At 45.9% G+C, this 263,715-nt stretch overlaps 2 protein-coding genes and 1 pseudogene across 5 annotated transcripts; 1 reads left to right on the top strand and 2 right to left on the bottom strand.

Annotated features, from left to right (window-relative positions):
* Positions 1 to 31,505: 31,505 nt before the first annotated feature.
* Positions 31,506 to 183,955, bottom strand: LOC119529975 (heat shock transcription factor 2 binding protein). 3 transcript variants are annotated; one of them, XM_037830925.1, is made up of 9 exons: positions 183,708 to 183,955; positions 182,563 to 182,810; positions 181,510 to 181,660; positions 151,012 to 151,115; positions 130,987 to 131,136; positions 128,776 to 128,908; positions 119,259 to 119,376; positions 74,229 to 74,332; positions 31,506 to 32,208 (listed from the first exon to the last, which is right to left on the bottom strand). In XM_037830925.1, the coding sequence occupies exons 2-9, from the start codon at positions 182,596 to 182,598 to the stop codon at positions 32,000 to 32,002; spliced, it is 1,005 nt and encodes a 334-aa protein (XP_037686853.1). In that variant the 5' UTR covers positions 182,599 to 182,810; positions 183,708 to 183,955; the 3' UTR covers positions 31,506 to 31,999. The 3 variants fall into 3 exon arrangements, with proteins under 3 accessions (XP_037686853.1, XP_037686843.1, XP_037686864.1); XM_037830915.1 differs by having other exon boundaries at positions 182,563 to 182,814; positions 183,465 to 183,774; XM_037830936.1 differs by lacking the exon at positions 183,708 to 183,955 and adding an exon at positions 182,950 to 183,055 and having other exon boundaries at positions 182,563 to 182,814.
* Positions 183,855 to 221,080, top strand: RRP1B (ribosomal RNA processing 1B). 2 transcript variants are annotated; one of them, XR_005215984.1, is made up of 16 exons: positions 183,855 to 184,081; positions 201,031 to 201,113; positions 202,653 to 202,710; positions 203,985 to 204,070; positions 204,464 to 204,525; positions 204,891 to 205,020; positions 205,942 to 206,006; positions 207,015 to 207,196; positions 208,848 to 208,942; positions 209,485 to 209,582; positions 210,581 to 210,600; positions 211,885 to 212,010; positions 212,631 to 213,340; positions 215,747 to 215,899; positions 217,204 to 217,591; positions 218,474 to 218,559. XR_005215984.1 is itself a non-coding variant. In XM_037830898.1 (16 exons), the coding sequence occupies exons 1-16, from the start codon at positions 183,952 to 183,954 to the stop codon at positions 218,665 to 218,667; spliced, it is 2,256 nt and encodes a 751-aa protein (XP_037686826.1). In that variant the 5' UTR covers positions 183,857 to 183,951; the 3' UTR covers positions 218,668 to 221,080. The 2 variants fall into 2 exon arrangements, 1 of the variants encoding a protein (XP_037686826.1); XM_037830898.1 differs by having other exon boundaries at positions 183,857 to 184,081; positions 217,528 to 217,591; positions 218,474 to 221,080.
* Positions 221,081 to 252,749: 31,669 nt separating this feature from the next.
* On the bottom strand, positions 252,750 to 258,069 carry LOC119541586 (annotated as a pseudogene).
* Between the last annotated feature and the right edge of the window lie 5,646 nt (positions 258,070 to 263,715).

Below are 263,715 nucleotides of genomic sequence, written 5' to 3'. Positions count from 1 at the left end.
GGAGGGGCAAACCCTGGGGGGAGCACACTGGGGGAGGGGGAGCACTCTGGGTAGTGTTGAGGCTGAGGCCAGGCTGAGCTAGAGACCCAGGAGCCTTCATCGCTAGGATGGAATCTAAATCCTCGCGCCGGCTGTGCTCACGGAGGCAGTCTTTGCGGATCGCGGAGGAAGGCAGTGGGATCGCGGAGTCCAGGGTGCTGGGAGGGAAAGGTCGGGAGAGGAGAGGCCAGGACTGGGACCGGGGGTGGGGGTGCAGTGGGGGGGCGGGAGTCAGGTGGGGGCAGGAAGGGGTGGGCAGCCGGGGCCAGGGCTCCTTGGGGGGTGAGCTGGCGGAGGACGGGACGGTGATGTGGATGGAGAGGCATGGAGGTCGGTTCAGGAGAAAATGGGAGGAGAGGAAGTGGAGACAGCGAGTGTAGACAGCGAGCATAGACAGCTACCCCTACTAGGAGTGTGTTGCTGAGGGGACGGGGAGGCGCGGCGGGACGAGAGAGGCAGGTGGGGTCAGCAGGAGGTTTCCTTTTTAAGATGGGAGTTTGCATCATCTTTCCCATTTTAAATGATCTTTTATTAGCAGATTTACATCTGTTGTCAGAATAATAAACCGCACCCTGAGTGTGTGTTGCATACTGAGATGCTAGCTGATGAAAATAGAATAAATATGTAATGTTTTAAAAACCCCAAGTTGCTGGTGTGCAAACTTTTTGCAGAAAGGAAGCACGATGGAAGAGCTGGTGCTCAGAGCGGGGCCTGGGGGGCCCTCCCACCTGTGGAGCCTCCTCCAGGGGGTGGGCGGGACTCGGGGCACCTCCCGGGACAAATGCTCAGCCGCCCGCAGGGCCGAGGGTCCCAGGGAGGCGACCACCCAAAGGCGGCTCAGTGCCCAGGGCCGGGGGCAGCTCCGGATGCGCCAGGCGGGCAGGGCCAGGCTGCCCTGGGGTGGGGGCGCAGGCCCGGGCCCTCCAGCCGCCCGACGCAGGCAGAGCCGCGGGACCCCCGGCCGCCCCGGTGGGCTGCAGGAACGCACTGCACCCACGCACACCACGGGCATGGCCATGGGCCACCCGGCCACGTCCTCCGGGGGCTCCCCACCAACACTCTCGTGCCCCTTCCCGGGAGGCCACCAGGCTCCGCGTGTCCCAGTGCTCAGGGAATTTAGGGGCAGTCCAGAGCAGTGCGATTTCACCCCAAATTCACTGTTCTTTCCCCAAATGGCTCTCGGGCCTGGGGGGCAGGGCCCGGGCTCCAGAAGGGGGTGGGGATGGCGGCCAAGAACCCCAGGGAGACGGGCTCCATTAACCCACCCACAGCCCTGCCCAGTGCTGACACCACCAGGTGCAAGCCCCTGCCCTCACACTCACCACACACACGCCCACCACACTCACACTCACAACACACTCGCCACACACACAGCCCACACACTCAGCAACTCACACTCACAACACACACACTCACCACACTCACACTCATCACACCCACCACACACTCGGCACACTCATACCACACTCATACTCACCACGCACACTGCACACTCTCACTCACAACACATGCTCACCACACTCACACAGCCCACACACTCAGCAACTCACACTCACAACACACGCTCACCACACACACTCACAACACACTCACCACACAGCCCACACACTCAGCCCACACACTCACAGCACACTACACTCACACAACACACTCACCACACACTCAGCCTACACACTCAGCACACTCACACAACACACATGCTCACCACACACAGACTCATCACACTCACACCCACCACACACCACACACAGCACACATACCACACTCATGCTCACCACACACCACACACTCACCAGTCACACTCACCACACACACTCGCCACACACTCACCACATTCACACTCAGCACACATGCTCACCACACTGACACCACAAACTCACCACACTCACCACACACTCTTGCCACACTGACACACTCACCCACTCATCACACACCACACAACTCACACACACCACTCAATCACACTTATTCACACACATGCGCACATTGCAAAAACTCACAGTCACACACCACCACACACAACTCATACACTCACACACCCACACCACATATGTGCCTACACCAGATACACCATTCACACACAGCACACGTGCACACTAACACTCATCATACACAGGCACACACACTCATTATTCACACACAGCACACTCAGACACACCACCACACATGTTCACACTCACACACACTCACGCTCTGTCCCACGTACTTCCTACAGTCAGCCCCGTGAGTCCCGCCTCTGCCACCCCTCTGCTCCTGGGTTTTCCATGGCAGCTGCTACCTGCCAGGAGCAGCCCCTCCTGGAGCCCCCGAACCCCTCCTTGGCCCGCCTAGACCCTCCCGAGCCCCTGCTGGGGCACCCCTGGACTCCTCCTGGGCCCCCCCGGGCCCCTCCTGGACACCCCCCACCCGACCTTCCACACACAGACAGCCGGGGAGCTCTGGCCGAGGCTGGAGGTCAAATGCCTTCCCTGCCCCAGCCCGGGGAGCCCTGGCACGGTGGCCCAAGCCCACTCCCTCTGCAGCGGCCACTTAGCCTAGCCAAGTGCCCAAGGGGGGCACGCAGGGAGAGGCCCGCCCAGCCCTGCCCACCCGGCCCTGCCCACCGGGGCTGTGCCGCCTCGGGGGAAACAGAGCACCCTCGGCCAGAGTGCGGGCACACGGCCCTGCAGGGTGGGGGGCTGGAGCCCCTCTCACTCAGGGGCACAACCTGATCCAGCCGCTTTGGAGGCCTGTTGGGCTGTTTCCATCAAACTGAAAAGCACAGACCCAACCCCAAGACTCTGATTCTGGGGTGTCCTGAGAACCACTGGCCAGGACACACACAGGAGGGTGCTGGGGGCAGCTCGTTGCCACTTCAATACCCGTCCAGCGGGGAAAGGAAAAATGAGCCGTGGAATGCTCCTCGGACACTTGTGTGAATCAGAGCCACACTTGCGTGTGTCAGCGTGTGTGTGTGTGTGTGTGTGTGTGTGTGTGCAACAGCATTTTTAAGAAGGGGCTAGAAAGGTGATGGTCCCCAGGAGGCAGGTGGGGAGAGAGGGCCCGGGTGGGCAGAAAGGCTCCCCGCGTCACCGTAGTTGCCGGTGGGCTTTCACAGGTGTGTGAGCACAGGTGTGCCCCCTGGTTACAGCACAGCAGGGAGGAGAGACCCGGAGCAAACACCTCCAGACGTTGAGGGCTGTTAATCCTGGATGATGAAATAAGGGGCATCGCTGTGTCTTCATTGTACTTCTCTGTACTTTTCAAACTTCTCAAAATAACTAAAAACAAGAAAAAGAGGAGTCGGAGAAGATTGGGGTGCAGAGCAGCTGCCGGAATCCACTGCGGGGGGCGGAGGGCTCAGTGTCTGCCAACGCATTGTTTGTGCACCCATGTGTGTCTACAGGTGTGTGTGCACATGTGGGGGGGTGCAGTGTGTGTGCATCTGCTTGTGTGTGTGTGGCACAGCATGTCTGTGCACCGTGCACGCGTGTGTGTGCACAGCAAGTGTGGACACAATCTATACACAAGTCATGTGTGTGTTCTGCAGGACATGTGCAGAGGGCGTGCGTGTGCACACGGTACTGTGCGTGCACGGCGTGTGTGGCATGGTGCCAGCCGTTGGTGGCCCACGTGTGCACAGGGTGCAGGTGTGCACGTGCGCATGGCCGGCAGGAGGCCGCGGGGTTCACAGCCCCAGGCCGGGAAAGCGGAATGCGCGCCCCTGACCCCGCCACGCTCACCGTCCTGCCTCCCCCGCGCCGCATCCGGGTGTGACACGTTCCTGTGGGTTGGGAGGACGCCAGGGTGGGCGGGCAACAGGGGTGGGGGTGGGGTGGGGTGGCATAGACGGTGGGTTTCACCGACCCCCCCCACACCCCGCCCCCACTGGAAGCCTCCCCGCGGGTGCTGGGAAGTCGCCCAGGGACCCCGCGCCTCGGCTGCTGCTGTAAAATAGGGTCTGTCAGATGCGGTCAACGTACCGGGTCAGGACCCGGGCGCCCCTAACGCAGTGACTGGCGTGGAAGGACAGACTCGAGGTGCAGACCACGGCGTTTTGCTGGGGACACCAGTTTGGCTGCAGCAGAGGAAGCCGGGACAGGAGCGGCTTCGGGGCCCTAGGGCCGGCAGAGGGTTTCATAGACGTGGAAAGAAAGTTCGCTCCACTCCTACCAATCACACCAGGTTTGTCCGCCTTGCAGGAGTGGTCTAGGGCCGGTGGGCTTCTCTTTGTTTTGGGTCAGGGGCAATGAACCGGGGGCTTGGCTGGCTGGGGCAGCTGTCTGGGTGGGGATTTCAAATTTCAGGATGAAGAGGGGGCTCCAGAAGGCGTGGGTTTTTTGTTTCGTGTGTTTTCTGGCTCTGAGGGGCCCGGGGCTTTCTCTGTTCGTTGTAAGGCTGCTGTCCTTACCGGGGCAGGGCAATGTGGACACAGGGACAGACGCTCGCACAGAGAAGGCCGTTTGAGGACGGAGGCAGAGGCTGGGGGGCTGCGGCTGCAAGCTGGGGAACAGGGCGGCCGAGCACCCCCAGAGGCTGCAGAGGCAGGGGGGACCCCGGGGGGCCGTCAGTGGGGCCTGCCCGCCCTGACCCTGGCTTCTGGCCTCAGCCCGAGGAGAGGGTGCATTTTGGCTCCTGTGCCCGGACGGGCTCACGGCCAGGCCGCCAGGTCCGGTTCCTGGAGAAAGGGCACAAGCTCAAGCCTCTCCATGCAGGGCTGCTGGGCCTGGGGGATTCTGAGGGGTTCTGGAAGGTTCTCCTGTTACTCTCCTGTGGCCTGGAGGGAGCGAGGCTCCAGGTTGGTTCCTCGTTGTTCTGGAAGGTGGAGAGCGGCCAGTGAGGGTGTGCCCTGGTGCCGGGAGCAAACAAAAGCCCCCTCCCCTGCTCCCGAGATCCCCTTCCTTCCATTCCTCTGAGGACTGCAGGGTGGAGAGGAACTGATTCCAGAAACTTCCGAGGGTGGGACCCCAGAACCAGGGTCCTTTCAAAGAACAGGACAATCTGGGCCAGGGGATGGGGCTTCCTTCCAGCCATTTTCAAAACCCTGATGCCCCGGCCAGAGGCCGAGACCTGTTTGGACCTTCCAAGGGACCCCGAGCAGTCTGAGCGGTCAGCACCAACACCCCAATTCCTTTCAGCCTCCTTCACTGCCCCATAGCTGCAACCCTGGTTCAGGGGACGCGTGGATCCAAGAAGCCTGTGGTGTAAGGGCTGGATCTCCCTGCTCAAGGACACACACGGCCCCATGGCCCCTGGTGATGCCGACTCTCTAGTGTCACCTCTGTGGGGTCAGAGCGACTGGCCACTCATCGGCATCTCTCACCCCCAGGGTGGCTGACATCTGTGGCCTCTGAGGGGCTGACCTGGACACCACAGGGGACATCTCGGGACCCTCACCCCTGCCCTGGGTGGTCGGCAGACTGGTTCCACGTCCCTGCAGGCCCAGCTGCCCCTTGGCACCCCTCAGCACCCCACAGAGAGCTGTTTCCTGCAGGCAGCTTCGCTCCACTGCACAGCCCACCCCCCACCCCCGAAAATGGCCACCTGACAACAGCCCGGCTCCAGTGCGTGAGTGTGGCGCCAACAACAGGGTCACCCCATCAGATCTCCCACCGCAGGCTTGGCGGGTGAGGAAGCAGCCCCCACCTGAGGAGGGGCTCACTCCACATGGGGTCCACGCACCCCAGCCTGCCCGGTTCACCACGGTTCCCTGTTTGGGGAAGGGCTCGGCTGTGTTCTCACTGGGGCAGTTTTCCAATCGATGCCCCGTTTCTGGTGGGAGGGGTGAGTAGTGGGGTGGAAGTGGGGTCTGCACAGACAGGCTCAGGTCCAGGTGGAGGGGCAGGGAGGGGTGTGTGGAGAGGGGGCCCCTGGCAGGGACCTCCTCTGTGCTCTCCACAGACACTGGATGCTGGGGAGTCAGGCCAGCGCCCCACCATGCTGCCCTCTGAGGGGCCCAGATGGGAGCCTGTGGCCGGTGGGGAGCCGGAGGCTGGAGACCAACACTGGCCATCATGTCAGACTTAAGGGGGGCACGTCCAGCAACAGGGACCCCAGACACCCTAGCCCAAAGCTCGCTCCTTACATCAGCCACAGCGCTGAGTGCTTTGGGACCTGTGCACCCCAGAAAACATGTTCTTCCACTTCATCCGATCCCCTGGGTGTGGGCCTTTGTGAACAGGTGACAACAGTTAAGCGGTGGCCCAGCCCAATCAGGAGGGGCTCGGTCCTGGAGCTGGGGGCCTCAGGGAAGGGAGAAGCCGGAGGCAGCAGTGGGAGCTCCACAGCACAGAACCCAGAAGAAAAGGAGAAGCCGGGAGAGGCCACCACGGGCATTGTCAGGTGACCGAGGAGCCCAGGACCCAGGGTAGCCCGCAGCCAGTCCAGAACGCCACGGTCTTCGGGGAGAGAGCATCGCCTTGACGACGCCTTGATTTGGACTCCCAGCCCATTGCGTGGCATCTGCTGTGGCAGCGGGAGACTGCACCAGGCCCCTGGCTGCACCCCACGGCCCAGGCAGGGTCCCAGGCCATCATCACCATGACAGATGCAGTGGCTTCGTACCTGGCACATCCAGCCTGCAGGAACCCTGGGGTCTGGGAAGGGGATCCCAGGTACACAGCCACTGCAAGCTGGGATGGGTGCTGGGGGAGAAAGATGGGGATCACCAAACCGCCAAGCTGCTTTTCAAAATATTGGTAAAGCATTGTCACCAGAAGGCACCCTCGGCTCCCGCACCCAGATGGGCGTCTGCGGCTCCAGTGGGGCCTCCTTGTTGGCACTTGGCATCTCTTTCCCTTGCCGCCTCTTTACCCCCAAGAGGGGCTGTCTTTCCTGCGTTGGGGGTTCCTGCGTGGAGGGCTGAGGGGGCACCCACGGGCAAAGGAAGAGAGGGCTGCCGGGTCCGCCCCTCACTGACCATCCCTGCCGAGTAGCTATGATACCGCTGCCTCTGAAGGCCAAGGCGGGACGTGTCCCCAGCGGTGGTGGCCTTTGGCCTGGCTGGGTTTGGTCAGCCCAGAGAACGGCAACCCAGAGGCCAGCTCCGGCAGCCGCGCTGGGTTGTTCTAACACAGGGACACCCACGCAGCTGAGTGTCGTCTTGGCTCAGCACAAGGCCACCCGCCTGCCTTACCCATGGCCACTGGCCGGCGCTGAGAGCGGGTGGCGCCAGGCGAGAACGCAGCCCTGGCGAAGCTCCTTTGTCCCACTCCGCATCCCCTGGGAAAGCCCCTTCTATGGCAGCTGTGGCCAGGTCAGTGCCATGGCCCCTGCCAAAGTACTGGCTGCGGGTAGCCCTGCTGCTGGACAGCCTCCCTGCCCGGCCTTCTCGGGGATGCCTGCTTGAATAGCTCAGCCCAGCTGCACCTCCCTCCCATGAGCCGTTTATGAATTTGCAGCCACTGCCATCACCCCTCCTGCCCCTCTCCCAGAGGCTGCTCTGGCAAACATCCTCATCGCCTCATCCCTTCCAAAGAGCCAATCTGCAGGCTGAGTGGAAGGTGATTTCCACAGAGCTGCTGCCTGGGGAAACCCCATCTCCCACCCCCCCACCTGGAGACAGAAAAGGTGGCTCGGAATTGCCAAGGAGCACAGACCTCTGGAATGGTACAGCCCCTCCACTACACCCGACTCGCAGCCCTGCAACAAGAGGGGGCAGCAAGGGCAGGCGGTGGGCACCCAGGGGCAAGCCTGGCCCAAACCAGGTGAAGGCTCACAGCCCCTTTGTGGTCAGGCGACCCTGAGCCGGCTCCCTGCCTCTCGCCACCCCAGCCGCAGGTGGGCAGAGCTGCTGCGGGTATACAGAGCTGCCGTAGGTGGGCAGGGCCCAGAGGGAACCCAGGTGGCACCGGCTCAGTCCAGGGCCAGGGCTTCCCCAGGAGAGCAGAGCTGGGCTGGCAGCTGCCCGCTCCTCAGAACCCTGGCCGGGGAGGGCATGGCGGGCACAGCCTGCAGCCGCCTCCACTTCCTGCTCTTCAAGCCCCACACCTTGCTGATTTCCAAACTGTTTTCCTCCGTGGTTGCGTCAATTTACACGTGAGATTTCCAGTTGACCCACATCCTCACCAGCACCTGAGTGACTCTTAAATTTCTGCCGTTCTAATCAGTGTCAAGTGGAATCTGGTGGCTTATTTCCCTGATGACAAAGGATGTGGAATATCTTTTCATGTGCTCATTTGCTACAGTGTATCCTTTCAAATCTTTTGTTAATTTTCAGTTGGGTTGCTTGTTTTCCTATTCTTGGGTTTGAGAATTCTTTTTATATTCTGGATACAAATCCCTTGTTAGATACATGCTTTGCAAACATTTTCTTCTAGTCTGTGTTTGGTTTTCTCATCCTTCTGACAGTGTCTTTTATTATTATTATTATTGAGATTGTTCACATACCAAACAATTATCCAAAGATCCAAAGTGTATAATCAGTTGCCCCCGGTACCATCATACAGCTGTGCATCCATCACCACAATTAAATTTTTTTCAATCTTTACAACATTTTCATTACTCCAGAAAAAAAATAAAGACAAAAAAAGGAAACTCAAATCCTCCCATACTCCTAACCACCACCACCACCACCACCACCACCCCCACCACCCCACCACCCCTGCCTCCATTGCAAACTCATAGTATTGGTATAGTACATTTGTTACTGTTGATGAAAGAATGTTAAAATACTGCTAAAATACTACTAACTGTAGTATATAGTTTGCAACAGGTATATATTTTTCCCTATATGCCTTTTTATTATTAACTTCCAGTTATAGTGTCATACATTTGTTCTAGATGATGAGAAAGATTTCTAATATTTGTACAGTTAATCCCAGACATTGTCCACCCCAAGAGTCACGGTTTTATACATTCTCATCTTTTAACCTCCAACTTTCCTTCTGGTGACATATGTGACTCTGAACTTCCCCTTTCCACCACTTTGACACACCATTCAGCACTGTTAGTTATTCTCACAACGTGCTACCATCACCTCTATCCATTTTCAAACGTTTAAGTTCCCTAGTTGAACATTCTGCTCATAATAAGCAACCACTCCCCATTCTTTAGCCTCATTCTATATCCCGGTAACTTACATTTCATGTCTATGAGTTTACATATTATAATTAGTTCATATCAGTGAGATCATGCAATATTTGTCCTTATGTGTCTCACTTATTTCATTCAATATAGTGCCCTCAAGGTTTCTTCATCAACCCATTTTTTAAGACGGTTTTGTTCACACACCATACATTCTGTCCTAAGGAAACAATCAATGGTTCCCTGTATAGTCATGTATTTATGTGTTCACCACCATCACCTCTATCTATATAAGGACATCTCCATTTCTTCCACAAAGCAGGAGGAAGAGTCAAAGAAGGTAGAGAGACGGAAGAAAAAGAAAAAAGAGGAAAAAAAACATGACCGCTAGGAAGCAACAAAAGGAAAGATAGTATTAAACTAAAGTAGAATAAAGAGTCAGACAACATCACCAATGCCAAGAGTCCCATACCTCTCCTTTATGCCCCCTCTTGTATGCATTTAGCTTTTGTATATTGCCTTTGTTACATTAACGGAAGCATAATACAATGTTTCTGTTAATTATAGTGTCTAGTTTGCATTGATTGTATTTTCCCCCAATACCTCCCTAGTTTTAACACCTTACAATGTTGACGTTCATTTGTTCTCCCTCATGAGAAAACATATTTGTGCATTTTATCACAATTGTTGAGTGCTCCAGGTTTCACTGAGTTATACAGTCCCAGTCTTTATCTTCCCTCTTTCCTTCTGGTGTCCCACATGCTCCTAACCTTCCTCTTTCAATCATGTTCACAGTCATCTTTGTTCATTTTACTTACATTGCTGTGCTACCATCACCCAAAACTGTGTTCCAAACCTCTCACTCCTGTCTTTTCCTATCTGTCTGTAGTGCTCCCTTTGTGTTTCCTGTACAGCAGGTATTTTTTTTACAAACTCTCTCAGTGTCTGTTTGTCAGAGAATATTTTAAACTCTCCCTCATATTCAAAGGAGAGTTTTGCCAGATATAGGATTCTTGGTTGGCGGTTTTTCTCTTTCAGTATCTTAAATATATCACACCACTTCCTTCTTGCCTCCATGGTTTCTACTGAGAAATCCACACATAGTCTTATCAAGTTTCCTTTGTATTTGATGGATCACTTTTCTCTTGCTGCTTTCAGGATTCTCTCTTTGCCTTTGACATTTGATAATCTGATTATTAAGTGTCTTGGTGTAGGCCTATTCAGATCTATTTTGATTGCAGTATGCTGCACTTCTTGGATCTTTAATTTTGTCTTCTTAAGAAATGGGAAATTTTCATTGATTATTTCCTCTACTATTGCTTCTGCCCCTTTTCCTTTCTCTTCTCCTTCTGGGACATCCATGACATGTACATTTATGCATTTCATGTTGTCATTTAGTTCCCTGAGACATTGCTCATATTTTTCCATTCTTTTCCCTATCTGTTCTTTTGTGTATAGGTTTTTAGGTGTCTTGTTTGCCAGTTCCTAAGTGTTTTCTTCTGCCTTTTGAGATCTGCTGTTGTGTCTCCATTGTGTCCTTCATCTCTTGTGTTGTGCCTTTCATTTCCAAAGATTCTGCCATTGTTTTTCTCGAACTTTCAATTTCTACTTTATGTATGCTCAGTGTTTTCTTTATATCCTTCATCTCTTTTGACATATCTTCCCTAAACTTTTTGAATTGAATTGTTTCAATTTCTGTATTTCAGTTGAAGTGTAAGTTTGTTCCTTTGGGCCATAACTTTGTTTTCTTAGTGTAGGTTGTAGTTTTCTGTTGTCTAGGCATCTGCTTTCCTTGGTTACCCCAGTCAGGCTTTCCCAGACCAGAACAGGCTCAGGTCCCAGAAGGAGGAAATATTCAGTAACAGGTTTCCCTGAGGGTGTGTCTTAGAATATTGACACACCCCGTGAGGCCTCAAGCTGCTGTGCTTTTCCTAACCTGCCCAGCAGGTGGTGCCTGTCAGCCTGTAGCTCCTGACTGGTGTAAGGAGTTGTGGCCTGCTTAGTTTCTGTTTTGGCTGTTTTCTTTCAGGCTCTGGGATCTGGTTTGAATGGAAGGCGGGTAGTAGAACCGGGGGCACCACCTCTTTCCTCTTCGGGAAGATACACCCCTACAGAGTTTTCATTTGCATTTAAGTGGGTTCTTTGTCTCTCTGACTCTGCTATCTCCACCCCTGTCTGGATCAGAGCACTGTGAACTGAAAATGGCTGAGGCTTTCTCCACTGAGCTGCCCAGGTTGAGAGAGAGAAAAAGGGACAGAAAGTCCCATTTCAGGGCCAGTCCATGGCTCCCCATTTCACCGCTGGCCAGAGACAGCACCCAGTCCTCTGGGCTCCCCCTTCCGGCACAGAGAAGTCCCCTGGCTCCTCAAGGTCAGCCATCACCAAGAGCCTCTGTCTGCTTGTTGAGGATTTGTAGCTTGCATTGAGCAGTCCACGTTTGCCAATTAAAATTCCAGTTGGAGCTGGACTGAGGTATATTTGCTTGCTCGGAGAGTGCTGCTCTCTATCTCAGCAAGGCTTTGCAGTTCAGGCTGCCATGGGGGAGGGGGCTCTCGGCTCATGTCCACAGTTTCTACTCACTGATTCCATGCTGCAATCTCAGGCATTCCTCCCAGTCCAGGCTGGTGTACAATGTGTGGACAGTCACGCTGTCCCCAGCAGTTATTCCAGATCATTTACTAGTTGTTCCTCATTGTTTATTAGTTGCTCTTAGAGGACTAAGTAACTTCCACTCCTCTCTATGCTGTCGTCTTCTTCCATCTCCCCCTGCCAGTGTCTTTTGAAGAGCAAAAATTCTTCATTTTGATGAAGTCCAATTTTTCAGTCATTTTTTAGAGATCATGATTTGGTGTTGCATCTAAGAAATCTTTGCCTAGCTCAGTGCTACACAGATTTTCTCCTTTGTTTTCTTCATGAATTTTTATAGTTTTGGGTTTTATATTTAGGTCTCTGATCTACTTTGAGTTAATTTTTTATATGGGGAGAGGTATGGAGTGAAGTTCATTTTTGTGTCTACAGACATCCAATTTTCCCTGCACCATTTGTCCCAAAGGCTGCCCTTTCTCCATTGAACTGCCTTTGCAGCTTTATCAGAAACCAATTGTCCATATATATGTTGACCTATCTCTGAATGCTCTATTCTGTTTCATTGCTGTATTTCTCAATGCTTATGCCAACACCACTCTGTCTTGATTGTGGTAGATTTGTAATAAGTCTTGAAGTCAAGTAATATAAACCCTCTGTGCCAGTTTGGATGTATTATGTCTCCCAAAACTCCATGTTCTTTGATAACAATCTTGTGGGGGCAGGCATATTAATGTTGATTAGGTTGGAACCTATTGGTTACGTGTTTCCATGAAGATGTGACTCAATCAACTGTGAGCAAGACTTTTCATTGGATAATTTCCATGGAGGTGTGCCCCACCCATTCAGGGTGGGTCTTTATTGGATCACTGGAGTACTTTAAAAAGTGCCACACAGGCCCAGTCGCAGAGCAACTGAGAGTGACATTTTGGAGAGGAGCAGCTAAGTGAGGACAAAACACCCCAAGAGCAACATTTTGGAGAATGCCATTTTGAAATGCAACCTGGGAGCAAGCAGACACCAGCCATATGCCTTCTGAGCTAACAGAGGTTTTCCGGACACCATTGGCCATTCTCCTGTGAAGGTACCCTATGGTTGATGCCTTAGCTTGGAAACTTTTATGGCCTTAAGACTGTAACTTCGTAACCAAATAAATCCCTTTTATAAAAGCCAATCCCTTTCTGGTATTTTGCATAATGGGCAGCATTAGCAAACTGGAACACCCTCCTATTTTGTTCTTCCTTATCAAATTATATTTGACTTTTCTAGGTCATTTGCATTTCCATATGAATTTGAGAATTATCTTGTCAACTTTTACAAAGGAGCCTGATAGGATTTGGTGGGGAAATTGACATTCAAACAATATCAAGTCTTCCAATCCATGAATACAGTATATCTTTTTATTTAGGTCATCTCTAATTTCTCTTAGCAATGTTTTGTAATTCTCAGTATCGATCATCCACATTTTTTGTACAATTTATCCCTAAGTATTTCATACTCGATGGTATTTTTCATTTTAATTTTGGATTGTATCTTGCTAGTAAGCAATATAATTGGTTTCTGTATATTATCTTGTATTAATCTTGCAAAACTTATTTACTAATTCTAGGAGATTTTTTGCATGTTTCATAAGATTTTCTACATAGTCGATCTGTTTTCTGTAAACAGAAAGTTCTACATCTTCCTCTCCAATCTGGATGCCTTTTATTTCTTTTTCTTGCCTGATTGCACTGACTAGACCTTCTGGTATAGTGTCGAACTGAAGTCATGAGAATGGACACCTCGTCTAGTTCCTGATCTTGGGGAGAAAGCTTCCAATCTTTCACCCTTAAGTATGATTTTAGCTGTGGGTTTTCATTTTTTGTAGATGCTCTTTGTCAGGTTGGGGAAGTTCCCTTTGATTCCTCCTTTGTTGAGTGCTTTTATCATGAAGTGGTGTCAAAATGTTTTTTCTGCATCTATTTAGAGAACCTTATGTTTCTTTTAAATTCTAATAATACAGTGTATTTCGTTGATTGATTTTTGGATAGTAAGCTGGCCTCGCTTTCCTGAGATAAATCCCACTTATTCATGGTGTATAAGGTTGCTGGATTTGGTTGCTAGTATTTTGTTGAGGATTTTCGCACCCATATCCACAAATGATGTTTTCTGTTAATTGTTTTTGCTTTCTTGTGATGTCTTCTTCGGGGATAAAATTCTCGGGGTTCAGTTACCTTCTGAGTGTCTGGATGAGGCAAACCCAAGGAGAGGCCAGGGGTAGGCTCTGACCCAGCAGTCACAGAGCCGGTGCACAGCAAGGCCCCCCCAGCCAGCACTGGGCAGAGAACCAGCACCCAGTCCTGGCTGTCTGGAAGCTGCACCCAGTGCAGGGGGCCTTCGGGGAGAGGGGCACCCAGGATGCAGCGGGCACCTGCCGAGGCACAGGGATGCCTCTCCCTGCTGGGCGCCAGCTCCAGGAGTCACCAACAGGCTTCCATCCCCAGGAGCAACCTGCACTCAGGTGACACACAGCCGGCTCTGAGGGCTCCCGAGGCCATGTGTCCCCACAAACGGAGCCTGGGTGTGCCCCCCCTGCCAGAGCCGGCAGCCCCTTCACCTGTCTTGGGGGGTGCCCAGTGCAGTCCTGGGACATGGAGTCCTTGGCTCTCCCCGCTTCAGCCCATGCTGCCCCTACTCTGCCCCTGAAGCCACATCAGCCTGGTGGTCCCAGGATGGCCGTCCCTCATCTGCCTGAGTGCCTGGGGCAGGGATACGAGCTGTCTGCGCTGAAAATAGCCACATCCAGGCAAGGTGAGGGGGCTGGGCTTTCCTAAATCTGTCTCTGCTGATAACTAGTAGGGCGAGCTGGCACTGCTCACAGAGGGTCATGGTCATCTGGCCGTGCCCACCCCTGGCGCCCCATCCCCCCAAGCACCGTCCACCACCACTGCCAGCTCCCAAAGCCTCTCATTTGGGAGCAGTTTCGGGCCATGTCCTCCCTGCCCCAGATCACAGATGCCCTGTGGCAGGAGCGTGGCCTGTGCACAGGGGCACCTGCACCATCCCTTCCTGAGCTCAGCTCTGTCTGCAGCCTTAAGGGCCTTCAGTCTGACCCACAGGGCCCCTGCCAGGTCACATTTCAGCCAGGGCCATCCGTAGCAGAGGGCTGGACAAGAAAAAAGCCTTAAAATGCCGTGGCCATCCTGCCTCCTATTCTGGTGGCTGGGAGTGCTTCTCGGTGCTGTGTCCCGTCTCAGCGGCAGCTACTCCTGTCGTGGTGAGGAGCCAGAGGCATGAGCCCATATTGCCCTCGGCCGGGTTCTCGGCCCCTCCATAGAGCCCTGCCCAACCCCTGGTGTTCCTGGAGCCCGTGGTGGGGAGAGCAGTCTGGGGATCACTGGAAGCTTCTCGCTGGGGAAGAGGGTGATGAGGCTGCTCGCCCTGTGGACACCTGTCCCTCACGCAAATGGAGCCCAAATCCTATGCTGCGTCCCACTCCCCCGGCCCCACTGGCCTCAGCCGTGCCTCTCATGGACGCTGCCCTCTCTCCCGGGGCCCCGGCCACACAGCTTCCAGCAGCTTCTTCCAGCACACTGGGTCCTCATGGCCAAGAGGCCCTGGCCTAGCAGCGCAGCCACGAGGACAGAGCTCAGGGAGCAGCTCCCCAGAGAATGCCCTGTCCTGTGTGTCTGCCCCATGTGCTCAGTTCCCCCACCCTGCCGGGCCCGGAGGCACACATCAGTGCCGGCCAAGGGGAAAAAGGGACACAGGCACCGGGCCTCCTGCCACCCAGTGAGCTGTCCTGGGGCCGTGTGCTAGCGGGGACCCAGCCTCGGTCCATAGACAGGCGCCAGGGGACAAGGGCAGCTGCCTTAGGGTGTCCAGTAAGGCAGGGCCAACAGGGCCGTCTGCGCTGACCACGCGGCCCGTTTTCTGCCCCCTTCCCATACTCCCCACTCACACCGTCCCCCCAGCTCCGCTCCTGGGACACCATCTACTCATTGCCTGAGGCCGCCCAGCAAGCCCCGGGGGTGCCGGCTCCATCCTGGGCTGGAGGCAGAGTCCCTCGCCCTGGGCCAGCTCTGGGATGCCTGGTCATCTGGGCGCCTCAGCCTCTGGCCTGGAGCGTGGCTGGAAGCTGCCCCTGAGCAGGAGCTCCCAGGGATGGGGGGCCAGGGGCAGGGCTGGCCAGCCTGTCCCCACGCCTGTGCTCTGCCCGGACAGTGACGCCGCAGCCAGGGCCCAGCCAGACCCCCCAGGTCGGCCTCCAGCCTCAGATCTGGGCTCCCTGCAGGCCGCGGGTTTCCTGAGGAAACTTCCTTAGGAGACTCGAGAGCGTCCCCTGTTTCTTCTGTTCCCAGAACCGGAGGGAGAGCTGCCTCTAGATGAAGTAACGAGCCTTTGTGGCAGCCCCAGACAGCCCCACACACCTCAGTCTCCCCTCGCCTCCTGGCCCTGGACAGCCAGCTCCCCCCAGCCGCCTTCCCTTGGCTCCAGAACCTTCTAGACGGAGCAGGCCAAGTGCCATCAGGAGCTGAGTGTTCCAGAGACAATCAGCCCTGGCTGCACTAGACTCTTGGGGCCCTTGGAAGCGGGCTGAAGCCTCGGGGGCCTCGGGGTCCAGCAAGGCTGTAACAGCTCCCAGATGCCCCATGGACCCCGGGGTGAGAGGGGCTGCGCCCCGCTGCCCACTGCCCCTGTCCCTACAATCTGAGGGGTCCTGTCCCCTCGGGCATCTGTCCAGCCCAGGGCTTCAGCAGGCTCAGGTCTCAACCTCGGCCTTGCTAATCAACTACCCAGTTGCAAGGAAAACCCGACTGCTTTCCAAATCAAAACCTGATTTGCATGCAAATACCTTCCAGATGATTCTTGCTCTGGCCATGGCCCTGGAGGAGAGACACTGCAGAGAGGTTGTCCCCAGAGGAGCCTCCATCACGTGCAGCTGGGCCTGTTCCAGGCCGGACCCAGGTCCAGGGGTGAGAGACAGGGTGGGGTGTGGGGAGGGTCCACTTGGCCTGCCTCCCCCGGCCGTGCACCCCAGATGCGGTCCCCTCGCCAAGCCTCCAGTTCCCAGGATGACAGTGCCGACGCCACACCACTGGGAAGAGGGCTGACGGGGGTCCCAGGCCCAGCACCCGCCTTGCACGGAGCCCAGGCCAGAGCCTGGAGGCCCCGAAGGGGTGGGCAGCCCCGGGCCAGGAGCTGAGGCGTTGGCACACACGTGAGTGGGGTCGCAGGCAGGAGAGCCTCAGAGCACGCTCCCGTGTTGGCAAAGCACCCGGAGTGGAGGCAGGTGATGGCATCAGGCAGACTGTTGTGCCCCCAAACGGGAGACGAGGGGGGCCATTTTCAGAGACATAAGGGAAGCTGCCGTTTCTGGAGGGATTGTCTCCCCTTCTCTCTCCCTTGCTCATGGACAATCATTCTGATGTGTGGGAGGCTCTTTTATTCTAATCAATTAGTTTTTAATAAAGCACTGAATGCCTGAGACCTGCCCCCAACCCGAGGACTGGCCCGAGAGCAGCCAACTGGTCCCTGTGCCCCTGCCCCGGGCGAGGCCCCTCACTGGCACTTCATCGTTCCTGTCTTTTCCACGAAATGCCTCATCGCGTGTATGTTTATGCCTAGAAATGTGAGCTGGAATCGCTGGCCCATGGGCTGCTTAGAAAGGGTCACGCCGTGGGGTCCTCAGGGGCTCCCTGGAGAAGCGGTGGTGTCTGCAGCTGCTCACTCATGGGCAGATCTGAGCGGATGCCACTGTGCGCCCACCACCCCCGGGTGTCCGCTGTCCCACCAGGGGCCCAGGGCTGGGTCCCCTGGAGCAGCCGTGAACACCCCACCGCTGGCTGCGGGCCCATGTGCGAGGCGTGGGATTGCTGGTGGACGTGGCCCAGGGGTGTTCGATGTCACGGCAACATCAAACTGTTTTCCAGGAGGCCGAGATCTCCGCAGGGCTGGCGCGTGGGACTGTCAGGCTTCTCGGGTGGGGCTGCTCTGGGGATGGGAGAGGTTCCCTCCCGGGGCTCTTGGCCGGCCGGCCCCCAACTGTGAGAGCTCATCCCCCCATCACGTGTCGGGCTGGCTGGCTGCTGCCTGCCAGCCTGTGACCTGCGCCCATTTTATCGTTCTGCTGGGTTGTTGATCTTCTTCCCTTTCATCGGGAGGGGCTCTGTCTTTATCTACTTACCCCACCAGTTCTAAATGTCCCCACCATGTGGCTCGTCCTTGGCCCTTGGTGGCCAGTGCCCTCTGGTCCACAGATGGGCACCCAAATATCCCCCATGCGAGCTCGAAGCTGGGCGGCCCGGCCCCACCCTTTACTCCTGCAAAGTGTGTTGGGTTTTCTTCGGTGGGAAGAAATGGTTTCTAGACAAAGATCACAACTAGGAGGGGAGCCCCTGACTGCCCCGTGAGCTCTGAGGAGCCTCTTCGGGGCGTCCCTATTCTCACAAAGGCTAGGAGGGGCCTTGAGGGGCGCCCCAAGGGAACAAGTCAAGCACCCGTGAGCTGGGCCCAAGTGTCAGGGCTCCTTCCATGGCCAGAGTGTGCGCCAGAGCTGAGGGTCGGGAGGACAGCAGGGACACGGGAGGACGGCAGGAGCACGGGAGGACAGTGGGGACACGGGAAGATGGAGGGGGGGCGGGAGGAGGGTGGGGGTGTGGGAGGACGGTGGGAGCCTGGGAGGACAGTGAGGGTGTGGGAGGACAGTGGGAGCCCGGGGGGAGGGCAGGAGTATGGGAGGCTCAGCGGGAGCCCTGGAGGACAGCGGGAGTCCTAGGGAGGAAGCAGGAACTCGAGAGGACGGTGGGAGCCTTGGAGGATGGTGGGGGCCTGGGACCCCTCAGACGACCAGGCTGTGGTGACCGCAAGTCCAGACCGGTCAGCAATGTCCCTGCTCAGCCTGTCAACAAGATGCAGGAGTGGCCCGTGGGGACAGGCCCTGTGACTGGCCCTCCGAGACCAGGGCTGAGTGGGGACCAGGGCAGCGCCGACCGCCCACTCACAGGGATGTGCTGGCAGAAGCTCGGCTCGAGGGGCCAAGTGGTGTCCCCCGAAAGACACGTCCAGTCCTCACCCCTGGTGCAGATGGACTCGAGTCACGCTGAGCTGGTGCTGCAGCAGGATGTGCACTAAGTCCGAGGGCTGGGGTCCTGAAGAGAGAAGACAGACAGACAGACAGACAGGAGAAGACCACAGCGAGATGGAGGGAGAGACTTCGGTGCCGCATCTACCATCCCAGGACTGCTGGAAGAGGCCGGGCACGGATTCTTCTCAGACTGCAGGTGAAGCCAGCCGGGCCGACACCTCAACTTCAGACTCCTGCCCCCAAACTGTGGGAGGGTGGGCTTCTGTGGGTTCCAGCCGCGCAGTTCACGGCCGCTCATGCAGCCCCCAGGCCCGCCGCCCCCGCCACCTCCGTGCCAGGCCCGGCCCCTGCAGCTGCGTCTCGCCCAGGCCCAAAACCCAGGGGACCTCTGGGACCCTCTCCCTGCCCTCACGCCCCAGGGCCCTCGGGGGCCGCATGTGGAATGCAGCAGGTGGCTCCTTGGAAGATAAAAACGGAGGCTGGGATCTTCAAGGGGCCAGGTGGGGAGGCTGGCCTGGTGACCCCCCGGCTCCCCAAGGGTGCCGAGGCCACCCAGCTGCTCATGCCAGGAGGGGTCATGGAGACTCCTGGGCAGAGGGTCCATGGAATCCCGCGTGCCAGGGCTAAACCTCCCAGGGAGGGCGACGTGCTGCCTGCCATGTTCTCGTGTGTGCACATGTGCTCACACCTGAGTGCAACACATGCACGTGCACTTATTATCACAGGAGGGCTCGGGCGGCATTTTCAAAATGTATATCGAACCAACACGACAGGCGCATGGAGCTGTCAGCCCGTCTCAGGGGTGCCATAAAGTTGGGGGGCAGACACAGCCCATCAGAACTGGGGGGCACTGCTAGTCCCCCACTTCAGGTCAAGTCTCTGGATGGCAGCTGACCCCAAAACCAAAGCAAGTAAAGGGAAGAGGCCTTCCAAGGCCCAGAAACCTGTCCCACTGTTCCCGAGCCCCAGAAATAGGGCAATGCCAGCCCTGAGGGCCGCGGAGCAAGCAACGCATCACGTCCTTGGGTTTCCCTCGGGAAGCTCCTGCTCTAAGCACATCTCCCCCCAGCCCACAGGGGCTCTGCTGCCACCTGCTCGGGGGCAGGTCTGGTGTTCACAGAGATCCCCACACTTCTGTGGTGAACACCTAGGGCCTCCAGGGTCCTTCGAGCGGCGCCTCGGCCCTGCCCGGCTGTGGCTCTGCTCTGGCTGCTCAGCCCCTCACGCCCCCCCAGAGGGGCATCAGGCCTCAGAAGCAGAAGGGTCTTGCGGGAAATGTGATTCCGCCTGGGCTGTGCCTCCTGGTCCTTCTCACCTCTCGGAACCCGCTGGGCTCTGGAGATTGCAGCCCCCATTGCCCAGTGAGCGAGCAGAAGTACAGACACAGGAAAAAGAAAGCAGTTTCTTTTGGAGTCAACACTGAGTTGTTGCCATGGTGACACTCTCACTGACTCACTTCCTCCTTCCCGGCCCTGTGTGGACAGTGGAGTGGGCTTTGGTGACTGGACATTCTGACCCCATCTTGAGGACTGAGGACACAAGATACGTGAACTGGCTGCGGCTGCCAAGCTCTCCAGCCTGAGGGTGGCCCCAGGGGAGCATGGAGGGGCGGGTGGGAGACCTGCTCTCAGCCCCCTCCTGCCCTCCCCAGGAGTGCAGGCGACCAAGAGGGGCCCCCACCCACTTGCCACCCCACCCCCCGGAGTGGGCATCTGCTTGGGTGACTTCCAAAGTCCCTCCGTAAGCGGCAGGGCCTGCAGTGCCCGCCATGTGGCCCCAGCTCTGACCACCCGGGGCACCGTGCTGGGCGAGGCAGGGCTCCCCCGTTCACGTTCCTGGAACGGATGGAATTAGTTAAGCTGAGGCCACCCTGGATTAAGTGGCCCAAGCCCAGTGACTGGTGTCCCTGGAGAGGAGGGGATCTAGAGGGGTCCCCACAGAGGAGACAGGGACAGAGATGGGGGGCTGCAGCCACCAGCCAAGGGTGCCAGGAGCCACCAAAGCTGGGAGGGGTGGGCAGGGGTTCCCAAAGCCTGCAGAGGGGACAGGCCTGCCCACAGCCTGACAGTGGACTTGTGGCTCCCAGAACTGTGAGGGAGTAAGTTTCAAATAAGCCCCTGTTTGTGGAGCTTTGTCCCAGCAGCCCCAGGAGACCGATGTTGGCAGCGCCCCACTTCCTTGTAAAGCTGGGGACCCCTGGTCAGCCCTGACCACCATCCGCTTGGCTGTGTGCCTGGAGGAGACCCCAGGGGCGGTTCCTTTGGGTTTGGACTCAGCACCTGCAGAAGGAGGGCCAGCGGTGACAGTGGTCCTGGAGGGGCGCGGGCACAACCCACCCAGCATGGCCACCAAGGCAGAGGTGCTCCCCTGGCCAGGTGACGGGGACGGCAGGCATCCCACCTGGAACCCTGTAGGGACTTCGTCCCAGGCCCAGGAACCAGCCGCTTCTGTGTTTTCCATGTCCAGACCCTCCCGACGGCAGCACCCTGAGCACAGGCATTCTGAGAACTCAGGCTTGAGCGCTGCCCCCGCCACGTTCCTAGACAGCGTGGTTGTTGCCGTCGGGGACAAGGGGGAGAAGCGCAACCTTCAGATGCTGGACAGCTCCCAAGAATTAGAGGAGACACAGTCTCTACAGTTCCCCAAGACCTAACTCGGACCCCGGGACAGAATTTAGAGGAGTGCTTTCCCCAGGGCCCAGGACAGTGAGAGCTGTCCAAGGAGGAGGAGCTCAGGGTCCCTCGTCCCAGCAGTGTGAACCTGGGGTGCTGGGACACCACCCCTCCTGGAGTTGCCCTGCCCCAGGCACAGAGCTTGCTGCCTGCCCGGCCACCTCGCATCCCTCTGCCTGATGGGGCCCCAGACAGGGATCGGACCAGACCAGGGTGGGATCCACTGGGGAAAGCATCTGCCAGAAGCCAGAAACCAGGGTCCAAGGGCTGGGGTCTGCTCGGCCAGAAGCTGGGCCTCCCCAGGGGGACAGGGCACAGCAGGCAGGGCTCAGGCCTCTAAAAGGGGAGGCCCCCATGCGGGGCCCTGGAACTGAGATCCACATGAAGGGAAGGGAGGATGGCTGGGGAGCCCTGGGCTGTCAGGCCAAGGAGGGAAGGCCTGGGCACGACCGTCCTGTGGCTGGGGCAGGTGAGCAGGAAGGTGGGAGGGGCCACGGTTGTCCTGGAGGGGCCTCTCAGCCGGAGGGAGGGTCTAGGGAGAACTGGGGCAGGTTAGCTGCAGCTGCCCAGAGACCAGCCCTGGTGGCTGGCATGCAGGAGGGCCCCCACCCGGCCCTGGGGCCCGTCCATGAGGCAGGTTGCCACACAACGGAGGCAGCGACAGAGGCCAAGGAGCCCAAGGAGAGCTGCCAGCCGTGGACCACCATGGACCCCGGGGGGAGCGGGGCCCGGCGATACCTCCATGGTGACTTGTAGCCCCCAGGATGGTGCGGCCATTCCTGCTGTGTGAGCCGCCTGTGGTGTTTCCCACAGCAGCTGCAGGGAACCAAGACTGTAAGATAGAGTGCAAGCGAGCAGAGAAAGAGAGAAGGGGCACAGACGAGTAAGAGACCATCCTGGGAGACAGATCCTGGTGTTCCCTCCGCCTCCTTTCCCCACCGCAAGGCTCCCCAAATGCTGCATGTGACACACTGATATCCAGGCCACGTGCTCCGGCCCCTCAAGATGGGAGAGACGGGACTCACCCCCCAGGGGTCAGGTGCATGCATCGGCCACTGAAACCCCCAGGCAGAGATTCAGCGTGGGCTGCATGTGTGTACGCAGCACTTAGTGCATCGTCTGCGCCGTCTCCCGTGAGCCTCCCCAGACCTGACAGCAAACGCCATCTTTATCTTTATTCTATAGATGAGGTTCAGGAGGTTAAGTGCTTTATCCAAGTTTTCTTTTCTAGAAAGAGTGGGGCTGGGCCTGGAATTCGGGCAGCTTGACAGTAGGGTCTTGCCACATGGGTTTGGTGCAACCTGATTCAGTTTGGTCTCCTCCAAATGGGGTCCTCACCAGTGAGCTCTCGCCTCAACTCCCAGTGTCCTCAGAGGTCCAACTGACAAACGGGTCCACAACCAGGACTGGCTTAGGGCTTGAGCACATCTTTGGGGGCCGTTCCGGTTTGCTAATGCTGCTGGGATGCAAAATACCGGAGATAGACTGGCTTTTATAAAGGGGGTTTATTTGGTTACAAAGTTACAGTCTTAAGGCCATAAAGTGTCCAAGTTAAGGCATCAACAATTGGGTACCTTCACTGGAGGAAGGCCAGTGGTGTCCAGAAAACCTCTGTTAGCTTGGGAAGGCACGTGGCTGGTGTCTGCTTGCTCCCAGGTTGCGTTTCAAAATGACTTTCTCAAAAATGTGTGTATCAGCTTCCAACGGCCGTCTTCAAAATGTCTGTCTCAGTTCCAGCTGTGAGCTCCTTCTTCCTAAGCTTATATAGTGCTCCAGTAAACTAACCAAGGCCCACACTGAATGGGCGGGGCCACATCTCCATGGAAACACTGAACCAATAGGTTCCAACCTAACCCACACTAATACGTCTGCCCCCACAAGATTGCATTAAAGAACATGGCTCTTTCTGGGGGACATAAATATACAAACCAGCACGGGGGCGTGCGTGCCTCGGTCCCCACACCACACCACCTCAGGTGTGGCCTCTGCACTGAGGTGTGTCGGCTTTAGCTTGGGTTTGAGCAGGACATAAGAGGGCTTTTTCCTCGACTGCCCAGTTTGTACTGGGCGCAGAGCCTGAGGTGGGTGCTTATGTGCAGGAAGTGTATCTTTACTTTTTTATAGTAGTCCCAGGGAAGAGGAGAGGCGAGGGACAGGAGATGGAGACGGAGACGGAGGGAAAGCCAATGCAAAGGAGCTCCTGGAGGTGGTCAGCACTAGGGGCAATCGAGGCTCAGTCTCGGGACCCCTGGGGAGCTGGGGGGACGCTCTGGGACCATCTACCTGGGCCGGAAGTCGGGAGCATGTGGTTTGCACATGGGGTTGCTGGGCAGGTGGGTCCCAGCCTCCCAGGGTCCTGTCCAAGAAGTCCCGGGAGAAAGCTAAGGACGGGATGCAGCCGAGACGGGGCTGCTGGCCGACGCCGGGGTGATGGCTACTGGAGTCATGGAGAGCAGGCGCGCATGGTAGCTACAGAGGCTTTGGGACCCTCCTGGGCCCTCCCGAGTGGCACTGGCTGGAAGACCATGGGGTTGATGGCAGAGAAGCTGGGGGCGCAGGCTCGTGTGAGGCCGTCAGGCAGGGTCCCCACTGCCACGTGCACCCTGCAGGGTTCCGAGGGCCTCTGTGCCAGGCCCGGGCATTCTGGCAGCCCCTCCTCCAGGGCACACTCGGCCTGTGTGAACACTGGGTCCCAGTGCCCCCTTACCACTTCCTGGGGTGCACGATGGAAACACAGACAGATTTCAGCAGGAGCCCAAACCCAGTCAGGAAGAGAACGGGACATTGGGCAAAAAGCACGGGACACATTCCAAAGTCCAGAACGGAAGACGTTTTGGGTTGCAAGTCACCACTTGAGGTTTATACGCAACCGGCCCCTTCCCTTGTGAGGCCATGGCAGTGCCCACGGATGAAAGAGGGGGAGGGAGCGGCCCGTGGGAATGTGCTCTCGCCCCCAGATGAGAGGACGGCCTGTGATCCTGCTCTCCCTGCCCTTGGCTATTCTGGAAGAGGCTGGGAGCCTGGGCTCAAGCCCCTGGGGAAATCGAGGGGTGGCCCCTGGCCAGTGGCCAGCAGGGCTCGGTGCCCCTTTCATAAGGGGAGTGTCCATAGGCTGCTGTGAAACGTAGTTTCACGGTTTCCCCAGAAGTTCAGACACGTGGATGGGCAGAGCAGGACTAGCCTGGGCTCCGGAGAGCTTGCTCAGTCTCCAGGACCCCGCAGCCCCGGGGACCCTGCCTTTTCCTTTGCGGGCCGTGGCGAGGCCGTCCACCCAGTGGGGCAGCTCCGGCAGCAGCTCCTGGCGAGGTCTCAGTGGACCCAGTAGTGGGCACTCAGATGGGCGTGAGGACAAGGAGGCTGGACCCAGCCCTGACAGTGCAGCCCCAGGATGGGCATCCTTCAAGAGCAAAGCTCAGCTCGGGGCCACACGGCTGCGGAGGACCGAGAGGAGGGTGTGACGGCCGCAAGCGAGTGGGTGCAGATGACGGGGAAAAGGGACGTGGGGGGGTTGTGCCAGCCCGGCCACGCCTGCCCTTGTTCCGCTGCCTGCCCGGAGCAGCTGCTGGAGTGACTGTGTCTTGGCCCCGAGTCGGGTGTGACTAACTGAAAGGACAAACAGGAAGGGCTTTCACCTGCCCAGAGTGTGGTCAGGGTTTCCTAAGAGGCGATAGCATCAGGAGCCCCAGGGTACAGATAGTTTTGTTCCCTGTGTTGAGTCTCCTGTGTGGTGACGTCAGTGGGTGACAGTGGGCCTGGACCCCACTGGAGTGGGGAGGGCAAGGGCTGCAGCTGCCTCTTGGATGGCCACCCCTCGCTTTAACGCCTGCCCCAGGCTGGGCTCGGGGCTGGCTCATTTCCCGGGGGATTCCAGCTCTCGTGACCTTACGATAGGGCTTCACTTCTGACAACTTCCAGGAATGGGATTTTTTTCCTGGCACGGCAGAATAAACAGGATTAAGAACGAGCCTAGAGCATAGGACAAGGCAGGAGCCGGATATGCGCCAGGGTTCCAAGCAAGTCCCAACTCAGGAACCAGTCCAGGTCCTCAAGGGCAAAAAAAAAGGGTGAAAAGTGTGACTCAAGGAAGCAGGGGTGGCAGCTGAACTGCAGGCCTCAGGGACGGCCTGTTCCCTGTTACGGCCTCCCAGACCCAGTCAAATGCCTGACCACACACATGTGGTCTCAAGCCATGAGTTCCACAGATACACGTTCCAGAAACTCAGGGTCGTAGTTCACGTCAAGGAAAAGGTCCCTGGTAGCAGAGTAAACATTTATCCTTGGGACCATCAAGCCCCACAGCCGTGCCCCCATCCCCGATCACACCCCCAGCCCATTGCTCCCGGGCAGGTCTGTGTGGCCCCTACCCCCACATGGTGAAGGTCTGATGCAGGGTCACCCGGCAGATCATCACCCCTGACATGTGTTCATTTGCTGCAGGCCCCGGGTGGGCCCCCCATGCCCAGGCTGGTGCGTGGCTCAGCTCGCCCTCCTCAGTGCCATTTGCTTGAGAACCTGGCTGAGGCCACCCCAGAGGAGGGTCTCCTCCAGAAAGGCACTTCTCCGGGAGGCTGGCTCTCTCGTTTGTGACCCACTTCCCAACAGGATGTCCCAGGCTTGGAGAACAGGTGCCACAGGGCAGCCGGACTGGACCAGAGTACGGTGTGGTCAGCAGGTAAGGGAAGGCACAGTCACCCTGCCCCTATAGACAGACACAGGGGACTGGGCCTGCTGGAGTGCCAGGAACATGACAGAAAAGACCAACTGCATGTACAAGTGCGTGTGTGTGTGTCGGAGGCAGGTGTGTGGGGAGCCCCCACTGCAGGCTGCATGTGGGGATGGGGGAGGCAACAGGGCAGGTGCTGCAGCAAGAGCAGTGCAGGGCTGCCCTGGAGCCCCCAGCCCAGCCTTGGAGGGGTGCATGGCCTGCCCAGGGGACCCAGGAGCCCGGGGACTCTGCAGGGGGCAGGGACGTGTCTCAGGGACCGGCCAGAAGGAACATCTTTCGCCCTGGCTCCTAGGAGCCCCCAGGTAGGGCAGGGTCTGGGGGGCTGGGGAGTAACACATTCTGGAGCTCCAGGGACAGGCACTGGGGCCGCTGTCAGGCCAGCACGTAAGCGGCTCTTGCCCCCCTACCCTGACGCCCCTGAGGGTGTTCTCCGGGACAGTGGGAAAACGCATTGGAGAGCATGGGGGGGCGCAGACCCCAGTAGGGCTGCTCCTCACATGCACACACACACATGCATGCACATACGACACGTGCACAGACATCCATGCATGTGCAGACACCCAGGCAGCACGCACACACTCTCTCGGCTGCTGTGGCCCGACCTTCAGTCACAGGCCAGCTCACAGTCCACAGGGGACAGAAAGGCCCCGCCGCCTTTGGGGCGCTCACTCCCTGCCCCCCGGACAGAACCAAACCCTCAGGGACCTCTGACAAGCAGGGACCCAGGCTGTCCCTTTTATAGCCACTTTCATAGAACCCTTAGGACAGCCCAGTGCCAGAAACAGCCCCTCCTCTTATAACTGGAGAAAATGTGCTTAAATGTCAAACTCGAGCTCTAACATTCTGGAAAACTTATTCGCTGACCATGGGGAAGCAAGGAAGGACACTGATTTGTCACGTGAACGTGACATGTTCCAGACACCATTTACAAAGGCCAGTTGTGGGTGACATGTTTTATAAAGCGTCCCACGAACACAGCCCCGTTCCACAGACAGTGCTGGGCTTGTGGGCAGCCTCGGTTCCCGGAGCCAAGCGCCCCTCGGGGACCTCCTGCCAGCATGGGGACCCACTTGACTCTGCCCCAAACTGCTCCCTTTCAAGCTGCAGCTGCCCCGTTATTTCTCTCGGAGTAGGACGCAGTTTAAAAAAGAAAGAGGGAAAAGCAGCAGCCCTTCCCGCAGGGGATGCACCCCTCCCCAGCGTGCCCCCCAGCTCCGAGGGTACCCCGAGGCGCCGGGTGGGGAGAAACTGCCCTGCTCCCCACCTGCCCATCTCAGCGATCTGGATCCCAAGGGAAGGCCCCGCGAGGGGAGCACTCAGTGTTAGGGTCAGCGAAAGCGAGGCCGGTTGATGCAGCACAAGCAGCTCACCGAGGCGGAGGGCAGATTCATTTCGTAAACGGACAGCAGATCCCGGATGGAACCTTTTAGAACCCAGAGTTTTTAATACTGATTAACCTACAACACTCCCTATTCTTCTAAACTGTTACAACCAGACAGCACTGTCAGTTACCAGCACATGCGGGGAGCAGACAAGGTAACTGGCTGCTGCGCCCTGCCTCACGGAGCAGGCTGTCTGTCCTGCCTCACGGAGCATGTCGTCTGTCTGTCCTGCCTTACAGGGCGTGCATTCTTTCCTCACTGCTCCCCTCTCTTCCCTCCCCCATCCCACAGCCTGCTGGGGGCCCCCGGCACGTGCTGGCTCAAGTGGATGCTCATGTCTCCATTAATGGGGTTCACACTGCCCACCACTGGACCTTGAAAACTCCCACGCAGGACAAGGACACACAGACCTGGGGACATGGAGCTGTGCAGCTTCGTGACGAGGGGCTGGCAGAGTGAGGTTCAAATCCCAGCTCCTGCCACAGGGGCACCCACTGGCCTGGCTGCGCTCCGGGCTCCTCACCTTCAGCTACCCATGAGGACGCAGGGAGCTGCGGCTGGCCGAGCCCGGGGCCACCCTGGGGGGCTCAGATGAGGTGTCCTGCTGAGAACCCGCGGCCTGCAGCTTCCCACACTCCTGGACTAACCATGCTTTCAACACAAATGGGGTCTCGTATCCTTTCCAGAGAGCCCGGGACCCAGGGTAGGGGTGGGGACCCCACTAACTCCCAGAAATGGCATCCAATATGGCATTTTCTGTACTGAGCGTTGACCAGCATCTCCAATGGTTCACGACGCCAAACAGCTAAGGCCGAGGGCCCTGAGGCCGCACAGCCCAGGGAGCCGAGCAGGCATGGCAGACGAGGGCCGTGGGGTCCTGAGTGCAGGGCCAGAGGACAAGGCCAGGCAGGGGGGTCTGGGCCTCGGCAGGACCCGGCTCGTGCAAGGTGGCTCAGGCAAGCACGGCGTCACAAGGACCTGCACGCTGCCACCCTGGTCTGGGCTTGCTCAGGGGTCCGCACGTGGCCAAAGGGGCAAAGGCCTCACCGCAGGGAGGGTTTCTGGAGACATAGCCGGTTTACTGGTCTTGGCACCAGCTAAAGGCATGGGCAGCCTGACCCCTGAACAGAATCAGAAGGGGTCAGATGCCACACTCACTCCCGGCCCCAACTGCTGCCACCGGAAAAACAAACCCTGAAGTCCCTGCCATGGCCCACAAGGCCCGACCATCTCTGCACGACCCCCGTGCATGCTGACCCCCTGCGCCCCCAGCCCCTGCAGCCACCGACCCTGAGCACCCCCAGCCCTCACAGCCGCTGACCCCCAGTGCTCCCAGCCCTCACACCCACCGGCCCCCAAACCTGCCAGCCCCCCATGCAACCCTCACACCTGCTGACCCGGTATCCCAAGCCCTCACAGCTACCAGCCCCCCTGTACCCAGAGTGACCCTTTCCCAACAGCCCCCATGCTGACTGGCCCCCTGCACCCACAGCCCTCCAAGCTGGGCTTCAACCTGCCCCACAGGGGACACCAGTGTGGCCCCTGCCCACCAGCCTTCTGCCTGGGCTGCCCTTTGCCCAGAGCTTACCAAGTAGGAATCTTCCTTCTGAAGAGGTGAACTGCAAACATGCCTTCAATTTAAAGACGCAGGTGCCTCCATGAGCGGGAGCCCCTGCCTGCTGGTGCATCCTCAGAACATTCAACAGGCATTTGTGGCGTGAAAACCAGCGTCCTGGCAAGTTCCACTGGGAAAAACTTAAAAATCTTTGTGATAAAGATTATTCATGAGACCAACCAAGTATTTTAAAAATATGATAAGCACAGTAAAAATAAATTTTTGCATTTTGAAAACCATATTTGTGATAACATTTTCAAATGACAACGACAACAGTCTTGGTTTCATACGTGCACTAGCATGATCGAAGAATTCCAAGTGCATGCTCTACGAGACGCAGCATCAAACCTGCCCTCTCCAAGCAGCACACACGGGGATGCAGAGGCTGAGCCTGTGAGGACGGGCGGAGGGGTGGGGGGTTGTCATGTGCCCCTCCCTGAGCCTGGGGCTCTGATGGGCTCACAGCCCCTTCCGAGCTTGCACAGCTCCCACAGGACACAGTGCACCAATCCTACCCCCATACACAACCCCTTCTCCTATCCTGAGCCCTACGTCATATACTGCCCTGTCTCACATCTCTACCTTACCCTGTATCCCATCCTGTATCCTCTCCCACATCCTACCTATGATGCATTTACGACCTCCGTGAAGATCCCCATGCCATGATCTGGTCTGCAGCCTTGTTCTAATTTGTTTTGGGCTCCCAACTTGTGATCCTTTGCTTAAGACTTTAACCCTCTCTGGAGTAAGTGAGAGGCACTGGTGGATACCGATCTGGGATTAGTGGAGCTTGTCCCGACATCTGACAACGCTACAAGGACGCCCAGGGAGCCATGGCCAGCTGTCGACGCATAGGGAGCCATGGCCTGTCTACATCACCCTGAAGACTCCTCTTTCCTGATGTCAGTGTCAGCTTGGCCAGTGAGAGAGAGGACACTGGGGAGGTGGGAGGAGTGAGAGAGGGGTGGGCCTGCCCACAGCACCCTGCTTCACACAAACTGACAGCACCGAAGTGAAAAGGAGTTCTTAGGCTTAATAAACAGAGAGTTCTTTAAAAATTAAATTTTAAAAATGTGCATTACTTTATAACTGTTGTCTTTAATTTAAAAATTCACAAGAAGCCTCAAACACGGCAAATTACATTCTTACATACATATATTTTTTTTAACTGAGAAGGTTTTCTTTAGATTACTAGATGCATACAAATGAAACAATCTATGTTTTCCCCTTAACCTTCATATGACAAGAAGAAATACCAGGGAAATCAATCTCCTTAAAATTGGCCTTCAATACTTTTTCTTTTACATACTCCAAACACGTGCTTGTCACGTTTCTTCCTGAAGCAACTTTAATAAGAACACTTCTATCCTTAGCATCTTGTGTCACGAGGGAAAACACCCCTCATCATTCAACACACCCATCTTCTAATTAGCTAAACGATGCCACAACCTTTGAGGGTTTGGCCCAGTTTCATTTTCCTCTGTGCCCCTCTGACCCGGCTCTGGCAGAAACAAACATGCAGTTCGAGAGGAGGCAAAAATGAATGACACAACCTCATCATGGTTACCTTATTGACCGAACAACCACCAAAAAGAAAATGACACCGTGCTAGAACACACAAACACCTGCAGCTGTATTCACCAATCATCAGGACCCACGGGATCCACGCAGCACAGGTGGACCAATTCCTGCCCCCCTGGATTTCAAGTTCCTTTTACAGCATTTCCCTGCCTCTGATGAGCTAATGCTCCACAATACGTTGGCTCATGAAATTCAGCAACTGTGCCTTCCTCTAAGTAACTTCATCAGCCACAAAATGCACATTGGCTATAAAGATCTGCCGACAGAAGCGTGAACTTACTCTAAACGGCCACACCCAGCAGCGGGGCCTGGAAGGTGGGTGTGACCCCAGCTTGCTCTGCACCCGCAGGGCACTCTGAGCCCCACGGCCCACAGCGCGGTGTGGGGTCAACCTGGGTCCCGGAGGGGATGTGCTGCCTCTGGCCCTCAGGATGGGTGTAAAAGGCCACACGCACTCACACACAGCCTGGTTTCATGAGGAATGAAGCTCAATAGAGAGACAGCTCAGCAGGTGGGACAGATGGATATGGGGAAGCTCGGTGCACACACACCCATGGGTAGAAAGGGAGGTGGAGACGCCACGGGAGGAAGCCCAGCTGACGGTACGCAAACTGACGCAGGAGGACGTGTCCAGGGCTTGTTATAAGAAAACTGTTCTGATGTGATGACAGCCACCACATCTCGACGGAAAGGGAGTTTTTACACCAACCGAGTGTATGAGTAGCAATGTGCAGAAGGAGACCCTCTTCCAAACACCAAGCTTCTAGTATTTCAGAAAATCACATTTGTAACACATCAGTGACTCTGACTTTCTTTATTCAAAAATAGAAGAGGCACAAAAAATAGAGAACTAAAACATCCAATGTCAGCTGAAATAGCAGGCTCACCAAGGTTATGAGGGTAAACGTGCATTTGGAGGGGTAATTATAATTACTAGAGAGGGAATGAATTGTTTTTCACAAGAAAGGTGTTTCAGGAAAGCACTGACCAGGAGTGGGTGGTGATTTAACTTCCTGCTTTCATGGGTCAAACGAAGGTGGCAGGAGTCGACCGAGCTCCAGAGCCACTGGGGGAGGCCCCCTCCAGCTGCAGCACAGATGGGGGCCTGTCGGGCAGGAGGACGCCTTTCCCAGGCTCCCCTTTGGCATCGGTAACCACCCACCCACACAGTCACTCCATGAGGTCACACACGACACACCTCAATTCAGTCCGTCTCCAGCCAAGCACATCTGCCGTCTAACGCAGGCCCACAGTGACGGCTTTCAAACACAGGGTGAGGGGAATGGGGCAGGGAGAAGACACGGCGACCTCACCAGCAGCTCTCGGCATGCCCTAGGCGTCGTGGCCCAGAACGCGGAGGTCCTCCAGAAGCTCCTGGGCCACAGTCTGCAGGTGCGGGTTGCGGCTTTTCGCCATGGCCAGGATGCGTTGCAGGGGCAGGGAGCTCCGGAACTCAGAGGCCGACTTCGAGAAGACTTCTGGCTCCAGAACCACGGACTGGACAAGCCGCAGCACATGGAGGCACACCTCTGCATCCGGGTCTGCGGGCGGAGAAGAAACGTCGGTTAGAAAAAGGCTTTCTCGGGCAGATGCCACCCTTGAGGGGCACTTGCCTTTTGCATCACAGATTTATCCTGGAAGTCTAGAAGGCTGTGGGCTCACCCAGAGACAGAGCTGCTCCTCGAGGTCAGAGCTCACTCCTAAGAGGGGCGTGCAGGAACTCAGTTGCCGTCTATATGGTAGCTATCCCTCCTTCAAACGCTCACATGCTTGTCATTTTAAAACGCTGAGCTGAAAATCTGAATTTTTCCTGTTGCTTGCTTTAATTCTTTGCACTTACATGACTGTTTTAAAAGGCCATGGTGGTTTGGAACTGTGTGTACCCCAGAAAATCATGTTCTTAAAGCTAATCCATTCTTGTGGGTAGAAACCTATTCTGAGGGTGACTTTTGGATGAGGCTACTTCAGTTAAGGCAAACCCTACTGCGCCCACCATATGGCCTAAGACCTACTATGGGGTAAGGGGGATAAAAGACCTTTAGGGGCCTCCTTCTATGGGGAAGGGGCACGAAACTTCTCTCAGAGCATAAGACCTGCCAAAGATACCAGGCAGAGTTTGGGGGCGGCAGGGCAAGGGGAAAGCCTAGGCACAGCAGCGGTGGACTGGGCCAACCAAAGGCGGAGGTTGGCCCAAAACGGAGACCCCCCCCCCCACCACCAGCCTACGCAGGTGAGAGCAGCCTGCAGCTGGGGGTGGGGTGGGGCTGAGGATGGAGAGCAACCCTGCTGAGGCCCCCAGGAAGGCCAAGAGCCAAGGGAACATGGAGGAAGCCAGGGTGCACTGATGGTCACCATGGCGACCACAAAACCCACGTCTGACCCACCCCTGCAACAGCCACCCGGCAGCAGAGGCCTGGCCACATCCAGGGTAAAGACCACTTGCCTCCTTCCCCACCTGGAGGCCAAGTGCAGCCTGTGACCTGTTTCTGTACAGGCCACAAACTAAAAAAGGATTTTACATTTTAAAAGGGTTGATTACAAAGAAAAGGCCATTAGCAGAATACGCAACAGAGATTGTATGTAGCCCTCTGTGTTCAAGATACATACCACCTGCTCCATTACAGGAAAATCTGGCCCACCCTGCTCTACTGACCTCCACATCACATCTACCAGTCAACCAAAACTTACCATGGGAAGCCAGGGTGGGGGGATGTCAAGCAATAAAGTCATTGGCACAGCCGGATGCCAGAGGATCCAAATCCTGGAACCAGGTAAGTGTGACTAACAGATGGGCATATGATATTCTGAGATTCTCAGACTGGGATTAAAGTCTCTACTGTAAGTCCTAGAGCACAGACTAAAAAGAAAACATTTTTTAAAGTGTAAATGATAGACCAACAGTGCAGATGAAGTGGAATGTTAAAAAAACACTCAATCCAATAGCAGACAAAAAAAGAGGGTACAAAGAAACAAACAGAATTATTTCTATATTTCAATAACTACATTAAATGTAAAGAGTATGAACACACCATTTAAAAGACAGAGAATCTATTTTAAAAAGCAAGGCCCAAGCATATGCTTTCTACAAGAAGCCCATGATAAATATTAAGACATAAGTTAAAAGTTAAAGAATATTAAAAATACGGCACGCACACACTAAAAAGGGCTGTTGTGCATACAGTAACATCAGATAAAGCAGACTTCAGAAGACGTATTGCCAAGGATGTAGAGGGACACTGCAAAACGATAACGAGGCCAACACACCAAAGAGACATAACGGTGTTCAGGGTGTGTGCACCTAACAACAGAGTTTCAGAGGACAGGAGGCGAAGTCCGAGAGAACTCCAAGGGCAGATAAATTAGCAAGCAGAGTTAGAAACCCTAACATTCCTATCTCTTTTCTAGACAGACAGGTAGATAGGTAGATAGATTAGGTAGGTAGGTAGGTAGAGAACAAGGAAGCATAGAGAAAACCTAAATGACATTACCAATCTACTGGACCTCACTGACACTCCACCCACCAGGAGCAGAACACACGTTCCTTCCAAATGCACATGGAACGGTCACGAAGATAGACGTGTGCAGGGCCACAGAACAAATCTCAGCAAATTTAAAACAATTCACAGTATGTTCTGTGATCACAGAGGGTAAATTAAAAATTAGTAACAGAAAAATCCCCTAATACTTGGAAATCAAATAACACACTTCTAAGTAATCTGTGGATTGTAAGGAAATTTTCTGAATGAAAGGAAAACAAAAACACAGCATTGTCAAAATTTGTTGATTTCCCTCATAATTTCCCTCATAAAGCAGTGCTATGAGGGAAATTTACAGCTTTAAATACTTATGTTGGAAAATAAATTTTCAATATTTTTAGCTTTCACCTTTAAAAAAAAACTAGAAAAAGAGCAAATCATATCCAAAACTTTCAAGAAGAAAAAACAATAAAACTAAGAGCAGAAAATCAATATAACTAAAAGCAAACAAAAATAGAAAAAATTAACACAACCAAAAGTTTTTTTAAAAACCTATAAAATTGATAAACTTCTAGTCAGACTAATGAAGAAAAAAAGAATAAAGACAGACAAAAATTACAAATACATGAATGAAAAGGACATAATTATAGATCCTACAGATATAAAAAGGAAATAAGGAAATATTATGAATAACTTTGTGCCCATTAAGTCTGATAATTTGTATGCAATGGGCAAATTACTGGAAAATACAAACTACCAAAAACTCACTCGAAAAAAGATAGCCTGAATAGTACTATAATTAATAAAGAAATTGAGTTCATCATTAAAAATAGTCCAAAAATGAAAACCCCAGGCCCAGCAGGCTTCATCGGTAAATTCCATCAAATATTTAATGAAGTCACAGTAACTCTACACAGGTCTTCCAGAAAAGAGAAAAGGAGGAAAGAAGTTTTAACTTTTTGCAAGGAAGCCAGGGTTACCCTGAAACCAAAATTAGACAAAGACAATGTAAGAAAAGACTAATATCCCTCATGAACATAGACACAAAAATCCTAAACAATATACCAGCAAATCGAATCCAGGAATGTATAAAAAGGACAATACTTAATGACCATGTTACGTTTATCCTGGGAATACAAAGCTCACTCAACATTTATAAACAATCAATGTCATTTACTGTAACAACATACTAAAGAAGAAAAACCAGATGATCCTCTCAATAAATTCAGAAAAAGCTTTTAACAACATTCAATAACTATTCATAATAAAAACTCTCAGAAAACTAGGAATAGGAAGAAACACCTTCACCCTGAAAAGGAGCCTCCACACAATGTGTACACCCAACATCACACTCAATGGAGAACGACTGGAAGTGCAAGGCAGAGAGGTCCATTCTCACCTCGCCTATTCAAAACAACACCAGAGGGAGAGTGACGTCATTAACGTGATGACAGAGCCCTCCCCTGGGAAAGTCTTCCCTCAGAATCAGCTCATGAAAGGACAAGTCCCACTTGCTGAGAACTCTGGAGGACAACAGAGATTGGAGAGGCCTCCACAAATGCTGAATGGAAGAAAAACAAAAAGAATCCCCAGGATCAGGTAGGAAATTCCTGTCCCGAACCCGCTGGTCGGGACCCCTCCCCCTCCCTCAGTCCTCGCAGCGTGGGGGCCCTCTTGCCTTGATGTAGACTATAGAACCACTCATAGCAGCGGGTTAGAACCCCACACATATCCAGACACAGGGACCCAGGTCCTAGAGACCCAGGGCAGAACACAAGCCACTGAGTCGTGTCTCCCCTAACAGGGAAGAAACTGTAGGCAGATAAGACTCACAGGAAAGAAAAGGGTGGGTGGTATTAAACTGAACAGCTGTAAGACAGGATGGGCCCCAGCACTGAAAGGCCTAACAAAAAGGGGGCATTAAGTGAGGAAGAGAATTTAAACAAATTATAGGATGTGGTGATGAAATTCTGCACAAAAACAAACAGAACAGACCAAGATTCCTGGAGAAGAACAAAGGAAAGGAAGCTTTCTCCTGGAGATGAAACAATTGCACAAAAAGTGCAATCCTAAAAACTGTACCACATGTCCCGGGCAAGAATGAGATGAACCAGAGCTGGAAAAACCTGATCGGTTAAATACAAACAACTCTAAAGGTCTCCAACAAGTTGGACCAAACATCAAAGAAGAGCCTTAACACAAAGCCAATCAACAATGAAACCCTAGACAAGAGGGAAAAACTGACCTGCAGGGCTAACTCATCAAGATAATCAGAGGGCTAGACATCAGCAAAAAGAAACTGCAAGCCATACTAAGAAACAGGAAGATGTGGCTCAGTCAATGGAACAAATTAAAACCTCAGAGAACACAGAATTTGGAACAACTAATCAAAAAAGTCCAAACAAATCTCTTAAATCAATATAAGGAGATAAAGGAAAATATGGATATAGAATATTAAGAAGATAATATGTGAACATAAAGAAGAATTTGAAAGTATAAATAGAAACATAACAGAAATTATGAGAATGAAAGGCACAAAACAGACATTAAAATACACAGGCATACAACAGGATAGCTGAACAGACAGAAGAAAGAATCAGAAAACTGGGACAACTGAAATCATATGGTTAGAAGAACAGATAGAGAAAAGAATGGAAAAACTTAAGCAGTGTCTCAGGAACTTGAGTGACAGCACAAGAAGTACACAAACATATGCACCATGGGTGTCCCAGCAGGGGAAGAGAAGGAAAAAAGGGCAGAGAGAATATCTGAGAAAATAATGACCAAAAATTTCCCAACTTTTATGAAATACATAAATATACATGTCCAAGGAGTACAATGTACTCAAAAGAGAATAAATCCTAAAAGAACTACTCTGAGACATGTACTAATCAGAATATTAAATGCCAAAGATAAAGAAACAGCAAGAGAAATCAGCAAGAGAAAAGTGATTTGTCACATACAAGGGATCCTCAGTAAGACTAAGGATCTAATTTCTCATCAGAAACCGTGGAGGCAAAAAGGCAGCGATACATTCACAGTATTCAAAGAGAAACCTACCAGCCCCCAAAAATCTTTATCTGGCAAAACTGTCCTTCAAAAATGAGGGAGAGTTAAAATATTCACAGATAAACAGAAGTTGGGAGTACTTGTCAGCAAGAGATCTGCCCTACAAAAAATACTAAAAGGAGTTCTGCAGGCTGAAAGGAAAAAAGAAGAGACAGTGGCTTGGAGTCGTGTGAAGAAATGAAGGTCATCAGTAACAAGAAGGGTAAATGCAAAACCCAATAGTACTGTACCCTCAATATACAACTCTACTCTTTAATTCATTTACGAGTCAGAATACAATTGAAAACAAAAAAGGTAAACTATAAAGAGGAAACTGGATACGAGAGCAGAGAACGTGTGTGCTATCTGAAGCTAAATTGGTACCTTTCCAGATTAGTAGCTTATAGATGTAGGTTGTGTAATATAAACCCCAGGGTAACCACAAATTCACCCAACAGCGGAACACGCCGATGTATCAAAAGGCAGGTCCAGGAAAGTTCAGGGCAGCATTGATTGTAAAAGCCAAAACCCAGAAGCATCCAAAGGTCCATCCACAGTAAAAAGGGTCAACACTTGGCGGCAGGTTCTGACGATGGGGAGCTGCACACCAGCAGCTCCCAAAGCAGGGAGGGGACACTGTGCTCCCAGGGGACAGCTGGTGATGGCTGGAGACGGTTTTGGTTGTCACAGCTGGGTGTGTGTGTGTGGTTGTGTGTGTGTGCTCGTGGCATCTAGGGGTGGAGCGGGGACCCAGCCCACGATGCCAACGGAGCCAAGGCCGAGACCTGCCGTGTGCAGCAGTGAAAACGCAGCAGCACGGACAAATCCCACCAACATAAAGTTGAATGGAAGTACGATTCCATTTACCTCAAGTGCAGACACAGGACCGAGGGCCAGGGGAGTGGAGATTCGGAAGGAGCCTGAATTCTCAGCTGCCTGGTGGTTAGCCAGCGCTCTCTTTGTGACAAGTCTCAGAGCTTTACACTTCTGCTTTGTGTACCATTCTCTATGTATGCCATACTCGTTAAAAAATTATTTTGAGAAAGGATAAAAGGAAACGAGGAAAGGAGAGGGTGAGGTTGGGAAAGAGGGGTGGCAAGGGGAAGGGAGGAAGGGAGAGAGGGAGGGACAGAAGGACAGGGAGGGACAGAGGGACAGAAAGACGGGAAAGAAAGGAAGATGGGAAGGGAGGGAGGAAGGGGGAGAAAAGAAGGAACTAGGCTCTAGAGAAGCCTTCCTGCTGGCCCGTCCCTGCCGTCCCTGGCCCCCCAGGCTGGCCTCTCCTGGTTCGGTGCTCCTGCCTGTCAACCCCAGTCCACCCTGACGCCCCTTTCCTCTGGGCTCCTCCCTCCATCACCCACTGCCAGGGCTGAAATCCCGACCCCACCACGTGCCCCCAGCTGCTGAGTGCCACCCACAGGGCCGCCGCAAGGGTTACTCAGTGACCCAGCACAGAGCAGCCCCTCAGAGGGGTCAGTAGATGCTGTTGTTCCCCAGGAGGGGAGCCGCCACACACACCCACACCAGCAACCCCCGCTCGGGGGGCTGCCAGCAGAGCTGACCGTGAGACTCAAGTCTAATCTCGGACAAATTCTGAAAATAAATAATGCCAACACACCTTCAAATAAGCTACCCACCACGTGCCGCAGTGTGACCCAGGCAGGAAGTGAAACATGTAACTCTGTTTTCCTTTGACACTGGCAGCTCTTTTCCTTTAAGTTAAAGAAACAGGTGCCTTGAGCATTAAACCATAATGTAAAAACATCTCTAAAGCCATGACAGTGTCCCTGATCAAAATCTAGGAACTGTTCATTAAATTGTTTTGTGCACTGCTGGGCCCCGCTGACAAGCGAGTGCTCCTGCCGGCCAGCTCTGTGTGAGTCTCCTTAGCCGTTCCCTGTGCTGCCCCTCGGGGGCCACAGCCTGGTCCCGAGAATACGCCGGAGCTCCCCTTGCAGCCCGTACGCTCAAGTGAGAATGGCTGTCACTGGGGAGAGGAGCCTTCCAAGGGCCTCCTCACAATTACTTCTCTGCAGTGAAGGAGAAAAAACTAATTGGACCAAGAAAGCAAATCTCATTAAAATAAAAGGAAAATCCATTTTTTACAAATTAACCAGAACTGACTAATTCTCCAAGCAGGAAGCAATTGCTGAGTCTTATGCATCAAGCACGTGAGACTCACAGGCAGGCAGGCGGAGGTGCTCTGAGTTTTCATGAGTAAATCTAAAACACAAAACAGATCCACTCTACAGTAACTCTACAAAAGGACTGACCATTGTGTGGTGGTTTGGGGCTGTGTGTACCCCAGAAAAACATGTTCTTAACACTAGTTCACTCCTGTGGGTGTGGAACCATCGGAAGTAGGACCTTGTGATGCATCTACTTCAGTTAAGGTGTGGCCCAGCTCAATCAGGATGGATCTCCATCCTACTACCGGAGGATGACACAATGAATTCAGACACACACAGAGAGACAGAGAAAGAGAGCACCAAAGGAAGCAAGAAGCTGAAATTTCATAGAACTCAGAAGAGAACTAGAGGCCAGGAGAAGCCACCATGTGTACTGCCTCGTGACAGAGGAGCCCAGGGCCAAGGATCACTGGCAGCTGGCCCCCAAACACCACAGTCTCCAGGGAGAAAGCATCACCTTGATGACAGCTTGATTTGAATTTTTCCTGGACTCAAACCCCCACGTCATTAAATTCCCACTGTTTAAGCCATCCCTTTGCATGGCATTTGCTTGAACAACCCAGGCATAGGTTCCTGATAAATTATAAGAACAGCTAAAACAGAATTTGATTTTCAAGAGCATATCAATTGAATAAATCGAGGTACACTTCTATAATTTAAGAGAATCCATGGAGAAAAGTTATCCAGCTGATTCTTAGAAAAGAAATGAGAAATTACCGAAAGTTGTTCAACCAACCTTCTCATAGAAAAAAAGCAAAGTGGGTGATTAGCATTGTTTGAAGCCAAGATGTATGGGGAGAACAAATAAAAACTATATATCTGCAAGAACAGGGAGTCTACAGAAGAAAACTCTCTGCTGAAACCCAATGTTCATTAAGGAGCCAATGAATGAAGTAATTAAGAAGAAAACAGGTCTCCCCATCAGTGATTCAATATGGTACGCGAGGCTGGCCGCTGTCCCTTCCCCGGCCACCGAAAGCCGCCTCTTCCTCCTGGAGAATCCTGGCCAGAGGGCCAGACGGCCAGCGGGTCCCCAGGGCTGGCAGAGGAAGGAGAGTGACCTTTCTACAAAAATACAAGGACACCCACAAGCCCAAAGCCGTGCTCCCGCGGGGTCACGTCCTCGTTGCTCAGTGTCCCACAGGGGACGCCCCCTCGAATGGCTCTTGGAGCCCCCTGTGCACCACACAGACCCAGGCTTGGGCCCCACGCCCTGACCAGGAGTCCAACACTGAATGTGCCCTTAAAACAGTCACGCCACCTTTTTCATTGCAGGGGTTAGAGTGCACCCAGCCTGGCGGCTTCAGGCCCCTCCTGGCACTCTAGAGCGGGCCCTCACCTCTCCCAGCCTGCAGGCTTCCCAACTCCTGCTCCACTTTTCTGTCATCCTCTCTCCTGGAAACGGTGCTCTCAGTGGAGTTCCAGGCCCGCACCCCCCGGCTCCCTCCTGCCTTGTCTTGCTCTTCTGTGCCCCCAGCCCCACACCCTCTTCCTCCTGTACTGCGAAGGCCGAACGCCCCAGCTGTCGACACACCTCTAGTTCCCGAGAGGCTGTCATCTACAGCCCAGCTAGAAATAGTTTCTCCACAGCAATGGTGCACACAGGTAGGCCCCTAGCCCTCACCTCTCCCGTGATTCCAGCCCGACCTCACCTTCAAACTCTACACTAGCAGGATCTCAAACCAAACATGCCCCCCAACTCCTCATCTCCCTACATGCCCCCCTCGTCCTCCCACAGCACCCCCACTGACCCAGTCGCCCAGACCAGACACCAAGAGCCATCTGTGGCCTGTCCCTCACCATCCCTCTCCTGGTCACCCCCACCATCGCCATGGCAACCAGAACCCAAGCACCAGGATCTTCTCATCTTCACCAGAAGCCTCCACCACCTTCTCCCCCCCAAAAAAGTTGGTCACATCACAGCACCCCCCTGTTCGGGGTTCTGTCCAGGGGCTTCAGGGCCATCCTCAAGGCCGGTGTGACCCAGCTCCAGTCAGCTCTGGACCTCCTCTCCAGCCGCACCAGCTGTGTGATCTTCCTCCAATACCCCCTTGCTCATGGCAGCCTCGGGGCCTCTGCACAGACCCCTGTCTGCGGTGCTCAGCTCCCAGACCTGGGCGTGGCTTTCCACCACCGCACCCAGTCTCCACCCAAACACGGACCAGGCCCGGTCAGCCCCTCGGTCCACTCAGGCCTTCCCTTTTCATTCATAGTACTCCACTGTACACACCATTGTATCAGTTTACTGTCCAGTCTCCCCAGAATGTAAGTTCCACAAGGGCAAGGACTTTGTCTTGTTCATTTGAGAAGCTCCATTTCCTGGAGCAGTGCCACGAGCTCCAGAGATACCTGTCCCCAACGGGGCCGGCCTGACCCTGCAGACTGACTGGCCCCCTGAACCCTATGGACTGACCAGCCCCCCTGACTCCCCAGGACTGACCAGCCCCCGACAGGCCCGGCCTGGCATGTGGCCCCCCCAGCCCCCACTGTACACGCTGCCTGCAGGTGAAGCTCCACAGCGTGAGCTGTATTTTGTGAGAGACAAAAGAAATACAGCCCCTAGTCCCTACTCCCTTACCTAGTTAGGGACTAAAAAGAAAGCGTTCCAGACCATTAACAAGCAACAGATCAGCGGGTGCAAATGTAACCCCATCTGCAACACTCACTGCGGAATTCAGAGAAAGGAATGACCTGAGCAGGGGAAGGGAAATCTGGAAAGGCTCCCCAGAGGGCAGTTTGAGGTTGGATTTTGAAGGTCTAGGAACACAACGTATCTAAGCACTTAGATGATTACGAGTAACTCTTTATATAGTAGCTATTTCATTTAATAGATTTGTTATTGCTTATTTCTATATTTTTCTTTCTGAAATCCAGAAACATGTTATCACCTCAACCTTTAGAGAAAAATAAAAGCTCCCTCGTAACAGGGTGTGAACACGTGGCCCCTTCCATCTGCTGTCTCTGATAACACTCCAGCCACAGATTCCTCACCTCCTCCCTCCCAGACATCACTTCTCAACTGTTCAGCCTGATGATTTAGACAACAGACCACACACAGAGGAAGTAGAAAAGGTGCTTCTTAGCCCAACAGGAACCTGCTCCTTTTCTAAAATACACTTGTGCAGCTGATGGGTCAGCTCTGGGATATATGCAGAGCCTGACTCACAACCAAACAAGCCCCACAGCAGCACCTGTCAAAATGCATGCAAATACACAGACCTCAGTAGCCACAACATAAGTCTCATGCAGCCCCAGAATTCTCAGAAGGGTATCCTGATTAAGATGGAGACAACACAAAATTTTTGCATTTCAAGTTAAATGTAGGTTTAATTTGTAAATTCAGCACGGTGCAGGAGAAAGCACATAAGCTCAAGCAATGGGTTTATTGTCAGAGGGCCAGGATATGGCACTTCCTAACTCATTGGCCTTGGCAAGAAAGGTGTTCCTATTCTCTGTGCCTCAGTTTCCCCAGCAGCAGAGCAGAAAGGAAACTCCCTGTGCCAGTTTGGATATATTGTGCCCCAACAAAAACCATGATCTTTTAATCCAATCTTGTCGGGTGGAAACTTCTGATTGAGTGTTTCCATGGAGATGTGACCCACTCCACTGAGTGAGACCTTTGATTAAATTATTTGCATGGAGGTGTGGACCCTGCCCACTCAGGGTGGGTCTTGAGTGTTCCACTGGAGTATCCAAGAGAGTTCAGGAGCTGACACAGATGCTGACGCTTGGAGACGCTTGGAGATGCAGACAGAAGGACGTTTGGAGACGCTAAGCTAAAAGATGACGCCCAGAGTTTGCCCTGGAGAAGCTAGGAGAGGACCCCCAGATGCTTAGAGAGAAATACCCTGGGAGAACAAGCAAGGACGCACAGGAGCTGAGAGAGAGGTGCAAAGACAGAAGCCCAGAGACGTTTTGGAGAAAGCCACTTTGAAATGCAACCCGGGAGCAAAGGACCAGCAGACACCAGCCACGTGCCTTCCCAGGTGACAGTTTTCTAGACGCCATAGGCTTTCTGCAGTGAAGGTATCCTCTTGTTGATGCCTTAGTCTGGACACTTCTATGGCCTTAGGACTATAACTCTGTAACCAAATAAACCCCCTTTATAAAAGCCAATCCATTTCTGGTATTTCGCATAACGGCAGCATCAGCAAACCAGAACAATCCTCAAAGAGTATCAGCGAGTATGTCAGACGGACGGCACGGGAAAGAGCGCGCCACAGGCAAGCACACCTGTACCTCAAGAAATGTTAAAGGAACTTGCTCAGGCCCTTGTTTCCAGCTGGAAATCTGTAAGCATCTACATAAAGGAAGGGAGTGCACCAGAAATGGTAATGGTGTGAATTTTTCCCTCATATTGTTTCATCTCTTTAAAAGGTAGCTATTTAAAGCAAAAATAGTAAAAACGTATTTTGAGATATATATCTTAGATGACAGCAATAACGATAAGGAAGAATACTGATGCAAGCTTCTTATACTATACATGAAATGGCATAATATTACTTGAAGGTGGATTACAATAAGTGAAAGACGTATATTTTATACTTAGAATAACCACTAAAAGAAAAATACAGAGAGATCTATCCAATAAGCTAATAAAGGAGATAAAATGGAATTATAAAATAATAATAAATTAATCCAAATGAAAGGGAGGAAAAGGAACAAAGAACAGATAGGACAAGTAGAAAACAAATAACAAGACAAGACTTAAACTCAACCATGTTAATCACATTGAATATAAATGATCTAATCACTCAAGCTAAAAAAGCCGAGATTGCCAGAATGTATAAAAACAGAAACAACAAACAAGGACTATCTGTATGCTGTCTACCAAAAAAAGCCACTTGAAATATAAAGGCCACAGGTAGTTAAAAGCAAAAGGGGTTAAAAAAAAAAAAGTATAATATGCTAACACTAATCAAAGAGAGCTGGCTTTGCCTGAAGTTTAAAGTCTACTTTGCCTAATATATCAGTGTAGACACTGCCGCTTTCTTTTGAAAGAACTGAAAAGACAAATCCACAGAGATAGAGATTTCTACATCCCTCTCTCAGTAACTGATAAAGCAAGTAAAGAAAAAAATTATTAAGTATACAGAAGACCTAATCAACATTATCAACCAACTTGAAAATATTGACATTTACAGAACGCTCCACCCAATAACAACAGAACACATTATTCTTTGCAGGTACACAAGGAACATTTACAAGGTAAACCACATTTTGGGCTATAAAACAAGTCTCAAGGAACTTAAAAGTATCGGAATCATACAGAATATGTTCTCCAACTACATTAAAATTAAATTAGGAATCAATAACTGAAAGATTATCTGGAAAATCCCCCAAATGACTGAAAATTAAATGTCAGATAAAAATACCATAGATGTTTTGCTTAAAGTTCTTCTTAGAAAAGTATGAATTGTTATTTTCTAGGTAATCACTCGATATTTCATATTTGATTTTATTATTATATAAATATTAAATGTTCCAGGTGTGTTCCAAAAAAAAAAATTAAATGTCAGAACATGTACCATACAAATACTGAAAAATTGGTGATAATCACCAAGTCAAATAAATGAGTGGTGTCACAATTCCTCAAAAGTTAGAAGCGCTTTATGTTAAATACATGTTTGTTAGATATATACACATACATACATACATACACACACACACATATATAAGCCATATATAATATATAATTCATATGTAATAAAAACACAAAGACGCGTAAGCATTCTCTTCATTGCAAATCAGACCAATGTCCCCAAGAGGTCACCCAGATATGGCCTATGAAATCTCATATGCCACAGCCTCTCACATCCCACAAACCCTATCTGAAGGCACCTCTGCCCTAAAACACACATACAGCCAGACACTCGTGTCTTCCTAAACACCATATCATTTCCTCAAGCTTGTTAATTTTCTCCTCTTTTGCCACAACAGAGCTCCTGAGAGCAGGAGGATCCTCCGCACCCCACCCCAACCTGCTGTTCAGTAAGGCTTCCGGCTCTACAGCTCCACTGGTTCTGCAAGGACCCCAGTAACATCTGAGCACTGCATCTGACGGCTGGTTCTCAGTCCTCAGTATCTTGGCCTTGCTTTTCTCTCCTTTTTCAGACCATACAATGATACCCTGGCCCACTTCCCTCTCGCTGGAGCTCTTCTGAATCCTTCAGCAGCCCTACTTTCCCAATGGCCTAACTGAGGAAACATTTTAAGGGTCAGACTTCAACTCACTTCAACACAACCTCTCCCAACTCTGAAAACAACACCTTTTCTCACTGCTTCATATCGTATCTCAAAATAGGTTTCTCCCTGATTCACATTTTACGCTGACCTCTCTCCTGAAAAGCTCCCACCTTTCTGCTGAAAATTTCAACCATCAGTCCCAACTCGGACCACTCCTCTTTGCCCATGATTCTCTCGTGACCCAAATGCTCCTCTGAACGTGCAATTCCTAACCCTACTTCCAGCCTTCCACTGGTCCCCCCAGTTAAAATGCAAATTCTCCAGTCTGTGAGCTGGCCCCTGCTCCAGCCACATCTCATCACCCCCTTGGCTTCCCCAGCCCCCAACCCCAGCCACACAGAGTCACCCTGTCATAGCTCTGCTGGCCTTTGTGCCCATTGCCTGGGGAGGCTCTTCCCCCCATTTCCCTCGAAAACGCCTACTTGGCTTTCAAAACTCAAAAAGTACTTCCACACTGCAGGCTTCCCTGACCCTCAGTAAGATATAAATGGCCTCCCCTTCCTCGGTACCCCAAGCCATTCTGGAAATGAGGGCAGAGAGCCCCTGCCTTGAGCATCACGGCCTGTCACTGGCCATCAGCAGGTTCTCGATCTCCATCTTTAGATGAAATGAGGCAGAGAGCATGGGGTTGTTCAGAACACGGGCTCTGGGTCAGACACACCTACAGGCAAGTGTTGTTGGGAAGTGACTTTATTGCTCTGTGCCTTCAATGGGGATAACAGTACCTGTCTCAGAGGGACACAGTGAGGACAAATGAGAATATATATGTAAAGTGTACAAGCAGGTGGCTGGCAAAGAGAGTGCTTAACAAACGTTAATTAACTATCATAATTAATGAATTAATGAATCAACAATAGAAGCAACAAATCAAAATGTCTCCCTTCTTCTCGATACTTATTCACCAAAACCAGTTCTTTCTTCCTGGTATGTCCTGGTATGTTCTCCTGTTTGTCCTTTCCTTTTCTGGTGGCCACCGGGCTCTCAGAATCTTCTTCCTTATCCTATGAAAGTTCCCCTCCTCGAGTATCCCCACACTAGTCCATCTGCTCGCTGCTCCAGGTTAATTTTCCTAAAATGGCACAGTCTATTTAAACACCTACAACAGACCCCTATTCCCAAAAGGATAAAGTCTGAGGCCCTCAGACTGGGTTCCCAAGCCCACAGCCGGGCACTGTCGACCCCTGTTGCACAGTCTGCGCACTAACTGCGGGCATGGAGGGGCACCCGTCCCGTCATCCCACCTGCAGTAAGGTAAGGCCTGTCCTCCAGTCTCCAGCAGCTCCTTCCCAGGCCATGGTGGTGGCTCTCTTGTCTGCATGAGAGATGCACACTACAGGCACCTCTGAAAGCAGCTGCTCAGCCACAGACCCCGGGTCCCCATGTGCCTGCAGCTGGGGGTGGCAGGGGTTTGCCCATGGGGGCCCTCGCTGAGGTTTAGCAGGTTGGAGGGAGGTGGGGCTCCAGGGTTTAGTCACTATCGCATAGGTGTCAAAGCCTGGGCATGGGGCACCCATATTTGTGGGTTTAGATCTGGCAGAGGAGGCATGACTTTGGATTTCACAGAGCTGTGGAGCTAGATTCCTGATTTCTGGATCACAGCCAAAGCAGGGTGTTCCTGGACTCAACTGTTCAGCAGGAAACCTGTCGTTTCCCTGACCTCGTGCCTGTGGCAGACCCAGCAGCTCCCCAGGACCATAACCTACTCCCCAAGGCCAGGCCTGGAAGTCTGCCCCTCCAGCCTTCTCCTGTCTCCTTTCTCCCTGAATTAGGCAGATCGGTGCTTGTTTTCTGCACCAGAGTATTTACTGATACACAGCATGTACCTTAAAAGAACACTGAGTGCAAGGCAGCACATCTGGTTCTCAAGAGGTTCAGGAGAGCCCCGGAGGACATAAACTCATCCCTTCCCTCAGCAGGTGCTCCCTGGGTCCCGAGCACCTTGCGAGTGTGGGCTCAGAGTTTGAGGTGCGGGCAGCCTGAGGGGACAGACCACAGGCACAGGAGACGCCAGGAGGGCTCCTGGAGGAAGTCCCCGCAGCAAGCCTCAGTGGACCAGGAGAAGGCAGGGTGGAGGATGGAAGCTCATCAGGCAGGAATCTTGCATGCGCAGAGCGGAGGTGGCGAGAGGAAGGAGCGTTCCGGCTGAAGCACCGGAGAGAACACCTCTAGTGGGACAAGGGGAGGCAGGGCCGGATCCTGCCATTTCACCCTACAGGCAGCCAGGGTCAGTGCAGGCTTTTGAGTGGGGAGGCCAGGGGTCGGAGGTCAGCCTAACAACACTGCTGCGGCGGGGACAGTTGCTGGATTAGAGAGGCCACGCCTGGAGCAGAGGAAACCAAAAAAGGACCTCTAAAGTGACCTGAGAAGGGAAGGCTCGGTTCTGGACCCAGCCAGAGCCTGTGGGACAAGAAGAGGGGACAAAACCGAAAGATATTCTGGGAAGTAGCAACGGCCAGAATCGCCAGGACCCGTGGTCATCAGGCGCGTGGGGCCAAAGAGGCAGGAAGGGCTGGGCTGCTCCCAGGCTGTGGCCTGAGTGATGGGAGGCTGTGGCCCATCAGGCAGCACGGGGACCCGCAGGCAGAGGTCTCAGGGGGACATGGCGGCTGCAGCCCTGGGTGTGTGGGCTGGAAAGGTCCATGGAGTAGCCAAGCAAGGGGAGGCACAGACTCTGGGACATGCTGGTCCAGAGTGGGGGGCACAATCTGGGCTACAGCTGGAGACCCGAGGGTTCCGGGCCCAAAAGTAGCTGAAGTCACAGGGGCAGATATCCGTCCAGAGAACACGGAGTTTGGGAAAAGAAGCCTGCCTGGACAGAGCCCTGGGGTATAGCAGCAACTAAGGGGAGGCTAAAGCAGAGGCGCCTGTGGGAAAGAAGCCAGGTTAGGCGGCAGCCCACCACAGGGGACGCTCAGAGGGCCCACTGGCAGCACGCTTGGTGCAAATGCTCTCTCGATGGGCTCCCGCGGCAGTCACCTCCCACCTTCTCTATGGAAGGAATTCCAACAAGGACAGACACTGCTAGAGCACTCTCCTCCTGGCTGGGAAACTCACAACTGACACATGCTTCCTCTTCCAACCAGCTGCCTTCGAGTCAGAGCCTTAGGAGACACACGTGCATCTTCCCACAGTCGGAAGTTTTAGGGAAGTGGACGGTTCCACCTCTGAGTAAGTTGGGCATGCTTCGGATGTCTGGCCTATCCTTGGTTTTTCTTCTCCATCCTATGCACTCACCAACTGCCATAACACACTCAAAGCGTTCAGCTGTGGAGACCCAGAACTCGGGGGGGAACCAGAACTGGTCCAGTGCATTCCCCGGCACCGGTGGTATGCCTAGTACTTAATCATTGCATACTAAAGGTTTAGTGAATAAATGAACGAACCCATGAACGAGTGAATGAAAGAATGAATCCGTTTCCTAGAAGTCATCTGCCACATCCCAGCATGGGTCAGCAAAGCACGGGGGCTCTGGAGTCAGACAAAGCAGGGTGTGGATCCTGCCCCCCTCATGAGCCCTATGACCTTTCTGAAGGCCGGATGCAGGGGTGAGCCCAGGGCTCCCCGCTCCGTGGGCAACTGCAGCTTCTGCCTCCGCAGCTCCATGCACACAGCTGTAGCTGGCAGGCAGAGGAGCACGAGATCCCCCTAAGAACCTGCAAGCAACGCTGCCTTCTGCGAATGAACCAGGACGACCCACACACCTAGAACGTACAGGGGTAGAAACCCTGGAAACCAAATGCTGGCCCTAACTGAAAGCACATGGAATGCATGGGATCCCATCCCATGGGGCTTGCAGGATCTCTGGGAAGCCAGCCCCAAACGCATCCACTCATTCAGTGGACACGGACGGGCCCCCAACAGGCCTCAAGCTCTTGGATAAGGGCTCAGTATTCAGCGGGGACAGAGGTCTCTGCCCTCACTGGACACAGGGAGGGGAAGGCAAGGAGAGCTCCCTGAGGGTGCAGGCTGTGCAAATGGAAGGCCGGGCTGGAGCAAGATGAGGCGAGTGAAGGGGCAGTTTGGGGACAGTGAAAGTTGGGGACCCGGTTGGGGGGGTGTCACAGGGTGGGGGGGTGTCACAGGGTAGGGGGTTGGCCCTCAGCTTCCCAGGTGCACCTACTCGCACTCTCCCCTCCCTGCCCTTGGTTCTGATGCCCAGCTTTGGGGGCGACCTCGTGGCTGGCTGTCCGGCCAGCAATGGAGTCAGACACCAGGAGAGAGAGTTCTGCATGGGGAAGCTGGCACCAACGCCCAGGGGTCAGAAGCCAGGGAGGGAGCAGGACAGAGGCCGTCTCTCATTCCCAAGACCACCAGGGGCCCTGGAAGAGCAGACTTTAAAGAGGCATTGAGCTTCTCCCTGGACAAGTCACTTCTTCAGGCCCATTCACTCACAACTACCGCACTCGGTACTTCCTTCGATAGACCAGCCAGCTACCACACCCTGGCAGAGCCCGCCTGAAGCCAGCAGCCCTGCCCATGGGGTGCCTGCCTTAGAAGAATGTTCCTAACACCTCTTCCTGCGTTTCTTTGTGCTCTTCTGGGAATCTGGTAACACTAGAGGCCACTCTGCCTGTCCCCACCCCCTCAGAGAGGCGGCTCCCAGGAGGCCTGCCCCATGCCAGGCGGCCGCCACCTGTCCGAGGGCCTGGCTGTGCCTGCTGCGGGCCTCTCCTTCGCCTCTCCCACGCCCTTCAGGCCAGGCCAACATGGGCTGTGGTCATGTCTGCTCCTGGTGCTCTGTTCTTCGGAAAGACGGCACAGGTCAGCGGGGGGAAAAGAAGACACACACACACAGTGGAGACAGCCCTCTACTCTCACATCTCGGAGATGAAAACCTGGGCTCCGTGATGGGAGAGCTTTCAGAGAATGCAGTCGCCCACCACAGATGCCCAGAGCCCAGATGTCCCGGCTCTCCCTGCCTCTCTGGCCAGGCCTGGCGGAGCCCACTGGCCAGTTGGAGGGAGGCCCCACGGCCCACCCGCACTTCCAGTGGAGCCCCGGGCTTCACAACAGCCAGTCCGGGTTTGCTTTCTGCTTTGAGAATTGGAACTCCAAGTGTTTGGATTTCTGGGGTCTGGCATTTTTCAAATCTTAGTGCACTGACGCCACACTCAAGACAAAGGCTGTGGCCACGGCTCTGAAAGCAGGAGGTCGCACCTGCACACGCAGCCTCCCCTCGCCCGGCTGCCACAGCTCCATCCCTTCCTGCAGAAGGAAGGGCAGCTTGTTCTAAGCCAGTACATTCCCCAGGAGAAGCACGCACTGCCACAGAGACAAGGGCCCTCCGCTGCAAGCCTGGGCCCAGGGACCTGAGAGGACGGGGTCTCTCCACCCACGAGACAGGAGCTGGCAGCCAATGACTGCAGGATAAGCTATAGCATTGTCCCCTCTGGAAGGCTGCAGATGATAAAAATAACTTACACTGGCCTGCCAACTCACCACTTACAAAGTGCTTTCACACACATTACTGCATTTTTACTTTGGGGAAAACTCTCTTTAGCCCAAAAGAAACTGAAACCCTCTGCTGACAAGTATTCCTGCCAAATACATGAGAAGGGCACCTTAGCAGGCCCAGTAAAATGACAGGCTGATCTGAGGGTGGGTCCTGCCATAGAATGATAAAATTCCTAAAGGCATTCTTTATCCTAACCATCATTTAAAAAGTAGCTACAATTAGGGCAGACTGGATGACAGTGGTAGGTCCTAAGATATCAAGGATATTTAAGTCATAACTCCAAAGTCAGTTCCTAACTCCCATACCCAAGAGAGTTCAATGAACACAGGCTCCAACGTGGGGCAGTCCCCCTGCACCCAGCTCTGGTGACTGAAGTTTCCAAGTGGAAAAGGAGTTGCAGGCTTGCCAACTGCCTTGCTGACACAGCATGAGATGAGTCTATGCCATCCATGAAGTCCCAGCTCCGCTAAGGAAGTGCCACTCCCTACGGGGTGTGTGGCCTGGGAGAGCCCCCACGCTTCTGGGAGCCTGAGGGTGTCCATGTACAGGCAGACCTCATTTCACTGCACTTTGCTTTACTGCGCTTTGCAGATACTGAGTTTTCAATACATTGAAGGTCTGTGGCAACCCAGCACTGAGCACGTCCATCGCACCCTTTTTCCAACAGCCTCTGCTCACTTTTCCTGTGTCTGTGTCACATATTAATTAAAGTATGTGAATTGTTTTGGACACAATGCTCCTGCACACTTAGTAGACTCCAATGTAGTGTAAACATAACTTTTAAACACACTGGGAGACCAAACAATTCACATGGCTCGCTTTATTGTGGCCATCTGGAACTGAGCCCACAGCGTCCCCGAGGTCTGCCTGTTGTGGAGATCAAACAAAATGCCACATAAAGGCCTTGGTCCGGTGGCCGTCACGTAGACAGAGCACGAGAACACAGGCTGTGCTCATGTCTGCTCCTGGTGCTCTGGTCTTCGGAGACATGGCACGGGTCACCAGGGAGGAAACAGAGCCACACAACATTTTAGAGAGGGCAACAACCTCCCACGCTCACATCTCAGAGATGAAAACCTGGGCTCCGTGATGTGAGAGCTTTCAGAGAATGACATTATTATAATATTCCATGTTACTATAAATTAAGCACTCTGTGCAGAGTCTTCAAAATTAACTGTGCAAGTTATTTCTTTGGCTAAGGTTTTAAATCATGCGAGCTCAAGTAAAACCCGACTCAGTTTTAAAATAAAAAACACCTTTAACTGAACATTATTTGAAGCCAAAAATGCTTATAATTACCTTGATGACCTCCTCAACTCCCAATTTCACTTACTCTTAATAATAACACTACCCATTTTTTGAAGCATTCAGTCAAACTGGGTGAAATGGTCATTTTTTGTAGGTTTACAATGGAACAATATTGGCAATTTCCCACTTTTCAACCTAATCCTATGCCCAGGCACCATGCAGCGCGCTTCACGTAGATCAACTGATTTCTTATAACTGCTCTGAAAAGGCAGCACCGTCCCCACTTGAAAGATGACAAATCGGAGCCCAGGCTGATCCTCGGACCTGCTCAAGATCAACAACCAGCAAGGAGGGGGGGCCCGCCGCTCCCTTCTCTGACTGCCTTGCAGGGCTTCATACCTGCCTGGCAAAGCAGGCAAGCTGAGGTTGGCAGGACCTGTGGCCAAACGAAGGCAGGTGCTGCCTCCAGCTATCACACCTTCTTTATAACCCTCTCTTCTGCATGACAAGAAACCTGAAAGTGATTTAGGAAACTTTATAATTGCATTTATGGCAGACACGGTGAGTCAGAATACTCCAGCTAGAATTGCCAACTGACTTAAACAGTAGTGACATTTATTATCTTGTATAACAGAGTCCAGAAGTAGGGCAGGATTTAATGGCTCAATTATATCACCAAAGACTTGGGCTCTGTCTTCTCGCTGCTCTGCCCTCCTGGCACTGACAGGATGCTGGCTGCCTGGAGGTGCGGAGCCCTTAGCGTCCAGGGCTGCCCACCCTGTGAGGCGTCCTGTGGCTCTGAAGGGACCCACATGAGCCATGGCTGGACCTCTGGACCGAAGTCCTTGCACTGGCTGAGCTGTGAGCCCTAGACCAACTTCCGACACACTGGAGGATGGCATGGCCAGAGAGACCACCAGCTCTCAACCTGCCCTACACGTTACAGTCACCCAGGAGGCCCTAAAAACTCTGGTGCCGGGGCCTACTCAACACCACTTAAGTTATAACCTCTAGGGAGGTGTCCCAGGCCTGACTACCAGGGCGTGGGTTTTTTCTTTTTGTTTCGTTAACTTGTTATTTTGAAATAATTTCAAACTTAAGCAGTTGCAAAAATAATACAAACCCCATACAAAGAACTCAAACATATCCCCACCATACCAGAGATCCAGATCCACTTATTATGACATTTTGCCACCTTTGCTGTGTCTATCTATCATCTGTCTGTCCGTCCATCTGTCCACCAGTCCAGCCAGCCAGCCAGCCATTTTCAGAACATTTGAGAGCAGGTTATATACATCGTTTTCCTCAAACATGTAATAATTCCATGTACATTTCCTACAGACAAGGATATTTATTTGTGTAATCAACCATATGTGCAGTTATCAAAATTCAAGAAATTTAACATTGACATAAAGCTTACATCTATATTCCTTTTTTTTTATATCCCAGTAATGTCCTTTTGAGCCTTTTCTCCTCCCTTGCTAGATCTCATCCAGGATCAAGTATTGCATTTAGTTGTCGTTATCTCTTTAGCTTATCTTTTTTTAAAAATTGTGGAACCATACATAAAAGATAAATCTTCTCATCCCACCCCCTTCCAAGCACACCATTCAGGGGGCTTAACCACATTCCCACTGTAGCATGATCCTCCCCACCTTCCATTACTAGAACTTTCCCTTCACCCCAAACAATCTTTGTATTAACTCCTCATTCCCCCTGCACCCCCCACCTCCACCCCTGGTAACCTGTAATCAGCTTTCTGTCCCTATGAGCTTGCATATTCTTTGATATTTACTTTGCGGTTACCATGGGACTTAAATTTAACACCCTAAATCTATGACCATCTCGTTTGCTCTGATACCATCTTAACTTCAGGAGCATACAGAATCTATGCTCCTACACTCCTCCATCCCTCCACCCTTATGTAGTTCTTGTCATAAATTAAGTTTATGCAATATTAGTCCAAAACCACTGAATTATCATTACTTGTATGCATTTGCCTTTTAGATCCTGTAGGAAGTAAAAAGTGGAGTCACAAATCAAAAATACAATAGCGCTGGCATTTATATTTACCCAAGCCACGATCTTTACCAGAGATCTTTATTTCTTCAACTGGCTTCAGTCAATTTGTTGTTCTTTCCTTTCAAGCTGCAGAACTCCCTTTAGCATCTTTCATAAGGACCGGTCTAGTAGTCACAAACTCCCTCAGCTTTTGTTTATTTGGTAATGTCTTAATCCCTCCCTCAGTTTTGCTGGATACAGAATTCTTGGCTAGCAAATTTTTGCTTTCAGCCCTATAATGATGTCTTCCCACTGCCCCCTTGCCTTCATGGTTTCCAATGAGAAATCAGATTTAATCTTACTGAGGCTCCCTTGTACATGACATGTTCCTTCTCTTGCGGCTTTCAGAATTCTCTATCTTTGGCGTTTGACAGTTTGATTATAAATACTATGGTGTGGGTCTATTTGGGATTATCCTGTTTGGGGTTTGTTGAACATCTTGGGTGTACATATTCCTGTCTTTTGTTAAATTGGGGAAGTTTTCAGCCACTATTTCTTTGAATATTCTGTCCCTTTCTCTCTGTCTTCACCTTCTGGGACTCCCACAATGAGTATATCAGTTTGCTTGATGGTGTCCCACAGGTTCCTCAGGTTCTGTTCACTTCTCTTCATTCTTTCCTCTTTCTGCTCCTCGAACTGGATGATTTCAATTGTCTTCTCTTCAACTTCACTGATTCTTTCTTCTGTCAGCTCCAATCTTATGGTTAAACTCCTCTAGAGAACCTTTAAAATTTGTTCCTGTGGTCTTGAGCTCTGTTTGGTTCCTTTTCATAACATTCATCTCTCTATTGAGAGAAACTGTCTTTCCCAGTCTTTGCAAATTGCCCTGTGTGGGTGCTCTCTTTCAGAGCTTACCTATACAACGAGCTTAGAGAACAGCTCCAGGCCAAAGCACAGGGGCCTCCCTGGTCCTTTCTGCACTTGGGTCACCTTGGGCATGTACATGTGGCCTTAGGAACTCACCCATTAGCACCACTATGAATGTTCCCTCTTCCCTAGGAAACAGTTTCCTCACAGTCCGAGGCACTGCACTGCATGTCTTGCTCCAGGCAGTCACTTGCCTGCTTTCCCACAGTGTTCTGTAGGAGAGCTCGGTGGGCCACCTTCCATATACAGGGCAAGTTCTGGGACAACAAGTCTCTCAGGCCACCACCAGAGAGACTTGGCCAGAAACACATGCTCCCAGTACGTGCACAAAGTTACTCTGATCCCTCTAGAACTGGGACCAGGGATCCACACTGGAAGCACAGGCCAGCTCCACACCAAGCCAGTGAGGAGAGGGGAAGGGGCCAGCCAGGGCAACAGGAGCTCCTACCGCTCTCACATGCCTTTTTCTTGATGTGGTCCTCACCCTGTTGATGCAGTCCCTTAGCTGTTTTCTGGAGCTTTGAGAAAGACGCTTCTGCCTATTATTGCTGGTTGTTCCAAGCTTCTGTGGGAGTGCGGAGCTCTAAAGGGTCTCACGCTGCCATCTTGATCGGAGTGGGGCTGTTTGCCAAACCCCTCCCAGACCCTCGAGCCCTCCACCTCCTATCAGCTTCCGGCCATGACGCCACATTCTTCAATGGCCTTGGCACCTGTCCTTATCCACACGAACTCCTGTTCTTTTTTATTCTCTCAAAATCAGGTTTGACTAAATACAGTGTGTATATTATAAGATACTGACAATGTAAGGAACATCACTGTACCCACTGCTCTGTCAATTAACTCTCCTAAGATTTGCTGAGGTATAATTTACATACCATAAAACTCACCATTTTTCAGAGCAAAATTCAACATTTACAGATTAGTGCCGTTATCACCCCACAAAGCTCCCTTGTGTCCAACTGCAGTTAATACCACTGTCCCCTGGCGCAGACAGCCGCTAGTAGGCTGTAATCACACACCTCTACACTTTTCATTTCTTACAGGATCTAAAATGCAAATCCATAAAACATAATAATAAAGCTATGGCTTTGAACAAATATTTGAAGAAATAATTTGTGACAAGAGCAACAAAAAGGTGAGGGGAGAGAGAAGAACATTTTGTATCTACTATAGAAGTTATGTTCATATCAAACCAAACAAGATTGTTTTAGATTTATCATATTAAAATTAAGCCCCATGGCAACCACAAATAAAGTATTTGAAAATACACTCAGAAGGAAATGAGAAGGGACTCAAAAAGGTTCACCGCAAAAAACAAAGACAAAACAAACAAACAAACAAAAAAACCCAAATAAATATGAAAGTAGGCAGTAAAGGAAGAACTGAGAAACAAAAAAAAGTATTAGACTTACAAAAACCAAATAGCAAAGTATCAGAAAAAAGTCCTGTATTATCAGGAGTTATTTTAAATGTAAATATATCAAACTTTCCAGTCAAAGGCAGAGATTGCCAGAATGGATAAAAAAGCACGACCCAACTACATGCTGTCTACAAGAGACTCATTTTACATTCAAAGACAGAAGTAAGTTGAAAGTGAAAGGATGGGGAAAAAATTCCAAGTAAGTAGTAATGCAAAAAGAGCTGAGAAAGCCATACTAATATCAAGTAAAATACATTTTAAGTTTAAAGAAAACTGTTACAAGGTACAAATAAGGACACTACATACTGATAAAAGAGGTCAATTTAACAAGAAGATAAAACAATCATGACTATATATGCACCTAACAGCAGAGCCCCAAAACATATGAAGCAAATATTGACAGATTTAAAGTGAAAAGAGAGGGATTACAACATCCCACTTTTAGTAATGGACAGAACATCTGGATGGAAGATCAATAAGGAAATAAAGGACTGAACGACAGTGTAAACGAATTCAACCTAACACGCACACACAGAGCCCTGCACCCACAGGAGCAGGATCACGCTCTCCCCCAGTGCACGCGGGTCACTCCCCAGGACCGGCCACACGGGAGGTCACAATCTTAAAAACACTGAAACCATACAGTGTATCTTCTCTGACCACAAGGTAATGACAAAATCCAGCACCCCTTCTTGATAAAAAACACTTAGAAACTAGGAATAAAAGGAAACTTCCTCAACATGATAAAGCACGTCTATGAAAACCCACCGCTAACATCATACTCAATGATGAGAGACTGAAAACTTTCCCTGTAAGGATCGGGAACAAGACAAGGGTTCGTACTGTGACCACTCTTACTCAAATTCTTAACGGAAGTTCTAGCTAAAGCAATTAGGCAAGAAAAAGAAAAAAAAGGCATCCAAATTGGGAAGGAAGAGGTAAAACTTTCCCTATTTGCAGATAATGTGATCCACTATTTAGAAAGTCCCAAAAAATCCACAACAAAGCTACTAGGGTAGAAGATCACAAGTAATGAACATCTGAAAAGGAAATAAAAATACTCCATTTAAAACAGCAGCAAAAAGAATCAAATATCTAGGATTAAATTTAATCAGGGAAGTAAAGGGCTTGTTTATGGAAAAATACAAAACATTGCCGAAAGAAATTAAAGAAGACCTAAATAAATGGAAGGGCATTCTGAATTTATGGACTGCCAAGACTAAATATCTCTAAGATGTCAATTCTACACAGAGTGATTTACAGATTCAATGCAATCTCAATCAAAATTCCAACAGCCTGCTTTGAAGAAATGGAAAAGCCAATCATCAAATTCATATGAAAAGATAAGGGGCTCCAAATAACTAAAACTATCTTGAAAAAGAAGGGAGAGTACTCACACTTCCCGATTTTAAAGCCTATTACCAAGCTACAGAAATCAAAACAGCATAGTTAGAATGGGAAATTTTAGGTTGTATATACGTTACCAGATTAAAAGCATTGTAATTATTTAGAGACTGGATTTCTGTCTATTTTACTATTTGTTTCTATATGTTTCCTATTTTTCTGTTCCTCTTTTTTTTACCTTTTTTGTGTTAGACATTTTCCAGTGTACCGTTTTAATTCATAGTGCTTTTACTATATATTTTTAGTTATTTTCTTAGTAGTTGCTCTAGGAATTACAATATGCATCATAATTTGTCACATTTTATTTCAGATTAATATTAACTTTATTCTAGTAAAATATAGAAACTCTACTCCAATAAAGCTCCATTTGATCCAGCTCGTGCTACTCTCATATGTATTATATGATATAAACCCAACAATACAGTATAATAATTATTGCTTAATACACTCATGTGTTTTAAATAAGTTAGGAATAAAGGAGAAAAATGTACTTATATTTTTATATTAATCTAAGTACTTGCCACTTCTGGTCTTCTTCCTTTCTTCCTGTGGATCTGAACTGTGTTCTGGTGTAACTTCACTCCCTCAGCCCTCATATACATTATATAGACATATATATTATACATCATATACGTACATATGTGTATGATATATATTACGTCTTTACATGTTATAAGCTCAAGAATTCAGTTTTATATGATTGTCTTTTAAATCAACTAAGAGAAGACAAGAACAAGTATATTATTAGTCTTTTCTATTTACTTTAGGAGTGTTCTTTATTTCTTTGTGTGGATTCAAGTTATCCTCTGGTGTCATTTTCTTTCAGCCTTAAGGACTTCCTTTTGTTTTCCTTGTAAGAAAGGTCTTCCAGCAGCAAAATCTGTCTTTGTTTATCCAAGAATGTCTTTATTTTGCTTTCATTTTTAAGAGTAGCTTTGCGGGATTTAGAATTATTGGTTGACAGCTGTTTTTTTCTGTTAGAACTTTGAATATGCCATCCCTCTGCTCTATTACCACCATTGAATTCTGATGAGAAGTGAGCTGTTAATCCTACTCTGATTTCCTTGTACATGTTTTTCCTTTGCAGATGCTGAGTTTTCTATTTGTCCTACACTTTTGACAGTTTGACTATGCTGTATCTAGATACACATCTCTTCATGTTTATCTGACTTGGAGTTCACTGAACTTCTCCTACGTCGAGACTATTTTTCATCAAACTTAGGAAGTTTGAAAACATTTCCTCAACTACTTTTTCTGCTCTTTTCTTCTGCCTTTCCTGCTGATACTTTCTATTGAATTTTCCAACTGCAGAATTTTTAACAGGTTCTTTTAAAAATAATTTTTATCTCTTTACTGATAGTCTATAGTTGATGAGTCATTGTCAGTATATTTTCCTTTAATTATTTAAAAATGACTTCCTTCAGTTCTTTGAACATATTTATTACAGCTGCTTTGAACGGTTTGTCTATAAGATATGGGCTTGCTTTTTTTCCTGTGTATGATTTCACATTTTCCTGTTTCCTTGCATGTCTCAAAACACTTTTGTTGACTCCTGGACATTCTAAGCAGCGAACTGTGGTGACTCGGGATTCTCCCTCCCTGCTCAGAGACCCCTGCTGTTGTTGGTCTGTTTAGTGGCTTGCCCAGACTTCTGTGGAGTCAGTGTGTGGCTACTGATGCCTCTGCTCAAAATTTGTCTTTCCTTTTTTAAATTTTTGTTTTTAATTTTAAGTTTGACTTCCTAGAGGCTGTCCCTGGATCAGCATGTCTTAATGGTCAGCTAACGACTGGTCAGAGGTTATACTTAAACACTTTGCAGCATTAATGCTTCCATTCTTTGCTGATGAATGAAGTTGAAGCAGTTTACAAGTCTTCCTTTACTTTTACTTTTCAGCAGGCCTCCTGCTTACCCATGAGCAGATTTCCAGGGCCCCTCCTGGTCTCTCCTGAGTGTGCACAGAGCCCTGCACATGTGCCAGACTTCCATCCCCCAGGCATATACAGGAGCTAATCAAGGCCCACTATGGCTCTATCATTCCCTGGATCTCCCTCTTACATTCTTGGATGGTCTCCTGGTCTGTTGCTTGCCCCAGCCAGTGTCACAACTTCAGGCCAGCTTTGACATCGGCCTTCCCTGACTGCCACCCAAATCACTTTTGCTTTGTACAGCACTTCTGAGCAGGGGTTTTCCTGGCTCTGCCCCAAATCAAGCCGCCTCTTGCAGTGACGCTGCTGCTCACTGCTCACCCTTATCATGGTAACCATGTGGCCATGGAGACTGGGGATTGGGGGCACAGGGGGAGGGACGGAGGCAGCCCCCAGGCTAAAACACCACAGGCGCTCACTGTTCTCGCTGAGGTTCCGGAGTTTGTCTAGGACAAACACTTCTAAATTCGATGTACGACTCTGGTCGATTTCCAGAGCCCTTAAGCGACTGTTGTCAATAATTTCATTCAGTTTGATCGTTGCTTTTTGGGGAGATTTTCTGGGTTCACCACTCAGCCATTCAAAAAATCCAATCTTTATCATTAACTTTCTTTTTCTTCTTTTTTTTTTTGGGGGGGGGGAGGGGGTTTCTTTTTTACTTTTATTTTTTATTCTTTTTTCACTTTTTCTGGTAGAAGGAAAATGTTTAAAAAATAGATAGGGGTGATGAATGCACAACTATATGATGGTACTGTGAATAACTGATTGTACACTTTGGATGATTGGTATGTGAATATACCTTAATAAAAATAAATTTAAAAACAAAACAAAACAAAAGGCCCCCTGCAATAAAATGAAGGTTGGGTTTAGCAAGGCTGCAGAATGCAATTTTGCACTGAAATACTGTTTTCCCATTTCAAAGCAATGTAGAGGCATGCAGCTTGTTAGATTTATATAATGACAGGTCTCCCAAGACTTACAAGTGAATGGTACTTATCAAATTAATTTCCATGGGGATCATCTCAAACATGGAGAATAAAAAGTCCAGACCATTAACATTAAAAAAAAAAATGAGGAGACCTCCTCTATGAGAAATACTAAAGGGAGTGCTATGGACAGACAGGGAAAGGCAGGAGAGAGAGGTTCAGATAAGAGTGTAGTTAAATGACGATACCAGGAGATAGAAAGAGGGTAAAAATCAGGAAATTGATGCTGAAGGAGTACTGAACGTTCAACAGGATTGATTGTATAGATCCAGAAATGGATAGCACAATACTGGGTGACGGTAGTACCATATTGTAAGCAAACTGAAAGAAGATGACTGTGAGTACGGTTGAAAGAGGAAGGTTACGGGCATGTAGGACACCAGAAGGAAAGATACAAGATAAAGACTGGGACGGTATAACTTAGTGAAACCTAGAGTGGTCAATGATCGTGATTAAATATATAAATACAAGAAAGGTTTACATGAGGAAGAACAAATGAATGACAACTTTGCAAAGTGTTGAAATGGGAGGTATTGGGGGGAAAAACTACAATCAATCAATCGCAAACTAGAGTCTACAGTTAACAGTAACCTTGTAATATGCTTCCATTAATTGTAACAAAGGTATATACCAAAGCTGAATGTCTGTAAGAGGGGGGACCATTAGAGAGAGGTATGGGACTCCTGGCATTGGTGATGTTGTCTGAGCTTTTCATTGTATTTTAATTTCATTTTTCTTTTGTTGCTTTTTAGTTGTCATTTTTTTTCTTTTTCTTTTTTTCTTTCTTGTTTTCTTTTTTCACCTTTTCCTTTCTTTGTGGAAAAAATGGAAATGTCCTCACATAGGTTGTGGAGGTGAATGCATAACTGTGTGATTATACGGGGAACCACTGATTGTTTACACAGAGGGAATGTATGGGGTGTGAATGAAACTGTCTAAAAAATAAACAGAGGGATACAAGTGCTGGAGAAAATGTGGAGAAAGGATGTACCTAATCACCGCTGGCGGGGAAACAGAATGGGGCAGCCCATCTGGAGGGCAGTGTGGTGGCTCCACAGGAGGCTAAGCATGGGGTTGTCATATGGTCCTGCAACCCTGTTATAGGGTATATACTTGGAAGAACTGAGAACAGGGACATGAATGGACACTTGCACAGTGGTGGCAGTATTCGTGATTCACAGCGGATGGAGGTGGCCTAAGGGTACATCGACTAATGAACGGAATGGTGAACTGTGGTGTATATATACAATAGAATTTTGAGATGCTACAAGAAGGAATGAAGTTGTGAGGTACGCAACTAGGTGAATGGACCCTGAGGACACTATGTTCAGTGAAATAAACCAGAAATGAAAAGACAAACATTATAATGCCTCACTAATATGGACTAACTATAATGTGCAAACTCTGAGACCTGAGCCTGAGAGCATAGGTTTTCAGAGGAAGGTTTGTTGTAAAGGTTCCCAGATGGTAAGCTCTTGCAGCAGTTACATCTATTCCTGAGTCGTAATGGCTATTTCTAAATTCTGAGATGCTGAGCTCTTTGTGCATAACCTGGTCAGTCCCTGGAACTTGGAGTGTCTGTGTGACACCTGAGACTCAGGCCCAGAGTCCGGCAGCTATGAATGTCAGCATTACCCATACAGCAAATATTAAAGAGTCTGAAAAAAGAAACCAGGCTTCAGTTAGAGACATGAACAAAATAGACATGGTTAAGACTAAGCTAAATCAGACTAAAGGGTAAAGGACGATGCTGACGGTGTTTTAAAACTCCAACTTCTGTGTGAGACCAAAGGGAGAGATGTTTATTAGATGCAAAATCTGTATTTTTTGTAACACACTATATAATTTAACTTGTATGGTCAGTTTATTCAAACACCATAATTATATGGAACGTTGAACAGGGAGTGAAATCTGGTTGGTTTGTACAGGTTAGTGTGAAGCCCCGATACATCCCAGAGTAATTTTGGCAGAAAATAAAAATGTATTTGCAAAGCCCCCTTGAGGGACTGGGGGAAAATGTGAAAATATTAAACTTCCCCACCTGGGGAATTACTGATATTCTCACAAGCATTAGGGACTACCAATATAGAAGGCCGAGCCCTCGATCTTGGGGCTTGCCCTTAGGAAGTTTGTTACTGCAAAGGAGAGGCTAAGCCGACTTAAAATTGTGCCTAAGAATCTCCCCCCAAGAACCTCTACATAATCATTGTTCAGATGTGGCATCTCTCTCTCTAAGCCAACTTTGCAGGTAAACTCACCGCCTTCTCCGGCAACGTGGGACATGATTTGCAGGGATGAGCTTGGCCCTGGCATCATGGGATTGAGAAAGCCTTCTTGGACCAAAAGGGGAAAGAGAAATGAAACAAAATAAATTTTCAGTGGCTGAGAGATTTTAAATGGAGTTGAGAGGTCATTCTGGAGGTTATTCTTATGTATTATATAGATATCCCTTTTTCATTTTTAGTGTATAGGAATAGCTAGAAGAAAATACCTGAAACTGTTGAACTGCAATCTTGCTTCTTGAAGATCATTGTGTAACTATGCAGCTTACACTGTGTGACCAGGTGACTGTGAAAACCTTGTGGCTTCCACTCCCTTTATCCAATGTACGGACAGATGAGTTGAAAAATAAGAACAAAAAGTAAATGAATAATACAGAGGGATGGGGAGTATAGGGTGTTTTGGGTGTTCTTTTTACTTTAATTTTTATTCGTATTCTTTTTGTGTGTGTGTGGTAATGAAAATGTTCAAAAATTGATTGTGGTCATGAATGCACAACTATATAATGATACTTTGAACAACTGATTGTACACTGTGGATGACTATATGGTTTGTGAATGTATCCCAATAAAATTGAATTTACCCCCTCCCCCCCCCCCCCCATGCACAACTAGAAGCCGGCTGCAATCCCCACCACCATCTTGGAATCATCAGAAAAAAAAGGAGGTGTGGGTCAAGGAGAGAGGGGGCCACAGTCAGGAAGTCGGCAGCTGCTCTGGGCTCTCCTGCAGAAGGGCGGGGGTGGGGGGGTGGTCAGCCCTAGGAGCCAGCCCCAGCCCCTTCTGGCCACACGGGCTGCCCTGGGCCCTGGGCGAGAGGCCACACACACATGGCAGCACTATCATTAACTTTCAATTCTCTTGTGTGCTCTTCCAAATCACACCCCCTTCCCTATCCAATCAGGGGTAACCACCCTCCTGAATGTTGTGTTTATCATTCCTGTACTTTTTAGTTTCATCCTGTGTATCTCTATCATTGGGTATACTTTTCAGCGTTGCTTTATATTAACTGTATAAAAATTGGATCGTCCTATGTGTGTTCTTCTGTGGTTTTCTTCGTTCACTCAACTTTGTTTCCTAGATTCATCCCGTTGTTGTGTGGGGCTGTCATTCCTTCACTTTCACTACTGTGAAACCTCAGTGTATAAATTTACCACAATTAATTTTCCAATCTATTGTAGATGGACATGTGGATTGTGTCAAGTTTTCTGTTATTATAAAGTGTCTTAAAATCCATTCTTATACATGTGTCCTGATATACACATGTAAGAATTTCTGAGTCATGCCTCAGAGAATATAGTAGATACTTTCAATTTTACTAGGTAACCCTGGTCATTTTCCTAAGCGCTTTCACCAATTTCCACTCTCTCAACAGCGTCTAAGTATTCTAGCTTTTTTTTCATCCTCATCAATACTTATTATTGCCAGTTTTTAACATTTTTGTCCATCTGATGTGTGTAAAATGGCATCTTGTACTACTGAGAAGTATCTTTTCTTATGTCATTCGAGTTTCCTCTTGTGGGTAATGCCTAGTCATGTAGTTTCATAAGGAGACTCTTTTTTAATAATTTATAGGACAGAGTTTTTTCCCCTTGGTATTCTTGATACCAATCTTTTGTCAGTTATTTTGTTTTAAATATCTTCTTCCAGTTGGTGACTTTATTTGGGGTGCTTTTTGATGAATATAAAATCCTACCTTTAATGTAATCGAATGTCACCATCCTTTCTTCTGTGGTTTGTATTTTGTTATATTTTAACCTTCCTTATGCTGAGAGAAGAAAAATATTCACCTATATTACCATCTAAGACTTCATATTTTTTCTGTCACATTTAAGTTCTTAATCTACCTGGATTTAACTTTCGCATATGTTGCGTGAGCTAGAATACAATTTTATTTTTTTTCTTACGCTGTGTGAGTTAAGAACCTAATTTCATTTTCCCCAATATGCGTAAACAATTGTCCATCATTCTGTTCTCTAATGTGCAGAAACAACTGTCACAAATTATGTTTCCATATATGCATGAGTCAATTTTGTCCCATTGTCAATGTATCTATATCATCACATAATTCCATTGTTTTAATAATTCTTGGTACGTCTTAGTTAATTCTGGCACTTTGTCCTTTCCTATAACTTTAAGCATCAAATACTTTTTGTACTTGTGGTTATTAATTTCTACACAAGGGACTTTACTAATTCTCTTTTTGTTGCTGATTTCCAGCTTCATTGTATTGTGGTCAAAGAAGATATTCTCTATTATGCTTAATCTGTGAGAATTCCCTAAAGCCTTGGTTAAAGTCAAAGAATCCTCCATAAAGGCCTTGCATTTTTCTTTCAATGACTGGAAACCTTACCAAGCAAGCCTCATTTTAAACTAAATTCTTCGTTGTAGGTGTTTTGGACCACTCAAATTCCTGAAATTTGTTGAGACTTGCTTTATAGCCCAGAAAACGGTCACTTTTTGTAAATGTTCCATACGTGCCTGAAACAAACATATATTCTGTAGTTGAATCAGAGTTCTATGCATCAACTAGGTCAAGATGATTAATTTTGTTTTTCAAATCATTTATATCCTTATTGATTCTTTGGCTTTTTTCATCTATCAATTATTGAATGAGATATGTTCAAACCTTTCCTGATCACTGGGATTTGTGAATTTCTTCTTATACTTTGTCAGTTTTTGTTTCATTTATTTTGAGACTATGCTGGTAGGTATACAGATAAGTCCAAATCATTACCTTCTCCTGGTGAGATGAGAATCTGCCTGGGACATTTTCGTTTTACTCTCAAGTTCTGTGTATCCTTGTATTTTAGAGATGGATGGCCTATCAACAATACAGTTAGGTGTGTGATTTAAATCCAGTTTGATAACCTTGTTTTTTAACAGGATAACACAGTCCATTTACACTTACTGTAACTGCATTTTAAAAAATTACTTCCATCTGATATTTTTATTTCTTTTTTCTATCTTTTCTTGCTGTCTTTTGAATTACTTTTCACATTTCATTTATCCTGCACTGTTACATACTCTATTTTTATTATCTCCATGCTAACCTAGAAATTTTACCTGCACGCATCTTATCAAAGTCCAAAATTAATTGTTATCTCTACCCTCCTCTTGAAACTGTCCAGGACAGCAAAACACAGTGCACGTGACACCCTCCTGGTATTCTAATGCCGCTGCTTTGCCTTCTGCTTGTTTTGTCTTAAGCGGTCGCTGTCTACTCACACTGAGCATGGCTCCCGCTCTCTGACCGTCCTTCTTACCTGCATCTCATTCCTCCCACCTGAGACCACCCTCCACCTGGAGTATACCCTTTAGAGTCTCCTGATGGGGAGCTTCACTGGCCGATGGACTCTCAGACTGTGTCTGCCTGAAAATATCTCTATTCACTCTTGTTCCTGAAACGTATTTGGAGGGGGGCTGTGCAGTATTTGGGGCCAACGTTCCTTTTCTCTCGCGGCCTTGAGGTGCTCCGTGGCTGCTGTTAGGGGACAGCTATCAGCCTCAGTGCCACTACTCTGCCAGCATGCACCTCTGCTGCCCACCCATCTCTAACACCTGTCCTGTATGGGAGTTCTGCAGTTTACTTTATGTGTCTGGGCTCTCCTCGTTTATCCTGCTTAGAATAGGCGGGCTTCTCAAAGGAGGGATCGGTTTCTTTCGTCAGTTTGGGAAACACCTCATCCACCATCTCTTTAAATGCTGCTTCTGCCCTCATCACTCTCTCCCTTGTTCCAGAACGCTGATTAATGGACATGCTAAATTCTTAGTCTTTTCCTTCCATGTCTTTTGCATCACATATTTTTCATCTCATTGACTCTCTGTGCTTCATTCTGGATAATTTCTCGATCTGTCAATCAAGTTAATTATCTCTTCAACTGTGTATAATCTGCTGTTAAAAACTGCCCACATAAATTTTTAATTGTAACCATTATATTGTTCATTTTCAGAAATACTTGATTCTTTTTCAGATCTTACCTTGTATTTTTATAATCTCTTACTTTTTACACTCATATTTTAATCCCTTCTTTATTTCTTTAAACATGTTAAAACACTTAATTTCTACTGGAGTGATAATTCTTATATCTGAAATCTTCTGCAGGTCTTATGTTACAAGTCTGTTATTTCTGTTGGCTTTCATCAATGACATTTCCCTATGCTTTCTGTTTTTAATTTGTGAGCTCAGGTTTTTGGCGCTTTACTGTAAGAATTCCTCAAAGTCTTGGTTGAAGCCAAAGAATCCTCCAGAAAGAATTTGAATTTTTTCCTAAATGGCTAGAAACTCTACCAACCAAGGATCATTTTAAACTAAATTCTTGGCTAGAGATATTTTGGACCACTCAGGTAGTTAGAATCAAGGCATAAACTTGCATAAAAACCATCTGTGGTTATTAATTCTCAGAAGAGATTTTCCCCCTACTACTCTCGGTGCCAAAGGTCAAAGCTGGCAACTTTCCTCAGTCCCAAGGGTTGGAGGAGTGTCCTTAGTTGACCCTCATTCTCTTGAGAGTCCACTATTAGACCTCACACCTTGGGGACCTGGGGCTTGTCTTCTGTCCCCCACTCCCTGTGAGGCCCTGAAACTGAAGGTCAAGTTGACAGATGCCTTCAAAGCAAGAGCCAGCTCAGTTCTCTTGGTTTTTGTGCTCTGGATGTAATTCCTTTTTTCAATAGCTCAGAGGAGCATTTTAACAAGGTGTTCATTACACTCTCACCCCAGCATTTTGACTGTTTCCAGTCAGGGGCTGGTCAGGGGTCTGTTCCCCATCCCCTCACCCCTCTTCATGGCCTGCTAGGACGGACTGCGTAAGGACCCGTGGGAGTCCACTCAAGTGCTCTGAGCAAAAGATGACAGCAGCGCAAGCCCGGGTGGTGGTGGGAGACGGTGAGAAGTGATGGAAAGTAGAGCCACCGGGATTTCCCAACAGACAGGATGGAAGTATGAGAGAAAAAAGGGTAAAGAATCGCTCTAAGGGTTTTAAAGGCTTGGGAAATTAGAAAAAGAGCCGCCATCAGCTGAGACTGGGAAGGCTGCAGGTAGAGTGTGGTGTGGGGGGCGATTAGTAGTTTAGTCTGAATATGGGTGAATAGCCATAAGATATCCATATGGAGATGTCAACTAGATGGCTGGAAACACGGGCCTGGAGTTCGGAACAAAGGTTTACACTGGAGAAATAAATGACATTTTGCAGTACCTGGACCAGCCAAATAATGGGCTTACACACCTGTGCCAGTTTGGATGTATCATGTCCCCCAAAATGCTATTATCTTTCATGCAATCTTGTGTGGGCAGGCATATCAGTGTTGATTACATTGTAATTCTTTGATGGAGTGTTTCCATGGAGATGTGACCCACCCAACTGTAGGTGATAACTCTGATTAGATAATTTCCAAGGAGGCATGGTCCCACCCATTCAGCATGAGCCTTGATTAGTTTACTGGAGCACTATATAAGCTCAGACAGAAGGAGCAAGCTTGCTACAGCCAAGAGGGACACTGAAGAATGCACAGGAGCTGAGAGAGAAACTGCAGTTTACAGAGACATTTTGGAGATGGACTTTGAAAGCAGAGAAGCGAATAGAGGACAAATGCCCCAAGAGCAACTGAGAGTGACATTTTGGAGAGAAGCTGCAGCCTAGAGAGGAACGTCCTGGGAGAAAGCCTTTTTGAAACCAGAACTCCGGAGCAGATGCCAGCCATGTGCCTTCCCAGCTAACAGAGGTTTTTCAGACACCATTGGCCATCCTCCAGTGAAGGTACCCGATTGTTGATGCGTTACCTTGGACACTTTATGGCCTTAAGACTGTAACTGTGTAACCAAATAAACCCCCTTTATAAAAGCCGATCCATTTCTGGGGTTTTGCAAAAAAGGCAGTCAGTATTAACAAACTGGAACAATGCCTATTCAACATTGTAAACATGAGTAAGACATGCAGCACCACTGTTAAAACATGATCGTAATGCTAGTTTGCATCAACAGCAATATAACATGTGATCCCCACCCCAATGTCATGCCAACACTCCATCCCCATCAGCTGTTCACTGGCGTTCTTTGTCAGTCTCACGGCTTCCGAGGGATGCGCCAGCTTACTCATTCACAACCAGAGGGGCAAAAGGCACACTGAGGTCAGGATGAAACAACCACATGCCAAGGTTAAAGTGGAGCCAGTCCACCCTAATGAAGAGCACTGTCTCTCAGGGGTGTCAGGAACTCAAATGAGACGCATATAGTTTTTTCGCTATGCAGGAGTCCAGAGCTAAGGAGGCCGTAGGGAATACACAGTCAAAAGCCCCGGCTGCCGCTGTTTCAGGACCTGCCTTGGAAGCCACACACGGCTGGGCCTGATGGGAAGCAGGGGCTTCGGGTCACCAAGACCCAAGGCGCCTGCCCCGAGAGGCCCTCCCTGCTCGGGAGGCTTGTGGAGGGTGAGTGCATGGGATCTGCAGCCAGTCTGTCTGGGTTTCTAACCCCACCTCTCCCACCCAGGGAAAGTTACTTCACCTCTATGTGCCTTGGTTTCTTCAACTATAAAATAGAAAAGATTGCAACATTTACCTTATAGGAATACTGAGAAAAGTCCATCTGCAAATGTCTGTAAAGCACTTACAGCAGTGACTAGCTTGTTAAAGAGTGCAGATGACCTCATTCAATTCTTCTCTCCCTCCCACCACCCCACAACTGGCATCCTGCTCGCACATGACCCAACATGACAACCGACCTCAGTAAGTTATGCTAGAGGTCAAGTGCAAGCCCTACCACTGATTCCACGGGTCTCCTAGTTCAAATTCTCAAGAGAAATAAAAAGCTGTTTGGTCAAGTATCCCACCCTGGGGACAGGGGGTTATTACAACATAGCCTGAAGCCTGCCCTTATTTGCAGAAAGTCCAGGATGTCACCTGACTTGTAGCTACCAAGTCGGCCTGCCACAGTTCCAGGAGTGCGGGGCCAGGCTCGAGACGCCTGCATCGGAGCAAAGAACTTTATTACACACAGCAGCAGCCGCAGCCCAAGTACGGGCATTTGTGCTGATTCATCAAGACCCAGTTCCCAAAGGGCTACGGACACCAGTGGGCTGCCTTACAGGGGCACTAAATAGTAATGTAGCTTATAACGGGTGACAGTGTGATTGTGAAAGCCTTGTGGGTCGCACTCCTTTTATCCAGTGTATGGATGGATGAGTACAAAAATGGGGACAAAAATTAAATGAAAACTAGGGTGGCAGGGATGATTTGGGTGTTCTTTTTTACTTTTATTTTTTATTCCTATTTTTACTTTTTCTGGTATAAGGAAAATGTTCAAAAAATAGATTGGGGTGATGAATACACAACTATATGATGGTACTGTGAACAGCTGATTGTACACCATGGATAACTGTATGATGTATGAATATATCTCAAAAAAACTGAATTAAAAAAAAAAAGGCAGCTGGGGAAAAAGGCAGTCAGTGTCCTGCTCGGAAAATGTGCAGGAAACTCATGAGACCCCTGACTCCCAAGAGGATCCAAATAAGTGAAGAAGCACCCTGTGTTCATGGAAGACTCAATATTGTTAAAACGTCAACTCTCCCCTAACTAAACTGCCAACTGAAAAGAATCACAATAAAAATCCCAACAGGCTTTTTTTTTTTTTTTTTGGTAGAAATTGACAAGCTGATTCTCAATTTCGTAAGGAAGTGCAAAGGACTGAGAAATAGCCAAAACAAATTTGAAAAAGAAGAATAAGGTTGGAGACAGACACTACCTGACTTTAAGATTATGACGATATCAAGACTTATTATAAAGTGTGTATTGGCATGATACAAAAATGGAACAGGGGCACAAAGAATCCAGAACTAAACCCCCCATAGAAGGCCAACTGATTTTCAACAAAGGTATAAAGGCAATTCCATGGAGAAAGGAGAGTCTCCAACAAATGTGCTCAATCAGTTGGATAGCTTTATGTAAAAAAAGTAAGCGTGGTTCACACCTGTCCACACACACTGCTATTAATCAAAATGGACCACAGACCTCCTAAAAGCAAATGCAAAACCTTAAAACTTTTAGAAGAAAACATATTATAAAATCTTTGTGACCTGGAGTTAGGTAAAGATTTCTATACTAAAGCACAGTGCATAAAGGAAAAATAATGATAAATTAAACATCAACAAAATTAAGAACTCCTGTTCTTCAAGAGACACTCAAGAAAATGAAAAGAAAAGCCACAGACTGGGAGAAAATATTTGCAAACCACTATCTGACAAAGGATTTGTATCCAGAATATATAAAGAACTCTTAAAACTCAATAATAAGAAAACAGACAACCCAATTTTTAAAATGGGCAAAAGATTTGAACAGACACTTCATCAAAGAAGATATACAGATGGCAAATAAGTATGCCCATGAAAAGATTCTCAACATCATAAGTCATAACAGAAATGCAAATTAAAACCACAATGAGGTACCATAACGCCCCTACTGGAACAAAACGACCTTCCCAAGTGCTGGCAACAACATGCAACCAATCAACACGCAGCTACTGGCGACGGGATGCACTTGTCCATGCAAAGATGTGCATGAATGTTCACAGCTGCTTTAGCTGTAAGAACCAAATCGTGGAAACAACCCAAATGCCCCTCAACAGCTATGTGGCATATCTACAAAAAGGAGTACTAGTTCACAATAAAAAGGAATAACTATTGATACACACAACAATATGGATAGGTTTCAAAAAATCATGCTGAGTGAAAGGTGCTGGGCAAAAAAAGAACACAAAATGTTTGATTCCATTTGCAAGAAATTGTAGAAAATGAAACCCAGCTGTGGTGTGGAAAGGAGGCCAGTGATTGTCCAAGAGAGAGGCTGGGAGGCACGGGTGGGGAAGGACCCAAGGGGCAGGAGGCACCTTATGGGGGTGCAGGGCATGTGCACACTCTTGATCATGGTGATGCTTTCACAGGTGTGGATTTATGGCAATGCTTATCAAACTGTTTACTTTAAATACTTGTGCTTTACTGCATGTCAATTATACCATACTGAAGCTGTTAACAAAAATAAGAATCTGCTACTGTGCTGGTTTGTATATTTTGTCCCCCAGGAAAAGCCATATTCTTTGATGCAATCTTTTGAGGGACATAGACGTATTAGTGTTGATTAAGTTCGAACCTATTGATTGAGTGTTTCCATGGAGATGTGACACAATCAACTGTGGGTAAGACCTTTGATTGGATAATTTCCATGGAGGTGCTACTCCACCCATTCAGGGTGGGTCTTAATTGAATCACTGGAGTCGTATAAAAGTGTGCACAGAAAGAAGGAGGTGCTAGAGCTAAGAGAGGATAAAACACCCCAAGAGAAGCTGAAGCTGAGAGACACATTTTGAAGATGGCTGTTGGAAGCCAACACTGACATTTTGGAGAAAGCCTTTTTGAAGCCAGAACTTGAAGCAAACGCCAACCACCTGCCTTCCCAGTTAACAAAGGCTTTCCAGACACCATTGGCCATCCTTCAGTGAAGATACCCGATTGCTGATGCCTTACCTTGGACACTTTATGGCCTTAACACCATAACTGTGTAACCAAATAAACCCCCTTTATAAAATTCAATCCATTTCTGGCAGCATTAGCAAACCGCATCAACTAGCAAATGGGACTGAAGCTCAAAAAGAGTAAGTTGAATTAAGAAAATATAACAAAAGTCACATTTTTTAGCATTTTTGAGCAAGACGTGTACCTACTAAATATATATTGCTAAAAATTACAATAACATATTGGGACAAAGTTTTAGGTGAAATTGGTGTTAAGGGTGAGTAGGAAGGGTGAAGAAGCAGTAAAAGGTAGCTTTTTATTTCAAAGAAAATACACATATAAAACCATCACACACAGTGCAGTATCTCTCAGATTTTTTTTACATAAATTCTTTAACAATGGGGCTTTTCCTTTACCTTATAGTCAAAGCTGCATATACCCACACACTGTGCTGTCCTCGGAGGAGGGGACAGATCAAAGCCATTTACAGTCTGTCTCTGATCACTTATCACTGATCACAGGACCACCCCTAAACTGTAACTAAATTGAAAGCAATACTTCAGAAACAAAACCAGAAATACCCTTCAGCACACCATGGGGTTTTCTATAACTTGCAACCATTGTCTTAAAAGGAATTATATCATCTTTGGAGGCTCAATTCTAATTTCTAAATCTTTAAGATGTATTTCAGCTACAGAGCACAGGCAACCCTGCGTCAAGCAAGTCCACTGGCACCATTTTTCCCACAGCAGGTGCTCACTTCATGTCTCTGTGTCACATTTTGGTAACTATCACATTTCAAACTTTTTTCATTATTATTATTTCTGTGATGGTGATCTGTGATCTGCAACGTTACCTGTGTAACTTGTTTGGTGTGTCATGAACCGCACCCATATAGGGTGGCACCCTTAATCAATAAATGCTGTGTGTTCTGACTGCTCCATGGACTAGCCGTTCCCTATCTCTCTCCCTCCCCTTGGGCCTCCCTATTCCCTGAGCCACAACAATTCTGAAATTTGGCCAATTAATAACCCTACAGGGGCCTCTAAATGTTCAAATCAAATGAAGAGTCCATCAATGTGGCAAACTTCATTGTTGTCTTATTTTAAGAAACAGCCATAGCCACCCCAACCTTTGGCAGCCATCAACACCAAGGCCAGACCCTCCACCAGCAAAGAGATCATGACTCACTGAAGGCTCAGGTGACAGCCAGCAGTTTTTAGCAATAAAGTTACTCTTTAATTCAGGTGTGTGTGTACACTGATTTTTTAGACTCAGTGCTAGTGCACATTTAATAGCCTACAGTGTGGTGTAAACGTTACTTTGATATGCCCGGGAAACCACAAACCTTGTGCACCTCATGCAACCTGCTTTATCGCAGTGGTCTGGAACCAAGCCCCCCTGTGCCAGGTGCATGAGCTGTGGCTGTGCAGGCGACCCCCCTCCTTACCACCAAGCAGCCACCACAGCAGGGGGATGAATCCTGGGCTCTCGCTGATGTACTTCAGGCCTTTCAAATTGATGCTCACGTTGTACAGGGACATCAGCATCAGCCTGAAATGCAGAAGGACGTGGTGAGGTGTCAGCCCCTCCACACTGCACTGCACCTAAAGGCCGCTCCTGGCTGGCAGGACCTTAGCAAACAGAGGAGATGCCTTATGTGTCAGGTGTCCAGTCCTACAGTGTAGATGACAGAGCAGTAAAAAAAGGAAACTCTAGCAGTAATTTCATGTAATCCCACCATTTATAGGCTCCCATAATCAAGGACAAGGGTGCAGAGAAGGCCCTGCAGGAACCTCAAAAACCATTTTTATTAATTCATCTTTCTTATTTTATTACCAATTCTGCATACATATACAAGTAGCCCTTGATCCATAAGGGTACTCTACTCTAAAAGTTCAATTCAGCTGTATAAAAGCTAATCATATCTTTTTATTAAGTGAACATTATACGTAACATCTGGGTAACAGGTCAGACCACGCAAGCCTGTTTAATCCACAGAACAAGTGACGACGAGCACAACAGCACTGACCATCTCAATATGCATCCTGAGTCAGAGAGGATTCTACAAGCTGTCTTGGGCACTAAATTATAACCGGCAATAAGGGTTCCAACGAAAATTGGAAACTAAAGGACTTTGGTTTCTGACAATATTACAGAATACAGAAAGCCCAAAACCTTCACACAGCAGAGCAATAAAAAAGCCTTGACAAATATTTTTTCAAAACCCTTGAAAGCATGAAGGAGCTTGCAAGAAATGAAGGAAAAACATCTCTGACCAGGAATGAAGTGAGGGCACATACTCAGGGAGGTGAGTGCTACAGACAGTAGATTCCGGGTGGCCTGGAGCTTCCAGTTTAGTGGCTTGCTGCAGGGAGGCAGGAGGAAAGGGCTCAGGCAGGGACTCGGATCGCATACCCTGCACAGGGCTAGGAAAGAGTGAACTTGGAAAACCATCAAGGAATCTTGTCTGTCTCAAGCTTGGCCCAAAAGTCCACAAGCCAGTAATCTTAATATAAAGTAAATCCAGGAAAGTGGCCCCCCAGCTTCCTGGTCAAAGTGAACACACATACTCTCTTACAGAAAAGAACTTTCTTCAAAGAATTCCCACAAATACAGTACTAACCAATGTGAGTTCACCATGTAAACCAGGAAACACATGAAAAAACAAGACCTTATACATAACACTCAGCACAAGAGCCAGAACCAAAACACTTTCTTACAATATAATCATCAATTATAGACCAAAAAATGAGGATGCTCAATAGGTGTAAATAAGTTAAAAAAAAAGAAAAGAAATTAAAAATGATCAAGAAGCTAATGAGTATTATAAATGAACAGGCAATTTAAAAAACTATTAAAACTTAAAAAATGAAGACTATAATAATTGAAACATAAAACTCAAAAGGAAAAGAAAATACTAAGCAGAAAACAGAGCTAAAGAAAATATAGAAAATATAGCAGAGATGGAATGGGATGAAAAAGCATGCGAGAGGTAAGAAAACAAGGAGGCTAAAGTGGGAACGTTCAGCCTTCTAACCAGAGCTCCATAAAGAAAGGACAGAGAGAGAAGGGTGGAGGGAAGATGGCGGGGCAGGGAGCTCCACGAACCCGGCCTTCCCCAGAATAGCTGTTAGACAGGCAGGAGCTGTTGGAATCTGCTCTTTTGGAACTCTGGACTCCAGCAGAACTCTGTAAAGCATCTGGAGAGGAGAGGGAGGCAGAGGCTGGTAAATCACGGTGAAGACCAGTACAAGCTCTCTCCACAGCACGGTTACCACCATCCAGCTCCTGCTCTCGCTGCAGGCAGCACAGGGTCCAGCCCCTGGCTAGCTTGCTGGTGCCAGAAGAGACATAAAAATCCACTTCCCAAGATCTGGGGAGGGCTTAGGGCCAATTGCTGACTGCGGCCTTTGGGTAGCGACTTTGGATGGTTGGGAGCCTGGCTCTGCAGGCGGCCCTTGCTCCAACCCGCCCCAGACAAAGCAGAGGAGACAAACTGACGGTACGTGTCCTCAGAACTGCGGGGGACAGTGAGGGCTGCATTTGCTGGACAGGGGCAGAGTCAAGACAGTGCAGCTTTGGGGAGCCCTGGGAGGAGCTCCTGGCGCCCTTCCTGACTCCTCCCTCATCCCTTTCCTGGGCAGTGTGGAGACAGCGAGCACTTCCTCTGTGGTCCCTGGCATTGTTCCAGCTGGGAAAGACTGACTTGGGAGACTCCTCTCCAGCACGTCCCCCTCCCAGGCAAAAGCAGCCTGAGCCAAGGAAAGCTGTACAGGGAACAACTGAGGCAGGCGGCCTGGGGTACAGGCTCACCTGCTCTAAGTCCTGCAGAGGAACACCTGGGAGAGGGAAAGGCCTATCTCCTGGAAAGAGAGGGGCATTCAAATCCTGTGAAGAGGTGACTCTTAAGGCCACCAGCGAGCACAAGCCCAGGAGAAGAGGCCCAGGAGAGACAGGGAGGACTCAGCACCTTGCATTCACTTGGGCTGACCTTCCTGCTGGGGGGGCTCAGCTTTGTCAGAGAGCACGGCCACTGCAGAGCCAGTGCGAAGACTGGGGAAGGGGTTTTATGCTTTGCTTGGTTTTCTTTTTCTTTTGTTTTTTTTTTTTTGAAGACACAGATATTTTATTAATTCATCTAAAAATAACAACAATAAACCCATTACACATAAACATAACATATTTTTATGAAAAAAATGTCCACTTACAAAAGAAAAAAAAACTTTAGTGAGAAGAGTAGCATTGTTTTACACTTTTGCAAATCCTCTTTAATGAAGACTGTCGGATCTGCATATCTGCTTCTGCATTCAGTCTGTTGGGATATCTTGTTTTGATTGAAGTATATGAAGAAAATCCAGCTTCACTTAGACATGTGGTTGGAAAAGGAAAAAGTATTTGAGTAGCCTTTTCAGATAATTGTGGATTTTCTTCTTTGATACCATACCAAAACTCAACTAGTAGTAGTTCCTTCTTGCATGCTATGTATTTTTCCATCCTTTCACTTTAATTGTTGTCTTCTTGTGGAACTAACCCTATTATCCGTATTTAGTAACTCTTTTTGACCCTTGTAACAGTTTAGACTTAAAGTCTGTTTTATCTGATGTTAGTAGGCCTATCCTAGCTCTCTTTTGGTTACCACTTGCATTTGTGGTAGTTTGTTAGATGTTGAGTGCAATGTGGAATCTGAAACCATTTCAATGAATTTTTCATACTCTGTTACATTAAAACACATTGGTCTACTTTGCACTTTGAATGGATCTTTCACCCACATGTGATTTCATAATATCATGCATTGGTCATCTGAAACATTTTGGTTTGCTGACTTGTGCAGATCTTCCAGTGCTTGGTTTTCTTAACTTCAGACACCTAAGAAAATCTCTGCCATATCACTAGCTATATACAAACTCAAGAAACAGACATCTCAGGGAATAAATCCCAGAATTAACATTTTAAAATAGTAAAATGTATAGTGTGCAACAAAAGATTACAAGACAAAGAATCTGGAAATGGATGGCCCATCCAAAGGAAGAGGATCAAAATCCAGAGAAAAATCACCAATAAAGATGACCAGACTGTGGATACACTGAACAAAGATTTTTTTTTTTTTAATGATCTTCAATATGCTCAAGGAGGTGAAGGAAAAATACAGAGAATGAACTAAAGGACATCAGGAAAATAATGAATGAACAATATGAGAATTTCAGTAAAGAGACAAGTATTTTAAAAAGGAATCAAACAGAACTACTGAAGTTGAAGACCACAATAACTGAAAGGAAAAATTCCCAGGAAGGTTTTAACAGCATATTGTCCCTGGCAGAAAAATCAGTGAACTCGAAGCTAAGACAACTGAGTCAAGCTGAGGAGCAGAAAAAAAAAGAATTACAAAAAGGAAAAACAGCCTAAGAGACCTGTGGGACACCATCAAGCACACCAATGTACACATTATATGGGGGTCCCAGTAGAAGGAGAAAAACAGAAAGGGGCAGGAGGAGTATTCCAAGAAATAATGATAGAGAACTTGCCAAACCTAGCAAAAGACATGATTACACCCATCCAAAGCCCAGAGGACACCAAACAGAATGAACTTGAAGAAAAATATGCTCCTTCGCATACTGATCAAACAGTTGAACGTAAAGACCAAGGAGAGCGTTCTGAAAGCTGCGGGGAAAGCAGCGTTTTATGTACAAGGGAGTCTCAGTTTCCCGAGAAACCACGCAGGCAAGAAGGCAGCGGGCTGGAAAACTTAAGAGTGCTGAAAGGAAACATTTGCAATGAAGAGCTTTATACCCAGCAACACATTCACTGAAAGCTGAGGGAGCGATCAAGACCCTCCCAGATGAACAAGGCTGGGGGAGTCCGTCTCCACCAGAGCAGCCCCACCGGCAAGGGGAAGGGAGCTCTTCAGGCTGAAAGGAAGGGAAGCCAGAAAGTGGTTCAAACCGGCATAAAGAACTAAAGAGCTGCGGCGAAGGTAACCAGTTGGGTAATTATAAATGCCAGCACCCCTGGACTGTATTTTCTGCTGTGTAACGCCACTTCTGACTTCGTAAAACTGATAAAATGCAAATGAATAAAAAGTAATGAGAGAGAACCCAAGATGGCAGCTAGGAGAGACAGGGCAAAAAACACCTCCATGAAAAATACTAGATAAAAGCCAGAAAGTGACCCAGAACATCACTTCCAGCAATGCACCAGCCGGACAAGGTCTGCTAAATCCACAGGGACCATGCATTTGGTGAAACCGGGAGTCTGCATTCTGAAACAAGTGAGTGAGCCGGCTGAAAGTCCGGCAGCCATGCTGCGGTGTGGGGAAACCATGGGTTGGCATTTGGAGGCGGACTAGTCCTTTTAAAAAAAAAAAAAACTCGAACCAACTGCAGATACAACAGTGAGAACCATGCAGTAAAGCACGGCAGGAGCGGGCTGTCCCAACGCCTTGGTGTCTGGTGTGGAGGATAGCCCTTCCCACACATGCTGCTGATTGTCTCGAGGCTGGGGGACAGAGGGAAGCCAAAAGGAGAAAGAAAGCACGCCCCTTACAACCATCTCCCCAGCGGGCTGGGGACGCTCATGCCCGGGGCCAGACCCATAGCAGAGAGCTGCACCAAGGGTCCCAGTGTGACAAGGAGTGTTTCCCGCACACCGCGCACATGCCACAATATTGGCCATGGACAGTGGCCTTTAGGGCACCCACAGCTAATTGTCCCAGAGCTGGGAAGGCGGAGCTATGCGAAAAGGGGGAAATTAACATGCCCCATTCAACCATCTTTATGGCAGGGTGGGAATGCCCCTGCACGGTGGCCCAGGGCTTCCCTGGAGGGCTGGCACGCACTTGTGACATGGCACAACCTTCCCTCAGCAGAGGTCCTGGAAGAGCACAGCTGGGAAGGGGGATCTGCTCAGAAATCCCAGGGACCCTACGCCAATACCAAGGACTTGTGGGTCAGCAGCAGAGACAATCAGTGGTGAGACTGAGGTGAAGGCTTGGACTCTTGCAACAGCCTTAAATCTCTGGGAACACCTGGGAGGTTTGATTATTAAAGCTGCCCTGCCTCCCTAACCACTCAGACACATGCCCCACATTCAGGGCGGACAGCTCCAACAACATACCCAAACTTGGTGTACCAATTGAACCCCACAAGAGTCAGACCCCCACACACCACAAAGACAAAGTTGGGGAGAACTGACTTGAGGGGAATAGGTGACTTGTGGGTGCCATCTGCTGGTTAATTAGAGAAAGTATACGCCACCAAGCTGTAGATCTGACAAATTAGAGATTGGTATTTTTTAGACCCTGAAAGAACCCTATCAAGTAAAGCAAATGCCAAGAGGCCAAAAACAACACAAAATCTTAAAGTATACAATAAAACCAGACGATATGGAGAACCCAAACCCAAACACCCAAATCAAAAGATCAGAAGAGACACAGTACTTGGTGCAATTAATCAAAGAACTAAAGATAAACAATGAGAGCATGGCACAGGATATAAAGGACATAAAGAAGAACCTAGAAGAGCATAAAGAAGAAACTGCAAGAGTAAATAAAAAAAATATAAGATCTTATGGAAATAAAAGAAACTGTTGGCCAAATTAAAAAGACACTGGATATTCATAGTACAAGATTAGAGGAAGGTGAACAATGACTCAGCATCCTTGAGGACTAGAGAATGGAAAATGAAAGAACAAAAGAAAGAATGGGGAAAAAATAGAAAAAATCAAAATGGATCTCAGGGATATGATAGATAAAATAAAACATCCAAATTTAAGACATATTGGTGTCCCACAAGGAGAAGAGAAGGGTAAAGGTCTAGAAAGAGTTTTCAAAGAAATTGTTGGGGAAAACTTCCCAAACCTTCTACACAATATAAATACACAAAGCACAAATGCCCAGCAAACTCCAAATAGAATAAATCCAAATTAACCCACTCCAAGACATATTCTGATCAGACTTTCAAATACTGAAGAGAAGGAGCAAGTTCTGAAAGCAGCAAGAGAAAAACAATTCACCACATACAAAGTAAACAACATAAGACTAAGTTGTGACTACTCAGTGGCCACCATGGAGGCGAGAAGGCAGTGGCATGACATATTTAAAATTCTGAGAGAGAAAAATTTCCAACCAAGAATACTTTATCCAGCAAAACTCTCCTTCAAATTTGAGGGAGAGCTTAAATTTTTCACTGACAAATGCTGAGAGATTTTGCTAATAAAAGACCTGCCCTACTTCAGATACTAAAGGGAGCCCTACTGACAGAGAAATAAAGAAAGGAGAGAGAGAGATAGAGAAATTTAACAGACATATATAGAACATTACATCCCAAATCACCAGGACACACATTCTTCTCTAGTGATCATGGATCTTTCTCCAGAATAGACCATATGCTGGGACATAAAACAAGCCTCAATAAATTAAAAAAAAAAAATCGAATTTACTCAAAGCACATTCTCTGACCATAAGGGAATACAAATAGAAGTCAATAACCATCAGAGACTTAGAAAATTCACAAACACCTGGAGGGTAAAAATGAGGGGGAGATGAAAACATTCCCGGATAATGAAAAGCTGAGGGACTTCATCACCAGTAGATCAGTCCTATAAGAAATGCTAAAGGGAATTGAGCAGGCTGAAAGGAAGGGACACTAAACAATTGACTGAAACCACATGAGGAAATAAAGATTTCCAGTAAAGATCACATGGTAAATATAAATACCAATACTACTGTATTTTTTATTTGTAACTCCACTATTTACTTCCTACAGGATCTAAAATACATAAACTGTAATGATAAATCAGTGGTTTTGGACTCAATGTAAAATATGTAATTTTTGACAAGAACTACATAAAGGTGGGGGAATGGAGGAGTATAGGAACATAGTTTATGTGTCCTATTGAAGTTAAGTTGGTATCAAAGAAAAACAAGATTGTTACAGACTTAAGAGGTTGACTTTAAGCCCCATGATAAACACAAAGAAAGTATCAGAGAATATGACCATAGAAATGAAAAGTGGAGTATGGGTTACAGAGAAGTGTGGGAAGAGGCAATGGGGAGTTAGGAAATGAGTGTACGGTTTCTGTTTGGTTGAAGGGAAATTTCTAGTAATGGATGGTGGGAAGGTGATAGCATTGCAACATTCTAAACGTGATTAATCCCACTAATGGAATGCTAGGGAGGGAGTGGAATGGGAAGATTTAAGCTGTATATATGTTTCCACAAATGAAAACAAAAAAGTCTAAAAAGATAATGACAATTAAATGCCAAGGATGATCCTGGATGGGATCTGAGGATGGAGGAGAGGAGGCTCAAAGGGACACAGATGGGACATAAGAAAAAAAAAGGAAATATAGAATGTAAGCTTTGTATCAATGTTGAATTTCTTGAACTTCTTAGCTGTGCTTAATGGGATTGCATAAAAGAATGTTCTTGTTCACGGGAAATGTATATATGAATTATATTGTTTGTTCAAGGATGTGTGCAGCTTGCTCCCATATGTTCAGAAGACAGAGCAATCGATGATGGATGATGGATAGGGAGGGAGGGAAAGAAAGAAATGGTGGTGTGACAGGATGTTAAAGGTGGTGGACCAGGGTATCGGGGGAGGGAGGTCAGGGTATGCTGGAGTTCTGTGTATGGGGTTTGTATTGTTTTTGCAACTGTTTCTGTAAGTTGGAATTTATTTCAAAATAAAATTTAAAAAAAAGTAATGAAAAATTTTTGGTTTGGACTAACAAATTGTATCTTTGGTACATTCACTGTAACAAGTACAAAAAACAGGTTGGGGGACAGAGGAATATAGGAACAGTGCATATGTATGCTATCGAAGTCAAGTTGGTATCAAATCAAATAAGATTGTTATATATTTAGGATGTTAAATCTTAACTTCATGGTAACCACAAGGAAAATCTATGAAAAGTATATCCAGACAGAAATGAGATGGAACTTCATGTGGTACAATACAAAAAATTAAATAAATATGAAAGTATACATTAACAGAAGAATTGAGGTACAAAAAAGGTATAAGACTTACAAAGACTAAACAGCAAAATGACAGAAAAAAGACTTGTATCATCAGTACTAACTTTAAATATAAATGGTTAAACTCCTCAGTCAAAAGGCAGAGATTGGCAGAATGGATTAAAAAAAAAAAAAAAAAAAAAAAAAGCAGGACCCAACTATATGCTATCTGGAAGAGACTCACCTTAAATTCAAAGGCATAACTTATAATTGTGCCTGAGAGTCACCCCCAGAGAACCTCTTTTGTTGCTCAGATGTGGCCTCTCTCTAAGCCCACTCGGCAGGTGAATTCACTGCCCTTCCCCCTATGTGGGACATGACTCCCAGGGGTGTAAATATCCCGGGTAGTGCGGGACATGACTCCTGGGGATGAGCATGACCCAGCATTATAGGATTGAGAAAGCCTTCTGGACAAAAGGGGGAAGAGAAATGAAACAAAATAAAGTTTCAGTTGCTGAGATATTTCAAATGGAGTCGAGAGGTCATTCTGGAGGTTGTTCTTATGCATTATATAGATATAACTTTTTAATTTTAGAGTATTAGAATAGCCAGAAGGAAAAACCTAAAACTATTGAACTGCAACTCAGTAGCCTTGATTCTTGAAGATAATTGTATAACTATATAGCTTATAAAATGTGACTGTGTGATTGTGAAAACCTTGTGGCTCCCACTCCCTTTATCCAGTGTATGGACAGCTGAGTAGAAAAAAGGGGGACAAAAAGTAAATTAATAATAGTGGGGGGGGGTATGAGATGTTCTTTTTCACTTTTATTTTTATTTTGATTCTTATTTATATTTTTTATTTTTTGGAGTAATGAAAACATTCAAAACTGATTGTGGTGATGAATGCACAACTATAGGATTATACTGTCAACAACTGATTGTACACTTTGGATTACTGCATGGTATGTGAATATACCTCAATAAAATTGCATAAAAAATTCAAAGGCATAAGTAAGCTGAAACTGAAAGGATGGAAAAATATACACCATGTAAATAGTAAACAAAAGACAGCCATGGTAGCTAAACTAATATCAGATAAAATAGACTTAAGTCACAAACAGTTATGAGGGACAAAGATGGTCTGTATATACTGATAAAGGGGCCATTTCAATAAGAATATGTAACAATTATAAATATATATGCACCTAACAGCAGAGCCCCAAACTACATGAAGCAAATGACAGATTTGAAGGGAGAAACTGATGGTTCTACATCAATAGTAGGAGACTTTAATACGCACTTTTAATGATGAGTAGAACACGTAGTCAGAAGATCAATAAGGAAACAGAAGAGCTGAATGATACTCTACACCAGCCGGACCTACAGACATACAGAGAACTTCCCCCAAAAGCAGCAGAGCACACACTCCTCTCTGGGCACATGCATCATCTCTAGGAGAGATCATATCTTAGGTCACAAAACAAGTCTCAGTAAGTTCAAAAATACTGAAATCATACAACGTATCTTCTCCAACCACAATGGAATAAAGCGAGAAACCAATAAAAGAGGGAAAAATAGAAAATTCACAAATATGTAGAAATTAAATGACGTACTCTTAACCAATGGATTGAAGAGAAAGTCACAAGGAAAATTAGGAAATATCTTGAAGCGAATGAAAATGAAAGCACACATACCAACCCTTATGGGATGCAGCCAAGACAGTGCTGAGAGTGAAATTTACAGCTCTAAATGCTTACATTAAAAAAGAAGAAAGACTTCAAATCAGAGACCTAACCTCAAAACTGGAAGAACTAGGAAAACAGCAAACTAAACCCAAAGCGAGCAGAAGAAAGGAAATAACAAAGATTAGAGCAGATATAAATGAAATAGAGAACAAAGAAAAACAATAAAGAGAATTGACAAAACCAAAAGGTGATTCCTTGAAAAAATCAATAAAACTGACAAACTTTTAGCTAGAGTGACGAAGGAAAACCGTGAGAGGACACAAAGGACTTAAGTCAGAAATGAAAAGGGTACATTACTACCAACCCCACTGAAATAAAAAGGAGCATAAGAGGATAGTATAAACAACTGTACAGCAACAAAGTAGATAAAATGGACAAATTCTTAGAAACAAACAAACTACTTTCACCAACTCAAAAGAAATAGAAGACCTCAACAAACAAACAGCGGGTGAAGAGACTGGATCAGTCATCAAAAATTTCACAATGAAGCCCTGGACCAGATGGCTTCACAGGGTTATTTTACCAAACATTCCAAGAAGAATTAACACCAATCCTACTCAAACTCTTCCAGGAAACTGAAGAGGAGGGAACTCTCCCTGATTCACTCTATGATGCCAACATCACTCTCATCCCAAAGCCAGATAAAGATACCACAACAAAATAAAGTTGCAGACCAGTATCTCTTATGAATATAGAGGCAAAAAATCCTCAAAAAATACTAGCAAGTCAAATCCAACGGCACATTAAAATAATTATACCATGATCAAGTGGGTTTTAGCCCATGTATGCAAGAGTGGTTCAACATAAGAAAATCAATTAACGTAATACACCACAAAAACAAAATGAAGGGGAAAAAACATTGTCTCCACTGATGCAGAAAAGCCATTTGACAAAATCCAGCATTCCTTCTTGATGAAAACACTTAGAAAATGAGGAATAGAAAGAAACCTCTCCGACATGATAAAGGGCATATATGGAAAACCTACAGCTAACATCATACTCAATGGTGAAAAACTGAAAGCTTTCCTTCTAAGATATGAAACAAAACAAGGATGCCCACTGTCACCACTGATATTCAACACTATACTAGAAGTTTTAGACAGAACAATTAGGCAAGAAAAAGAAATAAAAGGCATCCAAATTGGAAAGGAAGAAGTAACACTTTTCCTATTTGCAGATGACATGATTCTATATACAGATAATCCTGAAAAATCCACAACAAAATTCTTAGAGCTAATTAATGAATTCAGCAAAGTGGTGAGGTAAAAGATCAATACCTAACAATATATAGTGTTTCTATAAAATAAGCAATAAACAACTGAAGAAGAAATCAAGCAAAAATACCATTTACAATAGCAATTAAAATAATCAAATATCTACAAATAAATCTAGCCAAGGATGTAATTGACTTGTACACAGAAAACTACAAAAATTGATAAAAGAAATCAGAGGAGACCTAAAGGGAAGAGTATTGTGTGTTCATGGATTTGAAAACTAAATATTGTTAAGATGTCAGTTCTACCCAAATCAATTTACAGATTCAATGCAATCCCAATCAAAATTCCAACAGCTTTCTTTGCAGAACTGGAAAAGCCAATCATCACATTTATATGGAAGCGTAAAGGGTCCCAAATAGCCAAAATCATCTTGAAAATGAAGAACAAAGTTGGAGGGCTCAAACTTCCCAATTTAAAACTTATTACAAAGCCACCATAATCAAAACAGCACAGTACTGACACAAGGACAGCCATATAGACCAATGGAATCAAACTGAGAACTCAGAAATCACCCCTCACGTTTATGGCCAACTGAATTTTAACAAGTGAGCAAAGACCACTTAATTGGGAAAGAACAGTCTTTTCAACAAATGGTGCAGGGAAAAGTATCTCCATCTGCAAAAGAATAAAGGTGAACTCCTACCTCCACCACATACAAAAATCAACTCAAAATGGATCAAAGACGTAAATACAAGAAGCAGAGCTATATAACTCCTAAAAGAAAACATGGGGAAGCAACTTCAGGACCCTTATTTCTAGGCAATGATTTCTTAGACTTTACAGCCAAAGTACAAACAACAAAAGAAAAAAATATAAATGGAACCTTATGAAAATGGAAAACTACTGTACTTCAAAGTACTTTATCATGAAAGTGAAACATACAGAATGGGAGAAAATATTTGGAAATCACACATCCAATAAAGGATTAATATCCAGAATATAAAAAGAAATCCTTCAACACAACAACAAAAAGACAAAAAACCTAATTTTAAAATGGGCAAAAAGATTTGAATACATTTCTCCAAAGAAGATGCACTAATGTCCAAAGAGCACATGAAAAGATGCTCAACATCATTAGCCACCAGGGAAATGCAAATCAAAACCACAATAAGATACATCTGACACCCACAAGAATGGCTACTATTAAAAAATAGAAAGTTACAAGCTTTGGAGAGGATGTGGAGAAATAGGAACACTCGCTCATTGTACAATGGAATGTAAAATGGAGCAGCAGCTGTGGAAGACAGTTTGGCAGTTCCTCAGAAAGTTAAGTATAGAATTACCATATAACCTGGCAATCCCACTTCTGGGTAATATACCCAAAAGAACCGAAAGCAAGGACTTGAACACATATTTGCACACCAATATTAACAGTGGCAGTATTCACAATTGCCAAAAGATGGAAGCAATTCAAATGTCCATCAACCAAATGGATAAGCAAAATGTAGTTTATACACACAATGGAATAATGTTCAGCCATAAAAAGAAATGAAGTTCTGATATATGCAACAACATGGATGAACCTTGAAGACATCATGCTGAGTGAAATAATTCAGACACAAAAGGACAAATACTGTGTGAGCTGACTGATACGAAATAATTAGCAATACTATTGAACATTGAATGAAATAAATAATGAGCAAACTCATAGAGTCAGAATCTAGAATATAAGTTACCAAGGGATGGGGTGGGGGGTAATTAATAGGAAATTAAGGCTTAAAATGCAGTTTCTATTTTGGACAACGGAAAAGTTTTGGTGATGGATGGTGGCAGTAGTACAACATCATGAATGTACTTAACAGTACTGAATTGTATATATTTGACTGTGGTTAAAAGGGGAAAATTTAAGCTGTATAAATTTTCCTACAATAAAATTTTTTTTTAAAAAGTCCATGGAACTGCCCAACACAAACTGTGAACCCTAAGTTAAACCGTGGCCTGTGGTTAATAGTACAATTATCAAAATGTCCTTTCACCAATTGTAACAAGTACCACACCCATGCACGGTGCTAACAATAGGGTAGTATATGGGAACCCTGCATTTTACACATGATTATTCTGTAAACCCACAAATCCACTAACTAAAAAGAGAGAGAGAGAGAAAGAATAGAGACAATGGAGGAGGAAAAATATCACAAAAATAATAGTGGAGACTTTTTCAGAAACAAGGAGATAAAAGCTAAGACTTAGGAAGCACAAAAAAACTCAAGAAAGATAAATAAAAATAAATACAAATCCACACATACTGTAGTCAGACTGTACAACACCAAAGATGAAAAGATTTTATGAGCAGCCAGAGAGCAAAGGCAGATAACCTACAAAGGAACAACAATTACCCTGAAAGCTGGGATCTCAACAACAAAAATGGAAGTCGAAAGACAAGGAAATTAGATCTTCCGAGTAAAGAGGGAAATAATAGTAAACTTAAGACTTGAAAACCTAACAAAAATATTTTCAGAAAAAAGTGGGTAAAATAAAAATATTGCCAAAGAAAAGCTTAGAAATTTTACCCCAAACAGGCCAGAACTAAAAGAATTTGAAGCACAGTCTTTGGGAAAAAAGGAGAATGATCTCAGAAGAATGTTCTGTGACACAAGGAGAAACAGTGAGTAAAGAGGGATGTGGGCACAGCTAAGGAAGCATTGGCAATAAAAAGCATCAATAAAAGTGTCTAATATATGTGATTTAAAAACCCCAAGTACAGCTAAAGTACTGTCCACAAAAGCACGTGATCTGGGACAGAGGTTATGGGTTTTAAAGTTTTCTAAGGCCCTTCTATTGTTCACATCGACAGTGAAGACATTAGGCAATTAATTAAGCATACATGCTTTTAAAAAGGGGTAATCACCAAAAGACTAAAAAATAGAGGTAAAACTTCCAAGATACTAAAAGAAGAAAAAACGAACTCAGAAAACATCTCAGTGAATTCAAAAGAAGGTTAAATAAATAAATAGAACATATAAACAAATAGAACAATAAATGAGCATATCTTTGGAGAGGGCCACAATCCAACCAATAACATGCAGTAACCAAGAAAAAAAACATACTAATGAAATACTTTTTTTAAAATGCAATAATTTTAAAAGTCAAAATTAATGAAAAAAAAGCCATAATGAACAAAATCTCAAAATTTTGAACAAAGATGGAATCAGCACAGTATAAACGAGAAAAGCCAGCCACCCCGATCCAGGGCACCCGTGCCAGCCGTGGGCCACTTTTCCTGTGGCCTGCTGAAACACCAGGTTCCCCCTCTAGAGTCAGGGTGTCCACAGCAGGCCCCACAGCCTCTTCGTCTTTGTATTCCCACAGGCTGGTACAGTCCCGGGACACAGGAAGCACTCAGTTTATTTATTACAACGTGAAATCAACCCCAGGGAACGAGAGCCTTGGCAAAGCAAGATGTGCAGAGACCAGAAGTCTCTCCTTGCAGTCCCATGGGCAAGCTCAAAGTCCATGGCAAATGCCATCGAGTCAGACAAAGCCACACCAGCTCCCTCTAGAGCAGGGTCCCAGTTCTCAAATCAGGATCCTCAGGTCCTCATGGGCTACAAAGTGAGTCCAAATTCTAAGTCCTTTCTTCAAGTTGTGTTGACAAGTTGTCACACATATCCAAAACCTATGCACTGTAACCTCCTTAATGCACTATGAAGGCTGCTCGAATAGTATTCACCAGCAAAACTCAGCACCTGAACCAGGGTTTAATGAGGTTTCTAACCCAGTCTTCCGGCAAGGGCAAAGTTCCTACTGCAGGTCACAAATGCAGACCATTGCAATTCCTACAAGTTCTGGGAGGGAAACTTTATTATCGGGTCACCACCAGTGCCATCCTGCCATGGACACAGTTTTTGCTGCTGTTATTCTTGTTTTTAATTAGATTATTTGTTTAACCTGCTCACATCTATTTGGTTTGCTACTATTTGGTTACCTTCACAGTTTGAGGTAACGTCTACTATCATTAGCATACTTGGTCTATAGTTTTCCAAAAAACACACTTCAAGCCACAGATGCATTGCCTTCTAGGCCACCCGTAGCATATGGCTGAAGCCAGGGTAAAAACGATCCCCAACTGTCCACCTACAGCACCCTATCTCCTTCTTAACACCAGGGTCTTTCCGACCTCAAAGTGGGATTGGGTAGGTGAGCTGTGGCCTCAAACGCCCTTGTCAGCCGCCACATGGAGCCACGGAGAAACACTGGCCCTGCTGTGCCAACCCGAAACCGAGGCCCTATAGCCTCACTCCTCCAGAAAGGGACAGTTGGCCACCTGCGGTCCGTTCTGGCCCTCCTAAGTAGGTCAGCACAGAATCAGGAGGAAAACAAGCAACCAAGATCCCATACATCTCCCCACCCTGACAAAAAGCAGTGTGCAAACAAGGAGCAGTCCCAGACCACAATGCCTGTGTGCATGCCACTGCAAACAGTTTAATTTTTCTTGGGGGAAGAGAGCAGAGGCACAAGGACAGACATGAGGACGACTATTAAGGTCAGAGCCAGTCCCTCGACTGTCCTGCCCATTTCAGGGGAGAGGACGCCAAAAGGCTACAACTCACAGTCATAGTTTTATCACTTCCTTAATAAAAGCTGCTCACTGACAGCCTGCATTTTAGGAATTCCTTCGTTAAGATCTAGACCCTGAGGTAAGACAGAACTTAGTTCAAATCTCAGCTTTGAGCCTCCAAGTAACACTTAACATTCTTAAGCTTGAGTTTCATTTCCTGGAAATAGATGGTCGTGAGAATTAAAATAAATGAATGTATCCAATCCCCAACTGTCCACAATACGGCAGACACTCTCCTGGTCTCTGGTACAGCGTGACAGACACATTCCTGCCCTTCTGGAATGTGAAGTCCAGCAGGTTCAAACAATGTCTGCCAGCAGTTAAGTATGCAATAAACGATAGCTATTGTTACCACTGGTGAATCCTGGAGGATAAAAAAGGGAACATCTCTTAAAAAGTTAAACACACACAACAGGATAAGGATGTCCTGGGCAATTAGGCGAGAAAATGAAATAAAAGGCATCCTAATTGGAAAGGAAAGAGGAAAACTATCTCTATTTGAAGATGACATAATCATGTACATAGAAAACCCTAAGGAATCCACTGAAAACTATTAGCATTTATCTGAGTTCAGCAAAGTTGCAGGATATGAGGTCAATATACAAATAACAATAGTCAAAAACTGAAATAACTCAAATGTCCATCAGATGAATGGAAAAATAAATTGTAGTATATTCATAAAATGGACTGCTACTTAGCAATAAAAAAGGATTGAATTACTGATCCAAACAGGAAGACAGATGTATTGCAAAATCATTATGCTGGGGCGGGGGGGTGATGTGGAGGGCTGAAGGGCCTTCAGAGACATGTGTCCCACAGAGTTAGAAACATGAATCTGACTTTCTAGAGGGGGACTGGGGCTTTAGACGTGCAATTGGGAGTAATCCCTGCAGAGATGGTTATAAAGAACAGAAATAAAGGAAATTTTGATGTTAAATAATAGTCATTGTGCCAGTTTGCATCTATTATGTCCCCCAAAACACCATTATCTTTGATATAAACTCATGTGGGCAGACATATTGGTGTTGATTACTTTGTAATTCTTTGATTGAGTGTTTCCATGGAGATGTGACCCACCCAACTGTAGGTGATAACTCTGACTGGATAGTTTTCATGGAGGCATGGCCCCACCTATTCAGCATGGGCCCTGATTGGTTCACTGGAGCACTATATAAGCTCAGACAGAAGCAGCGAGCTTGCTACAGCCAAGAAGGACATTTAAAGAATGCAGGGAAGCTGAGAGAGGAGCTGGAGCTGAGACAGTCATTTTGAAGACGGCTGTTGGAAGCCGATGCAGACATTTTGGAGAACACCATTTTGAAATGCCATCTGGGAGCAAGCAGACGCCAGCCACATGCCTTCCCAGCTAACAGAGGTTTTTTGGACACCACTGGCCATCCTCCAGTGAAGGTACCCGATTGTTGATGCATTACCTTGGACACTTTATGGCCTTAAGACTGTAACTGTGTAACCAAATAAACCCCTTTTATAAAAGCCAATCCATTTCTGGTGTTTTGCATTCTGGCAGCATTAGCAATCTAGAACAGTTATGCTATGAAGGAAGCCAAACAAAAACAGAGTACACACTGTATAATCCATGTATATAAAATTCTAGAAAATGTCTATAGTGATAGAAAGCAGACGCTTGCTTGGGAGTGAGGGTGGGGAGAAATGAGATGATAACAGGCAGAAGAAAACTTTGGGGGCAATGGATATGGTCATTATATGGCTTGTGGTGATGGCCTCACAGGTATATACAAATATCTAAACTAATCAAATTGTATCCTTTAGGTATGTGCAGCTTATTGCTATCAATCAGACCCCAATAAAGCCGTTTCAAAAGAAATAAAGAAAAGCAATTTTCCAATTCATACCTCCAGAGAACGTCCACAGTGCTTATTGTTAGAAGGTAATCTGGGTTTATTATAACATAGTAGAAGGCAGCCTAAAGATTTCATTAATTTATCTGATTTCAAAACCAAATTAAAACTTCCAGTGTGAGCCAAAATGGAAGTAAACTCAATATATTGTATCACTCCCACTGATTCAACTAAAAATTCTGAATAAAATATAAAAAGCATCCTGGCAAAAGTTTCTGTAGCTGTAGACGAGCTTATTCAAAAGTTTTAAGGAAAGTTTCTGTAGCTGTAGACGAGCTTATTCAAAAGTTTTAAGGAAAGGCAAAGTAACTAGAATTTTAAGACTTTCTTCAATGCTACAATAACTAAGGCCATGTGTGGAAGAAGAGACATAAAACTCAGTGGAAAAGAAAACTCTTGTACACAAGTACGGCCAACATATTTTTGATAAAGATGCAAAAGCAATTCAACAGAACAAGGCAAATGGATATCCAGAGGCAACAAAAAACAAGCCTTGACCTACATACACCTCACACCTTATACAAAACTTAAGTCAAAACGGATCATAGACTTAAATGTAAAACATGAAAATAGAAACCTTTTAAAAGAAAATCTTCGGGACCTAGGGCTAAGCAAAGGACTCTTAGACATGACACCAAAAGCAGACCCATAAAAGAAAAAAAAAATCCATAAATTGGACTTTAGCTTTCTTCGAAAAACCCAGTTCAGAGGATGAAAAGACCAGATACAGACAGAAAATATCTGCAAACCACATATGTGACAAAGGATTTGCATCTACTGCAAACTATCCAATTAGAAAATGGACAAAAGACAGAAGATCTATAGATGGCAAATAAACATATGAAAAAATGTTATAGCCATTGGAGAAATGTAAATTAAAGCCATGGGGAGCTGTCACTCCTTACCTGTTAACTGAATCCCCGACAATACCCAATGCTGATGAGGATAAAGAGCAAGTGGAACTCACAAGTGTCACGGGTGGTGATGCAATACAGTACATCTGCTCTCAGTTTCTGATAAAACTAAACATGCAATCACCACACAATCCAGCAGTCACATGCACAGACATGGAAATTTATGCCCAAACAAAAACATGGACGCATTCATGCTACATCCATGAATGTTCGTAGCAGCTTTATCTGCATTAGCCAAAAACTGGAAACAACCCAAATGCCCTCCAATGGGTGAACAGCCAAACAAACCACAGTCCATCCACACCGGGGAATACTATACAGCAATAAAAGAAACAACTGATACACACAAGAACGTGGATGGATCTCAGGAGTACCGTGCTGCATACACAGAAAGCCAATCTCAAAAGGGTAGCTACCATATTAGTCCATTTTCCTGCCATTCTTAAAATGACAGGATTAGAGAGATGGGGAACCGATCAGTGGTGGCCAGCGGTTAGGGACAGGACGGGTGCTACGTGAGGGAGTTAGTTTCCTTATGGTGAAGGGATAGTTCTCGGCTTTGATTGTGGTGGTTACACTACCTTGTACATGTGATCAAACTGCACAGAATTACACACACACACACACACACACACACACACACATACACGAGTGCAAGTAAAAATGGAAATCTAAGATCTATATATTCTACCAATGTCACATTCCTGGTTTTGATATTGTACTATAGTTATGTAAGATGGTACACAGGACTCTCTGTACCATTCTTGTACTTATGAATCTGTAACTATTTCAAAATAAAAAGCAGAAAAATTAAAAACTATGTGATGATACGGTGAGCCACTGATTGTATACTCTGGCTGGACTGTATAGCGTGTGACTGTATCTCAATAAAATTGCATTAAAAAACAAAAACAAAAAACAAGGTAAAATAAAAAATACAAAAAGCAACAAATTGAGGACCCTGAAAAGTGACAGCAGCAGGCAGACCTGGGAGGGCAGCCAGCCTAGAAGACCAACTCGGAGTGGAGGGGAATCCCATTTCCGCTCTTTCCTCCTGGCTTTGACTCACAGGCAGCCGCTGTCAGGAACAGTGCAGTGGGTGCAGACCACAGAAATCCCAAGAGAAAGCCTGTCCTTCTGACCAGAGGACCAGAACAGGGGCCCTACAAGCTTACAAGTAGGGTCGAACACCGGTTTTTTGTCCCCGTTTTTTTTTTTTTTTTTGGCCTTTTCCTCTCCCAGCCCACTGCGGTTGCAGAGCAGCAGTGCTGTCACAGCGGCAAAGACGGCACTCAGAACGTGCCGGAAAACCCAAGAAACAAGCCCTGTCTCTCTAGACAGAGGGACTAAACAAGAGGCCCTGTGGCCCAGGGATGCTCCCACCATTTTCTAGCCTCTTTTCCCCGGCACTTCCCCTCTGTGGTCACTGCCCCAGCTGTGAGAAAGCGGCTGCCACACACAGCACAGCAACTCTGAGTGCAGGGACTGAGGAAGGGCCCCCTGAGAGCCAGCACACTGGCAGAAATCCCAGCAAGGGGGCATGGGGACTGGGGATCTTCTAATTCTGTGCAGGAACCAACACATCCCTGAGCTGCCCAGGCACAGAGAGGACCCAGCACACAAAACAAAGGCTCTGCCGGCTGGACTGCGACACACACCACAGCCCGAACCCTAGCCCATGCCCGAGGGGTATGGGCAAGGGGAAAATCTGAAGCACACAGCAAAGGCTCAGAAAATGGAACCAGCCTTGGACCCACCACCCTCACGAAGCGAGCAAGCACTTGCGGTCTGAACCAAACCGGGGTGCTTGTCTACTAAAGCAAAAAAGCCCAACATTTACCACAAGATCTTAACGGGACCCGGATTCTCTTGGGTAAACAAGCAAAATGCCCAGGATGTAATGCAAAATCACTCAACAGACAAGGCATCAGGAAAACGTGACCTGTTTTCCTGCGGAAAACGAGGCACAGATGCCAACCCCAAGACACCCTGGCTGCTGGAATCATCAGAGACTGCCATGTTATCAATCATCGGACACTACCCCCTGGGGAACAGCGATATCTAAATTCATGGAAAATAGAGGATCTCAGAGAACTCACACTGCTGATTTCAGGACTTACTGTAAAGCTGCAATCGTCAAGACAGTGCTGCACTGGCAAAAGGACAGGCATGCAGGCCCATGGGGGAAAAGGGAGGGCCCGGGAACAGATTCACACAGAGAAGGCAGTGGGATTCTGACACGGGAGAAGATAGGCTCCATGCCTGTTCAGCAAATGGCACTGAAACAATGGACACTCACATGCAAAAAAAATGGACTTCTACTCACACTTTATACAAAAACTAACTGAAAATTGGTCTTAGAACACATAAGAAACACTTAAGAAAATGTTTATGACCTTAACAAAGAATTCTATAATACAACATGAAAGGCACAATCCATAAAAGAAAATAATTGATAAATTGGACTTTATCAAAATATAAAACCTTTGCTCTGCAAAGAACACCATTAAAAGTACAAAAAGACAAGGCAGACTGAAGAAAATATTTGAAAACTACATCTCTGACAAAGGTCTTCTATTGAAAATACATAAAGATCTCTCAACAATAAGAAAACAAACACTCTATTAAAAAAATCTTCAAAAGATTTGAACAGACACTTCAACAAAGATGCACAAATAGTAAATGAGCACATGAAAAGATTTTCAACATCATTAGTCAATAGGAAAATGCAAATTAGAACCACAATGAGTTCCCACTACACACCTATTAAAAGGATTAAAATTCAGAAATAAAATGTACAAATACCAAGTGCTAGAAAGGATGTGGAGCAGCTAAAACTCCTTATTTTTATTGCTGGTGGGAATGAAAATTGGCATAGCCACTTTGAAGAACAGTTTGGTGGTTTCTTATAAAGTTAAACATATACTTATATGACCCAGCAATCCCACTCCTAAGTATTCAACCAAGAGAAATGAAAATGCATGTTCTTACAAAAACCTTACGCAAATGTTCATAGCAGCTTTATTCATAATCACTCAAAACTAGAAACAATCCAAATGTCCTTCAACTGGTGCAAAGATAAATCAACTGTGATATATCCATATCTCAGCTGCAGCAATCAATGAACTATCAACACATATCACAGCTACAGGGATGAATCTCACATGCACTACGCTAAGTGAAAGGAGCCGGGCTCAAAATGCCGCACACTGTACAACTGCATTCACACGACATTCTGGAAAAGGGAAAACTAGAGGGAAGGAGAACAAAACAGCTGTTGCCGGGGATTAAGGTGGTGAAAAAATGTGGAATTATTATGTGTCTTGCTTGTGGTGACGGTTATATTATTCTGTTAATTTGTCAAAACTAAGAACTACATGCCAAAGAGTGAATTTTGACAAAGGTAAGTTAAATATTAATTCAAATAAACAAATTAAAGAGGGAAGGAAAAATTAAACATGCATGCAATCACACAAATGCAAATCAGTCAGGCCCACAACTGATGTCATGCTTCTCTATGTCCATAACTATACTGGTTTTGCCAAGAGGTAAAGTTGCATTACCCAATTAAAACCAAAAGCATTTTTCCCGATATGAAGTCTTTTCTCAGTGTAACTAGCTAAAAGCCTAGAAACTGCCCATAAACTCCATACCATCAGCCAGCAATCCTCTGCAACAATGCAATTCCAACTCAAAGCAATTTACGGTTTAACTCAGTCATCCTCAGAAGCTGTCTGAAACCTAAAGTCTGTGTCACCGTGGGACAGCTGAAAAGGCACACACATTTATGGGGCATCACAGAGACTGACTTACAACGTCTAAACACAGACTTCTGCCCCATTCCCCCTGACAGAGTAGTGCAGCCATCCTTGTACATTTTCCTTAGCTTGTTCCATATGAAGCTAACTGAATGGCTATGCAATGTGGTTTTTAAAAGCAAATCCAGTTAAAAATTTAGAAAGAAAATTCTTATTTTAGGGTTTGCCCTCCATTACATGAAGGAGCCACAAAACCCAAATCCAAAGTAGCAACATATAATAGCACAGTATATCAACCATTCACATACATCCCAGCATACCATGAAAATTCTCTTTTTCTCCTCCTTTTAGCCCATTATCATATTTGGCAAAGTTGAAATTAAAGCATCCTTGAAACCAGAAGAATTGGCCCAGATGGGCAAATATGCAAATAATGTTAAAGAGATGGTTTCCAGTTATCATTATTTCAGGGTTTTCCATATTCTGCTACAAAACCAAACAAAAGCAGCATCTAGTCTGGAAAATTGTCTCTAGCTTCTGTAAGAGAAACCTAAAGCCTTCAGCCTCCTCCACTGGTTAACCTTAAAGACAAATACCTAATCAAAGCTAAATAAGCTGCTTCTGACTAAAAACATGTTTAAAATCCCGATAAATTGCTCTGAATTCATTACATAAAAGATGCCGCTGACCCCTGCCCCAGTCACATGCAGAGCCCCCACCTCCAGAGCACAGGCAGCATGTTAATTACAAACCTGGGTGTCAGAAAGGTAGGTGGCATCTATTTGTATCCCCTTTTTGTGACTCAGGGGAAAATGAGTCAGCGGGACCTCAAATAAACCACCTGGAGTTGCACGGTAAGTCACATAAGAAAGTTGGCTGCTGTTTTTAGAACCACCCAGCCAACCCTGGCTCCTCTGAGCTATATCATCAGCCATCTGTTTTTCACCTCTTGCCAAGAGCTACCAAGGACTAGCAAAAGGGCTTCTAGAAGCACCTTCCACCGGACGGGTATCACTGCTACACGTAGCTGTCCAGCTGTCCTTCAAGCTCACTCCATGACAGTAGACCCGAGAGGCACTGAGAGGGGCCAGGGGCGGCCAGGTGCTGCGTGGGGACGCTGGACACCTGCCGCAGCGCCCAGGTCTGTGTTTGAGGCCATGTGTCACTGGAGGGTCCTCGGGGCTTGCCCCATCCTCGAGCACCAGGGTCAGTGCCCTCGGCCTGCTCCTGTAATAGGGTGTGATGCCCCCAGGCACTGTCTGTGGCTGTTTTCACGCTACAAGAGCAGGGCTGTGACACTGCATCAGAGACCTGCATACTGCAAACCTAAAGTGTTTTCTACCTGACCCTTTACGAAGAAGTTTGCTGGCCCCTGGTTTTAGGGCCTGAAAACAGATAAATTAATCTTCTCTTGATCTTAAAAGGCCAGGTTCACATCTGGTTGGTAAGTGTAACATGGGGCAAATTTCAGAAACTAAGTCCAGCTGAAATCTTTCATTCACAGTGATTTTCTGTTAAGGTGGCAAAAATGACTCACAAATTGACAAATATCCTTAAAATTGCATTTCTGTTCAAAATCAGTCATCCTTAAGAAGCGAGAATAGAATAACCGTCACTGCGGAAACCACGGTGCCCCTTTACCAGACCACCTCTTACAGAGGACCAGAGAGGCTCTCTGGGTCACACAGGCAGTCAGCCACAGCAAACCCGGACGACTTCCTGTTTCTCCCGCAAACACTGTACTTTCTCCAATAAAACACTATATTCCAACCAAAAATATTTTGGAAATAATGTTTCAAGTTTCCATCTGTCAGGTCAAAAGAGTCTGCCCACTCAATTCACCCTTCTAGCACTGAGACACTAAAAGTAAATGTCATTTCCCTAACTAGTGTACCAGGAGTTGTGCTTTTTAATCCAAGAACCAAGGGGAGGGCAAATTCTGCTTTCTACAATGAACCTAAGCAGAAAATCCATGATGAAAATGGGCTTCAAGAGAGAGACTTCTCCAGGCTCTTCAGTGTTGGTAAAGTCAGATACAGCTGAAGGTTATAATAAAAGGACTGAAAGCAAAGCTAAAAGAAGGTACTGGAAAACTTGAAGTGCTACAAAACAACACAAATAACTCACCTTCAATAAGAAGGAAGCTCTCTTTATCCAAATGCACAAGGCTCAAGGGCGGAACAGATTCTCCTGGTGAAAAGAAAGCCATCCGTCACCGCCTGATGTGCCGGGCGCGTCACTCACGGTAAAGGTGACGCAACTGAGCTACCGTATTCTTCATTTTAAAAGGAAATAAAACTTGTAACCTAGAAGTAACAAAGAACAGCTGCACCCTGAACTTCAAAACAAACTAGTAATAAAAATAAACAAGAAAAAAGGTTTGTTCACTGCCCAGAGAAGGTCGTCCTAAATTGACCCAAGTCTGAAGTGGTCCAGTTAGCCCCTCACAGTCATTCTAGGACACTGAGAAACAACATTCCTATAAAAGAGTGCATCTGCTATTTGAGAGAAAGGCAATTGGTTCAGCAATGCAATTAGACATTTTCAGACCAAATGATCCTTGACAGAAAACTGCAGATAGAGGCCTATAAATTTTTAACAAGAAAATATGCAATAATTGACAACTTAACTTCAGATTCTATGTCCCCCTCCCCAATCAAGTTAGAACCTAAAACTCTGTGATCTATGACATATATAATCCTAATCAAATATCTACACATTCATTTTTATCTAATAGGTAACACTGAAGACACACAAAAAGATACAAAGAACAATCCAACTGCTACCAACAGGCTCACTCCCAGGTTAGGAAAAAAAGCTTTGCCCTCGGACCCCCCTGAAAACTGGGCCTGGCACCCTCCTGCCCTGCTCTCTATTTAGGCTCCATGTGTCTGGCATCCGACAATTCCGTTTGGCGTGTTTTTCACGTCGATGGCCACATGCTGTGCTGAGAGCTGTCTGGGCTGACGTATAGCACTAACCTATTTTCACAGCCTTGTTCTGATGTATTAATTGATCACAATTTATCTATTCTCCAGCTGATGGACATTTAGGTAATTTCCTCATTTTCACTGTTAAAAATGCTGCTGCTATAGCATTTCTATACAAGTGACCTGGTGTTGTCCAGAACACTCTCTCTGGAGGATGTATGTAGAAGTGGACTGCTCGGCCGGAGGCTGCCAGCTGTCCCCGCCACTCCGCACCAGCAGAGCGGATGAGGCGCCCGCTGTACTTTTGCCTCACATCCTCTGCAGAGTGAAACTGTCAGGCTACAGTGTTTTTCAAGCAGAGAATGAAAAGGTGTCTCTTTGTGGCTATAATCTGTATTTCCCCAACTATATATGAGGCAGAGAACCTTTTCGGCGTTTATGAAGCTTCCCAGTGTGCTTCTTCTGTGAACTGCTCGATTATCTCTTCTGCCCATTTCTGTATTGGGTTTTTTGCCCTTTTCTTAATGAAAATCCCAATAAGCAAGTCACTTAGCTATGGGGTTTTTTTAAATGTACAGAGAATGATGCTGTTGATTGAGGTGAAACCCTCCAAGCGCCTCACAGAAGAGCTGAGCACTGCCTGCCAGGGTGTAGCTGGGAACCAGGTGAGTTCACTGGGTGCTAAGCACGTTGTAGCTGAAAGCCCTAAAACCCAGAAAATAGCACACATTAATTCACAGGGCCCACATGGCCCAGGGATTTCACAAGCCTCACCGATTTGTGTTAATATCTAGAAATGATGAGGACCTGAACCCAAGCAATGTGAACATCAGCTAGGATTTGTTGTCAAGATGTACTTCTCTGTTCAAGACAGCTGTTAACCAATGTCCTAAAAATATGTTATATTCTTAACTACAACTTTTTTAATTCTAATTAGGATTAATAAACTTTTGTTGGGAAACAATTCAGAAATCCAATTATGTTTGAGATTTCTGTTCAAGTGGCATTAAGCTGGTCCTTGTGTAAAGAACAGGCCTCCCAAGTGCCAGGTAAAACACAAAGTGTGTTTAAAAAATAAAGTGTGACTATAAGCCAGAAAGTGAATATCTGCAACACACCGCTCAGTCTGACAGCATTTACCAAGCCCTTCTCTGCACCAGGCCTTGGGGACACAACCTGTGCCATCCAGGCATCCACAGCAGGTAGGAGGGGAAAGCAGAGGCCTGTCAGTCCCACATGATGGGTGCATTTATAGTTTCCTCCTCAAGCTTACATCCTTAAGCTTAGTTCTATAAAGCTGCCACCGTCTTACAACACTTTGTGGAAACTCTTCTGGAATCATCTTCAAAAACTGCACTCTGAGCTCAGCCTGTCCTGGGAAAGTTCTCCCTTTGGAAGGTGGGAGTTTGCAGGAGAAGTTAGCCTGCTTATCCTGACGACAAGGAATCATCGTTCAAGGATGATGAGATCTGCAGGTGGAGTTAAAAGTCATTCAGAGCTAAGGCTGTCCGATGAAGAGGTGATAAAATTTAATAATGCTGGCCTGCCTCACAAAGCATTAACTGGTTTTCCCGCAGAGCTCACAAATTGGTTCTGCAATCAACTGCGCCAGAGGACCTGGGAAAAGTTCACGAGCAGGAACTCTCAGTGCTAAATCCTGCTGATGACAACTGGTACGGTCATCCAAGTTGGGGACAAATCAATGGAAACCTCAAGGAACAGGCCCCAAGTATATTCCAAAGCCCAAGAAGCATCTCTACAACTCTCCACAGCAATACGCCTGGACTGCAAGCTGACGCTGCTCACTCTTGCCGCCGCCCTAAGCACACGCACTGACACATGCACACCCCACAGGGTGAAGTGTGCTATGTCCCCTGGGAGTGAAGGCAGCCCCTTCATGAAGCTACCCCAGCCCCAGCCCGGGGAGAGCACCGTGCTGAGCACCAAGCAGTCGCCAAGAGCTGTGGGTGAGCATCCCTGGGTCCCTCTCTGCATCCCCTGCCACTGGCCTCTGCCCTCCACCTAAGGAGCCTCCTGCAACTCTGGGCCTTCAGCCCACCCATCCAGTGACACCTCCAGCAGGCTTGACCCCAACACTGACCCTAAGGAGCAAGAGAGCAAGACATTACAAGAGCCTCTCATGGCCTGCTCCAGTAGGATCGATAAAAGTATAACGAAGCAGGGCAATGAGGAAAAGATAATCTGGTCCCAGTGAGAAACTTAAGTACAGAATAAAGGGAAAAAAAAAAAAAAGGCTGGAAGTAATCCTAACTCCTGAAACTGATCTGCAATGTGGAACATAAATTTTGGAAGTCTGATTCTTGCAAGTGTCAGGAGAACAGAAACACCTGTGTTGTGTGACAGCAGTGACGAAAGACAAGCCACCCAGGGAGTCACACCCTTCCAGCAGCCACGCCTGCTCTGTGCCAGGAAGGTACCCCCTGCCCCTCTGCCAGCCCAAGGTCAGATGTGGAGGTTACAGCCACAGCCCAGGACCCACATGTGCCAACATGGCATGCGCAGCTGGGTGGTCAGTGCCAGAGAAGGCAGGCAAGGGACCAGGGATGTGCTGACGGGATTTCTAGACAACTGGGTAGAAATGCACAGACAGAGCTGCTGGGCCCTGGCAAGGCCCTGCCACCAGGGCAGTGTGCAATCAGCATGCCTGAGCTGGCAGGAGCCTGGTCCAGCGCTGGCCTGAGCTGCATCTGTTCTGTCATGTGGTCTTGTGTAGCAGACACCGGACAAGCAGATGCAGATATGGAAACTGACAGCAGAGAAAGCACTCTCTGTGCAGCCAGAGGCTGGTCTCCTCAGAGGCCTGGGCACCGAGGCACAGAGAGCACACCACCGTGGGGCCCTGCAGGCCACACCCTGCCAGCAGCACAGAGCACTGCGAGGGCCACACTGGGGTCTGCTGGGGCATCTGGCCTTCAGCTGCTGAATGTATCTAGATTTGGAGAGGTAAAATGAAGGGCTTCCAGAACACGGCAGAAGCTGGGCAAGTCAGATATTACATGAGCTGGGAGGCCACAATACTTACTGAAAGAACTCGGAGAGGCTGGATCGCACAACACCCACTTGTTATTTTATGGGTGATGATCGTCAAAGGAAAGCACCGTGCCCCCCAGGAGAACAATGTCTGTGTAAGACCACAGCCCCACAGGGCCCAGGGGAGCTCCAGAAGAAGCAAAAGCAGCAGTGCACAAGAGCACGACCTCCCTTCTGGGAAAATGTGTCATATCTTGGCAAAGCCAAACGCCAGCTGAGCTGGTAAATGGTCTACAGTGGACCCCAGGGCCCTGCTGGAGGTTGACATGGCACAGCTAAGGAAGGGTTGAATATGGAGCCGTGCAAGAGAGAGGACTTGAAAACATGTGGAAGCAAGAGGCAATAACTAGGTGATCAAAATCCCAGAGGACAGCTACAGTCAAAAGCAGAAGGGGGCTCCGAAACCTCCAGCAGCCGGCTTGAGCACATGCTCTGGCCAGGCAGCTTCTGGACGTGATCTTTTGCCGCAAGCAGGCTGGTGCACATGGGAAGACTGCGTGAATGAAGGGATGGCAAGTGTGTGGCCTGGATACCTACGTGCATCCCTGTGCCCTGGTGCACGTGACAGGGTGACCATGGCTCACCCAGGGGCGCTGTGGGACGGTGGAGGCCCTGGGGTCCCTGGTGCTGTTACTGTAAGGAGTGCACCATCCAGGGGACAGGGGTGGCTGCCCAGAGACTGCCAGTTCGGGGCGCTCTAAGACCGACCTCTTCTATGAACGAGAAAAGTATGGCTTCTAGAGGCGGTGACTAGTGGGTGGCCCCTTCCGCCCCCATCAGGCAGCCGCAGCTGCCTGGGAAGACACCGACAAACACCAGCAGAGGAGAAGCGGAGCCCAGGCACCGCCAGGCTTGCTGTCCAAATGCCGCACCTTCCACCCCTTCCCTCTCCCTCACCCAGTCACGTGGCAGGAGTGGAAAAGGATTCGTCATCGAGCACTCTGGCGGACTGTATCAGAGAAAAACCGATAGATGCATTCACGACTTTTCTTGTATTTAAGAAGCAGGGCTCTTGTTCTCCACACTACTGTAAGTGCTTCTGAAACAGGAATCACATCATTTCCATCTTCTTTCTGGGGATTTGCCTCCTCCACTACTACAGAGAAAAATGTATCCTTGTAGTAGCTCTGATGGCAATCACCCTTATAAAACGCCTTCAGTGTGGACTGGGGAGCTATGTGAGAGAAATGTGGGCATTTTATCTTGTAAAGCTTAAAAAGAAAAGCAGACAGGGTGGAGGTGGGGAATACTATTCACAAAAAAGGAAAGGCAAAAAAAAACCTCATAGACCACACGTTCTTCTGACACCTGAGAGCAGAAAGCTGGGGTGAGCAGGGGTATAAACCAGTGAGTGAGTTGAGGAAAATCCCAGCTCATAGCCTGGTCCCACCTGCTCGGCTACAGTGTGCAGAGAATGGGGAAAGCAGCCCAGGGTAAGGGCTGCAGGGAGAGTGCGAAAAGTCCGACTTAGCCTCTCTGGAAACCAGAGTAGGAAGTGAGCAAGGCCAGGGAAAACATGCAGGGGGTGCTCAGGGCCAGGCGAGGATGAAGCCACGTGACTTGGTGCACTCGGGAAGTCTCCGTGACGGGCATCACTGAGCAGCCCTGGCTCCAGGAAGGGAGACGGTGGATGGCCACACCGGCCCAGGGCCGGAAGCACCAGGATCCAAGTCTGCTGATGGAAGAACCAGCCAAAGCGCTGACGTGACACACGAAGGGGTCCGGGTTTGCTGGTAAGGAAGGGGAAGCCTGGACGGGGCTGACGGCATGATTAGGAACAAAGAGAAGCCTCGGGGACTGGAGTCTCAGCAGGTGTAAAGGGAGAAGTTGCAAGAAAGCGGGAGCAGGAGAGGACAGGACGCTGTGGTATGGGTGATGAAGGCTGAGCAAGCCACGATGACAAGTACAGGCTGTGGCTCGAGGGAAGAGTGTGTGTCCCTGCAATGAGACTGCTGGGTGGATCGCCCACCAAGATGCACAAGGCACTAGAGACAGAAGAAAATGGGGGGAAAGGAGGCCAACAAGTCTGTCCTTGGGAAGCGGGTGGATGGCACGGTCAGAAAGTGACAGCCCTGACAGAGGGGGGATGGGGACAAAACCAGTTTGGGGGATTGTGAAGGGGAAGAGGTTTTGCATGAGGGTGGAAGAGAAAAGTCTTCAGAAACACATAGGCAGAAGAAAGGCAACTCCCGTGTCTGTGGGTCTAAGGCCTCCAAGCTGCTGAAAATGAGAACTGCCTCTGACCACGGAGGTGACCGGAAGGCCAAGGCCGGAGGCACACATTTCTCCTGGGGCACGGAGAGCCGGGGGTGAGAGGAGGTTCCCAAGCCCTGGCTCCAGAGGACCCGCAGCCGGGAAAAGTCGGCAGTGAAGGAAGAGGGGAAGGAGAGGAATCGTGACAGGGCACGAGGGAAAGGCAGCCCGGGACAACGGGAGAGCAGCAGCTTCTAGGCACCGGGGTCCACATGCACTCACGGAGCGAGAGGCACAGAGCAGGTCCAGGCACAGGGAGGACCAGGGGACCCTGCCCACACGCGGCCTGGGCACTTGGAGGAAGGGCTTAGCGGCCCAAACACTAAACTTCCACAGACCACAGAAGCATGAGAACAGTGGATTAGTGTCCAGGACACACAAAGAACTTCAGCAAATCATTAAGAATCAGACAACCCCAAATGAGCAAAAGACAGAACAGGTAATTCACAGAAGATGGTACAGAAAAAACCCAAATGGTACAAACATATGGACAGAGTCTTGACCTCTCAGACAATCAGAGAGCTACTAATGAAAACATACCACTTTTCCCCAAAAAGAGGAGGCAGCATTTTAAAGTCCTATAATGAAGTGTCAACGAGGGGGGAGCACAGAACCCCAAGGCTGCTCGGGTGTGACTGCATGATCTCGTGACCATACTTCTCCAACAGTCCACCGCTGGTGGGGACCCTAGAGGAACCCACACACCAGATGGCAAGAAGGTATGTGCCAAGGATGTTCACTGCAGCATAGCTTTAGGGTAAAAACTGAAAACAACCTGACTGTCCATCAGTCAGGGAATGAATAATTCCAATATTACATCTTCTTTGACATAAGACGGTTAAAAGGAATTAACTAGGTTCATAACAATTTGTAAAAAATACATACCCAAAATGAAACTACATATACATCTATTGCTCATGCACATGTACTTGTTAGTAAGAAGTGTTCCAAGCAAACTGGAGTCTGGTTCCAGATAAGACGAGGTGAGCGCACCTGCCCTCCTGGCTCCCACTGAATACAGTTAGGAAGTCTGGACAGAACCCTGAAAAGTACACAGTTCCACTACACTAGCAGTGAGTTGACCAGTCCTTCCCTCAGGTTCCCTGGCCTGGACTCAAGGCAGAAATGGGCTACGATCCAGAGGAAAAGCTGTGGTCAATGTCTCCGGTTATCTTGAAGTCCTCCCCTCATTCTCGCTTGTTTTCCAAGAAAAAGGCAGTGGCCATCAGAGTATCTGGTGAAATCCCTTCATTCTGCAGGCAATGCTGGGAAAGTTCCTGGGAACAGAGAGTAAGTTTTTTTGTTGTTGTTGAGATTAGAGCAACAGCAACTTATTTTAACAAGGGCGTTTTTATGCTTAGAATAACTCAAGGCTGCTTGAGTGAAGTGATCTTAATAAACAGTTGTGGTTTTTTTGTTTGGTTCGTTGGTTTTGGCTACTGAAGACTACACTAAGCACTTTCCAGCTAAAGAATTATATTGAGTATTTTTTCTACTTATCTAGCTATCACTACCACCCAGTCTCAGACCAGCACAGGCTGGCAAATGCACGGGATGTATCTAAAGAGCAAAGGCTTTTTGAAAATGGGCTGATTTCGTACCACAAACACAGAGAGCTGGGCAGAACTTGCCACGTGAACCCAACTAGGGTGACTCCATGTTAAAACAAACATATCAACATTTTCCAGAGGATTTAAACTCATAACATCATATTCAAAATGTCCAGGATACAATCCAAAATTATTCAGCATACGAAAGAAGGAAAACCTCAATTCACATGGGAAAAGACAGCCAAGAAACACTCAGTGGTCACTCTTCTCTGTAGGTCAGGAACTGCTTCCACTGAAACTGGATCCTTAAACACAAAGGGGATGATCAGACCCCAAGTTGGCAGAAGCCTAAGCGGCAGCACCTAATCACCAAAGACATGGTGCATGTAGCTACCGCAGAAGACAGCAGAGCCAAGGAGGTAATCAGAATAGTCTGATTCACGAGACCAATGGTGGTGGCTAGTAGGTCATGGGGTACCTAGAAGTAAAACAGATGGGCATTCTGCTAAGTTCTTGATCTCTGTAAGCAGAGGAGCTCTAGGTCAAGTGAACGACAGTCTAACTTGAATCACAAAAACAGAGTCACAGCCCCTCAGTTTCCAGACTTGAGACAGTTTATAGACCCAGAACCCCTAGAATGAAAGGAAGATGGGTTCCTTTGGCTCCAGAAGGACCCTGCTACACTGCCAAAATTTGTACTGTTAACCTTCCTCCCAGCCTTCCCCAAAGAGATCTACGGCCTTTTACCAGGGTGACTGTGCATTGCAGAAAAGGAACCAATCAGACATTTCTGCAATTATTAGACAGTGGCTCTGAAGTGACATTAATTCCAAGAAACCCAAAACGTCACTTTGGTCCACCAGTCAGAGTAGCTTATACAGGTCAGGTGATCAAGTTTTAGCTCAGGACCATCTCACAGTGGGTCCAGTGAGTCCCCAGACCCATTCTGTGATTATTTCCCCAGTTCCAGAAAGCATAATTGGAAATAAACCTACACAGCAACTGACAGTCTCCACGTTGGTTCCCTGACTCGTGAAGTAAGGGCTATTATGGTAGGAAAGGCCAAGTGGAAACCACTAGAAGTGTCCCTACCTAGCAAAATAGTAATCCAAAATTATTACTACATTCCTGGTGGGAGTGCAGAGATTAATGCCACTCTTAAGGACTTGAAGGATGCAGGGGTGGTGATTCCCACCACATCCCCATTCAATTCTATTTGGCCTGCGCAGAAAACAGATGGGTCTTGGAGGATGACAGTGGATTATCGTAAGCTTAACCAGGTGGTGACTCCAATTGCAGCTGCTGTTCCAGATGTGGTAACATTGCTTGAGCAAATCAACACATCCCCTGGTACCTGATACACAGCTGTTGATCTGGCAAACGTTTTTTTCTCAATAGATGTTAGTAAGAACCACCAGAAAGAGTTTGCATTCAGCTGGCAAGGCCAGTAGTTTAAATTCACTGTGCTACTTCAGGGGTACATCAACTCTCCAGCCCTACATCATAATATTGGCCGCAGGGATCTTGATCATTTCTCCCTCTCATAAGACATCACACTGGTCCATTATATTGATAATATCATGTTGATTGGACCTAGTGAGCAAGAAGTAGAAACTACTCTAGACTTATTGGTAATGTATTTGCATGTCAAAGGACGGGAGATAAATCCAACAAAAATTCAGGGTCCTTCCACCTCAGTGAAATTTCTAGGTGTCCAGTGGTGTGGGACATGTCAAAATACCCCTTCTAAGGTGAAGAATAAGCTGTTGCATCCGGCTCTCCTACAACCAAAAAAAAGGCACAATGCCTAGTGGGCCTCTTTGGATACTGGAGGCAACATATTTCTCATCTGGGTGTGCTACTCTGCCCCATTGACTGCGTGACCTGAAAACTGCTAGTTTTGAGTATGGACCGGTTTGTTCAGACTGCTCTACAAGTCTTGGGCAATAAGATCCAGCAGATCCAATGGTGTAGGAAGTTTCAGTGGCAAACAGAGACACTGTTTGGAGCCTTTGGCAGGCCCCTACAGGAGAATCACAAGGCATTTTGGAACAAAGCCCTGCCATCCTCTTCTTTTGAAAAACAGTTTTTGACCTGCTACTGGGCCTTAGTAGAGACTGAATACTTAACCATGGGCCACCAAGTTACCATGAGACCTAAGTTTCCCATCAAGAACTGGATGTTATCTGAACCACCAAGCCATGAATTTGGGCATGTACTGCAGCACTCCATCATCAAATGCGAGTGGTATATACACAAGATCAGGCTCAAGCAGGTCCCCAAGGCATGAGTAAGTGTTCTAGTTGGTTAATGCTGCCGGAATGCAAAACACCAGAGATGGATTGGCTTTTATAAAAGGGGGTTTATTTGGTTACACAGTTACAGTCTTAAGGCCATAAAGTGTCCAGGGTAACACATCAGCAATCGGGTACCTTCACTGGAGGATGGCCAATGGTGTCTGGAAAACCTCTGTTAGCTGGGAAGGAACACGGCTGGCGTCTGCTCCAAAGTTCTGGTTTCAAAATGGCTTTCTCCCAGGATGTTCCTCTCTAGGCTGCAGTTCCTCAAAAATGTCACTCTTAGTTGCACTTGGGATATTTGTCCTCTGTCAGCTTCTCTGGAGCAAGAGTCTGCTTTCAACGGCCATCTTCAAACTGTCTCTCATCTGCAGCTCCTGTGCCTTCTTCAAAGTGTCCCTCTTGGCTGTAGCAGCTTGCTCCTTCTGTCTGATCTTATATAGTGCTCCAGTAATTTAATTCAGACCCACCCTGAATGTGAGGGCCAATAACTCCATGGAAATTATCCAATCAGAGTCATCACCCACAGTTGGGTGGGGCACATCTCCATGGAAACACTCAAAGAATTACAATCTAATTAACATGATCGGTCTGCCCACACAAGATTACATCAAAGATAATGGCATTAGGGGGACATAATACATTCAAACTGGCACAGTAAGCTACCTGAGGAAATGGCCCAAATGCCCATGGCACTCACTCCTGACACATAGCCTTCTCTTTCCCAGCCTATAGCCATGATCTCTCGGGGAGTTCCTTATGATCTGCTGACTGAGGAAGAGACAGTTCTGCATGATATGCAGGCACCACCTGAAAGTGGACAGCTGCAACAATACAACCCCTTTCTGGGATGTCCCTGAAGGACAGTGGTGAAGAAAAATTCTCCCAGTGGGCAAAACGTCGAGCAGTATACCTGGTTACTTGTTTTGCTTGGAAGGAGAAATGGCCAGAGATGGGTTTGCATACTGAATCATGGGCCATTGCTAATGGTTTGGCTGGATGGTCAGGGACTTGGAAGGAACATGATTGGAAGATTGGTGACAAAGAAGTCTAGGGAAGGGGTTTGTGGATAGACCTTTCTGAGTGGGCAAAAAACATGAAAATATTTGTTTCCCATGTGAATGCTCACCAGAGGGTGACTTCAGCAGAGGAAGGTGTTAATAATCAAGTAGATAAAATGACCCATTTGGTAGATACCAATCAGCCTCTTTCCCCAGCCACTCCTGTCATTGCCCAATGGGCTCGTGAACAAAATGGTAAGTAGAAGGGATAGAGGTTATGCATGGGCTCAGCAATATGGAATTCCACTCACCAAGGCCAACCTGGTCACAGCCACTTCTGAGTACCCAATCTGCCAGCAACAGAATTCCGCACTCAGTCCCCGATATGGCACCATTCCCCAAGGTGAAGAGCCCGCTACCTGGTGGCAGGTTGATTACACTGGACCACTTCCATCATGAAAGGGGTAGTGTTTTGTTCTTAGTAGAATAGAGACATACTTCAGATATGGGTTTGCCTTCCCTTCAAGCAATGCTTCTGTCAAAACTACCATCTGTATCCACCATCGAGGTATTCCACACAGCACTGCTTCTGATCAAGGAATCCACTTCACAGCAAATGAAGTGAGGGAATGGGCACATGTTCATGGAATTCACTGGTCTTACCATGTTCCCCATCATCCAGAGGCAGCTGGGTTGATAGAACAGTGGAACGGCCTTTTGAAGACTCAATTACGCTGCCAACTAGGTGGCAATACCTTGCAGGGCTGGGGCAGTGTTCTCCAGGAGGCTGTGTATGCTCTGAATCAGCGTCCATTCTGTGGGGCTATTTCTCCCATAGCCAGGATTCACAGGTCCAGGAACCAAGTGGTAAAAATGGGAGTAGCATAGGGGACTCACTATTACCCCTAGTGACCCAAGAGAAACAATTTTGTTTCCTGTCCCCGTGACCTTAAGCTCTGGTGGTCTATGGGTCTTAGTTCCCAAAGGAGGAGTGCTCCTACCAGGGGACACAACAATGATTCCACTGAACTAGAAATTAAGTCTGCCAACTGGTCACTTTTGGCTCTATATGCCTCTGAATCAACAGGCAATGAAGGGAATTACTGTACTGGCTGGGGAGACTGATCCTGATTAATTACTGTACTGGCTGGGGTGACTGATTCTGTGTAGTACTACACAGCAGAGGTAAAAAAGAGTTTGCCTGGAATACAGGAGATCCCCTAGGGCATCCCTTTGTACTACCATGCCCTGTGATTAAAGTCAATGAGCAGCTTCAACAACCTAATCCAGGCAGAACTCTTAATGGCCCAGAAACTTCAGGAATGAAAATTTGGGTCACTCCATCAGGCAAAGAACCACGACAAGCTGAGATGCTTGCTGTGTGTAAAGGGAACCGGGAAAGGGTAGTGGAAGAAGGTAGTGATAAATACAAGCTATGGCCACAAGGCCAATTGTAGTAACAAGGTTGGGGATCACTGAGTACCCTGTTTTGTTTACATATACACATAAAGAAAATATCTTTGTTTTCTTCCCTATCTTATCCCCTTATCATATAAGTTGTGTTTACTTTATGTCATAGTGTACAAGTTACAGGATATCAAGTATAACAGTGAATATTAGCCAAGGACTTGCATCCTCTTCTGAGAAACGGTCAGTGCAGAACAGCTGAATTATGTTAGTCAAACTATGCCTGTTATTGTTTTTATTTAGAGATTAAGCATACTTTAAAGAGATGTGTATGCGTGCCAAGTTAATGGCTAAGTTCCTCATCAACTTAGCTAGGTTATGGTTGTTCGGTCAAGCAAGCAAATACAAGCAAATCCCTGAGAGGGTATTTCATAAATTGAAATAATCAGTTGATTGCATCTACGGCTGATGACATCTACAATCAACAAAGGAGGATGCCTTCAGCAACAGGAGAAGTCTCATCCAATTAGCTGAAAGCCTTAAAAGCAGAACTGCTGATTTCAGCAGTCAGAAAGAATTTCCATTTCTACCTCAGCCAGCCAGCTTCACCTGGGGGAATTCATCAAACCTTACAGTCTGCCCTATGGAATCTGGATTTGCCAATCCCCACAGTTCTGAGAGCCAATTACTAAAATAAATCTCTTAATATTTATATAAATACACACATATACGTTTATATACACATATACATACATAGTCAAGCATACATACAGTCAGTTCTGTTTCTCGGGAGAACCATGGTTAATATGCAAACACAAGCATATTAATAATTATAGTAAATGTAAACAGTCTAAATACACCAAATAAAAGTCAGAGTTTGGCAGAACGTATCTAAAAAAATACAACCCTACTATACGTTGTCTACAAGAAACTCACTTCACATTAATGATAGATGTAGGTTAAAAGTAAAGAGATGGAAAGGGATATAACATGCAAAGATTAATCAAAAGACACTGGAATGGCTATATTAATATCAAAGTAGACTTCAAAGCAAAGAATTTTAAGCAGGATAACAAAGGACATTATAACAGTAAAGAGGTCAATTCAATAAGACATCATCACAATCCTAAATATGTATAAACCATCAAGAAAAAACTGATTGGACCCAAGGAAGATGCAGGAAAGCCACAATTATATGGAGATTTCACTAGGCCTGTCTCAGCAATCAACAGAACAAGTAGAAAGTCAGCAAAAGTATAGAAGAACTAAAAAGTAGTAACAACCAACTTGACCTAATTGACATTCATAGAACACACACCCACCAACAGCAGAACATACATTTCTTCCCAGTGCACATGGAACATTCACCAAGACAGACCATGTTCTGGGCCAAATCTCAACAAATTTAAAAGAATTCAAAGCATGTTCTGTGATCATGATGAAATTAAATTAGAAATCAATAAGAGAAAGATGTCTGAAAAATCACAAATATTTGGAAATCAAATAATATACTTCTAATTAATTCATAAGTCTAAAAGGGAGTCTAGAGGAAAATTACAAAATATTTTTAACTGAATGAAAATGAAAATACAACATTATCAAAATTTGTGGGATTCAGCTAAAGTAGCACTCAGAGAAAAACTATAGCATTTAATTTTAACACATAATAAAAGAGAAAGGTCTTGAATCAACGACATTAGCTCTCACCTTAAGAAATATTAAGAAAGGAGCAAATTAAACTCAAAGGGAGCAGAAGAAAGAAGATAAAAATATTAGGGCAGAATTCAATGAAAATGAAAACATAAAAATAAGAGAAAAAATCTATAAAGCCAAAACCTAGTTCCCTAAAAAGATAAATAAAATTGATAAACTTTCAGCAAGATTGAAAGAGTAAAAGGTGAAAAGACACAAATTACCAGTCATCAGGAATGAGAGAGTAAACATTACTACAGTTCCCACAGACATTTAAAACAATAAGGGAATACTAGGAACAAGCCTCTGCAAATAAATTCAACAACTGAGATAAAATGAACCGATTCCTTGAAAACCACAAACTGCCAAAATTCACCCTAGATGAAATAGATAACTATTAAAGAAATTGGATCCATAGTTTAAAAACTTTCAATAAAAAAGACCTAGACGGTTTGCCTAACTCTTCCAGACATTTAAAGAAATAAGAAATGCCGATTTCAAAAAATCTCTTCAAATGAAGATGAGAGCAATTCCCAACTCATTTAATGAAGCCAGCAACAACCTGATACCAAAACCAAAAACAGCTCAAGAAAAGAAAACTACAGACCAAGATTCCTCATAAACACAGACATGAAAATCTTCAACAAAATATCTGCAAGTTAAATAAAGAAATACATATAAAATAGAAAATACCACAAGGAGCTTTATGCCAGGAATGCAAGGCTGGTTCAATATTAAACCACATGACCATTTCAATTGACATAGAAGATGCATCTGACAATATTCAACATCTATACATGTAAAAAGTCTTAGTAAACTAGGAATAAAAGGAAACATCCTTGTGGTGTTTTGAGGCAGTATGTAACCCCAGAAAAAAAAAGTTCTTAAATTTAATCCATTGCCTGTAGGTGTAAACCTATTGTAAATAAGACCTTTTGATGAGGCTAATTCAGTTAAGGTGTGACCCACCTCAATCAGGATGGGTCTTAAGCCTCTAACTGGAGTCCTTTGTAAAAGAATGAAATTCAGACAAAGAGAGAGAAAGCCACAGAAGCAAGAAGCAGAAATCAATGAAACCTGGAACAGAAGAGAGAGAACAGTAGACGCCACCATGTGCCTTGCCAGGTGGCAGAGGAGCACAGGATCACTGGCAGTCGGTCTTCCGGAAGAAAGCATCGCCTTGATGATGCCTTGATTTGAACATTTTCCTGGCAAAACCAGGAGTGAATAAATTCCTATTGTTTAACCCAACTCCTTTCATGGTATTTGCTTTGAGCAGCCCAGGAAATGAAAACAATCCTCAACCTGAAAAAGGGCATCTACAAAAAAAACCATAGCTAAACATCACTCTTAATGGCAAAAGACTGAATGTTTCCCTCCTAAAATCACTACTATAGCACTGCTGGAGTTTTCATCCAATGTTATCAGGAAAGAAAAAGATATAAGATGCATCCAGATTGAAAAGGAAGAAGCAAAACTGTCTTTACTCATAGATGACATGATCATCTATGTAGAAAATGTGATTAAATCTACAAGAATGCTACTAGAAAAAAGTAAACTGAGTTTAGAAAGATTGCAGGATATAAAAATCAATATATTAAATACACAAAAACATTATATGATAAATAAAATATATATGTTCTGGTTTGCTAATGCTGCCATTATGCAAAATACCAGAAATGGACTAGCTTTTATAAAGGGGATTTATTAGGACAAACTCACAGTCTAAGGCCACAAAAGTATCCAAACTAAGGCTTTCTTAGATACAACAGCAAAACCAAAACCCATAAAAAGCAAAATTTGAAAATGGACTCCATCAAAGATAAAAACTTCTGCTCTTCAAAAAACAATTTAAGAGAATAAAAAGACAAGCCACAGTCTAGGAGAAGATGTTGCAAGTCACATGTGATAAAGGACTCATATCCAAAATATATAAAGAACCCTTAAAACTCAGTAATAAGAAAATCAACAAACCAATTTTTAAAAATTGACAAAATAGGTGAATAAATACTTCACCAAAGAAAATAGACATACAGCAAATAAACACAAGAAAAGAAGCTCAAATCATTAGTCATTAAGTACATGCAAATCAGAGCCATAATATAATGTCATTCTACAGCAGGTAAATCAATGACTTCAGGTACAGAAATACCCATTTTATGACCAGGTTAGTGGGCCTCCCAGTCACGGGCCTCACCCACAGCCAACTCATCTTCCAAGATATACTCAGAGTGTTATTTTCCATAAGTGTAATAATTAATAAATTCTGTAATTTCTCTTTTCTAAAATTTGAATACGCTTGGTATCTTTCAGACGTCTTCTTTGCCTACAGGATAAAATCCAATCCTTGATGGGACATGCAAAGCCCCCATGTGATGCCACACACGCCTGTACTGCTGAACACATGAAGACACACACACATCAGGGCTCTTCAGATACACCCAAATACGCGGAGTCCCCAAACAAAATGCACTCTTTTACTTGTTTGCAAATACACCTCCTCTGTGTGCAACATGTTTTCTGCCAACCTACCTCCTTTCCCTTCCACTTTGCCTATTCAATAAACCACTTCTTTTTCTTCAAAACAACCCTACAACACTTCCTCATGAAGTCTTCCCTGATGCCCATGGCACAATCAGATGTGTCTTCCTCTGTGTTTACAAAGTACATGGCATATACCTCCACTAACATATCTCATGGGCGTGTAATTAAATGTGTTCTTATCTGCTCTCCTTCCCCAGACTCTGAGTTCCTAGGGGGCAAGTACTAGTTCAACCTCCTATTTGTAGCCCAGCAGCTAAAAAGAGACTGAGCACCAAAAAGACCCTGGCTGATCTAAGATGGTGGTATAGAGAGGAGTGGAAGCTAGTTAGTCCCCCTCCAACAACTAAAACAATCCAGGAGCAATAGTAAATAATCCACAATAACTGTGGGGGGACAAACATGACCGTCCACTCATCATACACCAACCTGAATTGGGAGGAATGCCTGAGATCACAGCATAAAATCTTTAAGTAAAAACTGCGAATCCAAATCGGGAGACCCCTCCCCCTACAGCCCAAACTGCAAAGCCTTATGGTGCAAAAGAGAAGCTCTTTCCCAGCAAGCTAATATAGCTCAGCTGAGCTCCAAATGGGGTTTTAATTAGCAAGTGTGAACTGCTCACTATGAGCTACAAATCCCCAACAAGCAGACAGAGGCTTTGGGTGACAACTGACCTTGGAGAGCCGGAGGGTCACCTCAGACTAGCCCTGAAGGGAACTTTCCATCCCTTTTTTGGCTCAGTGGAGAAAGCCTCAGTCATTTTCAGTTCCCAGTGCTCTGACCCAGACAAGGTCACAGAGAGACCATTGAAATGCTAGTGACCTCCCCTAGGGCATCTATCTTCTCTAAGAGGAAAGGGGTGGGGCCCAGCTCTACCACCTGCCTTCCATTCAGAACCAACCCCAGAACCTGGGGAAAACAGCCACGGGCCACACCTCCTTACACCAGTCTTGAGCTACAGGCTGACAGGCACCACCTGCTGGGCAGAAAAGCACAGTGACCTGAGGCATCAGAGGGTGTACCAATTTTCTAAGACATACCCTCAGGGAAACCAGATACTGAATATTTCTTCCTTCTGGGACCTGAGCCCATTCTGGTCTGGGAAAACCTGATTGAGGTAACCAGGTAAACCATGCCTAGACAACAGAAAACTACAATCTACACTAGGAGGGGCGAAGTTATGGCCCAGTCAAAGGAACAAACTTACACTTAAACTGAGATACAGGAATTTAAATAACTAATACTAAATCAATTCAAAAAGCTTACGGAAGATATGGCAAAAGAGAAGAACTGTGTAATGAAAACACTGGGCTTACATAAGGTACAAATTGAAAGTTCAAAAAACCAATAGGCAGAATCTATGGAAATGAAAGGCACAACATAAGAGACGAAAGATACAATGGAAACATACAACAGCAGATCTCAAGAGGCAGAAGAAAACACTCAGGAAAATGGAGAATAAGGCACCTGAAAGCCTACACGCAAAAGAACAGATAGAGAAAAGAATGGAAAAATATGAACAACCTTTCCAGAAACTTAAGGACAAAATGAAAAGCAAGAATGTATGTGTCACTGGTGTCCCAGAAGGAGAAGAGAAGGGGAAAGGGGCAGAAACAATAATAGAGGAAATAATCAATGAAAATTTCCCATCTATTATGAAAGACATAAAATTACGGACCCAAGAAGCACAGCATACCACAAACAGAATAGACCCGAATAGGCCTATGCCAAGACACTTAATAATCAGATTATCAAAAGTCAAAGATAAAGAGAGAATCCTGAAAGCAGCAAGAGAAAAGCAATCCGTCACATACAAAGGAAGCTTGATAAGACTATGTGCAGATTTCTCGATAGAAACCATGGAGGCAAGAAGGAAGTGGGGTGATGTATTTCAGATACTGAAAGAGAAAAGCCACCAACCAAGAATCCTATATCCCGCAAAACTGTCCTTCAAATATGAGGGAGAGTTTAGAATATTCTGAGAAACAGACAATGACAGAGTTTTGTGAACAAGATACCTGTTCTACAGGAAACACTAAAGGAAGCACTGCAGACAGAAAGGAAAAGACAGGAGTGAGAGGTCTGGAACACAATTTTGGGAGATAGTAGCACAGCAATGTAAGTACACTGAACAAAGATGACTGTGAATATGGTTGAAAGAGGAAGGCTGGGACCATGTGGGACACCAGAACAAAAAACGAACAATAAAGACTGGGACTGTGTAACTCAGGGAAACCTAGGATGCTCAACGATTGTAATAAAAGGTACAAATATGTTTTTACATGAGGTAGAATAGATGAATGTCAACACTGCAAAGTGTTAAAAACAGGGTGGGATTGGGGGGAAAATATAATCAATGCAAACTAGAGACCATAATTAACAGAAAAAAAAGACATTGGCTAAATCAGCTATCAATACATTTCTACATTTCTTAGGTCTCTGGTGAAAATATCACAGCATTCTACCTACTAGCACCCAATGGGAATAGAAACAAGTTATCAGGTACAAGGGCATTTTTGGTTTTCTCAGATTCCTCAGATTTGGTGCCTGGATGCAGACTACCGGAGTTCCCATTCTGGCTCCTTCACTAATTGGCTCTGTGGCCCTGAGCAAGATGTTTAACTTCCCTGGGACTCAGTTTCCTCCTCTGCTCAATGGAGATAAGAACAGCCCCTAGTGGGGTAGTTGGGAGGAGCAAACAATTTAATACATGCAAAGCACCAAGAAGACTGCCAGGTACATGGGACGTGCCCAGAGGCTGATGGCTCTGATGATGAAAACTACGATGAGGATGATGATGACGGCTGCTGCGACATCATGAGTGCTGAGGCCTCAGACCTGAACCTTTGCACGTGCTGTGCCTGTGCTGGGGACCCTCCCTTCCCCTCCCCCCACCTCATGCAGCTGGCCTCGCACAGCTGCCTTCAGGTGGCTTCTCCACCAGGAAGCATGCCCCAGCTCTGCCTCTGGGTCCGGTGACCCTCCCATGAGTGCCATGCACCTGTACACGAAGTCTTCTGCAGTACAAACCCTCATAACTTCAGTCTTAGTTTTATACTGTTTTAGTCCAAGTAATGCATGGAGCAGATATCTCAGACCATCCTTCATTCTTTGACTCTAAGACAAAGTAAGGGATGAGGAAAGGGTCAAAAATGTCTTTTTCATACATCACTTCGTAGCAAAAGTTCTACATTTGAATTTGACCTTTCTGAAGCAACCATATCAAAAATTAGTGAATAAAAATGTACTACTTTGCACAGTTCTGCCCTTATTATGGAAATGTACTACTTTGCACAGTTCTGCCCTTATCATGGAAGCCATAACACTACAACTGCAATTGTTTATTTGTTCGCTTACATAATTTTTTTAATTGAAAAGAATTAAATTTAAGTTCATTTTAGACAATTAATATAACCCAGAAGTGTCACATGATAGGACATGGGACTCACTGATTGCTCTAAGGCAAGAGCATTCCTTGTGTTTATATTCTTTTTCTGAAATAGTAAACAATAGGCAACATGTACCTCAATCCTCCAGGCAATTTGCGCCTCCTATTTTTTTAAAAAACTATTGCCAAATCAGCTGAGTTTACTTGGAAAGAAGGCCCAAGGCACATATTATGCACAATACAAAATATTCACTCTTAGATATAATAAGCACCGTACACTTTGAGGCGTGTGCACTGTCCTGGCTTCAAGTCCCCCAGGAGCTGCAATATCGTATCCAGGAGCACACGGCTGGAGTTGACCAAGAACTCGCGGCCACAGGCGATGGCAGCAACGTCTGCAACAGAAAGACAAAGCAAGCCTCCAGGTCACAGTTATATCGGAACTGAGATGTTTGTCCAGTACAGGGCGTTCATTGCCAGTTTTCTAACACAAGAGAAGGCAAGGCACTAAACAGGGGTTTTGTCCACAGAGCCAGCATTCCAGAAAGACCAGCTGGCAGCCACCACAACAGGTTATGACAGCAGTGAGTGAAGTTCACTGGGACTAGTGAGGGTTTTCCTGCAAATGTGCCTATAGCCCAAATGGAGCTCTAGAAGCTTCCACTGAGCTGCCAGCGTGTACCTAAGAAACAACCGTGGGCAGCCAGGGTCTGAACAGAAGGTGGAGGCTGACAGTCACGCTGGGACCAGTGACGCTAAAATGACCAACGGCCTCCAATCCTGCAAGCATCTGCTAATGACTTTTAACCAGGACCCCAAACTAAAATCATATGAGATCAAATGGGACAGTATGAAAACTGATTTTGAAAAAATGGGGTTTGGCAAGTATCATGTTTTTTCATGCTGAAGCCGGGCAGAGCCAGCACAAGACCAAACCAAGTAATTACATGGGTTCCCGATGGACCTTGCCGCACCCACACCTGGGCCTGCCAATATTCTCCACAACCTGGAAGGCGACATCAAAGATCCAATACACTGAGGTACCTGTTGGGAGATGCTCTTTAGTTACGTCTAAAAATAAAGCATGATTCAACGTGATTTAAGCTCCCAACCAAACGAGCAGACCAAAGTTGAAGAGAAACAGGGCAGGGGAAGCTTTGCCTTTTTCCCCGACCTTAAAAGAAGTGTGACTAATAGTTCACAATTAAATGTGGTATCTGGTGTGTTTCTGGTAGAAATCCTTATCAGCTGAAGGAATTTTTCTTCTATTTTTTGTTTGCTAAGAATTGTCAAGAATGGAGATAAATTTTATCACCTACTTGCTCTACCTTTGATTACTGGAATCTGACTGCAGAATATAAAATTCCATCTATGCCAACAGATCAAGTTTATGGAATCACATCCTTGAAAATCATATTTACTTTTATTTACCTTGCCTAAGAAGACCAAGAGAGAGATATTAAAGTCTCCTAGACTTGATGGATTTTTTTTTTCCATTTCTATTTATCTTTCCAACAGGTTTGCCTTGTAACCTGGTGCTTTGCTATTTGCTACATACTTCCATGAGAGCTACAACTTTACTGAGGACAGAATCCTTCATTGATAAAAAAACATCTTCTTTTGGTCAATGAATTTTAACCTCATGACTATGGTTTTCAGCAAACAACACACCCCAGAAGTTTTACTAAAGAGATATTTTTTGCGGGGGAGGGGGGGGAAGAAGTAAGCAAGCATTTGGCATCGTAAACACATAAAAAAGCATTTTAAGGTAGCTTTGCAAGGGAAAACACTATATATTTTTTTTTTTTCTTTTTTCTTGCAAATGCAGAAGACTGAGTATTGGAGCCCAGCAGGAAAACACAGGTTCTCATTATGAAAGTTGGTAGATGACTTCCCCATAAACCCTGCCTCCCGCTGTTCAGACCCTTGAATCTGAGCTGGCCCGTGACTCACTCATTACAAATCAATAAGACAAATTATCCAATTAAAATATGGGCAAAGGACAAACATACATTTCTCCAAAGAAGACAAATGGCCAACAAGCACATGAAAAGATGTTCAACGCTATTCACTCTCAGGGAAATGCAAGTCAAAACCACAATGAGGTACTACTACTTCACACCCACCAAAACGGCCATAATAAAAAGACCAATAAAAACAAGTGCTGAAGAAGTGAACAAACTGGATCTCTCATACACTGCTGAAGGGAATATAAAATGGTACAGTCACTTTGGAAACCAATCCGGCAATTCCTCAAACAGTCAAACACAGAGTTACCATATGATCCAGCAATTCCATTCCTAGGTATTGACCCAAGAGAAATGAAAACATGTCCCCCAAAAACTTATACACAAATGTTCTGGACAGCATTTATTTGTAACAGCCAAAAAGAATAAATAACGCAAATGTCCATTTACTGATGAATGGATAAATAAAATGTGGTATATGACTCAAAATACCTCGTAGCTCTTTTCAGCCCTTAATTATTTGTCCCTAGTATATTTGTGTGGTACTAGTATGGTATTCCTGTTAATTATGGAATTGTTCAAAATGGAGAATGATGAGGATTGTACAACTAGGTGACGATAATATGAGATATGAATCAATTATCATGGACATAACATATGCTGTGTGAACTTAGGAACCCCCTACTTTATAAGTCAAGTACACAATTTTGAGGCTTGTTCTGGTGAAACTTACGGTTGTAAAGGGGAGGCTGGGCCCACCTATAATTATGCCTAGGAGTCACCTCCAGAGAACCTCTTTTGTTGCTCAAATGTGGACCTTCTCTCTCTAAGCCTAACTTTGCAAATAAATTGATCACCCTCCCCCCGACATGGGACGGGACCCCCAGACAAGTGAGTCTCCATGGCAACATGGAACACGGATTCCAGGAATGTGCCTGACCCTGGCATCAAGGGATTGAGAATGCCCTTTTTGACCAAAAGGGGGAAAAGAAAGACAACAAAATAAGGTTTCAGTGGCTAAAAGAATTCAAATAGAGTCAAGAGGCTGTCCTGGAGGTTACTCCTATGCAAGCTTCACCTAGATATGCCAAATGGCCACAATATGATAAGCCCAAGTCAATGGTAGTCCCAAAAACCCTAAAGAATATCCAGATCCCTATCTGAGACTATATAAGCCTCACTCATTAAGTTTATTCTTCAGACACTTAGATCCTCCAGAGAGCTCCTATGCCAGCTAAGGCAACAGCCTCTTCAAGAACATCAACCAGATGTGTCCCGTTTTCCCATAAAGTTGACACCCCTTTTCAACATGAACAAGTTAGGGTGGTCAATGCGTAGACATCCCTGAAGATCAGGAATGTGATTGAAGTAGAGGAAGGGGTAGCAACAGACAAGATGGAATTTAACAAAGGTTTATGAATACTGAATCTCTCTATATGATTATCTTTTTCTTAGTTGCTAGAGTATGAGAATAGCTAGAAGGAAAGAATTGAAATGGTGGAACTGTAACCCAGAGCATTCTTTGAAATTTGTTCTATAGCTACTTTTTAAATTGTAATTTGAAAGGTATACCTTTTTGTATATATGTTATATTTCACAATAAGGAAATAACTGAAACTGTGGAATTGTAACCCATAACAGTCTTTGAAATTTGCCCTCTAACTACTTGTTAAATTTTGCCTGGAAAGTTATCACTTCTATGTATATATGCTATATTCTACAATTTTTTAAAAATGTGATAGATCCCTACAAGGGAGTAATATTCAGTCACAAAAAGCAATGAGTACTGATATATGCCACAACATGGATGTACCTTGGAAACACTACATTCAGTGAAAGAAGCCAAGCACAAACGACCACCTATTTTGATTCCATTATATGAAATGTCCAGAAGAGGCGGGGGGGATGGCAAGATTAGGGGTGGGGGGTGGTAAAGGCTAGGGGGAGCAGGATTTCTTTTTGGGGCAATGAAATATTCTGCAATTGATTGGAGTGACGGTTGCACAACTCCGTGACTATACTAAAAGCCACTGAATTGTACACTTAAAATGGTAACTGCACAGTACATGAATCATATCTCAATAAAGCTGCTAGAAAGCACATGAACACTAATGATGGAGAGGATAATAAGGACATGACTCTAATGCTCAGTGGATCACTTACCTCCCACAGTCTTAGACCTGCTTTCCATAAACCTCTCATCCACAGCTCTCACAATGCATATTTTTTAAAAGAAATATGAGCAACTCTGTGAGTTTCCTTTAGTAGCAATATCATGTTTATTTTTTGCTTTTTGTTTCTTTGCATTTGCCTGGGCTAGCTGTGGCAGGTTTCCTATCAATTACTCGGCTGCCTGGGTGGGGGAGGGACCTCGGGCCATAGTGGCCTCCATCCGAGAGCTCTGCCTCTGCACACGGCTTGTGGGAAACCCCTCACAGGGCAGCCAAGTCCACAGAGTTGGAGGAAACATCCAGTCCTAGAGGGAAGTCCCTGAACCTGAAGGCCTCCTGACAGGCTGGCCGTGCCCTTCTGTTTGCTGCATTAGTCTGCAGCAGAAGGTGACTCCCAACTGTCTGCCTAGTCTTACCTGCATAACATGCTTGCCCCCAGTTACATCAGCTTCCGTGGTGGAATGCATACACTCCACTGTTAGGAAAACCAATCATAGAAAAAATAACGGCAAGGTAACGAGACGTGGTCTTATCCCAGTCAAATGCTGTCACCTGCTGTAACCTGAGGATCCACCATGATGAAGACAGCTCCCAGCAAGAAATTCCCCTTCTGTCCTATGGCTTGTGTATAGTTCCAATCTTTCGAGGTGCTTGAATTTCTCCCTTCACATCATATTGCTCTCTTGGGAAAGGAAGATGCCCATTGACTTTCATTTCTCCCAACCTGAAACTTACTCTAGGGTCATGATCAGAACAATCTTTCCTTCTCTGGGACACAACCTCTGAAAAATTTAATGGATAGAGATTTATTTTGCAAACGGAATTATCAGATAAAATGTACTGCAGAAGGATTATTTTTAGAAGTCCCAGAAAATTCTCCCGTGCACAATCAAATTAGAGCTGATCTGAATACCAATTTGCCCATACTATGTATGATTCAAGAAATAACCAGAGAATTAACTAGGGTTCCAGAATACCTCCGGGCAAAAGATTCGCTGGAAATATGAAAATGAATGGGTTAAAGGCCAACAGAGTCCAGACCGGTTCCTCTAAATCGTTAACCAAATGTCCTCAGTACCCTCTAGAGCTGAAGCTAAGGACCAGTTTCAGCCAACTGTGACCAGCTTAACATGAAAAAGACTAGTAATTCCTTGCACCAACCCCTGCAATCACCTCACGTTACCTGTTTTTAAAAACCTAATGGTCAGGGACATGGATTTGTCCAAGATATGTGGACAAGTAACAAAATAATTCTACTTCATTACCCTGTAATTCCTGGCCCATCCTCTCTGCAGCCCCACCCCCAACCCTGAAGCCGAATTCCTCACAGTAAGAGATTTATGCTCCAGTTTCTTTAGGGTGCAATTCTACAAAGATAGCCCAAATTCACTTGCCTTCACCTGGAAAGATAAAAAATTCACCTAGAGAGTTATGTCCCTGAGTTCACTGAAGCACCATCCTACTTCTCCTGAGTCTCAAAAAAAAAAAAAGATTTTTAAGGAATGGAATCCTTGTGGGTGCCTTCTGAAACAAAACGTACATAATCTCTTAAATTCCACTAATCTGGAAAACTGACAATGTTTCACTCTTCACCAAGCTAGCTAAAAAGAGACACAGAACTTCTAAGAAGAAACTCCAGTTCCACAAAACAATAGCTCATGATCCTCGCCATGAACTGTCAACTGAAGGAAGGGCATTACCTATGGAGAAACTACAAATGATCCAAAATTATCCAAGGCCAACGAGAGATAATTAAGAGAATTAACTGGATATGATACATAACAGACAAGTTTTTCTGAATTGGCGAGGCCTCTAAACGACTGTACTAAAGCAAGCATCTCAGAACCACACCCACAGAACACAGAAACCAAAAAGGCCTTCAAGGAGCTCAAAACTCTCAACAACCACCTCCGATCTCCCCGATGATCATAAATCTTTCTTTTTCTCTAGGCACAGAAAGTCAGATCAGGTTCCAGGGCAGTGGTTCTCAACCAGGGGAGATTTGCTCCAAGAGGACCTCTGACAATGTCTGGAGGCATTTTGGGTTGTCACACAGCATCTAATGGATGGAGGCCAGGGAAGCTGCTAACTAAGCTCCTTCAATGCCCAGAGCAGCCCCTCGCAATAGAGAATGTTAACGGTGCTGGGCGCGAGGCGCCAGGTTCTCGCGATGGTTAACGCCACACCTGGCACTCAGCGGAGGCCCTGCCTGTCTCGGTCGAGGCCTGGACCCGGTGGCCAAGGCCTGCTGTCTCCTCCTGCCTTGGAGCAACGACAACATCGGCCAGATGGCACAGACAGTCTTCAGATCCTGAACCGGGACCGCCTCTAAACGGAAGCACCATAAACACCACAATCCCTCTACTAACTGAAAACACCCATCATTTTCCATCTGGTTGACTAATTATGAAATAATGCTACCTTCTGCTTCTCATATTGCAGGCCATCAGTGTAACCCTCTCAACCTCATCTGACACCTTCCTGATGACGGCGAACCCCTTGATGGTATTCCACTGTTTAAGTAGTGGCCATGCCCAGAACAGGTCTGCAGACACGCCACATCCCAGCCTGCCCAAGTGACATCTGTTGAGGGGGCTTATCTTAAATAAAAACAGGGTGATACCAGACTAGTTATGAAATAACTACTCCACACTCTCTTCAAAAGCCAATATCTTACCAGTACCAGAATTAAATTGGCTCAGAGGGCCAATTTTACAGCTCTTCCTAGAGCATGTAATACTGCTAAAAACAAAAGGTGAAATAATTCACTGTTAGCCGGTCACCTGTTGAAGTAATTAACAACTTGGGAGTGCTATAAAACAACAAAAAAGACTTCTTAAAATCCTCAGAACCCCCATAAAAACAGACAACAAATACTTAAAAATACTTGATGCTTGATGCTACCTGAAGAAACTGCTGTTATAGAAGTAGAGGCCTAGAGTCAACACAGTACTACAGAAGCTTGAGGAAACACTTTAACAGATCATCATGCTAAATAGCTTACCCTAATAAGAACCTCTCATAGAAAAGAAAGATAAATCCTTTTAACTTTTAAGATAACACTGGTATAATTGTGCCTAAGAGCCTCCTCTTGAATGCCTCTTTGTTGCTCAAATGTGGCCCTCTCTAGCTAAGCCAACTTGGCAGATGAAATCACTGCCCTCCCCCTATGTGGGATCTGACACCCAGGGGAGTAAATCTCCCTGGCAACGTGGAATATGACTCCCGGGGAGGAATCTAGACACAGCATCATGGGATGGAGAACATCTTCTTGACCAAAAGGGGGATGTGAAAAGAAATGAAATAAACTTCAGTGGCAGAGAAATTCCAAAAGGAGCCAAGAGGTCACTCTGGTGGGCACTCTTACACACAATATAGACAACCCTTCTTAGGTTCTAATGAATTGGAATAGCTAGCAGTAAATACCTGAAACTATTAAACTACAACCCAAAACCCTTGAACCTTGAAAACGATTGCATAAAAATGTAGCTTATGAGGGGTGACAATGTGATTGGGAAGCCATATGGACCACACTCCCCTTTGTCTAGTTTATGGATGGATGAGTAGAAAAATGGGAGAAGGAAAACAAACAAAGGCATCCAGTGTTCTTTTTTACTTTAATTGCTCTTTCTCACTTTAATTTTTATTCTCATTATTTTGTGTGTGTATGGTAATGAAAATGCTCAAAAATTAATTTTGGTGATGAACGCACAACTGTATAATGGTACTGAATGTATGACCAAGCTCTGGATGACTGCATGGTATGTAAATATATCTCAGTAAAACTGAATTAAAAAAAAAAAAAAGATAACACTGGGAAGAACTGGGTTGCAAATCCATGAATATAAGAAAGGGCAGGACGGCCAACTGGTAGTACCAGTTAACCTCCAAGGGACACTTGCCCAAATCCTCCATGGGACAACCCATTACACCAGGGCAGACAGGCCCCAGTATTAAACAGACCCAGGAGGGAAGCTCTACCACACACCTGAGGCTACTGCCCAAACAACACAGCCCTGGAAAGCCTGCCCAGGTGGGGAATGGGCGAGAACCACACCCACAGGGCCTTCTGAGCATCTCCAGGTGGATTTTACAAGTAGCCTCCCTCATGAGTTATAAATATGTTCTAGTAACAAAATGTGCTTTTTCTAAAGGGTTGAAGTGAAGCACTCACAGTGGCTTCAAAAAAACCACCAGATTCTGTGTTCCCTCCCAGGGACATTCCAATTCATCAAACTGCAGTAATACTTACATGACTATATGCAATTTGACAAAACTCGCACAACTGCAAAGAAGATGAAAAAACTGTAAAGGGTGAATGTTACTGCGGGTAAATTTTAAGACGAATCTTTGCTTCAAGAGGAAGAGGATGCACTTAACAGACAAACACCGGCCTGCAGTGCACTGCTCATGCCTCCAGAACTCCTGGTATTTGAGATGTGTAAGCCTCGAAGCCTCTGCAAGTCAGCATTCAATAAAACACCACAACAGCATGGGATCTTCCCATTAAATTCATTTAAGTTCAAGTGAAAAATGCAAGTGCCCACTTTCTGGCTCTTACTATGAGTTCCTATATAAGACACCAAAGGGAGAGGAAACACAAAGCCAAGCTCTGAAGAGCCTGATAAGGCCAGCTTTGCCCCTGGCCAACTGCCTCACCACTGGACAGCAGTCTGGCAATTCAGACAACTCACATTCGCAACTCAGCAAAATTTCAAATCACACAGGTCAGAGACCTTTCAGGTCACTTGCAACAGCAGAAAACCCCATCACCAGATTTGCAAATGCCTCTGTTAAAATAAAAGATCTTAACATAATTCTTTTCAAGGTAGAGCAATGCCAGTCCCTCCAACTGAAGGCGCTGTCCTGTAGTAGGTCACTAGGCTGACCAGAACAGGCCTAGAGACCGCCTGAATGTCCACACTGCCCCAGAAGAAGTGTACCCGTCTTTAATGGTTTCTACACAGCATCTGCCTCATTAGGATTCGGTGGACAAAGGATACGGTCATGAGGGAAAACAAGATTTTCTTTACAGCGGAGAATTGTCCTAAGAGTAGCAAAAGGTAAAGCAGCAATGACAGATGAAGGTAAATACAAATAATAATTTTTTATTTTAACATTCACTGTAGAGATGACCCCCTACTCTACTGCACAATAGTCCCTTGCCTTTATCTCTTAGAACAGATGGAATTAGATCACAACTTCCAGGGAAGGGTTTACTTTATAATCCTTACGGCGAAATTTACTAAAGAGACTATTTAGGCTTTTGGAATTCTTTAATTAGCTCACTAAAACAATGGCAGGAGCCACAGCTTGGTTTAGGGCTTTTACTTTAGCTAGGCATTAGTAAAACGATGATGATTCCCAGTAACAGGCAGCTAATCCTGTTTTGGCGTCTGTCTACGTGCATAACTGAACAGAACAGGCAAGCTCACCCTGTGTTTCCCCAGCTCAGTCCTTCTCAATTGCTGATACTTAGCAGAATCACCTGGGGAAGACTTTCCCAAGGACACAGCTGGTGCCAGGCCAGACCCACTGAGGCCAGCACAGTGCAGAGAAGGATCAGAGTGAAGTTCATGCAGAGTGCCAGCTGAGTGCCAACCACGGCCCTGCAGCCCACATGCAACCCTTCACTGGTGTGGGAAAGGTTACTTACTTGTCACAATTCCAGCCAAAGCAAAAACAAACTGATTTTCATCAGAATCCAGCTCCTTTACATCCCCATCTAGCGACTTCACAAAACTCTCCATTGTTTGACCAGTGATGTTGAAAAACTTCAATGCTTTATCCTGAAAGTTTGAAAATAAAAGTCACCTTTCACAGACATCAGTAAGAAAAACATCTCAAAAGTGCAGAATACAGAAAAAAAATGACTCTGGTTTTCATTATAAAAGCATTATTTTTAAAATATTCCTTCATTAAAGTTTGGGGCAAGTAGGAGCAAGAGAAATTATCCTGAAGATTAACGGGAAAGAGTAAAATAGAAAAATAGAAAAATAAAAACTTATGGGAAATTTACACAATGATATAGAAATACTGGGTTGCATTCTCCCAAAAATGTAACAGAGATACACTAGAAAAATATGTTATCTGTTCATTTTACGCATTAAACTAGAGATTTCCAAATCTTTAACAGAATTTTTTTCCAAATAAAATGTTAACTGAAACCTCAACATACAAAAAAAGATTTAAATTAAGAAAAAAAAACAGCAAACAGATTTCTCTGGCAGTCTACATCTTCATTACATGGCTATATATATATATATATATCCCCAGGTTTGAAGAACCTTTGAAACACTTCCTTGGAGGCACTAGTATTCTAAAGAATCATTTAAAAACCCAATACATGGAATAGCTAGAAGTAAATACCTGAAACTACCAAACTCCAACCCAGTAGTCTGGACCCCTGAAGACGACAAGGGGTGACAGTGTGATTGTGAAAACCTTGTAGATCACACTCCCTTTATCTAGTATATGGATGGAAGAGTAGAAAAATGGGGATAAGAACTAAATGACAAATAGGGTGGGATGGGGGGGATGGTTTGGGTGTTCTTTTTTTACTTTTATTTTTAATTCTTATTCTGATTCTTTCTGATGTAAGGAAAATGTTCAGAAATAGATTGTGCTGATGAATGCATAACTATGATCGTACTGTGAACAGCTGATTGTATACCATGGATGATTGTATGGTATGTGAATATATTTCAATAAAACTGAATTAAAAAAAAAAAAAACCCAATGCATTTCCAAGTGGGCACAAGGGAACTTTCTGGGGCAATGGAAATGTTCTAAAACTGGACAGTGGTCATCACCAGCCAACTAGACATTTGCTAAAAAACCAGTGAAGTGTACACTTACAATGGGTGATTTCTATTAAGTTGTTAAAATTTAGAAGTGCATTTATGCCTCCATTGAAAGCCAAACTCAGGTTTTACTTCTGTAGGTCAGCTCTCATCTAACAACCTTGCCACTGTCCTCCTGCCAACACCCTCCCCCTGACTTCATTTCCTCTGTGACCACAACATTCTCCAGGGTCAAATCTCCAACTTCCCTGGTCCCCTCCTCCCCTGACCTTTGACCTCTGGCCATCACAGGCACTCCTTCCCTTCCGTCTCCCTCCAGCCTGGACACTGACAGCCATGTTCTCAGCTTTCCTAGCCAGTCTCCAGGACCCAGGACCCTACTTGGTAATCCATCCCCATGCTGCAGTCAGGTGGCCCTCCTACCGTTCTTCTTGGCCCCCCCACTCTTTACACAAAAACCTTTAAGGGATCCAGTCCTGCTACCTACAGAATCAAGCCATCACCTTGTGTTTCAGATCTTCCACAAGCAATTCCAACTAACTTACACCAGAAATGCTCCACTCAGTGTCAACTGAGTTCCGCTCTGTCCCTAAAACAAACTCTAGACTTCTCACCCCAGGCCTCTGATTATGTTATTTCCCTTTTCGAAAGCTAATCTCCCCACATTCTGCCATTTCTACCTATTAAATTCAGTCAAGGCCCATTTCAAATCCCTCTTTCTCTGTGAAATTCCTCAGTCCGCGCATGCTGCTTCTTAATACTCAGTATATTCAAGATTGCATTACCCACAGCATATGAGGCACTTGAACCTTTGCCAAACTCATCTGGTAAGGGTGCAGCGGGCATATCTTATACCACCAAACACCACAGAGGAAGGCCGGCACTCATTCCTCTGGGTCCCAGTGGGCTGCACACAGCAGGCATTCGACAGCCACTCGATGAATGAACAAAACCAAACGGGCAGAGAGCAGTGGGCTCAGTGGGCACTGCCATACCGCCTGCTGCACCCGTGAGTCGCATCGACACACATCGACCGCCTCCGGCAAGCCCTCAGGCCAGCTCACCCCTCCCAGGATGGCCTTGACAACGTCCTCGCTGCTGGAGACGCCCCACAGAAGGGTGCAGGCCGCCGCCCCCATTTCAGTACAGTACTCCGCCTGCTGCAGCAGCTGCTGCTTGGCTTCGCTCAGCTGCTGTCGAAGGGCCAATTTCTCCTGAAATCAAAGCAGAATAGAATCAGAAAAATGAATAGCATTCACCCTCAAATAGCTCTATTACATTTCCTATTTGACAAAGATATTTTTTAAAGGAAAGAAATGCACACAGAATTATAGAAGGTTAGCAAATCAAAGATTTCTAGGAAGCCACAGTCCATGTTAAAAAGAAAAATGGGGGGGGGGATAGTTTGGATAGTGGATGTGGTGATGGCAGCATAACATTGTAAATGTAATTAATAGCACTGAATTATACGTTCAAATGTCATTAAAGGGGGAATTTTAGGTTGTATATATGGTATTAGAATAAAATTTAAAAAAAATCCATGGAACTTCCCAACACAGTGAACCGTAAGTTAAAACCATGGACTTAGTTAATAATACAAGTAGAAAAATGTGCTTTCATCAATGGCAACAAATGTTCCACACCAGTGTGAGGTGTTAATAACAGTTTGGTATATAGGAACCCTGTATTTTATGTATAATTTTTCTGTAAACCCCCAACTTCTCTAATAAATAAAATTTTAATTAAAAAAAGATGCAGTGGCCTCTAACACATCATTAATGTTTTAAAAAACTGAATTACTGTGTCATTAAGATTTTACAAATGATAACAGGACAGGATACAGAGCTGGAACACTGGACTTGGGGGTACAAACACTCCCTCCTACCATTTGTGCCTACGCTGATGTTTTAGACAGAATAAAAAAAATCTGTGACTCTCGCTTGTACAGTTAATCAAATCTTTAATGCAGTACAAGTGATCTGTAAATAAGTCTTTGTTCTCCCATACAGGGAAGTTGGCTTTTATTTAAAAATTCACATCTTTTGTAAAAGCCCCTGCTTGAACAGATTTCTTTGAAAATGTTGTTTGTTTTTAGAGTACCGATCTCCTTGGATTTCCTTTATTTTGAACTGCAGTTTGTAGGCTCCTTTTGGAAATGTTGCAGAACGAATTATGGAAAAACGGTCCTCAACTATTAACAAATGGACCTAACTCAAGGGACCAAAATGGTGACCTGTGAAAAGTGCCTGTGCTCCATCAGGTCCTGGCCGCCTGTCAGTTTACCCACGACTTCTCAACCTACGCATCTCTGGTTTACTTCTCACATCAGCTGTCTTGTTTTATCACTTCAATTTTAACCCTACATTTATTATACTTTTTGAGACCACACACTCACTAGGGAGTGTTCCTAAAGTTGGCCTTATTTTTTCCAAGATTATTAAGTATACCTACATCTGTCTCTGCCTTAATTTATATGCCTGTCATTTTGTAATTAAACATTTTATAATGTAATGTTTGGTCCATGCAAAACAATATGGACCATGTATGTAAGGTGAAACTTAAAGAAACACATGTATAGCCACCATAAAACTTAAATACAAGAGAGTATTACCAGTTTTATTGTGTCAACATCTTCCATTTTGGTTAGAACTTTCTGCATTCTCTTCAAGAAATTTTTCCCTACTTTGAAGTCTTAAAGACATTCTCCTATAATATCATATAAAGTCATAATTTGTTTTTTTACATTTAAGCACTTAATCCATCTGAATTTCTTTTGCACATGGGGTGAAGGAGAGATCCAATTGCATTATAGATTGCCAATTATCCTATCACTATATATTGCACAATCCATTCCTTCCAGAGTGATCTGCAGTTAATACTTCTGCATCCAATTTCTACAAATGCATGGGACTATTTCTGGCTTTTGCTATTCTATTTCATGTTCAATTTGTGTACCCTTGCATATATTAAAAGAAAAAAACTGCAGGGGCAAAAATAGCATTTTTAGGAAACTACATACTGCATTACAGTTTTTAAGTGCCCTCCCCTAATTCACCTGCTTTAAGTAAAATGAAGACATTTCACAAAGCAGCTCACATCCCAAATGACAATACCCGGAACCGGCACCAATTGTGACCCAGCAATGAAGTGACAAGCCGCGACAGCAGTTCATGCCGAGGAGCCTGTCCTCCGAGCAGCCCGCTCCAATGTGAAGCTGCCAGATGCCAGAGGCAGACACCCAGAGAGCCGGCTGGGATGCCCCACAGCAGGCACGGAAAGAGGTTACTGCAGACACACTCTATATAAACAGGAGAGGACTGTCCAAGGTGGGGATGGACAAGGAAAGAGAGCCAGGGGCAAGGCCAGGCAGGAGGACGGCACGGAGGCAGGACAAGAGTGAACAGGAGGGCCTGTGAGGGCTCCCTGCTCCAGCGAGCGCCCCAGTGGGGCATGGGAGCCGAGGCCAGGGAAGACTTCTTACTCCACCCACCGGCAGCTTCTGAGAAACTCACCCCATGACTGTAGCTGGGTGAGGGAAAAGGCAGAGAGCTGCCCCTTCCAGCAGCCCATCTGAACACACAGAGCTCCCAAAGGAAGCAAATTAGATTTACCTTCAGGTGCCTCCGGTGCAGCAAGTGATGTAGGGTCCTGCCCTCCCCACCCACCACCAGGTTCCCTCGCGCACGGTACCTGAAATTCCCTTAAAAGATGATGCCGTTTCCCTCTTTCCTAAGAGATCAACTTACAAATATAAAACCAACTTCAATTCATTTGTGCCTAGGTGTAATTAGTTAAATGACCACAGGGGTAAAGTCTATCAGATATTGTAGGGTGTTTTAGAGGCGTGGGGTAAACGTGCTTACAGACAGTTAAAGCAGAGGGGGCCTTTTACCCAGGGGACAAGAGGGAACATGGGGGCCGCACATCCAGCACCGGTGGCCTCATAGCCTGGCCCAGGATGTCCATTCAGACCAACCTGGGGACGGAACATTTGGTGTGAGAGCCTCCCACACGTTTGTATACATACCCACACTTATTTTGGAAGAACTATCACAGAGCCAGTGACACATGCCAGTAGTACTTTATATGCTTTATAAACTCCAGATGTGCTGATGTCTGACTTCATCATAAAGCAGTGTGGAGTCCCAGCCCAATCCCCCACGGTGCACACAGCCGCTCACTCCAGTCACAGCCCCATCACAGCATCTCATTTCATAATCCAGTTTTTCTCACAACTGAAGCAGTCAGTACTCCACTTTGTCTGTTACGTTGGTGCATCTGCAAAACCATAAAGGAGCCACTGGAAGGCAGCAGACAGGTCTGCCCTCCCTCACATCAAGACTGGAGGCTGCAGGTGGAGGTCTCAGGGTGGTGCAGAGAGCAGAGAGCCGAGAGACGTAAGGCCCCAGTCTCACACCTGCAGGCACTACAGAGAAGAGCCCAGTAAACCAAACTCAGCAGGTAGAAGGAAGGAATCAAGATTAGAGCAGAGATAAATGAAACGGAGAACATAAAACAATAGAATCAACAAAATTTAAAGTTGGCTCTTTGAAACAATCAATAAAATTAACAAACCTTCAGCTAGACTGACAAAAAAGATGCAAATAACTAAAATAAGAAATGAAAATGGTGATACTGCTACCAATCATAAGAAACAAAAAGGATTTTAAGCGAATACTATGGGCATACACTCAGAACTGAAAGAAGGAACACAAACAAATATCTGCACACCAATATTCACAGCAGTGAAGATGTGACCCACCCAACTGCGGGTAAGAACTCTGATGGAAACTGACTCATGAAGAAACAGAAAACCTCAACATATCTGTTCCAGTTTGCTAAAGCTGCCATTATGCAAAATACTAGAAATGGATTGGCTTTTATAAAAGGGGGTTATTTGGTTACAAATTTACAGTTCTAAGGCCATAAAAGTGTCCAAACTAAGGCATCAACAAGAGGATACCTTCACTGAAGAAAGGCCAATGGCACCTGGAACACCTCTGTCAGCTGGGAAGACACGTGGCTGGCATCTGCTGATCCCAGGTTGTGTTTCAGTTCCTCCTTCACCTCCTGTACGTCCTTGCTTCTTTCTCCCAGGACGTTTCTCTCTAAGCACCTGGGAGTCCTGCCTTAGCATATCCCAGGCAAACTCTGGGCTTCATCTCTTAGCTTAGCATCTCCAAAGTCCTTCTATCTGCATTTCCAAGCATCAGCACCCGTGTCTGCTCCTGAGCTCTCTTAAGTTGACTCCAGTGAACTAATCAAGACCTACCCTGAATGGGCAGGGTCCACACCTCCATGAAAATAATTCCATCAGAGATCTCACCTACAGTTGGTGGGTCACATCTTCATGGAAACATTCAATCAAAGGCTTCCACCCTAATCAAGACTAATAAGTGTGCCCCCACAAGACTGCATTAAAGAACATGGCTTTTCTGGGGGACATAATATATCCAAGCTGGCACAACACCACAACAAATGCAGACATTGAATCGATAATTACAAACATTCCACAAACGCAAAGTCCAGGACCAGATGGCTTCCCCAATGAATTCTACCAAACACTTAAAGAAGAATTAACACCAATCCTTTTCAAACTCTTCCAAGGAATTCAAGAAGGGAACACTTCCTAATTCATTCTATGAGGCAGGCATTACCCTGATATCAAAGCCTAATAAAGATATCACAAGAAAAGAAAATTATAGGCCAATTTATCTTATGAATATAGATGTAAAAATCCTTAATAAAATACTAGCAAACCAAATCCAACCACATATTAAAATAATTATACACTATGATCAAGAGGGATTTATCCTAGGAAAGCAAGGGTTTCACTATTTAAAAAATCATTCAATATAATACACTATATTAAAAGAATAAAGGGAAAAAAAAACACAACTATCTCAATAGACACAGAAAAGGCTTTTGACAAAATCCAATGACCTTTCTTGATCAAAAAACTCAGAAAATTAGGAATAGAAGGAACAATTCTCAACATGAAAAAGGCCATTTATGAAAAACCCATAGCTAACATCATACTCAATGCTGAAGACCGAAAGCTTCCCCTCTAAGATCAGGAACAAGACAAGGATGCCCACTGTCATCACTGCTATCCAATATCATTCAGATTCTAGACAGAGAAATTAGGCAAGAAAAAGAAATGAAAGGCATCCAAATTGGAAAGGAAGAAGTACAACTCTCTATATTTGGCAGACAACATGATCTTACATATAGAAAATCCAAAGGAGTCCACAAGAAAACTACTAGAGCCAATAAGAGAATTCAGCAAAGTGGCAGAGTAGAATATCAACACACAATCTATTGTGGCTCTATGTCCTAGCAACAAACAATACTAAAAGGCAATTATGAAAACAATTGCATTTACAATAGCATCTAAAAGAATAAAATACCTAGGAATAAATTTAACTAAGGATGTGAAAAACTATAATATTGAAAACTACAAAATACTATTGAATGAAATTAAAGTAGACCTAAATTGTTATCACACCAACACTACCCAAGTGTTCTACGGATTCAATGCAATCGCTAACTAAATTCCACCAGCCTTTTATGTAGAAACAGAAAAGCCGATCTTCAAATTAAATAGAACTGCAAGGGGCCCCAAATAACCAAAACAATTCTGAAAAAGAAGAGGAAAGCTGGAGGACTCACACTTCCCAATTTCAAAATGTACTACCAGCTGATCAAAATAGTGTGCTACTGGCATAAAGACAGACAAATATGCCAATGGAACAAAATTGTAAGTGCAGAAACAGACCCACACATCTATGGCCAACTGATTTTCTACAAGGGCTCCAAGTACAAGCAATGGGGAAAGAACAGTCACCTCAATAAATAGTGTTGAGAAAACTGGATATCAACATATAAAAAAAAGAATGAAGTGGGACCCCTTCCCCACATTATGTACAAAAAAATAATTCAAAATGGATCAAGGACCTAACTTCAAGAGCTAAAACCATAAAACACTTAGAAGGTAACACAGGGGCAAATCTTCATGACATGAGATTAGCAATGGATTCTTAGATATGACACCAAAATCACAAACAACAAAAGAAACAACAGATAAATTCAACTTCATCAAAATTAAAAACTTGTGTGCAAAGGAGCTTAGCAAGAAAGTGAAAAGACAACCTAAAGAATGGAAGAAAGTATTTTCAAAGAATATATCTCATTAGAACTTAATACACAGAACATACGAAGAACTTTTATAACACAACAACAAAAAACAAACAACACAATTTAAAAAATGGCAAAGGTCTTGAACAGACATTTTGCCAAAGAACATATTCAAATGGCCAAAAGGTATGCAAAAAGATGCTAAGGGTATTAGTCATTTGGTAAATGCAAATCAAAACCACAAGATACTACTGAATCCCCCAAGGATGGCTATTCTTTTTTAAACCATGGCAAATAACAATGTCAGAGAGGATGCTGAGAAACCAGAACTCTAATACATTGTTTTGGGGGATGTAAAGTGGTGCAGCTACTGTGAAAAGCAATATGGTAGTTCCTCAAAGTGTTAATTATAGAATTATCATGGGACCCAGCAATTCCAAAGGAAGTGAAAAAAAGAATCTCAAACAGATACTTGTACACCAATGTTCCCAGAAGCATTAGTCACAATAGCCAAAACACAGAAACAACCCAGTGTCCATCAGCAAATGAACTGATAAACCATGTTATACATATACAAAATGGAGTATTATTTGGCCATAAGAAGGAATAAAGTTCTGAGACATGCTGCTGCATTTGTTAACTTTGAAAACACTATGCCGAGTGAACTAAGCAAGGCACATCACGAGAAACAGTGTACGATGTCACTTATTTCAAATATCTAGAAATAGCAAACTCGAGACAGAAGTAGGTTAGGGTTAACCAGGGGATGGAGGGAGGACAGAAAGGGGAGTTTTTGCTTGATAGGTAGACAGCATTCATAAATAAATTTAAAAAAAAAAGAAACTTAAAATTAAGAAAACAATCCTATTCACAATACCATCATAAATCAGATGATGTTAAAGAACTACTATGTTAAAGAACCGAAAGGCTCCATATTGTTAAGATGGCAATTCTCCCCAAATTGATCTATAGAGTCAAGGTAGCCCCTACCAAAATCTCGGCAGGCTTTTTTGTACAAAGTGACGATCTGATTCTAAAACTCACATGGAAATGCTAAGGACTTAGAATAGACAAAAAATTTTGAAAAAGAATAACAATGTCAGAGGACTAACACATCGTCTTCTGAGAGATACATAGGTCAGTGAAACACAATTTGTGTTGACTGATTTTTTAACAAAGATGGCAAAGCAATTCAATGGAACAAGGAGAATCTTTTCAAAACATGCTAAAACAACTGGATGTTCATATGCAAAAAAATTAATTCAAAACAGACCAGAGACCTACATGTAAAACTTCTAAAAGAAAATAAGAAAATTGTTGTGACCTCAAGTTAGGCAAATAACTGTTTCTTAGATATGACATCAAAATCATGATCCGTAAAAGTAAAAATTAATTGAACGCCATCAAAATTGAAAACTTTTACGCTTCAAAATATACCACTGGGAAAGTAACAGATCACAAACTAAAAGAAAATTCTTCTATATCATGTATCTGACAAAGGACTGGTATCCAGAATATATAAAGGACTCTTACAACTCAATAAGACAAATACCCCAATTAAAAATAGCGAAAAAATTTGAATAGACATTTAACCAAAGAAAACATATAAATGAATAATAAGCACAAGAAAGAATGTTCAACATAAGCAGTCATCAGGGAAATGCAAATCAAAAACCACAGTAAGACACCACATCACTCTCACTAAACCAAAAGACTGACAATACCAAGCGCTGAAGAAAACCCGGAGAAACCGGGACCCTCATACCTTGCTGGTGGGAATGCAGAAGAGAACAGTCAACTTTGGAAAATAATTTGGCAGTTTCTTAGAAAGTTAACCACACACTCACCATACAACCCAGCACTTGACTCCTAGGTATCTCCCCAAGAAAAATGCAAGTATGTCCATACAGAGACTTGTACAGAAATGTACACAGAGTGTTATTCTTAAAAGCCAAAAACTGGAAACAATCTAAATGTCCACCAACTGATGAATGGAATAGAAAGGAATTCCAATGAACTATCATTCAGAAAGAAAAGTGAACTGATTACGTGTGCTGTAATATAGATGAACTTCCAAAACATTACAAAAGACTATATATTGTTTGATTCCATTTACATGAAATACCCAAAAACAGCAACTCTATCAAGACAGAAAATAGACCAGTAGTCATCTTGGGCTGGTTTGAGAGTAGGGACTGACTAAAAAAAATATATGAGAGAACTTCTTGAGGTGTTGGACATGCTCTAAAATTTGACTGAAAAAAATCCAGCACTCATTCATGATTTTTAAAAAACTCTCAGGAAACTAAGAATAGAGGGGAACTTCCTTAACTTGATAAAGAGTATCTTTAAAAAAACCTACAGCTAACATTATACTTAATGGTGACAGACTGAATACTTTTCCCTGAGACTGGGAACAAAGCAAGGAGGGCTGCTCGCACCAGTCATATCCAACAGCCAAAGCACAGAAGCAAGAAAAAGAATAAAAGGTATGCAGATTAGAAGGAAGAAATATAACCGGCCCCTATGTGCACATGACATGATTGTCTATGTAGAAAATTCCAAAGAATCTACCAAAGAAAGTCTTAGAACTAGTAAGCAAGCTCAGCAAGGTCACAGGATACAAGATAAACACACAAAAAAACTTGCATTTCTAATTCCATTTACATTTGCTCCAAAGAAAATCAAACACTTAAGTGGAAATTTAACACAACATGTACAGGATCTGCATGCTGAAAATTACAAATTGTTGATGAAAGAAATTAAAGAAGACCTAGCCAAATCGAGAGACATACTGTTTATGGATGGAAAGACTCAACAAATTAAAGATGTCAATTCTCCCCCAAATTGAAAAGCATGTTTAAGGCAATTCCTATCAAAATCCAAAAAAGGTTTTTGTAGACATATACAGGCTCATTCTAAAATTTATACAGAAGAGCAAAGAACCTAGAATAAATTAAACAAGAAGAATCACTTCACCCAAGATTTACTATCTAGATAGTGTAGTATTGGCAGAGAATCAAACCAATGGAATAGAGAACCCAGAACAGACCCAGACAAATGTGCCCAACAGACTTTTGACAAAGATGCAAAAGCAATTCAACGGAAGGACAGCCTTTCAACAAATGGTGCTGGAGCAACTGGACAACTACCCGGGCCAAAAAAAAAAAAGTGAGCTTCAATCTAAGTCTCAAACCTTACACAAAAATTAATTCAAAACAGATCACGGACTTAAATGTAAACTATAAAACTTTTAGGAAAAAAAACACAGGAGAAATTCTTCAGGACCAATAGATAGATGAAAAGTTCTTAGATATGACACCAAAAGCATTGGCCTTAAAAGGAAAAATTGATCAAAACTTCTGCTGTGTGGGAAAGACCTTATTAAGAAGATGAAAAGACAAGCTACAGACTGGGAGAAAAGATTTACAAACCATACATCCATCAAAGGACTTGTATCCAGAATACATCAAGATGTCTAAAAACTCAACAGTAAAATAAAACAACCCAATTAGAAAATGGGAAGAAAACATAAGCAGACATATTTCATGAAAGAGGATAGAGAGATGGCAAATAAGCACGTGAAAAGATGCTTAGCATCATTGGCCATTAGGGAAGTGCAAAGAAAAGCCAGAACAAGAAATCACCACACACCTAACACAATGGCTGCACTAGTGCCAAACACCAAACAACAGTGGGATGTGAGAGGCCTGGAACACGCGTGTACTGCTGGGGGATGTCAAATGGTACAGCCACTCGGGAGAACAGTTTGGTCATTCCTTATAAAACTAAACATACTGTTCTAGTTTGCTAATGCTGCTAAAATGCAAAACACCAGAGATGGATTGGCTTTTATAAAAGGGGGTTTATCTGGTTACACAGTTACAGTCTTAAGGCCATAAAGTGTCCAAGGTAACACATCAGCAATCGGGTACCTTCACTGGAGGATGGCCAATAGTGTCCGGAAAACCTCTGTTAGGTGGGAAGGCATGTGGCTGGCGTCTGCTCCAAAGTTCTGGTTTCAAAATGGCTTTCTCCCAGAACATTCCTCTCTAGGCTGCAGTTCCTCAAAAACGTCACTCTTAGTTGCACTTGGGGTAGTTGTCCTCTCTTAGCTTCTCTGGAGCAAGAGTTTGCTTTCAATAGCCGTCTTCAAACTGTCTCTCATCTGCACCTCCTGTGCTTTCTTCAAAGTGTCCCTCTTGGCTGTAGGTCCTCTTCAAAACATCACTCACAGCTGCACTGATTTCCTTCTGTTTGTCAGCTCATTTATATGGCTCCACTGATCAAGGCCCACCCAATGGGCAGGCCAACACTCCATGGAAATTACCCAATTAAGAGTCATCACCCACAGTTGGGTGGGGCACATCTCCACAGAAACGCTCAATCTAATCAACACTGATAACATCTGCCCACGCAAGATTACATCAAAGATAATGGCATTTGGGGAACATAATACATTCAAACTGGCACACATACCATACAACCTAGTAATTGCACTCTTGGGCATTTATCCCAAAGAAATCAAAACTTACACTCACACAAAAACCTGTACATGAATGCTCATAATATCCCCCAGTGGGAAACCACCCAAATGTCCTTTGGTGGGTGAATGGTAAAAGAAAACAAGGTCCATCCAGACCATGGAACACTATGTGGCAATAAAAAGAAACAAACTATTATTTTATGCAACAATTTGTATGGGTCTAACTGAAAAAAGGCAAATCTCAGAAGGCTGTAAACTGTACGATTACACTTACCTGACATTCTTGAAATAACAGTTACAGAGACGGAGAACAAATTAGTGGTTGCCAGGGGAGAGGTGGCTGGGCAGGAGCAGCACGAGGGTGACGTGTGGTGATGGAACAGTCCCATCTTGACCATGGTGGTGGTTATAAGAAAAATCACAGGGTAGTATGTATGTACACAAGTGAGTGCGTGCAAGACTAGTGAAAGACAAATGATGTAACCGAGAAGTTAGGATTTAACAAAAGCTTGTATTACTGAATCATTTTATAGATATTTCTTTTTACCTTCTTGTGTATTAGAATAGCTAGAAGGAAATACCTGAAATTACCGAACTGTAACCCAGCTGCTTTGATCTTTCATAATGACTGTATAAATGTATACCCTTAATCTTGTGATTGTAAAAACCTTGTGACTGACCTTTGCTTTTACTCCTTAATCTGGTTTTTCAACTTTATAGAATCTCATGATCACTAAAGACAGGCCCTAATGTTCATTAATGAAAGGCCTTGAACTAATTGTGGAAGTGGGTAGTTTCCATGCCCTGAGCAGCCATCTTTGTAGTGGGCTGGGAGACACCCCTTCACAGCGCTGTGGCCAAGAACTTCCTTGAGGGAATTCAGGATTTGGCTGGCTTGTGATGGTGCACATTCCTTCTCAGTGGAAGCATGGGGAGTTCAAGCCTAGAGGCAGGGGAGCTGCATGGAAGTGCCAGGAGCCCTCCCCCCATCCCAGGGACTTGTGGGCCCACAGCAGAGAGGGACAGTGGGGAATATGAGCTGAAGGATTAGATGAGTGCTACAGCCCTAGGGTATTCCAGGCACAGCCCCAGGAAGGCTGGGAGCTCTGGGTCTTAAAGCCATCTTCCTTGCCTAACTACACAGGGCATGCCCGCCACCCACAGGGCAGGCAGTCCCAATCGCACATGGAAAATTGGTGCACTGACTCGACCTCCACAACGTTTGGACCACCACTCGCTGCACAGATGAAGTTGGGGAGAACTGGCTTGAAGGTAAGAGGTGGCTCTGGAGTGCCATCTGCTGGTAGGTCAGGGAAAGTACACTCCACCAAGCTGTAGCTCTGTCAAACTATAGATAATTGTTTAAATAATTATCCTAAAAAACCCTAGCAAGATAAACAAATGCCAAAAGACCAAAAATTATAAAGCACATGAAGAAACCAGAAGATATGATGACCCAAACACCCAAATTAAAAACCCAGAGGAGACCCAGAACTTGGAACAATTAATCAAATAAGTAATCACAAACAACAAGATCATGGCTCAGGATATAAAGGACATGAAGAAGACCCTAGAAGAGCATAAAGAAGAATTTGCAAGAGTAAAACAAAATAGCAGATCTTATGGAAATAAAAAATACTATTGATCACATTAAAAAGGTTCTTGAGGCTCGTAACACTAGACTTGGAGAAATACAGGAATGAATAAGTGAACTCGAAGACACTGTCTTGGAAAGTGAAAGCACAAAAGAACAAATGGTGAAAAAAACTTGAAAAATTTGAAACAGATCTCAGGAAAATGATGGACAACATGAAGCACACAAATATAAGAATCACTGGTGTTCCAGAAGGGGAAGAGAAGGGTAAAGGACTAGGAAGAGTGTTTCAAGGCACAGTTGGGGAAAACTTCCCAGCCCTGCTAAATAACTTAGATATGCAAATCAAAAATGCCCAACGAACTCCAAACAGAATAAATCCAAATAAACCCACTCTGAGACATATTCTGATCACATTGTCAAATGCTGATGAGAAGGAGCAAGTTCTGAGAGCAGCAAGAGAAAAGCAATTCACCACATACAAGGAAAACCACGTAAGACTAAGTTGTGACTACTCAGTGGGCACTATGGAGGTGAGAAGGCAGTGGTATGACATATTTAAAATTCTGGAAGAGAAATATTGCCAGCCAAGAATTCTTTATTTAGCAAAGCTCTCCTTCAAAATTGAGGGAGAACTTAAAATTTTCACAAACAAATGCTGAGAGAATTTGCTAACAAGAGACCTGCCCTACAAGAGATACTAAAGGGAGCTCTATCAGATGAGAAAAAAAGAGAGGGAGGTCTGGAGAAAGGCACAGAAATGAAGAGCTTTAGTAAGTACACTTCAAAGGAAATAAAGGGGGGCGGGGTGTGATATACACCTGACAAATAAAAACCTAAGAATAAGATGGCTGACTCAAGAACTGCCTTCACAGTAATAACACTGAATGTGAATGGATTAAACTCCCCAATTAAAAGATATAGATTGGCAGAATAGATTTAAAAATATGAACCATCAATATGTTGCTTACAAGAGAATTATCTTAGACCCAGAGATGCAAAAAAAGTGAAAGTGAAAGGATGGGGGGAAAAAAAATTCCATGCAAGCTACAGCCAAAAGAAACCAGGGGTAGCAATATTAATTTCAGATAAAATGGATCTTAAATGCAAGAATGTCATAAGAAACAAAGGACATTATATACTAATAAAAGGGACAACTCACCAAGAAGAAATAACAATCATAAATGTCTATGCACTCAATCAAGGTGCTCCAAAATACATGAGACAAACATTGGAAAAACAGAAAGAAGCAATAGATGCTTCCACAATAATTCTGGGAGACTTCAATACACCACTTTCTCCTATAGATAGATCAACCACACAGAGGACCTATAAGGAAAGTGAGAACCTAAACAATTTGATAAATGAATTGGACTTAACAGACATTTATAGAACATTACATCCCTAATCATCAGGATATATGTTCTTCTCTAGTGCTCTTGGAACTTTCTCCAGGATAGATCATATGCTGGGGCATAAAACAAAAGCCTCAATAAATTTTAAAAGACTGAAATTATTCAAAGCACATTCTCTGATCACAGTGGAATACAACTAAAAGTCAATAACCATCAAAGATCTAAAACATTCACAAATACCTGGAGATTAAACAACACACTTCTAAACAATAAGTGGGTCAAGGAAGAAACTGAAAGAGAAATTGCTAAATATCTAGAGATGAATGAAATCAAGAACACAACATATCAAAACTTATGAGATGCAGTGAAGGCAGTAATGAGGAGGAAATTTATAGCTCTAAATGCATACATTAAAAAGGAAGAAAGAGCTAAAATCAAAGAACTAATGGAACAACTGAAGAACCTAGAAATTGAACAGAAAACTAATCCTAAACCCAGCAGAAAAAATAACAAGGATTAAAGCAGGAATAAATGACATAGAGAAAAAAAAACAATAGAGAATAAATAACACCAAAAGTTAGTTCTTTGAGAAGATCAACAAGACTGCCAAGCCCCTAGCTAGACTGACAAAATCAAAAAGAGAGAAGACCCATATAAACAAAATAATGAATGAGAGAGGCGACATTACTGCGGATCCTGAAGAAATTTAAAAAATTATAAGAGGATACTATGAACAACTGTATGCCAACAAACTGGATAATGTAGAGGAAATGGACAATTTCCTGGAAACATATGAACAACCTAGACTGACCAGAGAAGAAATGGAAGACTTCAACCAACCAACCACAAGCAAAGAGATCCAATCAGTCATCAAAAAGCTTCCCACAAATAAATGCCCAGGGCCAGATGGCTTCACAGGGGAATTCTACCAAACTTTCCAAAAAGAACTGACACCAATCTTACTTAAACTCTTTCAAAACATCAAAGAAAATGTAACACTACCTAACTCATTTTATGAAGCTAACATCAATCTAATACCAAAACCAGGCAAAGATGCTACAAAAAAGGAAAACTACAGGCCAATCTCCCTAATGAATATAGATGCAAAAATCCTCAACAAAATACTTGCAAATCGAATCCAAAGACACATTAAAAAAATCATACACCATGACCAAGTGGGGTTCATTCCAGGCATGCAAGGATGATTCAACATAAGAAAATCAATGTATTACAACACTTTAACAAATCAAAAGGGAAAAATCAAATGATCATCTCAATAGATGCTGAAAACAAAATCCAGCATCCTTTTTTGGTAAAAACACTTCAAAAGGTAGGAACTGAAGGAATATGCCTCAATATGATAAAGAGCACATATGAAAAACCCACAGCCAGCATAGTACTCAATGGAGAGAGACTGAAAGCCTTCCCTCTAAGATCAGGAACAAGACAAGGATGCCCGCTGTCACCACTGTTATTCAACATTGTGCTAGAAGTGCTAGCCAGGGCAATCTGGCAAGACAAAGAAATAAAAGGCATCCAAATTGGAAAGGAAGAAGTAAAACTGTCATTATTTGCAGACAATATGATCTTACATCTGGAAAACCCTGAGAAGTCTACGATACAGCTACTTGAACTGATAAACAAATTTAGCAAAGTAGCAGGATACAAGATTGATGCACATAAGTGAATAATGTTCCTATACATTAGAAATGACCGAAGTAAAGAGACACGCAAGAGAAAGATACCATTTTCAATAGCAATTAAAAAAATCAAGTACCTAGGAATAAACTTAACCAAAGATGTAAAAGATCTACATGTAGAAAACTACATAACTTTACTAAAAGAAATAGAAAGGGACCTAAAAAGATGGAAAAATATTCTTTGTTCATGGATAGGAAGGCTAAATGTCATTAAGATGTCAATTCTACCCAAACTCATCTGCAGTCCCTATCAAAATTCCAACAACCTATTTTGTCAACTTGGAAAAGCTAGTTATCAAATTTATCTGGAAGGGGAAGATGCCTCAAATTGCTAAAAATATTCTAAAAAAGAAAAATGAAGCAGGAGGACTTACACTCCCTGACATTGAAGCTTATTATAAAGCCACAGTAGTCAAAACAGCATGGTACTGGCACAAAGATAGACATATTGATCAATGGAATCGAACTGAGAATTCAGAGATAGACCCCCATATCTACAATCGCCTGCTCTTTAATAAGGCTGCCAAAACCACTGAACTGGAACGTAACAGTCTTTTCAACAAATGGGGCTGGGAGAGTTGGATATCCATATCCAAAAGAATGAAAGAGGACCCGTACCTCACACCCTACACAAAAATTAACTCAAAATGGATTAAAGACCTCAACATAACAGACAGTACCATAAAACACCTAGAAGATAATATAGGGAAACATCTTCAGGACCTTGTATTAGGAGGTCACTTCCTAGACCTTACACCCAAAGCACAAGCAAGAATAGAAAAAATAGATAAATGGGAACTCCTGAAGCTTAAAAGCTTCTATACCTCAAAGGAATTTGTCAAAAAGGTGAAGAGGCAGCCAACTCAATGGGAAAAATATTTGGAAACCATGTATCTGACAAAAGACTGATATCTTGCATATACAAAGAAATCCTACAACTCAATGACAATAGCACAAACAGCCCAATTATAAAATGGGCAAAAGATATGAAAAGACGGTTCTCTGAAGAGGAAATACAAATGGCCAAGAAACACATGAAAAAATGTTCAGCTTCACTAGCTATTAGGGAGATGCAAGTCAAAACCACAATGAGATACCATCTCACACCAGTTAAAATGGCTGCTATTAAACAAACAGGAAACTACGAATGCTGGAGAGGATGTGGAGAAACTGGAACTCTTATTCATTGCTGGTCGGACTATATAATGGTACAGCCACTTTAGAGGACAGTTTGGCAGTTCCTCAGAAAACTAGATACCGAGTTACCCTATGATCCAGCAATCTCACTTCTTGGAATATACCCAGAAGATCTGAAAGCAGCGAACAGGTATTTGCACACTGATGTTAATAGTGGCCTTATTCACAATTGCCAAGAGACGGAAACAATCCAAATGTCTTCCAAAAGATGAGTGGATAAACAAAATGTGGTGTGTACACATGGTGGAATACTATGCAGCAGTAACAAGGAACGAGGTCATGCAACATATGACAACATGAATGAACCTTGAAGACATAATGCTGAACGAAATAAGCCAGGCACAAAAGGAGAGATATTGTATGTTACCACTAATGTGAACTCTGTGAAAAGTGTAAAACAAGTGAGTGTCTTAAAAAGCAGAATATAGGAAAGAACTGAAATTGTGGAACTGTAACCCCTAACAATTTTTGAAATTACCTATATGACTGCTTGTTGAGCTGCACATCAAGAGATGACACCTTTCTACACATATATTTTATAATAATGGAATTGGCTGAAGTTGTGGAACTATGACTCATGACATTCATTGAGATTTGCTCTCTAAGTACTTGTGAAATTGTAAATTGAATGTTATCACTGTTATGGATATATGTCAAAGTTCACAATAAAAAAAAAACTAAATTTAGGTGATGGTTGTATAATTATATGCATTTACTAAAAATTATCAAACTATACCCTTAGAACAAGTAACTTTTTGGTATGCAAAACATGCCTCAAGAAGGCTGTTTTTAAAAATAATCATACTTCCCTATTTAAAATGAATACTTACACATAACAAGGTATCATGCACAAAACTTTCAGCATTCCTTAAACATCTTTCTCATTTTAAATGAACTATATACTATCAGTTACTTTTTCTCTAAAAAGTTTCTAGAAATACAGTACTAATTTTCGCAACGCTTCTCTTATATTACCATAAAAGTAGCAACCCTTTACAAACCAACAAATTAAAAATATAGACAGCAAAACAATTGCCAGCCCACAGGCAAGCGAGTTCTGGCCTGTGAAAGGTGCGTGCTCTCAGAAAACCAGCCAAGGGCAGGGCAAAACCACAGGTAAGCAAGTAAAACCAGACGCCCACTGCTCAGACAACAGCTTAACTCTGCACAGGAAATTAGCATTTGGCTCCAGGGTTCTAGGCCAATATTAATTGATATTTGCAAATCAAATATCAAAGCTGGACAGCCACTGAAGCAGCAACTCAAGCCGAGACTTTGAGAAAAGCCAAATCTAAACAAAGTCACAGCACAGCCTTTCGAAAAGCAATTCGAAGGGCCTCCAATGGTTCTGTCCACACCATGGGAACTGGGATTTCCTTTTTCTCTCGAGTTCAAAGGTGGCATTGCCCAGACTCGCTCCTGGCCAGCTTCCTAACGCCATAAAGCAGACACCAGGTCCAAATGTCCACCGATCCCATCCAGTCACTGCTGAGGGAATATTTCCACCGAGGTCACAGACAAAGAAGCCGTCCCCGACCCTGGGCCCGCTCTCTGGGTACGGATGGTTGCTGATCACGCAAGGCTTCTGTGACTTTAATCCCTCCCTTGTTTTCTGTTGTCTTTACCCATAGTGAGTACTTGTTAGCAGTAATCTAATGTGGGGTCCTAGTCTCCGGACTCCCTCCTGGCTCCTCTATTCTCAAATGAGCCTCCGTGACCTGCCCGACCCATGTGGAGGCCATAGAACAGCCTGAAGCAAGGCAGGAGCCAGTCCATCACAGCCAGGAGAGGCAATGGCCTGGCCACAGCAAACTGGCAGAGGGTTCCCTCCAGATGAAGCTGGCACAACTACTGAGCAGGAAATGAACTGCAACTAGGAAGTATTTTAAGCTAACAGATCCCCACATTTTAACTGGGGTCAAAGTATCCAGGAAGTAACACCTCAGTGATTTGAAACTAATTTACTATGGCCCTTTCATTCTTTCATACTGGCATTTTATTGGAATGGATTACTTTTAAGCATTACATAAAATATCAGCAAAACTTACATTTTCCCCATACCCATCCATTTAGAAAAAATAGGAAATCTAAGATCCTGCTCGATTTAAGCTTCAACCTTACAAGGAAATCTCCACAATTTAAGGAAGGACAGGACCCATGGGTCGGCTTTTTAACATTTATTAAATTTCTTCCTGCCTGTTGGCCAACTGCTTTCAGATCATAGACTGTCTAAGCCCAGACTAATTAGCCAACTGCCATTTTGGTTTATCACAGTCCCAAGAGAATTTGAGAGAATCAAACTTGCAAGGTGAGGTAGGTGACATGGCGCTCAACCTAACGCAGCTCTAAGAATCCAACTCTTTCCCTAACCTCTCCTACTTGGCCAACAGCAAAGTCTGTACCAAAGCCACCACTTTCGGAAAACCTCCACTGCGGCCACAGATACTCGGAACTCTTTTCCCTGAGGAGGCAGAAGGAAACCACGCTCAGAGCTCCAGCAGCCCAGCCGTGGAGCCACTCACTGGGCCTCAGGTCAGCACTGCCTGCTGGGGGTGGGGATCTGTGCTGGAGAAGCAGGGGCTGCCTGGTCTGCTGCATGATAACTGCATGGTCGGCTGCGTGGCCCATTCCTAGCACACAGCACACATCAACACAAGCCAGCTGCTGCTGCTTGCAGGAGCACTGCTTCACTATTCAAAAATAAAAATACATCCAAGCCCCAAATTTTACCCAAAGTGGCAGTATAGTTCTAGTTTTACATGAGGAAACCATTTGTGCCATACAAAAAGTAAAAATTGATGCATCCTTTTTAAGAAATATCATTATGTATAGTCTCCCCTAATATTAAAATATAATTGGTTATTTCAAAGATATCAGTAAGTAATCCCCCAAATTACTTATAAATGTTTCTGATTTAACCTATCTCCAATTACAAGTCATTATTTGCCCTATATGTTTTTTTCTTCAGTATTAATAGATTATGAATCTTTATGTCGCCATGGTCTTTTAAACATAAAAATTAACAGTAAGTGACTATTAAAAGCACCAAGTGAATAATCTCCACACTGAATGGTTATAAAATCCAACAGTTCAATATTGTCCAACTCCTTCAAGAATACATTTAAAAATACAATCTCTTCTGGCAAAGGACTAGAAATATTAAGACTTACTGCTTATTAAAAATGAAAGACTTAAGTGAACATATCTCAATAAAACTGTATAAAAAAATGTGAACTCAGACAGAAGAAGGTGTACATAGAACAAATAGCCCTAAATACTTTGGTATATACTGTATTATAGCAAAAGCAATAATTAACATTCATAATGCTCCCAAATCATCAATATCTTTAATTTTGTTGTGTATTTTCTATTTAAGCAGAGATGCATGTAATACTTAACAAAATATTCCACACAATCTATATAAAAATAAAGAAGTTTCAGTGATTTCATTATGTGGAAAACTCACTTTTATGAAAAAATCATTTGCAACAAAAGATAAGCAAAATGTCACAACTCAAATTAAAAAAAAAAAAAAAAAAAAAAAGATTGAAAGTCAACAGCACTTTCTGGCCAGAGCCATTAACCTGGCATTCTCAGAGGTCTGTCCATAAGCACGCTACCTTCTTCTCTCTCATGCTATCTGCTTGCACAGTTTCCAGGCGAGCTTTAAAGTGTTCACAATCCATTCTCAGCTGCTCTAATTCTTGCTCTTTCTTTTCCAGATCTACAAGAAAGAGATATAAAAATACTCAAGAAATTTCCAATCACTACTCTCCTCAGCATACATTTTGCTTCATCTTCTCTTAATAAAACCTGGCTTGATTCCCAAGGGAGGACTGTTTGTATTTCTGATTTGCAACCAGTCCTTGAATAACCAATATTTTATAAGTCCTGGTTTTCCAGTTCTTACCAGGTTTTTGCCCATCACAGAAAGCACTTCTTTGTTGTTTTCTGTTTTGTATTTTTAAGGCCTCACTTTATCATCAGACTTGTAATCAAGGCTTTGGGCAAGTGTGTTATTTAAAGTACTAAGAAGTCTGCGTGTCTCATGGCACAGACTTGAACCTTCCCCATAAAAAGCAGAAGGCAGCTCAGCAGAGACAGAGCCAGTGCCGCTGATTCACAGTCTCCCCGGAGGGCAGGCTGACTCAGTGGCACAACTGCGGGAGGAGCTGGTGGGGGAGGGAAGCCACGCTGACCAAGAACACAAAATGCCAGGGGAAGGGGGGCTGTGGAACACATCCTCTCCACCGCATCTGGGAGCCGATGAGTCAATATCCAACAACACCAAAGGCATTCTGCTGACGACCATGATATCAAAAGTATCATCAATTCCAGATTAAAAATACTGCCAAGCTGCAGAAATGCTGGCATTCAAAAAAATCAGAGAAACACATAATTCAAAATTGTAAGGGCATTGTTCTCAAGGGCTGAGAAATCACCAGTTTCCACGCGAACACATCCCACGATTTGAGGGGAACACATGCTGAGAGCTAACGGGAGAACATCTCTGACTGTAACAGCATGCGTGACGACAGTGGTTCTCAAATGTGAGCACGAAGAATCACCTGGAACGTGTCAAGTCACACTACTGGCCCCACCCAGGGTTCTGGACTCGGTGGGTGGGGAGGCGGGCCTGCAAACGTGCATCCCTAACACGTTCCCAGGTGACGCTAACGCTGCGGGTCTGGGACCCCCACCCTGAGGATGGCTGCTTGAGGACCACCGCCTGGTCTCTCGTCACACACAGAATGAAACGAGCACACAGCACGCAATCGGCAACAGCCACCGACAGAAGGCGGCCACAGGCCTGTGAAGGGTGGGGCGCGGAGGGTGGTGGCAGCCGCGGAAGGTGTGAGGGAGCCGCCAGGAGCAGACACCTGGGAACCTGAACTGTGCACTGCCCCAGGGGAGAGGCTGTAGAACAACAGACCTGGGGACCACCCGCGGCCACAGGGCATCCCAAGGCTCTGGGGAGAAACAAAGGTAGTCTCTGTTTCCTAGAGATCCTTCACCCCAGAAGGAAGATTAGAGCCCAAGATTAAACATTCAGACTACTCAGGGATTATGAATTTGGCTGGCAAAACGTCTCTTAAAATGTGTCCCTTAGAAACCAGGGTGAATAGCTTTTCTTAAATCAAGAGGTTTTTTTTTTCTTTGTCCTTTTAAGACGTATTATGCCACAATATGACTTACCAGAAATCTTTATTTGTCCCTCTAATCCTGGCCATCCAAGAAATCAACTATCACTCAAGTGCTAGCCTTTGAAAAACTACATGGGTCCCTTCTTGTAACAGTGTTTAAAGAAAATATGTATTACTTATGTGCAAACATAATTATGGATGAAATACATACTGCATGTGATCATAGACAAAAATGAAGGAACTAGGATAAAATTATTGGTGGTTTATAATTTTCCTTGCCATTAACTCTTAAATTTTTCCATACTATTTTTAAACTACAGGATGCTTAAGCACTTTAAAGAGGATAGGAAATTACATCTCTATAAGCATATCAACCTGCAGGAACTCATTTTGCCCACCCAAGACTCCCCAAGTGCCCTTTTTCATGATAATTTCATAAGCCCTGGCTCTCCTGAGCAGGCTACCACAAGGAAGCGACAGGGTAGCCATCCCCCACTCACTGACCACGGCAGGGCCTGGGAAGGCAGCCCTGAGACTGCACCCCCACCCCAGCCTCCGCCAACGCCTCCCCGCTGTGCGCGGCCGCTGCCCTGTGGCCAGAGGGGCGCACTGCAGCCTGCTGACCAAGCCCACCGCACCAGGGTCCTGTGGCCACCTGGGCCGGGGCTGCAGCCGGCACCTGCCTTGTTTATGGAGACAACATGGCTCAGGGCGGGTGCTACTCAATCCCGTCCCACGAATGAATTCCATTCCTCTGCAGCCATCCCTCCTCAGACCAGCTGATCCTGGACGGCTGCTCTGGTTACCTTTACCTCTCACTCTTCTCTAGTACATTCTTTGTAATTTTAAAAACCAGGGACAGAAAGAACATGGACAGTGAATGATACATTACATGTGGTCAGGACATCATCTCCCTAGCCTTGACACTGAGAGGGCAGGGGCTGGCGCCAGCCAAGCTCCATTTCAAGAGCCAACCTTCAGCCTTCCCAGGTGGGCACGGTCTCAACCTAAGCGAGCCAGGCGAGCGGGGGGCAAGGCCTACAACCACAGACCACGGCAACGTCCTCGAGCATGACAGTCTCTCGCAGACAGGGTGGAGAGCTGCACGTGCAAAGCAGGGCTCCTAGCACGTGCCCAGGAACCAAGGCAGCCAAGAGGAACCCATTTCTCCCACCGTCTTTATCACCTGACATGCTGACAGCAAATCAACTGTTTCACAGTGACATGAAAATGTTTCTTGTTTTGATCAAACATACTAAGGAAAGTCTCATCCCAAATAAGGTTTGATAGCAATTAACTTCTACTTTCTTGTCACCTTCTAATCAGTTGGGGGAAAGATTTACAATAAACTATGAACAGATTCCACCTGTCCTTTGAACTGAGGTTTGGGTGGTGCTCCAGTGACGTCCTAGTGTCAGATCACAACTTCCTCCATGCGTCCAGCCCCACCACGTGGGGCCAGCAAGGCGGACACTCACAGTCCGTCGGCCACTCACTTTCCCCAGTGTCCAGGAGGATGCTAGATTCTTCCAGGTCCCCAGAAACTAACAGGGACGGGGGTGAGAGCCCTCAAATTGAAGCACACTCAGGTCCGTGCCCCTCCAAACTAGGGATTCAAATAAGGTGCACACTCTGAGAAACGCGGGCTCAAGAGAGCTGCGAATCCATCTCCAGGCACGCTCTGAGAGGAACACCCCACATGGGCAGAGCAGGCGACCCCGAGGCCAAGCAGGCGCAGTGCAACTCAACCACCCAAAACCACGGCTTCCTCCATTTGCCGGCACACCAGGGCCTCCCAGCTCTGCACTTGGCTCACAGCACCCCACCCCACCCAGGAAACGCCTCGGACCATCTCCGGTCAGAGCCCAATCCTCACTCTCCCTCATTCTCCCTCCCCCAAAGCCTTCTCTGGAATGTGATAGCCTCATCTGTGGCCCCTGAGATACGCGTCCCTCTAGGGCAGTACTGGGGCACAGTGTATCTCCCGACCACTGTGCTCCTGCAGGATCACTACCACCCCACACACACATCTGGATCCCTGCGAGTGCCGAGCACAGAGCTGCGAAGCCACAGGGTTGCATCACAGGCCCCACGCCAAGACGTGTGGATACCCTCCTGCCGGCAGTCCCGACTGCAATGCCATCACCCCCGCTGCCTTTCTTGGTCAAAGTCATGGGCATCAATTTGATTGTGACATCTGCTTCTCCTAGTGGCTCTGCTTTGGGGTGCAGGCTCCAGCCCTCAAGCTTTCCTGTAGCACCCAAGGACAAATGCAAGCCCCTCAAGCCTGAAGGGCTGCCAACAGAGCCAGCACAGGGAGCAGAAGCTGGCAGGCTTTAGTCTCTGACTACTGATCTAGACCATCTTCCTACACAGGAACAGAGGGCCCCACAGTGCCCAGCTCTCCTGTTTTTAACAGCTCAGAGGAGAACTCAACCAACCTCATCCCAAGGCTCTCCAATCTCAATGTTAGGAAAATGATACAGGCCCCATCCTCCACAAAGAACCCTCTTCCCAACACTCAAACCTACCGAGGAAAAAAAAAAATAGTGCCGCCCATATCTTTAAGGGAATATTTTGGATTTAAACATACTTTCCAACATGGTAAACCTCAATGATCCCCATGGTGCATTAGTCAGAGGTGTTCAAAAAAATATGTTGAAAAGTGAATGAAATGAGATTACAAGAGCCTAAATGCACTTGAAAACCTAGTGTCCATTCTAAGCCACCAAACAACACTTTGATTCGCTGTCAAAACTGTCAAACAACCCACAGGAGGGGAGGGGAGAGCTGGAACGGGAACACAGAAAGGGCATTTTCTCCTGCACTGGCAAACACTTGCTCTGAAACCCCCTTTTCTTTTTCTAAGGCAAAGGCCACCAGAGTAAAACCAGGAAAGATGGAGAACCCATATGACGAGGGGAGTGTGCTCTGCCTGGCACACCCGGGCAGCATTGGTGTTCCACTGCAGCACGGCACAGCCCCTGCTGCCAGCACCATCCAAGAACAGGACTAGATCTCCTCTCTCCTGTCATCCCCAGCCCCCGGCAGGCTTGACAGACACCAGGCAGCAGTGAAGTCTCCACTGGAAGACTGGAAAGTAACACCACTACAAAAAAAGTACTATCAGTCTTGTTCAAATTAATTGTTAAAATAGTCCACAAACCAAAGTAACAAGGAATTTTTTTTTCATTTATTGGCATACTAATATGACGGGGAGGTCAGGAGTGACACGTTTACTTAAATAATGTATATCTCCTTCCTCTCCCTCTTGACTACATCTCCACCTACTCCGTCCAGAAGCCCTTCTCCCCCATTCCCCATTGGCTGGGCAGCACCCAGGCACCCCTTCAGATCTGCTCTCCTTTCCTACTCCTCACATGCTGGGCAGCCCCCAGGTGCCCTTCAGATCTGCTCTCCTTTCTTGCTCCCCACAGACTGGGCAGCCCCCAGGCACCCCTTCAGATCTGCTCTCCTTTCCCACTCTCCATGGCTGGGCAGCCCCCAGGGGCCTGTCAGATCTTCTCTCCTTTCTTGCTCCCCACAGACTGGGCAGCCCCCAGGCACCCCTTCAGATCTGCTCTTCTTTCCCACTCTCCATGGCTGAGCAGCCCCCAGGGGCCTGTCAGATCTTCTCTCCTTTCTTGCTCCCCACAGACGGGGCAGCTCCCAGGCACCCCTTCAGATCTGCTCTCCTTTCCCACTCTCCATGGCTGGGCAGCCCCCAGGGGCCTGTCAGATCTGCTCTCCCCTCTGCTCCATGTCCCAGGTGGCTGATGTCTATGGTCTGCAGCCACTGACCCCCACTGCCCATGGCCTCCACCTGCCTCCCAACAGTGGCAGCCCCATAGGAAGTGGAGACAGGAGGAAACGAAGTTTGCCCACTGTACCATCCCTGCCAGGCCTCGCTAGGCACCAACGCTGCCCGTCTGCTGAGTCGCCAACCCCCCCTGCCCCCTTCTCCTCAGGCCCAGGAGGCCAAGGCGCCCCTCCCACACTCCTGCACGCTTTGGGAGATCATCTCCGGAAACTCTCCTTGTTGATCCACTCTGCTTCCTGCCAGGATACAGAATGGTATACTCTGAAACTACCTCATTTGAGCCGCAATAAGCTCTTAGGTCAAATTAAATACCTTCTTTTAGTGCTCACTCTTTTTTCTCACTCTTCATGACACTCTCCCTAGTTCCTATTCTGATGGCCAAAATTACTTCTCTGAGCTCTGAGACCCTCCCCCCTTCTCATTAATTCCAAACTCTCAAGAAATTAATTTCAAAGCACCCCACTGTGATGCAGAGGCTTTCAAACCGCCAATGGCCTGAGAGGGCCTCAGGGACTCTTCCCCGCCTGTGAGCATTTAATTAGCATTTCCATGGTACAAAGTAGTTTTTAAGCCTTTTATTTGGAAATAATTTCAAACTTGCAAACATGGCATAAAAATAGTATAAAGAATACATATATACCCTTTACCCAGACTTTACCACATTTGTTCGTTTGTTACACACAAACGTATATACACACGATGTATCTTTTTTCCTGATCCGTTAAGGGTATGTTACATATCCCAGCCCTTTACTCCTAAATAGTTCAGTAAATATTTCCCAAGAATAGGGATAATGTCTTGGACACCCACTATACAGATTTCAACCTCAGGAAAAATGAATATTGATACAACACTTTTATCTACCAGTAACATTCAAGTCTGTGAAGTGACCCAATGCTGTTCTCTATAGCATTTTTTCCTTCAAGTTCAGGACCAGCGTGAGTGCTAAATTTAGCTGTCATGTGTTCCGTGGCTTTCCTTAGCCTGGAGCACTTCCAGAGCCTGCCTTTTCTTCTGTGATACTGTAGCATATTTTTAACAATTTGAACACCAAAACTACAGGTGGAAGGACATCTGTTTCCAGTGATGAGGGGGAACAGATTGATCTTCCCAACAGTAGCCAGAAGGGCTGAATTAAAGAGAGTTTGACGGCTTCTGATCACTGCCCAGATGCCGGGGGCCCGAGATCCAGAGCTAAGGGAAACTGCCTGAGGTGACCCCAACGTTGCACCCCACTTTTCCCTGAGGCTCCTGCATATTCAAAAGCGGCAGGGCACACGGCAGCAGAGCTGAGCAGGGTGATCCATTATCTCCTGGGGCAGGGACTAGAAATAAAGTAGACAGCGTCCAGGCGGTGAGACCCCAGGGCACGGATCCGGGAGAAACGAGCTGACCTGACGTGGAGGCAGCTTCCCCTCCAGGCAGTGAGCAATTGGCCAGCAGCACTGAGAGACTGGGCAGGCAAGGAGAGGCTGGCTGGAAGCAGGCTGGGCTGCTTCAGCAGAGCCACAATCAGTCTCATGGTGCTGGGAGAAAAACTCTGGACATCAGAGCTGGCCAAGACGGGATGGCTCTGGTACACAACCCTGGCTTGCAGTGGAAGCCCCGAAGGACTGATCCCAGAGTAAGGACAAACTGGAAACCAACCAGCTGGAACCAAGACTACAAGCAGCCCTGAATCAGTTCAACCCTGACTGGGTTTTGGCAACCTACTCTGGCTCTATTCTAGCTGACATCAGCCAGAAAAATACCTCCTCTGTGGAAAAATAACATCATCCAAAGCCTCTACATGTTTTCACAAAAATTTTAAAAATCCATTATTCAATTACAAAAAAAAAAAAGCCACGAGACCTGCCAAGAGGAAAACAACAAAAAGAGGCCGCGGGTGATCCAGACATTGGATTTAGCAGACATAGACTTCAACATTACTGTGGTTAAAATATTCCAGAAAATACGTAACAAGAGAATTTCAACGGAGAACTAGGACTGATTTTAAAAACCAATACAGAGGGGGGCAGGGCAACATGGCAGATTGGTGAGGTATATGTTTTAGTTACTCCTCCAGGGCAGTAGGTAGAAAGCCAGGAACTGCGTGGACTGGACACCACAGAGCAATCTGACTTTGGGCATACTTCATACAACACTCATGAACACGTGGAACTGCTGAGATCAGCGAAATCTGTAAGTTTTTGTGGCCAGGGGACCCGCACCCCTCCCTGCCAGGCTCAGTCCCGTGGGAGGAGGGGCTGTCAGCTCCGGGAAGGAGAAGGGAGAACTGCAGTGGCAGCCCTTATCGGAAACTCATTCTACTGATCCAAACTCCAACCATAGACAGACTGAGACTAGACACCAGAGAATCTGAGAGCAGCCAGCCCAGCAGAGAGGAGACAGGCATAGAAAAAAACAGCAAGACAAACTCCAAAATAAAAGCAGAGGATTTTTGGAGTTCTGGTGAACATAGAAAGGGGAAGGGCAGAGCTCAGGTCCTGAGGCTCATATGCAAATCCTGAAGAAAAACCAATCTCTCTGCCCCCTGGACCTTTTCTTAATGGCCCTAATTGCTTTGTCTCTTAGCATTTCAATAACCCATTAGATCTGCCAGGAGGGCCCTTTTTTTTTTTTTATCTTTTTTTTCTTTTTCTAAAACAATTACTCTAAGAAGCCCAATATAGAAAGCCTCAAAGACTTGCAATTTGGGTAGATCAAGACAAGAGCAGAACTAAGAGAGCTCTGAGACAAAAGGCAATAATCCAGTGGCTGAGAAAACTGACTAAACACCACAACTTCCCAAGAAAAGGGGGGTGTCTGCTCAGCAGACTGGGAGCCTCCCTACACAGCCCTGCAGCCCAGAACCGCCCTGGGAGGACGGTACTCACCTGTGACATTGCACAGCCATCCCTCAACAGAGGACCAGGGGGTGCACGGCCTGGAAGAGGGACCCACTCACAAGTCTCAGGGGCCATACCAAGGACTTCTGGGTCAGTGGCAGAGACAAACTGTGGCAGGACTCAACTGAAGGATTAGACTATTGCAGCAGCGTTAAAGCTCCAGGACCACCAGGGAGATTTGATTGTTAGAGCCGCCCCCCCTCCCTGACCGCCCAGACACACGCCCCATATACAGGGCGGGCAACACCAACTACACACGCAAGCTTGGTACACCAATTGGACCCCACAAGACTCACTCCCCCACTCACCACAAAGGCAAAGCAGGGGAGAACTGACTTGAGGGAAACAGGTGGCTCGTGGATGCCACCTGCTGGTTAGTTAGAGAAAGTGTACTCCACGAAGCTATAGATAGGACAAATTAGAGACAAGGATTTCCATTGGTCTACAAATCCTAAAAGAACCCTATCAAGTTAAGCAAATGCCAAGAGGCCAAAAACAACAGAAAATTTTAAAGCATATGAAAAAAACAGACGATATGGATAACCCAAGCCCAAGCACCCAAATTAAAAGATCAGAGGAGACACAGTACCTGGAGCAATTAATCAAAGAACTAAAGATGAACAATGAGACATGGCACAGGATATAAAGGACATGAAGAAGAGCATGCCAAAGGATATAAAGGACATCAAGAAGACCCTAGAAGAGCATAAAGAAGACACTGCAAGACTAAATAAAAAAAAATAGACGATCTTATGGAAATTAAAGAAACTGTTGGCAAAATTAAAAAGATTCTGGATACTCATAGTACAAGACTAGAGGAAGTTGAACAACGAATCAGTGACCTGGAAGATGACAGAATGGAAAATGAAAGCACAAAAGAAAGAATGGGGAAAAAAATTGAAAAAATCGAAATGGACCTCAGGGATATGATAGATAATATAAAACATCCAAATATAGGACTCATTGGTGTTCCAGAAGGGGAAGAAAAGGGTAAAGGTCTAGGAAGAGTATTCAAAGAAATTGTTGGGGAAAACCTCCCAAATATTCTAAACACCATAAATACACAAATCATAAATGCTCAGCGAACTTCAAATAAATAAATCCAAATAAACCCACTCCGAGACATATTCTGATCACACTGTCAAATACAGAAGAGAAGGAGCAAGTTCTGAAAGCAGCAAGAGAAAAGCAATTCACCACATACAAAGGCAACAGCATAAGACTAAGTAGTGACTACTCAGCAGCCATCATGGAGGCGAGAAATCAGTGGCATGACATATTTAAAATTCTGAGTGAGAAAGTTTCCAACCAAGAATACATTAGCCAGCAAAGCTCTCCTTCAAATTTGAGGGAGAGCTTAAATTTTTCACAAACAAACAAATGCTGAGAGAATTTGCTAACAAGAGACTTGCCCTACTTCAGATTTTAAAGGGAGCCCTACAAACAGAGAAACAAAGAAAGGAAAAAGAGACATGGAGAAAGGTTCAGTACTAAAGAGATTCAGTATGGGTACATTAAAGAATATTAATAGAGAGAGGGAAAAATATATATGACAAACATAAACCAAAGGATAAGATGGCTGATTCAAGAAATGCCTTCACGGTTATAACGTTGAATGTAAATGGATTAAACTTCCCAATTAAAAGATATAGATTCGCAGAATGGATCAAAAAAAACTGAACCATCAATATGTTGCATTCAAGAGACTCATCTTAGACACAGGGACACAAAGAAATTGAAAGTGAAAGGATGGAAAAAATATTCCATGCAAGCTACAGCCAAAAGAAAGCAGGAGCAGCAATATCAATCTCAGATAAAACATACTTTAAATGCAAGGATGTTTTGAGAGACAAAAAAGGCCACTACATACTAATAAAAGGGGCAATTCAACAAGAAGAAATAACAATCATAAATGTTTATGCACCCAATCAAGGTGCCACAAAATACATGAGACAAACACTGGCAAAACTAAGGAAGCAATTAATGTTTCCACAATAATTGTGGGAGACTTCAACACATCACTCTCTCCTATAGATAGATCAACCAGACAGAAGACCAATAAGGAAATTGAAAACCTAAACAATCTGATAAATGGATTGGATTTCACAGACATATATAGAACATTACATCCCAAATCACCAAGATACACATTCTTCTCTAGTGCTCACGGAACTTTCTCCAGAATAGATCATATGCTGGGACATAAAACAAGCCTCAATAAATTTAAAAAGATTGAAATTATTCAAAGCACATTCTCTGACCACAATGGAATAAAATTAGAAGTCAATAACCATCAGAGACTTAGAAAATTCACAAATACCTGGAGGTTAAACAATACACTCCTAAGCAATCAGTGGGTTAAAGAAATAGCAAGAGAAATTGCTAATATATAGAGATGAATGAAAATGAGAACACAACATACCAAAACCTATAGGATGCAGCAAAAGCACTACTGAGGGGGAAATTTATAGCACTAAACGCATATATTAAAAAAGAAGAAAGAGCCAAAATCAAAGAACTAATGGATCAACTGAAGAAGCTAGAAAATGAACAGCAAACCAATCCTAAACCAAGTAGAAAAAAGAAATAACAAGGATTAAAGCAGAAATAAATGACACAGAGAATAAAAAAACAATAGAGAGGATGAATAACACCAGAAGTTGGTTCTCTGAGAAGATCAACAAGATTGACAAGCCCCTAGCTAGACTGACAAAATGAAAAAGAGAGAAGACCCATATAAACAAAATAATGAATGAGACAGGTGACATTACTGCAGATCCCGAAAAATTAAAAAAAATATAAGAAGATACTATGAACAACTATATGCCAACAAACTGGATAATGTAGAGGAAATGGACAATTTCCTGGAAACATATGAACAACCTAGACCGACCGGAGAAAAAACAGAAGACCTCAACCAACCAATCACAAGCAAAGAGATCCAATCAGTCATCAAAAAGCTTCCCACAAATAAATGCCCAGGGCCAGATGGCTTCACAGGGGAATTCTACCAAACTTACCAAAAAGAACTGACACCAATCTTACTTAAACTCTTTCAAAACATCAAAGAAAATGTAACACTACCTAACTCATTTTATGAAGCTAACATCAATCTAATACCAAAACCAGGCAAAGATGCTACAAAAAAGGAAAACTACAGGCCAATCTCCCTAATGAATATAGATGCAAAAATCCTCAACAAAATACTTGCAAATCGAATCCAAAGACACATTAAAAAAATCATACACCATGACCAAGTGGGGTTCATTCCAGGCATGCAAGGATGATTCAACATAAGAAAATCAATCAATGTATTACAACACATTAACAAATCAAAAGGGAAAAATCAAATGATCATCTCTATAGATACTGAAAAAGCATTCGACAAAATCCAACATCCCTTTTTGATAAAAACACTTCAAAAGGTAGGAATTGAAGGAAACTTCCTCAATATGATAAAGAACATATATGAAAAACCCACAGCCAGCATAGTACTCAATGGAGAGAGACTGAAAGCCTTCCCTCTAAGATCAGGAACAAGACAAGGATGCCCGCTATCGCCACTGTTATTCAACATTGCGCTGGAAGTGCTAGCCAGGGCAATCCAGCAAGACAAAGAAATAAAAGCCATCCAAATTGGAAAGGAAGAAGTAAAACTGTCATTGTTTGCAGATGATATGATCTTATATCTGGAAAACCCTGAGAAATCAACGATACAGCTACCAGAGCTAATAAACAAATTTAGCAAAGTAGCAGGATACAAGATTAATGCACATAAGTCAGTAATGTTTCTATATGCTAGAAATGAATAAACTGAAGAGACACTCAAGAAAAATCAAGTACCTAGGAATACACTTAACCAAAGAAGTAAAAGACGTATACAAAGAAAACTACATAACTCTACTAAAAGAAATAGAAGGGGACCTTAAAAGATGGAAAAATATTCCATGTTCATGGATAGGAAGGCTAAATGTCATTAAGACGTCAATTCTACCCAAGCTCATTTATAGATTCAATACAATCCCAATCAAAATTCCAACAACCTACTTTGCAGACTTGGAAAAGCTAGTTATCAAATTTATTTGGAAAGGGAAGATGCCTTGAATTGCTAAAGACACTCTGAAAAAGAAAAACGAAATGGCAGGACTTACACTCCCTGACTTTGAAGCTTCTTATAAAGCCACAGTACTCAAAACAACATGCTACTGGCACAAAGATAGACATACTGATCAATGGAATCGAATTGAGAATTCAGAGATAGACCCCCAGATCTATGGCCAACTGATCTTTTTTTTTTTTTTAATCATTTTATTGAGATATATTCACATACCATGCAGTCATACAAAACAAATTGTACTTTCGATTGTTTACAGTACCATTACATAGTTGTACATTCATCACCTAAATCAATCCCTGACACCTTCATTAGCACACACACAAAAATAACAAGAATAATAATTAGAGTGAAAAAGAGCAATTGAAGTAAAAAAGAACTCTGGGTACCTTTGTCTGTTTCTTTCCTTCCCCTATTTTTCTACTCATCCATCCATAAACTAGACAAAGTGGAGTGTGGTCCTTATGGCTTTCCCAATCCCATTGTCACCCCTCATAAGCTACATTTTTATACATCTGTCTTCGAGATTCATCGGTTCTGGGTTGCAGTTTGATAGTTTCAGGTATCCACCACCAGCTACCCCAATTCTTTAGAACCTAAAAAGGGTTGTCTAAAGTGTGCGTAAGAGTGCCCACCACAGTGACCTCTCGGATCGTTTTGGAATCTCTCTGCCACTGAAGCTTATTTCATTTCCTTTCACATCCCCCTTTTGGTCAAGAAGATGTTCTCCTTCCCACGATGCCGGGTCTACATTCCTCCCCGGGAGTCATATTCCACGTTGCCAGGGAGATTCACTCCCCTGGGTGTCTGATCCCACGTAGGGGGGAGGGCAGTGATTTCACCTTTCAAGTTGGCTTAGCCAGAGAGAGAGGGCCACATCTGAGCAACAAAGAGGCATTCAGGAGACTCTTAGGCAAAAATATAGGGAGGCCTAGCCTCTCCTCTGCAGCAACCGTCTTCCCAAGGGTAAAACTTATGGTAGAGGGCTCAACCCATCAAACCACCAGTCCCCTATGTCTGTGGTCATGTTAGCAACCATGGAGGTGGGGTAGGCGAATACCCCTGCATTCTCCACAGGCTCCTCAAGGGGGCACTACATCATTTTTTTTTCCTTGTTTTTCTTTCTTTCTTTTTTTTTTTTTTTAACTTTCCCTTCTTTTTTAAATCAACTGTATGAAAAAAAAAGGTAAAAAGAAAACAAACATACAATAAAAGAACATTTCAAAGAGACCATAACAAGGGAGTAAGAAAAAGACAACTAACCTAAGATAACTGCTTAACTTCCAACATGTTCCTACTTTACCCCAAGAAAGTTACATAATATAGCAACCTTTCTGTGAACTTGTTCCTACTATATCCATCAGAAATTAACAGACCATAGTCATTTCTGGGCATCCCCAGAACGTTAAATAGCATATCTGTTCTTCTTGGATTATTGTTCCCCCTTCCTTAATTGCTCTCTACTGCTAGTTCCCCTACATTCTACATTATAAACCATTTGTTTTACATTTTTCAAAGTTCACATTAGTGGTAGCATATAATATTTCTCTTTTTGTGCCTGGCTTATTTCACTCAGCATTATGTCTTCAAGGTTCATCCATGTTGTCATATGTTTCACGACATCGTTCCTTCTTACTGACGCGTAGTATTCCATCGTGTGTATATACCACATTTTATTTATCCACTCATCTGTTGAAGGACATTTGGGTTGTTTCCATCTCTTGGCAATTGTGAATAATGCTGCTATGAACACTGGCGTGCAGATATCTGTTCGTGTCACTGCTTTCCGATCTTCCGGGTATATACCGAGAAGTGCAATCGCTGGATCAAATGGTAGCTCTATATCTAGTTTTCTAAGGAACTGCCAGACTGACTTCCAGAGTGGCTGAACCATTATACAGTCCCACCAACAATGAATAAGAGTTCCAATTTCTCCACATCCCCTCCAGCATTTGTAGTTTCCTGTTTGTTTAATGGCAGCCATTCTAACCGGTGTTAGATGGTATCTCATTGTGGTTTTAATTTGCATCTCTCTAATAGCTAGTGAAGCTGAACATTTTTTCATGTGTTTCTTGGCCATTTGTATTTCCTCTTCAGAGAACTGTCTTTTCATATCTTTTGCCCATTTTATAATTGGGCTGTCTGTACTATTGTCATTGAGTTGTAGGATTTCTTTGTATATGCAAGATATCAGTCTTTTGTCAGATACATGCTTTCCAAAAATTTTTTCCCATTGAGTTGGCTGCCTCTTTACCTTTTTGAGAAATTCCTTTGAGGTGCAGAAACTTCTAAGCTTGAGGAGTTCCCATTTATCTATTTTCTCTTTTGTTGCTTGTGCTTTGGGTGTAAAGTCTAGGAAGTGGCCGCCCAATACAAGGTCTTGAAGATGTTTTCCTACATTATCTTCTAGGAGTTTTATGGTACTTTCTTTTATATTGAGATCTTTGGTCCATTTTGAGTTAATTTTTGTGTAGGGGGTGAAGTAGGGGTCCTCTTTCATTCTTTTGGATATGGATATCCAACTCTCCCAGCCCCATTTGTTGAAAAGACCATTATGGCTCAGTTCAGTGACTTTGGGGGCCTTATCAAAGATCAGTCGGCCATAGATCTGAGGGTCTATCTCTGAAATCCCAATTCGATTCCATTGATCTATATGTCTATCTTTGTGCCAGTACCATGCTGTTTTGGCAACTGTGGCTTTATAATAAGCTTCAAAGTCAGGGAGTGTAAGTCCTCCCACTTCGTTTTTCTTTTTTAGAGTGTCTTTAGCAATTCGAGGCATCTTCCCTTTCCAAATAAATTTGATAACTAGCTTTTCCAAGTCTGCAAAGTAGGTTGTTGGAATTTTGATTGGGATTGCATTGAATCTGTAGATGAGTTTGGGTAGAATTGACATCTTAAAGACATTTAGCCTTCCTATCCATGAACATGGAATATTTTTCCATCTTTTAAGGTCCCCTTCTATTTCTTTTAGTAGAGTTACGTAGTTTTCTTTGTATAGGTCTTTTACATCTTTGGTTAAGTTTATTCCTAGGTACTTGATTTTTTTAGTTGCTATTGAAAATGGTATCTTTTTCTTGAGTGTCTCTTCAGTTTGTTCATTTCTAGCATATAGAAACATTAGTGACTTATGTGCATTAATCTTGTATCCTGCTACTTTGCTAAATTTGTTTATTAGCTCTAGTAGCTGTATCGTCGATTTCTCAGGGTTTTCTAGATATAAGATCATATCGTCTGCAAACAATGACAGTTTTACTTCTTCTTTTCCAATTTGGATGCCTTTTATTTCTTTGTCTTGCCGGATTGCCCTGGCTAGCACTTCCAGCACAATGTTGAATAACAGTGGTGACAGCGGGCATCCTTGTCTTCTTCCTGATCTTAGAGGGAAGGCTTTCAGTCTCTCACCATTGAGTACTATGCTGGCTGTGGGTTTTTCATATATGCTCTTTATCATGTTGAGGAAGTTTCCTTCAATTCCTACCTTTTGAAGTGTTTTTATCAAAAAGGGATGTTGGATTTTGTCAAATGATTTTTCAGCATCTATTGAGATGATCAATTGATTTTTCCCTTTCGAGTTTTTAATGTGTTGTAATATATTGATTGTTTTTCTTATGTTGAACCATCCTTGCATGCCTGGAATGAACCCCACTTGGTCATGGTGTATGATTTTTTTAATGTGTCTTTGGATTCAAATTGCAAGTATTTTGTTGAGGATTTTTGCATCTGTATTCATTAGGGAGATTGGCCAGTAGTTTTCCTTTTTTGCAGCATCTTTGCCTGGTTTTGGTATTAGATTGATGTTAGCTTCATAAAATGAGTTAGGTAGTGTTCCATTTTCTTCAATGTTTTGAAAGAGTTTGAGTAGGATTGGTGTCAGTTCTTTCTGGAAAGTTTGGTAGAATTCCCCTGTGAAGCCATCTGGCCCTGGGCATTTATTTGTGGGAAGATTTTTGATGACTGATTGGATCTCTTTGCTTGTGATGGGTTGGTTGAGGTCTTCTATTTCTTCTCTGGTCAGTCTAGGTTGTTCATATGTTTCCAGGAAATTGTCCATTTCTTCTACATTGTCCAGTTTGTTGCCATACAGTTGTTCATAATATCCTCTTATAATTTTTTTAATTTCTTCAGGATCTGCAGTTATGTCACCTTTTTCATTCTTTATTTTGTTTATATGAGTCTTCTCTCTTTTTGATTTTGTCAGTCTAGCTAGGGGCTTGTCAATCTTGTTGATCTTCTCAAAGAACCAACTTTTGGTGATATTTATCCTCTCTATTGTTTTTTTGTTCTCTATGTCATTTATTTCTGCTTTAATCCTTGTTATTTATTTTCTTCTACTTGGTTTAGGATTGGTTTGCTGTTCATTTTCTAGCTTCTTCACTTGATCCGTTAGTTCTTTGATTTTGGCTCTTTCTTCCTTTTTAATATATGCGTTTAGTGCTATAAATTTCCCTCTTAGCACTGCTTTTGCTGCATCCCATAGGTTTTGGTATGTTGCGTTCTCATTTTCATTCGTCTCTATATATTTAGCAATTTCTCTTGCTATTTCTTCTTTAACCCACTGATTGTTTAGGAGTTTGTTGTTTAACCTCCAGGTATTTGTGAATTTTCTAAGTCTCTGATGGTTATTGACTTCTAATTGTATTCCATTGTGGTCAGAGAATGTGCTTTGAATAATTTCAATATTTTTAAATTTATTGAGGCTTGTTTTATGTCCCAGCATATGATCTATTCTGGAGAAAGTTCCGTGAGCACTAGAAAAGTATGTGTATCCTGGTGATTTGGGATGTAATGTCCTGTATGTCTGTTAAATCTAATTCATTTATCAGATTGTTTAGGTTTTCAATTTCCTTATTGGTCTTCTGTCTGGTTGATCTATCTATAGGAGACAGTGATGTGTTGAAGTCTCCCACAATTATTGTGGAAACATCAATTGCTTCCTTTAGTTTTGCCAGTGTTTCTCTCATGTATTTTGTGGCACCTTGATTGGGTGCATAGACATTTACGATTGTTATTTCTTCTTGCTGAATTGCCCCTTTTATTAGTATGTAGTGGCCTTCTTTGTCTCTCAAAACATCCCTGCATTTGAAGTCTATTTTATCTGAGATTAATATTGCTACACCTGCTTTCTTTTGGCTGTAGCTTGCATGAAATATTTTTTTCCATCCTTTCACTTTCAGTTTCTTTGTGTCCCTATGTCTAAGATGAGTCTCTTGTATGCAACATATTGATGGTTCATTTTTTTTGATCCATTCTGCGAATCTATATCTTTTAATTGGGGAATTTAATCCATTTACATTCAACGTTATAACCGTGAAGGCATTTCTTGAATCGGCCATCTTATCCTTTGGTTTATGTTTGCCGTATTTTTCCCCTCGCTCTATTAATATCCTTTATTGTACCCATACCGAATCTCTTTAGTACTGAACCTTTCTCCAGGTCTCTCTGTCCTTTCTTTGTTTCTCTGTCTGTAGGGCTCCCTTTAGTATCTCCAGTAGGGCAGGTCTCTTGTTAGCAAATTCTCTCAGCATTTGTTTGTCTGTGAAAAATTTAAGCTCTCCCTCAAATTTGAAGGAGAGCTTTGCCGGATAAAGTATTCTTGGCTGGAAATTTTTCTCACTCAGAATTTTAAATATATCGTGCCACTGCCTTCTCACATCCATGGTGGCTGCTGAGTAGTCACTACTTAGTCTTATGCTGTTTCCTTTGTATGTGGTGAATTGCTTTTCTCTTGCTGCTTTCAGAACCTGCTCCTTCTCTTCTGTGTTTGACAGTGTGATCAGTATATGTCTCGGAGTGGGTTTATTTGGATTTATTCTATTTGGAGTTCGCTGAGCATTTATGATTTGTGTATTTATGTTGTTTAGAAGATTTGGGAAGTTTTCCCCAACAATTTCTTTGAATACTCTTCCTAGACCTTTACCCTTTTCTTCCTCTTCTGGGACACCAATGAGTCTTATATTTGGACGTTTCATATTATCTATCATATCCCTGAGGTCCATTTCGATTTTTTCAATTTTTTTCCCCATTCTTTCTTTTATGCTTTCATTTTCCATTCTGTCATCTTCCAGGTCACTGATTCGTTGTTCAACTTCCTCTAGTCTTGTACTATGAGTGTCCAGAATCTTTTTAATTTGGTCAACAGTTTCTTTAATTTCCATAAGATCATCCATTTTTTTATTTAGTCTTGCAATGTCTTCTTTATGCTCTTCTAGAGTCTTCTTGATTTCCTTTATATCCCATACTATGGTCTCATTGTTCATCCTTAGTTCTTTGAGTAGCTGCTCTAGGTGCTGTGTCTCTTCTGGTCTTTTGATTTGGGTGCTTGGGCTTGGGTTATCCATATCGTCTGGTTTTTTCATATGCTTTATAATTTTCTGTTATTTTTGGCCTCGTGGCATTTGCTGAACTTGATAGCGTTCTTTTAGGGTTTGTAGACCTATTGAAGTCCTTATCTGTAATTTATCAGATCTAGAGCTTCGTGGAGTACACTTTCTCTAACTAACCAGCAGGTGGCGTCCACGAACCACCTGTTCTCCACAAGCCAGTTCTCCCCTGCTTAGCCTTTTTGGTGAGTGGGGGAGTGAGTCTTGTGGGGCCCAATTGGTGTACCAAGCTTGCGTGTGTAGTTGGTGTTGCCTGCCCTGTATGTGGGGCGTGTTTCTGGGCAGTCGGGGAGGGGGGGGGTGGCCCTAACAATCAAATCTCCCTGGTGATCCTAGAGTTTTAAAGCTGCTGCAATAGTCTAATCCTTCAGTTCAGTCCTGCCACAGTTTGTCTCTGCCACTGACCCACAAGTCCTTGGTATTGGCGTATGGCTCCTGAGACTTGCAAGTGGGCCCCTCTTCCAGGCTGTGCACCCCGGGTTCTCTGTTGAGGGATGACTGTGCTATGTCACAGGTGAGTGCCGTCCCCCCAGGGCAGTTCTGGGCTGCTGGGCTGTGTAGGGAGGCTCCCAGTCTGCTCAAATGGTGGCTGAATGGGGCTTTGTTAATTCACACTGCTCCACCTTCCCAACTCTGGGACAATCAGCTGAGGTTGCAGGGAAGGCTAATGTCCACGCCCAGTTTTGTGGTGTGTGCCTGTTATTTGAAGCACTTCCGTCACACTGGGTTGTCTGGGGCAGCTCTGGGCTATGGGGCTGGCGATGGGCAGGAGTGTTTCCTGTCCATCAGGATGGTGGCTGTGAGCGGACACCCCCCTTTTCTTGGGAAGTTGTGGTGTTTAGTGAATTTTCTCAGCCACTGAATTATTGCCTTTTGTCTCAGAGCTCTCTTAGTTCTGCTCTTGACTTGACGTGCCCAAATTGAAAGTCTTTGAAGCTTTCTGTATTGGGCTTCTTAGAGTAATTGTTTTAGAAAAAGAAAAAAGGATTGAAGAAAAAAAAAAAAGGGCCCTCCTCAGAGATCTAATGGGTTATTGAAATGCTAAGAGACAAAGCAACCAGGGCCATTAAGGAAAGGTCCACAGGGCAGAGAGGTCAGCTTTTCTTAGGGATTTGCATATGCGCCTTAGGGCCTGAGCTCCGCCCTTCCCCTTTCTGTGTTCACCAGAACTCCAAAAATCCTCCACTTTTATTTTGGAGTTTTTCGTGTTGTTTTTTTTTTTCTATGCCTGTCTCCTCTCTGCTGGGCTGGCTGCTCTCAGATTCTCTGGTGTCTGGTCTCAGTCTATCTATGGTTGGAGTCTGGATCAGTAGAATGAGTTTCCGATAAGAGCAGCCACTGCAGTTCTCCCTTCTCCTTCCCGGAGCTGACAGCCCCTCCTCCCACGGGACTGAGCCTGGCAGGGAGGGGCGCGGGTCCCCTGGCAGCAAAAACTTACAGATTTCGCTGATCTCAGCAGTTCGACATTTTCATGAGTGTTGTATGAAGTATGCCCAAAGACAGATTGCTGTGTGGTGTCCAGTCCACGCAGTTCCTGGCTTTCCACCTACTTTCCTGGAGGAGTAACTAAAACATACAGCTCACCAGTCTGCCATCTTGCCCCACCTCCCCTTCAGATTCCCCGACTGATCTTTGATAAGGTCCCCAAAGTCAATGAACTGGGACATAATGGTCTTTTCAACAAATGGGGCTGGGAGAGTTGGATATCCATATCCAAAAGAATGAAAGAACCCCTACCTCACACCCTACACAAAAATTAACTCAAAATGGACCAAAGATCTCAATATAAAAGAAAGTACCATAAAACTCCTAGAAGATAATATAGGAAAACATCTTCAAGACCTTGTATTAGGCGGCCACTTCCTAGACTTTACACCCAAAGCACAAGCAACAAAGGAAAAAATAGATAAATGGGAACTCCTCAAGCTTAGAAGTTTCTGTACCTGAAAGGAATTTGTCAAAAAGGTAAAGAGGCAGCCAACTCAATGGGAAAAAATTTTTGGAAACCATGTATCTGACAAAAGACTGATATCTTGCATATATAAAGAAATCCTACAACTCAATGACAATAGTCAGACAGCCCAATTATAAAATGGGCAAAAGATATAAAAAGACAGTTCTCTGAAGAGGAAATACAAATGGCCGAGAAACACATGAAAAAATGTTCAGCTTCATTAGCTATTAGAGAGATGCAAATTAAGACCACAATGAGATACCATCTCATACCAATTAGAATGGCTGCCATTAAACAAACAGGAAACTACAAATGCTGGAGGGGATGTGGAGAAATTGGAACTCTTATTCATTGTTGGTGGACCTGTATAATGGTTCAGCCACTCTGGAAGTCAGTCTGGCAGTTCCTTAGAAAACTAGATATAGAGTTACCATTCAATCCAGCGATTGCACTTCTAGGTATATACCCGGAAGATCGGAAAGCAGTGACACAAACAGATATCTGCACGCCAATGCTCATAGCAGCATTATTCACAATTGCCAAGAGATGGAAACAACCCAAATGTCCTTCAACAGATGAGTAGATAAATAAAATGTGGTATATACACACGATGGACTACTACACGACAGTAAGAAGGAACGATGTCGTGAAACATATGACAACATGGATGAACCTTGAAGACATAATGCTGAGTGAAATAAGCCAGGCACAAAAAGAGAAATATTATATGCTACCACTAATGTGAACTTTGAAAAATGTAAAACAAATGGTTTGTAATGTAGAATGTAGGGGAACTAGCGATAGAGAGCAATTAAGGAAGGGGGAACAATAAACCAATAAAAACAGATAAGCTATTGTGAGGAAATTTAACGTTCTGGGAATGCCCAGGAATCACTATAGTCTGTTAATTTCTGATGGGTATAGTAGCAACAAGTTCACACAAATGTTGCTATGTTAGGTTACTTTCTTGGGGTAGCGTAGGAACATGTTGGAATTAAAGTAGTTATCTTAGGTTAGTTGTCTTTTTCTTACTCCCTTGTTATAAAGGAAAATAAAATGTTCTTTTATTCTATGTTTTTTTTAATTTTTTTTTAATTTTTTTTATTTTTCATACAGTTGATTTAAAAAAAAAAGTTTGGGAAAAAAAAAAAAACAAGGAAAAAATATGCAGAGCCCCCTTGAGGAGCTGGTGGAGAATGCAGGGGTATTGGCCTGCCCCAACGCGATGGTTGCTAACATGCCCACAGACATAGGGGACTGGTGGTTTGATGGGTTGAGCCCTCTACCACAGGATTTGTCCTTGGGAAGACTGTTGCTGCAAAGGAGAAGCTAGGCCTCCCTATAACTGTGCCTAAGAGCCTCCTCCCGAATGCCTTTTTGTTGTTCAGATGTGGCCCTCTCTCTCTAGCTAAGCCAACTTGGCAGGTGAAATCACTGCCCTCCCCACTACGTGAGATCAGACACCCAGGGGAGTGAATCTCCCTGGCAACGTGGAATATGACTCCCAGGGAGGAATGTAGACCCGGCATCATGGGATGGAGAACATCTTCTTGACCAAAAGGGGTTGTGAATGGAAATAAAATAAACTTCAGTGGCATAGAGATTCCAAAAGGAGCTGAGAGGTCACTCTGGTGGGCACTCTTATGCACAATATAGACAACCCTTTTTAGGTTCTAATGAATTGGGGTAGCTGGTGGTAGATACCTGAAACTATCAAACTACAACCCAGAATCCATGAATCTTGAAGACAATTGCATAAAAATGTAGCTCATGAGGGGGCACAATGGGATTGGGAAAGCCATAAGGACCACACTCCCCTTTGTCTAGTTTATGGATGGATGAGTAGAAAAATAGGGGAAGGAAACAAACAAACAGACAAAGGCACCCAGTGTTCTTTTTTACTTTAATTGCTCTTTTTCACTTTAATTATTATTCTTGTTATTTTTGTGTGTGTGGTAATGAAGGTGTCAGGGATTGATTTTGGTGATGAACGTACAACTATGTAATGGTACTGTGAACAACCGAATGTACGATTTGTTTTGAATGACTGCATGGCATGTGAATATATCTCAGTAAAATGAATATTAAAAAAAAAAGAGTGAATTTCAAAAGAAGCAATAAGGAGAAAGGTTGATTTGGTTCCTATTTGTGGGCAATATTTATTTTTGAGGAACTTCTGAGTTGGTATTCCCAAACTCAGTGGGTATTTTCACAACATGGAAATCATCCCCCAGGAACATATTATGGGAATAATGACACCCCCATCTGGAATTCTTCAGGTGTTCTAACATAGGAGAATTGGACTTCACATTTTATTTCTATTGTTTGACTCAAGAGAGCAAGTAAGTAGAATTTTATGGAATATAAATGTGACTCTGAAACAAACAAACAAACAAAAAAACAATACAAAAGCTAAATTTAAAAATGCCAAAGGTGGGTTTACAACAGATTGGAGGAAGGGGAAGACAGGATCAGTGATCTGGAAATAAATCAGCAGAATGTATCCCAACTAGAGCCAATTATTTTACAGGATAAAAATAAAGAAAAGAATGTAAGACGTGAAAGATGGTTTAAAAGTCTAATCCTGTAACCATAAGATATAACCAGAGAGAAGAGGAAAGAAGGGAATTGAAGCAACAGCTGAAAGCAAAACAGATGCATCCACGCAGCAGAATATTAGTCAGCAATATAAAGAAATGAGCTACCAAGCCATGAAAGCACATGGATGAATCTTAAATGCATATTGCTAAAGAAAAACTTATTTCTAAGTAGCTGAAATGGTGCATACTCTTTGGCTCCAATTATATTACATTCTAGAAAAGACAAAACTATAGATAGTAAAAAGATCAGTGGTTGCCAGGGGTGGGGGAGAGGGCTGAACAGGCAAAGAGTGGGGAAAAACCCACAGAACGTTACAACACAGAGAGAACCTTCATGTATGCCAACATTAGAAAATCACTCAGGATTTCCGGGCACCCCAGGAAGGAATGAAGACTGGGCTCGAGACTCCACCCACATGACCAGTGACGAGGCCACTCCCGCGGGCGGAGGGGAAGGTGCTGCCCTCAGCAGCCGGGGAGGCCAGAAGCGTCTGTGAAGTCTCAGCCAGAGGAGCTGTACTCTCCGTGACGAAGCTGTTTCTCCCAGGAACAGACGAACAATTCTGATGCAGTCACTCATGTGAACTGGAACTGAACAATTACACAGATGGTGGCAGGTGGTGGCAGCCCTGAGGGAGAATCTACCGTTGAGGAGGAGAGGAGACCAGAGAGATACCTGTGGGAATGGACTGGAGTTGGGACATCAGGATGAACTCACGTAACACAGATACAGGCGGTTAGGAAAAGAAGTATTTATGGATGCATGGTTACACACAGGTTAGTCTAAACACACGGCTCTCCTTGCTCCGACAGCTAAGAGGGCCGAGGGAAACACCCACCAGCAGCAACGAGTGCACCCAGCACCCAGGTCTTGATCCCCAATGTCATGCATCCCCCAGGAAAAGGAGCCAGGTCTCCTTGGAGAAATGGCTGATCCTAAGACCGGGGCCAGAAGTATATAAGCTGGAGCATCTCTAAGTGCCAGAAGAAAGTGCTCAAAATAATAATATTGATGGAGGTACATCAAAGGAACAAGAACCAACAGAAAGAGCTCCTGATGGCCAAAGCTGCAACAATCTAATCAATAAAACAGAATAGGCTTGTGAGCCCTCGACCTTCGGGCTCACCCTTATGAAGCTTGTTACTGCAAAGGAGGGGCTAAACCTGCTTATAACTGTGCCTAAGAGTCTCCCCCTGAGTACCTCTTTGTTGCTCATATGTGGCCCCTCTCTCTCTAGCTAAGCCACCTTGGTGGATGATCTCACTGCCCTCCCGATGTGGGACCTGACTCCCAGGGGTATAAATCTCCCTGGCAATGCAGGATATGACTCCCAGAGATGAATCTGGACCCAGCATCAAGGGACTGAGAATGCCATCTTGACCAAAAGGGGGAAGAGAAATAAAACAATATCAAGTTTCAGTGGCTGAGAGATTTCAAATAGAGTCAAGAGGTCAATCTGGAGATTATTCTTATGCATTATATAGATATCCCTTTTTAGTTTTTAGTGTATTGGAATAGCTAGAAGGAAATACCTGAAACTGTTGAAGTGCAACCCAGAAGCCTTGATTCTTGAAGACGACTGTATAACTATGTCGCTTACATGGTATGACTGATTGTGAAAACCTTGCAGCTCACACTCCCTTTATCCAGTGTATAGAAAGATGAGTAGAAAAATGGGAACAAAAACTGGATGAATAATAGGGGGGATGAGGGGATGGGATGTTTTGGGTATTCTTCTTTACTTGCATTTTTATTCTTATGAAGTAATGAAAATGTTCAAAAATTGTGGTGATGAAAGCACAACTATATGATGGTACAGTGAACAACTGAATGTATACTGTGGATGACTGTAGGGTATGTGACTATATCTCAATTAAAGTGAATTGAAAAAAAAAAACAGAGTGGCCTTGAAATACAACCCAAAGTCAAAGATAAATATCCATGAATCCACACTGATATAAATGACTGAATAAAAAAAGAGAAGAGACAGAGATAAATATATAGCCTTAAATCCATTCATTAGAAAAGAAGAGCAGCTGAAAATCAATAACCTAAGTATCCATGCCAAGATATCAGAAAAAGAACTGTGAAATAAATCCAAATAAAAGAAAAGAATAGAAATCAGAGCAAATTGGAAAACTCAAAATGTAAAGATGTCAATTCTCCTCCAAAGTTAATTGCAGTTTCTTTCAATACAATTCCAAGAACCTAGAAGGTTTTCATGGAATTGACAAGCTGGCTTTCAAACTGATTTGAAAATGGAAAGGAACAACAACAGCCAAGATAATCTTGAATAAGAACAAGGTGGAAGGAGCTACACGACCAGGTATCAAGATGGCATTATAAAGCTGCAGAAGTTAAAAGTGATGGCTTACTTCCTTGTTGCTCAGATGTGGCCCTCTCTCTCTATCTAAGCCAACTTGGCAGGTGAAAGCACTGCCCTCCCCCCTATGTGGGATCTGATACCCAGGGGAGTAAATCTCCCTGGCAACGTGGAATATGACTCCCGGGGAGGAATCTAGACCCAGCATTGTGGGATGGAGAACATCTTCTTGACCAAAAGGGGGATGTGAAAGGAAATGAAATAAGCTTCAGTGGCTGAGAGATTCCAAAAGGAGCCAAGAGGTCACTCTGGTGGGCACTCTTACGCACAATATCGACAACCCTTTTTAGGTTCTAATGAATTGGAATAGCTATCAGTAAATACCTGAAACTATCAAACTGTAACCCAGAACCCTTGAACCTTGAAGACGATTGTATAAAAATGTAGCTTATGAGGGGTGACAATGTGATTGAGAAAGCCATGTGGATCAAACTTCCCTTTGTCCAGTGTATGGATGGATGAGTAGAAAAATAGAAACAAAGAAAAAAAAGGTACCCAATGTTCTTTTTTACTTTAATTGTTCTTTTTAATTTTTATTCTTATTATTTTTGTGTGTGTGTGGTAATGAAAATGTTCAAAAATTAATTTTGGTGATGAACACACAACTATATAATGGTACTGTGAAAAACTGAATGTACGCTTTGTATGACTGCATTGTATGTGCATATATCTCAATAAAATTAAATTTAAAAAAAAGTGATGGCATACTGATGCATGTGTAGATAAAAAGACCAACAAAATAAAGAACCCAAGATCAGACCTACACAGACATGGTCACATGGCTTGTTATATGACTCACAGATGATACTTCAGTACAGCAGGGAAAGGGTGTCTTCAATAACGGCGATGGATCAACTGGCCACAACAGAGCCAGTGGCTGCTACACTGGACAGCAAAGATTATATGCTTTCATTGCAGAAAGTGTGATTGGACGGCACTGAAAGAGGCAAAGCGCCAGTACACAAATTTAAAATTAAACAAAATAGCTTTTTTACTGCTAAAGGAAACCTGTTAGTCAATATGTCTCCAGTGTACCACAGCTGCACTAGTTTATAGTCATTGCTGAGATTTTTAATGAACAAAACAAGGCTGCTTCACAATATTAACATTTAAAAATATTTATTTAAATAAAATTTTCTAAATATGCAGAAAATACAACTTTCACCTATTTCACATACTGAACTGTACAAGATTTTATTTTAAAAAAAGCAAACAAGATTCTCCCAGTTAAAAAAAAAAAAACAAAACCCAATGATTTTGTAATCATCTCTTCACTGTCAGATGAAGAAAGCACAAGAGAGGATGAGAGAAAAATCAGGGGGTTACCTAACTTTTACTGAGCACAAACAGGCACTGCTTCACCAAGGTTACCCCATGCAAACCTGAGGAAGGAGAGGTATGCCCACTGAATAAGAATTAAAAACAAAAAAAAACAAAGCTGAGGGTTACACAGGTAAAAGAAAAAGAGGAGAAGGGGGGCAGAACCAGAATTCAAATCTTCCTTCAAACCTCCCTACACCCTTCCCACCATAACAGCTTGAGCCAGAATCAAAGCTGAATTTGAGTGCTTCTTTCATTATTTGTTCAACTGGCTCCTTCTGCCATCTGGGAAGGTACTATTTATTGAGAACTCACCATGAGCCAGGCCTTGGGCCAAACGCTTTACAAATAAATCAACTCATTTTAAACTTTGCCACATCCTAGGAGTTAACCATCACTGTCCCCATTTTACAGACAGGGAAATATACCGAGACAGTCTCTCACAAGCCATATGCAGACGGCTCCCTACATGTCTGCGTTTCCACTGCTGATCCCCGATGGCCGACTCTTCGTCCTCACTTCATCACCGAGACTAAGCATTTTCTCACATGCCACATTCTGAAACGTGTCCCTTCCACTCCACATGGCCACAGTCCCAGGTATTAATGTGATCACGACCTTCCCTGAGGGCTCCCCATCATCACTTCTTCATCTTCACCCCGTTCCACGAACCTACCCAACACTCACGGACAAAATCACTTCCTGGAAAATGTCGTTTTAATCTGTTCGGATGTTGTTCCCAGGTGGTAACTTCCCATTGCTTCTCATCTGAAATTAAAACCTTCGTATCTGCGCGTATTCCACCTTCTATAAAATGGTCACAGTGACTGCCCTCAGTCGGTCACACCCCAGTCCTGGCTCCACAATGAGATCCTCAATCCCCAATCAATTCTGCTCACTCCCATTTGCACATTTCATGCATGCCATCACCCCAGCCTGCAGCATCTTCCCTTTTGCCTTCTAATGAGCCAGGCCTCTCTTCGATGTTCATTTATTCCACAAAGCTTCTCAGGCAACATCCTCATCAATACTATTCCAGATTCCACCACCTACCTTGCCTGGTTTCCCAAAGGTAGTTACTGTGCTAGAGTCAGAATCAAGCCCTATTTACCTCCTGGTAATCATATCCACAGAAATCCACTGGCTGGCTTACAAGTTACTTTATAACCTGAGCCCACCCAGGCACCCAAACAGATCAACATCTACACTCTAAGAGAAGCTTCTCAAATCAGGTCTGGGCCAGCACACACCAATCTCAAAAAGCAAAAGCAGCTTTAATCCTGGTCAAATCTAAATAGTGTACTGGCCACAGGGCTGGGGGAGGACGAAGACTCAGCATACCAAACCTCTCTTGCTGCCACATGTGAGCCGTGGCTCCGGGGGTTGCTCTGGGAAGACAGGCTCCTAGGAAGGCCCAGGGAGGTGCAGCAGGTCTAGATCTAATAGAAAGAAAAAGGAGGAAGGGCTTGTTGTCCTTGGGTTTTCTCTGTGTCACTAACATGGTAAACCTACAGAGCCAGAATTAGGGGAAAGGGGCCACAGAAGGCCTTCTTTTCGGCCAGAAAAGCAGAAGTATAAGTGTTCAAGGGCCAAGTCAACTTCAAAGTGCACAGAGAAGCCTCCTGCAACCACCCCAGTCTACTTTGATCTTTCTCTTACCAACAAGTTTCCTGGAGCACACACTAGCCTAATGAGCTAAAACTGCAAACAGAACCTAGAGTGTGCAAGGGCAGTGGGGTGGTGCTTCAGGACCAGACGCTCAGCAAAGAGGCCAGCTCTGTGCCACACCCACAGGCAAGCACAGGGGCCCTGCCCTCCTCCAGCTTATAATGTTAAGTGGCAATAAAAACATCTTGAAGGAAAAGAACAGGGTGATATGAAAACATCTAACAGGAAGCTAGGTCTTGTCTAGGCAGTCAGATAAGGCTCCTCTAAGGAAGTGACACTGGCCTACAGCTGTGTCCAATGATACCTCTTAACTGTGTTACCATTTGTTTTTCCGGTGGTAGTAGGTTTTGGTGGGTTTCTGGTTTGTCTTTTGGTCTTTATCCTAAGAGCAAGGAAAAGCTGTTTGAAAAGTTAAACAGAGGACTCACACCTAATTCAGAATGATCAGACTGAATTTGTTAAAAATTACTCAGGCTATAGGCTGGAGAACAGAATGGAGTGTGGCAATACATGGATGTTGTCAGGAGGCTACTACAGGGATTCAGGCAAAAAATGATAGTGGTTTGGAGTTGGATGGTGGCAATGGAGACAGAAGCAGTTGACAACTCAGGATACAGCTACAAGGTAAAATGCATGTGACTTACTGGTGGACAGGTGTGGGGGGAGGGTAGGGAAGAGAGGCAGGTAACACAGCCGACCTCTAGTCTCTAATCTGGGTGGTGGTGCTATTCAGAGAAGACTCTGAGGGCAGGCCGGATGCAGGGAGGAGGGTGGATATCATGAGTCAGGCGTGAGAAAGTAAAACTCAGGCAGGAGACAACTGAGGAGGGGTGCAGCTATGCCAGAGGAGAGCAGCAGAGCAGGGACGGGGTGGGGAGGAAAGCCAGTGGCCAGAGGCAGGCAGTCACAGGGGGCCCTCCCAGAGCACACATAAGGGCAGAGAAGGGGAGACTGGATCTGAGGACTTCAAAGAGAATATAAACAGGGCGTGGCGTGATGGAAACTGTGAACATTCTCATCTCTAACTGGACATGGCTGTCCCAGTGACCAGATATATTTGCACAAACCAGAAATGTGTGTTCTTGAGTCAGGGTCCCTTCCTATAGGGACCAGTGCTAGAAGCACTACCCAGGCCCCATGAATGCACCCCTTCTAGAGGCCATGCAGCAATGGCTAACAGTCACATGCAGTCTGGCCAATTAGCCTCCCCCACTGGCGGCAGACATTGTGGTAATTCAGCTTAATGAAGCAAGCGCTGAATCCATCTGGAGCACCTCCAGGCACTTGCATTGGCTCTCAGACTGATATATGACATAATGGCTCAGCTCAAATCTCCAGAGTCTGAATGAACAAATCCTAGCAAGCCTGAACTTAAAGCAGTGCTAGAAACAGACCCAGCCACCAACCGAGAGAAACCAGGGAAGTGAATGCACATTCAGCTCCAGGCAAGCGTTTCACAAGATCCTTCGCTTACACACACATGGAATGAATTTTCAGAGTAGAGCTCTTCAACTGCCAAAAGTATAAAGTTCTTCCGCCATAGAAGAGAATGAGAAGCTAGTAAGAGATACTCCAGAGAGCCGGCCACCCCAACAGCAACTAACCTATGTCCAAGATACTCATTTGAGGGCACCTCCCTTTCTTATGTTTTATATGACTCCCCAATATAACTATTTAACCTATAACAGTATCTCAAAAATTATTTACCATAACTATATAACCTATAACAGTAGCTTAAAAATTATTTACCATTATATTTTACTGTCTTATGTGAGAGGGTACTCTATCTGCTGAACAAATTGTTGTCATCACCAGTGATTGCTAAAGATAAAATAAGACTCACTTTTTTCTACAATCTTTAATTTCTGGAAGCTTTCCAGTACTTCCCCATTTAGTATTCTGGGTAAGAAGTCCCGAATTTGCATCACTTCAGTTGTCAGTCGTTCCAGGTCCTTCTTTCTGACTTTAACGAATTCTTCTTTAGTTCCCATGTGCTAAAAGAACAAGCAGATCTTAAGATTACAAAATTTCTCTCCAAATGACTAAAATTAGCAGCCCACTTCAGCTTGCTTCCTTTTCTATAATGCTTCTTATGCTATTGCTTCAAATATGTCTTTAAATGCCCTCTGCTATAATATTACATGTTGAAAGCAGAAGCCCTGTTCTTTAAAATGAGAACCAGATATGGGAGGGGAAAAAATGCATACAAGAGCCCTCCTCTTAAAAGCTAAAGAAAATGCCAGCAACTTTCTAGTAACATTTTGGCACCAAGTCAACCAGGAGGAAATCTCTGCTGGATTCCTACTAGGCGTGCCAAGCCTTCTGCTGATCAACTTACTTAATATTCATCAAAACCCTTCAAGACCGTCCAGAGCCGACACCAAGGCCCGAAAGGCCGGGTGACTTCCCCAATGGGACACACTGGGGACACGAAGGGACAGAGCCAGGGTTAACAGAGCTCTGACTCCAAACTCCAAGCACTTCCTCCTGCAAGGCAGGCAAAGGAAGTTTCAACGAAGCAACCTACAGGACCAAGCTTCTCCCAGACCTGATAACAGTCTTGAAACAAGCGACTGGGACCGTCTGATGAGAACTGGGCTTTCGGACGGCACAAAATCCATTCCCTTCGCTCTCTCCTCCTCTCTCCCTTCAACCCCCCAGCCCCAATCCGGCCCCGGCCGCGTGCAGCCCCCCAGACAGGCCCTCAGTTGGCTTCTGAGGCGGAGATCACCCCGACCTCACCCGGCTCTCACACCGCGTCCCCGACCGCAGCCCACTCCGGCCCACCCCGCTGTCCGTGGAGGTAGGCCCCACGCCTGCCCGGCCACGGGCCGCTTCCGAGCGCGGTGAGCGAGCCCCGGGGTGTGCAGTAGGGTGCCCGGGCCTCGTCACTGACCCGGGAGGCCTCCTCGGCGCCGCTCGCCTCGCCCATGGCCGCGCTCGCTCCGCTCAGTGCGCCTGCGCGGCGCCGTCTGCCGCCTCCCGCCGAAAGCGCGGGAAGCGTCTGCGGCCGACGGTCGGTACGGACAGCCGTGAGGCTCAAACGTCGCGACGTCTGCGCTGCATCCTGGGCCTGGAGGACGAAGAGTGGCTTCGGGCAGGCCCTGCTGGGGCTCCTCGGGCCTAGCCGGGGCTGTGATCTTGCTAACTGCAGAGAAGGAAAGTGAGACTCTGGAGTCAATGTCAAGTCACCTAGGCCGAGCCGGTCCTTTCCCGGGCAGTACAGAAGGCCGGACCAAGGGGCGATTGCCTTCGGGCGGCACCGCTTCCCGGGAAACCTCACCTGCAGCAAAGTGCGCACCTCCCGCTCTGCTCCAAGCCCTTTCCTATTACGTTTCGCCTTTAGGACCCTTCGGGAGGGCTGCCCACCATAGGGAGTTACATAACGGAGATGACAACCGTCAATTTGGAGAAGTCACATCACCCGTTGACTAGTCCCAATGGGCACCCTGAACTCGCAAAATATGGGCTGGCCTGTGGTTTTGAGGGGTCCCGTGGTTACGACCACTCCTGTTTCTCCCCTCTCTTGGGCCAGCAAGAAGACATTGTTCACATTCCCGTTAAGTGTGGACGTTTTCCCAGCCTGACTGGAGCTGGAATAAGGTCGGGCTCGTTTGCACAAGACGAAATCTCTGCCTTTGCACGCAGGGAACGGGCGTGGGCGCACTGCTCCGGCCGGGTAGCCGCGGCACTGCAGGACGGCAGACCGGTCTGCCCGTCCTCAGGCTCCCCCAAGGGCTGCCCTGGACGGACTCGGCGCCGACACCCCCGGTGCGGGCCACGGTGGCCCCCTCTCACCTCCACCTAGTGTCGTGCGCGGAGTCACTACACTTAAGAGCTCGGCTGCACGGTGCCCTGTAGATCGTGTGCTGAGCTCATGGGGGGGTTGGTTAAGTGGGCTTAAGGATCCCAGACCACTGAAAAATAGTCATCCGCCTCTTCCCGACCAAGACTCAGCCCTGGCTACCGCGCTGCCAACGGTCCTTTATTTTGGCGACCGAAAGGCAGTGAAGGCGGGAAGCTCGACGGCGCGACGCGCACCCGGGCTAGGCGGCTTGGCGCCAGCTGCCAGGGCCACCGCCGCACCGCCTTCCGAACGCCGGCTCCAGGTTGCCGGCGCCTTTGTGACGCCATCAGCCCGCGCCACCGCCCGCAGGCGCCGCCGTGGCCTTCTGCGCAAGCGCGGCCCAGATCCCGGCTTGGCTTGGCTCGGCGGCGACGGCGGCGGGAGCGGGACGCTGAGGGGAACGCGAGCCGCGCGGCCGGGGATGCTCCAGCGGGCGCCATGGCCCCTGCCATGCAGCCGGCCGAGATCCAGTTCGCGCAGCGGCTGGCGTCCAACGAGAAGTGGATCCGGGAGCGGGCGGTGAAGAAGCTGCGCCAGTACATCAGCGTGAAGACGCAGAGGGAGACAGGTGGGCGCCCCGCGCGCGGCACATGGCGGGCGGGGAGAGCCGGGGGCACGCCGCGCCGAGCGGGGAGAGGGGCTCCGAGCAGAGATTCGGGACTTCCGCGGTGTACGTTCCTGTGTCCGGCTCGGTGTAACCGCCTGTTTACTGTTTCTAGTCCCATGTTATGTTACCGCTGAGCAAACTGGGGTCGGGAGGGGGTGATACAGTAAGTGGGGAGGCTGAGATGAGACCCGGTCTGCTTGATTCCCGAGCGGGCGCTTTCGGTGTCTAGACTCACCCTGATTTATCCCGGTGTGGTCTTCCTTGATTGATTCATGCCTGCATCTGACCACGTTTAGGTACTGGGGTTACAGGAGAGGAAACAGAATCCCCCCCTGAAAGAACAACTAGTAGGAAAGCTAGGGAAGAAAATGATAGACAAAGAAAATAGAGCTTCTCTAAGTGTAGTGAAGAAAATGAAAATCAGGTAATATGGTGGGAAAAAAGGAGGGAGGGACCTCCTCTCCTTAGGCTGGTCCAGGGTGATGTTCAAGTGAGATCCAGAAGCAAGAGGAAGGCAGCCATGCAAAAAGGCAGGAAAGAGCTTAGCATGCCCTAGGCCAGTAAGTCAGGAGGCTGGGGGTGTTTTGAGGTGAAGTTGGAAACGTAAGCCCAGGCCAGATTGCACAGTGCTTGGTAGTTTGGGTTTTAGCTGCAGTGGGATGTCACTGAAGGATTTCATTTACCTGATGCAGAACATGTGCCTGGAAACCCTTGAGTGAGCAAGTAGTATATGAACCCCAATATGCAATATGTTGCACCAAGGCATACTTTGATTTATTTACCACTGACATGAATGCATTTAGAATCTGCTTGAAAGAATAGCAATCTATCTCTTCATTCACATTCTTAGTTTCTTTTATTTTGAAGAGAAACACAAAAGACTACACAGGAAAAATTAACTCGAATTTTATGAGCGGACTGATTAATAGAATGGGAGAGGAAGACCAAAATTCTTGACTTCAATTCTCTTAGAGTCGATTTCATTTACTTTTGTGGTTTTAGCTAGCCCATGTACACTCATGGTTACTAAACATAAATTTCCAGCCCAGACCTTCCCTACTTGTAGCTCAGATAACCCCTGCTGTTCTGACATTGTTACTTGATATCCATCAGGCACCTCAGGCTGAGAGTACCCCAAACTGACTCATTTTCTTCCCTCTAAAACCTGTTTTCTTCTGCTGCTGCAGCTCCCCCTCCTCTGCCTGCACTATTTTATTTTGGTTGCTAGTTCCCCACCATCCACTTAGACTACTCTCTCTTCCTCATCCTCTCCCCCCACCCTACATCAAGGGTCCCTTGTTCGTTACTTATTTCACCTCCTAAATGACTGCCCTAAACAGAGGCCCACTTTATTTCACCTGAACTGTGTACCTGATTATTTGTCTCCATCCTCCACTGACCAGTTCCGGGTCATCTTCCTAAAAATCTGGTCTCAGCACCACCCTTGAAACTCACTGTCCCTTCTCAGCCACTACCTGACAGCTTCGGGCTCGGTGGTTCCTAGTGTGTGACACCATCCCTCACCTGCCTGCCTTTGCATCTGCCCACACAGCAAGAAAGCTCATCCTCTTTCGCTGCGTGGCACCCAGTTCAGTACCCCTTCCTCCAAAAAGCCTCCACTAATCCCACCCCCACTCCCTTATGATTCTAAAATACACAGTATGTTTCTGTTGTAGCACTTAGCTACATTGCTTCTTAACTGTCTGTCAGCGTGTCATTCTTCCCCCAAAACGCTGTAAGCGTCCATCTGTTTCCTCAGCTGGAAGTCAGATCAAACCCAGATGTACAAAGGCCTGGCCACGTACAGGAACAGAAGACCGGATGCTGTCCGTGTGGAGCCCTGGAAGGGGTCTGAAACCACCAGGCAGACCCTGTTGCTCAAACAAGTGGGCGGCAGGCCCAGGATCTGCAGGATGCTGAAGTGGCGCAGGGACTAGTCAGTTTACTCCAGTGCCCCAGGATCCTGTCTCAGTGCCTGTAACAGCTAGAATTACTGTGGTGTGCCTCTTGGTCCCCCTAATCTGTAGTGCAGAGTGCATGGTGGGCCCTCAGAAAAGAATTCAGCAAAGTAAATAGCATAGACATAGTGTGATAATGGGGCAGGGAACAAGTCTTTGCCACAGCTACTCTCCATCAAAATGGAAACACAAGTTTGGAAATAAATTGACCTGACATTTGAATCTCATTGGCAGGATTGTACTTTTTGCATCTGGCACTGAGCAAGGTAAAGGAAATCTGAAATTTTACTCTTACTACTACATGTAGCTGCTTATCAGCAGCAAAAATTGATAGCTTTGTGATTTTAAAAAATAAATTAGAAATACTTTAGAAATCCTTGTTCTGCTTAAAGCAGCTACATGTTGCTCTAGTTCTTTAACTTTGTGCTCAGCATTCAAAATTATGGAATAATGTTTGGTGATCACTTTCTCAGCTGCTAAAGCAAATTCCACACAACAAGTATTTATTGGCTCATGGTTTTGAGCCTAGGAGAAGTCCAAAACCGAAGTGTCAGCAAGGCAGTACTTTCTCCCTGAAGACTGTGGCGTTCTGGAGCTGGCGGCCGGTGATCCTTGCTCCTGGGCTTTCCCATCACGTGGCAGAGCATATGGTGGCGTCTTCTCCTTTCTCTTCTGGGTGCTGTTGACTTCCAGCTTCTGGCTGCTCTCCTTGTTCAATTTCCTTTGCTTATAAGGACTTCAGCCCTATTGGATTAAGGCCCCCCTCATTTGGTTTGATATCATCTTAACTAAAAACATCTTTAAAAGTCCTATTTACAAATGGGTTTACACTCCCACAGGACCAGGGGCTGGGACCCGAGCATGCCTTTCGTAGGGACATGATTCAATCCCCAACAATTATGTCCATGGTTCTAGTTCATGAAGGCTCATCAGTCCAGATTTATTTATTCCTATATTCAGCAAATACTTTTGGAGCATCTCGTGTGCTATTACACCTGCTCTTCCTGGCTCTGGGGGCACAGAATTGAACAAAACAGACAAAGCTTCCTGTCTCTGTTTATTGATTCTACAACCCTTTTTTTTTTTTTTTTTTTGCACTCAACATACCTAAAATTCGGATGCATCTTACAGCCTACCCTGTGACGGTTTCATTTGCATCATTTTCTTTTTGCTGACCATAAAAATAACAGCACATCTTACAGACAGTGGTGTCTTGGATGCAGTGTGATGGGGGGGTTAAGGTTTTTTCATAATAGTAGAGTTAGGATTATCCCTAACCAGTAGTTAATAGAAGGAGTTTTGGGTGTTGTGACAGTGGGGTGTGTTAGCATATAACACTTTATGTTCGTTTCATGGTGAGAGTAGCTGTTGGGTTTTTTGCATTTCAAAGCTTGTTGGTATTTATTATTTCCACATTAGAGCTGAAACAGTGAGCAGTTCTTTGTTTTGCTTTAAGTGATTCAAAAATTACTACCTTGTTTTCACCAACTAAATTCTGGGGAATAAACAAGTGACTTTTACTCAAATATTGAAAGTAGATGTTTTAAAAAGGAAAAAAAAAAAAGCTTCAATGTAATATGGGAAAAGAAACTGAGACAGTTATAATATCCACAACTGAACGGTGCCTTACTCCTGCACAGCACTTCTCAGGCTCTTAATTTTGACCATGTGTATTATGGGTAAGGAAACTGAGGCCCAGAGGTTAGTGGACAGCTTACTAAGGCTGTGCAGCTAGTAAGCAGGCTTGTCTGCTCAGGGTAAACACTCAAGGCCAACTCCCTTTACAGCCAACTCCTTTTCCTGCTCACCTTTGAGGCTCTAGTGTCACCCTGCTACTTTGTGAGAATCTGTCCTTTTCCATTAAAAAAGCCTGTGGGTCGCCCCTCATATTATACCTTTGCCTATAATAGTTATGGGTATATCAAATTATCACAGTGTTGTCTTGATATACTAGTGCATATCCACCTGCAGATAAACATACACTGTACTATACAAAGGGCCAGGATACAAAGTACATAGGATAAGATATCATTTAGGCTTACACATACACACTCTAAACTATGCATTTTGTGTTAAGTTGAAAACAGACTCTGCAAACTAAGTGGAAAACAGACTCTGAAAACCAAGGTGCAGAATAATTAAGTAAAGTAGCATGCGTGGGAGCAGAACTGCAAAGTGGTGTGGAAACAGTTTATATACCTGCTCAGAACAGTGAATGGGTATGTGGGAGTGGAGAGGTGGGGGTCAAGGAGGACATGAGTTGTGTAAGTTGTCTGGGGCAGAGCATTCCAGGCGGGATGTGTGTGTAGGACTGGGCCTGTTTGTGAAGAGAAGCAGACTTGCTGGGATCTGTGTGCTTGTCTTGCACAGTTCCTCCTTTCCCGTGGAGCAGTGGTCTTCATTAGCACTGCAAGGGGTCTTCGGCACGTCAGCCTGCCTCATTTGCTTTTTGTTTCTTCTTTGAACTTTCCTGGGTAAAGTGGGAGTTGTGAATATTAGTAAAGCTATTTACCATTCCAGCTTCACTTGGGTATCCTATGTAAGTAAATGCATTGAAAAAAAGGCCTGGAGAAATAACAGATCAGGCAGAGGACAACAGTGCCTCTGGGGAGGGGGCTGGGATTTGGGAAGTAGTGGACAAGCCAGAATTTTTCACTGTATAACTGCTGAGATAGTACATGGATTTTTTGCAGTCCAAGTGTGTTATTGGTTAGGGCGCTTTATCAGTTGCTGTTTGACAGAATCCAAGCCACACTAGTTTTAAAGGGAAACAGTGAGACACAGCTTCGTCCAGCAGCTCAGCCAGTGACACAGTACTCAGTTTTTCTCTCTACAAACTAGCTTGGCCCCCTTCTCAGGTAAACTTCTGAAGGGGGCATGTATAGCTCTACACATTTATTTTTCTCTTCAAGTCTAGTGAGAAAGGGCTAAACAGTTTCCTAAACCCTGAGCCAAAGGATCAGTATCACAGTGGGGTCATTGTGCACTCCTGAACAGATCCTGTAGCCAGAGGAATTTGTGCTGGTTCCCTTAAGCCCAGGTGGCAGAAGCCCCATCAGACCACATGCCCCTCTGCAGGGCAGCTCCACCTGGCCACGGGCCCCAGCAGGAAGGTGGAGAGGGCCAGAGCGGGGTGGCAGCAGGGGCCCAGGACCCAAGCCTCAGGCAGCCACCCATGTCCTTTAAATCCTGCTTGCTTTGAAGCTCATTAGTGGTCATGTCTCTCTAGTTTCCTTTACAAAGAGTGTTTTTAAAAAGAAAGAAGACACTTTGGTAACTTAATGCAGATAGAGAGCTGTGTAAAATGTATGTTAATAAACGTATAAAGTATATTAAAAGGGTACCCATTACTCAGCTTTAACATTTATCAATAGGAGGGCGGGGCAAGATGGAAGACTGGTGAGCTGTATGTTTTAGTTACTCCTCCAGGAAAGTAGGTAGAAAGCCAGGAACTGCGTGGACTGGACACCACAGAGCAATCTGTCTTTGGGCATACTTCATACAACACTCATGAAAATGTCGAACTGCTGAGATCAGCGAAATCTGTAAGTTTTTGCGGCCAGGGGACCTGCGCCCCTCCCTGCCAGGCTCAGTCCCGTGGGAGGAGGGGCTGTCAGCTCCGGGAAGGAGAAGGGAGAACTGCAGTGGCTACTCTTATCGGAAACTCATTCTACTGATCCAGACTCCAACCATAGATAGACAGAGACCAGACACCAGAGAATCTGTGAGCAGCCAGCCCAGCAGAGAGGAGACAGGCATAGAAAAAAAAAAACAACACGAAAAACTCCAAAATAAAAGCAGAGGATTTTTAGAGCTCTGGTGAACACAGAAAGGGGAAGGGCGGAGCTCAGGCCCTAAGGCGCATACGCAAATCCCGAAGAAAAGCCGATCTCTCTGCCCTGTGGACCTTTCCTTAATGGCCCTGGTTGCTTTGTCTCTTAGCATTTCAATAACCCATTAGATCTCTGAGGAGGACCCTTTTTTTTTTATTTTTTTTATTTTTTATTTTATTTATTTATTTATTTTTTTTAATCCTTTTTTCTTTTTCTAAAACAATTACTCTAAGAAGCCCAATACAGAAAGCTTCAAAGACTTTCAATTTGGGCACGTCAAGTCAAGAGCAGAACTAAGAGAGCTCTGAGACAAAAGGCAATAATCCAGTGGCTGAGAAAATTCACTGAACACCACAACTTCCCAAGAAAAGGGGGGTGTCTGCTCACAGCCATCATCCTGGTGGACAGGAAACACTCCTGCCCATCGCCAGCCCCACAGCCCAGAGCTGCCCCAGACAACCCAGTGTGACGGAAGTGCTTCAAATAACAGGCACACACCACAAAACTGGGCGTGGACATTAGCCTTCCCTGCAACCTCAGCTGATTGTCCCAGAGTTGGGAAGGTGGAGCAGTGTGAGTTAACAAAGCCCCATTCAGCCATCATTTCAGCAGACTGGGAGCCTCCCTACACAGCCCAGCAGTCCAGAACTGCCCTGGGGGGACAGCACTCACCTGTGACATAGCACAGTCATCCCTCAACAGAGGACCCGGGGTGCACAGCCTGGAAGAGGGGCCCACTTGCAAGTCTCAGGAGCCATACGCCAATACCAAGGACTTGTGGGTCAGTGGCAGAGACAAACTGTGGCAGGACTGAACTGAAGGATTAGACTATTGCAGCAGCTTTAAAACTCTAGGATCACCAGGGAGATTTGACTGTTAGAGCCACCCCCCATCCCTGACTGCCCAGAAACACGCCCCATATACAGGGCAGGCAAAACGAACTACACACGCAAGCTTGGTACACCAATTGGACCCCACAAGACTCACTCTCCCACTCACCAAAAAGGCTAAGCAGGGGAGAAATGGCCTGTGGAGAACAGGTGGCTCGTGGACACCACCTGCTGGTTAGTTAGAGAAAGTGTACTCCACGAAGCTGTAGATCTGATAAATTAGAGATAAGGACTTCAATTGGTCTACAAATCCTAAAAGAACCCTATCAAGTTCAGCAAATGCCACGAGGCCAAAAACAACAGAAAATTATAAAGCATATGAAAAAACCAGACGATATGGATAACCCAAGCCCAAGCACCCAAATCAAAAGATCAAAAGAGACACAGCACCTAGAGCAGCTACTCAAAGAACTAAAGATGAACAATGAGACCACAGTACGGGATACAAAGGAAATCAAGAAGACCCTAGAAGAGCATAAAGAAGACACTGCAAGACTAAATAAAAAAAATGGATGATCTTATGGAAATTAAAGAAACTGCTGACCAAATTAAAAAGATCCTGGACACTCATAGTACAAGACTACAGGAAGTTGAACAACGAATCAGTGACCTGGAAGATGACAAAATGGAAAATGAAAGCATAAAAGAAAGAATGGGGAAAAAAATTGAAAAAATCGAAATGGACCTCAGGGATATGATAGATAATATGAAATGTCCGAATATAAGACTCATTGGTGTCCCAGAAGGGGAAGAAAAGGGTAAAGGTCTAGGAAGAGTATTCAAAGAAATTGTTGGGGAAAACTTCCCAAATCTTCTAAACACCATAAATATACAAATCATAAATGCTCAGCGAACTCCAAATGGAATAAATCCAAATAAACCCACTCCAAGACATATACTGATCACACTGTCAAACACAGAAGAGAAGGAGCAAGTTCTGAAAGCAGCAAGAGAAAAGCAATTCACCACATACAAAGGAAACAGCATAAGACTAAGTAGTGACTACTCAGCAGCCACCATGGAGGTGAGAAGGCAGTGGCACGATATATTTAAAATTCTGAGTGAGAAAAATTTCCAGCCAAGAATACTTTATCCAGCAAAGCTCTCCTTCAAATTTGAGGGAGAGCTTAAATTTTTCACAGACAAACAAATGCTGAGAGAATTTGCTAACAAGAGACCTGCCCTACTGGAGATACTAAAGGGAGCCCTACAGACAGAGAAACAAAGAAAGTACAGACAGACTTGGAGAAAGGTTCAGTACTAAAGAGATTCAGTATGGGTACAATAAAGGATATTAATAGACAGAGGGGAAAAATATGACAAACATAAACCAAAGGATAAGATGGCTGATTCAAGAAATGCCTTCACGGTTATAACGTTGAATGTAAATGGATTAAACTCCCCAATTAAAAGATACAGATTCGCAGAATGGATCAAAAAAAATGAACCATCAATATGTTGCATACAAGAGACTCATCTTAGACACAGGGACACAAAGAAACTGAAAGTGAAAGGATGGAAAAAAATATTTCATGCAAGCTACAGCCAAAAGAAAGCAGGTGTAGCAATATTAATCTCAGATAAAATAGACTTCAAATGCAGGGATGTTTTGAGAGACAAAGAAGGCCGCTACATACTAATAAAAGGGGCAATTCAGCAAGAAGAAATAACAATCATAAATGTCTATGCACCCAATCAAGGTGCCACAAAATACATGAGAGAAACACTGGCAAAACTAAAGGAAGCAATTGATGTTTCCACAATAATTGTGGGAGACTTCAACACATCACTCTCTCCTATAGATAGATCAGCCAGACAGAAGACCAATAAGGAAATTGAAAACCTAAACAATCTGATAAATGAATTAGATTTAACAGACATATACAGGACATTACATCCCAAATCACCAGGATACACATACTTTTCTAGTGCTCATGGAACTTTCTCCAGAATAGATCATATGCTGGGACATAAAACAAGCCTCAATAAATTTAAAAAGATTGAAATTATTCAAAGCACATTCTCTGACCACAATGGAATACAATTAGAAGTCAATAACCATCAGAGACTTAGAAAATACACAAATACCTGGAGGGTAAACAACACACTCCTAAACAATCAGTGGGTTAAAGAAGATATAGCAAGAGAAATTGCTAAATATATAGAGGACGAATGAAAATGAGAACACAACATACCAAAACCTATGGGATGCAGCAAAAGCAGTGCTAAGGGGGAAATTTATAGCACTAAACGCATATATTGAAAAGGAAGAAAGAGCCAAAATCAAAGAACTAATGGATCAACTGAAGAAGCTAGAAAATGAACAGCAAACCAATCCTAAACCAAGTACAAGAAAAGAAATAACAAGGATTAAAGCAGAAATAAATGACATAGAGAACAAAAAAACAACAGAGGGGATAAATATCACCAAAAGTTGGTTCTTTGAGAAGATCAACAAGATTGACAAGCCCCTAGCTAGACTGACAAAATCAAAAAGAGAGAAGACCCATATCAACAAAATAATGAATGAAAAAGGTGACATAACTGCAGATCCTGAAGAAATTAAAAAAATTATAAGAGGATATTATGAACAACTGTATGGCAACAAACTGGATAATGTAGAAGAAATGGACAATTTCCTGGAAACATATGAACAACCTAGACTGACCAGAGAAGAAATAGAAGACCTCAACCAACCCATCACAAGCAAAGAGATCCAATCAGTCATCAAAAATCTTCCCACAAATAAATGCCCAGGGCCAGATGGCTTCACAGGGGAATTCTACCAAACTTTCCAGAAAGAACTGACACCAATCTTACTCAAACTCTTTCAAAACATTGAAGAAAATGGAACACTACCTAACTCATTTTATGAAGCTAACATCAATCTAATACCAAAACCAGGCAAAGATGCTACAAAAAAGGAAAACTACCGGCCAATCTCCCTAATGAATATAGATGCAAAAATCCTCAACAAAATACTTGCAATTCGAATCCAAAGACACATTAAAAAAATCATACACCATGACGAAGTGGGGTTCATTCCAGGCATGCAAGGATGGTTCAACATAAGAAAAACAATCAATGTATTACAACACATTAAAAACTCGAAAGGGAAAAATCAATTGATCATCTCAATAGATGCTGAAAAATCATTTGACAAAATCCAACATCCGTTTTTGATAAAAACACTTCAAAAGGTAGGAATTGAAGGAAACTTCCTCAACATGATAAAGAGCATATATGAAAAACCCACAGCCAGCATAGTACTCAATGGTGAGAGACTGAAAGCCTTCCCTCTAAGATCAGGAACAAGACAAGGATGCCCGCTGTCACCACTGTTATTCAACATTGTGCTGGAAGTGCTAGCCAGGGCAATCCGGCAAGACAAAGAAATAAAAGGCATCCAAATTGGAAAAGAAGAAGTAAAACTGTCATTGTTTGCAGACGATATGATCTTATATCTAGAAAACCCTGAGAAATCGACGATACAGCTACTAGAGCTAATAAACAAATTTAGCAAAGTAGCGGGATACAAGATTAATGCACATAAGCCAGTAATGTTTCTATATGCTAGAAATGAACAAACTGAAGAGACACTCAAGAAAAAGATTCCATTTTCAATAGCAACTAAAAAAATCAAGTACCTAGGAATAAACTTAACCAAAGATGTAAAAGACCTATACAAAGAAAACTACATAACTCTACTAAAAGAAATAGAAGGGGACCTTAAAAGATGGAAAAATATTCCATGTTCATGGATAGGAAGGCTAAATGTCATTAAGATGTCAATTCTACCCAAACTCATCTACAGATTCAATGCAATCCCAATCAAAATTCCAACAACCTACTTTGCAGACTTGGAAAAGCTAGTTATCAAATTTATTTGGAAAGGGAAGATGCCTCGAATTGCTAGACACTCTAAAAAAGAAAAATGAAGTGGGAGGACTTACACTCCCTGACTTTAAAGCTTATTATAAAGCCACAGTTGCCAAAACATCATGGTACTGGCACAAAGATAGACATATAGATCAATGGAATCGAATTGAGAATTCAGAGATAGACCCTCAGATCTATGGCCGACTGATCTTTGATAAGGCCCCCAAAGTCACTGAACTGAGCCATAATGGTCTTTTCAACAAATGGAGCTGGGAGAGTTGGATATCCATATCCAAACGAATGAAAGAGGACCCCTACCTCACCCCCTACACAAAAATTAACTCAAAATGGACCAAAGATCTCAATATAAAAGAAAGTACCATAAAACTCCTAGAAGATAATGTAGGAAAACATCTTCAAGACCTTGTATTAGGCGGCCACTTCCTAGACTTTACACCCAAAGCACAAGCAACAAAAGAGAAAATAGATAAATGGGAACTCCTCAAGCTTAGAAGTTTCTGCACCTCAAAGGAATTTCTCAAAAAGGTAAAGAGGCAGCCAACTCAATGGGAAAAAATTTTTGGAAACCATGTATCTGACAAAAGACTGATATCTTGCATATACAAAGAAATCCTACAACTCAATGACAATAGTACAGACAGCCCAATTATAAAATGGGCAAATGATATGAAAAGACAGTTCTCTGAAGAGGAAATACAAATGGCCAAGAAACACATGAAAAAATGTTCAGCTTCACTAGCTATTAGAGACATGCAAATTAAAACCACAATGAGATACCATCTAACACCAGTTAGAATGGCTGCCATTAAACAAACAGGAAACTACAAATGCTGGAGGGGATGTGGAGAAATTGGAACTCTTATTCACTGTTGGTGGGACTGTATAATGGTTCAGCCACTCTGGAAGTCAGTCTGGCAGTTCCTTAGAAAACTAGATATAGAGCTACCATTCGATCCGGCGATTGCACTTCTCGGTATATACCCGGAAGATCGGAAAGCAGTGACACGAACAGATATCTGCACGCCAGTGTTCATAGCAGCATTATTCACAATTGCCAAGGGATGGAAACAACCCAAATGTCCTTCAACAGATGAGTGGATAAATAAAATGTGGTATATACACACGATGGAATACTACGCGTCAGTAAGAAGGAACGATCTCGTGAAACATATGAGAACATGGATGAACCTTGAAGACATAATGCTGAGTGAAATAAGCCAGGCACAAAAAGAGAAATATATGCTACCACTAATGTGAACTTTCAAAAATGTAAAACAAATGGTTTATAATGTAGAATGTAGGGGAACTAGCAGTAGAAAGTAATTAAGGAAGGGGGAACAATAATCCAAGAAGAACAGATATGCTTTTTAACGTTCTGGGGATGCCCAGAAATGACTATGGTCTGTTAATTTCTGATGGATATAGTAGGAACAAGTTCACAGAAAGGTTGCTATATTATGTAACTTTCTTGGGGTAAAGTAGGAACATGTTGGAAGTTAAGCAGTTATCTTAGGTTAGTTGTCTTTTTCTTACTCCCTTGTTATGGTCTCTTTGAAATGTTCTTTTATTGTATGTTTGTTTTCTTTTTAACTTTTTTTTCATACAGTTGATTCAAAAAAGAAGGGAAAGTTAAAAAAAAAAAAAGAAAGAAAGAAAAACAAGGAAAAAAAAATGATGTAGTGCCCCCTTGAGGAGCCTGTGGGTATTCGCCTACCCCACCTCCATGGTTGCTAACATGACCACAGACATAGGGGACTGGTGGTTTGATGGGTTGAGCCCTCTACCATAAGTTTTACCCTTGGGAAGATGGTTGCTGCAAAGGAGAGGCTAGGCCTCCCTATATTTGTGCCTGGGAGTCTCCTCCTGAATGCCTCTTTGTTGCTCAGATGTGGCCCTCTCTCTCTGGCTAAGCCAACTTGAAAGGTGGGATCACTGCCCTCCCCCCTGCGTGGGATCGGACACCCAGGGGAGTGAATCTCCCTGGCAGCGTGGAGTGTGACTCCTGGGGAGGAATGTAGACCCGGCATCGTGGGACGGAGAACATCTTCTTGGCCAAGAGGGGGATGTGAAAGGAAATGAAGTGAGCTTCAGTGGCTGAGAGATTCCAAGACGAGCCGAGGGGTCACTCTGGTGGGCACTCTTACGCACACTTTAGACAACCCTTTTTAGGTTCTGAGGAATTGGGGTAGCTGGTGGTGGATACCTGAAACTATCAGACTACAACCCAGAACCCATGAATCTCGAAGACAGATGTATGAAAATGTAGCTTATGAGGGGTGACAATGGGATTGGGAAAGCCATAAGGACCACACTCCACTTTGTCTAGTTTATGGATGGATGAGTAGAAAAATAGGGGAAGGAAACAAACAGACAAAGGTACCCAGTGTTCTTTTTTACTTCAATTGCTCTTTTTCACTTTAATTATTATTCTTGTTATTTTTGTGTGTGTGCTAATGAAGGTGTCAGGGATTAATTTGGGTGATGAATGTACAGCTATGTAGTGGTACTGTAAACAATCGAAAGTACGATTTGTTTTGTATGACTGCGTGGTATGTGAATATATCTCAATAAAATGATTAAAAAAAAAAAAAAAACATTTATCAATATCTGCCGAACTTATTTAATCTGTACCCCATGAAGCAAATCCCAGACATTTCATTTCATCTGCATATACTTCAGTATGTATCTCTGAATGATAAGGACTTTTTTTTTAAGCACTATCTTAAAAAAGTCCTTAATATCATGAGATATCCAGTCTGTTGAGTTTTTTCCCCAGTGTCTCATAGATGTTTCTTATGACAAATCAGAGTCTGAACAAGACCCATCCATTGCATTTGGTTAATATGTCTCCTAAGATTCTTAAATTCAAATAGTTCTTTTCCATCATTTTTTTTCCCTTTACAATTTATTTGTTGGAAGAACTGGGTCATTTGTCCTGTAGCATTTCCCACATTTTGGGTTTTGTTGATTGTGTCCCCATGGTCTCATTTAACATGTTCCTCTGTCCCAAGTGTATCCTGTAACTGGTTTCAGTAGTTACAGTTGACGTGATTTCTGTTTGTTTCTTGTTTTTGCAAGAATATTTAACGAGTAGTGCCGTGTAGTTCCTGTTGCATTACACGGGCACATAATGAATGGTTGTCTTGAGTTAAGATTGCTGGTGGGGGCGGTGTTGGAGGGGGGGGTGTTAATTGGTCTGATCCATCCATTTTAAAGTTCCTCGGTATCTTCACCTGATATCTCAGCAGCCATCAATGGTGCTTGCTCAGCTCTACTGGGGATTCCCACAGTCTTTCAATAAGCACAGGCCTCTATGCAAGAAAGTTACTAACTAAAAGGCTGGCGTGGGGTCCTTCCTCATTTAGAGCCCCCATCCCCCAGGACAGTACAGAGTGCAGAGGTATAAATCCTCCCAGGCCATGATAGAAGAGACGCCCAGTTTTGACACAACGCTCTTAATCTGCCGCCACTGCAGCCAGTGGCCTTTACCCGTGAGAGCTGGAAGAGGAGCCCAGGGCCTGCTGGGGGGGGGGGGGGGCGGTGGAATTGGTTACCCCAAGGCGAGGACGGTGAGGGCTGAAGAGCCCATCTCATGGTGTTCGCGGGAGTCTGCAGGCCATGCAGCCAGCAGCTCATCCTCCCTTTCTGTCTCTGAGCCGGAGGACTCGCAGCCCGTCCCAGAGCATGAAGAAGAGCCTGAGGAAGACACGGTGGTCTTGTAGCAAGGACCACCAGCATCTGGTGTCTGGTTCTGAGACACCAGGAAGTCAGGTCCTGCCACTTGCCCCAAGTCGCAGAGTTGGGGCTGAAGAGAGGAAAAGTGTGGAGGCCCCGACTACCGGGGTGCAGCCCCACGGGGCAGAGACAGTTTCAGCCAGTGGATTTGCCCTGAAGCAGCCCCTCAATCCTGTGAGACCCCCTGAGTCTGGGGGGCTGGCCACTGGGAGTGAGCTGGGCTGGGGCCTGCATCACGATGTGGGGGGTCGGTCACTTCAAGGGGGCAGGACTCCTGAAACCCTGCCAAGAAGAAGTGCTCCCTTGTTTTCTTTCATTCTGCACCCCAAGCAGGAAAGGGACGGCGATCAGGTGGAAGAGCAGGTCATACCTCTTGCCTCGCCAGAGTCCTAGCACCACGAGTGGGAGAATATCCGTCTGTGAGCTTGAACATGTTACCTAGAGTGGACTATGTGAATGTGGCCCATGGGTAGCTGTTATCCACAAAGTGTCTTCCACGGTCACGCCTGAGCTGCCACCTTCCACCCAACCGGTGACGCAAATGCTGTTGCTCGCGTCCACTCCTCCGGTGCCAGGGAGAAGGCGTCCAGCTAACTGCCATCGGGCCAATCTTGGGGAACTCTTTGCCCCACGGAGGGTTCTCTGCCAGCTTTGGGACGTGCTCCCCTGAAATAGAAGCGAATGAGATTCAGCATCAAGGTGCCTCCCAGGTGTCCCCAAGGAAGGAGCTCAGGACCCCCTGGAGAAGAGCTGTGGTTCTGTCAAGAGGAGGAGCGGCCACTGGTCTCCATGGAGTCAGGAAGATGGGTCTCGGGTCAGAGCTGGTCGGGTGCTAGTGTGGAGCCAGGGAGACTCTCAGCCAATTGAGCCGTTCCTGCCGCAGGGTCAGCGCCCATAACGAGGTTCGCCGTGGGCTCGCCGTGCGTCGCTCAGCAATGTGCTTTCCAGGTGTCCTTTGCTACGAGGGAATGCAGTCACCAGCAGACTGTGTTTCTGAATGGAAATTAATACATCTGCATTTTGGTTTATAAACTAGTTGGGGGGATGGGGGTGGGTTGGTCTTGTGACTTGGTTCCCCCACATCAGCCCCTGAATGAAACATTCACTGGTCAGAGCGGAAGAGCCGGCACGGTGCAGGGGACCATCAAAACCAACCGGAACGGCCACCTTTCCCCCACCTGGCAGCAGCGGCTCAGCTCCACTGGGATCTGTCACCGCACCCCACTTGTGTTACCGACGCGGTGGTTACCAGGTGTGGCTCCTTAGGAACCTTAGGAACCAGAGGGGAAGAAAACCAGCGGGCACTTCATCTGCCCCAACTCTTCAAGGGAATGTGCTTCTATAAACTACATTTGTTGCAGTTTCTGATGTCTTGGTTACGAGTGGGAAACTACCAAAAAAATTAAAACACAGCATCTTAGAATTGTTGCTATAAGAAAGGTTTTTGTAACTCAGAAACTTGTCAATACACATAAAGGGTAAATTCACTCTGAATACACTATAAACTTCAGTCCATTGAAAGGGTTTTTGTGGCTTAAGTGTTTATCTTTTGGATTATCAGCATGACTTGGACTCCCAGTATATGCCTATTTGAGTTCATCTAGTTTATCCCACTCTGCTGCTTCAAAAGATTTATCCCAGGACCTGCTTGTGAGATGTCACTAGCACCCACCAAGGCCCAAGGGTGCTATTTGACAGTGATTTCATGGCTAGGAAACCCCAAAAGGGTCCATTTCCCTTATTTTGTAATCCCTTATGTCATTCAGCACCTGGGTCATGAGCACGGTTACAAGAATGAGCGAGAGCAGCGTTTTAGTCATAGGTGGGGCGGGGGGGGGGTGGCTTGTGCTGAGCCGGGATGAGCCCAAGCAAGGGGTGCCCTTAGAGCAGAGATCACAGTCGCACAGGACATGGTGGCCTCCATGGTCGGGGGGACGGAGAGAGGACACAGCAAAGTTTGACCTCAAATCAGGATCCTTAAACGGATCATTTTTGCAAAATTACTCCAAAGCTCTGTCATTTTCCCAGGCCTTTTGAGTCCTTTGCCCGTCAGGTGTCATGTCCACAACCCTCCTGTTTTGGGGCCTGCCTGGGCCCCATCACTCCAGAGCTGGGCTGCCCTTTGCTGGATGCTCTGCCTGCAACTTGAGCTGTCGGTTCTTCTCCAACTTGCATCGACTTGCTGCAATCCTGCATCTTTGTAGGACATGCTGTTCTCCTTCATGAGACCCGTGAATACACTGATGTGGGTGAGGTGCTTGCTTTACACAGGGAGGGAGGCTCTGGGGGAGGCTTATTTTATAAATGGCCCATTCGTTAAGTTTGGGTTGTGGTGCATTTGCTTCCTTGTAATTGGCGGATAATGAGGACAGACTGTCGCTGCCGCCCTGCCCTGGAGCTGACAAAGCCACATCCATAGTGATTTATATGTTTATTTTGTGATAACAAGGAAACATGCTTCAGATAAGACACTTGCAGACAAGAGAGTTAAATGTATGTGACATTATTTTCACTGCTTGTGTGGCAGCTCTAAACTTAATGAAAGGAAATATGTCAATTTTAAAATGAGATTTTTGTGCTATTTTGCCCTATAGGAGGTTTCAGTCAAGAAGAACTTTTAAAGATATGGAAAGGCCTCTTTTATTGCATGTGGGTGCAAGACGAGCCTCTCCTCCAGGTAAGGTGCAGCTGCCTCCATCGGGCTGGAGTGGGGCCCTGGGGGTCAGAGAGTCCTGATGGTTTTATGCAGTGTTAGCCCCTGAAACTAATGCAGAATCTCTGCTTCAAGGATTAATTTTCTCACCTCTTGTCCATCTGGAAAGCAAAGGAATGCAGTGTGATAGCATTAGGTTAGTTATCTCCTCAGATCATGAAGGACACATAAATTGCAGATTTATTTTTTCCCTCTCACAATTTCCATGGTGGGTTTTATACTACTTATTTTAAAGATTCTCTTTCTTCTTTTCAGTTTATTATTTGTTATCAAAAAATGGCCCACAAGGAGCACCAGTGTGAGATCGGGGGTTGCAGCTCGGGCCCCTTCTGCCACAGTCTAGTCTCACTGGGTGGCAGGCCCTCCCACCTGAGCCTTCGCTTCTCCTGACGCGTCACGCTCAGCGTTGTGTCCCGAAACATGCGTGTACACCTTGCTTCCTGCAGCCAAGTTTGCTGAGCCCCATTTAAGGAGATCATTTTCACTCTTTTAAAAAGCTTTGTTCTGTTGTATGAATGCAGATCTGCCTTTGTAGAAGCAGAGAGTGAGCCTTGCAGGTCACGGTTTGAAAACCTCTGAGGTGCAGGAGTTCGTGGGCAGACTCTGCCTTCCTGGGTTTTAACATGTGACCTTGCCACTTCCCCCAAGCTGTGTGTTAACTTGTTTTGGTTTATAACTTCTACTCCACTGCACATACTTCAAGTAGGATAGCAGGGCAACGTATTTCTGAATTTCATTCAAAAGTAAACCAATCGGTTTAGTGGGGGAAGAAAATGTGTGAATAGGAACGTGATTTTCAAGTCTGGGAGTTCACATAAAGTGAAGGGGTGAGGAAGGTGTGAGGGGAGGTGACACGCAGGGAATGCTGTGAGGGTCTTTTGTTGTGTGACCTCCTCCACAGCCCCTCCCCGAGGAAGGTCTCCTCCTAGGTCTTGGCCACCCCATTCTGCCCAGTGGCGAGTCCTGCCTATGAGCAGGCCCCGTCTATAGGTTGCGCTTCTGCCCAGGACAGAGCCCAGGCAGGCCGCAAAAGCTTTGCTCCCACCCACTGCCATGCTGGTCTCTGCCCGAGCAGCCGCATGGGAGGTGCTCGGGCACGGGAATTGGGTCTCGTGGAGGGAGGCCCCCAGCGTCTGCCCACGGTGGAGTCAGCCTCATTGTCTTTGGTGTTCCAGATTATTTTGGGAGCTATCATCAAATCAGAATTTAAGTAATAATGTGTTTTTAAAGCAAGGAACGTGACTGCTACTTTGTTTCTTCTGTAGATCATTTGAACTGATAACCAAGGTTGTTTTTTTAACATGCAGCTTAAACAGCTCTCGGGTATATAAAGTCGGCCTGATAGTTTGTGGAAATTGGGAATTTCACAAAGGATAACATTCATATTCCTAGTAGAAATGATACTGAAAACAGGAGGTCCCGATTCCCCAGCGGCAGGTCTGGGGGAGGCCACGGGCCCGTGGTGCTGTGACCTCACGGTGTTTCCCCACCCCACCTTCACAGGAGGAGCTGGCGGACACCATTTCCCAACTCATCCACGTTGTGAACAACTCAGAGGCTCGTAAGTCTGGACTTTTTCATGATTTTCAAACTTCTTGGCTGGGTAACTTGCCTTGGAAATGCAGACAGTGTTGTTTCTTCCTCCCCTTCCCTTGGTCTCGGGGCTCATGTGTGCTGCTCTAACACGGTGAGCCCAGGGCCATGCTGTGGGGAAGGCAGGCGGCAAGCTGGTTCCCATTTAAAACTTCTAATAAACATAGGAGCTTAGAAGGAGGAGGTGTCTGGTGAAGTATCATATTTGACATCTCAGAGCTGTTCTGTAAACCTTAAAGAAATAACACTCCTCCAGACTCTCCAAGTTCGGGGTGACCTTGCCCCTTGTAAAGGTTGTTCGTGCACCTGCACGTGCCAGGTCTGTCCTCAAGGCCAGAGCCGTTGAAGGCATCACTAGGAGAGTGATGCAGGACCCTCTTTACCAAAAGGAAAGGAAAAGGAGAGAGTGAGGCATTTGAGACAGTCGGGCTCTGGTCACTTACAGGAGGACACAAAGCAGGCCCGCTTGTCCCACGCGCTGGGCGCTCTTCCGCAGAGAACCCCCCCCACGGTCTCGGGACCTCGGGCTCCCTGAGTCTCCACAGAGGCCCCAGCCAAGTCCTGAATAGGCATATCCCTTATGGAACACAGTAGGCTTGCACAGATCAGGAAATGATGGTGACCAAAAGAAGGAAACCAAGAAAAGTCAACAAGCGAAAATTGCTTTTTGAATGAAAAAGGGCAAGTTTCATGGAGAAAAGTAGAACGTTGTAGGCTGTAGCCCACCCAGCTGGCACCCACCATCAAACAAAAAGCCAGTTTCTGTGTGGATCCTTAAGTGTTCATCAAAATGAATGGATTTGGAGTGATGGTTAGGAACAGATGTAGTGGAAAGGACAGTGGACGTGGATCAGAGAAGGTTTTGATTTTGGTAGAAACAGAGCGGATGGGGGGAAAGGAGGCCACTGCGGAGCACTCTAACCGAACACGAAGGCATTTCCTCATTGTTATCCTAACAGTGAAATGATATATGGGATGTGAGATTCTCAGGTTTATAATATTTACAACATAAACATGTTTATAATAGACTGCTTATAGTGTATGACATAATTATTATATCATAATTATAAACATTCTATTATAAACTGATCTTCTATTTAAATGTAAAAGAAATTATTAAATATATTTATTTGTTCACCCAGTTTTTAGCTGCCCTAGAATTCTTGAGAAAATTGAACGAAAAGTCTCTTTCGCTTCATGTGTTCATGAGAACCACACACTCAGAGCCCCTTGTTCCCGCAGAGCACCTGTTCATTCGGACCTTCTGGCAGACCGTGACCCGAGAGTGGAAGGGGATTGACAGGCTGCGCCTGAGCAAGTACCACATGGTGAGACCGGTGGCCTTTATCTGCAAGTTCTTCCAAAGCTCACAGGAAGAAAAGAGCCTTCAGCCTTTTAAAAGCAATAGAAAGGTTTATTTGTGAAGCAAAGCAAATGCTAGGCTTAGTGTGATGAAAGATAATGGAAGTAGAAGGCATTTAAGCATATACTTGAAGACTTTTCTGATTTGGCTCTTTATCTCTTTTTTTGGAGTGAGTTTGGAGGTGATTAGTAAACGTTTTTTGTTGTTGTTTTATAATCTAGAAGTTAAATATGATTATTGTGGCTCTGCGTCCATATTGGGGACCCAGGCCACACAGGTACAATCGGTCACCTGATTCTGCACTGCTGAATCCTTTTCCTCACTTTTCCCTTTGGTAACAAAAGTTGTCTGTCCGTAGCTGATCCGTCTGTTCCTGAGACAGTCCTTTGAAGTTCTGAAGCAAAACGGCTGGGAAGAAAGGTTGGTGTACTAGTTGACTCGGTGTTCGGTGGCCTCAAAGCTCTCACAGTAATCGTGTTTCTCAAGCCTTTCAGTTAATCGATATTAATTGCCCACTGTGTGCTTGCCACGCTGCTGAGCACTGCGAGACCCAAAGCTGGTCACACCCAGGAAGGGGACAGAAATAGCACATGCAACAGTTAACATTCTGTACCAATTTAAGGGGTCGCATTTCTCCTTTTAAACCTTTCTAGCCTTGCGTTTTTAAATAAGCTTTTCTGCATTGATTGGTTACAGTGTAGGCACTAGACTAAATCTTGCTGTTTTCTCTTGGAGCAGAGGGAAGTATTGACACCCTGTACTTAACTGTGTGTGATTTCCCTTAGCCGAATCCAGCTTTTTCTGGACGTCTTAATGAAGGAAATCCTGCATCCTGAGAGTCAGTCTCCTGATGGAGTAAAATTCCACCTCATTGGCATCTATCTGGATGAGCTTTCCAAAGTGGGAGGGAAGGAGGTGAGAGGAAAGTCGGGTATTCTGCCCCCCACATACTGAAACCACAACTGACCTATAGTTTTCCCGGCTCTGGGGTGAATGTCGATGAGTTGATAAAATGCCCCCTGTTGGCATCCAGCGTCACTTGTGACAGCAGCACCATAAATTGGTTCAGCCTGTCTTTTGACCCAGTCATTCTCCGTCTAGGAACGTGTCCTGAACAGCTAAGGGGAAGTGTGGGCAAAGATTTATGTACAAAGTATGTATTTACAGTCTTGTTTGCAAAGCAGAATCAAAGGCGACCTACACATTTCTCCATGGGGAAGTGCTCAAGTTAGATTGAGTTTTTAAAAAAACAGTAGGAAAAAAGGCAGGAGACAAAGCTGTGCAAATGACAGGATCTTTTTTCAAAGTATTTGCTGTATATGAACCATCAAGGGGCTGGAAAGGAAATGCACTTTATTTTAGCACAAGAGTGGTTATCTGAATTTGGTATTATGATTAATTGTTGACTTTTTTTTTCCACAAGTGTTTGACAGTGACCATGTATTTTTTTAGTTTAAAGAAAGTGTAAATGTTATATTAAAATAACGAGTTCCTTTGCCACACACTTGCGGACTTTCAGATAGTGTCCACCTGGACTTTCTCCCTAGAGGAGGAAGGCTGTGCCCTGGCAATGTGAGACGGCAGTGGGTGGCTGGGTGCTCGGCTCTGGGTTACTGGCCTGAGATAGCCGAGGGGCCAAGCACCACCGCAGCCTCGGGCCCAGCTCCAGGCACCTGTGGGTAATTCGCAGAGTGCACTTGGGGCTGCATGAGAACAGTATTACTTGGTCTGATTCAACCTTTATGAAAACAGCAAATAGTTCCTTTTCAAGGAGATGTCAGAAAAGCGTAAAAGGGCTGTCTTCTTATTTCTCCTCATTTTGTTTCCAAATTACAGCTTTTGGCAGATCAGAATCTCAAGTTTATTGATCCATTCTGCAAAATTGCTGCCAAGACCAAGGAGTAAGTGCTTCACATATTTCCTTTCACTCCTTCAGTTGGTGCTTAATTATGGGGGTGGGGGGCACGTTTTGAGTGGCAAAGCATGGTGCAGGCTCCCTGTGAAGGTTACCCAAAACTAAGAACAGCCGGGCTCTTCATTCCCATTAGCAAGGTAGCTGAACAATTCAGCTGTGGGGTTTCGCCCCATCCTCCCCAGTAGTCCTCGAACACCCTGAGTCCTGTCTTCTGTCAGTTCCGTGGACTTTGTCACCCTGACAGTGACAGCTGGTTAGCCTTGAGGTCCGACTTGGGAACACGGTAGCTGACTCACAATCGGTCAGTCAGGGAGGTGGGAAATGGCCAGAGAGGGGTGGTACAGTAACCCTCCCTCTTCACTTCTCATCCTTCTGCCTCCTGTACAGAACACAGTCCAGACCCTTGGGTTTTTGTGTTGTTGTTTAATTAAATTCAGTTTTATTGAAATATATTCACATACCATACAGTCATCCATGGTGTACAATCAGTTGGTCACAGCACCATCATATAGTTGTGCATTCATCACCCCAATCTATTTTTGAATATTTTCCTTACATCAGAAAGAATCAGAATGAGAATAAAAAATAAAAGTAAAAAAGAACACCCAAATCATCCCCCCCATCCCACCCTACTTTTCATTTAGTTTTTTTCCCTATTTTTCTACTCATCCATCCATACACTAGATAAAGGGAGTGTGATCCACAAGGTTTTCACAATCACACTGTCACCCCTTGTAAACTACATTGTTATACAATTGTCTTCAAGAGTCAAGGCTACTGGGTTGCAGTTTGATAGTTTCAGGTATTTCCTTCTAGCTATTCCAAACCTAAAAAATTGTTATCTATATTGTGTGTAAGAATGTCCACCAGAGTGACCTCTTTACTCCATTTGAAATCTCTCAGCCACTGAAACTTTATTTCATTTCATTTTGTATCCCCCTTTTGCAGACCCTCGGTTTTAACTGCCTTCTCTTCGCTGTGCTTCTCCCCTCAGCCATACACTGGTACAGACTATAGCTAGGGGTGTTTTTGAAGTCATTGTGGATCAGTCTCCTCTTGTACCTGAAGAGTTAGGAGAAGAACCAAAAACTCAAGTCCAGGACAGTGACCTCCCTGCAGCCCAGACATCTGACAACGAGATGACATGGAGGAAAACAATCAGTAAAAAGAAGACAGGTAAGAGAATTTCCTTGATACCCACTTTTTTTCCTAGATAAAATCCTCATCAAACCAAACAAACACTTTTTAGTACATCTGTTGGAACCTCACTGAGTACAATCTGGAATTCATGGACGATGGTTCTGCTGTAGCCCCCACCTGAGACGACGAGCAGAAGTGTGGTCAACCACGGGTATATGCACCCCACTGTGCACTGTGGCCCGCACGTTTCCGCGTCTCTTAGGATTGCTGTTTGAAAGATTTTTTTAGATGTACTTAAATATCCTAACGGGACTAGCAGCTGTGAGCACACCCTCGGGGAAGACCCGCAGGTGAGTGAGTTACCTGTGAGCGGGCACTTGCTCCCACAGTGCCCCTAGAGTCTCCCAGCCTCCTTCAGGGCGCTTTCTCTTTGGGTGTTTACCCACTCGGGCCTTCGTCACTTTCCTCCTCTTTCTGTGCGTGGAACTTGACATGGTCCATTCCAATTTGAAGTCGATGCCTATCAAAGCTCTCGCACTGTCTGTGGCATCCCAGGGCTCCACATTAGGTGAACGGTTAGTGGAGTCTACCTGCGCTTTTGGATGTTATGTAGCTGTCATGGGGCAACATTTTCAAAAACTAATGACCAAGGGAAACTTAATAAAATTGAAGGGGAAAAAAAGCAGGATACAAAACTGGGTAGAAGGAACCTGATGTATTAAGCATTTATATATGCCTAAAAAGAAGGATATACACTAAAATGTTAATAGTTAGCCCTAGGTGGTAGAATTATGGGTGATTTCTGTCTTTGTACTTGTCTTTATTTCTATGTTTTCTACAATTATATGATTTTTTTTAATCAGACCAAAAAAAAAGCAAGTCTCTGAAGAAAACAAGAACTGTCTGATTTTAAATTCGGTGTAGGTGACAGAGTTAATTAATGACCTTGAGCAAATTTTCTGTGGTCCTGAGAGCTGTCTCTGGGTCCCTCCTGCCAGCCACATTTTTGTCTTGGCATTTTCTCTTCCATGCACATTTCTGGAAATTCTCTCTGGGTCGTTCATCTAGTGTGTGTTGAGCACCTGCGGCAGGTTAGATCCTGTTCCATCTTCTTAGGCCGTGCCCAATGCCACATCTCCAACAAGCGTACAGAGTTTAAAATGCACACATCTGCAGAAAATTGTGACCTTTCATTAGTACTTTCCATCCCCTTCTTCACAGCTGTTAATACCCTTTGAATTACTTTTTAAATGCCAGAAATTAAATTACGTAGTTTGAGGTGGCCACGTGAAAAGTTAGTGTACTTCTATGATAGGTTTTAACCTTGGTCCCAAGCTCTTATCTGAAGCTGGGGCCGAACTCATAAGTCCTTTCTCCTCCTCCTAACCCACCAGAGCACCCAGCTCCTTGATGCACCGGGTCCTCCAGGCGAGCTCCCCGTCCCGTCCGCCGGGCCGTGGTGTGGTGGGTGGTCCCAAGTGTGCAGGGACATGCTGAGGGTTGGGGGGAGGGGTGCCCTTCTCCATGAGGCTCGACCCATCGTACATAGAAAAAGCAAAAGGTGTGGCTTCTGCCCAGCCCACCCTCGTTCCCAGGGACCAAAAGCCAGAACATCTTTGGGAAATTATAACTGTATTGGCACAGTTTTCCACTTCAAAGAATTTTGTCTTTGGATATACTTTGATAGCCCTGGGCAGATATCACTCAAGAAAAGATGGAATCGGAGATGAAGGTGAGAGAACTGACTGCGGCACCTTCGAAAACACTGGGCCGCTGCTCCAGGTTGGTAGTAGCTGTTGCTCTTTCTAGAACATAGAGTCACTCCAGATATGCCTCGCTAATCGGGATCAAAGGATCGAAGCTGATCACGCCGTTAGGGCGATGTGTAAAGTTCTTTTTAATCTCTGCCATCACTAGCGCCACACAGTAGGCTTCTTTGAGACAAAGAATCTTAGATATGTTAGGATTCTGAAAGATATCAGTCCTCATTTTGGTTCTCTTTGCTAAGATGCTCTATTCCATACAACAAAACCGGCTCAGTGGTACTTTCCAAATAAAAGAGTTTTAATATGTTACCCTATTCAAATTGAAATTCTAGATTAAGCTTAAAAAGAAGCACACCCAGCTTCTCCGAAGAAGAAATGGTTTATGAATTATTCAAAGATACTGCTTAAGCTTATGATTTCCAGGTCTCACCACATGCTTGTTTAGAATACTCTCTGGCTAAACCTTCCAAATCCCATGCCACTGGTTTTCTGTTACTAGCACAGGTAAATAACCAAGTCCATGCTACAGATTTATGTTCAGTTTCTCTTCTTACATAGTTTGACTATAAGGCTGTTGCTGATCGACTCCTGGAAATAACCAACAGAAAAAACACCCCACCCTTCAACAGGAAACGTCTCTCTAAACTGATCAAAAAGTAAGTGGCGGGCGAGACGGCTGCATTTGCTTGGCCTTCGGCTCAAGCCCAGGCCTTCTGTGGACCTGTGGAGTAAGACTGGCTCTTGCCATGCTTGACTATTTTCCTTTGTCCCTCACTGTGTGTGATCACAGCGGTGTAACACACCTGCGCACACTGGAAGGGTTGGCGAGGCAGCGGTGTGAGTGTGCAGCTGCTGTTAGCTGTGGGTGTGCGGTCACCACAGGGAAGGACTTCATCCCTCAGCCACTCCCCCACCGCCCTGTGGCAGGGTCAGAGGTCTGAGTGTCATGACTTCGCTCCGTCCCTCCCTGCAGGCTGTGGGATGTCGGGATGGATGGCTGTGGGTGGCCGAGACGGAGCGTGCTCTTGCCATGAACTGGCCACGTAACATACATTAGATCGTTCCACGTGAAGCAGAGCCTGTAAGATAGAGCCCACACTCGCCCCATTTTACAGATGGATCGGCGGGGACACGGGGCAGGTTAACTAGTTTGTCTCAGATCACCTGGCTGCGTGTGGCTTGAATCTGCCCTGCTGCACCTCATCCTGGATTCTGACTGTGGGGCCTGTGCTTTTCGCCTCCACATCACACAGCTGCCTTGCACTGGCTTTTTGTTCCAGTGCACCGAAATCAGGTGCACTCCACTTGAACAAAGGAGGAGAATGGAATGTAAGTTCTAGAATAGAGAGCTAAGCCATTTCCGCCTTGAGAAAAGGTTCTTTTCTTCCTTTTTATTTCGGTGTGTCAGGACAGAATCATGAAATGAGTGTGTCCTTGATGACCCAGTGACAGCTGAGAGCAGCTTCTCCCTTCTTTGTTTGCCCTGGTATCACACGACCCTTGCTCGGTGATGTTTGTTCTTAAGGAAAAAGAAAGTGAATTGACAAATATCCAAAGATTGCTGGTGTTTTAAACATTTAATGCCTGTGCTGGTAGAAGATGGAAAGAGGGGATTTCCTTATAAACCCTGGTTTGCTTTGGTTTTGTTTTTCAGATTCCAAGATCTTTCTGAAGGTGAGGAGAGTCAAAGGATCCTGACCCAGGGCATTCTTACGTGAACTCCGACCCCACTGAGGGCATTTAGTAAATGCAAATGGTGGAAAAGGGGTTTTGGAAACGTCTTGTAAGGAACAGTGGCTCCTGGTTGTGAAAGGATGAAGGGGTGAAGCAGAAGCCCTGTGGAGCGCCGGGTGCCTGGGGGCACTTCCTGCCCACCCACTCGTGAGCCAGGCCTGGGGCATGTGCTCCTCCTGAGCTCAGGGGTGGGGTGTTTTGTTTGGGGTTTTATTGTTTTTCAACAAGATGGATTTTTATTGGTCTGAGAAGGTTCCCATTTGATCCTTTATGAGTCTCTCAGGGTTTCTTTCCTTTTATGATGCATTATCCCCCTTGGGAAAAGTTTCTGTCTATAAACCTAGTTGTTTCGGTTTGCTAACGCTGCCAGAATGCAGTATACCAGAAATGGGTTGGCTTTTACAATGGGGATTTATTAGTTTACAAATTGACAGTTCTAAGGCCATGAAAATGTCCCAATTAAGGCATCAACAGGACTGTACTTTCTCTGAAGTCAGGCGACTGACATCCAGGGTTCCTCTGTCCGATGGCCAGGCACATGGCCGGTGACTGCTCCTTCTCTCCTGGGTCTCATTGCTCTCAGCTCCTGGCTTCAGTGGCTCTCTCCGCTCCTCCAGGGCTTTCCTCTAAGTTCTCTGGGTGTTTCTTTCTCTGAACTCTATTGGTTTTTGTTTTTTTTTTATCCTCATAAAATACTCCAGTAAAGGATTAAGGCCCACGTTGAATGGGGTGGGTCACATCTCAGTTGAAATAACCTAGTCAAAAGGTGTTGCCCATAATAGGATTGCATCCATGGGAATGGACTAAAAGAACATGGTCTTTTCTGGGGAATATAACAGCTTCAAACCAGCACACTAGTTATTACATTTGAGCAAATGAATGAGCCCACTGCCACACCTCAAGCTCACAGGGGTGGCTAATGATTTGGCAAAGCTGCACGGGGAGATTGCCTGACCCCCGCCCCTGCAGAGGGTGAGCTGTGCATGGTGTGCACCCAGAGGTGTTGATCCCTCACCTTGCCTTGGCTGAGAAATCCACCCGGCTTTTTACACCTGTCATTTCTATGTCAGCTTTTAGGCTTGGATTGGAGAAATAGTGGGGAATAATGGCTGCAGAGCAGAAATCAGGGTTCAAGATGGACCTGGATGCATTGGGGAGGGCCGCTGTGGGCAGAATCGCAAAGGTCCCCACAGGCTGACTGGATGTGACTCTGGTGTCTGACAGGCAGCGTGCCGCAGCTCAGCTTGACGGAGGACCTTTCTGCTGACGCCGATGACAGCACCAGTCCAGGAAGGCAGAAGAAAACAGGAAACACGCTTTTAGAGCAAACCAGCTTGGAGAAAGCAAAAGGTAAGCTGCAGAGCTTAGAGTCAGCGAGGGCTGGGAGGGAGGGCAGCCAGGCCCTCTGGCAGCAGGGTGCACCTTTGAAATCTTGAGACCCTGTGAGCCCGTGACTTCAGAAATCATCAGAAGCAAAGCCTTTTTTTTAATGGCTGAAAACTTTTTCCAAATGTTTGCTGTTTTATGTGGAACCAATTATTCCAGCCTCACCAAGCACAAAGCTTCTGCTTACTCCTGAAGGTGTCTTGAAGGGGAAAGATGGGTGAGGACTGGGAAGTGCTAGATAGGGGGGCTGCCCTTAGGGGCAGTGATTTCCTTACTATCCTGGCTCTGTGTTTTTTAGTGTATCAGTCGGGTCAAGAAATCCTTTGGTCTTAAAATGAGTAGGTATCTGGATATTATTTCAGTCCCACCGATACTGAAGTTTCCAGTCACAGCTGCAAATGGGAAGAAATGGGGCAAATGAGAGAATTAGTGGCATTCCAGTGCATCAGGGAGGACAGAAATGTTTCTGCTGGTAAAATGCCAGAAAGTTCTCTCTGCTAATCAGCCTGCCTCGGGATCCAGCAAGGCCTTGTTTCCACATGACATCAGGGCGCGTGGTGATCGGTCTCTGTGTGTCCTTACAGGAAACAAATGCTTTCTTGCTGCAGAAGAAGGAAGTGAAGCCAGTGTTCCAAAGAGGAAAAAGAGGAAGAAGAAGAAGAAGAGTCTCCAGCCTGAAAATGTCAATTCGGGGGATAAAGCCGTGTGCGTGGAACAGAATGGGAGCCGGGAGCCAGAGGCAGGCGACAGGAAAGACCAGAAGGGAAGTGCGGCCGAGAGTGGAGCGGGGACCCTCCCCAGCACTGCAGTGGAGACCACCCCCACACAAAACAAAAGGAAACGACCGAGGAAGAGGAGCCTGAAGGTCCAGGAAGGGACCGTGGAGTTAGCAGCCTCACCTCCAGAGGGCGTGTTTCAGAGAGGCCCGGGCAGCCAGCACCCTCAGGAGCCTGCCGCCCCTGCTTCCCCACCAGGTGGGGTCCAGAGCCCCAAAGGGAAGCAGAGGCCCAGGGCCCCTCCTGTTCTCCGCGGCAGCCTGGCCCCACAGCCCCCGCCCCGGCTGGAGAAAGAAAGCCCCCCTGCAGGCCCGGGGGAGGAAGGGGGCCTCCAAAACCCCCTGCCTCCGGGCCTCAGACTAAAGAAGAGGAAAAGGGAACCCAGCAGCCCTGATCTCTGTGACTTTTCGAATCAGAAAACTGCCATCTTGAAAAAGAGAAAGAAAATGAAAGAGATGTTGAACTTGGTAGAACACAACGGAGTATTTAAAACTGAGGCCAAGCAGATCCAAGCTCTGGTAAGGAGGGGAGAGCCGAGGCTTTTGTGCTGAAGTCCTTGGGGGGGCTCCTTGGCTCCCTTCGGACCCCTTATACTGAGGCGGCAGGTGGGGCTGGCACACAACTCGAGCAGGCCAGGATTTCTAGCAGCCTTTGTCAGTGCATAGAGGGGCCTTGTACAAGTCACCAGGCCATGCTTGCCAGCTGCAGAGGGTCAGCTGCAGGCTGTGGAGACAGCTCCCATGAGCAGGCAGGCAGGCCTGCATTCTCCACCAGATGCTGCTCTCGGTTTCTCCACCAGGTGATGCCTAGTCCTGGGCCCTTTGGCTAGAGAGGAAGCCCCAGGTCCTCCTGCCTTGCTCACACTTGCAGGTGCAGACTCCTGCCCTCCCTTGCACGTCTCATCTGGGCATATGACTTGCTGTTTAGTGGGTGGTAGCTGCAGGCCTGAGTCTTAAGGAATGGTTGTCGGGTCACACCAATGCCCACTGTGCATGTTTTCTCTGCAGAGGCCGAGGTGGGCTTCGGGCTCCAGCTGGCCTGCAAAGCCTGGCATAGACTCTGGCCTCTTTCAGAACATGGCTGCCGGCCCTGCTACTGTGCCTGTGTCCACACACGCCATTTGCAGCACTGTGTCAGGGCTGGGGTGGACTTGGTGAAGGCCAGTGCAGGCCTCTCCATTTCTAGTCTCAGGCCTTGGCCCAACTTGCTGCGTCACCTTCATGATGTCACCTCCTACCCCTGATACTTCCTTCACCTTGATTCTGGTGCTCACTACCCTCCCTGGCTCCCTCCAGAGAAAAGTCTAGACTTTACACTGACCTCAGAAGGCCTGCAAGATTTCCTGCCATGGCTTCCTGGCCCCCAGCTCCAGCTCTGCACACCCATGGGCACTTCAGGCTCAGCAGGCTCCCCTCTGCTGGGACTCTGCCCAGCCCTGGGCCTGGGGGCTGCTCGCCGGCCGGTGTGGGGCTCCCTCCCCAGAGAGGCCTCTGGCTGCTTATCACCCCACCCTCCTGCTTTCAGGACCTTAGGCCCCAGCAGAGACTGCGCTGAGGGAGTGGGCTGGGGACGAGACATCTAAACCTGCTGCACGTGGGGGTGGGGCATAAAGAAGGTGTGCAGAGTCCAGACCCGTTGCACAGCTACTGAGTCTCGGTCCCTGAGGGCGAAACCTAGAACCCGGTTTTGTTCTGCTCTCACAAGATTCCCAAGTGGACAGAACGTTCTGCTGACCAGGTGCTCTTCAAGGGCCTGCCCAGCCCTGATGTGTTGGAGGCTTACCTCCTGTTGCCCCCCACCATCATACTGCCGGGCTCACCTCCTGTCCCCCCACCCCTGGCAGGCTGGGGCTTAACTGTTAGCCCTCCACTCCTGACATGCTGGCCTTACCTCCCGTGCACCTGCTTGACCTCCCGTAGGGCCCACCAGCATACTGCATGCTGACCTGTCCCCCCACCCCCGACCTGCTGGGTCTCACCTGTCGGGCCCTGTGCCCCCACATACAGGTGCCGTCGCCCTCTGCCTCAGTCCCACTGCAGCAGGTACAGAGACTGGGGTCGCTTGGGAACAACAGCCTCCCTGGCCCCCTTCTACTCAGCCGGGTTCCTCTTTCTGTCCTCACAACTCCTGTTCTCCCAAAGTCCTGGACTCTGGAAGAACGTGGGCAGTGTGACCTTTCCCCGTCCCCTCTCTGGCTGGAGAGCAGCCCAGGTGAAGCACACTCACATGGCAGGGGCAGGGGGCCTCTGTGACTCAGCTCCACCGGGGTCTCTGTCAGCCTTGGCCAGACGGCAGTTCTCACTACTCACTAATCCCACCCAGCGGCTCCAGGGCCCAGCGGGGTCTGCTGCTCCAGATCCCGGGAGTCACTGGGGTCTCTGCATCGGGTTTCCCAGACCCTGGGACCCCAGAGCTCTAGCACAGTCTTGGGTTATCGTCAGCTGGCAGACCCCGGTGATGCACCCTGTCCACATGTTTGAGCCCTGGAACCCACCGCAGACGTCGGGCGCGCCCATTCATGCCACTCAGACTTCCAGTGGACATTTACGTCTTTGATCAGAAAGGAGAAAATGAGTGGCTCTTTAACAGATGACCCTTGAAAGCCCCAAAATACTCAAAACCTGTTACCTGAGTTTGAAGATGGAGATAATAAAAATGGGTTCTTGTTTCTGGGAGTCCAGGGCTATGGTGAGGTAGTGCTTCTCTGAGTGGAGTCTGTGTTCTACGAGTGGACATGGCACAGAAAGAGTCCTGTGGGCTGACTCAGTGGTTGCTTGGGTCTCATCTTCGATGCACAGGTTCCTGGGAACAGGCCTCTGTTTATCTGCACCCTCTTCGACCTATTTTTGCTTCCTGTGTGCATGGGTGACAGAGCCGGTGTGGTGCAACCCCTCTCTTTGATTTCTCGCCCCTCGCCCACATAGGGAAACAGTGGAACTTTCATCTCTTTGAAGAAAAAGAAGCTGAGGACAGAGAATGACTTTGTGAAGTTCGACACCCCCTTCTTACCAAAGCCCTTGTTCTTCAGAAAAGCTAAAAGCAGTGCTGCCATCTCCTCTCTGAAGCCCGCCATCCAGGTACACTGTCTTTGCTGTTGGCAAAAACCAAAACGGTGTGCTGGGGCATTGGCACTGCCACCCTCAGAGCAGGGCTGTGGGCTAGCTGCCTTCCTGGGTCTAAGTGCATCTCGGCAGCCCTTCGGCCCTGGGGTTCCGTCCACAGGAGCCGGCTGCCCAGGAAAGGAGCCCAGGTCCACCCTGCCAGGCAGTGCTCGTGCCCCAGGGAGCCCAGAATGCTCTAGGCCGTGTTCTCAGTCCAGGAGTCATGTTGTGCTCGCGTCTGGGTGGTCTGGGACCGATCCTGCGGGATCCCACAGCAGAGGGGACTTGCAAGTTCAGGTCATGATACAAATTCTCAGGGAGGCAAGGGGGGCCCATCAGCTGATATGTGGTCAGCAGGACCAGGGAAACCGAGTCTTAAAATCCTTGGGAATAGGTGAAAGATGTGTCGCAGAAGAGGAAAGAATGCCCAGAGGAGACCATCTTTATACCTCAGATGGAGGAGGAAGGGCTGGGCAAGAAGGGGCGCAGTGGTTTCCAGAAGGCCAGGCGATGTAACAGTGTGTCGCAAAGGGAAGGTCAGCTCTGTCAAGTGCTGCTGAACCAGCGGTCCAGAGAGACAGGAGTCTTCTTTGGATTCAGGAGATAGACAATGAGCTGCTTTCAACCGACTGTACAGTCTCTGGGGCTGGGCTGGGCTGGGCGGCGCAGGCCCCTGCACTGGCAGTTTGGGCTGGCCGGGAGCGACCCTGGGTGTGGAGACCCTGAGTGAGCGGCAGTTCTGAGCAGTGTGTGCTTTTTGAAAGGCCTGAGCCAGCAGAGGGGCTGGTGTGGACATGTATGTTTAGGACGTTTCAGGGATACTTGCTAAGTGCCTCGAGGCTTGCAGCAGCCCGGTGCCTCTCCTGAGATGTTTACAGTGTTAAAGCAGAAATGATACAAGGTAGAAAAAGGGGATACCAACAGAAATAGAGAGTTCCCAGCAGGGAATTTTAGGAAACAATGCAAAATGGATTAGTGTCTTGGAATCTTTCAAAAAGAACAGAACTTAATTTTAATGAAGTATTCAGATACACGAATAAATGGGAGTCTTTGTGTCCAAGAAGTTCAGAAATGCATATCCTTTGTCCAGTGAAGCCAAATTCCATTCTAGGTCAAGTCTGTTCAGTTTCATACAGCATTCGAGTTAAAACTTCAAAACTCTGCAACAAAATAAATAAGAAGCATTAAAATGTGTCCTTACAGTGTTTTGCTAAGGACGTTTGTTCCTGTTATTTAAGGGATTTTGAACATCGGTTTTCCTTTCTTCACTGGGAATGCAGGTGGAGAAGCAGTGCCGCCGCCAGTGAGGCAGAGACACGTCCAGCTCGTCCTGCAGCGTTGTCGGGGGTGGGGGGTGTCACCGCGTGTGAAAGCGCATCATCAGCGCACCAGGCCAGGGAGTGCAGGGTCGCTCGGCCCTGGCGTCCCCCCCGGTTGACCCAGCACCGCTGCGCCCCTTGGCGTCTGCTGTGTGGTGGTTGGTGGGCAGCTAGGGAGGGTGGTGCTCTTTCCCGGGTTCCCAGGTGCTCTGCAGGGTCTCCGGGGAAACGTCCGCCAAGCACCCTGACTCCATCTGTTGTGCGCCCTTTATTTCTCCTCTGCAGTTAAACCGAACGCCGTCCAGCTCCAAGAAGGTCACCTTCGGGCTGAACAGAAACATGACTACAGGTGAGTGTGGGCTGTGCTCCAGGAGCGTCTAGCCGGAGCCCTCTCGGGAGATGGGCTTGGAGTCCCTTAGACAGCAGAGCTCCTTCCACAGGAGTGTGCCCACCAGCCCTGAGCTGGATGCGCATCCTCGCTGAGCTGTCGGTGGGGACATGGGTGGGTGAGGTTTCCGGGGAGGCTCCCAGGTAAAGATGTGCAAAGCCCCTCTCCCAATCCTGCCCCTCTCTGCTGAAACTCTGAGCCAGCTGCTGCCCAGGAAGGAGGCCAGAGGGGGGCCTGGCTGGCTCCTGGGGACGCCCATCTTACCACTTGTAGTAGTTGTCTGGGATTTTTTTAAGAAACCTGACTTTTTTCAAGTCTAGAATGCATTTAAGACCTGACCACAAGTGAGGGTGTATGTGTGTGTGTGTGTGCACATGCATGTGTGCAGAGGGACTGTGTGGAGACTGCCCAAGAGGCTCTGCTGCACTTGGCTCACGAGGTCCCCTCAGCCAGGGCTTCCTGTGGCTCCCCATTCCTGCCCCCCTAACCTCCACCTTCCGAGCTCACCCTCCAGGGCCTGAGCCTCCTGGCTCCCCTCAGATTCTGCTCGGGGACGTGCCGCAGAACTTTCTAGGCCCTTGGGGCAGATTCTGGGAGATAGGAAGGTCCTTGGGTGCCCACTCCAGATGTGGCCTTGTGGGAGGCACGCACACATGCCACCGTGGGAGGCACGCACGCACAAACACTACCGCGAGTGAGGGGCAGCCCAGCTCCATGCTGGTGGGCCCAGGACCTGAGCATGGGCCTGTGACAGGCATGGTGCCAAGGCAGGGACGCGGTAGAGTGGCTGGAGGGACAGCGAGGTTGCACCCCGGTAACGCATCCTTCCTCTTGTTGGAGCAGAATTCAAGAAGACCGACAAGAGCCTCCTGGTCAGCCCCTCGGGCCCCTCCAGAGTGGCCTTCAACCCGGAGCAGAGACCCCTCCACGGGGTGCTGAAGACCCCCTCACGCTCACCTTCCAGCGCCCTGCTGGCACCCAAGCGGCCGCTCACCGCCCCTCCGAAGAGAAGACCAACCGCCATGGACTTCTTCTGAGACCCGGGGCAGGTGTCTGTGTCCAAGACTGTTTTGTACAGAGGCTCTATAAATTATATCCTTTTATAAACTCCTTTGCAGCATGTACGGAAGGTTCTAGTTGTGAGCTGGGGCACATGCTTCTCTGCCCGTTTAGGCTGCAGCTGCGGCCATGTGGCTACAAAGATTGTTGAGGCTCTCCAGGACCTCACAGTTGGGGAGACCCTCAGTGATTAGCTCTCAGGTAGGAGTGGAGACCCCGACTGCTCTGTGCGTGGAGCTGAAGAGAGCACGCTGATGCGTACTTTAAATAAGCGATGCCCTTAGCACAAAGTACGGCATTTTGTTCCTAGTCAGCCCTCAGTTTAGGCGGAGCTGCAGTCCTGGGGTTGGCTCTCTGGTTATTTCTGTCTTTCTAACGGTGCTTTAAGCAGCGTATGTGGGGCTTCATTTTCAGGCCCTGAGGCGCCCACAGTTTGCCCACTGGGGTGGTTCAGCAGCGAGGCTGAGGTGGTTCTGCAGGTCTCACCGGGGGGTGGGGGCAGCCCTCCGCCCTCGGGCCTTCCTTCCCCTCCACCTTGTTGTTCCTTCCCCGTTTTCCCTGCCGCTAAGGCCGGCCCAGCGTGTCTTCAGGAGGCGGCCGGCGCCCCATTGGGCCTCCTCCAGGGTCTCCTTTATTTGGACCTGAAGGACCGGCAACCCCCAAGGAGCTTCCCCGTCTTGGGTGGAAACCGGTGGCTTTGAAGTCTAGGCTGCAGTGTTAAAAAGAAAACCTGAGTTCCTTCTGAAATTCAGACAACAACCAACCTTTGAGCATACGGAATTTTCCCCCAAGTTTTGTGTCATTGTTTATTTGTTCATAGCTATCTGTTGTCTCAGATAGAAGGTACTGAAGCTTGCGCTTAGAGATTTTTAGTTATGAACTTGGTGTTGAGAAGGAGCTCAGACTTCAGTGGGAGGAGCAGGGGTGGACTTGGCACTTCAAGTCTCAGGACACCATGTGTCGCTCCCGGAGCCGAGCGACGGGTGAGGGGCAGCTGCGGGAGCAGCTCAGGGAGTCCCCCGTGGCGGCAGTGTGCGAGGCCACGTGGCAGGTCGCTTGAGTCACGTGCACAGCGCTTTCCCAGCCGACCCTCTGCTCCAGGGATTTCGGGTTCCCTGGAAGTGAAAGCCACCTCGTCACCCATCCACCCCCCCGCGCAGGAGCCCCATGTCTCCCCCAGCCCAGCATACCGCTCCCCACTGCTTCTCCAAGTGGGTCTGGGGGCCCTAGGTGGGGCGGCTGGGGGCTCCAGGTCCACCAGGGCCGCAGGGCTGCCCCCCTCGGCCTCGGGTGCATTCGTTTGCAGTCAAGGGCAGGGCCTCCTCTGCGGCCGCTGCGTGGAGAGAGGAGATGCTGGCTTTGTGGCCTGCCTGCTCTGTGTTGACGTTTTATCATCCCACCATGACAGACGAAGCAGTGAACGTTGCGCTGTTAAAGTTAGACCCCTGTCGGAAGGAGGGGTCTCCTGCACAGCATAACTCCGGTGGTGCATGCATGATTTTTTAGTGTGCTGTGTTGATATACTTAAAGCCAATTCAAAACCAAAACTGATAGAATGATAAGATCAGATTTGAGTACTCAGATATTTTTAACTTTTTGTTTAAAAAAAAAAAGTATTTAACGGTTTTCTCTCAGCTTTAAACGTGTATCCTGTAGCCAAATGAGCCCTCCAATCCAACAGTGTTAAGGGGTCTTCTGGGGCAAAGACGGCACATTTGTCCTCTGGCTGCTGTGGGAGCTTCTCTGACACTGTTTATATATTACCTGTCTGTTCTGAATGTGCTGTGGATACACCTGTCAAAATCTGACCTGTGAAACTGTCCAGGAGTGACAGTTAGTGGCTTGGATTCTATTTGTCCTTCTCTAAATCTGTCTTTACTTACTCTATTTTGTGGGTAAGTTGAATAGGTTTCCTGTAGCTTATTTTTAATATGTCACATAAAGAAAATGTATTTAGAATACCTGTTTTTCTAATCGATGCATGTTATTTTCCTAGGTAAAATTGCCAGAGGTGCTTGGAGTAAAAAAAAAGATGAAGTAATTTAAGTTAATACTGGTGATCTTAAATCATAGTATTTTGTAAAATGATTATCACCCCACATGCATGGGTCTGGTCAATTTTGTACAATTTGGTATCAGACTTTACAAATTTTATTATCCTTTTTAACTTTTACTGAAATGAAAGCACAAAGAAGTATAGAGAAAATCTAGAAGCAGTTGTCAGTGCTGGAAAGAATATAAAATGGAGTCCATCTTTTAATCTGTGTGTGTTTTCTCTGAACTTACCTGACTGCTGGCGGGGACTGTTTACAATCCGTTTGTATCGGTGTCTGCAGTGTTTGTCAGTGCTGCTCACAGCCACATCCAATTAAAACATTGTCTTTGACCTTGCATTTGTCTTTGGTGTTAACTGTCAGTGTGCATAAAAATGCACCTGTCTGGGGACGCTCGTGATGCAGCAGGGTTTAGAAAATGTGGCCGCGGTCAGGGGAGGTTGGGAGCAAGGCCTCCGGGTGCCGCCCTGTGTCCTTGGCTGCAGCCCAGAGCCAGCAGGGGTGGCTGGGCGAGACCTTCTGAAAGGTTCACGGAGACGCTGGCTTCTGGCGCGGTGCCCTGTGTTCCAGGGGAGCACAGCCCGGGTGTCGAGGGCCCAGTCAGGCCACTGCCTGCCAGCCAGTTTGCCAGCTGGGGACCAGCGTCGGTTTTGGTCAATGTTGAGCAAACGCAGTGCAGACCTGCTGTCGACTGAGGTTCCCGTCCACACTGTGCAGAAGTTCCAGAAACTCCCTGAAACGAAGGCAGAAGACCAGAAGGCCCCCTGTTCCCGGGCCCCCCTCTCGGGTGGCCTCCCTCCGCTGCAGTCTCGTTCTTTAGTCCTTCTCCTCCTCCTCTAAGGTGCTCCAGACACCAGGAAGCACACCTTTCCCAGCAGGTTTCAGGGGTCATGGTAGACGAACATCCCTCCCCCAACTCTTAACAACCTAATGTCGCACCTAGAACATCATTTCTGTTCTCTGGCTCTGGAGGTCTCTCCGCTTTTGTGCCCACAACTCTGAACCTCCAGCTGTCTGCTGGGGCCGTGCTCCCTTCCTTGGCCGTTCCCAACCTCCACACTCCCATTTGGCTCTCCCAGTCCTCAAGATGTTCCCAGCTCTGGCCCTGCCTTCCTACCTAGGAGCCCAAAGGTGCTTGCAGAAAGCAGCTTCCCGTATGACTGGAGCTGCCCTCCTTAGCAGAGAGCTTGTGACATGGCCCTCTTGACCCCACACTCTCACAATATGTCCTCCACACAAAGCCTCCATCGGCAGGTGCTGACCGAGCACCTGCTACCTGCTGGTCCCATGCTAAGTGCTAGAGCGGCAGCGGTCAGCAGAAAATGCCTGCACCCGTGGAGCTGGGCTTCTCATGGGGAAGGCAGACAGCGAAGGAACAAATAAAACCCGTGTGGCGGGCGCTCGTGCTGTGCTGTGAGAGGTGACCACCTACCGCGAGTCTGGTCAATTCTGTAGTTTGATATCAGACTTTCCAAACTTACTATCCTTTGAGATTTGTACTTAGTGCACAAAGAAGCATAAGGAAAATCTGGAAACAGGTGTTCATTTCTGTTAAGTGTTGGAAAGAATATAAAGTTGAGTCCATCCTTTCATATGTGTGTGCTTTTTTTAACTTACCTGGCTATGCTAGTAGGGGCTGTGTGTTTACGAGAAGGTAACATTTGAACAGAGTCTGAAAGAGATTGAAAAGTGAACCATGTGGATACCCAAGCAGAAGAAAGAGAAGGTACAAAGGCCCTGGGGCAGGAGCATGTTCAGTAAATTCAAAGAACAGCGAGGACAGAAGCTTCCAGAATGGCAGCACAAGGAGCCCAGGGAAAGCTCCCGAGAGCAGGCACCTGTAGTTCTGGTCAAAATTAGCAGACACCATTCAAAATTGGGAGATTGCTCAAAGGGTTTACAACAAATTGAGAATGTCTTCGATAAAACCTACAGAAACTTGGTGGGAGCAGTGGGAGGCCATGGCATTGGAGTTGGCAGATGCACCCATCCCCCCACAGCCCTGCCCTGCCGAGGAGCTGTCACCTGGGCTTGGCAGCCAGTGGTGGTTCCCCCTCCCTGCTCCCTGGGGTGTTGGGGCTGATCCGGATGGACTCGGCAGCTGATGGACACGGCACAACACTGCAGAAGACGATATCAAGAGGGCTGCGGCTGCTGGGTGACCCCTGCTCCCTCATACCCACGCCCACCAGGCTGGTGAAGACCACATCTGCCTTTGCCGAGCAGCCCTGGGCCAGGGGCTCCTCAGCTGCCATCACCGCAGCTCTGGGCAGGAGGAGCTTCTGCACGTCGACTGGACGCCCATGCACATCGCGAATCCCGTCCTCCCCAGCTCTGGGTTGAGCTGGCGGCACTCCTGGCCTGCACCACTCCTCCCCAGGGAGGATCTGAGGTGGGGGGCGCCAGGGAGCAGTGAGCTCCCCCCTGCCAGCGCCTGCGCCTGCTCCCCTCGCAGAGGAAGGTCCAAGCCTCAAAGGTACACACCTGCCTCCCCCAGGGGCCCCACAAGTAGAGCAGTTTGTGATGGAAAGCAAGGCTCACTCACCCAGCAATCAGAGCTGGACGCGAATGCGGGGATGGGGAGGATGGAGCCCTGGAAGCGGCCTCCCGGGGAACGAGGGCAGGCCCAGGCTGCGCCCCAGGGGGAGCACTCGGCCAAAGTAGCCCTGCAGGTCGCTAAGCAAGCAGCTAAGCCCCGAGGGAAGGAGGGGTTCCGTGCTGCAGTCTAGTCTCAAAGATGCCCCATTCTCAACAAAAAAGTTACCAGACAGAGAAACAGGACAGCATCGCCTATGCGAGAAAAAGGAAAAAAGAAAACAGAATAATGTCACCTACACAGAACAAAAGCTGCTTTGGGGGGAGACCTGATGTGCACCCAGCAGACAAACTGTAGAGCAGGGGTTATGGATACATTCAGTTCACTGTAGGTACACGGACCACATCTGAAGAAAGGAAGGTGTGATGACAGTCATCAGATAGAGAATGTCCATCCAGACACAAAGTATTTTTTAATAGAACCAAATGGAAATTCTAGAGTTGAAAAGCACAGTAACAAATGAGAAGTTCAGTAGAACTGGCAGAAGAAAGAAGCAACAAATTTGTTTATCAATAGAGAGAATTTGATCTGAATAATGGAGAAAAGGCCGTGGGGGCTGGGGGAGAACAGAGCTGTCTGTGAGGAAAGTTTCTCTGTCTCCCTGGAATTGAGTTAGCACAAGCCTAAGGTCGGTTTTGATATTTGCAGATGTGAGCCCCAGAGCAACCACTAAGGAAATATCTCAGTATAGTTAGGCAATCATTCAAGGAATGTAAATGTTGCACTAGAACATATTACATAACACATAAAGGGGGAACAAAAAGGCTGTGAGACAGAAAACAGAGCAAAACTGCTGACATAAATCCAACTATTTCAACAATAAGGTTAAATCTGAACGGGGTAAACAATCTGAAAGGTGGAGAATGTCAGGCTGGACAGAAACAGATGGCAAGGAGGGCAGTGAGGCCGGAAGGAGATCTGGGGTGGAGGGCTTCACCTTCGGAGGGATGGGAAGCCGGCGGAGGGTTTGGAGACAAGAAGGGACCTGGTCTTGTTGCCAGAGCCCGGTTGGCACCCGAGGTGGGCTCCGGTGCATGCTCATTTTTCTCGTCTCAAGAAAGAATTCAGGGACAAGAGGCATAGTAGCAAGCAGTCAAGTTTATTTGAAAGGCCGGCACACACGGGGAAAAGCAAGGGTGGGGAAGAAGGAACCCACACTGGAGAAGTCAGCACGGGCCCCCAGGGAGGGACACGCCGGATTGAGCTGTGTCCAGGTTTTACATGTTAGCCTATTGCTAGGCTTTGGGCCAGGATTGGGGGTGGAAAGTCCCGTTCTCCCCCACCTGGCTATCTCAGCCGGTTCTGGAAATGAGGGTCTGGTCCCCCTTTGGCTCGGCCCCTCCTTCCTGCTCTGCATCTGGCTGTCTGCGGCTGGACGCTGGCTCCAGCTGAACCGACCGACGCCCCTGGCCCGCCCAGGGTGCCCTATTCCAGCCTGCCTCAGTCTGACTTTGGGGGGCCCGTTCTGGCTGAGACTAAACCGTTGGGGGTAGCAGGGGCACAGGCAGCCACAGAGAGAGCAGGGAGGAATCGTTTTGGAAAAGCCCAGGCAAGAGGGGTGAGCAGGTTTGTGGGGAGCACGGGAGATGTGGGTTAGGAGGTAAGGGAGGGACGCGGCGCATCCGAGGGGTTTTGAGACCACTAGTGTGGCAGCCGAGTAGGTGGTTGGCACTCAGAGGTCGGGACTTGGAGATGGCGGGGTATCAATGGCACGTGACACCAGGGGCTAGAGGAGCTCCCCTGGGAGGAGGGAGCCAGGGGACCGCCTGGAATTGAGAAGTCCTGGGGCTGCAAGGAAGCCTCAAGGAGCCTGGGAAAGGACATTGAGGCTCCAGGAAAAGCAGAGAGGAAAGTGCCCCACAGGGCTGGGAGTGACCAGCACGTCCAGTGCAGTGAGAGGCAGAATGAAATGAGGGCCGAGAAGTGGCCTGGGCAACTGGGGGCCAAACACAGGGCCTTACCTCCTGTGGGAGAGCATCTGTGGGGTCCCCAAGGAGGGATGGCTGGACCTCAGGATGTGTTAGGAGGGGTGCCTCCAGAACTCCTACCCCACCGCTGCACCAGCCTCCCGCGCCCACTGTGGCCACAGTGACAGACGACACCCAGGAGAAGGCCAGCACCCTGGGACAGAGGGGAGCTTGGACTTGGATCAAGGGCCTGCGTCTCCCCAGCCCCCGCTGCAGACGCGGGGGCCTCCTGTGGGTGTGTGGGCTTCTCCCAGGGAAACCTCCTATCCTGTCCTGGGCTTTACAGACGTCGTTGCATCTGAGCCTCAGAGCTTCCAGAAGGTAAGCTGGGTGATCTTTCCCCACGCACAGGCAGGGAAACCGAGGCTTGGGAAGTCGGGAACCCTGCCCAGGCCTCAGCCACGAAGTCACACGGCAGGGCTTTGCACTCGTGTTGTTACACTGTTGAAGTGTGTGTTTAACCTTGACCTCAGTTTCAGGCCACTGATCCACGTAGAGTCGATCATGAAGGCCACCAGTGTGTCTGCCTTTCCCGGCTGCAATCACAGCTACCACGAAGTGGGGCGGCTTAAACGAGGCAATCTGTGGCCTCACAGTTTCGAGGCTAGAAGTCCAAATCGAGGCATCGGCAAGGCGACGCTTTCTCCCTGAAGACTGTGTTCCGGGGCTGGCTGCTGGGGACCCTCATCCTGAGCTCCTCTGTCACATGGCAGAGCACGCGGCAGTGCACGTGGCGGTGTCCTCTCCCGCCACTGCCGGCTCCTGCTGCTCCACGTGGCTTCCTCCTCATAACACCTCCAGTCAAAGGATCAGTTAGGGCCCAGCCGCATTTGGTTGGGTCACACCTTAACTAAAATCGCCAGGCTCACAGCTACAAGAACAGAGTAAGAACATGTCTTTTTCTGGGGTCCCTAACTCAACTGTCACTCAGTTAGGGTATGCTTTCTCTTGAATTATGTAATTTGTTTTTTGTTTTTTTAATTATCCAGTTTACCAAAAGCAGGGACTAAATATTGCTTATACCAAAGATTCTTTTTCTTCTGATGTCCTAAGAGCTGATGAATTTTTTTTATTTAGAAATAATTCACACACCATCAAATTCACCCTTTTTATTTGTACAATTCAGTGTTTTTAGTACATTCACAGAATTTTGCAAGCATCACCACTTTCCAATTCCAGAATTGTTTTCACCCCCAAAAGAAACCCTATACCTATCAAGCACTCACTCCCTGTTCTCCCAACCTCCCAGCTCCAACCACTAATCTACTTTCTGTCCCTATGGATTTACCGACTCTGGATATTTCACACAGAAGTGGCTTCCTTCACTTAGCATGATGTTTTCGAGGATCATCCATGTTGTTGCATCTTCAATACTTCATTCCTTTATATGACCAAGTAAAATTCCATTATACAGTTGTATCACATTTTATTTATCCATTCATCAGTAGATGGACACCGGGTTTCCACTTTGCGGGGCATATATCTCGGATAGGAACTGCTGGGTCGTATGGTGACTTTGTTTAGCCTTTTGAAGAAATGCCCAACTGTTCTTCAAAATGGTTGCACCAATTGACATTCTCATCAGCAATACATGAGGGTTCCAATTTCTCCGCATCTTTGTCAACACTTACTATTATCTTTTTGATGTTAGCTATTGTAGTGGATAAGTAGTATTGCATTATGGTTTTGATCTACAGTTCCCTAATAGCTAATGATGTTGAGCATCTTTTTCATGTGCTTATTAACCATTTGTATATTTCTTTGGAGAAATATCTATTCAAATCCTTTACCCATTTAAAAACTTGGGTTATTTGTCTTTTTATTGTTGAGTTGTAAGTATTCTTTATATTTTCTGGATATTAGGCCTTTGTCATATACGTGATTGCAAATATTTTCTCCTGGAGATTGTCTTCTCCTTTTCTCAGTGGTGTCTTTTAAAGTGCAAAAGCTTTTAATTTTGATGAAGTCCAGTTTATCTATGTTTTCTTTCATTGCTTGTGCTTTTGGTATTGTATCCAAGAACCCATTGCCTAACCCAAGGTCATAAAGATTTATGTCTGTGTTTTCTTCTAAGATTTTAATAGTTTTAGCTCTGACATTTAGGTCTTTGGTTCCCTTTTGTGTTACTTTTCATACATGGTGTGAGGTAGGGGCTCACTTTCATCTGGTTGTCCCAGCACACTTACTGAAGACGATGTTTCCCCCACTGAGTTGCCTTAACCCCTGTTGAAAACCAGTTGACTGTAAATGTGCAGGTTTATTTCTGGACTCTCAGCTGTACTCATCTGTGAGTCTCTCCTTGTGCCACTCCACACGGGCTTGATGACTGTAGCTTTGCAGTATGTTTGGAAACAGGAAGTGTGAGTCCTCTAACTCTGTTCTTCTTTTTCAAGATTGTTTTTGCTGTTCTGGGTCCTTGCATTTCCGTAAGAATTTAAGGATCAGCTTGTCAACTGCCACACAAAGGAAGCTTGGATTTTGTTAGGGATTTTGTCGAATCTGTAGATCAACTTGGGGGATTTTCCATCCTAACTGTATTAAGTCTTCCTTTCCATGAGTGAGGGATGTCTTTCCATCTCATTCTTTCACTTCTTTCAACCATGTTTGTAGCTTCTAAGGACTCTTGATAGCTTTACCTATGAGTTTAAACAAGCCCCATTATAATCCCACACAGAACCAGGTTTTGTAAGCCTGAAGCTTATTTAATATGGGGAAATCTTTAAGAAAAAGAATAAAAAATTATAAATAGAAAATTAGGAGTAGAGGCCTTGGAAGGGGCCTTGGAAGGTGTGGAGTCTGAGGATTCAGTTTTATTGGGGACCCACCCCCTGCCTCTAGCTTAAATAGACGTCTGTACCAGACCCAGCACTGCACAAGCTTCCGGAATCCGGTCCTGCTCGGTCAGAGGGCACCTGTCCCCCCTGGGCACTTTGAACTTCAGGGGCCTCTTCCTCCATAAAAAAATGTTAAAAATTATATTTTTCAACCATGTTGCTATAAAGGCATTATATATTATTTTCTTTGACTTAAAAGCTCATTCTTTTCCTTCTGCTTTTAAAAGAAATTAAAATATTTCCTGAGCCCCTGAAAGTACTGTGGGCCGTTGGCTCTGCGCCCACCCAGCCCGATGGAGAATTCTTTCCCATCCCCACGGCTCTGCTGCCTGTGCTGGGCCAGCGCAGCGAGCAGGGGGCTGCCTCACATGTGTGGCAAAGGTCCTGCTTCCCCTCGGCCCAAAGCACTGTCCAGCTTCCTCCGCTGAGCCCGGCTCATCCCGGGGGCGGCACGTCACGCCATGGACTGGGGCCTGCCCTGCTCATGGACAGAAACCGGGGATCAACTTTATTACTTCACCAAACCCCTAACCAAATAGCACTTTTCTATGAGCAAACCATGAGCCAGGGCCGAGTTTTGGAACTGCTTCCAACAAAGTAACCAGACTTAGGTGTGTTTTCTGAGCCTGCAAGGCCTGCTGGAACAGGGCCTGTGAGAGACGCTGCAAGGGCAGGGGAGGGGTGGCGGGTGGGGGCCTGCAGTGTGGGAGCAGCCCCCTTCCTGCCTGAGGAAGCTCACCCAGACGGGCACACGCGTGGAGCAGCCACGGGGGACAGAGAGCCCCTGCCCCCCTTGCACACCCATGCACACCGTCTTCACACACCTGGGAGCTGTGGAAGAGGGTGAGTGCAGACTCGCCGAGCCGCTGGGGCTCACAGTTGATACGTTTGCTGGAGCAAAGCACCAGACCCCAGGAAACAGCCAAGGAAGGCACCTGGGCTGCTCAGATCCAGGGCGAGGAGCACAGGGTGAACAGCTGTAATTTTAAACCCAGCAGCCACATCACAAAAAAGTAAAAATAGGTCCCCCACCCCCCGACCAAGAGGATGGAGTGAGGGGCTTCAGGGCTCTGTCCCCCCACAGAAGCTTCCAGGCACCAGTAAGAACCAGCAGAAACATCTTTCCCAAAGCTCCAGAAACAGGTAAATGACTGCAGTAGCTGGGTGAGCACCAAGTCAAGGAAAAGGCCACTTAAAAGTGAGAGGATCTTTGGGGGCCCCAGCCAGCCCCTCCCTCACCCCTCACCACATGGCTGCACGCCCATGTGGATCCGCAGTCCCGGTTCTGGAGGGAGCAGGTGCTGGGAGCATGTATGTCCAGCCCAATCCATCAGTGCTGCCTGGGGACTCGCTGTCCCAAAAACTGCCCTGAGTGTGGGAAGTGGCTCACCGAGCTCCCCTACAGGATGCTGGGACATCAGGCAAGTGGCTGCCCAGGGCAGGGGGTTGCTGGCCGGAGGACATGCAGCGCCATGCACAGGACTGTGGGAAAACTGTTTCTGAGGGAAGAGGGGCATTCGGACCGTGTAAATGGGGGAGTTCCTAGGGCCACACACATGCCCAAGACAAGATGTACGTGCAGAAAGGACCAAGGAGGCCCCTGTGCTTTGGCCTGGGGCTGTTCTCTAAACTCATTGTATGGACGCGATCTGAGGGAGAGCACTCACACAGGTCCACCCACCTGCACACTACATTGTTTTCTTCTCATCCCTTCTTTCATTGCTGTTGTCAGCTCATGGCCTTCAGGGAAAGCTCCATCATGATACTAGTTGGACACAAGCTTAAGGACCAGATGCCTCAGAGTCTAAATTCCAGCAAAAACACATCAGAATATCAAAATGTCCAAGTTTCAACAAAATATACAAAGAAACAGGAAGCAATGGCCCAGGCAAAAGAGAAAAGTAAAGCATTAGAATCCATCAGCAAGGAGGACCAGACCAGAGACATGCCAGACAAAGGCTTTACAAAAATAGATCTAAATTGCTCAAAGAGCTAAAGGAAAGCATGGACAAGGAACTAAAGAATTCAGGAAAATGAGATATCAATATAGAGATGGGAGCTATGAAAAGGAACCAAGCAGAGCTGAAGAGCTCAGTAACAGAAATTGAAAATCCCCTGGAGAGTTTCAACACAGATGGGAGCTGGCAAAAGAAAGAATCAGAGAACTTGAAGATAAGACAATTGAAATCATCCCATCTGAGGAGCAGAAGGAAAAAAAAAAAAAGAAAAGTGAACAGAACCTTAGGAAGCTATGGGACATTGTCAATTATACCCATATATGCATAGAGGGAGGCCCAGAAGGAGAAGAAAAAGAGAAAGGGGGAGAGAGAATATTCAAAGAAATAATGGCTAAAAACTTCCTAAATTTAATGGAAGACATGAGTATACACATCCCATATGCTCAACAAATTCCAAACAGGATAAACCCAAATAGACCGAAGCAGCGGCAGATCATAATCAAAATCTCTGGGCTGGTTTGGATGTATTATGTCCCCCAAAACGCCATTATCTTTGATGCAGTGGCAGGAAACGTATTGGTGTTGATTAGGTTGGAGACTTTTGATTTTGTTTCTGTGGAGATGTGATCAACTCAACCGTGGGCGAGATCTTTCATTGGATCATTTCCATGGAGCTCTGGCCCCGCACATTCAGCGTGGGCCTTGATGAGTTTACTGGGGCACTATATAAGCTCAGACAGAAGGAATGAGCTTGCTATAGCCAAGAGGGACACTTTGAAGAATGCACAGAAGCTGAGAGAGAAACTGCAGATGAGAGACAGTTTGAAGACAGCTGTTGACAGCAGACTCTTGCTCCAGAGAAGCTAAGAGAGGACAAACACTCCAAGAGCAACTGAGAGTGACATTTTGAGGAGGAGCTATGGCCTAGAGAGGAACGTCCTGGGAGAAAGCCATTTTGAAACCAGTACTCTGGAGCAGACACCAGCCATGTGCCTTCCCAGCTAACAGAGGTTTTCTGGGTGCCATTGGCCATCCTCCAGTGAAGGTACCCGATTGTTGATGCGTTACCTTGAACATTTTATGGCCTTAAGACTATAACTGTGTAACCAAATAAAAAGCCAATCCATCTCTGGTGTTTTGCATTCCGGCAGCATTAGCAAACTAGAACACTCTCAAATGCCAAAGATAAAGGGAAAATTCTGAAAGCTGCAGGAGAGAAGCCATATGCCAATTACAAGGGAACCTCAATAAGACGAAGTGCCCATTTCCTACTGGAAACCATGGAGGCAAGAGGGCAGTGGGAAGACATATTTAAAGTGCAGAAAGAAAAAAGTGCCAACCAAGTATTCTGTATCTGGCAAAACGTCTTAAAAATGAGAGAGAGATTAAGAAATTCCCAGTTAAACAAAAGCTGAGGGAGTTCATCACCATTAGATCAGCCCTACAAAAGATGCTAGGGGAGTTCTGCAGGTTGAAGAGAAAGGACAACAGACAACAGATCAAAACTACATGAAGAAATAAAGATCTCCAGTAAGGATGATGACGGGGTAAATATAAATGCCAGCCCTATTGTATTTTGGGTTTGTAACTCCACTTTTTACTTCCTACAGATGTAAAAGGCAAAGGCATAAAATGTAATGAGAAATCAGTGCATGTGGACTCATAATGTACAAGCATGTAATTTGTGATAAGAACTGCATAAAGGTGGGGGGATGGAGGGGTGTAGGAACATAGCTTGTGTAAACCATTGAAGTTAAGTTAGTATCAAAGCAAACAAGATAGTTACAGATTTAGGATTTCATATTTAAGCCCCTTGGTAAGTACAAATAAAATATTGGAGAACATGCAAGCTCATTGAGACAAAAATTAGAATACGGATTGTCAGAGGTGAGGGTGGGAGTTAATGCATAACAGGTGTAGGATTTAAGTTTGGGGAGAGGGGAAAGTTCTAGTAAACGAAGGAGGTGAGGGCACCGCAACATTTGAATGTGATTACTCCCGCTGAATGGTGTGCTTGAGAGGGGTTGGGATGGAAAGTATATGATGTATTCATGTTCCCACAATCAAAAAAGAAGGAAAGAAAGAACAACTAAAGAGACCATGACAGTTAAAGGCAATACGTGATCCTGGATGGGATCTAGCAAGGGAAGAGAAATGGCTCAAAGGGACATTATTGGGACAGATGAAAAAGTTGGAACTTAGATGGCAAGCTTTGTGCCAATGTTAAATTTCATGAACTTGATAACTGCATTTCAGATGGATTCAAAGTGAATACCCTTGGTTTTAGGAAATGTATGTGGGAGTATTAAATGTTCAAGGAGCATGATGTGTACAACCTACACTCGAGTGTCCAGAAAATGGATTGACAAAGAGACTGACAGACAGACAGATACATGGATATTTAGATAGAATGATATGGCAAATGCGGCAAAATGTTAAAATCTGGGTATCTGAGGAGATAGGAGGATGTTAAACTTCTCTCTATGAGACTTGTCTTATTTTTGTAACTGTCCTGTATGTTTGAAAGTATTTCAAAACAGAAAGTTTAAAATTCAAAAGAAAATAAAAAGTAAAAAGAAGCAGGTAAGATTAATTTAGACCCAAAATACTGTCCTTTCAACATGTAATCCATATAAAAATTTTTGATATATTTTGTAGCCTGTTAGAAACCTTGATTCTTTCTGTATTTGTCACCGACAGCTGCTCTCACTTCTCACCAGCCACCGTTCCTTTGCTCCATTCTCCTTGTGGCTGGCGGCCACCGGGTGGACATGGCGGCTCCAAGTCTAAAGAGGAGAGGAACCTGCCTGGGGTCACCCCAGGCCCAGGGGAGGACCTGGGCCAAGGCACGGGGTAGGGGTTGGGGGGCTGGCCCATCTCAAGATCCAAGTCGTGAGATGTTTGGTAGCCCCATGTGGCGACAGATGGAGGCTAGGTGGGGTGGCCAGGTGAGCGGCCAGGTAGGACGGCCAGGTGAGTGGCCAGGTAGGGCAGCCAGGTGGGGAGGCCTGGTGTGGCCAAGTGACCCAGGTCCGTGTCACCCATGCAGAGGAATCCAGACCTTGTCCTGCGTGTGGCAGGGGCCACAGAAGAGCTTCAGGCAGAGTTGAGGGTTGGTGGGTCCACCAGGGGCAGAGTGAGGAGGGTTGGGGGGGTGACGGACCGGCTGGGAGCGCAGATGGGCTGAGCTCCGGCCAAGGCAGGGCGGGGGGAGAGGCAGGTTCTGGTTGTCCAGGTGGGACCCAGGGAGAAAGGGGGAAAGCGAGGAAGTCGGTGTGACCCCAGGCTGTGTCTGCCTTGGTGGAAGGTTGAACCATGTACCCCAAAAACACATGTTCTTAATCTGCGTCCCTTGGGGGTGTGAACCCAGAAGAAAAGGACCTTTAGAAGACGTTGATTTTAGTTAAACTGTGGCCACCTGAACGAGGGTGGGTTCCACTCTGGATTCCTGGAGGCCTTACAAAGAGAACCAGGAAGTCACAGGAGGAGAAAGGAGAGGACACGGCCAGGTGGGGGAGGCACAGTTGCAAGCCAAGGAACCCCAAGGACGGCCGGCAGCTACACGGGGGTGCTACAGACTTTGGGGAGAAAGCACACCTGGCCAATGCCTTCACATCGGACTTGTAGCCCCAGAAATCGAGCCAATAAACTCTGTAGTTTAAGCCAACCCACTGTGTGGCTTATCCTAGCAGTCTGGAAACCGAGCACCTGTCTCCCTGTCACCGTCTTTCCTGACCCACGGGTCCCGTCCATTCCCCCTCGAGGGAGACTGGGAGGCTGTGCCCCAACTGGCCTTTTAACCCGGGGCCTTGGGCTTCGCAGCCTTGCTTGCAGCGGCCTGGGGTCTCAGGAGAAAGGGCAGATGGGGGCTTCCGAGGAGGCCCAGCTTCCAGGCACAACCTCTTGGGGTGTATCACCCTGCGGCCCCCTGGACCTCTCCCCCAGCAGACGCTTCTCCGGGACCACCCTCCAGAAGAGGCTCTGTCTCTGCAGCTGCGTGAAGACCACTGCCCGGGGACCGGGCCTGCTTGGACTGGCTGGGCCTGCCTGCGAGAGAGCCCGGCCTGCGCGTGGCAAGCTGGCTGCCCAGCGGCACCAGGGGCCGGGCTGCGGGACAGGACACCCGGGGGCTTCTGGGGGTGGGGGGACACTGAGCAGACCCCTGCTCCCAGACTGGGGCAGCGAAGGAAGCGACCGACAGCAGGGGCCGGGGATTCTCGCTGATTCCAGAGCAGTGCCAAGAGGGCCCGCCTCCTGCCTGTGGGTTGATCAGGAAGTCCTGCTCGGAGAACGACCTTGCTGAGCCCATCAAACGGCCTCGTCCAGTCCCCATGAGGTTTGGGGTTTCCTGGGCCGCACATTTTGTTCCTAGGACACTCTGTCTCCCTGAACTCGATCTAAAAATTGCTGCTTCTCCCCAGTATTAGTCATCGCCTGTGACTAAGGCTTGAGTCAGCATGTCTGTAAACCCTGCCATTATTTTTGACCCAGGTTTTTAAGAATAAAGGTAGAAAATAGACTTGGCTGGCAGCTATCAGCTCTGAGTGTACTTCTCCGAAGTGGCATCGATCACCGTCGAGGCTGCCGTGTCCTTGCGACTCCTCTGTGCTGGCCGGAGGTCCAGGGAGGGGAGAGGCTCAAGGCTGGCACCCCCACCCCCACCTCCCCCACCCCGGAAACGGACTCTGTGAGCAGAAGGAGAGTGTTTTCCCGCGCAAGCAGTTGCTGGCAGGGCCACTCACTTCCAGCACAGTTGAGCAATGACAGCCAGATGCTTGTGTGCTGAAATCTGCTGGAGAGATTGCTCCCGAGAATGGGGAAGGGACAGCAGTGGGATTCGGGTGTGCCCGTTTGGTGGTTTTCTTTGCCTTCTGGGCCAGCATCCCCCCAGACCCAGGCACCCCCACCGGCCCCCTTCCAGCCAGGCCCGCGAATCCTCTGCTCCCCAGACCCACCACGCTGTTCCTTCGGCTGCAGAGCCCGTCCCTCGCTCCCTCCCAGCCCGGCTCGGGGTCCCCAGACCCCACCAAGCCTCCTGCCCAGGAGGTGCTCAGCCGACACGTGTGGGCCACATGGGCCCCCACCCTGGGGTCTCTGACGCCACCAAGTGCACTTCTGCCAGTTTGCCAGGGCCTCCGTGGCAGCTGTGGGTCCAGGGCCGCGGTGGCCGGGCCCCGCTCCAAAGTCGTCGCACTCAGTCCCCGCATAGCAAGATGGGGAAACCGAGGCAGAGACTGGTGACAGACACTACTAAATGGCAGAGCTGGGTTTTTGTTATTATTTTGATTGTGTTAACATATATACAACACCAAATCTCCCACTTTATTCAAGTGTGCCATTCGGTGGCATTAATTACATTCGCAGTGCTGTGCTACCAACACCACCCCGTTACCGACTGTCGGAAATAGAGCGGTACCTGTAAGGGAATAAACGCTCACTCAGTTCTGGAGGAGAAAAGAATTTATTTACGATCTTGCAAGATAGGGCCACAGCCAGAGACGTGGTGGGCTGCCGCGCGGGGGGGGAAGAACGCGGCCATCTTTTAGTCTCCTACTCCTACCGCGCAGGTCCCTCCCGCTTCCCCACTGGCGGGTGCTCCAGAGGTTACAGCCTGTCCGAGAGCGCCAACGAGCCCACCCGTGAGACTTTGAATTGTACAGCCTATCCCAGAGGGTTCACCCGGTTTAAGTTTCCTGCTGGGAGTCCCCGCCTCTGATTATACCCCCGATCCCTTTACATTCCGGGAACCCTGGTTACTTTTCCAGGTAAGGAGCTGGCGCGGATTCTCTCTCTTCCCTTTACCACAGGGCCTGTTTAACCAGTTCTGCCACCATTTTCCCTATTCCATGCAGCCTCTATGTGAAAGCTAAACTCAACCCTTTCTTACACTGACATTTCCCCATCACCCCAAACAGAGACTCTGCACCCATTGAGCAACGACTCCCCATTCCCCCGTCCTCCTGGGAACCTGCATTCCTCCGGGTTTCTGTCCCTAAGGCTTGGCTTGTTCTAGGAACTTCATGTAAGTGAGACCACATGTTAGCTTTGCTTTAGTGGGGCTGGTTTTGACCGTCAGTCTACACCTGCCTCTTACCAAAGATTTGCTGAAATGAATCAAAATGGGTTGGACTGCCCGGGACTGGGATCGAATTTGGGGTAGGAGCTTCTTGGGAACATAAGTCTTACCCTGTGGGACTGTTTGAGGGGAGGTTGTTTCTCCTGAATAAAACCTTTCCTCTGTCAGCACAGTGTGCTTTTTTCATAACCGGCACTGCTGAAAGTAGCCTACCTCCCTTGAAAGAAATGCAGGGCACCGCAAGCTGTTTACAAGAGCAACACAGTGCCCTCAGCCCTCACTGTCACGGAAAGGAGAAACAGAAAGAAATACATTTATGACAAGATAAACTGAATTTCAGTATGCAACACCTTGGTGTGGCGTCCAGAAGACACACTGCAAGGGCCAGGGCTGAGCCAGCACAACGAACTGACAGCTACAAAGATGGAGACAGACTCGGGGGGACCAGCTGGGTGCCTCCAATTCCACCTGGCGTCCGCTGGGACCGGGATTTTAGGCAGCGCTGAGCAACTCTGGCCAAACGTCAGAACCAAGCAAAGTATCATCTTCTGTCAATTTGCACAGCAAATTGCATCCCCAGAAAATTATCTTAAAACCATGCAAAAATGTTTTTTGTTTTTTGTACGTACAACATGGCAGCAGGCTCCGGTTTTCACCTACGAGGGTGCAGGGCAGGACAGCCCTCCGTGTGGGGCGCCCGCCCTGTCCCAGGATGGGGGGAGCCCGGTCCCACACCTCACCCCAACTGCAAGCCACGAGTGCGCCGCTGTCCCTGGGGCCTCGGGAGAGCCCATGGATGCAAAGCACCCCGGGGTGTGGGGCCCCCTGGCTGAGCCCTCGGCCCCAGGGGAACTCACCAAAGCATCTGCTGGGATGTTACACGGGGTTGCCAGTTTCAACAGCTTTTCTACGCTATACCCAGGGACGGTTTTCTTTGTATTTTCCTACTTGGAGGTCACCGAGCTTCTTGAATTGGTGGGTTGATATCTCTGGAAAATTCTCAGCTGTCCTCTCTGAATACTGTCTCAACCCCATTCTCTCTGTCCTCTCCATCTGGGACTCGAATTACACATGGGCTCAGCCTCTCGACTACAGTTCACATCTTTAAGCTCTTTTCTATGATTCCTTTAAGTTTTTGTTGTTGTTGTTGTTCTGCGTGCTTTGGTTTAAGACATTTTCTACTAATCCATCCTCCAGTTCATTAATCTGTTTGTGTCCAATTTGCTTTTAAATACATCCAGTGAACTGCTGATTTCAGATATTTGTATTTTCTACATATTTCTCATCCATAGCTGGTGGGTGTTCTATACAAACTTTAGTAGTGCAACTTGGCAAGATGCACCAATATTCTCAGAAACTTGCACACTGTTTAATCCAAAAATTCCACTGATAGAAATTGGGCAGAATCAAAATTGCCCGGCATTCCTAAAGAATTCTGGCCCCAGTCCAGCAGACACGGTGCCACCTCGATGTTGGAACAGAACACTGTTTCTTCGGTTAAGAACTAAGGGAAATATTCGGTTTCTGTTACGAGGCCACATTGTTCAAAAACTACATCTGTAACCACAGTTTAAGCAGAGCCCCTGCTACAGCAGGCCCGGGCTAGTCAGGGGAGCTGAGCGGGGGCTGCACGTTCACGGCCCCCATCTCGCAGCACCCGGGACCCCAGGCCACCAAGGCCAAGGGCAGCCAGGCTCACTCGACTCACTATGTTCACGTCGCTACTTTCCATTCCCGCTCCCCCTTTTTAGGGGGGACGGATGCAACAATTATCACTGAAATCACGCAAGTTACATGAGATTCAACTGTGGGAAAAAAGTGGTCACAATTCAAACTTCCATTAACTGAGAACAAGATTTGCTGAAGGAAGATATTGAATCTCCATATACTGGAATAAAATGCAGTAGTTAAAAATAATGACATAGAATGATTTTTATTGGCATGAAAAGATGCAAATCATTTGTTGAATGAAAATGCAAGTTATAAAATAGCGTGAGTGATACGACCACGTCTTTTAAAAAAGCAGAAATTCTAGATATCACATCAAAATGTTACCAATAGGTCATGGAATTACAGATTTTTTTTTATTCTTTTTATTGAGATTGTTCACATACTATACAAATTATACAAAGATCCAAAGTGTACAATCAATTGCCCATGGTACCATCATACAGCTGTGCATCCATCACCTCAATTATTTTTTTCAATTTTTAGAACATTTTCATTATTCCAGAAAAGAAATAAAGACACACAAAAAAAGGAAACTGAAATCTTCCCGTACCCCTAACCACCCTCCTCCATTATTGATTCATAGTTTTGGTATAGTACATTTGTCACTGTTGACGAAAGAACGTTGAAATACTACTAACTGTAGTATATAGTTTGCAATAGGTCTATATTTCTTCCTATATGCCCCTCTATTATTAACTTCTAGTTATAGTGTCATACATTTGTTTTAGTTTCTGAGAGAGATTTCTAATATTTGTACAGTTAATTATGGACATTGTCCACCACAAGATTCACTGTTTTATACATTCCCATCTTTTAACCTCCAGCTTTCCTTCTGGTGACATACGTGACTCTGAGCTTCCCCTTTCCACCTCATTCACACACCATTCAGCACTGTTGGTTATTCTCACAATGTGCTATCATCACCCCTGTCCATTTCCAAACATTTAATTTCACCCTAGTTGAACATTCTGCTCATAATAAGCAACCGCTCCCCATTCTTTAGCCTCGTTCTATATCCTGATAATTTACGTTTCTTGTCTATGAGTTTACATATTATAATTAGTTCATATCAGTGAGACCCTGCAATATTTGTCCTTATGTGTCTGTCTTATTTCACTCAATATAGTGCCCTCAAGATTTGTTCATCAACCTATTTTTTTTAAGACGGTTTTGTTCAAACCATACATTCCATCCTAAGTAAACAATCGATGGTTCCCTGTATAGTCATGTATTTATGTACTCAGCACCATCACCATTATCTATATAAGGACATCTCCATTTCTTCCACAAAGATGGAGGAAGAGAAAAGTAAAGGAGACAAACAGGCAAGATGGCAGACTGGTGAGCTGTATGTTTTAGTTACTCCTCCAGGAAAGTAGGTAAAAAGCCAGGAACTGCGTAGACTGGACACCACAGAGCAATCTGTCTTTGGGCATACTTCATACAACACTCATGAAAACGTGGAACTGCTGAGATCAGCGAAATCTGTAAGTTTTTGCGGCCAGGGGACCCGCGCCCCTCCCTGCCAGGCTCAGTCCCGGGGGAGGAGGGGCTGTCAGCTCCGGGAAGGAGAAGGGAGAATTGCAGTGGCTGCTCTTATCGGAAACTCATTCTACTGATTCAAACTCCAACCATAGATAGACTGAGACCAGACACCAGAGACTCTGAGAGCAGCCAGCCCAGCAGAGAGGAGACAGACATAGAAAAAAAACAACACGAAAAACTCCAAAATAAAAGCAGAGGATTTTTCGAGTTCTGGTGAACACAGAAAGGGGAAGGGCGGAGATCAGGCCTTGAGGCGCATATGCAAATCCCGAAGCAAAGCTGATCTCTCTGCCCTGTGCACCTTTCCTTAATGGCCCTGGTTGCTTTGTCTATTAGCATTTCAATAACCCATTAGATCTCTGAGGAGGGCCGTTTTTTTTTGTTTTTTTTGTTTTTTTTGTTTTTTTTTTAAATCCTTTTTGCTTTTTCTAAAACAATTACTCTAAGAAGCTCAATACAGAAAGCTTCAAAGAATTGAAATTTGGGCACGTCAAGTCAAGAGCAGAACTAAGAGAGCTCTGAGACAAAAGGCAATATTCCAGTGGCTGAGAAAATTCACTAAACAACACAACTTCCCAAGAAAAGGGGGGTGTCCGCTCACAGCCACCATCCTGGTGGACAGGAAACACTCCTGCCCATCGCCAGCCCCATAGCCCAGAGCTGCCCCAGACAACCCAGTGTGACGGAAGTGCTTCAAATAACAGGCACACACCACAAAACTGGGCATGGACATTAGCCTTCCCTGCAACCTCAGCTGAAGGTCCCAGAGCTGGGAAGGTGGAGCAGTGTGAATTAACAAAGCCCCATTCAGCCATCATTTGAGCAGACTGGGAGCCTCCCTGCACAGCCCAGCAGCCCAGAACTGCCCTGGGGGGACGGCACTCACCTGTGACATAGCACAGTCATCCCTCAACAGAGGACCCGGGGTGCACAGCCTGGAAGAGGGGCCCACTTGCAAGTCTCAGGAGCCATACGCCAATACCAAAGACTTGTGGGTCAGTGGCAGAGACAAACTGTGGCAGGACTGAACTGAAGGATTAGACTATTGCAGCAGCTTTAAAACTCTAGGATCATCAGGGAGATTTGATTGTTAGGGCCACCCCCCCTCCCCGACTGCCCAGAAACACGCCCCACATACAGGGCAGGCAACACCAACTACACACGCAAGCTTGGTACACCAATTGGGCCCCACAAGACTCACTCCCCCACTCACCAAAAAGGCTAAGCAGGGGAGATCTGGCTTGTGGAGAACAGGTGGCTCGTGGACGCCACCTGCTGGTTAGTTAGAGAAAGTGTACTCCACGAAGCTGTAGATCTGATAAATTAGAGATAAGGACTTCAACTGGTCTACAAACCCTAAAAGAACCCTATCAAGTTCAGCAAATGCCACGAGGCCAAAAACAACAGAAAATTATAAAGCATATGAAAAAACCAGACGATATGGATAACCCAAGCCCAAGCACCCAAATCAAAAGACCAGAAGAGACACACCACCTAGAGCAGCTACTCAAAGAACTAAAGATGAACAATGAGACCCTAGTACGGGATATGAAGGAAATCAAGAAGACCCTAGAAGAGCATAAAGAAGACATTGCAAGACTAAATAAAAAAATGGATGATCTTATGGAAATTAAAGAAACTGTTGACCAAATTAAAAAGATTCTGGACACTCATAGTACAAGACTAGAGGAAGTTGAACAACGAATCAGTGACCTGGAAGATGACAGAATGGAAAATGAAAGCATAAAAGAAAGAATGGGGAAAAAAATTGAAAAACTCGAAATGGACCTCAGGGATATGATAGATAATATGAAACGTCCGAATATAAGACTCATTGGTGTCCCAGAAGGGGAAGAAAAGGGTAAAGGTCTAGGAAGAGTATTCAAAGAAATTGTTGGGGAAAACTTCCCAAATCTTCTAAACAACATAAATACACAAATCATAAATGCTCAGCGAACTCCAAATAGAATAAATCCAAAAAAACCCACTCCGAGACATATACTGATCACACTGTCAAACATAGAAGAGAAGGAGCAAGTTCTGAAAGCAGCAAGAGAAAAGCAATTCACCACATACAAAGGAAACAGCATAAGACTAAGTAGTGACTACTCAGCAGCCACCATGGAGGCAACAAGGCAGTGGCACGATATATTTAAAATTCTGAGTGAGAGGAATTTCCAGCCAAGAATACTTTATCCAGCAAAGCTCTCCTTCAAATTTGAGGGAGAGCTTAAATTTTTCACAGACAAAGAAATGCTGAGAGAATTTGCTAACAAGAGACCTGCCCTACTGGAGATACTAAAGGGAGCCCTACAGACAGAGAAACAAAGACAGGACAGAGAGACCTGGAGAAAGGTTCAGTACTAAAGAGATTCGGTATGGGTACAATAAAGGATATTAATAGAGAGAGGGAAAAATATGGCAAACATAATCCAAAGGATAAGATGGCCGATTCAAGAAATGCCTTCACGGTTTTAACGTTGAATGTAAATGGATTAAACTCCCCAATTAAAAGATATAGATTCGCAGAATGGATCAAAAAAAATGAACCATCAATATGTTGCATACAAGAGACTCATCTTAGACACAGGGACACAAAGAAACTGAAAGTGAAAGGATGGAAAAAAATATTTCATGCAAGCTACAGCCAAAAGAAAGCAGGTGTAGCAATATTAATCTCAGATAAAATAGACTTCAAATGCAGGGATGTTTTGAGAGACAAAGAAGGCCACTACATACTAATAAAAGGGGCAATTCAGCAAGAAGAAATAACAATCGTAAATGTCTATGCACCCAATCAAGGTGCCACAAAATACATGAGAGAAACATTGGCAAAACTAAAGGAAGCAATTGATGTTTCCACAATAATTGTGGGAGACTTCAACACATCACTCTCTCCTATAGATAGATCAACCAGACAGAAGACCAATAAGGAAATTGAAAACCTAAACAATCTGATAAATGAATTAGATTTAACAGACATCTACAGGACATTACATCCCAAATCACCAGGATACACATACTTTTCTAGTGCTCACGGAACTTTCTCCAGAATAGATCATATGCTGGGACATAAAACAAGCCTCAATAAATTTAAAAAGATTGAAATTATTCAAAGCACATTCTCTGACCACAATGGAATACAATTAGAAGTCAATAACCATCAGAGACTTAGAAAATTCACAAATACCTGGAGGTTAAACAACACACTCCTAAACAATCAGTGGGTTAAAGAAGAAATAGCAAGAGAAATTGCTAAATATATAGAGACGAATGAAAATGAGAACACAACATACCAAAACCTATGGGATGCAGCAAAAGCAGTGCTAAGGGGGAAATTTATAGCACTAAACGCATATATTAAAAAGGAAGAAAGAGCCAAAATCAAAGAACTAATGGATCAACTGAAGAAGCTAGAAAATGAACAGCAAACCAATCCTAAACCAAGTACAAGAAAAGAAATAACAAGGATTAAAGCAGAAATAAATGACATAGAGAACAAAAAAACAATAGAAAGGATAAATATCACCAAAAGTTGGTTCTTTGAGAAGATCAACAAGATTGACAAGCCCCTAGCTAGACTGACAAAATCAAAAAGAGAGAAGACCCATATAAACAAAATAATGAATGAAAAAGGTAACATAACTGCAGATCCTGAAGAAATTAAAAAAATTATAAGAGGATATTATGAACAACTGTATGGCAACAAACTGGATAATGTAGAAGAAATGGACAATTTCCTGGAAACATATGAACAACCTAGACTGACCAGAGAAGAAATAGAAGACCTCAACCAACCCATCACAAGCAAAGAGATCCAATCAGTCATCAAAAATCTTCCCACAAATAAATGCCCAGGGCCAGATGGCTTCACAGGGGAATTCTACCAAACTTTCCAGAAAGAACTGACACCAATCTTACTCAAACTCTTTCAAAACATTGAAAAAAATGGAACACTACCTAACTCATTTTATGAAGCTAACATCAATCTAATACCAAAACCAGGCAAAGATGCTACAAAAAAGGAAAACTACCGGCCAATCTCCCTAATGAATATAGATGCAAAAATCCTCAACAAAATACTTGCAAATCGAATCCAAAGACACATTAAAAAAATCATACACCATGACCAAGTGGGGTTCATTCCAGGCATGCAAGGATGGTCCAACATAAGAAAAACAATCAATGTATTACAACACATTAAAAACTCGAAAGGGAAAAATCAATTGATCATCTCAATAGATGCTGAAAAAGCATTTGACAAAATCCAACATCCCTTTTTGATAAAAACACTTCAAAAGGTAGGAATTGAAGGAAACTTCCTCAACATGATAAAGAGCATATATGAAAAACCCACAGCCAGCATAGTACTCAATGGTGAGAGACTGAAAGCCTTCCCTCTAAGATCAGGAACAAGACAAGGATGCCCGCTGTCACCACTGTTATTCAACATTGTGCTGGAAGTGCTAGCCAGGGCAATCCAGCAAGACAAAGAAATAAAAGGCATCCAAATTGGAAAAGAAGAAGTAAAACTGTCATTGTTTGCAGATGATATGATCTTATATCTAGAAAACCCTGAGAAATCGACGATACACCTACTAGAGCTAATAAACAAATTTAGCAAAGTAGCAGGATACAAGATTAATTCACATAAGTCAGTAATGTTTCTATATGCTAGAAATGAACAAACTGAAGAGACACTCAAGAAAAAGATTTCATTTTCAATAGCAACTAAAAAAATCAAGTACCTAGGAATAAACTTAACCAAAGATGTAAAAGACCTATACAAAGAAAACTACATAACTCTACTAAAAGAAATAGAAGGGGACCTTAAAAGATGGAAAAATATTCCATGTTCATGGATAGGAAGGCTAAATGTCATTAAGATGTCAATTCTACCCAAACTCATCTACAGATTCAATGCAATCCCAATCAAAATTCCAACAACCTACTTTGCAGACTTGGAAAAGCTAGTTATCAAATTTATTTGGAAAGGGAAGATGCCTCGAATTGCTAAAGACACTCTAAAAAAGAAAAACGAAGTGGGAGGACTTACACTCCCTGACTTTGAAGCTTATTATAAAGCCACAGTTGCCAAAACAGCATGGTACTGGCACAAAGATAGACATATAGATCAATGGAATCGAATTGAGAATTCAGAGATAGACCCTCAGATCTATGGCCGACTGATCTTTGATAAGGCCCCCAAAGTCACCGAACTGAGCCATAATGGTCTTTTCAACAAATGGGGCTGGGAGAGTTGGATATCCATATCCAAAAGAATGAAAGAGGACCCCTACCTCACCCCCTACACAAAAATTAACTCAAAATGGACCAAAGATCTCAATATAAAAGAAAGTACCATAAAACTCCTAGAAGATAATGTAGGAAAACATCTTCAAGACCTTGTATTAGGAGGCCACTTCCTAGACTTTACACCCAAAGCACAAGCAACAAAAGAGAAAATAGATAAATGGGAACTCCTCAAGCTTAGAAGTTTCTGCACCTCAAAGGAATTTCTCAAAAAGGTAAAGAGGCAGCCAACTCAATGGGAAAAAATTTTTGGAAACCATGTATCTGACAAAAGACTGATATCTTGCATATACAAAGAAATCCTACAACTCAATGACAATAGTACAGACAGCCCAATTATAAAATGGGCAAAAGATATGAAAAGACAGTTCTCTGAAGAGGAAATACAAATGGCCAAGAAACACATGAAAAAATGTTCAGCTTCACTAGCTATTAGAGAGATGCAAATTAAGACCACAATGAGATACCGTCTAACACCGGTTAGAATGGCTGCCATTAAACAAACAGGAAACTACAAATGCTGGAGGGGATGTGGAGAAATTGGAACTCTTATTCATTGTTGGTGGGACTGTATAATGGTTCAGCCACTCTGGAAGTCAGTCTGGCAGTTCCTTAGAAAACTAGATATAGAGCTACCATTCTATCCAGCGATTGCACTTCTCGGTATATACCCGGAAGATCGGAAAGCAGTGACACGAACAGATATCTGCACGCCAATGTTCATAGCAGCATTATTCACAATTGCCAAGAGATGGAAACAACCCAAATGTCCTTCAACAGATGAGTGGATAAATAAAATGTGGTATATACACACGATGGAATACTACGCGGCAGTAAGAAGGAACGATCTGGTGAAACATATGACAACATGGATGAACCTTGAAGACATAATGCTGAGCGAAATAAGCCAGGCACAAAAAGAGAAATATTATATGCTACCACTAATGTGAACTTTGAAAAATGTAAAAACAAATGGTTTATAATGTAGAATGTAGGGGAACTAGCAGTAGAGAGCAATTAAGGAAGGGGGAACAATAATCCAAGAAGAACAGATAAGCTATTTAACGTTCTGGGGATGCCCAGAAATGACTATGGTCTGTTAATTTCTGATGGATGTAGTAGGAACAAGTTCACTGAAATGTTGCTATATTATGTAACTTTCTTGGGGTAAAGTAGGAACATGTTGGAAGTTAAGCAGTTATCTTAGGTTAGTTGTCTTTTTCTTACTCCCTTGTTATGGTCTCTTTGAAATGTTCTTTTATTGTATGTTTGTTTTCTTTTTAACTTTTTTTTTCATACAGTTGATTTAAAAAAGAAGGGAAAGTTAAAAAAAAAAAAGAAAGAAAAAAGACAAACAAGGAAAAAAAAAAAAAAAGATGTAGTGCCCCCTTGAGGAGCCTGTGGAGAATGCAGGGGTATTTGCCTACCCCACCTTCATGGTTGCTAACATGACCACAGACATAGGGGACTGGTGGTTTGATGGGTTGAGCCCTCTACCATAAGTTTTACCCTTGGGAAGACGGTTGCTGCAAAGGAGAGGCTAGGCCTCCCTGTATTTGTGCCTAAGAGTCTCCTCCTGAATGCCTCTTTGTTGCTCAGATGTGGCCCTCTCTCTCTGGCTAAGCCAACTTGAAAGGTGAAATCACTGCCCTCCCCCCTACGTGGGATCAGACACCCAGGGAAGTGAATCTCCCTGGCAACGTGGAATATGACTCCTGGGGAGGAATGTAGACCCGGCATCGTGGGATGGAGAACATCTTCTTGACCAAAAGGGGGATGTGAAAGGAAATGAAATAAGCTTCAGTGGCAGAGAGATTCCAAAACGAGCCGAGAGATCACTCTGGTGGGCACTCTTACGCACACTTTAGACAACCTTTTTTAAGTTCTAAAGAATTGGGGTAGCTGGTGGTGGATACCTGAAACTATTAAACTATAACCCAGAACCCATGAATCTCGAAGACAGTTGTATAAAAATGTAGCTTATGAGGGGTGACAGTGGGATTGGGAATGCCATAAGGACCAAACTCCACTTTGTCTAGTTTATGGATGGATGTGTAGAAAAGTAGGGGAAGCAAACAAACAGACAAAGGTACCCAGTGTTCTTTTTTACTTCAATTGCTGTTTTTCACTCTAATTATTATTCTTGTTATGTTTGTGTGTGTGCTAATGAAGGTGTCAGGGATTGATTTAGGTGATGAATGTACAACTATGTAATGGTACTGTAAACAATCGAAAGTACAATTTGTTTTGTATGACTGCGTGGTATGTGAATATATCTCAATAAAATGATGATTAAAAAAAAAAAAAAAAAGATGGAGGAAGAGTCAAAGATGTTAGAGATACAGTAGAAGAAGAAAAAAAAGAAAGAGGAAAAAAACATGACAGCTAGGAAGCAACAAAAAGAAAGACAGCATTAAACTAAAATAGAATAAATAGACAACATCACCAATGCCAAGAGTCCCATACCCTTCCCCTATGCCCGCCCCCTCCCCCATATGCATTCAGCTTTGGTATATTGCCTGTTATAATAAAGGAAGCATAATACAATGTTTCTGTTATCTGTAGTCTCTAGTTTTCACTGATTGTATTTTCCCCTCAACCCCACCCCATTTTTAACACCTTGCACTGTTGACATTCATTTGTTCTACCTCATGTAAAAACATATTTGTACCTTTTATTATAATCGTTAAGCACCCTGGGTTTCCTTGAGTTATACAATCCCAGTCTTTATCTTTCCTCTTTCCTTCTGGTGTCCCATATGTTCCTAACCTTCCTCTTTCAACCATACTCACAGTCATCTTTGTTCAGTGTACTTACATTCCTGTGCTACTATCTCCCAAAATTGTGTTCCAAACCTCTCACTCCTGTCTTTTCCTTTCTGTTTGTAGTGCTCCCTTTAGTGTTTCCTGTAGAGCAGGTATCTTGTTCACAAACTTTGTCATTGTCTGTTTGTCAGAGAATATTTTAAGCTCTCCCTCATATTTGAAGGACAGTTTTGCCGGATATAGGATTCTTGGTTGGTGGTTTTTCTCTTTTAGTATCTTAAATATATCACCCCACTTCCTTCTTGCCTCCATGGTTTCTATTGAGAAATCTGCACATAGTCTTATCAAGCTTCCTTTGTATGTGATGGATCACTTTTCTCTTGCTGCTTTCAGGATTCTCTTTGTATCTTTGACATTTCATAATCTGATTATTAAGTGTCTTGGCGTAGGCCTATTCAGATCTATTCTGTTTGGGGTACGCTGTGCTTCTTGGATCCATAATTTTATGTCTTTCATAAGAGATGGGAAATTTTCATTGATTATTTCCTCTATTATTGCTTCTGCCCCTTTTCCCTTCTCTTGTCCTTCTGGGACACCAATGACGCACATTCCTGCTTTTCATTTTGTCCTTAGGTTCCCAGAGACGTTGCTCATATTTTTCCATTCTTTTCTCTATCTGCTCCTTTGCGTGTAGGCTTTCAGGTGCCTTGTTCTCCAGTTCCTGAGTGTTTTCCTCTGCCTCTTGAGATCTGCTGTTGTATGTCTCCATTGTGTTCTTCATCTCATGTGTTGTGCCTTTCATTTCCATAGACTCTGTCAGTTGTTTTTTCGAACTTTCAGTTTCTACCTTATGTACACCCAGTGTTTTCATTATACTCTTCATCTCTTTTGCCATATCGTCCCTAAACTTTCTGAATTGATCCCGCACTAGCTGTTTAAATTCCCGTATCTCAGTTGAATTGTAAGTTTGTTCCTTTGACTGGGCCAGAACTTTGCCCGTCCTAGTGCAGGTTGTAGTTTTATGTTTTCTGGGCATCTGGCCTCCTTGGTTACCTCAATCAGGTTTTCCTAGACCAGAACAGGCTCAGATCTTGGAAGGAGGCAATAGTTTCAGGTCTCCCTGAGGGTGTGTCTTAGAAGATTGATACACCCCATGAGGCCTCAAGTCACTGTGCTTTTCTGCCCAGCAGGTGACACCTGTCAGCCTGTCTATCCCGAATGGTGTAAGGAGATGTGGCCCGTGGCTGTTTTCCCCCAGGCTCTGGCATCTGGTTCTGAATGGAAGGTGGGTAGTAGAGCTTGGCACCGCCTCTTTCCTCTTAGGGAATATACCCCCTGGAGAGAGGTCATTTGCATATCAATCATCTCTGACTCTGACTCTGCTATTTCCACCCTTATCCTTAGGTGGAGGGAATTGAAAATGGCTGCGTCTTTCTCCACTGAGCTGAAAAAGGGACAGAAAGACCCCCTTCAGGGTCAATCGCAGCCCCTTCAGTTTCACCCATTGGCCAGAGACAGCACCCGGTCCTCTGGACTCCCCCTCCCTCCCAGAGAGGTCCTCCAGCTCTCCAAGGTCAGTCATCACCAAAATTGAGGGCTTGGTCTACTAAACTGGTAGTCCCTAATGCTTGTGAGAATATCAGTAATTCCCCAGGTGGGGAAGTTTAATATTTCACACATATTTCCCCAGTCCCTCAAGGGGGCTTTGAAAATACATCTTTATTCTCTGTAATATGCATTTAAGATTCCTCCGTGTCTTTTCATGACTTGATAGTTCATTTCTTTTCATCGCTGAATAATATCCCATTTTGTGGATGTACCCCAGTTTATTTATCCATTCACCTACTGAAGGCCATCTCGGTTGCTTCCAGTTTTGAGCAATTTTGAAGAAAGCTGCTATAAACATTCATGCATAGGTTTTTGCGAAGACCTAAGTTTTCAAATCAATTGAGTAAATACCTAGGCACACAATTGCCTAGGACTGAATGTTGCATCTGTGTTTAGCTCTGGAAGAAACTGCCAGATTGTCTTCCAAAGTGGCTGTCCCACAGTAATGAGTTAGGGCTCCTGCTGCTCCATAGCCTTGCCAGCACTGGGTATTGTCAGGTTTTTTTGGTTTTAGCCATTCTCATAGCTTTAGGGTGGTATCTTATTGTTTTAAGTTGCAATTCCCTAACGACATATGACGCTGAGCACTTTACCATATGCTTATGTACCCTCTGTTTATCCTCTCGGGTGAGGTGTCTTCTCAGATCTTTTGCCTATTTTTTAACTGGGCTGTTATCTTATTGTTGAGTTTTAAGAATTCTTTGTACATTTTTGGAACTATGTCTTTTATCAGACATGTGTTTTGCAAATACTTTCTCCATCCCTTTACTTTGAACCTATCTATGTCTTTATCTTGAAAGTGGGTTTCTTGTAGACAACATATAGTTGAGTTTGGGGTTTACATCCACTCTGACAGACTCTGCCTTTTATTTGATGTATTTAGATTATTCACATTTAAAGTGATTATTGATATAATTGGATTAATACCTACCATGTTTGAAACATTTCTACTCCTTGCCCTTGTTCTTTTTGCTTTTTCTTATCTTCCCCTTTTTCTGCCTTCTCTGGTATTAACAGAGCATTTTATACGATCCCATTTTCTTTCCTCTTAGCATATTAACTACACTTCTTTTAAAAAACAAAACAAAACACTTTAGCGGTTGCCTGAGAGTTTGCAACATACATTTACAGCTAATCCAAGTCTACTTTCAAACAACACCCTATCACTTCGGGGGCAGTGCGGACACGTTATAGCAGACTGTCCCTGATTCCCCGAAGCATTCAATATCATTCATTTCACTTATCCATAAGCTATAATCACCCAATACATCGTGACTACTATTACTTTGAGCAAACAGTAATCTATTACATCAATTAAGAATTAAAAAGTAAAGAATTTTACTTTGCCTTCATTTATTCATTCATTTATTCATTCTCTAGTGCTCTTCATGTCTTTAAGCAAACTTGAGTTTCTGACTTAGAACATTTTCCTTCTCTCTGAGGAACTTCTTTTAGCATTTCTTTCAAGGCAGGTCTACTGGCAACAAATTCCCTCAATTTTTGTTTGTCTGAGGAATTATTTCACTGGATACACAATTCTAGGTTGGTGGATTTTTTCTCTCAACACTATATATTTCATTATACTCTCTTCATACTTACATGAGGTTTTAGTCTCTTGGGCTGCTCAAGCATCAGGGAGGGGAAACTTTCTTTAATTTTATGATAAAATTCAAGGACTAAATTTCTGAGCTGTGACCTTCAGAAGCATTTATTAACTCTTTTTTCCCTCTCCTTATGTAAGACAGGAAGGCTGGGAAGGGTTATCACCATCTAAAAGCCCTTCCCTTGGATCAAATAGTTTTCCTTGAGGGCAGATGTCTTTTTTTATGGAGAGCACTAGAACTTATTTTAAAATGGGTACTTTTCCTCTCCCCGCCCCTAAGCATGAGAGGACTTTTCTCCAGTCTTCATCATGAGAAACTGCTAGGGCCTTTGGAAGTAAACCCTAGAAAGTATGGGGTTCCCCTAAGTCCGGGACCCCACGTGTTTTTAACTCTGAAGCTAGTCCACACTCGGCCTCCAGCAATTCGTCAATTACCGGGAAGTGTTCCTACCAGCTGCCTGCCCCAGCGGCTGCTGCTCCCAGAAGCTCTGCTGTCTGTGTTTGCCCGTGTCTCCATTTCCCAAGGCCAGGGTTAGCCCTGTGACCTCGATTCTCTGATGGCTCTGAGAAAAGTCACTGATTTTCAGTTTGCTCAGCTTTTTTTTTCTTGTGAGGAAGGGAGTGATGACTTCCAGCTCATCACATGTGGAAGCTGAAACTGAACATCTCAACTTATATTATTTTTGTTAAAAAAGAATGCATATTTTTAAAAGAATCACTTCCCACATGCATCTCTTTTCTAAGTCTGGATTGTTTTTCTTGAAAAATTCAGTTTTCTTTTCTTTTTTTCCTTATCCTTTTATTAAAATTTTGTAGAAAATTTTATTTTTTCTATCCTTTTATTAAAATTTTGAAACAGCTTTATTGAGACATAACTCACATGCTACACAATACTCACCCATTTAAAATGTACAACTCACTATTTTTTAGTATATTCACAGAGTTGTGCAACCATCTAATTCTAGAACATTTTCATCACGCCTGCCCCCCAAACCATGCCCTTTAGGGTCCCTCCCCGTTCTAGACAATCACCAATCAACTTACTTCCTGTATGGATCTGCCTATTCCAGTCATTTCATAGAGATGGAGTCATATAATAGTTGGTCCTCGGTGACTGGCTTCCATTTTCTTAAAAGAGAACGTGCCCCCCCTCCCGCCTGTCCTCTCCCTGCTCTGAAATCCGGACCTCCCACGGGCACAGGCTTTCCCACGCGGGTCCTTGCCCAAAGGCATGAGGCCGCGCATGCTCTATTAGACCCCAGCCCCAAGCCGCGCATGCTCTATCAGAGCGCCAGCCCCAAGCCGCGCATGCTCTATCAGACCCCAGCCCCAAGCCGCGCATGCTCTATCGCCCTCGGAAGCTCCCTGCTGGGCCTCCGGAGCTGAGGGGTCCACTGTGGGGACTCGCTGCCCGAGAGGGGCAGGCGAGACCTGGGACAGCTCTGAGCGCCAGGCCACCCACCCCAGCCACAGGGGACGTCTGGGGACTGCGTCGTCCCAGCCTGCACCCTTCCCCTGCCCCCACTCCGCGTCCAGCCTGCAGGCCCGGTCTCCGATTCTGCCAGGTTCTGCGGTCCACCCCGATCCGGAATGGACCAGAACACCCAGCCACACCCCAGTGTTCTGTTCTAAAAGGACACCTGTAGCTTGTCACCGTGTTTATTTTGCTTAAATCTAGTCAGTGTCGTCTCACAGTGTAGGGAATTTGCTCTCATTATGTAGCTATCACGTGGACCCTGTTTGCCTTTTTCACCGGGTGACTGATTCATTCATTCATTCAGCATTTGCCATGTGAGTGCCATGGGCCAGCAAGGTGGAGGTGTGGAGGTGCAGGCAGCCGTGGTCCTGGCCCCAGTGGACTTAGACGAGTGGAAACACTGGGGCTTTTTAGTTGCTGGCACTTACTGTGTGCTCCACGTTTCATCTCAGATGACTCCATAGGAAGTCTGCGCAAGGGCCGCTGCTTCCAGAAGGGAGCTGGGCAGCTGAGGACGCAGGCGTGACCTGTCCTCACCGAGGGCCAGCAGTGGCGCCTTGTGTGTGGTACACGCCCCAGCTGCCACGGAGCCATGTGAGCAATTGGCCCTCAGGGGCCACGATGCGAATGACCAGGCCCAGGGGAGCCCAACCAAGGGAGCTGGGCAGCTGAGGACGCAGGCGTGACCTGTCCTCACCGAGGGCCAGCAGTGGCGCCTTGTGTGTGGTACACGCCCCAGCTGCCACGGAGCCTTGTGAGCGATTGGCCCTCGGGTCACGATGCGAATGACGAGGCCCAGGGGAGCCCGACCGAGGGAGACGGGACGGCAGCCGTCTGGCTTGATTTCTGTGAGAATAAAATCAAGTTTAGCTTTCACACAAGGTGATAGGGAACAGGGGAAATGGAGACTCAGGTGTAGAAACTCCTGAAATAGCCTCGTAACTTGTTACCAGACTAGCTCAAACTGGCTCTGTAGTTCAAGAACAAAGGAAAGAGGCCACCTAAGCACAGGAGCAGTGTCAGTGCCTTATATGGGCAAAACAGTTAGAGTCAGGGGTGGAGACTTGTTTCCAATGTTTCACATTTGTGTGGGTTAGTTAGGCCTGTCGAATAGGCTGTAACCTCTGGAGCCTCCAGCCAATGGAGAAACAGGGGAGGGACTTGCACGTTAGGCTTAGGAAATAAATAGTCCTGTGTTCTATTGTTTGGGGCGCCAACCACCATATTTCAGTTGCCTGCCCATTCGTGCAAGATTGTGAATAAAATCTTTTCTTCTCCACAGTCAGGTGAGCGTTTATTCCTTTTCAGATACAGCACTTGTTCTCACAATTTCAGAAGCAAAGAGGAGCCCCTCCACCTCGCAAAATCCAGCTGTACTGTTAGATTAATCCCCTATATTTGCATATTTAACTGTTAAGAAACACTGGGGAGAAGTTACACAAGTTCATGCATATCTAAAAACATCTTGTGTGTTTTAGATGTGTCAAATTCTCAGATTCTTAAAAAATACCAGTAGCTGCACTGATGAAGCTAAAATTATTGTCAGCGGCTGGCAGGCACCAGTTGAACACCTGTGTGGAGCATAATTGGGCAACATACATTTAGAATCGAAAGAGGTAAGCTCCCCATCTACCTGTAATTCCACTTCAGGGAATCTATATCGAGAAAGTAAACAGAAACCACACAAAGATTTACTTACAAGTACATCCAATGAAATGTTTATAATAGTGGAAAACTGGAGACCCTTGACTTCCAGTAATAGAGGATTAAAGAAATCCTTGTACCTCCACATGTTAGAGTTAAATACAGCCATGAAAGACCATAGAGAATATTGAAGGACGTGTGGAAAGTGTATAAATCTAATGTAGGTATACGCACAGTATAGTACAACCCAAATTTGGCAAAAAATAAACAAAATAAAATTAAAATAAAAATAAATAAATCTAACCTCAACACATTTCTTGAACATGTACCTTGTATAAGACAGAAGGTCAAACCAACCAAGTGTTTGCTTACAGCCAGGAAGACCAGAGAGCAATAAACCACCAAGCCAATGGGATAGTTTTTTTTTTTCAGGTTTCTTTATATCCTTGCAATTTTTTCAGGTTTTCTACAACATGAGTTTCTGTTATAATTCAAAGAACAGCAAATGGGCTTTGGGAATTCTCTGTGGCATGCAGCTGTTGCCTCAGAGTTCATCCGAAACCCTCCAGGCAGCCAGGTTTGCTTCCACTTTGATGGCAAAACCCCAAACACTCCTGTGGAAGATGCACCAGGGGAGAGAGAACCCCTCGCTGCCTTTCTTTTCTTTCTGGGTGGGTAGCTGTCCCTGCAGGTCCCTTGAGGTCTAAAATTCTCCGCTCTTGGGCCAGATTTTTAATCTTTTCTTAAAGATTGAGGAGAAAGAGGAAACACTTCCAATTAAAGCTGTAGTTAAGGAATCAAGGGTGAGGCTCAGGATGGTTTCTCCAGGTGGGGAATTGGGCTTCATCTGAAACTTAACACACAACTTTCTGCATAATTGGGAGAGAACTCTCCAGAAGGATGTTTTGGGTGGAGCCTGCGGGGCCTCTAGGAGAGCCAGAAAAGCTGTCTCAAGCACCAGCTCAGCGAACCGAGGAATGGAAGGGGAGCCTCGAACTAGACATGTGTTTAAGGATTAAAAAGTTTAAACTGCACCATTGCCAACTTGGAAAAGAATCTAGGGGGGTTTCTCATGTTCTGGGACACGCTGGCTAATGTGCTTTCTTTCTTTCTTTCTTTCTTTCTTTCTTTCAAGTATAAATGCACCAATTTATTTTATGTTCGGTTATTATACACAAAGCTGCAATAAACATCCTTGTACATATGCATGTATATTTTTAGGACAGATTCTTGGTTCAACTGCTGAATCAGAGTCTCTTTTGGAGAGGGTTAGGGGAGATGCAATAGGTCCTGAGGGTGCCTGAAGCCACAGGATTATCAAAAGCCACGTGGATCATCTTTTGCTCCATAAATGCCTTCAATGGCAATTTCACCAGAATGTAAATTCCATGAGGCCTGGGACCCTAATGCCTTGCCCCAGAAATTCCACAAGGGCCTAGAACCTGCTCAGCCAAGCACTCATTAATTTTAGCTGAATAAATGAACACACGTAGGCTAGACACAGGCATAATCCCAAAGCAGAATACAAAATTACCACGGATTTTAGAAAGATCCAAAACAGCAAAGAAATTTCTCTTCAAAGATTTCTGTTCTCTGGCATGGCTCAGGCCTCGTGTATTCCCATCCCATCTCCTTTCTCCCCTTTTCCAAGCTACTTCTTTGAGCCCCTCCAAACACCTGTGACCCACACAGATTCAAACCACTTGCCCATTCCACGAGATCAGAGCACCTGGAATTAAGAATTGCTTTTTGGTAGATATGACCAGAGGTGAAGATTCCACTGTACCAAAGAGGGAGAGAAATAAAGAATTTGAAGCTAAATTGAATTAGATGATTCTCCAGAGAGTAAGTCCCAGACCACAGGAGGCACACACCTCACCGCAGCCTTCTCCAGCCTGCCCTGCAGAGAGTAACAAAGTGACTCAGAAAACTAGGATGGAGTGCACGTCACCCCATAGAAGCAAACACCCACTATTCTGCCCCCGATCAGTCCACAAATACTGAATATGAAACTCTGAGCCAGGTATCCAACTGAAAGTGAAGACATTCAAGTAGTGTTCCCAGTGCGAAGATTGAGGATCAGAAATTAATTAGGCAAAAGGCACATCTGACGGCAAAGGGGGTTCATAACCAAGTCCAAAGGGAAGAGAGGGTGCTTTGGGGAACCCACGAGTGTTCAGACAACACAGAGGGTGTGCGAAGAGATGAGGCAGAAAAAGAAACCGACTTGTTAACCCAAAGAGATCCCTCTTTTCATGGTATAGAACCAACAAGTTGTTCAAGAATTCCTCTGCTTGAAGTTTTTATAACTACTGGCTTTTTTCCCCCTCTGCCTCCTTTGGACCCGGCACAGGACCTGACTAGGGGTTAACAAAGATTTTTTTTTTTTTTTTAATAAACCAGTCTGTGCCACCTAATTCTCAAGAAGGCAGCTTCTCCATGGTTCTCCACTGGAAGAGGGAGGGGACTTTGCTCACCATCCCCAGCCTGGCCAGGGAGCAGACATCTCTGGTTGTCACAGCTTGGGGGGAAAGAGGTTGCTACTAGCATGTAGTGGGTGGAGGATAGGGATGTTGCTATAATGCCCTAAAACGCCTAGGGCAGCCCCCCAAACAAAATAATTATTTGGACCACAAATGCCAGTTGTGCCAAGACTGCGTAACCTTGTGCCTAGCCCAATTGCAGATGGTAATGAAAAAAACAGATCAAGGGAGGCTGAAATTATAGGAAAAGTTTTGTCTGGACTGCTGAAGGGCCATAAGGTCCCACATCAGAAGAAAACACAACTGATGCTGAAGGAACCTAAGCGCCCCCCCCCCAAAAAAAGTGACAGGGCTCAAATGAAGAAAGAATTAAGAATAAGCTTTATATAGAAATTCTCAGCGTGGGAAACAAAGACAAATATAAACAGGGAAGAATATGGAGTGCTCCCACCAAATGTGAAACAGGCCCAGTCAATGCCATCTATTATAAATGTTGAACAATCTCTGAGACCCAAGGATCCCAGAGTGAGGCTACTTTTTTTCTTTTTCTTTTTTGCATCAAACAGAGGTCCTTCTGCTCACAAGAAGACAACAGAGAAATCCTCAATAAAATGAAACGAACAGCATAAGGTCTAACTAACAGTCTCCATATGAAGAACAAAAGTTAAAAAAACTCACCGGACCCAAATCACACCAAACACTCATCCCATTTAATTTCCTGTTACATGCTCTGGGGGAGCTAAGAACATCAGGCCCCAGGGAAGCAATGCTCGGGAGTTCTAGCTCAGGCCCCCTTGATGTGAGGGTCACGCGCACATAACCCCACACACCACTGGCCCAGGTAGAAGCACAAAAGCGTGCACAGGCGGCCGCAGATCCACAGGGCGGGATGGGGTGGGAAAGGGCTGGAAACTGGGGACTCAGAGAACCCTTCTGCTGCAGGCTCAACCAGAGTCAAAATTAAAACAAAGGCAGAACACAGCATAAACATAGGATATTCGGACACGGGATTGAACAGATAAAGAGGGAAAGATCCAGGGGGAGTTTGGGAAAAGCAGCCTCAGAAGGGGAAGTTTATCTTTATTGGGAACTCAGACAGGCAGAGGTCCTGTCACTGCAGTGATGTACTACAGCTGAAAGAATGTGCCAGAGCATTAACTCTGCATCCCGTGCCTTCCCGAGGGAGAGGGAAATCACAAACACCCACTTCAAATGTCAAGTCCTCCTCAGCCCTCCTTTTCTTCTCCTTCTGCTTCTCTTTCTGGTGGTTTTGGCCTTTTCCTCGTCTTCTCTGAGATCCTTCATCCTTTCCTCGAAATCATAATCCTTCTGCTTCTCTTCCAACTTCTTCCTGTTGACCTCAAAGCATTCCTTCACCTGATCCAGGGTAGAACGTTCCACACACGGAGACACACCCAGGATTCGCTGATGCTTCTTCCCATTGGCGTGATCCAGGAAGCTGAGGGAGCCCTTCACCACACAGCCACCACATTGCAGTAGTTTCCTCCCATCTCAGATGTTGGTAATGACAATTGTCTTCCCAAGCTTGGATTCCAGGTCCACCTTGCAGTCCCTGAGCCGCAAAGTTCCCGCTTGACTAGCTGCACTGGTTTTCCATCCTTCTTTTCTCTCTCTTCCGTGAGCCTCTTCTCGTGAGCTTCTCTTACTCATCTTTGTCCCACTTTCGGCAAAAGTCCAAGTTTTTTGTCCCACTGCCCGATGCCATTTTCGCCGTGAAGTTGCTGATGTGCTTTAAAGGATCAAAGAATCTTGGGCTACTCCCAAGAGCAAAGCAAAAAGAGACATTTTTCTACTCCAATGAAAAACCATCATCCTGGCTCCAGGCCCAGTTTTTGGCTCTTAAGGAAGACATTCTGGAATTGGGAAACATCCGAAAGGAAGGAGGCACTTGTTATGATATGGAAGGATTGACAACTAGAGTCTGCGTTCTGTTAGAATGGTGGCTTGGTGCCCATGGATCCTGAGAGGCAGAGGCTTCCCATCCACATCTGCTGCCCCAGGGGCCACCTGGTCCAAAAAGACAGGGACCCCACCCCGAGCACCCCCCGGTGAGTCGGCTCCAGCCCCTCGCAGTGCTTTCAGGCTCTGAGGCTTGGAGGCAGCCCCATCACTGCTGCTCCTTCCAAGGCGGTGAGGAAACGGGGGATCCCGGAGCGGACCTCATTGTTCCAGGTAACAGTGTCCCAAACAAAAGCGGGGTTCTCTGCCCAATGTGCATGACAGCCAGTCCCCAACACTGGGGTTTCAAAGAGAGAGAGAGCTGGTTGCTAGTTGTCGGAAATAAAGCGGTACCTGTAAGGGAATAAACGCTCTCTCGGTTCTGGAGGAGAAAAGAATTTATTTACGATCTTGCAAGATGGGGCGTCCAGCCAAACACGCGGAAGGCTGGCGCCCCAGAGGAAGAGAATGGCGATCTTTAAATCTCCTACTCCTAATTCGCAAGTCCCTCCCCTGTTTCCCCATTGACTGGGTACTACAGAGGTTACAGCCTATCCGAGAACACTAACTAATTCATCTTTTGAGATTTTAATTTGTACAGCCAATCCCAGAGAGCCAACTAGCTCATTATTGAGATTTTGAACTGATTAGCCAATCCCCCCCCAAATTTTTATTTTATTTTATTTTATGCTGTGAGTTCCCACCTCTGATACTACCTCATGTCTCTTTACATCAGGCAGATTCTCTCTTCTCTTTGTCTGGGGCTTGTTTAAACTGGTTTTGCCTCCATTTCCCTTATTCCATGCTGTCTCTATGTGAAAACGAAACTTATTCCTTTCTTACATACTCACAAAGCAGGAGAGCCGACGGCCTAGTGACCCCCAAGTTGCCTCCCCAAGTCTAAGAAGCTCAGGGTTTCTATGCATTCAAACGAGGGGGGGACGGAGCTGTTCCCATTTATATATCAAGTCTACACAGAGCCAGGACGAGGCCAGGAACCAGGCCACAACATCCGTTCCAATAGCGAGGCTACTTGAGTTTCAGTAGTTTCAAGTATTAACTTCTGCCTGTTTACCACATAGAAAGGAAAACACCTATATACTGATTCAGTAATCACAATCATTTGTTTATTCTTAATTCCTGGGTTACAGCAGGGGCAGAGGGGCTGGATTCCCTAGGCAGAGTCCCCGGGCTGCTGCCTCTCAGCCAAATACAGCAAAACCCTCTGAGCAGGGCAGAGAGTGACCTTGGGGACCGGGTGGGGATCCCCCAGGGGATGCGGGCTGGAGAGGGAGTGGTAAGCACTGAAGGAAGCTGTGGGCCGTGTGCAGGCCAGAGGGTGTTTGTTCTTGGGGGGCCGAGTTCCCTTGTCGCCAAGGCCAGGGACAGCCTGCTGAGTTGGGACAAACCTGGGGACAGTGTCAGCTTTTTCTGGACCTAAAATCAGTATTCACAGTCTGCCAGTAGGACAGAATATTTGCTCCTGGAAAAGCCTCAGAAAATCTGGGACACAGGCTGTTGCAAACTGAGCTGAGCCAGTTTGTCAGGGTCTGGGGGTAAGGGCCAGAGGTGGGTGAGGGACTGGGGTGCAGTAGAGTGAACTCAGGATTCTCCCCCACATGCAACTCATCAGCAAGTTTACCACAAACAGCCCAGCACTGTCCTTTGAGGCACCCGGGCAGCTTCTGTGCAAGCTCACCCCAAGGGGCAGGCAGCTCTGCTTCACCTGGACCAGGTGGCAGCCCCGGGAAGTATGGGACCCGGGGTGCTGAGCAGAAGCAGCGGGGCCGCTGGGCTCTCCAGGTTCTTGGGGTGCAGGTGGCAGCCTCAGATGCTGAAATGATTTCTCACATGCAGTGTGCTAATTAAGGAACCCGCTGGTGCTGGGAGCTGTTGCCCAGACTTCCTCTAGGTGTGGCCTTCTGATTAGGGTATTTCAAATGCCACCAGGGGAGACTGAAATTCATTTACGTGCGGTTATGTTCATCATTGTGTGTCCAAGTGGAAGTTTTTTTTTTTTTTTTAATCACTGATCCTTTTCCGCGGTCCAGTGGCCCTGGCTGCAGCACCCCCAGCTCAGGTGAGCTCACTCAGAGGTGTCTGAGGAAGCCGGCTCAGGAAGAGAGAATTTGCTCAGGCTCCCTCCTTTCTGTCTTGGTGAAGATTTGCTAGAAACCCCTTCTAGAAACCCCCCACTGGGCTCCTGGTGATTGCTGGAAAACAGGCCCACCCTGGCTGAGCTGAGCAGTCTGCTGCTTGTACTTGGTTCCAGAAGGACATTGCCCAGACTCCTGGGTTCCGCCTAGAGGAATAAGATAAGAGGAGAGCAGCAAGAACAGCCTGTGGCCCAGGGAATCAGTGACTTCCTCCTCGAGAAACAAGTTTGACATTCCTGAGGATTCACTAAGAAGAGTCAGGGCGACTCTGCATGTAGGCGCATCCATATCTAACTCTAATCACTGCAGCCGGAACAAGACAAGCTCCATTCAACCCAGGACTGAGGAATTTCCCCGGGCCCTCCTCACAAGGATCCAGAGCATCGCCGACCTGACAAGGATGAATCGTGTAGACATTACTTAGTTTTTGACCCCTACCCCCTTTCCTTCACTCATAAAACCCCTAACTCACATCCCCACCTGGAACTGCTTTGGGGAAGATTCCTCCAGTTCCTTGCTTGTCTGCTCCCAATGAATCACCTTCCCACCAGCGACAGGTTTGTCCTCTGCAGAGCTGGGCCTGGCGGGCCCCTCTACTGCAAAGAGCCGTGTTTGCACTGTCGTGGGTGGACCAGGCCCTGGAGCTCCCCAGCCAGGAAGCGGTGGAAAGAGCCCAGGGTTCCCTCTCTGGGTGCTTATGCCCTACCTAGGAGGTGCAATTGTAACCGAGAAATGAAACATTAGCAAATAATTAGGATGACCACATCATTACATAGATGCCTTTTTCTTACTTGCTAGTATACTATAGAATAGCCAAAAAAAAAAAAAAACCTGAAACCACCAAAGCCCACTGAACTATAACCCAGCTGCCTGGATGTTTGATAATGATTGTATCTAGCGATAGTAAAAACCTTGTGACTGGCCCCACTTCTACCCACCTATCCTGTTTTGCAACTTTAGAGTCTGATGATCACAAAGCCAACCCCCTAATGTTTATTAATGAAAGTACTTAAGTCAGCTCGGAACTAACTGCTGACTATAGCATTTATACTTGCTATCATTTTTGCATAGTTCTGGCTTAAGTTCCACCCCTTTACATGGTACCATGATTGTTTCTGCTTGTTATTGTAACAGTTACTTTAGCTTAGCTCCACTCCTTTACATTTTGTAAACTATACTTGTTTATACCTGATATTGTAATAGGAACAGCTCCACCTCCCCTCCTTTGATTGCATAAAAACCCTCAACTGCTTAGGTTGATTTTAGGCCAACAGGTCATCTGTTCTTGCTTCAGGTGACAATAAACGCGCCCTGGTGACCTAGATCTCCGATGTCTGCATTTTTGATCAGTATCACCATCTCCCAGGAGAGCCCTCCCAGAAACCTCAGGTGGCTGTGGGAGTGGGGGGAGGGACCCCCAGGGGCTCTGGAGCTGCCACCATCCTACCCCCACCTGGGGGTGAGGTGGGCCCCACCTGCCTCCTGGCTGGCCAAGCTGTAACTGTCTTTTCAATAGACAGGTGGTTTCTGGAAGATCTTACTATCTGAGCCATCAAGGAAAAGCTTTGTTCTTGGAAGGACAGTTAGTGGTAACTGAACTGTGCTTATAGAATTATGAGCAGTCTTCCAGGCTCTCCAGGTGGTTCTGATGTGACCGGTACAGGTGTCTCCTCAACAGCTGGGAACCCAGATCTCTCAAAAGCCCAAAAAACAAAGAATGAAAGTGAATTTGCCTGAATGTCCTTCGTAGGGTTTGACCTTGTTTGGGCTCCAGGCCCTTCCCCTTAGTGCTTCTGATTCCTTACCTGGGCCAAAGGTGTGTGTGTGAGGGGGAGGGTTGCTGATGAGATTTGCCCTGGTAGCAGGAAGGGGCTGTTGGGACAGATCAAGGTGGGAGATGGCTCAGGGGACCCTCCTGAGAGCCCAAGGGTGGGGACCCTAGCCGGTGGGACTGAGAAAGGGAGTGGGGGAGCTGGATGAGAGGCTCCTCTTCCTCCGTTTAATGGGCTGCCTTCTAGGGTGGTTGGAAAGGTACGTGTGTTCATGGGTGGGGGGGATGCTTAGTGTGTAAGTGCCCAATAAATGTCACCTATGGCCATTTGGATGATTATTATTAATTACAGAACACTTCTTTAAAGCTGGCGGGCGCAGCACTGGCCTCCTGCCTCACTTCTCCAGCATCTGCCCAGGTCCCCAGCCCCCCAACCAGGTGGCACCAGGCTACAAGGGACATCAGGGGGGCTGCCAGTGACCCGTGCACCTGAACCACCACCGTGGAACCCCATCAGATCCCGGGGCAGCCCCCTGAGATGCCTCTCTTTCCTCCTGGGTGGGCTCAGGAAATCATCAGCCCATGGTGGGGGTAGGGAGGCGAAGGGGTGATTGGGGTTGCGGCTGGACCCCCACGGTCCTCACCTGCAGACCCTGGAGGAGAGGAGGTTGGGGGAGGGGGCTGCCCACGTGGCCCGGGCCCCTGAGATGCTGGTGCCACTGTGGACGCGCGGCCGGGGAAGGGGATCTGGGCTGCAGCCACACCCTTCCCTGGGCATCCCCCACCATCCCGGCCTCCTCGGGAGGTCCATCCCTGCTGGCCTCGTGGTCCTCGGGTCCATTCCCAACGGGCCCGGGCTTCGTTCTCGGAGCGAAGGGCCCTCATGTCGGTCCCTGTGCGGTGGCCCAGGGGCCCGGGAGGTCACGGCCGAGTCGTGGTCCTGGGCCCTGGGAGGCAGCGTGCAGGCAGAACGTGGGTTCCCGGGCCCGCCCAGGCGGCGGACTGCGGGGGTCCCGGCCTTACAGTGGGCACTGCGGGGTGGGGACGTGAAGGTGGGTGGGGGGACCCCGGGGCCGGGGAGGCCTCTCCCCCTGCCTAGCTCCGGCTCCAGCTCGCCCGCCACGGCCCCTCGTCCACCCTCCCATGTGGCGTGGGGGGGGTTCCTCTGTGGCGCATGTTGCACTGGGAGCCTCTCTTGTCCGGCGCGGTCACTGTCCTGCGGCGCCCCTGGACTGTGGTCAGGGTCGGGGCGCCCCAACGTGGCCCGGGGCGGATAGTTGCTGAATGAATAAGCAAATGAACTTGGGTGAATGAATGAATGAATGAATGAACAAATGAATGAATGAGTGCTTGGGTGAACGAACAAATGAATGAATGAACGAATGAACGAATGCTTGGATGAACGAATGAATGGATAAATGAATGAACGAATGCTTGGGTGAACGAATGAACAAACGAATGAATGAACAAATGCTTGGATGAACGA

This window comes from Choloepus didactylus, chromosome 1 (genome assembly GCF_015220235.1).
Source record: "Choloepus didactylus isolate mChoDid1 chromosome 1, mChoDid1.pri, whole genome shotgun sequence".
In the NCBI taxonomy this organism is placed as follows: domain Eukaryota; kingdom Metazoa; phylum Chordata; class Mammalia; order Pilosa; family Megalonychidae; genus Choloepus; species Choloepus didactylus.
Note: the sequence above shows the minus strand (reverse complement) of the source record. Positions and strands in the feature narration are given on the sequence as shown.

What these genes read in the sequence shown, in the direction of transcription:
- LOC119529975 (XM_037830925.1), bottom strand. Translation starts at nt 182,598, where the DNA reads ATGGGCGAGGCGAGCGGCGCCGAGGAGGCCTCCCGG. An exon ending in TTTGGCTGGAATTGTGACAA is followed by an intron (nt 119,377 to 128,775) that starts GTAAGTAACCTT and finishes TTTCTGTTGCAG; the next exon opens with ACGTTGCTGCCATCGCCTGT. An exon ending in GCTGTGGTGGCTGCTTGGTG is followed by an intron (nt 32,209 to 74,228) that starts GTAAGGAGGGGG and finishes CTCCGCCCGCAG; the next exon opens with ACCCGGATGCAGAGGTGTGC.
- RRP1B (XM_037830898.1), top strand. Translation starts at nt 183,952, where the DNA reads ATGGCCCCTGCCATGCAGCCGGCCGAGATCCAGTTCGCGCAGCGGCTG. An exon ending in ACACTGGGCCGCTGCTCCAG is followed by an intron (nt 208,943 to 209,484) that starts GTTGGTAGTAGC and finishes CTTCTTACATAG; the next exon opens with TTTGACTATAAGGCTGTTGC. An exon ending in CTCTCTAAACTGATCAAAAA is followed by an intron (nt 209,583 to 210,580) that starts GTAAGTGGCGGG and finishes TTTGTTTTTCAG; the next exon opens with ATTCCAAGATCTTTCTGAAG.